The 230,114-nt window shown below is 42.0% G+C and overlaps 18 protein-coding genes, 3 long non-coding RNA genes and 1 pseudogene across 41 annotated transcripts; 13 read left to right on the top strand and 9 right to left on the bottom strand.

Moving 5' to 3' along the window:
- Positions 1-9,180: 9,180 nt before the first annotated feature.
- On the bottom strand, positions 9,181-44,091 carry setbp1 (SET binding protein 1). The gene is made up of 7 exons (XM_049763831.2): positions 43,279-44,091; positions 36,408-36,987; positions 21,231-21,652; positions 18,926-20,863; positions 18,642-18,846; positions 17,486-18,542; positions 9,181-14,284 (listed from the first exon to the last, which is right to left on the bottom strand). Exons 2-7 carry the CDS (start codon positions 36,828-36,830, stop codon positions 13,776-13,778), a joined length of 4,554 nt encoding a protein of 1,517 aa, XP_049619788.1. The 5' UTR covers positions 36,831-36,987; positions 43,279-44,091; the 3' UTR covers positions 9,181-13,775.
- A 6,812-nt stretch (positions 44,092-50,903) lies between these two features.
- On the top strand, positions 50,904-55,382 carry cdk7 (cyclin-dependent kinase 7). Its single transcript, XM_049763850.2, has 12 exons — positions 50,904-51,030; positions 51,630-51,689; positions 51,778-51,811; positions 51,897-51,964; positions 52,040-52,108; positions 52,786-52,896; positions 53,064-53,182; positions 53,439-53,538; positions 53,619-53,705; positions 53,785-53,934; positions 54,050-54,188; positions 54,734-55,382. The coding sequence occupies exons 1-12, from the start codon at positions 50,965-50,967 to the stop codon at positions 54,757-54,759; spliced, it is 1,029 nt and encodes a 342-aa protein (XP_049619807.1). The 5' UTR covers positions 50,904-50,964; the 3' UTR covers positions 54,760-55,382.
- An 846-nt stretch (positions 55,383-56,228) lies between these two features.
- On the top strand, positions 56,229-66,708 carry serinc5 (serine incorporator 5). The gene is made up of 12 exons (XM_049763846.1): positions 56,229-56,408; positions 61,437-61,601; positions 62,193-62,371; positions 62,467-62,549; positions 62,795-62,888; positions 63,226-63,437; positions 63,570-63,662; positions 64,081-64,207; positions 64,349-64,418; positions 64,561-64,597; positions 65,218-65,362; positions 65,441-66,708. Exons 1-12 carry the CDS (start codon positions 56,382-56,384, stop codon positions 65,583-65,585), a joined length of 1,377 nt encoding a protein of 458 aa, XP_049619803.1. The 5' UTR covers positions 56,229-56,381; the 3' UTR covers positions 65,586-66,708.
- Positions 66,709-67,047: 339 nt separating this feature from the next.
- Positions 67,048-75,537, bottom strand: thbs4a (thrombospondin 4a). Its single transcript, XM_049763835.2, has 23 exons — positions 75,282-75,537; positions 73,441-73,638; positions 73,143-73,378; positions 72,961-73,063; positions 72,554-72,645; positions 71,932-71,983; positions 71,653-71,843; positions 71,447-71,584; positions 71,267-71,347; positions 71,026-71,178; positions 70,814-70,918; positions 70,523-70,630; positions 70,227-70,386; positions 69,075-69,193; positions 68,945-68,997; positions 68,740-68,824; positions 68,509-68,605; positions 68,255-68,433; positions 68,056-68,104; positions 67,785-67,981; positions 67,544-67,716; positions 67,343-67,482; positions 67,048-67,277 (listed from the first exon to the last, which is right to left on the bottom strand). The coding sequence occupies exons 1-23, from the start codon at positions 75,358-75,360 to the stop codon at positions 67,228-67,230; spliced, it is 2,838 nt and encodes a 945-aa protein (XP_049619792.1). The 5' UTR covers positions 75,361-75,537; the 3' UTR covers positions 67,048-67,227.
- A 1,494-nt stretch (positions 75,538-77,031) lies between these two features.
- Positions 77,032-80,581, top strand: mtx3 (metaxin 3). 2 transcript variants are annotated; one of them, XM_049763851.2, is made up of 9 exons: positions 77,032-77,173; positions 78,061-78,130; positions 78,212-78,288; positions 78,363-78,455; positions 78,518-78,700; positions 78,783-78,859; positions 78,969-79,126; positions 79,336-79,424; positions 79,583-80,581. In XM_049763851.2, the coding sequence occupies exons 1-9, from the start codon at positions 77,093-77,095 to the stop codon at positions 79,676-79,678; spliced, it is 924 nt and encodes a 307-aa protein (XP_049619808.1). In that variant the 5' UTR covers positions 77,032-77,092; the 3' UTR covers positions 79,679-80,581. The 2 variants fall into 2 exon arrangements, with proteins under 2 accessions (XP_049619808.1, XP_049619809.1); XM_049763852.2 differs by lacking the exon at positions 79,336-79,424.
- Positions 80,582-81,363: 782 nt separating this feature from the next.
- cmya5 (cardiomyopathy associated 5) lies at positions 81,364-89,953 on the bottom strand. Its single transcript, XM_049763830.1, has 14 exons — positions 89,317-89,953; positions 88,277-88,898; positions 85,692-88,184; positions 84,987-85,082; positions 84,637-84,855; positions 84,541-84,563; positions 84,257-84,381; positions 84,056-84,190; positions 83,405-83,551; positions 83,187-83,334; positions 82,940-83,073; positions 82,704-82,821; positions 82,168-82,344; positions 81,364-82,088 (listed from the first exon to the last, which is right to left on the bottom strand). Exons 1-14 carry the CDS (start codon positions 89,430-89,432, stop codon positions 81,839-81,841), a joined length of 4,803 nt encoding a protein of 1,600 aa, XP_049619787.1. The 5' UTR covers positions 89,433-89,953; the 3' UTR covers positions 81,364-81,838.
- Positions 89,954-90,110: 157 nt separating this feature from the next.
- tent2 (terminal nucleotidyltransferase 2) lies at positions 90,111-103,433 on the bottom strand. Of its 4 annotated transcripts, XM_049763839.2 has the most exons (16): positions 103,345-103,433; positions 102,946-103,060; positions 95,409-95,523; positions 94,695-94,793; positions 94,379-94,619; positions 94,196-94,307; positions 94,042-94,130; positions 93,906-93,963; positions 93,516-93,582; positions 93,354-93,430; positions 93,144-93,272; positions 93,000-93,043; positions 91,411-91,547; positions 90,878-90,969; positions 90,714-90,793; positions 90,111-90,614 (listed from the first exon to the last, which is right to left on the bottom strand). In XM_049763839.2, exons 1-16 carry the CDS (start codon positions 103,345-103,347, stop codon positions 90,528-90,530), a joined length of 1,545 nt encoding a protein of 514 aa, XP_049619796.1. In that variant the 5' UTR covers positions 103,348-103,433; the 3' UTR covers positions 90,111-90,527. The 4 variants fall into 4 exon arrangements, with proteins under 4 accessions (XP_049619796.1, XP_068506117.1, XP_049619799.1 ...); XM_068650016.1 differs by lacking the exon at positions 103,345-103,433 and having other exon boundaries at positions 94,695-94,808; positions 102,946-103,338; XM_049763842.2 differs by lacking the exons at positions 102,946-103,060; positions 103,345-103,433 and adding an exon at positions 95,808-95,910.
- Positions 97,175-107,167, top strand: LOC125994514 (uncharacterized). 3 transcript variants are annotated; one of them, XR_011086562.1, is made up of 5 exons: positions 97,175-97,464; positions 97,575-97,669; positions 97,762-97,846; positions 98,048-98,304; positions 106,653-107,167. It is a non-coding gene; the product is annotated as an uncharacterized lncRNA (long non-coding RNA). The 3 variants fall into 3 exon arrangements; XR_011086560.1 differs by lacking the exon at positions 106,653-107,167 and adding an exon at positions 98,377-99,225 and having other exon boundaries at positions 97,181-97,464; XR_011086561.1 differs by lacking the exon at positions 98,048-98,304 and adding an exon at positions 106,321-106,577 and having other exon boundaries at positions 97,182-97,464.
- Positions 107,168-111,462: 4,295 nt separating this feature from the next.
- Positions 111,463-112,928, top strand: LOC125994511 (uncharacterized). Its single transcript, XR_011086559.1, has 5 exons — positions 111,463-111,645; positions 111,761-111,855; positions 111,949-112,045; positions 112,206-112,462; positions 112,538-112,928. It is a non-coding gene; the product is annotated as an uncharacterized lncRNA (long non-coding RNA).
- Positions 112,929-113,389: 461 nt separating this feature from the next.
- Positions 113,390-117,562, bottom strand: LOC125994516 (poly(A) RNA polymerase GLD2-like; annotated as a pseudogene).
- Positions 117,563-118,922: 1,360 nt separating this feature from the next.
- On the top strand, positions 118,923-120,671 carry LOC125994515 (uncharacterized). Its single transcript, XR_011086632.1, has 5 exons — positions 118,923-119,029; positions 119,144-119,238; positions 119,326-119,422; positions 119,584-119,840; positions 119,916-120,671. It is a non-coding gene; the product is annotated as an uncharacterized lncRNA (long non-coding RNA).
- Positions 120,672-120,779: 108 nt separating this feature from the next.
- homer1b (homer scaffold protein 1b) lies at positions 120,780-141,732 on the top strand. Of its 3 annotated transcripts, XM_049763848.2 has the most exons (9): positions 120,780-121,567; positions 127,930-128,086; positions 129,701-129,832; positions 130,839-130,931; positions 133,061-133,209; positions 137,760-137,916; positions 138,091-138,201; positions 138,274-138,354; positions 138,432-141,732. In XM_049763848.2, exons 1-9 carry the CDS (start codon positions 121,563-121,565, stop codon positions 138,621-138,623), a joined length of 1,077 nt encoding a protein of 358 aa, XP_049619805.1. In that variant the 5' UTR covers positions 120,780-121,562; the 3' UTR covers positions 138,624-141,732. The 3 variants fall into 3 exon arrangements, with proteins under 3 accessions (XP_049619805.1, XP_049619806.1, XP_049619804.1); XM_049763847.2 differs by lacking the exon at positions 120,780-121,567 and having other exon boundaries at positions 127,212-128,086; XM_049763849.2 differs by lacking the exons at positions 120,780-121,567; positions 137,760-137,916; positions 138,091-138,201; positions 138,274-138,354; positions 138,432-141,732 and adding an exon at positions 133,427-134,150 and having other exon boundaries at positions 125,818-128,086.
- Positions 141,733-141,859: 127 nt separating this feature from the next.
- Positions 141,860-148,918, bottom strand: LOC125994501 (junction-mediating and -regulatory protein). Its single transcript, XM_049763838.1, has 10 exons — positions 147,685-148,918; positions 146,946-147,119; positions 146,092-146,242; positions 145,266-145,435; positions 145,035-145,200; positions 144,636-144,805; positions 144,453-144,536; positions 144,280-144,372; positions 143,703-144,216; positions 141,860-143,609 (listed from the first exon to the last, which is right to left on the bottom strand). The coding sequence occupies exons 1-10, from the start codon at positions 148,516-148,518 to the stop codon at positions 143,299-143,301; spliced, it is 2,667 nt and encodes an 888-aa protein (XP_049619795.1). The 5' UTR covers positions 148,519-148,918; the 3' UTR covers positions 141,860-143,298.
- Positions 148,919-149,581: 663 nt separating this feature from the next.
- cenph (centromere protein H) lies at positions 149,582-151,799 on the top strand. Its single transcript, XM_049762825.2, has 10 exons — positions 149,582-149,822; positions 150,071-150,175; positions 150,247-150,302; positions 150,375-150,420; positions 150,483-150,551; positions 150,925-150,981; positions 151,067-151,130; positions 151,267-151,318; positions 151,391-151,551; positions 151,635-151,799. The coding sequence occupies exons 2-10, from the start codon at positions 150,081-150,083 to the stop codon at positions 151,725-151,727; spliced, it is 693 nt and encodes a 230-aa protein (XP_049618782.1). The 5' UTR covers positions 149,582-149,822; positions 150,071-150,080; the 3' UTR covers positions 151,728-151,799.
- A 46-nt stretch (positions 151,800-151,845) lies between these two features.
- On the top strand, positions 151,846-155,282 carry dimt1l (DIM1 dimethyladenosine transferase 1-like (S. cerevisiae)). Its single transcript, XM_049762824.2, has 12 exons — positions 151,846-152,028; positions 152,552-152,625; positions 152,859-152,945; positions 153,050-153,111; positions 153,186-153,279; positions 153,349-153,398; positions 153,465-153,588; positions 153,656-153,748; positions 154,157-154,221; positions 154,368-154,431; positions 154,525-154,631; positions 155,141-155,282. The coding sequence occupies exons 1-12, from the start codon at positions 151,971-151,973 to the stop codon at positions 155,181-155,183; spliced, it is 921 nt and encodes a 306-aa protein (XP_049618781.1). The 5' UTR covers positions 151,846-151,970; the 3' UTR covers positions 155,184-155,282.
- A 159-nt stretch (positions 155,283-155,441) lies between these two features.
- LOC125993860 (kinesin-like protein KIF2A) lies at positions 155,442-165,599 on the bottom strand. 3 transcript variants are annotated; one of them, XM_049762821.2, is made up of 22 exons: positions 165,396-165,599; positions 162,636-162,730; positions 162,298-162,414; positions 161,755-161,809; positions 161,173-161,286; positions 160,959-161,003; positions 160,080-160,180; positions 159,906-160,001; positions 159,760-159,814; positions 159,533-159,695; positions 159,346-159,436; positions 159,209-159,272; positions 159,039-159,130; positions 158,813-158,955; positions 158,522-158,726; positions 158,329-158,439; positions 158,175-158,242; positions 157,843-157,968; positions 156,728-156,875; positions 156,416-156,517; positions 156,197-156,332; positions 155,442-156,127 (listed from the first exon to the last, which is right to left on the bottom strand). In XM_049762821.2, exons 1-22 carry the CDS (start codon positions 165,454-165,456, stop codon positions 156,042-156,044), a joined length of 2,274 nt encoding a protein of 757 aa, XP_049618778.1. In that variant the 5' UTR covers positions 165,457-165,599; the 3' UTR covers positions 155,442-156,041. The 3 variants fall into 3 exon arrangements, with proteins under 3 accessions (XP_049618778.1, XP_049618779.1, XP_049618780.1); XM_049762822.1 differs by lacking the exon at positions 160,959-161,003; XM_049762823.1 differs by lacking the exon at positions 157,843-157,968.
- On the top strand, positions 159,539-172,471 carry unc45b (unc-45 myosin chaperone B). Of its 4 annotated transcripts, XM_049762819.2 has the most exons (22): positions 159,539-159,688; positions 161,732-161,835; positions 166,947-167,155; positions 167,513-167,674; positions 167,745-167,781; positions 167,863-168,038; positions 168,216-168,305; positions 168,411-168,578; positions 168,670-168,835; positions 168,934-169,104; positions 169,176-169,347; positions 169,439-169,739; positions 169,909-170,003; positions 170,123-170,264; positions 170,329-170,469; positions 170,538-170,665; positions 170,821-170,887; positions 170,980-171,093; positions 171,178-171,293; positions 171,394-171,511; positions 171,581-171,736; positions 171,830-172,471. In XM_049762819.2, exons 4-22 carry the CDS (start codon positions 167,513-167,515, stop codon positions 172,100-172,102), a joined length of 2,793 nt encoding a protein of 930 aa, XP_049618776.1. In that variant the 5' UTR covers positions 159,539-159,688; positions 161,732-161,835; positions 166,947-167,155; the 3' UTR covers positions 172,103-172,471. The 4 variants fall into 4 exon arrangements, with proteins under 4 accessions (XP_049618776.1, XP_049618777.1, XP_049618775.1 ...); XM_049762818.2 differs by lacking the exons at positions 159,539-159,688; positions 161,732-161,835 and adding an exon at positions 167,197-167,371 and having other exon boundaries at positions 166,989-167,006; XM_049762820.2 differs by lacking the exons at positions 159,539-159,688; positions 161,732-161,835 and having other exon boundaries at positions 165,794-167,155.
- A 366-nt stretch (positions 172,472-172,837) lies between these two features.
- On the top strand, positions 172,838-195,452 carry pip5k1bb (phosphatidylinositol-4-phosphate 5-kinase, type I, beta b). Of its 3 annotated transcripts, none has more exons than XM_049762242.1 (15): positions 172,838-173,069; positions 180,731-180,831; positions 181,197-181,265; positions 182,308-182,438; positions 184,330-184,447; positions 184,887-185,039; positions 185,145-185,441; positions 189,027-189,229; positions 189,399-189,482; positions 190,325-190,373; positions 190,516-190,600; positions 191,434-191,595; positions 192,155-192,281; positions 194,036-194,159; positions 194,639-195,452. In XM_049762242.1, exons 3-15 carry the CDS (start codon positions 181,197-181,199, stop codon positions 194,639-194,641), a joined length of 1,605 nt encoding a protein of 534 aa, XP_049618199.1. In that variant the 5' UTR covers positions 172,838-173,069; positions 180,731-180,831; the 3' UTR covers positions 194,642-195,452. The 3 variants fall into 3 exon arrangements, with proteins under 3 accessions (XP_049618199.1, XP_049618201.1, XP_049618200.1); XM_049762244.2 differs by lacking the exon at positions 172,838-173,069 and adding an exon at positions 177,059-177,085; XM_049762243.2 differs by lacking the exon at positions 172,838-173,069 and adding an exon at positions 177,231-177,430.
- An 81-nt stretch (positions 195,453-195,533) lies between these two features.
- LOC125993576 (ceramide transfer protein) lies at positions 195,534-210,362 on the bottom strand. Of its 2 annotated transcripts, XM_049762234.2 has the most exons (18): positions 209,687-210,362; positions 209,459-209,593; positions 206,935-207,051; positions 202,791-202,898; positions 202,585-202,723; positions 202,422-202,505; positions 202,163-202,320; positions 200,186-200,278; positions 200,001-200,087; positions 199,800-199,892; positions 199,511-199,588; positions 198,683-198,778; positions 197,948-198,080; positions 197,801-197,871; positions 197,588-197,716; positions 197,169-197,298; positions 196,955-197,085; positions 195,534-196,833 (listed from the first exon to the last, which is right to left on the bottom strand). In XM_049762234.2, exons 1-17 carry the CDS (start codon positions 209,774-209,776, stop codon positions 196,958-196,960), a joined length of 1,869 nt encoding a protein of 622 aa, XP_049618191.1. In that variant the 5' UTR covers positions 209,777-210,362; the 3' UTR covers positions 195,534-196,833; positions 196,955-196,957. The 2 variants fall into 2 exon arrangements, with proteins under 2 accessions (XP_049618191.1, XP_049618193.1); XM_049762236.2 differs by lacking the exon at positions 199,511-199,588 and having other exon boundaries at positions 209,687-210,359.
- A 567-nt stretch (positions 210,363-210,929) lies between these two features.
- polk (polymerase (DNA directed) kappa) lies at positions 210,930-216,808 on the top strand. Of its 2 annotated transcripts, XR_007490285.1 has the most exons (15): positions 210,930-211,330; positions 211,576-211,695; positions 211,755-211,907; positions 212,406-212,537; positions 212,617-212,767; positions 212,836-213,051; positions 213,345-213,469; positions 213,585-213,751; positions 213,825-213,857; positions 213,945-214,041; positions 214,165-214,336; positions 214,736-215,644; positions 215,762-215,870; positions 216,145-216,187; positions 216,415-216,808. XR_007490285.1 is itself a non-coding variant. In XM_049762233.1 (14 exons), exons 1-14 carry the CDS (start codon positions 211,202-211,204, stop codon positions 216,494-216,496), a joined length of 2,529 nt encoding a protein of 842 aa, XP_049618190.1. In that variant the 5' UTR covers positions 210,931-211,201; the 3' UTR covers positions 216,497-216,808. The 2 variants fall into 2 exon arrangements, 1 of the variants encoding a protein (XP_049618190.1); XM_049762233.1 differs by lacking the exon at positions 215,762-215,870 and having other exon boundaries at positions 210,931-211,330.
- A 137-nt stretch (positions 216,809-216,945) lies between these two features.
- On the top strand, positions 216,946-221,523 carry ankdd1b (ankyrin repeat and death domain containing 1B). Its single transcript, XM_049762237.1, has 15 exons — positions 216,946-217,514; positions 217,667-217,767; positions 217,838-217,936; positions 218,014-218,112; positions 218,242-218,346; positions 218,616-218,720; positions 218,832-218,930; positions 219,470-219,568; positions 219,681-219,779; positions 219,848-219,946; positions 220,021-220,119; positions 220,233-220,328; positions 220,539-220,740; positions 221,015-221,146; positions 221,258-221,523. The coding sequence occupies exons 1-15, from the start codon at positions 217,217-217,219 to the stop codon at positions 221,311-221,313; spliced, it is 1,788 nt and encodes a 595-aa protein (XP_049618194.1). The 5' UTR covers positions 216,946-217,216; the 3' UTR covers positions 221,314-221,523.
- poc5 (POC5 centriolar protein homolog (Chlamydomonas)) lies at positions 221,365-225,892 on the bottom strand. 4 transcript variants are annotated; one of them, XM_049762240.2, is made up of 15 exons: positions 225,557-225,742; positions 225,431-225,461; positions 225,228-225,338; positions 224,957-225,138; positions 224,280-224,456; positions 224,088-224,192; positions 223,760-223,939; positions 223,391-223,577; positions 223,178-223,257; positions 222,929-223,096; positions 222,704-222,800; positions 222,446-222,561; positions 222,259-222,351; positions 221,937-222,107; positions 221,365-221,864 (listed from the first exon to the last, which is right to left on the bottom strand). In XM_049762240.2, exons 3-15 carry the CDS (start codon positions 225,319-225,321, stop codon positions 221,739-221,741), a joined length of 1,776 nt encoding a protein of 591 aa, XP_049618197.1. In that variant the 5' UTR covers positions 225,322-225,338; positions 225,431-225,461; positions 225,557-225,742; the 3' UTR covers positions 221,365-221,738. The 4 variants fall into 4 exon arrangements, with proteins under 4 accessions (XP_049618197.1, XP_049618196.1, XP_049618195.1 ...); XM_049762239.1 differs by lacking the exons at positions 225,431-225,461; positions 225,557-225,742 and adding an exon at positions 225,882-225,892 and having other exon boundaries at positions 225,228-225,339; XM_049762238.1 differs by lacking the exons at positions 225,431-225,461; positions 225,557-225,742 and adding an exon at positions 225,749-225,885.
- Between the last annotated feature and the right edge of the window lie 4,222 nt (positions 225,893-230,114).

The raw sequence follows: 230,114 nt of genomic DNA on the forward strand, positions 1-230,114 counted from the left end.
AAGATCATCTGCTTTCCATGTGACCGTGACCGGAGAATAATGTTATTAGGGGCAAAGTAAAGACGAAAAAAGAAAAACATGGATCAGATGAAGCTTGCGGTGGTGGCGCCAAATGAACCCCCCACCCCACCACCACCACCGCCCCCGCCACCCTCGTGCTAGCTACATTTTGTTGTGGGCAGATGGCCCATGGAGGCTTTGGAAGCGCCATCTTCACATCTGAGCAAATGATTATCTGTGACATTTCAATACAGCCTTTAGTCCAAACTTCCGCAAAGGCCTCTCGCTCCATTCAATTTAATGGAGAGCCTCCTTCACAGGGCTTACACCCCCCCTTTTATAAGCTCCCTGGATCACTGCTCGTCAAAATCAACTCAAACAATGTACAGTGGAGCAGTCTTTCCACCGTCGAAAAGACACCGGGGTGTAATGACAATTAAGCCCTCAGACACTCACTTGAAGTGACTGTATCCTTTTTCCTAGTGCGCTTAGCTCGCAGTGGGAGACAGGCCAAATCCCCCAAGCGAGGCACACTAAATTAACATCGTACGAGCCGACTGTGACCATCAAACTGAGTCTAGTCAGCCATGATGGCTCACTTAATTAATGAGTGATCTTTACCTTCACCTCTTTATCGAGCCCAGAATGTCCTTGTGGAAGCAAACACGCTATCAGTTAATTCATCATTTGGAAGTTAGCATGATACTTCAGTCCTGCCTGAATGTTCACTTCCTCTAATGTACAATTGTTTACGTCCTTTTTTTTAATTAAAATGTATAAGTGCGGCCTCTCGTCGAATCCCCAACTTTGACCTCACTAATTTCCTACTACATGAATGGACAAAAACAAATACAGCAAAGGTAGACAAACATCAAACTTTCTTCCTTTATCACCACCTGACAAAGTCATAACCAGGTGTCTCTATACTTTTGTCCATGGTAGAAGTTAAATTCCGATTAAGCTGTCAGACGAAGCTACGGATTAGGTTGGCCCCCTGCGGAGTTCTTGGGCCCGCAGTAGGTGAGCGGACTCCATCCCTCTTCCAGCCAACACAAACACATCTCAGTCCAGCACTTGACAGAGCTCAGTCATAACATGAGTGTCTACAAACCCCAAATATGCTGAGCTCACTCCAACTGGATCCAAATACACATGCACAAGATAACCACCATGATGTTCCTCCATTGCCCCCAAAACTGTTGCTTTGCATGTTCTTCTGATGGCAAGCCACCGACCGCCCAACTGCACCGCGCTGGTTGCATTATTGTGACAGAGCCGTCGCTGAAATTTAGAAAATTCAGCCTTTGTGTTTTAGGATGGCTTTACTGCTCCCACTTGCTTTCTTTGGAGGCATGATTAGGGGTTAATACAATCCTCAAAGTAAGTTCTCTCTCTCTCTCTCTCTCTCTCTCTCTCTCTCTCTCTCTCTCTCTCTCTCTCTCTCTCTCTCTCTCTCTCTCTCTCTCTCTCTCTCTCTCTCTCTCTCTCTCTCTCTCACACACACACACACACATACACACAACACCACTCACACACTAAAGCATCTGCTTCCACTTTAAAGAAATAAATGAGATCAGATTCAAATTCCACATACTAGCTCTGACGAGTTTTGTAATTCTAACATCTCACCACGGCAACAACTTGCCTGCCCTGTCTAAAGTAAATAACAATGTCGGCCTGGGTCTAACTTTCCGTTGTTTGATGCCCTGTTTCTCATACTCTTCAAACGGCATTGAAGTATGCTTGCAAAGCATGATAATTCTTGCATAACACAGAACAATTTGATTTTTTTTTTTTGGGACATAATAATCAAATCGTTTTCAGTGCTGGTTACACACTTATCTGACTTGGTGCAGGCAGTGGTGGTTCTGTTGCCACTCAGTGAGTGAGGGTGAAAAATCTCTATGCCTTGAGATTAGCTGGAGATCTGTCCAGGGTGTAGTTTGCCTTTGGCTGGGATAGGCTCCAAAACCTATGACTTTCAATCAGGATGTACGAATAGGATCGAGATCCAGACTCAATCTTGAACTAGTTAATAAGATTCAGGGAGCACTTAGTGTACTTGAATTAGGGGGCACAAAACCCCAAAATCATTTTATGGCTTGTCTGTCTGGTGCTAAAAAAAAAAATCCAAAACCTTTGATCCAACCTACAGTGTCACTTCAAGTAGAAAGCTATAGAAATGCAACCCGATTACCTTTTCAATGATCTTTTTTTCAAAGCACAACATGAATTGAATACTTGAGGTTGAGGGTCTTTGCAGGGCCTGCAAAGTGATTGTAAGCGCTCTTTCAGTGATTCCTCTACTGGCAATCTGGACTCGAGACAGAATATACTGTAGCTCCAATTATTAACACCAAACCTGTCATTGATCTGAGCAAATCTGTTCTCGATTTAATCGTTGACAGTTGCCGAGCCAGGGGGACCGTCACACATGCGCACACACACACGCACGCACACACACACACAGACGGAGAGTGTTGACATAGTCCAGATGTTGGCAGCTATGTTCCAAATGAAAGAGAGGCAGTCAGCCAACAACCTGAGCCAGTCTTCGCCATCAAATGACATGTTTACAATAATACTGTTCTGACACTCATGAGACGCACGCACTAGTGCACATGTATGCACACACGCACACACAGCATGCACATGCATCAAATGTCACATGCAAGAGCAAAGTCAAAGCAGGAAAAGAAACACTCAAGAAAAGTCAATGTACAACAAAGGCTGCGAAAAGCAGAACGTGTCACAAATCAATTGATCAAAAGAGACACTAAATGATTCTCATGACCTTGTTTGAATCAAGCCTCTGCTTTGTTGGCTAGAAAAATAATAGGAGAGTTATGTAATGTGGCTTGTTATTCTTTAAATTGTATTTCGTTTGTAAATGAAAGTGGCAGTTTTTGAAAAAAAGGTTTTAGACAGTGTAAGGAATAAACTATTGAAAGTGATTGTGATTAAAATCCAAAAGAACCAATATGGCTTTGTTTACTGTTTTAGACTAGCTCTATAAAATATTGCAACATTAAGAACAAAGTCACTTTTAAAGACGCTCTGCTGTTCTGACAGCGGCTGAGTGGCTATCACAGTCGAGGTGTCTCGACTTGACTGTATATTTTACGTTGGTGAAAAATGAACAATCCAGGTTCTCCCGTTGATCTACATGCTCTGATTTCCATCGCACCGAAAACGCACCACCGCCGTCATAGTGTCACTGTGACTTCATCCACTAAGTGTCGGTAATGCGCGTTGAAGCTGGTGCCAACACGTCATAAATCAAAACGAAGAAGAAAATGACGTAACTTCCCGTTCACGAAGGAGTCGTGAATTGCTTTTCCCGTTCCCCAACTGAACGGAGCTGTGAGTGAAAATGTCAGTGAGTGAGTGATTTGCATTTCCAGTTCATCGCGTGAACGGACCAGTAAGGGAACGAATCCTGACTTTCCCGTTCGCGAACGAGTTAGTGGGTGAACTGCAAGGACGTGCATCAACGGATCAGTCAGTGAATGTGTTGCGTCTCCTGGCGTGAACTATGTAAGCCAGAATGTAGATTTACGATTTGCCAAGGAAGGAAAGAACCACTCTCTGAAGCACCACTTCTTTTATGCACGTTTTCTCCATGCTGCATGCATATATACGCCGAAATAGTGTTATCTAATAGATCTACTGCAATTTCACATTAGACTGCTGGTTTGAAATTTACTTTTAATATTATTATTATTTTCAAATAAACATTTATGTTAAAACTTGTCTGGTGTTTTATTCCTTGTTTTTTTTATTTGTCAATTAAAACATAAAAATCTGACATTTGGTTGACTGCTTTATACGACAATATTTGTAGGTACACCTCATGGACACTTCAATAGGTACACTACACGAGGTGAAAAAATAAATAAATAAAGGGTTAATTGCACAATAAAAACACACTTATGTAAATTCTCACACTTGGGCTCGAACCATGACCCTACCGCGCAAGAGCCCATGTCATTATCCAGTCGACTATTTCGACCAGGTAGCCGAACGTCGTCTGTACTGTTTTGTACTAGTGATGTGCATTCCAGTTAGGAACTGAATCTTTAGAATCGGTTCACTCAAAATATTTGTTCTAAAGAATAGTTCACCGAATCGTTCACTACACTTTATTTATTCTTTTTTTTTCTTTTTTTACCTCGTGTAGTGTACCTATTATAGTGTCCATGAGGTGTACCTAATCACAGGCCACTTCAATAGGGAAATCAATAAGTTACACTAGAAAATGGCGGTGTACCTAATGGAGTGTCCGTGTGATTCCCTCGTTAAGTGCAGCTGCGTGAAAACTTTTAGCTCCTTTTGAACGTGAAAGAAGCTAAAACTTTTCACGCACCTGCGCTTAACGAGGGTCACTTGGAAAACATGTTGGAACGCGGCCCCGAGGATTAGAGCTTGACACCTGTGACCTTTGACCATGATATTTCCCTAATAAAGTGGCCTGTTATTAGGTACACTTGAAAATGGCAGTGTACCTAATGGAGTGTCCGTGTGATTCCCTCGTTAAGTGCACCTGCGTGAAAAGTTTTAGCTCCTGCAGAACGTGAAAGTGGCTAAAACTTTTCACGCAGGTGCACTTAACGAGGGTAGCTTGGAAAACATATTGGAACGCGGCCCCGAGGACTAGAGCTTGACACCTGTGACCTTTGACCATGATATTTCCCTAATAAAGTGGCCTGTTATTAGGTACACTTGAAAATGGCGGTGTACCTAATGGAGTGTCCGTGTGGTTCCCTCGTTAAGTGCACCTGCGTGAAAAGTTTTAGCTCCTTTTGAACGTGAAAGAAGCTAAAACTTTTCACGCACCTGCGCTTAACGAGGGTCACTTGGAAAACATGTTGGAACGCGGCCCCGAGGACTAGAAATTAAGAAAAAAAAGAATAAATAAGAAAGTGTAGTGAACGATTCGGTGAATGATTCTTTTGAACAAATATTTTGAGTGAACCAATTCTAAAGATTCAGTTAACTGGAATGCACATCAATAGTACAAATCAGTGCAGACGACCAAGAGCTCCTCGGTCGAAATAGCCGACTGGATAATGACACGGGCTCTTGCCCAGTAAGGACTTGGTTCGATCCCAAGTGTGAAAACGTGCTTTTGTTGTGCGAATAACCCTTTATTTATTCTTTTTTTTCTACCTCGTGTAGTGTACCTACACGTATTGTCATATAAAGCAGTTAACCAAATGTCAGATTTTTATGTTTTAATTGGCGAATAAAAAAACAAGGAATAAAACACCAGACAAGTTTTAACATAAATGTTTATTTGAAAATAATAGTAACATTAAAAGTAAATTTCAAACCAGCAATCTAATGTGAAATTGCAGTAGATATATTGGATAACAATATTTAGGTGTATATATGCATACATGTTATTTTAAAACTACTACAAGTGTTATAAAATCAAGATTACCCAAAGAGAAGCATAATCTCCCCGTTGTTGCATAACGGCGCATCCCCTTCATGCAATAAAGTTAGCCGTTAGCTTGGAGAAAACGTGCATAAAAGAAGTGGTGTTTCAGTGAGTGGTTCTTTCTTTCCTTGGTAAATCGTAAATCTACATTCTGGCTTACATAGTTCACGCCAGGAGACGCAACACATTCACTGACTGATCCGTTGATGCACGTCCTTGCAGTTCACCCACTAACTCGTTCGCGAACTTGAAAGTTACGTCATTTTCTTCTTCGTTTTGATTTACGGTGTGGTGGCACTAGCTTCAATGCGCATTACCGACATCTATTGGTTAAAGTCATTTGAACTGAAAAAAGAACGAATCACTTTAGGAAGTGACTCGTTCACTCTCGTTCACTGAAAGAAAATCGTTTTGAGGGAATCGTTCACTCACCAGCCAACACGAACAGCAACACACACACATAAACTGAGTATGTGCCGATGCCACAACATGAAATCTAAAGAATCTCCGATTTGCCACGCATGCACGATTAGCAAGTGACTGACCGGGCCTTGCGCTAACCGACCTGTGGTTTGGTGATCCTGTTTACAATGCACTCGGTATTTAATGTTGGACAATTTCCCACGGCACAGCTGAACATCTCTCACGGCGGTTGGATATAGACATACAAATAACAAAGAAAAAAATCCCCACAGAAGAGCAGCAGAGCTTATATAATCATGCCGACCGTTTTCTACAAACGTTCTTTCAAGCATTTTTGGACGAGCAACTCAAACAAGAAATGTGACCCATTTCTGCAAAAAGGAACGCGACCAAATAAACAGATGCTAATTCATAATTTCACCTTCATCAGTCAGCTTCAGATGACTAATTATTTCTGCCGATGGGATAGAAATGTATTAACCATGCCTAATATTTTAGGCATTCATCATAAAGATTTAAACATGGTCATAAATTAATGAATTGAAAGTGTTTGAGTGAGGATGAACCATTTCTTTAATAATTCCCCATCACGGCTTCCATATAATGGACTTTGTGAGTCCTCTCTGTAAAAGTGCTATAGGTTTTACTTACTTACTTTTATTGTCATTAACCCATTTTTATATGCATTGCACGTCACATTTTATCACCTACAATAAACACATCAGTGAATCAGCATGCTCCAACGTGGTACAAAAGCAACTCGTTTTTTTTTTTTTTTTTTAATTAGGTTTCCAGAGGAAAGAGAAATGTTTAAATAACGTTTAGATTTTATTTTCCTGATGTTTTCATTTCAAGGCTACCCTGCTTCCATGCAATCATTGTTTTGATGGTGGTGTAATGAAGTGTGTAGCGGTGTCCAAGTGTGTGTGGGACACACACAATGAGAACTAACCTGGGACTTGAAATCATTTTTAACAGAAGAGGGCTCCCTGTGTGTCACATCATCTCATTCACAAAGAGGTGTGTGTTCACTACAGGGGTCCATTAATAAAATATGAGTGTATCATATAATAGACTTGTCTGGCAAATTACAGGAGACAGAGCGACGGCTTATTAGGAGATTTGCGAGGGAGTGCGAAAAGGGGGAATGAGGGAGACTAAAGTGAAAAGATTTGGTGGCTTCTTCTCATCAAAAAGAATCATGCGAAGCCCTTCTTGTGCTACAGTGGGGACGACGCACGGCGTCGGGACCTTTAACTTCCTCGAGGATGCCACAGTGGTGGCTGGGGACTGAAAATTATAAAGTGAACAAAAGTATTCATAATACTTCTACATTTGCACAGTTTTGCTATTTGTAGTGTACACAAATCTGCCTGCCAAAGAATAGCAGTCACTATGGCAACAGAAGCCAGTAGTTTTGGGGCACATGAAAAAGCAATGATCTCTCCACCAACATCATGTTCATTCATGATTTATCTTCTATTAAAATATTATTTCAATACGCTCCATAGTTGGGTCACTCGTATCCCAAGCTTTAGTCATTTTAAAACAAAATAAAACTAAAATATGTATACCACACCTTGGGATATTTTTGTCCTTTTGTATTAAAGTAGCTTGTTATAAATACACTATCACTTTTGAATTTGTAAAGCAGAACATTACACTGTGGATGCTCGAGTTCTTGGTGCTGCTAATCTTTGATATTGGAAATGATTTTACTGTGCATGAGCTGAACTAAACTTCCAGTACCTCTTATAAAGAACTCATTGGCTGCTTGCAGGTTTAATAGAACCTGAGTTGGGCTGACGCACTTGTCCACCAGGTGGTGTCTACAATCACTGCTTGAGTTGTGCAGAGGGAAGAGAAGGGGGGGGGGGGGGGCGTTAAGGGGGGCAGGGGGGAGCGGTGTTGCCAGCTCGATCCATCTTTGGAAGCGCAAGCAACAGAGATGAATGGAGGCGCTGCATGGTGACACGGCAGCGTCTTGCTTAGTTGGCTTGAAATGCAACATTATCTGTGCTGAATTTATGGCTCCTCATTTTGCATCCTGACTTAGTCAGTGTTAAGGTCTGCTGGCACCTCTTGCATATTTGTTTGGTAACTGCTTGAAACATGCAAAATAGGCAGATTATGTCATTTGTAAACTCATGCTCAAGGGTGGGCAGAAAAGATGGAGTTTGCATCAACTCAACTTAATCTCATCTGGGAAGTACCATTTTACTATACTCACTAATTATTCAAATTGGATAGAGAGCTCTCAAGTTCTTCCACAGCAAACTCATCCAAGGTTGATTTTCGAGATCTTGCTTCATTGTGCAGGAACTTAAAACTCTTCCCACAACTTTGGAAGAACACAATTGTCCAAAATATCTTGGTAAGATGAATAATTACCACTCGGATAATGTATATAATATATTTCATGCACATTTAAAGCTGCTTCATTTGAGTTGCTAAAATGGTTTAGGACTCATTGAACAAGGGCAAAGTCAGTTTTATGCCCATTGGGTTGAAAAAGTGGATCAAAGCGCAGCAATCACGCTTTCCTGAACATGAAATTTTACCTGAATTCCAGGTTTTCATTTTTCGATTAACGTCCTGCTGTGAGTGCTTGATTCAGAACCACCTTTCCTGTTGATTGTGTAGCACATCTCATCTCTATGCAGTTGCTGCGTAGGAGTGTTAGGTGAACATCACCTTGTTTCAAAACAAACGAGACATATTAAACTCACAAACACTGCATGTTGTTGCTCTCTTCCTCCTTTCATGTGTCTGCTTGTGTTGCTTGTCTCGTGCAGGAGAGGAGAGCAGAATTTCAGTGCAGCCCCGACTTCCATCAGAGGGTGGATTTTTCTTTTTTTTTTTTTTCTTCCTTCACCAGCAATGCCAACGGTTCCATCAACACCACAGAAACACATTTGGGCAGCTCACCCTGCAACCATGGTAACAAGAAGAATTTTACTAGTGGGCTGCAGCCAATAGTGCTGCATTTCCCACTGCACCGGGTCCAATAGGAAAGAAGCCTGCAGCCCGGTCCACTTAGAAGTAACAGCGATGGGCTAGTGCACTAAGGATTTAGAGATGGAGGCATGACCGTTGCGCAAATAAGGGTAAGTAAGTGTGTGTGGTATGCGTGTGCGTATCAGTGAGCGACTGCCCCATAATCTGGTGAGAGGATTCTCTCTAGTAAAGCTCCATTCACTCCAACCATCTGACATTTAAAGTCAAGTGTAAAGAGCACTCATATAAACAACCACAGCACAGCAGAGAGCGGCCCTGACTGGGATAAAAAAAAAAAAAGAGCATACGCATGATGATAAGATGTCAATAAAGTCATTTATTATTTCACACAATGGATAACATGAACAACTTCAACTGTAGTTCTTCTTAATAAGTGCTCAATGCAGCCAGCCAACAGAAGGATAGCAAAAGAATGAGCTTTTCTTTTTCAGGAAAACCAAGTTAAACAAAACAAAACAAAAAAATACCTACAAGATCATGAAAGAGCAACATGACCAAAAGCATGCCGACAGACATGGATATACATATACATTGCATGTATATATGTGCTTAAAGACATATATCTGTATGCTAGCAAATGCAAATACAAAATATATGTGTAGATGCGCACATACATACGGTGAAGAATATATGCATACGCATGCGCATCTAGTATTTCATCTATATGTCAAATATTTGCAGGTTTTTTTTTCCATATTCATACAATGTACAAAAAATGCTTCGTGAATTAAAAAATTCATTACAAAAAGAAAAATATCAAACAATGTACAAGTGTTGCTCCAAATTCAACTTTCGGCTCGTCTAAAATACTTATGCATACAATCAAGTTGAGCATGCGAAGAAAGGAAAGCCACTCTAGAAAAAGGCTCAAATTCACTATGTATTCAAACTAAAATATGCCCTCACTTTGTGCTCTAAAGAAGTACATTTATTGTTTTTTCTCACCGATTCATCTGCTTGTAATATTCGCTTACAAATGTGACTCTACAACCTGCGAGGATGACTACATAAGAGGCTCTGCCTGACAGAATGCTCAAATTTGAAGGGACCATTACAGCGTATCCCTGCTTAGCCGCTAATAGATTACTGGCATGAACGAGCTGCAGCGAACGCAACATAGCACAATGTCAAAATCAGAGCCACTGGTCAATGATATCACGAACCCTCGTCGTGATCACGACCCGTGGCCAGGTCGATGGGAAAGCTCAGGTTTAGGACAATACTTGTCAGTGTTAGAAGGCACCGGAGCATTGGCTGGTAGCAGATAATAGACAAAAAGACAGACAACATCTGGGATGTTCAACTCCACAAGCAACACACTACTGCCATACCACAGTGCACGATCCACAACACACTGCAGAGCGCTGGGAGTCTTCACGCAGGGCAAGGTCAAGCACACAGCGACTGGGATGAGTTGATTTTTAGGGGTTGTGTATTAGGGGAGGGTGCTCAGAGAGCTACCCGACAAACAAACAAACTGTACTTCCTCAACAGGCTGCGGGCAAAATGGTTGTTGTTCTGCAGGGACTCCCACTTCAGGTCGAGAAGTGGGAAGGGGGGGGGTTAGATAAGGCATGTTTGAATTACTTAGCCGAGCAAGTCAGGCCCAATACCGTACCAGGGATTAGGTCTCGCTATTTAAAACCAGTCACGGCTCACCAGTTATTCTGAAACTGAGCCGTGATTGGTTGCGATCTGAGAATCGAGAAACTGTGATGTCATTGTCAGTCGACAGCAAGTTGCAAAATGGCCGCCCCCTGAGATAGATAAAAACAGATGAATTTTGCTTATATTCTGTAAACACAATATTAAGCAGAATGCTGTGTTTAAATTAGTGGGGGACATATAACATATTGTAAAGAAACTTTTGGGGTTGACTTGCCCTTTAATTCAGCATGAAATGACTACAAAGACCTAGAATCAGCCGACAGAACTCGAAGTATTTATTTCGAAAGAATCTTTTCCTCAACGTCACGTCTGCTGTTTAATGATTCGGTTATTTTCAACTGTTTGCTCAGAAATGCGCATCGCTGCGACTCCACACTAGACCAATCGCTGGTACAGCAATGGTCTGACTTGCCAGGCTATGAATTACCCTTGTTAGATGTCGATCCATGTGTAAGATCGCCACCAAAATGGCTTTTTCCCAAATTAACTGTGTGTCGGTTTTGGAGCATTCTGGAGACTGCTGCTTCAATACTGTGGTTTTATGACACAATTTCAACCATCCATGGACACCATTACTACAGATGAGCATAGTCACTGGCAGAGCTGGTGATGGGACACGAGGGCACTGGGCCCCCCCCCCCTGAAATATCGCTTGGCCAGATAATTGACTTTTGGGTAATTTTGAATTTTTCAGGGAATTTCTTTCCACATTTCCCGCCTCACCAGTAGGAAACATATGGTGAATGTTTCTGAAGAAAACGCACTATACATTGAATGTTAGTTGCGTTATGCACAACTTGTTTTACAAAATAATCCTGGTGTTTGTCACAATTTTTGTGACATGAGATCATTTTGTTGAATACACAAGACCACTTGGTTCTCTTTGTTTGTTGAAATGCATTTTAAGTGCATAGCTAACAAGGATTTGTGAACGTGTCAGCCTCCTTTGTTAATTATACAGCTGTTTGTTACTCGTAAATCACGACGCAGATGCGAGTTCCACTTTACAATATCGTTATAGTTTGTAAATGATGCTAATAATTCTGTTGGGAAATTTTTGTGAATCATTAATACACACAGCACCTTCTGCCAACTGGGGTCATTGTTTGGTAAAAAATACTACCATACTTAATGTAGTTTTACATTTGTAATCTCCACATAGCTGCAAACAAAATGGAAGCCTATACAAATCATAATTTAACAATGAATGACTTGTTTGGCAGATGGCTGAAGCAATAGTGCTAAGTAGGTGCTAACAATTTGGCAGGTAGTCCTTTGCTCTCGCTGTTTTTAATTACCGCGAGCAGTTTATCAAGGTTTCATGAAGCCTAATTGATAACCAGTTTGAAAAGCCTTATTATACTTAAGCGGTACCATTATGTAAGTGAACTGTAACGAAATATCTTCAATTTCAAAGTCATCTAGCAGAGTCGTAGCAAAAAGTCAAACAACGCAGTGTTCAGGAAAGTACACGGAATACGCGATATTTACCAATCGCCACGTTCTCGCTGGCTTCGGACAATTTGTGTCAAATGGTGCTTGCGGTTCCGATATCCAAGATCCATGTGATACTCTGTGCACAATCATGACTATTTTCCGCTCGCTACTGTATTTCTCAGGTCAAATGTCATTTCCTATAAGAGAACAACAGAAATCATAAGGCACAAGTTGAGCTGCTGCAACTGAGAATCCCACCCTGTCCAAAGAAAACGGAATCTCCTGAAATAGAACACTGAATAATATTTCTTTATATACGAAATAAACACTAGATTGGTAAAAAGACACAGTACACGTTGACATGAAAGCAATCCTGGCTACATTCTAGAGTGCACAACGGGGTGATTTACATGGGTTCCAACAGGATAAAGACGCTGATTTAAATTTTGTTAAATGAAAACGCCCTCACAATTAATACTGAGACTTTGGCTTCAAAATACTGGATTCTTGATTTTCTGTCCCAAAAATATTTCTTTTGAAATGAAAACATAAAGAGCAGGTTCAGCTTTTCCAAACAGTAGATTGGAGTGAGCCCTCTCCATTAAATTCCTAGCCGGGATTCGATTTGACGCTTTTGGCTGCGCAGCCTGCATATACAAATTGATTAAAAGTAATGCATGCTCTCCGGAATGGATATCCACACCATCCAAGGCCAAAAACCATAAGGCTGGAACAAGCATTTAAGTGCTGCATTTGATTGATGCAAGTGTACAGTTTTTTTTTTATATAGTGCATTAAACCAACTTTTAAGGTTTACAACAACAACAAAAAAAACACAAACACACCTGATATTCCCACTGTATACAACGCCCCTCCCCCTCCCGCCCAAGATATAAACACAATTATGAGTGTATGACTGAATACATGTGGTTTCTATCTGAAAACAAACTCGTCTTGCGTCGCATCCATGTCTGTTTTTGGTTAGAGAAACAATATGCAACGTTCATTGTCTATAGTACAGCAACGAAATTGGATATACTGAATTCCAGTACGTGTCTGTGAGCTGGTTTCCTGTCGGACAAGGCAAGCGAGAGTTGAAGTTTTGTCTATGTACAGTCTAGGACGCTCTCGTCCACCGTATTGCCTTTAGGTCAGCGTCCAGGAGAGGTTGTCAACCTCTCCTGTATTGGTGATAAAATCTCTAGATTGGGAGAAGGGGCAAAAAGGATATGGGATTAAGCTGCAGGGGTGGACTGATAAAAATCCTCACTCGGAGGGGTAACACAGACGCCACAGACGGTAAGAGCAAACACCAGGAAAAGTACAAGGGTAAGGTGGCTGAATTACTGCTGTATTCTCTTTGACAGGCTCCTTCAGAAAGGCAGAAAGAAAGCTGAGCTGCACAGTTTTATATGAATCATACCCCCCCCTATAGCCCTCCCACCCTCCCACTGCTGGTAATATATGGCTCACGCCACGTTTTGATACAGTATCATGAAGTACCATACACATGACTGTATGAGATACGTACGTAAAGAGTCACACGATGTCCTACAATTTCATTAGTACCACACGATTCTTCAGGATTAAATGAATCCAGATAGTGCCCTATTAACTGCAGGTCCAAGGAAGCCTTAAAAGGCTCACGTTCAAACTGAGAGCTGGCACCGCAAGTCTTCTGACCTGTGTCATTCCCCCGAAATCAAAGTGCACCACGGAGTCACCGGATTAAGGGCACTGGGTCTGATAAGGATGTTCATTTACAGAGTTGCTTTCTCCAGCGAGTCTATTGATTGGAGGGAACCCATAGGTTGTCCCTGCTGTTGCCCCTGCCCCTGCGTTTGCCCCCTTTGGCCGGCGGAGGCAGAGCCCGGGCTCTGTGAACCACTTTCTCAATGGTAGCCGAAATGGAATCGTGATTGGGAAACTCCAGAGGCTCCGGCGTCAAAGTGGGCCTGAGGCTCTGTCTACCAGCGGGTTCATCACAGCGCTCCAGAACGGGCATCCCCTGAGTCCTTCCGTCAGCTCTTTTACCGGCCAACGCGTCCAACCCGCGACCGCCGGCCCGGTCCTCCTCCCTCCTCACGGTCGGAGCGGATTCATCATCCAGCGGTTGTTTTCGGGGCCGTCCGGGCCTTCTTTTGATAATGTTGTTTCCGGTTTTGGCTTGTCGCTGCAGGCGCTTGGCACGGAGGATCTTCTGCACATGATCGAGGTTCAAAGAATGCATCCTTCTCACTTCCTTCTGGATCTGTTCCACCTCTCTGCGCTTGTACCGTCGCTTACCGGGAGCACCTGCAAGAGTCAAAGCGAGGAAGGTGAATAAAGAGAACTGGCAAAAGAGTTTTCTTCTCCTAATTAAAATGAACATCCTCTCCATGGCCAAGAAAGACATGATGCCAATTTTGCTCATGGAGGGAACATCTTTTTTTTTTCTTTGATTTGAAGAGCTTCCTGCTAATTTTGACATATTCATGCAAGCCTTTGAAAGCCCAGCTGAGCCAGGAGAGCATATCCTATCCTGTAATTGTCTGCTCGGGAGCAGAGAGGAGGAAAGCCACAGAAATGTCTCCTTCCAGCATTTCAAATGTTTCCACACAATCACAACCTTGTGCATCTGGAGCAAATGCTGCCAAAAGCCATCCAAACACACACACGCTATAATTAACGCTGCAATTTTTAATTTCCTTCTTGATTTCAGTAACCTCTTTCTGAGCCCGGTCCCGCTCTGTCATTCTTTTTGTTTTGCTTCTCTAAGGCCTGTCACCCTCCCCCTCTGTCTGGGCATTGAATGCGCGATTCAAAATGAACCACCACCAACGAGGAAGAAAAGCGCAATCAGCCACCAGTCCCCAAGCAGCATGCAGACAAAATGCTGTTTTCTATTTTTCACCAACTTACTCTTGCTCCTTCCAAGACATGTCATTTGTTAATCGGCAGAATATTTTGTTATTCATAAAACAGAAAAGCGCCATCATTATGATTCTGGTGGATGGATGATCTTAGTCAATGTATAAAGTTTGGTGAAATAATCATTTTTTATTTTTGTGTGTAATCCAGTTAGCTAAGTATTGTTTACCACAGTGTATCAAAATAATGCTTGCAAAAAAAGGCCATAAAATAGTAGCTCAAGAATTGCATTCCACTTATCTCACTTAAGCTTTAAGACCTCAATCTTGATACCAAGCTCGGTACATAACCGTGAGGATCCCGAGTTCCATTCTAAGGTATTTACTAATGAATTGAGATAAAGTGAGGGCTGACCACCCCCCATTTACATCTCAGAGGAACATCACATTCTATTGTTACTTGAGAATTCGGGGCAGACAATGAAATTAGTCTAATGCAGAAAGCAATAAGTATCAAGAGTTTATGAGCTGTGCACGTTATCAGCTCAACTGAGCTCTGTCTTTCACATATAAAGCATGCACACACACACACGCACGCACACACACACACGCGCAGACCAAGTAGATGAAATTTATGAGCTGCATACACGGAACATAAAACGGGTGACCTTCAGCAGCGCGAGGGTCCATATAGCGCTGACGACCAGTTTCTCTGCGCAATGGGAAACCCTCGCTACACACACATTGCAGGTTTGATCTTTGACGACTGTTGTTTTATAAGATCTTTCTTGGCGTCACGAAGAGGTGCGAGCATGTGACTAAAAGGAAATTGCCCTCATTAATTCAGTCGAGGAACAGTATTAGTGCAAGTATGGACGAAAACCGTCAATGAGATGTAATGAGGAAATATTAGTAAAACATAATTGAGTAGATAGTGGAGCTAATGTGTAAAAATACCCTCGCTACATCCATTGCAGTGTTTAATGCGACTTTTTGTGCTTGCATATACATGCATGTGTGTGTTCTTGTACATATGTGCACATGTGCCTGTATTTTAATTGGACTAAAGCTGTGAAGTGAAGCAGTAAGTCATGCTAGAGGAGGGGCAGAGGGAATAGGAAAAGGAGAGGGTAATGGGGGGAGCAAGGGGGAGGGGAGACCTGGAAAAAAGAGGGAAGTGAGGGGGGGAGGATGATGTGGAAGGAGAAGTCTGCATATGGATTCCAAACCATCCAAGGAAAATAAGGGAAAAAATGTGTAAAAGGAGGATGGAAGACATAAACTGGAAGGGAAACATGGACAAGGAGATGTGCCGGTTTGGGGTGGGGGGGTAATCTATATATGAGTCATCCGTCCTGGATACCCTGGGGGTGGTAGTGGGGGGTGGGTGTATTTTAACTGAGCCCTTGCCTTCTCCTCACCGCCACTGGACTAGGCCCCAGTCATTAAACCCCTGGCTGCCAGCCAGCTCTTTTAACACAGGCAAGGGCTTTTTACGGCGTGTCTGTAGAAAATAAATCACACTGTGTGAATAATATATCTCTGGCAAAGGCATTGGCAGGAGCGGAGGAAGGGAGGGGGGGGGGGAGGAGAGATTGGTGAATTATAGTTGTCTCCATCCATGCATTACGTTCTCTCGATCCCAAGCCAGATGTGCTCAAAAGCGGCAGAATTCAGAAAGTTTAAAAAAAAAAAAAAAAAAAAAATCAAGCACATTTGGTTGTGGTAATTCTAGACTAGACCACCACTTTCAATGTTTTTAAATCTGTTAATATTTATGCATTTTATGCTTTTGTATTCATTGAAAATTAGGGACACCCTGTGAACTAAAAAAAAAAGATAAAAATTGGGAGGGATGAAATTGGTGTCCCAGCAGGGACTTAAACAGAACAGAATAATTCATTAGATAGCAATTTTATTGGCAAACATGCTCCCCGTTTGGCCAAATTGAAAGTCTTGACAAGTTACACATGCGCTTAACAGGCGCTTTTCAGCTGGTTTGGTGTTGCCCGTAAGAAAAGTTCTGCAATCTCACCAACAGAGAAGAAAACCACCAATGTCACCATCCCTCATAATTCACATCATGACTAATGAATACACGTCCATTAAATCAGTGGGCTACAGTACAGTTAAACCCCAAATAATTCATATTCTGGCTAATGACAGATCATTTGTCAATGACATTCTGGCAATGACACTAAACATATATAGACTCTTTGAAGATATGTCAAAATGAAATTGATAAAATAGTCACACTTGTCTTTTGTTAATATTCAAATTAGAAATGATTGATATTCCTGCCCAAATTAAGGATGTGCAATCTTATGCACTGTTCTAAAGGATGCTGGTAACTTTTAACAGTTTATGCAATGAAAATTGGATAAGGGTATCCTTCATCAAAATAAAAAACGAGTTTTTTTGTAATTACTTTAAAAATTCCAATCTCAACTTCTTTGGCATTTCCATCTGAAACCAACCAACTGAACAAGAATCTTCAATGACTTGCACGGACTGGATTCAACCCAAAGAAGCAGCTTTGGAAGCTGAGTACCGACATGGCTGTGAAGTATCATGAAGTGATAAAGCATGTAGTGGAATGTAAGTGCTCACGTTCCCATTATCTTAATGCACAGTAAGTGGTTCTTACCAGAGAGCGAGGGACTGGAGCGCTCGTTCATTTGTACTGGCTCCTGCCTGGCAGTTTGCAGTGACATCAGGCCTTGATCTCCAAACACAGTCGGCCTCATCTTCCTACTCCTTGAACCACACTCATTCTCCGCTGACCCCAAGAAGAGGAAGGACGATGATTCTTGTTGCTGTGATTGGCTACCGTAGCTGCTCATGAAGCTGTTCATTGGCTGTCCCGTCGGACGCAAGTGGAAGTGGCCATCGGAAAGGGAGTGCGAGGACGCCTTTTCCGACTCGAACATCCCTAGAGTGGAGCCCAGGCTTGAGCCTCGACCGTTGGGCCTCTTCTCCTGATGCTTGGAAGGGCCTTGACTGGATGAGTCACCAAGCAGGTTGCGATGTGAACTGGCCTTGGCTCCACTGAAGAGCCCGCCCAACTCTTGCCGGTCCCGTGGAGAAAGTAAGGGTTCCTCTTTGTGCTTATGTTTGTGCTTGTGCTTCCTCTTATGGAGGCGAACACCACCCCCGAGACCACCTGCGCTACTACTGCCGATGGATCCCAATGCCTCCCCTCTTGCGGAGGGGCCCTGAAGTTGACCAGAGATGCTGCGATGCTTGACCCCTGGTTGAAGTTTTGCGTGTCCACTGGAGTGGAAAGCCTTGGGAGGGGGGACCGCGGGTCTCATGAAAGGTGATATTGGAATATGACCAAGGGAGTGGTGAGGCAGGTAGAACGAAGGTGCGGGGGGAAAATAGCCTAAGCTCAGATGGGGTGTGTAAGGCATAGCATACGGTGCTGCATAGTAATTCCCCCCTTCCAGTGGATAGCCGTACCCTTGAACAAAAGGTATTTTCGAGGGGATTGGCTCACTGGCTTTGGCTGGACGACCCCGTCTCCTCTTGGCCTTCAGATCAGCATTCCTGCGAATATACGGACTGGAGTCGCAGGGGTACGTGTCATAGGTAATCGGGTAGTAATGGTGAAAGTTGAGGCGGAAAATAGAGGGGTAGGGATTCTGAGGGTAGCAGGTATATCTTCGGTGAGACACTCGTAGCTGCTGGAGCTTTGACACAACCTATAGGTGGGGAGTTGCAGAGGATTAGGAAAATATCAATTTGACTGCATATCACATCACTGAAATAGTACTGTACAAATAGTCAAATGAGTGGCCAACCTCCTCGAGTTCAGAGAGAAAGTGAAGCTGATCCCGGCTCTGAAGACACTTCCTTTTACGCCGATTATGTTTTTGCTTCTTCTCCTGCTGAGAAAGGAAGTTGTCCGCAGCAGCTTGTCGTTCACTTCGAGCTCTGTTTCCTCTGGCAGTCGCTTCAAGAGCAGCAGCCTCTGCGGCCTCAAACCCGCATAGATCAAAAGAATACCTGCCGCAACATAGCACAACGTTTATGTAACAACAGCGCCACTGTGAGTTTCTTAGCGACGTACAAAACAGTACTGCACCTGCGCCGAGAGGCGGGGCCTTTCTCGGTTTGATCCGAAGTGCTGTTGTTGTCAGTCCCGATCCCGCTGTCACTGGGAATAGTCTCCTCACTGTGGGACTCGCTGATGGGAGACAAGGTGACCTCCTTCACCGAGGCACCTTCTGAAAGCTGTGAGGGTGAATTCGCTAGAAGACGTGGCGGTGACAGTTTCCATCCCCCAGAGAGAAATCCTCTGGCTAATGGTTTGGGGGGCAGGGCTGAGATGGGCTGCAGACTAGGCATCGTGGCGTCAGAGTGGCTGGTTCTCATCGATGGGGCACTGGAGCTGGGAGAGGAAGTGGTGGCGGTTAGAATCGAGCTCTCGTACAGACTGGACGAGGATGCGGTCATGGAGGGCTTGTCCTTAACACTTTTGGGAGGGATAGAGCCTTGCGTTTCAGCTCGGGGTTTACGGCCTCTCTTTTTCCCGATGTAGATGGTGCCTCTCTTGCTCACGTTTATCTGTTTGCCCAGCCGAGCCTCGATGGTCGACGCCACGACATTCATAGCAGAGGTAACAGGTGCGGAAGGAGACTTCAGAGTGTTGTTCCTACTGGAGCTTGAGAGGATTTCATTCAGGATGCTTTGCATCTTGCCAAGCTTCACTTTATTTATTGGGTTTGAGTTGTTTCTGCCACGTTTTATTTTCGGACCACTGGACTTGGAACTGGTAATTGTTGACACCATTTGGACTAATGTTGTATTAATTGCTGTGTTTGGTGGATTGGTCTTCCTTCTGCGGTTTAGTCCGGCAGGGGTTTCTTGTGCTAGGGGGCTTAGGGGTGAAGTGGATGTCCCCTCATGGATGGTTTCTACAGTTAGAAGGGGCTGTTTCTTGGGGCGTCCTCGTTTTCTTTTGAGGGGCATGTGGACGGTCAGGCTGTCAGTATTTGTGTAGAGTGGACTAGAAGGGGTTATAGGGAAGGCCGAGGGTGGGTCAAATACCATCGATGGACTGCTGCAGCTGTCTCTCTGGGGTGAGGTGATGCAGTTATGACTTCTTGCTTTCAGGTATGACCATCTGTCCTTAGTCTTGCCTGACCTGGAGCTGACTGTAGAGATGGTGCTGTGGCTTGGACTCGGACTCAGGGTGGCCCTCGGTCTGGGGCTAGGGCTAAAGTTCGGCCTGGGTTTAGGGCTTAGGCTCGGACTCATACTTCCCTTAGGGCTAGGGCTGGGGTTTGGACTGGGGAGTCTGGGACTCGTGGAGAAGCTTGGTTTGCTGATGTTTAGGGAAAGATCTCTGTGTTTATGAGAATCAGTACTGCTCTTGGGACGACTCACTGGGATCTTTTTCATTCTGTTCATACTAAAAGTTGATTCTGGATCAGTCCCACTCCGAGTTGAATGATCCTTTTCTGGCCTGTCTACTCTTTCTCTTTTCTCACCTCTGTCCAGTCTTTCGGTTTTCTCCATCTTCTCCCCACCGATGTCACCCTGACTTGGGAGTCTGGAATCATTTTTGTGAATGTCCAACTTATGAGCTACTTTGGGTTCTGGAGGCTTATGCGGGTACTTCTCAGTGGTATTAGAGTCCTGTCGTTGTAAGGATTGCTCTTCAATAGAAAAGGACTCATCTAAAGAAGGCTTTCTCCGCCTCTTTCTTCCTTTTCCTTCCTCTGTCAGCATGGGCATCCCTCTGTCCTCGTCATCCGCTCTCCTACCAGTAATTGTTCGCTCTCTTTCATCTTTTCTTCTATGCTCTCTTTCTTCATGAAACTGCTCAGTCGTCTCTTCTTGTCTGTAGCGCTGCCTGTCTTCTGAATTAGATGGGCTTCCTGTTTCTTTTTCGGACTGTCTTCCCCACAGCGTGTCAGCACTGTGAGGATTAGAAAGCATCTTCTGGGACTCCTTCCTGCCATACTTCCTCTTGATGTTCCCAAAGAGCTGATCATTAGCTTCCTGCAAACCTTTCCCCCTGAATAAAGAACACAGAACAATACTGATGAAAAACCAATTGTCGTGGAAATACTGTTTCATGTTTTACAAAAACTGTACCGTGAATTGGATTAGAGCAGAGAATAGGGTTGCCATGACATCGGTCATGCAAACAAAATGACATTGCATAAACCCTGCTCTCGTTATTTTTTAATCGTGTGAGTCAAACATTTAGAGTCGAGCTATCATGCATCCACTTGATCCTGTCTAATAGACGTAGCACCGCAAGTTTCCAATTTAAACTCGCGTTCAAACTTTTGCTTTAAGTACATGGCTCACGAATACATTTTTTTTTTCAAGAGGACTTTTCAGTTTCTATGGAATTAAATTAATTTAAGTGCAAATACCTGCTGAGAGAGGTAAGGTTGAGAATACTGGCATCTGTAACAACTGGCAACTGAAGGTCTGGCGTCAAAGATCTCTGAGGTGAGTGGCTTTGAGTAACAGTTCGTAGGAAAGGTGCATTTGAATCCATTAGAGCATTTGCACTCCTACCGGCTGCCATTAACTCTACGGCTGCCTCGCAATCTGCAGGATTGGCCGGAGAAACCGAAGGTGCTCTAAACGTGATCCAGTCTGGGCTGACTTGGTGCTGCTGAATGTGCTGGAACTGTTGCGCGGGGGCGTGTTGCAATGGTTGGACAGGGGAGAGAGTGGATGCGGGGAGAAGAACGTTGCGGGGCTGGTGTTTGGGTGGAGAGGGGTCTCCTAGTAGTTGCAATAGGCCTCCTTCTCCCTGCTCAGGCATTCTGGACTGGCGCTCATATGTCTGCGGAAGACAGAAAAGAGACAATGAGTGCTTGCAACATTCATCATAACAACACCACAAAGCGCAGAGGAGAGGGGAAAGGAAAGGATATGATAACGCTAAGTGACCATTTAACAATAACAATATCCTGATTAGGCTCACAATGAGATAGAGTTCACATATTACATATTTTGGCAGTGACTTGTTGTGCTCTGAGATTCTTCTTTTTTTACTACTGGGGCTGGCTGACTGATGCCTTAAATACAGCTTGTGTGCATGAGCAGACCAAACAAAAGGCTTGTTTACAGAGCAATTAAATTCCTGTGGCAAGGATGTTGCATGCTGCGAGAGCTGGGAGGGAGGGAGGGAGGGAGGGGTGTTGGGAGGTCTGATAGCACACAGTGTATAAAACACAGTTGTGGAACTGAGCTGTGTCCTTGACTGCCCTATGCACGGTCGTAACATCTATTGTTATTTTATTCTCGTCATTACTACCTCCACTGAGGGAGTCCTGTTTCCATCCATTTTGGTTAAAGCTCATGTTCATTCATTTTGCAAGATAGGACTTTCATGCCATTCCTCTCATTTCTCTGTGAATTAGGAACAAATCCTAATGACAAATTTCAGGCATATCCAAGAAGTGAGGATTGATAAAAGAGTGTAATTTGGCGCCGATCCAAATTAGGTCTGCTCTCTACAGTGCGCTGTGTGTTTTCAACCACATTGTTATCGGGATTGTGCTAATGTGTTCCACATGCATGGAAGGAAAAAAAAATATATAAATTGAGGATGAGTTTATTGTAGAGCCCTTACCAATTATAAAACAAAAAAGCATTTTAAATGTGTCTATGACACCCAAATAATAATAAATAATTACTGTCAGCCAAGCATTCAAAATTAAAATGTATTTTTGAGTTTCACAAAAATGACCTTGATATTTTTTTAAATAACATTTGAGTTTGACATCAACTGAGGAATATGAAATGAAAGATCACCTGTCATGTCTTTGCACGTATTAGTGTACACGACTGAGAAAATGATTTATAACTAGAAAATGTGCAACTTCTGCAGAAATTGCATGTGAATGCTGAAATACGAACATTTCACACGGTAATACTAACCATTCGTAACGATTAAAACCATCCCCAGTTCCTACCTGCAGCATCAATACTAACACTAGTTGATTGTTTTTACATCTGTTCATGCATTCAACAACAGTCCACCCCGGGGCAGCTTATTTGAAACGGGAAAAACGTTTTGAAATGAAAACCAAGCAGCATCTTGGAAGAGAAGGTGCTCAACGTCCTTAGAAGTTTCAGCCAGCTTTAAATCCACAACTAGTTCACTTTCAACCAGTGGGAATGAAAAGGCTTGACACGCCGTGTTATACAACAATACACCGCTTAACGTGTCATGGCCGCATAATCAGCGTCTGCTGGAAGATGAGAAATGGAGCAGCGGACGGCCTTTGTGGTTTAGCCTGTTATTAACAGACTCAGTATGACGCAACAAAACACTGCTCTGCTGCGCTGCAGGGAGATGTAACCTAACCACAGGCGAGCCTCTCAGCATGTACACATTGGCTCGCAAGCGCGATAGATGCGCACACACTGTCAACATTTTTCCTGTATCCTTTACCCGATAACTTACAAACACCTAAACGTGCGCAGCCAGGGCGCCAATTTTAATCAAGATGCTTTAGCGGCTAGTATCTTGCCCGACCATTAGCTTCTTGCAGACAGATATGCACACACAGCCAGCTCGGAATATATAATATAGTCATCACAAAGTACTTACTGGAAGAGAAAGTGCTTATTTTCTATATTTGAGCTTGCCAATGTCTGGTTTTCCCCTGTTTGCCTCTCCCTCAGGCAAGCAGGCAATGACACTGGGTTTGTCCTTGCACGCTTGCAGCAAAGACTGTTTATTATGGCACGTTCTCATGAGCATGAGAAACCTGATTAACACAACATGGACGTTTGAGAACACACACTCACGCAAGCAGCATGAATGATTAATAACGCTCGAGTGGTCGGGTCTGCATACACACTCAGTTTTGTGCTGCAACTGTTTGACACAGACGCATCTAATCCAACTATTGGAGCATGTGGTCAATTTTAGCTGTAGACGGAAAATACTTTGGTTTGACATGAAACGTTAATGCTTTCTTATTGCTGCTGTCATCGTGTGTTATGTCATTAATGAAGTGAGTTTGTCCTAAGCAAGGCCAACCGTGACATCCACCGTCTTTTACAGATGAGCTCGGAGGATCCTTTCAGATTCCGCTTTCTGTCGCATCTTTTCATCAAATGTCGTTTTGGGTTGTATTTTGCATGGAATTCTAGCCTGGCTTTCTTATGCCTCTTCCGAACGAGTGGTTTGAATTTTCCGTTGTAGCGTTTCATGCTGCTGCTGTCGCTGACACTCGGTTTTGGACTTCTTTACAGCGTCTTCATAATGTTTCTGTCATCAAGTGTTAGCGTTTTCCTTCAGCTAGTCATTCGGTGTCTATTACTTGGGAAAACGGTGGTTTCTTGATTCTTTCGGACGTTCCAAATGGTTGTATTGGCTATGGGCAATGTTTGTCTAATGGCTTTAATGGATTTTCCATCCTCTCTTTCACACGCTTGCTTTTCACCCTGAAAGCTTTCTGGTTTTATTGTTAGTTACACATCCAACTAATCGAAGTTTTCACATTTAAAAAAACGGTATTGACATCGTTTTTATTTTCAGTTTGCCATCTTTTGCTGTCAAACCCAAACATATTCAGTCCAGAGCAACAAAAAGAAGGAATTAATACGTTTGGGCTCCGTGACAAGAATCTGATACACATCCACAATTTCATTTGACTTTTGGCTGCAGGTTAATGTAGACCAAGAGATGCAGACAGACAATAAAATGGCCTTGGTTAAAAAGATACGAGCGCACCCACACACACACACAAACATGCTAACAAAATGTATTCTCCCCCACTAACCACAAAGTGGCCACAGACCGATAATAAAGACAACACACATAGATCTTGTGCTTACCAGTGAGAGGAGGGAGAAATACAAGAAGAAGAAAACAGACCCACCCCCTTTTCGAGTTGAGGTAGATTTATTGGCACCGGTTCAGCTTTTTGTTCGTAGCTTCCTCGCTTCTACCCTTTCCTCTATGCTGCAAACAATCCATGATTCATTTCCAGAAAAAAAACACTCTCAGAGACACAAACAACTATGAATAGTCTTATGAGTCAGGCGGCTGCAAGGGCTGTTGCCATGTGAGCAACTCGCTGCCGTGTATCTCAAATGATGAAATGAATAGAAATGTCTGACCACATGTTTCTACTGAGACATATCACAAAGGCCTCATGTCAGTATATTGCAGGCCACAGTGATGATTTGTTCGGAAGGTTCCGCAGATTGAATGCAGCCTGTCCTCTGTACTGTGAACCGTCACAAACCCTTTTTGGAACCCTAAAACTAGTTTGGGTTACTTGCAGATTTTCACTATTTGTTGCAGAGCTCGTGCCCTGACCCTTGCAAATGTGATGTTGCTTTTTATTGGCTTTTTTGTTTTTTTTTAGGGGGGTCCTGTCTATTATTCATGTCCGGGCTTACTCTAATTTGTCATGTTTTGATTACACTAGGGCAAGATTGAAAAAAAATAAACTTGCCAGTATTCCCCTGAGCGACAATATAGACAGCCAAAGGAAGATGTACACAAAAAAGGTGAACACATTTTGCACATCAAGTACTAATACAGAGGGTGGCCAGCTTTCCACTGCTTGTTGGTTTGTGGCTCTTGGCTAGAGGGGACTAAGGCAACAAGAACAAATTACACTGCACTAAAGTGGAGTGGGTATAATGATGCAGCAATCAGCACTAAGGCACAGCGACAGAATAAGCTCATGTTCATGTGTGTATTTTGGGCATTTGTCAAACAGATCTGCTCAAGCAATCAGCAGCCAACGATGGTTTACATCACCCATGCATTAAATTAACAAGGTACTAGAAATAGTAAGCTGGAAAATGAAAGGTGTCCTACATCAGGCCAAGAAGGTGTCGATCCAGTTCTAGTGTGGGCTCTTTGGACTTCTTGTTCCTTTGAATCCTCTAACCCCCTTTTATCTTTCAAGGTCCTAAATCACGCTCATTCATTTATGTGTTCAAGCCTTGGCAGAGGTCTGCCCTCTCTGCACGCTCTTGTTTTGAAACGTGGTTTCTAAGGCAATGGTGATACCGCTAGCCTCCAGCAGGGGGCAGCAATTTAGAAAACAGCGCAGCAATCCGGTCCCCTTCTACACAGCCCTGAGCTCATATGTATTGACTATACCGCTAAGAACACACCTAAAACATGACTATTTGATGTAATCTTGCATTTCACAGAACTCTCCCTCGAGGCTTTAAGGCCCGTGTTGAGGGGTTAAGGGTCATACTCCTCGGCTAGGTCAACAACCTTTTTCCTTGCATGTCTTCCTCTGGGTCAGCACTGTAATAACATGCAGTGGTCTTACAAAGGCAGTTTACCACCCAAATGGTAAAGGCAGATATGGACGTGTGCAAATTCCCTCCCACTGGTGATGTAACCATCAGAGCACAGAGGAGGAGGTCATGGATAATAAGTGACTAAGAGCTGCAATCACCCGAAGGCGAGGCGACAAATTGCTTGAGTCAGCATATATGCTCTTGACAAATGTGAGAGGGCAACACAGCAGGTAAACACAATTATGGATGTTCAAATTAACAAAGGGGCTCCACTCCCCTCACCTCCATTTTGATATGTGTACAGCGTTGCTCTCCCGCAGCCTTTTTGTTTTCCACTCGTGTATAAACTCACTAGTGGAACTTCTCCCTCACACGGAGCAACACTGGCTGCACTAGTGCATACTGGGAAAGAACACCCCAGTACACGGGCACACCCAGGTCTCACGACGAGGCACACACATATGTGCACGTATACACAGGGGCAAGACACACACACACACACACGCACGAACACACACATGCTGCCCTTCAAATAGTTTTTCGCAGCCCTTTATTTGGCAGCATGCCCGGTGGTTAGAGTGTTTCATTTTTCCCTGTGTATGGAACTGGGCAGCTGTCCAGACAGATACACAAAGAGGAGGAGAGGGACAGAGAGAGAGAGAGAGAGAGTGGGGGGGGGGCACAAAAAAGAGAGAGGGGTAGAATAGAGGAGGGGTGGGGGTTAGTGAAAGAATGAGAGCAGCAGTAAGGGAGGGAGGAAAAGGACCAGCAGAAAAACAAGGAGTGAGTTTGCCTGAACATTTGCAATTTGTTCCCTCTGACACCTTATCATGATATTATCTACCCCCCCATACAAACACGACACAGCGTTGTCTCCCACCGCCACAGCGGCCTCGAGCCCCCCTCCCCGTGTCTCATCGCTTCTTTTCTTACCCGCTTTTCTCCTTTCTGAACCTGACCACTCGTCTCCTGTGGGAACTACACCCCTCCCCGTCTACAGCCCCCCCGCCTCTCTCAAACTCCATTCAGAGTGCTGTTTCCCTGTGATCTGTGTTTCTGACAGCTACACACACACACACGCGCGCGCACACACACAGAGCCCTTCTGCAAACAAACACCATGAATTCTAACACAGCTTTGTATCTGCAGCACTTAAAAACTGGCAAGAAAAGGGGGAGGGCAGGAGGGGCAAGCACAGAATAGGAGGGAAATTTGATAGAGAGAGAAAGAGAGCCATAGCACCGTGTTGATCTTATGGTCATTTTCACAGACACCCCCCCCCCCCCCCCCCCCCACACACACACACACACACACACACACACACAATCTCTCCCCCCTTCCACATCCCTTTTTCCCGCTCTCGTTCTTCCCACCAGTTCTCCCGGGAATAAAGACTTCCATTCATGCACCCGAGGAGACCCACAGTAGGGGAGAGAAAAGAGGGAGGAGAAGGAAAAGAGGTTTGGGGGGAGGGATTGGTGGTGTCAAGGTGGGACACAGCGTATCACTGGGATCAGGGCACAGTGCCATAAAATTGTGTGGGTGCGCGTGCACGTGTGTTTGCACTCTGCCCCGAGACAAAGCTTCACTATCTTCGATCTAGTGACATGTGCGCCAGCCAAAGCATCTTCTGGGAAAGTTGGGTGGGAAAGTTTGGAAAATGCCTCTCGATTCATCCTGCAGCAGAAAATACTTGTTGCGTGTTTTGTTGTTTCCTGCATATTTTTCAACATTCAATCTGGAGTAAATCTGTCCCGTAGCCGACTACAAAGCGGAAACCAGATTTAATGCACGGCGGCGGGTCTGCAATAAAATATTCCCTCCCACATTTACAGCGGTTATACTGCAGATTGAAGTGCTCCTAAAGATAGAAACAAAGCACCCGAGTCTTCTTGTCACACTGAAATGAATCAATCGGAAGAAAAGCCTTCGATTGGCAGAACTGCAGCATGTCATTAAGCCCCAATTTTGTGCGCAGTAATCACACACACATTGACATGCTACACAAAGTATACGTCTAATCCCTGCTATTAGCTTTAATGGTGTGTGTGTGTGTGTGTGCGCCCGTGTGTGTGTGTGTACGTGCAGCCATATACATGTGGGGTTTGTGAATAGCACTTCAATGGATAGCCATTTACTTCTTTCATAGTCAATGCTGACATCCAGTATAGAGAATTATTCATGCACTTGTTCATCCCAAAGGACAAGTAGTCATGCGGTGCCACTCACACGCACGCACGCACGCACGCACGCACGCACGCACGCACGTGTACACGCCTTCCACGTAGAAGCATAATCAATGCACTTGTTTGGCAACGTGAACTCAAAGAATTTCACACGCAGAGAATGTGTACAAGCAATCAGATGGCTTTTGTACAAGCGGAAACAATTAAGAGCCATGAGCTGCCCTCAATCCTAAAGGATGACTTCCTGTGTGGAATGACGGGTAATTCAAGGCAGAAGCTGTGCCGAGATTAAACGCGTCCTCTCTGACACAGGGCTCGAGAAGGCAAAAATGAGCTGACTGATTACTTATTCTCATGCAATGCATCATTGTCTCGTTAGAGACGTTCCGATCCGAGCATGCCGTTTGACCATTTAGAGAAAAAAAATAGTGGGGCGACATTTGTCAATATTTACAATGTGGTGAAGAGGTCTCTTGACTTATGTTTAGAACTGCAGAAAAAGAGTTTGAAAAAACTTTTTTTTGCTTCTGTTTGAAACGTTTTCTTTCCTTTTTCAAAGAGCCGTGTCAATGTAAAGCTGACATGGTCTGAGCAACTCTGGCAGAGCTCAAGATTGAATTAAAAAAGAGCTATAATTGATTCTGCCATGGATAATTCCTCTCTGAAAAGTCCTTAGATGATCCCCGGCTTGTCAGTAGGAATGGCGGCGGGTTAGAGAGCCAATGTAATGACATCCTCTGTGACAGCAAGAATGGGCAAAGTGAGACACAATAGTCTTAACCAATCATGCTGCCCGCCTCCCCTCAGGCTCCCCTCATACAAACAATAAACGGCTTTGTGTTGGGCTGCACTCCACTTGCTTCTCCACACACACGCACGCACGAACAGCATCATCTAGAACATTTTAACTCCCAACTCAAGCAACATCTGTGCATTTACACAAGAACTGAAACGTGCGCGCTTTGCTAACAACCTGGCCCTGTGTGCAATGTGTGCATTTGCCTCCGGGGCTGGGCACATGACTGCAGCTGCCCCCTCGTTCCCTCCTTTAGAACGGCTCCCCTCCTAGTTGTAGGTGAGAGGTCACATGGAGTGACATTCCTCTCAGTCTGAGAGCAAGCGCGTATTGCAGCGAGCCCAGGGAAATTTACAGAGATGGAGAGGGTCAAAAACACAAGGGGACAAAAAAAAAAAAACCCAACAGAGCAAAGCAGGTAAAAGACGAGTAGCACGGGGAATTTGGGAATGGGTTTGCGTGTGTGTCTGGGGTGCATGTGTGTGTGCGTGCGCTGAAACGGACCACTAAACAGAAGACTCTAGTGGCTCTTCGCTGCCTCATAGAAACAGCTGTTTGTTTAGTCTGAGCTGCCTCAAGGGACGAACACGCAGACAGAGGGACAGACAGACATACACAATTGCACAATCATTTATTCATGTCCAAATTCATCCTAAGGAGACAACTAGCATAAATAAAGAGTGCACTACAGAGGGATTACTTTACAAAGTCTTGTACTAAAGCAGCAGGAAAGTAGGAGGGAGGATTGACTCTTAAATGTCAATTCTACTTGTTGGGGCATATACTGTCAAATAACCAGGCTTTGTGTTTAGTAGGATTACACAGGGCTTTTTGGATGGGGATCCCACAAAACTTTATGAGGGGCTAAGACAAAAGCACGTAAAAAGATTGGGAAAGTTAAAAATAAATAAATAAATAAATATCCCTATAACCCTCTCTAGTTATACTCAGAGTTTATATAATCACTTCAAACTAGCTGCAAGCTTTTATAGGGCAAGGAACCATGTTTGGCAACTTTGACTTTTGATTTAACATCATCTAAGGCAGGGGTGTCAAATTCATTTTTGTCGCGGGCCGCATAGTAGCCATAGTTTTCATTGGAGGGCCATTATGACTGTCAGCGCCTTATATTATACACAGTATGGGCTACACAACAAACTGATGAATAACTAGTTTTGAAATCAGAGACTAGTAAAAATTGGTGAAAAAGGTGAATGATAATAAAAAATTGCTAGTAATAGCTCTATTTTTTTAAAAGTGAAGACAATTTGTACTCGATGCACAATTTGTCTTGGCGGGCCGCATAAAATGACGTGACGGGCCGTATCTGGCCCCGGGGCCTTGAGTTTGACACCTATGATTTAAGGTATTGACCACAGATGGAACGTATAATATTACCGAGATCGCTTTGGACGACACATTGTCACTGTCCTCTCATGGTTTCATGTTTAAACCCTCACCCCATCCCCACACCTCGCAACACACACATACAAGCACAAGCACACATACACACACATGCACGTCCCAGGCAGCTGATGGGGCCATCAGATTTCACTGACAAACACACTTACATTTCAAGTGAGACATAACGAAAGTCAATACTGCACCTGACTCTCCATCAACCTTGACCCATACCCATCTAAATCCTTAATGGACTATATCTCTGAACCACTAAATACACTCCGCTTCAATATGCACACACATACACACACACTTAATGCTACTCTTTGAAAAACATGAGGCTTTGACGAAGCAATATGTTTGCCACTCAAACATTAGTGGATGATTTACCGTCACTGAAGTTGTTGGCATTTACGTAATTTTATTAAGATTAGGCCTTCATTAGGATGAACGTTGAGCTGGACTGCTTATTATAGTCTGTCTACATCTGCCTGAAGAGCAACAACGACCTGCTGGGGCAGGGCACAATGGTGAATGAATGGGGCTTGACCTCTACGATAAATAGAGATGACGGTTTGTGCGTGTGTCCGATTGAGAAATTAGCTACAGTCCCAACCAAATGGTCAGTGCGCACATACATACGCACACAAGCACACACACACAGACACACAAACTCACAGAAACCCACAGGCAAAAAGCAAATCTAGCCCCGAGGGAAAGAAAGCAAAGGCCAGACTCCAGTTGTCTCAACCCCGACTCACACAAACAAACAATGCACACACACACACGCACACAGACTCACACATTCACAAATGTGGAATCCCCAGCTATCACCTCGACTTTTGAATGTCCATTAGGGTCACAGTTCATCTCTTCTTTTGCATTCCTTTGTGTCTCCCAAATGAGTGCGCTTGCGTTTGTGTGCACGTGTATTTGTGCATGCATCTGTGAGTTTGTGTGAGGGTGCAAGTGAGTGTGAGTGCTCACTGGGACTGACCTTGCAGAGTCATTCATGTAGACCCCCAGCAGTAGCAGAGCTGATTAGTGAGCAGTCTTGCTTAGCTTCATGAAGACTGTGGAAGCTCCATGCGTGTGTGTGTGTGTGTGTGTGTGTGTGTGTGTGTGTGTGTGTGTGTGTGTGCGTGTGTGTGTGTGTGTGTGTGTGTGTGTCTATGTGTGTGCATCTTAGTGTGTGTGCATTTGGTGGGAGAGACTGAACAGAATGTGTTTTGTCTGGACGGTTCTTCAGGTTTGAGAGTCGGCCAAAAGCAGATCAGAGGTTAGACATGAGGTGTGTGTGTGTGTGCGCGTGTGTGTGTGTCAGTTTGGGTGTCGGTGTGTGTTTCAAATGTGTATGGGGGTCAGGAGCAGATGGACAGCTGGTGTTTCAGCAGTGCTAAATCACTTACCCCTCCCCAGTTTGCACGCACACACATGCACACACACACACACACACACACACACACACATAGGCACACACGATACATACATCCCTTCCCCCTTCAACCACAGAGAAACGCCCCTTAAAACATTCCCAGCTCTTGCTTTCTCAAAGAGTTCAAACTGATGGACGACACAATAAAGAGGCTGGCCGTTTTCCCTGGGATGACACCAGACACCAAAAATGTGAGCGTTTGGTCAGGCTATATTAGAGGCGATCATTTCATGAGCATAAACATTCATAAATCACTTGAGAGTTGCTCTCTGCAAGCAGAACGATTCGCAAAAGCACCAAACGGACACACACGCGGCTATTTTATGAGATCATCAAGTCCCTCAGATCACCAACCGCCATCCCAGTCAGAGATAAAGCGCCGACATCAAAATGCTAACCATTTTGCGAACACACACACACACGCTGGTCACAGCCACCGTGTGCTGCATTCATTTCCTCGTGAATGCACTTGACTAACACATAATAATCCTAAACAATGCTAAAAGACCACCAAGCTGCAACACACACACACGCACACACACATAGACCGCCGAGCAGAGGGGGCTGTCAAGACAAGATAAGTGTGTGTCTATGGTCACATACACGACGACACACACACGAATGTACATCCACGACAATAACAACAACACACTGACTGGGCTGCACTCCTGGAAAAAAAAAAAAAAAAAGCCCTGGCTTATCGCTCTCCCCAGATAGTGAAATGGATTAAGAGCCACATTTGGTGCGTCCTGAGAACTGGACAGATAACCGGGAAAACACTCACTCTAACAGCAATCTGGCCTCAACATGATGCGCGTGCGGTCGGTTGTCTGCGCGTAGGCGCTGGAGCGACGGATGTGTGCGCGGGCATGTGTGTCTGGAAGACTGATGCAGTGGTTGACCCAGGACCCAATCCGTTAGAACGCACGCATTCATCTTGAAAACACACACAGCATGCCCGGACAAAGAGCTGTGTGTGAGAGGACGTCCAGCATGTGTGCGATGTCAGCTGGAGACAGAGAAGGGAAGAGCATCATATCCCATTTATGCCTGCGTGTGGGTTTGTCCCCTGACACGAGGCGCCTGCGCATCGTTATAAATGTCCACCGTGAAATATCATGCACTTGCCAAGTGCAAATTTGCTTTCCTCTATTTCCTAAACGTACCGTTCGTCCTGCGGCAAAAGTGTTCATTGGTGTTTGCAAACTCTCAGGAATGTCATTTGAAGCATTCTATGAATTCAGAAAGTGCTTAACTAGAAAAAATATTCAGACTTTTTCTTTCATTTTAGCCTTTATTCCATATGTTTGAGGTCTTTATGTTGAGCTGAATTTTTGCTATATTATTTTTTTTCATGATGATTTGTCTCCGTTTGCCTGTGGTTGATCCTTTCTGTCATTACTCCGTTTCTGTGTAGTGTTATAGTAATTTAGTTGTTTGCTTCTAACCCTTTAATGCTTGTCGCGTTCTATGATAATGGCTCTTTTATTCATGCGCTAAAAAATGTATTATCAAACATGAAATACGTTAAGAGCACATATTTTGCATGTCCATATTTAGAACGGCATACATCTGATTACGAAATGTGCGGTCAAATAAGTTGTCTATCCTTGACCCCACCTCGAGCAGGCTTTCCTAAACATTTCGGGTCACCTGTTGCTGTTGAAAATACTTAAACTGAACAGTTATCTATTTAAAAAAAAAAAAAAAAAACACCAATGGCTAAAAAAAAATCCTGTTTTTTTTTTTTAATACATCTGTGGTCATAGTCCGATGTGCACTCCAAATATTTTTTTCTGCCACACAGCCAGCCACTCTACATGAATATCCTCCTGCCTGTCTATTAGAGTCAAATCTCTATATTAATGTGCATCTATTGTCCTCTCCCCCTCTTCTATTCACCGTGCTAGCATACGCACATGCACACTACTCCCTGTGAGAGGGGCCCCTTAACCAGGCTCTCCATATGCCTGACCCCCTCCTCCTCTTTCCAAAGCCCCCTTCTTCTCTCTCTCCATCTCCTGCTCACACTCTGCCTTGTGCTCTGTTGTTGCTGCCCCATGCTGCCATCTGCTACAAGACAACAGTGAGTGAGAGCGGGAAGAGCCGGAAAGAGAGAGTGGTGGAAAAAGAGGAGACATGAAGGGAGATAAAGTGATAGAGAGCGGGAGAATCGACATGGACGCCATACAATAGAAAGCAGAGAGGCCGTCCATCTGCTCCCCCTCCTCAACACCCCCCATCGCTCCTGACACGCAGCCACACACACAACAAAGAGAGTATTTAACCTCAACACGCACACGCACACACACATGGAAGTGGATGGAAGTGTGTGGATGTGTGATGTGTGGGGTGGTGGGGCATGAGGCAGCCAGGGATCTCTCCTTAACCCGTTCCTCTCCACTGAGCCTGCCTGTAATACACCCTTGGGCTGGCAGGTGATGAGTGGATGTAGGGAAAGCATGTCGAGGAGTGGGGGGGTGGGGCACTGGGGGTGTAGGCTGGAGCGACAGACAAGTGATGAAGTCTTGAAACTGATCTGAATCAACACCATCACATCCTACAAGCTCCGCCCCTCCCTCAATCTCAAACCTCAATTGGGACCAGCTCGAAGCCCCCCCATCACACTGTCACTATGACAACCTCTGTCAATCAAATGAGAGGCGGCACTGCCAGATTAGATTTGGCAGCCAAGACATCCGTGGGCAGGGTTCACATCCCTCGGCTTGTTCGTTGATACAAAAATTGAAACAAACACTAAATTGTATTCCTGGTCTGACTTTAATAGCATCAGACATTGTTTAACCTCCCCCATAACCCGCTGAAGATCTCTTTGGCGAAACGATAATTATCTGCATTGTGAATCCACTACTAGACTAGAAAGACTTCATTGTCGTTGTAAATCCATGTTTGTTTTTCAAGATTGAACAAAATGAATAGAACAGTGCATAATATAAAAGATAAAGCAAACAAGATTCAATTACGCAAATAGCAATGGAATAATGTGACAGTGTATAAGCAGATAGCAGCAGACAAACAGCTAACCACCACAGCAGTAGTTACTGACTAAATTCTTTCCAGCTTTGCACCATGTGTTATAACTACACTGTCAATAATATGATCCACACTTTAGCAAGGATTTTTGTTATCCATTCTATGATTGTACCAGGAACCATATTTGCGCACTTACACTAAAAGGGTGAGTTTATATTTTTCCTGTTTTGGCTAAAATGTCAGTATGACCTGGCAGGAGCACATGAAGGAAATTGTCAGTGGAAAAAAATTAAACCTTCTCTAGCCCCATCTTGTAACTCTGATTTGATGCTTAAGAAACCATCGCGCAGTAGGAAAAACAACAAATCAGAAACAGGACGTGTGACTAATGAGGTGACATTCAAGGTGTTGTTTAGAAAAAGAGCAAGCACAGAGAATTTAGCAACATTTCTGCTCAACAGGTACTTTTTTTGAGATTTTCAATTGATTGTATATTCCAAAACAATAAAACGTATGAGGCTTAATGTTATGGCAACACTTCATAATGGCAGCTGTGGAATGGAGGGATTGTTCACTGTTGTGGCTCATCAGAAACGTCTTTAATGTGGTCTTGGTCAGGGACCTCGTGTTCTTCCCCACCAACTTCACCCAAATCTGTTGACCTAACTTTGTGTGCTATGACACAGTCGTGGTGCAACAGATTTTTTTCCCCCACAAAGTTGGAAGCATAGATTTGTACATCATGGTAAGCTGAAGAAGATCGGTATTCAAGCAGTCCGGACCAACGCCTGATTAATTAATTTGAAGACATTTGTCTTCCTAATGTTTCCACTCGTGCAAACGGAAACTGCTTGTAAAAACGCAAGTTATGAAACGCCTCAATCACAAGCTCAGTAAAATTAACTTGATGATCCACTAAATGGAAGTACAAGAGAGCTGTGTCCAGCATGGTGATGACTACATGACACCTTCGCTCCTGCTGAGCCTGTCGAGCTCAGAGCCACAGTGATGGCTATCACGTTTGAACACACACCTACGCACACGCACAGGCACTCCACAGTGTAGGTCAACAGACTCCGCAAACACTAGATTCCCCCAAGGACCTGTACGTACACAGTGTCACACGCACCAAACACCATTGCATGTGTAACGGGTGTGATGGAGTAGGAGTGAGGAGGGGAGAGGAGAGGACTCAGGAGGGGTCTGCATGTGACCACAAATGGAGAGAGCAGACACCAGCTGTCACCTGCTTATGTCAGCCCTATTCTCAGCTCCTGTGTGTGTGTGTGTGTCACTGTGATCTCAGCTAGCCATGACTGGTTTCAATTACACAGCAAACTTTGACCCTTTGTAACTAAGCAGGGAGAGGAACTACTGGAGCTCGGAAGGGAGTGGTTCGTTCATTCGTGTACGGAGGCAATTGTGGAAGCCAAAAAACGTGAAATGCATTCTGCTCCTAAGTGCATTAAGCTAATCGCGGCCACAGCAGACTTACTCTTTTTCTGGGCGGTCCTCTGTCTTCATCCTTTTGAACCCGCCCCGATATGGCCACGCCTCCAGCTCGCCCTTGCCGGCCCCCTTTGCCCTCTCCAGCCGGAGGTCTGATGGTCATCCTGATCTCCGGTGGGCAAATATAGTTCTCGAGGTTCTTCGGGGGCTTCTTAGTGCGTTTGGTGGTCTGGATCTTCAGCTTTAGACTTCCTTCCTGGAAACTCGCTTCCTTGATGGTAAACTCCTGCTCTTCCAGAAGCCCCTCCCCGTGTTCTTCAAGCCCCTCCCCTTCACTGACGCCGCCGTGAATCACATCATCGCTACGTGCCAAGCCGATACCTCCCGCTCCTTCATTTCGCGCCGCCCCGCCTCCCTGTATCTCCGCCTCTTTGGGTCGGGCCGAGCCAACCGGATCCCGTGGCTCCATCCACTCTCCCGCCAGAGCCAGTCAGGATGGGGGAAGCTGTGGCGGCCAGCCAATCGGAATGAAGAGGATGGAGGTCTGTCGGCGGCCGGGTTGTTGTCAATCAGCTATTGGGGTCGGCTCGGTTGGCCCACTGACACGCTGGGAAGCCACGGACAATCTGAGGAGAGAGCAGGTGAAAGATACGATCAGCAAAAGAATGACAACTCCCTGAGGCTGCCTCCGCAACTCAGACCCTTATTAGCGTTAGCAGCTTGTTGTATGATATGTTTCGAAAAACACACAAACTCGCCACAGCATGCTGAAACGCTCTCATTTAGATTTTCTCCCCCAAGGAAAAACAAACTTTTTGCCTCACTTGACATCCTCTCCCCCCTCTCTCATCTTTCATCGCTTCTTGCTAATCTTCCCTCCCTTGCTCCTTCCCTCATTTGCGCCGTCTCGCATATGTGAAGCAAAGCTATGCAGACACTAGTGATCAGTTCAAAATAAGACATTCCTCTTCTCTGCTCCAAAACAAGGCTGAAGTTACCCTGAGGACACAAAAGAGGAAAAATGAAAGAAGCTGACTTCTGTTTTTTTTCTTCTTTTCACCAGAGCAGGCGAGGAGGGAGGGAATTACACTGGGGGAATGAGAAGGCAACACAGAAAGACGAAGGGAAGGAATCTAAATTCCTTCCCCAGATGTGGTTTACGAGCTGGCCTGGAAAAAAAAAAAAAAAAAAACAGTCTGAACTTTTTTACACATGCATGCAGTGGCATATCGACACGTTTGCATGGACAGAAAATCGTACTATGCGCACCATGGCAAATAAATAAACGTGCCAAGGAAAAAGTCCGAGGCTCTGGAGAAAGGTTGGCGGAAGCCATTTTGCTGAGGTAACTGGGTTTCCTTCCTTCAGCTTGGTGTGCATGCAAGCGTGGATTTTTTTTTTTTTAACACAGAAAGGAACCCAAATAAACACTGGCCTACACGTCTTTCGCTTTGGGGAATCCCATCAGTCACCGCGAAGCACGCCTGACATAGATACACACAATCCTGTGTCACACAATGACACATTGTAATTTTCCCATATTGACTTAATTACTCTGACTTCAGTTTTTCAAGTACAACTTACCCAAGTACACTTATGAAAGCTTTCGGACCTGACTATGACATCATAGAAAGGAAATAGACGGAAAAAACATGGGAGTTGGTCCTACTTTTGCAGTACAACTGCCCCACTCTTCTGGGCACGTTTTCGATTCCATATCGGGATATAATGACTCATGAAAAGGTGTTTCCAAAGACCTTTGTCCAGCTAGCATATACATTGTGAATGATCTCAGGACAAAAATGTGAGATGGAATAATTACCTGCTCCTTCCTGGTCTGTTCTCTCCGCACTAACAGCTGATAATACCCTACAGGCCTCACACCACATGCTTACAGTGTGATTGAATAATCATAATCCACAGCAGTACTTCAATAAGACCACACACAAACTGTGTGTAATCTACACACAGGCGGAGTATTAAGTGAATATTTTATTCTGCATCACCAAAAAAATAAAGCCTGTTGAGCCGATGCATAAAACATTCTTCGTAAAGTTTCAGAACACCCCTGTGTGGTATTAAGAAGCTGTAAAGAACCCTTGCGGCCGTTTTGCACGTTTAACCTTCTGAACTTGAACACTACTGACATCCATTTACTTTACGCATGGAATAATACATTTTAGGATTGATTTGCTGTCTTCCTGGTAGCCGGTTGTTGATATTGAAAGCAATGCAGTGTCACAGCCGAGCGTATTTTGTTTGTCGTTGGAGTTGGATTTGTGCTGCTTTTTTTGGCTGTCTGTAATCTCAGATGTCAACACCTCCTCCACAAGGGAGCCAAGCTGGGCCGTGTGTATGGCCCCACCGTTTTATCCATCAGTTACATCCATCAGTCAAATAGATAGACTCAGTTAAATGCAAAGTTTAAAACGGATTGGGACACCTGGTGGAAAATATAAAGTCGCTAAGACTTGAATTCTTCTTTTGCGACGTGTCCATCCATCCCAAAAACATTTAGGATAAACTTGTCAGTTTACGTATCGATGTGGTGCATGACATCACCAAACACAAATACTGTAACTTCAACCTATACGTCGACTAAATAGCTGAACGTAACATATTATAACTAGCATCTAATGCTGTTACTAGCTGGCGCTTTGGCAGCCACTTCAAAGTTGTTTGTTCACTTGAGCCAGCCTAGCTACTTTGTGGTTTTGATGTTAATTATGCAGACAGCTAAAGATTTACTTGGTTGTTTGTCTCTATTAAATTCAGTGGCATAAGATCAGACGCAAGCATAGTCGGTCCATGGGTAGACTTCAAAAGTCAACACATCCATAGTAGGTTAAAACCCGCATGACGCTGCGTGTTCTTCGGGAACTGCCCTGTCCCGAATGTCAGTTTGGTGACTCGCCCTCATGGCATGTGTGAAAGCCGCCCTGATTGTCATGTGACTGAACACAATGACAGGAAAAAGAGACAGCTGCCAACCACAACATCCCACACGGAGACATTTATGCACAGGCATCAAAGTGGAATCGACCCATTTCTACTACTGCGGCGTGACAGCAAAATGTCCACATGAATTATGACGATCTTCATTCTGGGTCATAACTGCGTAAACTACTTAGCTGGGTCATGACTGTGCCTCCTCCCCCATGTAGCTGCCCTAAGCTGTGTTAGCTCTCTGTTACTGGCAGGCAAGCATCGAGTTTATGTAAGTGTGACCCCTCCACGGGCCTCCCTCACCTAGTCCAAGCCACGCCGTCTCCTCTCGATTGCTCTCTCTCGTACGCAAACACTCACCTCCACATATGCGTAAGCGCCTCGGCTTGCCTCGGACAGCAGAGGGATTGTGAGAGGTCGGACTTGCTGCATAAATACTAGCTTTATTATGTTCTCCCAACTGCCGGCACTACACCAGGTCACTCAGTGAGTTGGATGTAAAAGGCTGCGAACGGGGACACATCATTTTGTCTCCTTCTCGCTCTGGAGACCATTATGATAAAACAGCCATGATGAAATGCAGATGGGCACAACTGAGGGGGTGAATGGTACAGACACACAGGGGGGGGGGGGGGGGAGACTGTGCGTGTGCATGAGTGCGTGTGTGTGCATGTGTGTGTGTGCATGTGTGTGTACGTGCATAGGAGAGAACAGGGCGAGAGAGAGAGATGAGGAGCGAGCGATGGCAGCAGAAACACAACCTTTTAAGGCTGCATACCCAGCAGCTCAGCGCTTGAGGTGGACTCACAAATAGCTCTCTCTCCCTCCCGCTTGCTCTCTTACTCACATTCTCTTTCCCTCTTTCCCTCTCTTTCCCTCTCTCTCTCTCTCTCTCTCTCTCTCTCTCTCTCTCTCTCTCTCTCTCTCTCTCTCTCTCTCTCTCTCTCTCTCTCTCTCTCTCTCTCACTCACTCACTCACTCACTCACTCACTCACTCACTCACTCACTCACTCACTCACTCACTCACTCACTCACTCACTCACTCACTCACTCACTCACTCACTCACTCACTCACTCACTCACTCACTCACAAACACACACCTGTATGGTTGTAAAATGTGAATGTCTTTTTTTTCTTTGACAAGCTGAGCTTCGACCATTTCAGTTGCAATCGAGAACAGTGCTCGTCTGCCATTTTCATTTTTCCTATTGCGCTCGCGTTTTCATTCCCATCTAATCACAAAAGCAATGTTTCTAGTAGACAGGGTCAATCTAATCAAAAGGGGTTTTCATACCCCGAAATCTAGGGTTGACATGCATCGTTTATTTATTTTTTATTTGATTTGAAATATATTTCTTCAGCTAGTTGCTCAATTTGTGCGGATCTGATCAAAGTGCAGGCAGGCTGATTCTGAGTGCCATGGATAAACGGTACGTGGTGGATGTCATCCTATTTCATTCATAAATATGACAACAAGGTCGGAAGGCAATCTGCAAGTGGCCACTTCACAGCGATGACCTGTGATTGCCCTTGCCAACTTTACACCACCCACCCGTAGAGGTCTGCTTATAAATATACTTTGCACGCTTCAAACTGCTGCATGAAGTCCACCATGTCTATTTCTGTTTCCACAATATAAAAAACTATGCGTCCTCGACACACTGATTTGACAGCGAATGAGACCAGCCGCTTCCATTGGCCTGGAAGCTAGTTTGTTCACACCCACTATGGCGCAAACAACCATCTCTAACTGTCCTTGGTTGTAAAAATACCAAGAAATAAATAAAGACAACTCCAGCCGTGTGCACAATTAGACTACACTTTGCGCTAGACTTGCAATGAACACAAAAATAGAACCCTTAGACTGGGTTGCGGGCTTGAGAACCAAAACAGTCTGCCTGAGTGGTTGAAAATGCAGCCTGTGCATGCCTGTCTGCATGGTTGCCAGTTTGATTCCCCTGGCTGGCAATCGGTCACTTATCAGTACCCAAATCCTCCACCTCTGTTCCAAGCAAGCACTCACATCTGATTTGCCCTTGATCAAGACCCCTAATTGCACCCCTCTGCGCTGGAAAAGTCCCCACTGTGACACTGTGTACTTGCTGTGCTCACTACTATGATCAAATGTGGAGGAAAATGAATAAAATGCATATACATGATAGTAAAACGGTCTGTCTGAAATTCAGAATATAGGCATAATCTATAATCCGATTAACTGGGAGTTACTAACTGTTGGCCAAAATGTGCAGCTCTCTTTAGAACTGAATTGAGTCTGTTATGAAACACAACATGCTCACGACACCAGCAGATGAATGTTAACATTTAACAGCAGCACAAGCCACAAAATGGCTGTCAGCAAAACACCTCTGCTACTCCCTCCTCCTCCTCCTCACCTCTCTCCCAGCAACCTGTGTTGGTTTGCCTCATCTCAGTGCTACCTTCACCCCTTCTGCCCCCTCCCAAAAGGTGATCCAGCACTGATATTCCGCTAAGAGAGCCTGTCAACACTCAGGTTTGCCCTTGAATGCTGTTCATATCCCCCCAACACACTTTTCCTATTATCCTATTTCCAACCGAGGTATCCAACTCACATGGGGATGCATCTTATTGATTAGTCATGCTTTAATTTAAAGATCGCACGGGCAACCCTTCACCTAATAAGGGATTTGTTGTCGAGCATTCTTTAACACGGCTAAATGCCACTATAGTTTTACCTGTATCTCATTAGTTCCACCTCTTTACAAGCACCTTTCTTCATATGCTTGTCATCTTTATTTTTCTAGACCTCACACACCGTATATCCCACAGACCTGACCGATTTTCCACACTTTCCCCGGATAATTCATGCGTGTCTATTTATCTTCCAGAGCTGAGGTTTGTGGGGGATGCTGACAGCCACTGCTTACTTGCCTTTCCCTTTTAGGCCTCACCTGCAAAATATTTCTGGGCTGCAGCGTGTCACAAGCCAGAGAGGCCACATGAAACCCTTCAGAGATGCTGATGAATGACGAATGAAAACAAAACACCCGTGATATACGGTGCCTTGGAGGCCAATAATTAGGGCTACATTAGTGTACACTGTACAAAGTACCTCGTGGGGTGGAAGTGGGCTCCCACTGCGAGTTCCTTCATCCACTCGAGTGGCAAAAGATTGGAAGAAACAGGTGAACATCAGGGGCTGAACTACCTTGTGACCAACACCTTACCCAATGCCCTTAATATTTTCTGTTCACTGTCATTAACCACATTAATCCAAAACGAGCTGCACAGACGTTAAAACTCATTTTTAAACGCATACCTCTGTAAATCGCAAAACAACTCAGTCTTAACTTTGACAATGCGGATATTGATGCAGGTGTCATAATGTTGAATGTGCGTGAGTTTACGTCATGTGACATCCAGTAAATGTTCTTCTCATTTTATGTCCCTTCTGTTGGAATTAGTATCATGGGGAAAAAAAGGCAAATGAAAATTAGATACAACCCTTGGTTTTGCATTTGCTGATATCTCACGCAATAAGCAGAGATCTAACATCATATCAAGCACGTCGGTGATTCTGCCAAGTTTGTGCAACTTTAGAGGCACATTTTGGCCCAGAGACTTTTCATAAATTCAGAATCTCACAGTGTATTTCTTGCAACTTAAAATCCATCCATCATTAGTACCTACTACTTCACTCTGAGCGCAACAGTGTATTTTCTTCCCTCAAGGTACAATTAATACTAATATACTCCATAGGTTAAACTACTGGCTTCCAAAGGAACTGCAGTATTTCCAATCGCAAACAAGCATAGGTATGTTCAAAAAACTGTAAAAGTCAGGTTCCGAATCCCCATCGTTGCAGTTGCCGGTCACGATATCACATTAAATATACAATTAAGGCAACAACAACAAATACAGAAACGACGCAGATTATTATGTTCAAAATTTGCAGAAGAGGTGTTTTCAGGTGCAGGAGGAGGCCACTTACCCATGTCTAATGTTGTCACACACTCAGCTCTGACGTGTAAATTATTTATCAAGATCATTTACAATCCATTTAGACACATTTTTACACAAGCGACGGATGAGATGACAGCCTCCCGGGGAGCTGTCACACGCTCCTGGAATATACTTGGATGCTTTTTGACACAAAACCCCGAGGAAAATGGCGTCAATGTTGCTTTGCAAAAAGGAAAAAAAAAAATTGCCAAATGGGGTTATGCAGCCGATGTGATGACAGAAAAAAAAGAAGCCACCATGGGAGGAGGAATCCAATTAGAAACGTTTATGTCCAACTCCAAGCTGAAAGAAGCTCTCTCCAGGGCCCTGTGCGGCTTGCCTGGCGGCCGGACAAAAAGCGTCCCCGGGGCCCCTTGCAGGACCGCCGGCCACTCGTGAAGCTTCAAGTTAAGATCCCTCACAAATCCGTTCCACTACGCACGCGAGAAGGAGAGGTGCGAAGGCTATTACCGCAGTCAAAACAAGCCCGCATCCGTCTTCGAGCTTCAAGGAACCGGCTCAAAGAAGACAAATGTCAGCAACAAGACCGAGTTTTCAAGCCCAAGCGACAGTACGGAGGAGTCGGTATGGTCGAAGGTGGCTTTCCCTCCCGCCGCTTGCATAGGATCAAGGCTCAGGCTCTCTGCGATCCCTCGCTCTGCTTTCCCGATCGGTGAATGTTAGAGCCTGGAGCCTGCTGTCTGGTAATGATCTCACCCAGCCGAGTGAGCTGCGCTGTGGTCGAGCAGAGGAGAGCAGAACAGCACGGACCGAAGGAGCGACATCGCCTCCACCTGGATGAAACTAGCCCTGCGCGTCTTCTCAAGATCAGAAAAAGATCCTCCTTTCCCTGATGTTTTTTTTTTTTTTCCCGGTGATCACCATCTGAAGTGGTCACTGAGCTCCCTGTAAAAAGTCATTAAAACAGGCCACGCTCCATGACTAACTCAACTCGGTTTGCTTTCAGATCAATATTCCCCATGAAATGATTTGAAATGTCCCTTAAAATCCCCACCATTTTATGTTTTTAATAAAAAAAAACAACAACACTCCATCATAAAATAAAAATACAGCGGAACCCTGCGTATTTGTTCATTTATTTTGGAACCTACCCGCTGGTAATCATGGAAAAAGCCACCTACATGTATTTGAAATTGAACGTTAAAGCCCCGCTTAAGGGTGGGCTAGACTGATAAATAGGGGGGGCTGAGAATTTAATTTCTAAGGATGTCCAATAAAATGCTGTAGGGTCTCAACTGGGGCTACACCGATTTCTGATGGGGGGGCCCCCAAAGCACCGGTGTGGCGCCATCCCTGGTGGTGGGTAGCCTACTGCCAAATAAATAAATAATAAATAAATAAATAAATAAATCGTCTGAAATCTTTGACAACAGCATAAGCAGGAAATAAATGGGTGGTAAGTTGCAAACAGGATTACTGTATTATACGGAATACTGAATTTCCCCCTGATAATGATCATAACTTAGAGGTAGTATATAGCACATTTTATTGGTATTATGAGATTTGTACTTCCAGATCTGAATTATATGACTTTTTTTGAATCCCTCCCAAAAAGAGGGACCTCCATTTAAATGCACTCTCCTTTGTAGTCTCTTTGGGTTCTAACTAAACGTATAAATCTCATCATATGCTGTTTTATTGTGTATTTTTTATGAGATACACTATGCAAACCCTTGGGTGAACCAATAAACATGTTTTATTGTCTTTGTCTCCACAGGACATGTTTGGCTCATTAACCACGACGAAAATGACTATAGATGATGCTGATAAGCATGGCGTAATTGAACATGTGTTCAGTGAGACTATACAACAAGGTGTTCTCATTCTGGTGGTTTTGACTTCTAATTTCCAGCGACAACCCAGTGAAAACGCATTTGGCCTTTGATGGTTCCATCAATTCATCACGCTCAAGTGTTTCATTCCGTTTGTGGTTGAATGCTAAACTTGACCTTTCATGTGTGAAAAACATCCCTTTAACATTAACAAACAATGCAAATTGTATTAGGTGACCTTTTGTGTCACACACCCACTCACATTTTTACATCTATTTATTTGCACCTCGTAGACACAGTTTTAGCACTTACAAAAAAATAAAACATTTGAAATCAATATTTAGCCAAGATAGGAATAATTCTGCTCTCAATGCAATAGGAGTGTGTTAGAGCTTAGACACGCTGACTGTTGTAATTCACTACCAGACTCAATAAACTATTCAGTCATCCCTCTGGCCAAGACACATCTGCATTTGTAATGTTTCTCCAACCATTAATTATTAATTTGTCACCCGTCTGTCAGTGTGTACGTGTGTGCCAGTGTTCCCGCGTATGTGTGTGTATTGATTTGGGATATGTGCAAGAATACAAAGAGACCACCGAGACTCGAGAGGTCAACAGCTGCTCCTCAACAACCAATCAATTGCTGTGTATCAGAAAAACACAACACACAGATACGCGGACACATACAGATGGCACTCTTCCTTCTCAAATGTGTTGCCATGGAAACCGGATACAGGCAGCCAAGAGGGAGCAGTTTCCCTGCTTAAAATTGTAAATATTGAATTATGATGGCGTAGAAAGAGACGCGGACAACATTTGTGCTTGAATGATCAAGATGATCCTTTCGTCTCTATTCACAGCTACAAGAAATCACTCGTGCACGTAAAGTTGAACATATCAAGATGGATGTTTCTTTCCGATCCAGTCATTTATCGGACTGCATAGTACACACTTGTCTAATTCCTTCATCTTTCTCTCCCTTCATTGCCTCAAGTAGGACTGCAAGTAACAAATTCCTCCTAACTGATTTGCAATGCATAAAAGTAAAAATCCCTCACGCTCACTTAGCCCCAATCATGCAGCGTAACGTGGCAGTAGTTTTGTCATCGGTTTTAGAAGTAGCGAGCGAGAAGAGAGGATGCGTGGAGCTGGGGAAATGATTTAACAATTATTTAACACCTTGGCAAATATTTGAAATGAGAAGCATCAAGAGATAAATTACTATGAATAAAACAGTCAGGAAAGCTCATAATGAAAACACTAACGCCACCTGGATGTTCATGTGCGCATGAGTGTGTCTGGAAAGAGAGCAGTGAGAGTCATTATGCTAACCTTGAGATGACATTGTGAGAGTGGAAAAGGATCCCATCAATGAAGGGCTTTTCTCAGGGAGTCCACTAATCTGAAAGGGCAGCAGAGGGTTCATCAGCGCCGGGAAACCCATGGGACTGACCGAGTTAATGGGTTGGCCCAGACAGAGGCATGAGTGTCGATGTATTAAAAAAAAAAAAAAAGGTCTGGCACAGTCAGTGATTTTGTGTGTTTGTGTGTTGGGAGCATAACATTGCGATTTGTGCTTGTGTGTATGCAAGTCAGAGGAGGCGAGAGCGATGCTGACAGAGTGATGAATTAATGGGACGTGTGACAAGGTTGATTAGCAAGGCCTCAGCGATCTAGCTGGGTTAATGAAATAAATGACTCCTTGGTAACACAATCGCTTGTCCCTGATACACTGACATAAACCCGTATCAAACTACCTTCGACATGACCTTCTACACAGACAATTGACGAGAATACATTGATAGCGTTCTTTCAAGTCAGGCACTTTCTCTCACTTCTTGTGGACATTCACACTAATTTTCCTTTTAGTCTACAATTAGACCTAAAAGGTTAATTTAGCTGAAGCGCTTCACAAAGCCGCTTTTATATACCAATGGACGGTTGCTCCAATGCAAGGTGGTGCCAAATCGGCGTTAAGATAGTTTGAATTTTTTCGAGATAGTTTTCATTTTGACTTGTGTTTTTTTAAAGTTTGTTTTAATGACTTTTTAGAGCAGTTTTATCATTTTTTTAACTTTGCTTTATAGTTTTTATAAGTTGAAGTACAAGTGTTAGTTTTTTTACGAAGCTGTGGGATGTTTGAGGGCAAGAAAAAAAAAGTCACAATAAGTACATCATGTGTAATGAAGTAAAAGTTGACCTTCCTTCTCCTTCTCCTTCTTTATATGACCGAATCGTAATATCACTCTAAAAGCTTATTCATGGAATTAACTGACAAAGAAGACATTTTTGCTATTTACAGTAATTTGCTTTAAAAGGAATAATAAAATGTAGTTTCCGTGAGTAATTTTTTTACAAGCACTCGTATTTTTTTTTATCTCATTCACACCTTCCCCCCCTAATTTTAGTTTTCATTAAATATCATAAACACACACAGACTCAAAGATATAAATCCCTCTAATGAGAGTGATAACCATGTCTGACAGGAGCTACAGACCACAACCAAAAAAAGCAATGCAGGTGGTAACCAAGACAACGGTAAACACCACCTTAAATACTTCTAACTGTGGATTCCATGCTTTCTCTGTCAATCTGAAGAGATGACACTGCTCCCATCCCCCCAGCACTCACCAGGACATTATTATAATTTTGCTGTCTCTCTGTACGCCAAGCTCTCAAACGGCCTCATTTTGAAGTCCTGCACAATCGTGTGTGCTGATGCGCAGATACTGCACAAAGAAGATGGCAAACCAAACTTGTCAACATACTTGTCTACAAATGATATTCTGTGGCTCTCCCTATCCCTCTTCTGCCTAAAACAGTTGCTAAAATTGTAGTGAGCTGCTCTAATCATTGGTACTGATATAGCGCTTGTCCTCAATAGGATCACGCTAATTTAATTAATAACTAATAATTAATCAGTACTCAAAAATACACATATTTTATTCATTGCTATGTTAAAAGTGGCCATCAAACCCTCTTTTCAATGATTGTGCAAATCAGTTCATTAATTTAATTTAATTTAATTTAATTTAATTTATTTTATTTTATTTTATTTTATTTTATTTTATTTTATTTTATTTTATTTTATTTTTCTTAAAGGTCGGTGGTAGCGGTCTCTGCTCCCTCTCTGCGCTTGTTTGTGAGATTACCAACAGCAGGTCTAACCCGTCATGCAAGATTTACAGTGTTCACAAAACAGAAAAGAAAAAAAAAAAAATCATTCTTGGTTATAAGAAATTAATTTCTGCTCTGTTCTACAAACATTACTTTATGCTCTGCAAATGTGATTATTTTTGCAATACAGTAAGTTATTTTAAATAAAAAAAATTAGGTTGTGTAATAATCCGATTTTTTTTCTCAGGAACCAGATTGGGTTTGCCGTAGCATGTGCGAACTTTCACACCGGTGACATTCAACACGAAACATCCTGTTGCATTTGAAGTGCACGTGGACAGAAGCTGCTGCACTGTGGGAGCATCTACTTTGAGAAACACACACAGCAGGTGTATGAAAAACACACTGCTGGGCCGGATTGCAATGACTCACTCATCGCCGTTGAAACATTCAGTCCGAGCTTGAAAGCGCTTTTGAAAATGTCTCTATCAGCATGACAAGCACACAGTGGATTGTGGCTGATGATTGAAAACAAGCAATGGAAAGAAAATGTGTTCTCTTCAACAGAACCTTTATCCATCCATCCCCTTAATGCACCTTCTTACATACAAAAAAAGAATAAAAATATAAAAATAGTATCACATAACAGACAGAATGAGTTAGACAAAAAAGTTTAAAATGCGTATGTAAAATATGTGGTAAAAGGTTTATTTTAGTGATATGTGCTCTTTTTAAGATTTTATTTATAAATCATTTAAATTTAATTATTTCATTAATGATTAAAAATCTTATTGAATGCATATTTTGAATCCCAAATCAATACCCCTCAATCCCAGCAGGATGCACCTTTAACATACCCCTTCACCTCCGACCCCTGACGGATGTTGCTCAGTTTTTTTGTTTGTTTTTTTGTTAACAGAGGTTGCTGGGTGTGCCCCTGCTCAGGTGGATGCCTGGGGTTGCCAACCCTTTGACCCCACCCTCGAAACGCCCCTGCAGGTCTCTTGATCACGTAACTGCCGGATTGAAAAACAGAGTGGGCCGCATGTGGCACTTGTGATATTGTTTGTCCACCCCTAACATGAATAAAAACATTTGCTTACGCCGTGGTGCACTAGGTGATCGAAAATATCTACTTTTGGTGACATTTTTATTTGGTAGTGTTCTGTGAGATTTTTTGTCGTCTCAATAAAAGTCGGGAAACTGAACTGAAGCCTGATCTAAGATACTCAAATCTTTTTTTGTGTGTGCACGGGTTTCTGTGTTGTGGCCACATTGTATACTGGCAACAGTACCTCATGTGAACATTCTCAGCCTCCCTGAAACAGGATGTGGTGCGACGGCAAGTACTCGCTCAACAACACCCACTTCCTACGGATTTGATAAACAGCCTTGTGGTTTCACCCCCCCCCGCCTGGTATGCATGCACACACACACACACACGCGCACACACACACGCACACAAACACACGCTGCATCACCATCTGCTAAAGTGACACATAACCAGAGTGAGTTAGTGTGCATAACGTTACCGTTGCTATCATGAGATTTACTGTGACAAACTATATAAACGCCAGCAGAAGCACTTAGGCCTCTATAACTCAGCCACCTCTCCTCACATACGCGGCAATCACAGAGAAAGACATGAGAGGAATGAGCATAAGAGCGTGCTCAAATCATAGCCGAATTAGACAAGGGTATCAACATGTCACATTTGTTTTAAGAGTCAGTGATCTAAGTGTTTTTGAGTTATGTCTACTACTGGACAGTTATGTTCCACATAAAGGTCCGCCTAAGTGTCTCTAGAGGTTGATAATGGGATGCCAGGAAAGACTGCTGCGAATGTCTGAAGAAGAAATGCTTGCATGAGCACATACTGTGCTGTCAGTCACGTGTGTGAGCTGGCAGGATGCGCCTGCAGTAGAGGAGGGGTGTATTAGGCCTGCTTATCCTTCACACTTCTCTTGTCAAATGTAACATGAAAATGAAAGCTGTGGGGGTGAGGGGGGGAGGGGGGTGTTTGTGTGAGAGAGAAAGAAGCAGGGAGGGTCATAAGAGAGGAACCCTGCCTAATCCTGTGGGATGTGAGGGCATCTACTGTGTATGGAGATGGCATGTTGAGATGTGTTCAGTGGTGCATGGATCACAAAAACTCTCTCACTGACAGAAGATACTCCCAGGAGAGCCATGTCAAGCTGCTAAAGGAAAAATACATTTACATTTTTTTTAGGATGAAATGTGAGCAATTTAACAGTGCTTTACATTAGCTGATCAATTATTTGCAAATATCGAAAATTCTGGACCTTCACTAGGATAATTATTCCGTTTGTCAATTTTCATCGACACACTTGGGCATTTATTTGTTGTGGTTTGGTTTTACTTTGCATTAGAGAAACTGCATTGTATCATACAGGAAACGGTTCTAATATTTTGGAGCTGCTTCGGGAAAGGGAGTAAGTTTTGGGATTGTTCGATTGGTATACAGACATGTATGTTTATTTTACAGGTTGTAGTGTTGATGAACAATTTAACAAAAGATTGTATTGAAGTTCAACAGTAAGACACATTTAAGTCTTAAACTACTACTAATATCCAAGTTGATGCTTACGTCACCTTCACGCACTGTCATGGCAAGCCGTTAGGTGGCGGTGCTGGATCAAATAAGCCGTTTTTTGTTTTTTTTTAACCCGGAAACACTATTTATGGACTTTTAACAAGGCGGAAGTTGACATTCATGGAACAATCAGTAATATTTTACCGTGATGGCGCTTGACGTAAAGTCCAGAGCCAAGCGATATGAAAAGTTGGATTTCCTTGGAGAGGGCCAGGTGAGTGGTCTTGATCTGTGTCAGTTTTTCACTCTTAATGTCTGTTTATTTTCCAGGCTGTGGCTTTCTGCTTGCATGGCACCACGCTAGTAGCATTATAGCAACCCGGTTGTTAATGTCAACAAAGCATCTGTGCTGCACACTGGGACTCACTGATGATCAATATTTCTTTCGACAGCAGTTTGTTTGAAATTATGTCAATGCCAAAAGAGACCGCCTTTCCAACAATCCTTATTTTACATCTAAATTGTGTGTTATAGCTGATTATGTGATACTAGTATGGTTTACTTGTTCAGTTTACACGGGACGATGAGTTCTTTTACTCACCACCCTCTTATTATTTCCAAAATCTAAATACTGTCTGTTGTTTCTCGTGGACACGTGAGATGATCAACTTTCTGGCAATGGCGTGCCGTAATGTATCACCACGTCCAATCAAATTGCTTTATTATCATTGGTGTGCTGCTTACAGCCCATAGGGGGCGTATGTGCGTCGTTTCTCTATAGTCATAGAATGAGTGGAATTTTAGAGATCATGAGTGTTAAAAAATTCCCTCTGTATTATTAAATCAAACCCTTTATCCGTCTCTCTTCTCTAGTTTGCCACAGTGTACAAAGCAAGAGACAAAACAACGGACACAATAGTTGCCATTAAAAAGGTAAAACATTGAGTTCTCGCATTTTCAAGCACTTTGGGCTGTTCTGTACTGTATATTAAATGTTTTTTTGCCCCCTCCCCCATATTAGATTAAAGTTGGCCATAGAACTGAAGCTAAAGATGGTGAGTTTTGACTCAACTTCCAGGTTGTGTACAATATGTGATAAGGCAATTCTGTAAATGCATCTATGCCTATTTATGTTTAAAGGTATCAACAGGACTGCTCTACGAGAAATCAAGCTACTGCAGGAGCTCCACCATCCAAATATTATTGGGGTAAATATATTAATATTTATAGTCTTGTAATCACATGTTTTTTGACTCATAAAGCTGTATAACTTTGTTTTTTAGCTGCTGGATGCATTTGGGCACAAATCAAACATCAGTCTGGTTTTTGATTTCATGGAAACTGATCTGGAGGTACAACTTTAGCTATTTTTAATGCAGTGTATGGTGTCACACATTCATCAATTTCAAATCTGTCTGTAATTAGCACTGTTATGTCTCCTAGTTAAAAATCGCCATCTCTACCATCTGCCATTGTATTGCATATGCTGTTCATAAATTCTTCATAAAATCCAAAGATGAGCTGTTGGCCCACAGAAATTTGCTTTCACGATTGGTTTCAACTTTTTTTTTTTTTTTTACACCTTAATGTCACACGTCAGAGAAAATCAAGAGATTTTTAGAGGCTCAACATTATTTTTAAAGGCTCACATGATTGACAGAGGACAATGGAATTAAAAGAAAACCAGTACAACCATGAAAGCAGTACAGTATGTTTTCCCTTTACAGTTAGCATACGCTGCCCTTGATAAAGGCACACCTCTCGTAAATCATAATCAAGATTACAGTACTTTAAAAAAAATCAGTAACATTCCACTCTTGGTGCTAACAGTCAATTGGTGCCATTATCCGCTTGTATGAAATATGATGCTGTACTCAAGGTCAGTGCTAAAAGCATATTCTTCGGCATTGTATTCATTGCCTGGAGATAACTGTACTGTGGGAGTAAGAGTGAGAGCTACCAGACTGTATTTACCTTATGGTCTTATTTTCCTCTCTTCCTCTCTCTCTCTCTTTTTTTTTTTTTTAAGGTGATCATCAAGGACACCAGCCTGGTTTTGACTCCAGCCCACATCAAAGCGTACATCCTCATGACTCTACAGGGATTGGAATACATGCATCAACATTGGGTTTTACACAGGGTAAAGGCAAAATATAACATCTATGCACATGTTATGTTTCTAGTGTTAAATTACAGATACCATTAAATGTTGTCTTGAATGACAGTTGGTCGAGAAGGTCATTGTATGTCAGGGAGGAGGAACATAGTCATACAGACTATACTTGACATTTGCTCTTGAATTTCCAGGATTTGAAGCCCAATAATCTGCTGCTTGATGGTAATGGAGTGTTGAAGTTGGCTGATTTTGGTTTGGCCAAAGCCTTTGGCAGTCCGAACAGGGTCTACACCCATCAAGTTGTGACCAGGTCTGTGCTGTTGTATGTAAACTAATGTGGGCAGGGCCAAGGGGGAGAATCGTGATTTTTTCTTTTTTTTTTTTATAATTGTCCCAAAGGAAAATAAACAAATATTTTCAGTTGCATTCTAGGTGTCACCCCAATTTGGAAGTCTATATTTAACAATTGTGACAGATTGAATACTTAAACAAAACAATCCACCAGCATCTTGTACCTAATGCAGTGGCCAAGTGCGTGTTGGTAAACAATTTTCTATCCTTTCTAGGTGGTACCGCTCTCCCGAGCTTCTTTTCGGTGCCCGGATGTATGGAGTAGGTGTCGACATGTGGGCGGTGGGATGCATCTTGGCCGAGTTACTCCTCCGGGTACCCAAATAGTTTATGAAGGAGCATGTGAAACGTTTTATCTGCATTAATAATGCAAATATGTGTTGCTTTTAATGTAGATACCATTTCTTGTTGGAGACTCTGATCTTGACCAACTGACCAAGATCTTTGAGACTCTTGGGACACCTACTGAAGAGACGTGGCCGGTATGCCCCCCCCCCCCCCCCCCCCCTTGGTTCTTTTTTTTTCTTCCCAAAATATCATTGCATTTGTTTTCCTTTACAGGGAGTAAGCAGTCTACCAGATTATATGCCATTCAAAATATTTCCTGGCACACCTCTTGAGCACATATTTAGTGCAGCGACAGATGATTTGCTAGAGTTGCTTCATGGCCTCTTCACATTTAACCCCTCAACTAGGACCACGGCCACTCAGGTGATCTTGGAGTCCGTCTTTAAAAAAAAAAAAGCATAGTTTTAGTTTTCCAAATGTGGTGCAACTTGCAAGGTTATTGTTTTAACAGTGACACTGTAATGTTTATCCACATCAGGCTCTGAAGATGAAATACTTCAGTAATCGGCCCGGTCCCACACCCGGCCCCCAACTTCCCCGACCCAACTGTTCAGCCGAAATTCTGCGAGAGAAGGAAACAGTCGGTCTCAAGAGAAAAATAGAAGGCCTGGAAACAAGTAATAAAAAGACAGACTTTTATCTGATATTTTTACCTTTAACACAACCACCACCATGATTATTTGGCTTCTATAATTCAGCACTTTCATTTATGAGCAGCAAGAGATTTACAATTGTATATTTTACATCATCCAACTCACAACAAATAGGACCAAGCCTGGAGGATCTTTTCAGCAATGCCTATTTATACCAGGCGTATAAATGGCTTCATTGAAAGTAGCAATTCCAAAGGGTGTTGGCTGCACGATGCATCACACAGTGGAGGCGAACATGCACATTTCTGCAGTTTAAGTGGATTGTGGGAGGGCATGTTTTCATTTGGTGTCTGTGGGAGTTTCAAAGCTTTTCCGGCTCCTTCTGTGGTTTGGAAAATATGGGGGTTGGCTATTCCTTATGGTGGAAGCTCCTAGTTTATTACAGACAGATAATTTAAAGACACAGATGGTGTGTAAAATGGACATTACAAGTTTGTGGTGTGTTTAGTTATTGTTGTTTACAGTCAAAGATGCACTCATTCTCTGAATTTTCTCTCTTTGATTTTCAGCTACCATGAAGAAGTTGATATTCTAAGGACTGATATGTGCTGTGATGTCAAAAGTACTGCTGAATCCTGCAGAGGATGAACGGTTCGACCTGTGGTCGGCACTCACTTCTGTGATGCCTGAACTCCAGCTACCAACCTGCTGGATTCTTTATCCATCCTTCTGTGACTGAAAAAGAGAACGACCACACTAGCAAACCTATGGTAGACTGTTTTGACAATATGGACAAAAGTATTGGTACATAGTCATTACACCCACAGAGCCACATATTCCCCCCCCCCCCTAAAAAAAGTAAGGTGACAGATGGGCCTCACCTCACCATCTCTGTTGGTAGTAGGTCAATCTAGTCAATCTAGCACACCAAACTCCGCCTTTATCGATTGACCATGTTTTTTTAAGTGAGCCTCCGTCATACTGGAATGACCTTGGAAATGCAGACTATATGTGCTGTATAGGAATTGATATTCAGAATGAATTCAGCAGTGTTGTCCAAGCTCCGATTGTCTCTTTGACCAGGGAGTATGTCTCAGTACTTTTGTCCATATTTAATTATATTATTTTTGTACATAAAACTAATAAATGGTGCAAATGCATGACCTGATTTCTCTGGAGCTATTACACATGAAATAAATTGTAATAGCATGATTACAACTCTCGACATGTCGTTTATTACCATTTATTGCGCTTGGTGGGGAAAAAGACCTTGCTAACATACACCTGTTGGGCAGCTGTGGCTCAGTTCATAGCTGACCCAAATCCAATGACACCTCACCTGTTATTGATGGGACAGTAGGATGCCCCCCTTACCTCAAGTGTCCGATGCTGCCACCGACACCATCACAAGAAGACACTGAAGCCACTGTCAGATGATAGTGGGCCACTTCTGAGCCCAACTCCTTCCATATTTCGATCCTCCCCACATGTCAGCTGATGACATTTTCCCGAAATCCGTTGTCATGATTATCGATCACAATCTTCCGAAAATGCAGCGGCCCATCGGGAAAGTTGATCGTGCACATGGCAGCTTGCTGAGGACCTACCTGTGAGTCGTGGTTCAGTTGCCTGCAATTCCAGACAGTGATAGTCCAGGGATTCCAGCAGCACATGGAAATTTAGTAGACTTCATAATAGCTAAGCTACTCACATTCTGGAGGCATCCCTGTAAAAGTGCATATTATTTTCCTGTTTTTGAAGCACACCAGGCATCCTGATGTTTGTTAGGAAGGTTTCTGGGCTCTCTGGCCCTAATTTATGTCTGCGGGTTGTTATTTCCACGACCCCACCCCCACCCAGCTCTAAAATCCCATCTGCGCCCCTGTGTTAAACATATGCTTATTTGTATGTTACTGTCAATTTGTGATCTCGTAGCTTCTACTTAAATATTTACTTTTATCAAGTATAGTAACAGCGGTAGTTGTCCTTGCGTGATGTGCACTGTCGGTGACTGAGAAGAGGGTGTTTGTGGGGGGGAAGGAGAGAAGGAGGAACAGTAGTACAGTGGCGGTATAGTGTAGGAGAGGAAAGGAGAAGAGGCGGTCGTATGGGAGCTCGCAGTATTGCAGGAGGACAACAGTGAGCTCTTCCATCGCGTTTGGCGTTTTCATGCGTTTCCCTAACGTTCTCTGAAGCTGGTTGTCGCGGCTCCATAGGATGTGCACGCCGTGTTGTATCTCGCAGGTGAGGAATAACGCTTTTCTCCGATTGTCGTTTCTGATGTTTTTTCTTGGTGATGTTTTAGTGGCAGTGGTGTGACACAAGCGGCGAGCGTCGCTTTGTGGTTTCAGCCTGATGTTCCCAGAGCGTCCGCCAATTACCATTTTTTTTAGGTCAAAATGTCACTTACTACTGATAATCAATCTGATAAAAATGTATCATTTGCATAAGTCATCGTTGACTGTTTTTTTTTTTTTGGCACACTGATAGACAACAAAGAAGCTTAAGTGAGCTAGCTAAACATCAGTTAGCAGGGACTGCTGTTAAAAAACATGTCGTCATGGATCGTCTGAGCAGATGTTGAATAGACACAGGAAATTGGGTTGTTGTTTTGTTTTTTTTACGGATCAGACGTGTCTTCATCGCTGTATCACACTCATGATTTCACGCGTCATTTGCATTCTCCGTTTTGTTGTTACTATACCCGGTCAACTTTTCCAGCCGCTGACATTTTTGCTGTCTGTCAGCGCAACATATAATGCGCCTCAACGCGTGTTTGCATTTGTTGTCGGTTTGAACAAATTGGGTTACGAGCAGAAAATCAATTACGTGAAGATGCCACCGAGTTGCCTCAAAGTACTTGCATGTGTTACACTTCACATTTCTATTCCTTTGTGCAGTATGAGGGAGCGCAGTGGATAGCACAGTTACATCTCCCTGTGTGGAATTTCTCTGATCTCAATTGGGTTTTTCCTCGGAGTGCTCTGGCTTTCTCCAACATTCCAACAACTCAGCTCAACTCAACTTTATTTATATAGCGCTTTTATTGCAGCTGCCATAAAGCACTTTCAGGACTCATGAACTACATCATTAACCATAATACTAACATGTCAGGCCAACAAAATCGTTTTCTCTATTCCTACATACGCTTTGTTGTTTGGAGCAGTTTTACAATACAATACAGCTCGGTTTTGGATGAAAGAGGAGCAATTCAAAAGCCTCTTTCACCAGCCGATACGAAATGTCGTGATCTTAGCTGGCATGATGTCACTCATGCCTCCTACAAGCTAAGCATGAAAGTAAACAAGCAACTGTAGCATCTGTTGATGACACAGAAAGTTTCAATTATCCAGTTCCAATTTGATCCTCCTCACTTTACTGATCAAACGCCACCATCCAACATGAAAAAAAAACTCCTTAAAGAAATGTCACAGCCAAAACTTTTGTGGATTTGTGTTATTTTTGTGTGGCAACACAAAAATAACACAAGATGGTAAGTCATGTTGTTGAAATTAAAGGTCGCATGCTTCGTTCTGTGGGATTCACATCTGCTCCATAAGGTGCCACGTCAACCAGATGCTGTTTTTTCTTTCTGTCATTCCACATGCTGCTTTTCATAAAGTCAAGTCATTGAAATATTCTCAAAGCATTTACGAGGCGCTGTAATTCCAATTCTGGGTGATTCATAGTCTGCTTCTAATTAAAATTCTACATATGAATAAACATATAAATAATTGTGAATTTATTCTAATGTACATGATCATGTAGACATTCAAACACAAACACACACAATACTGACCATCCCTTGCCCCACCTAAGAGATTTTGCACACTGGCCCACTGCTGAGTTGCTCTGTTCCGGAATTCAATCACATAAGCACATCTCTCATCTCAGGAAAACTCAGTTCTATTTCCTGCTTACTTCAGCGCCAGGGCGATGTGGAAAACTGAAAAGAGGGGGCAAAAAGGGAGATCCGTTTCAATTGTCTGTCCTGTTGCTTTTCTAATCTTTATCCCAGACAACCATTTTGTCTATCTTTGCGTGCTGTTCACTCATTCAGATCAAGGGGCCTAAATTAACATGGGGCCGTTTCATTTCCTCCTTGGCCTGCAAATGGAAGTTAAGAAGTGGGTGCGCGGTGTTTGATTTGGAAAAAGGAGCGCTCATAGTGTGGGAGCAAGCGGCTCATAACATCTCAGTGGGGATCGGAGATGTCCACCATGTTGCAGTGAGGTAGGGGGTAGGCTTTTGACCAATGCTGAGTTTGCTCCAAAGAGCTGTGAACATTGGCCGTGACTGTAGGACAGCAATGAAACCATGTGGAAGCCTCACAGCGAGGCGACACGACCGTCTGGCACAGTACGTGACCACACAGAAGATATTGGGCTCGCAAAACACGTTAAGTACAATCAACACTCGTTTAAAACAAGGAAAGTGAAATAGTTCCCCTTTTTTTCTTCTTTTCTTCAAACTAATGTTGCCAAGTGTTGCAATTGAACAGCACAGCTGCTGCAGCGGCAGAAGTGTGACAGCTAATCCGCAAAGTCTGTGTTGATGAGCTGTAAAAGTCTCTGGACTTGTGAAATTATCACCCCAAGTTAAGAGTTTGGCTGCAGTCCATGCTGACCATGTGATTCTGCCGTAGAATGGATCGCACAGATTATAAGATTTGAGAGGTGTTAACATAAATCACAACTCACACTCCACTGAAGTAAGTTACGTTAATAACCTGTAAAAAAAAATGGAAGCGCTCATAATATGGACTGAGCCTTGACTAGACTCAAGCTATATGTTCATATCATTGCAGGTTGACTAAAAGATGGCGTGTTATCGAAAATTCATTTTAATGCCCGTTTCAGAAAATGGCTGTTGAGTAAAACTTCTAAATTCACAAATAGGGATGTTCGGTTTATTTCCTAAACATCTCACAAACAATAAGGAGAGAAGATGTTTTCGGTTTCTTGCAAGGAGAATTAGGAGAGCTGTATGGTTCTCCCACCATTCCCCCCCGCAAGGAGAAATAGGAGAGACGTATGCTTGCCGTACGCTAGTCTCAACTACTCCCGATCATCAACCTCACTTTTATTTGGTTTGGGGTCCCTAAGTTACATAATTCTAAGGGGTAGGGAAATCCGCACTTGTTTACATGTTTTTGTTGCAGAGTCTCTGCAAGCAGACATTAACAGATAAGCTATTTTGCACGTTATTTCATCATATCATCTAAGAGCAGAAAGGTCTTCTCTGGTGGTTTCCTCTTATCGTCGGCTTGAGATCAACTGAGGCCAAGCAGAGGCCACAAGTTCCGGCCCCTCTGCTTCTGTTTGTCAATCACAACAGACTTCCTCAAATGTACAATAACATATCATAAATCATAATGAAATATTACTCCGACAAGGGAAGTCACAGTTTGACTGTTTTTAGATGGTGAATACATTTGCATAATGTTTCCGGTAGTTGTTGGATGTTTTTGCCCCCCCAAAAATAAGAAAACGGTAGCGCTATTGTCTTTACAGACTAAGAAATTAATTTTTACGCATGACTGGCTAATCTCTTAGCATGTCATATGGTGTGACCTTTTTCTTTCTTGAGCCTCTGCTGCTTGCCACGCCCATCACATTTGTAATTTGTATTTTACTTGTAGCTATGGGCCGTGTTTGCCAAGAAAGAAGCAAAGACTCGGTTTGTATAGAAAACAGAGCAGTGATACATTTTTGCTGTGTGTACACAGCTGCCTAGACATGGAAACAATGGTGGTGTCACAACGTAAGGTGACCTCGGGGGTAGCTCCCACAGTGGGAGGGAGGCTGTGCCATGCATGAATCGTTTTCTATTGTCGGTGATGTCTTTCCATTTTCCTCCTTCCCCTCAAAGGTTTTCTCCTCGCTGCTATGCTGTAATTTGAGACAGCGGGGTGTGTCGAGAGTTTCGTCTGAACTCTTTCTGTCTGGCGCTTCAACCTAGTCAGCATTCTTCCATGGCCACTCTCATTAAGACCTTGGAGCAAATTCCTTCCCCTCCTTTTTTCTATGTAATGTATCAAAGACTGAATTGAGGATCTCTGTTGCTAAGCAGGCAGTTCACACCAAAGAATTTGAGGTGGAATCAAAGGGCAGATGAATATCGCAAAAACAGGGTGAACAGTCATAAAAAATGGCAACACTGGTAAGTTTCTTCTGGGCGGGAAATGAAGGAAGTATGACAAATCATTCCGGGTAACTGTCAATTGAGACATTTTGCAAGCTCGTTTTCTGTCGATGACGGCAACTGGGCCAAAGAGGGAGTTATTTTGAGGACGGAGAAAGATCTTTTTGTGGGACAGCCGGAGCAACATGACAACTAAGCGGGGGGTTGCTATGAACATTGAAGTAGGGACATATGTCAGAGATACGCTGACCACCTGTCCATGTGCAGACACGCAGTTGAGGAGGGGCGAGGGGCCGTGGAGTGGATTAGGCCAGCGTGGGTTACCATGGATACTCCTTTTTGTATCGCTGTTGAAAAGAATTTCTTCAGACCAGTTCTGCCACCTCTCGCTTGCTCACTCTTTGCAGAGTCACTTGCCCACACGCAGCGTGGAGTTCACTGGTGGAACACCCCCTAACTAATGAAATCCAAACACCCTCTCTGTGAAATGCCCTTTTGTTTCCTGGTTAATTTCACTCTGCAATGCCTAATTAATCGGCCATTGAGCAGGACGTGGGTGCGCAGCCATTATCTTGTTAGGCAGCATGGAGGAAAATACTGGCCACGGGAGCTCAAGTGTGTTGACACAGCCTTGGGAGGAGCCGAGGATCAAGCCAGGAACATTGCCAAGGCTTGCCAGCCCTGTGGCCTGAACCACACCTGCTAAAATGAATATTTAAATGCCACAAGACAGCCAAATGAGTAGGTTAAAAATGTAGCTCATAATCATTGTGAGCGACAAAAAGTTACAATAGGAGTTGCTCTTGGTTACATTTAGAAATTATATTTTTGAACAACAGACTCGACATTGTTTCAACTTTCACATGCTTATCATTTACATCTTAACTCATTCACTGCCAGCCCAGATAAAAGTACAAATGGTATTGGTACTTGATATCTATATCGGTCACTACTCAAGAACTGATCCTCGTACTGGTATCGGTGTGAAGAAAAAGTGGTATCGTACATTCCTACTCCAGTTGCCTTTCAATGCCCCAGTTGCTCAGTTTGACCTGAATTCCCAGACTGTTTGTACAGATGACTTAAAAGTATCTAATCTCATCTTCTCGTCTTTCCTCCACAATGCAGCTGGCTTGCTGCTGTGGCTCAGCAGCCTGCTCGTGCTGCTGTCAGTGCTGCCCTAAGATCAAGCAGTCCACGGCTACCAGAATCATGTACACGCTCTTCTTTCTTCTGGTCACCATTGTGTGCGTCATCATGATGTCCCCCACTGTTGAGGAAGAGATGAAAAATGTAAGTATGCGCGTAATACACATTTAAGGAAAACACAAAAAATGGAGACTACAGAGGCGGAGATGCTGTTGGTGTCTCATAGTGACTCGCTAAATTCTGGAGTTACTACGACATCAGCTGTCTGCTAATACTGCTATTTGTTTATCAGATTTGGTTACATGCATCTTTTATCAGCTCCAGTCATTTAAGGCCTCTTTTAGGTCATCTTTTTTTATGACAGCAGTATCAACAAATTCCAGTTGTGTTCCTCCTTCTCGATTCAGTCCCCTCAACTTGCAGCTAAAAAGCTGTTCATGTATTCATCTGTGTCCCCTGTTTGTAGACACGGAATCCGAAGCGTAATTCTCCTCTAACAGCCTACGGCCATCATTTCATGAAAGACTTGAATCAGAGTTGTTGTTCCTGCCTGTTGGCTCTTTTTGCCCCTTAAGAGGCGTGACGTACAGAATAGACGCTATTGGTGCTTTTCACTGAGGCCTAGACAAACATGGGAGTGGAGGTGGCGGGAGGTGGGTGGCCGGAGGGTCTCAATGGCGTTCCATACAGCAGTGAGCTAATCCACTTTGGCTTTGTGTGTATGTTGTCACTTAGATCCCCTTTTACAGTGAACTGTGTGAGAAGATGAATGCAGGGACAAACTGCAAGACCTTGGTTGGTTACTCTGCCGTCTACAAGGTGTGCTTTGGCATGGCCTGTTTCTTCTTCATCTTCACCATCTTCACCATAGGCGTCAATAACAGTACTGGCTGGAGGGCGGCCATACATAATGGGTAATTGACTCTAAAATGATTAGGTGTGAGATGCACAAAAAGCTGGGATTTGTTTTCTTTCTATATTTGTATTCATATTTATGTCATTGTTTCAGGTTTTGGTTGCCAAAATTCATTTTGCTTGTGGCTAGCTGTGCAGGAGGCTTTTTTATTCCACAAGAGAAAACTTTTCTGGAAGGTAAATACTGTATATTAGATACTGATATTGACTTTGACCACCTTTTAAAGGTATGCTACAAGAACAGTAGTAGCTGCCATTTTTTTAGATTACAAAATAAATTGGGTACACTTCCCAAGTTTTCCACAAGCAGCTACCATTAGTTCAAACTCTTTGGTGGTCTAGTAAAACATTGTACGTAACCTGTGGCACACGGTTTGTATTAGCATAAAGTGTTAACTGAATCTTTTCCACCTTTTGCTTAGTGTGGCGCTATATCGGAGCTGCTGGCGGCTTCCTCTTCCTGCTGATCCAGCTCATGCTGCTGGTGGAGTTTGCCCACCGGTGGAACACAAACTGGTTAGTCAGTCCGGCCGTTTGGAAGCACACAAAGCTCCGTCAATGCAAACAGTGTTCATGAGAAATAGAGCGGGTGGTACATATTCGTTCTGTTGGGTCACGTGAAGAAAAAGATTTGGCGCGAGCCACTATCCAAATTCAATGAATGTCTTGAACCGACTCTCCTTCAAGAATTTCTCACTAAACTTTTCTGCCTTTGATTTATTTCTTTAGGACCCAGTTGGTTTTCTCAGCTTTTCCTCCCTCTTTTTATATTTGAGTTTGTTTTACCCACCCACATTGCTTTTTTATTCTCTTTTTTTTTTATCCCTTTGTCTTTGTCTACTTGCCTACGCAGGAGCTCAGGAGTGAAATATAACCGCTTGTGGTATGCAGCACTTGCCTTAGTGACTCTGGTGCTGTTCAGCATTGCGGTGGGAGCTGTGGTCTTCATGGGTCTGTACTACACCCACCCCATGGCATGTCGCCTCAACAGAATCTTCTTGGGCATCAACGGCAGCCTCTGCCTGATCGTTTCTCTGCTTGCCATCTCCCCTCTCATACAGAAACGTAGGAAACTCGACTCATAAATGCGAATAAAAATCAAAGCTTCTTTAAATATTCGCTTTGTTCTAGTAGGGTGAAATATGTTTTATTTTGGGGTTTAATCTCCCAATTCTGTTTACCTTTGTGTTCCCTCAGTCCAGCCGACATCTGGTCTGCTTCAACCGGGAGTTATCAGTGTGTATGTCATGTACCTCACCTTCTCAGCTTTCTCCAGCAAACCAACAGAAAGTGAGTATAAATTAATATTTTTTTTAACCCATGTCAATCAAGAATAGTATTCAGGCATCATGAACAAATTACAGTTGGTCACTCATAAATGAACACCCCTGGTGGTCATATCAGGAAACAAAGTTTTCGGCACCACATAGAGAACCCACTTAATTGAACCATATAAAAATATGATCAATGCAGACTCACTTTGCTTTTAAGCCAAACATACTCCAAAAAAACAAAAAAACAGTGATGTTTAATAGACTTAGCTCCTACTCCCCCCTCCCTCCATGTGCCCCACATTTCCCCATCACTTACAGTGTATCCAGCCTCTATCTTCAACAGTAAATAATTGATCATCCTTGTGCTAATACATATGCATGATATTGCTCTACATTCTGCTACTGAAAGCTGCTGGTGCATTTTGTGCTTGTAGTGGTGGAGATAGATGGCGTGAACACAACCGTGTGTGTCTTTCCCTTCAAATCTGGGAAGGAAAGTGACAAGAAGATTGTCACAGCTTTGGGAGCTGTTATCCTGTTTGGCTGCATCCTTTACTCCTGGTAACAACTCTCACTGAGATTAAAGTGTGGGACCAAATTAGACTCAATAGCTGTCTGGAATGGCACATGATTTAAAAAAAACAAAACAAAGATTTGTGATGGAAAATAACAGCCTCTCTGTTTTTCCACTCCCTTCACCAGCTTGACCTCCACAATCAAGCGAAGATCCGCAGCCCTCCGAGTGATCAGAAACAGTGAACCAGAGACTGAAGTAAACGCTCTATTTTATTTAACTCATCTTGAGTGTTGGGTTTGATAACATTTGTTAATGGGCTTAATTAACGGAATATTAGACTGCAGGGATGTTGTTTTTTCAAGATATTGGGTTTAATCTGTTTGTCTTTATCCCACAGAGAGCCCGTTGCTGCTTCTGCTTCGGAGATGACACCGGTAGGAAAATCACTTTTTTTTTTTCCCTTTCCAGGAATTTCACACCTTCTTATTTCTTGCGTGGCTCCCCACCTCCCCTTGTCCCTCCTGCCTGTTGAGTGTGTGAATATGTTTCCAGCGGTAGGCAGCGTGCAAACACAGCGCCTGTGCTCATTGTTATTCGGCACACTGAGGTGGAATGGTGAGAAAGTATTGGTCAGCAAACTCAGATGATGTCACTGTTACTAGGAGGTTGTTGGTGTGACAAGTACGGAGCCGTTTGTAGGCTACTACCGCCCCCTGCGGGTGATTGAGGGGATGGTAAAAAAATCCAAACGAGCGTTCATAAAACCCAGACTTTTCCTAGGTGTTAATTAATATTCATCACATTGGCATGCAGTAAGGGAATGCTTACATATTAACGTCTTAACTGCTAAGAGAAGATAAATGTCCCGAAGACATTAAATGGGATTTTTAGTATTGAATTAAATTGCTGCCAATTGATGTAAGAGCCAGATAAAACAACCCCATAGCAAATTCTCCACCTAAATTTTAATGATATGAAATGTCAAAATATGTCCATCCCAAATTGTTTTTGTTTTAAAAGGTGATGAATGTAACCAAAGTTGTTCCACTTTCAGATGATTACGATGAGGAGAAGACGGGAGCGGGTCAAAACGTGGTGTATGACGAGAGCGAAGCCACCAACTACAGCTACAAATGCTTCCACTTTGTCTTTTTTCTGGGTTCCCTTTATGTCATGATGACCATAACAAACTGGTTCCAGTAAGTCACCACTTGAAAAGTTTGAGCAGAGCAGATTGTATTGTGCCATGTCAACTCACTTTGACGTATCCTTTTCAGTTATGACAACTACAGGATTGAGAAGCTGTTGGATGGGAGCTGGTCGGTGTTCTGGATCAAGATCTCCTCGTCATGGGTCTGTCTCCTGCTCTACATGGGGACTCTGATTGCTCCCATCATCTGCCCCAAGCGTTTTGAGGCCTAGGACACAAGACACACAGCAGTCACGCTTTGGTCAGGTGTCTTCCAGTGTTGAGATGTCGCCATGAAGCTTTGAGCCTGAGCCAAGGGACCAGTGACCTTTTCTTTCCCCTACCTTTAAACAATGTCCTCTACTATCTTCAGCTGTGGAACTGGAGGAACATCTGATGCCTTTTATTACACAATGTGCAAAAGATTGTTACATCATCCAAACCTTGATAGTATTTTTGGTATTTCTTTTTTTTTTACTATCGCTGGACATTTGATTTATTTAACAGTTATGGAAGATCGATTAGTTGTGACCGTTGTGTCCAGACTTTATACAACATTTGGTCGTTGTCCTTTTTGTGAGTCTTGAATTTTTTTCCCCAAACTTTATACAGTTGTACCAAAATTTGTAGCAGAATAACTGAACAAATCTGTTTAGCGTGTTTGTGTTATACTGAAATTTATCTTTGTTCTGAGTCCCTTTGTAAGGGAGTTTGTAAAAACTGAATTACAGTCCATTTTAAAAATTCATCTCTCAGGCTAACATTCAAGTATGCTTTGTTGTAATGTGTGACTTTTTGTAGATGTTTTTTTATTCGAGCAAAAAAGTTTGTTGCTTTTCTTAAGTCTTTCAAGTTTTGTCAATCTCAGTGCTCCCTTTGAGCAAAATCTTTTTGGGTAGAAAAAAAAAATCGTGTACTGTACATCGTTTACTCAACCACTCATTGTTGTGTAGACTCTGTCAATCAACTTATCTTATTTAACTGACAGTCGGAGATGTTCCCACTAAAGTGTGTGTGTGCAGCTGTTCGCCAAAGTTTGATGATTGGAAAACAACTACTGAACCCTACATGGAAAATATATGTTTGTTCCACGCGGTTTTTGTTTCCAGCATGTTTAAGACATTCAAATAAACGTAGCAATTTTATGCATCAGCTTATACTAAAAAAAAAAAAAAAATCAGCACTAAATGTTGAGTTTACAGTAAAATTACTCACATAAATACTAACAGTAAATTGTTTCTCATCCACTGCCAATAACCCGCATTATTTTCCTAACACATATTTTATGTACACTTTTGCTGACCTTGTGTTGTTGAAGTATTAGTCATTAAAGTGAACATTTCTTTCAGACCTCAACCTGTTTCATTCTTGGTTAAACTCTATAAGTAGTCATGAAAGTATTGGTTTAACAGCACAAATTAATCTGCATCCTATTCAAGTACTTTCCTTCCTTTCGGAAAGAATATTGTTCACAAATGCAGCGGAACTTGCACAATTGCTGGACGACTTCCAAGACTAGGGCTGACAAATGTCTTGAGGATGCTCTGTCACCTGAAGAGCAGAAACTGGATCAGACAGGCGCCAATCTCAAAGTGACAGTCCAGTGTCCCTTTTGAGCACAGTGTGATTTTTATACAAATTCAATTTGTTTGTGTCTACAAGCAATTACTTCAAAGACAGATTTCATTAAATGTCTTGTGTGCTTGAAGTCGAGTTCTTATTTTATTAAATCTTCATTAACAGTAAATAACATTCAGATGATAAACACCGTGCTGGATAATGCAAACATTTTTGTTATTTACTGATAGACATTTCCATTAGCTTGTGTAAAAAGTGTATAAAGCTCACGAGTGAGATTTGGATTTATCTCAACCTTCAGTTGATGTTCTGGGCGCTGAACTGCTCATAGTCTTCGGGGATGGTGTCTGCAGGAATAGAGGAATGTTGTTGCAAACCATTTTCACTTCCTGACTGGACGAATAACACTCACCGTTGCATCTATACTTCAGATTGGACCAGATGATGTTTTCCTGGGAGAAGCAGAAGACACCTAGCCGGCCTCCTCTCATGCTGGTGTCAAGGATCACACCCGTGTCCGCCACCAGGGCAGAGCCCTCAAAGAATCGAGCCCTGGTTTACGAGACAATAGTTAGTTTGTGCTGTGGTGGCATAGAAGTATGTCTGTCTCTACCTGATGTATCCAACTTGAGGTCTATGCTGGAGAAACCAGCGGTAGGACACCTTGTCCTTCCAGCCCACATTCCGGGGATCTTTCCAAAGGAGACGCACTTGCTCTGGAGTATCTCCGGTGTGCCACAAGGAGTTCCTCAGATACTCACCAGGTCCTGTTTTGGATTTCACCGCCTGGTGGGGAGGAATGCGCAGAATGTGAGAAAGGAATGGTCAAATCGTTGAAGACGGCAAGCACGTACCTTCAGTTGTATTCCTGGCTCGGCTACGGCTCGGAAGGGCGCCGCCTGCCAGTAGGTCTGCTCCGTCTGTTTCCACATGACCACGTAGAATGAAGAAGAGTCCTGGTAACCGAAGATGAAGCCGGCGTAGTCGTCGTCCGTCACAGTGTTGACGTGGAACGTTCCTTCAAAGTCCACGCCGCTGAATGCTGTGTAACCTGCGCAGGACCAAGGTAGCTTCTAAGAGAAGATCACTCGAGAAGAAAAAAAACATGCAGGAAGGACTACTCACCTACAGCCAGGCCAGGGTCAGAGTTCATGGTCTGGACTATCTCCATCCCCTAGTGTAAATAAATCAGAATGATCTCATCCCTGGGTTATGTAAGATGTTCTTATGTAATATGTTTCAACTCCTTCTGAATATCATATCATTACTTTGAGTGTTTGTATTTTTGGTCAGACAGTAGCAGAAGAAATGCTACATGGGTCACCTGATTAAGAACCACCCAATTGGGATCAATCTGCGAATCCCCTTCTGGATCCAGCACCACGGTTTGATAGGCTCTGAAATCGGTCAGCGTGACCTCGGCGTTCTCTGGACAGTGGTCGACGATGTCAATGACGTTATCTTTGTCAAAATCGCCTTGGCAGGCGTCGCCCACGTTGTCGTCTGAAACACAAACACACACTGTGAAGCGCCCTTTTCACAAACTCCAATAACAGTCACTGAAATGTTTATGCTCACTATCTGAATCCTTTTGGTCTGGGTTGGCCACCATTCTACAGTTATCCTCATCGTCCTTGACACCGTCGTTGTCGTCGTCATCGTCGCATTCATCTCCCTGATAACATGGAAAATTTACAGTGAGAGTGATTTAGACTCACATTCATCTATCTGAAAGGTATATTTTCTCTATTCATTGCTGCACTTAATACAAAAAAAAATGCAGTTAGCCACAAATGAGTCATTTGTCACCGTGCCATCCTTGTCTGTGTCCAACTGAGAGGAGTTGATAACATTGGGACAGTTATCTTTGGTGTCCTGATGACCGTCTCCATCTCTGAACAACAAAAGAACATTCGGACAAGTTTTTCATTGGATAGCAATCATTTGTAAATATGTTTGAAATTACATTCCACATAAATGGACTCCATTAAAGAGGTGACAGATGAGTGCCTACGTGTCTATGTTGTCATCACAGGTATCTCCTACGAGGTCATCATCCGAGTCCGACTGCGATCGGGAAAAACAAAAATGATTTTTAAAGATTTGGGTAAATCTTTCTGGAGAGGTTGGTTTTAGTTAGTTACCTGGTTAGGGTTGGCCATGTCGGGACAGCTGTCACAAGCATCTCCCACACCATCATTATCTTTGTCCTTCTGGTCCGGGTTGGCCACACGTGGGCAATTGTCCACATTATTCTTCAAATCTGAAAACATTTTTTTTTTTTTTTTACAAGGGCTGCGAGGTGTGTGAAAGTATGGGCTGAATTATGAACAACAAAGTTGACAAAAGTAGATGGCCAAATGTCCGCGGGCTACTGAGACAAAGGTCTAATAGTTTCCAGAGCCCCTTGGCAGACGGCTACGTGGAAAGTCTTTTAGGGACAAGCCAGACCTGACTAAGCATTATTAAAATCAATCCAACCTCAGATCTAACGATTAGGAGATTGGATCTTGGCTATGATGACTGCTGAGTCGCAACATGTCCGGGAAACTACAATACACACAAGGAGATGAAGTCGCCAGTGGAAAACATGAGGAAATTCAGCATTTAAGTGGGGTGGGCTATGAAAACTACAATTGTACTCAGACATTTGGACATTTTACATTGTTTTCAGCAGAACTGGAGACGCCTTAGCAATTAACTTGAACGTAAATGGCCTAACAAAAGGAGGTGAGAATTCCAAGTGGGCAGAGAAATGTTGTTGGCCAGATAACACTTTTCCAGACAGTGGGAGGGAGACCACTAAAAATGAGTCACGTCTATCCTCACCTTGCATCACAGTTTTTATACTTTAGCATGTGATGTGTACACTTGAATACAGTTGTTGTTGTATGAATCGACATGAAAAACAGGATGGTGGCGGTTTAAATTTACAAAGTGCCTTTCAATCCTTCAAGAGGACATTTAGTTCTTTTAAATGCCATTTGATGCAATGAAAATAGTAATAACTCCACTTAAACATCCAAATTTCGACTTGAAGAAAAACAGCACCCTGTAATTACAGCCACTTATATGGAACATTTTATGGAAAATTAACTTTTCATTGCTTGAAACCAAATGGTTGGCTTTCTGAAGTTGCTGCCCACTCTTCAAGTGTGAAATTACACAACTACTAAAATTAAATTTCTTGTGAGCTGCCACAGACATTCAGAATTTTGCCAGACTGTGATGTAATCATCTTGATAACTTGCATAATAGCACCTTCACAATGGGTTTGTGTAAGAGCACAAACTTACTATCCCCGTCCATGTCGTCGTCACACTCATCTCCTAGCCCATCTTTGTCTGTATCTTTTTGGGATGGATTTTCCACTGTTCTGCAGTTGTCACAGGCATCGCCATGGAGATCCTTATCACTGTTCTTCTGGTCCACATTAGGAACCAGCCAGCAGTTGTCCTGGAATGTTAAAACAAATAGTTGCATTAAATAATAAAATAAAATAAAATAAAATAAAATAAAATAAAATAAAATAAAATAAAATAACCAAGGTACTATATGTAGAAATATTTGCATGTAGGAATCTATTACTTACGTTTGCATTAATGATTCCATCGCTGTCTGCGTCCTCATCACAGGCATCCCCCATCCCGTCTCTGTCAGCATCCTCTTGGCCAGAATTTGGAACAAACACACAGTTGTCCTGGAACCAACATTGAAACACACTTTTTTTTTTTTTATCTTTATATGATCGATTACATGCACTAGGTTGGTAGGAAGTTAAGGTAGGTAAGTGGATGGGATAGGTAGTTTGGGTGGGATGGTAGCGTGTAGATTCTCGGAAGATTAATTGGAAAAGCAAGAGTGAAAGAGATTTCTGCATAACCTTTTTACAGTTGTTTCCTGTGCACTCAAGAGTATCGTCAGGATAGGCATCAATATCGGTGTCCTTTCCGCACTTATAGCCATTGCCTGCCCAACCAACACCACACTAACACACACAAACACAAGTTTGTGTTTGTTTCCGAGCAATGTCAAAGTTTCACAAATGCAATACATAATTCAGTGGATGGACAGGCGTTATTTTGTTGAGCTCACCACACAGCTAATACTGCCGTCTCTCTGCACAACACACTCGGCGTTGACGTCACATGGGTTGGGTTGCCCGTTGGGACAGAGTCTGGTGCCCTGGCAGCCGCTCGCCTGGTCACCTGTGAAGCCAGTTTTACAGTCTCCACAGTTGAAGGAGCCCTGGAGAGAACAGTGCGTGGTCACCAGGCGTTTTTTGTTTTTTAGCTTTGGGGAATAACTCTGCAGTTGTCGTCTGTTATGGTCTTACAATAGTATTGTAGCAGTGGGAGTTGTCAGTGCAGCCTCCGTGTTCAGGCGGGTTCAGGCACTCGTCTATATCCTCACACACCTTGAAGAAACGTGAATGGAGAAAAGCATCGGTTGCAGATTTTCTGTTGGCAGCATTTTTACTCACTTTTTTCTATTTACCAACAATAATGTCCAATACCTGCTTGTTAGATTGTGCATAGGATACTCCAGCTCCATTTAGTTCTGGCCCACTGTATCCCAAAGGACATTTGTCACATCGGAACCCAGGCGCTGTGTTCTCGCACCTTACTCCAGGAAAACATGGATTGAATTGGCACTAAAACACAATATAACAATGAATTAGTGTCACGTTGTCTTTTTGTCCAAATGTGCAGAGCTCAGTACCTCGTCTATGTCATCGCAATGAATCCCATCCCCCGTATATCCATCAGGACAGGGAGCACACTGGTAACCTCCCGTTGGAGAGGGAATGCACATGTCCTGTTGGAAACACGTTCCGGGTGGGCAAGCAGGAGGCATTTGGTACTGGTCTGGGCCTGGATATGGACGTGGATCGGTCGGCTTTCCATCGGGACCTGCAGACAATATTTGTCCAGGACTTTTTTTTTTTTAGGAGAGGAGAGGAGTGGGGGGGTCAGTTCACTGTTGTTCTGTTCGACTTACCACAAGAAAGACACTGGGTGATAGTGTTCCGCAGGAAGTTGGTCTCCTTTATCTTGGAGAGAAATCAGAAATATAGGGAAATTGATCTACATTTATGTCGCCACTTGTTCAAAATGACATGTATGTCAGTGGGACAAGCTTCTGTAGCTGTCTCCTCTCATCTATTCTGAGCTTCCTGCTTTGTATTGCCTGGCATGTAACCAGTAAACTTCCTGCAAATATCAGATTTAAACTTTATGAACATTTGCATCAGTGGTTTCACAATCCCTTAAAAATAAAACTGCTCCAAATTCCCAGAAGGTCACTTTATTTTTTTTTTACGAGAAGCTGATTTTATTGCGAAACCGTTCTTGCCTGGAAGTAAAAGCACGTGAAGCGTAATTGCAACTCAGGGCCCATTCTTCACCTTGTACCACTAAGTCTCAGTCCACATAAAACTTTAGTTTTGCCTTTTGTCAGCCTTTTTAACCCATTAATATCTTGACAAGAGCTTGATTGCTTGTTCATATCAAAACATTGCCTTGTGACTAATATTTGCGCTCACATGATCTTTATCGTACAGTATTTTAAAATACAACAGTGTAAACAAGCTTTTCTTAAGACACATCCACAAACAAGTTACCTGCTGATTGAGCATCTCCTTCAGCTCAACCAGCATGCTCCTGAATTCCTGCATCGTGGTCTGCTCCTCAACGCCTGTGCTTGCTTGGAAACCTGAACGCAAGTCACCAAAGCGGTCACACTGCCGTACGTTGAACTATACTGTGATCTTACCACTGTACACTTATAACACATTTTGGACATTTGTTGAATTAAAAGATGAGTGACCACGGTGAATTTCGCTATAAGAATGAACGAATCACCTCAAAGGTAAAATGATTCATTCATGGAACTGAGCAAATCCAATAAAAGTTTGGTATATTTGGTAGAATATCAGCTTCGAAACTCATAAGCCTCTTTTTATTGAGGCAACCTGAAATAGATATCCGGAATGTCTAAAGATTGCGAAGTGTGTCATTGTTCTCTCACTCAGCAGCTTCAGAGGTTCATTCTGATCCAGGCTGCAGTCCTGCAGTGTTGCCACATTGTCTACGGTGTCATCAAGCACCAGCTTCATGTCAGTCATGCCACCCTTGATCATAAATGAAAAACAAAGACAAACAAATGATACCGCTTGATGTGCACTCTATGTACATTTTTATGACTTGTACCGGCAGCATCCGAAGGGCGACTGCGTTGGGACCGCGAGGGATGGAGCCAAAGGCAGCTGGCAGGTCATTCAGAATGTGCACCAGCTTGCAGTCTACGTAGATGTTGAGGCGAGGTGGCCCGCGTTGGAGCCCGCTAGCATGCAACAGCACGTGATGCTCTTTTCCGTCGGCCAGGGAGCCGTGGTTAAAACTGGTGGTGTCGTATCTGCCATCTGTCTTCTGGTAGCGCAGGGTGACTTGAGAAGGAGAGCATGTTGAAATAGAGCATTGGTGGGTATTACGTCATTGCGTGATTCACCTTTGCTCAGTTTGGCCTGCACAGTGAGCTCCAGGTACTTGCTGTTGTCTTTGGGGTTAATGATGCTGTAAAGGGATGAGGGGGCCTTGTTTTGGAGTTTGAAGGAGGACAGCAAGAAGGCCTCGTCCCGCCCATTTTTTTTTAAGTTTCCTTGGAGCAAGTCTGGCAGGCAGTCCGGTGACACCAGAAGGTCATACACTAATACACATGAGTCAGCGTGTTAAAATGCTTGTTTTGGATGTCAAATTATTACATGACTTCATTCTGCACAGGCATTTTCAAATGAGTTTAATCACACGAGTGTTAAGAAATTCAAAAGTGTTAGACAGAATTAAAGACCTTTTTTTCCACATTTCAGAAGCAAACACAAAGATAATCCTTTGGTACACACTAAACTCTTGGGAAGGACGCTGAGTAAGCTTGCATGATAGTATATCTCACATTTTTTTCTGTAAGGAGTGTTTCAAAAAAGCCAAAGCAAACATCCAGTGTCAATTGTTTGATGGCTTTAAAGGCCTACTTTTTTTTTCTCATGGAAGGGCTACATCCAAATGGCAATAGTTGCCAGTGTACTGCAAATTGGCTTTGTTGAATCCCTTTTGGAAGTGTGACATGGTGTCCACATGTGTGCATGTGACCTACGTGAACATGTGAGGAACACTTGTGTCTATTAGAGTGACAGAACGGAGCTGCCGAAAAGAGCCAGAGTAACGGCGCACACTCTTTCCACAGCAGCCAACCCACTCGTTTCACATTCACATGTGGCTATTTCTCAAGAATAACATGAAGTGACAGGAAAATGAGGTGGAAAAAATGCTGGGTTTTTTCCAAGCAAATTTTTTTTTTGCACATGCACATTTTCAGATGTCAGGTAGAGCTGCTTTACCAATCAAGATTTGCCTATTTGACGTAATTCGTCCAACCTCAAAATGTCCCAAAAACAAGTAGAGTTGCACAGGCCTACGTCAAGGCTAGACAATCCGAACTCAATTGCTGAATTGCTCTAATAGATCTCAATATTAAGTTAATGTTAAGAATTTAATTGAATTGACAGATTTAGAGCACTCCAAACAATAAGGGCACCTGTCACGGATCGGAATGGACCAGGGTTTATTGAGGGAAAGGGCAGTTGGAAGGGAGGATGAGGGGAACAAGATCAATAGAACCGGCAAACGAACATAACTTCCTAACAAAACCAACAATAAGACTGCCCGACAGACTGGATATCAGAAACGGAACTGACCGACAAAGACATGAGAGAAAAAGACATCACGACATCAACGACCCGACAGGAAGTGACACGCAACAGGACTTAAATACGAGACAGGTAACGAGAGGCAGGTGACATTGATTGTGAGTAGACACAGGAAGGGAGGGGCGAGTACACAGACGCGGACAGAAACCATGACAACCTACACATAATAAAACAACCGGGGACGAGTCGTGATAGGCACCGTTCATTCAATCGCGGATAGAATTCTGCTTAAAGGAGTTTAGGCATCAAAACGGGAACATTCAGAGATTCTCTAATTCCATTTACTCATTCAGTGCCATTGACTGCTATAGACGTCAAAGATCCATTTGCACTGGACTGGCAAAAAATGAGTTAAAATAATAATCTCTCCTGGTCAGCATTTCAAAATTTCTTCTGTAAAACACAACAACTGGCAAAATTTTAAAATTACTATTCATTGTTTACAGACTTCATGTCAACTAAATTCCTTTCCCCCAAAAAGGACGAGCACACTCTGGAGGTTCAAAATGCATCACAACACGATCCTGCAACGAACGCTGTTTTTGTTTTCATGTGTCGAAGAGTCGGTGAGGTAGCAAGCACTCACCAATGCCTTGAGCTGTAGCAGTGATCAAAAGCTGATGCAGCACCAGAGACAGAGCCAAGACTCCAGGCCACACACTCATTGTCTCCAGTCAAAAGAGGATCTGGCCTTGGAACTGAATCGCGTTTGAATCGCCTTTGCTTGACAAAGCCGAGCATCCAGATGTTGAGGCAAATACGTAGCAGAGGTGAGGTGGCTATTTGGCCACAGGCGCAGCTTTAAAAGCAGAGGGGAGTGTCCACCCTCATTTTGCAACAAAAAAAAAGTGGTGGCGGTTATAGACTCAAACCTTGCAAAAACAAAATTCATGGTGTTTTGGGGAAAGAATACAAATGAGGAGTTACAACTATCGGTTAACGGCTCAATCATTGACAGAGTGGATATGTTGGACGTCACTATAGATTGCCTCTTGGGGTGAAAACCATATTTTGTATATAACAAAAATTATATTTGTACCACGGAGGCTACAAAACAAAGCAAACCTATCAACTCTGAAAATAGTCTATTCGGCGCTAAAAGAACCACACTTGTGTCAAAGTCTGGGGTCACACATAACTCCAGATTTGATGTTATTTGAACTAAGGTAAAAAAAAAAACTTGGTCTCGGAGGACTGTGGATGTTTGAGCAGCACACACACACGCTATCAATGCCAGGTGTTAGACACCGGAATAAGGTCAAATCAAGATGTCTGCAAATCTGAAAACCTTTGAAAAACAGTGAAGTCAACATGACATAACATCATGATGGAAGGTCTTGCGAGTTATTTTGGCTTCAATCTCCTTGTATTATGTCTCCACTCACAGGCAGGCCTGTGTTATTGATAGAAGAACACTTAAATGAGAGATGGAGTCACAGCCCCGCAGGCACACTGAAAACTGGTCTGTGAGTGCGGAAACAGGCACTAGCCCTGCTGAAAAATTAACTATGGATCACCTAAGCTGGACCTTCAACGCAATCGATCGAACTATCCCCACACGACACACCGAAACTGACGAGCCGCCATGCCCCAACGGTACTTTCCCAGCGGGCTACATTATGGACGAAAGGAGCAAATGGCGTGTCTTGTGCCTTGGCGTGCTGGAAACAGAAGATGTGGAAGATATGTACATCTTGGTCTTCTTCCTTCTCGGATGGCTCTCTCTGATCCTCATGATGCTGCTCGGGTGCCGAAAGCTGAAAAGGATGTTTCTTGACAACGAGGGACTTCCGGCCTTGCAGCTTAAGGCTGACAATGGAGAGACCAGAGAATTGATGACCACGCTTCATCAGGAGATGTCTGAATTCCAAAAGAAAATTGACAAGCATGAGGCCAGCATGGGAGATGATGAGGTGTGATCAATCGAGGCTGGAGCTATCTGTGCTGCCGACCGGTGACCGGGGTTCCTGCAGACTGTGGCTCCAAATCTACCCAAAATGAGATATGTTGTGGCATTCCGTCAAAAATGTTTCCTTCTTTCTCTCATTCTGGTTCTGTGGTATCATAAGCAATATCCTGGAAGTTTAATTTTTGTGTCAAGCAATGTTAGAATTGGGACGGGACTAGATAAACAGAATTGCTTCAACCTGTCATGTGGAAACAGTGCATGAAGTTGTAATGAATGTTGATGATGTAATTGCCGAAATAAATCAAATCAATCCAAAAAATTAAAAGCCTGTCTGTTTTTTTTAAGTGAAGAGAATACGCATATTGCATACTCATATAATAATAGTAAATAAGGTCAGGAAGAGAGCGTTCCACACAGATGACGTCAGCCAAACGCACTAACATTTTGCCACATGACGTCAGGGAGCGAGCACTTTCCTCGGAGCAAACATGGCAGCCGCCATGGAGCTGCGATGCTGGGGAGGCGACTGGGGTCTGCCGTCGGTCCACAACGAGTCACTCGTAGTCCTGGTAATCCTCACGCTTGTTTGCATGAACAAGGCCGTTACAAACGTCACTTTTTCCGGTTTGTCCTGGTTTGTCCGTTAGCTGTCTCCACTCCGATTAGCTTCCCATGCTAACCTGTTCGATGCGCTCGGTGCTTGTATCTACTGCATAGACCAGAGCGTTGTTATAAACATGTCTTGACAAATATGCATGCAAATGGAAAATGTTACCGGATTAATGTTAACTTTGTCCGAGCTCTGGCTGTTTGTCAGCCATGGCCGAACAAAATGTGTTCGTTCAAGGTCAATATAGAGTAATATTCCTTAGATTAACTTTTCTTGCTGTTTGTTATCAACAGTACACTTAAATATAATGTAAACCTGTGAAGCACTTTTGTTGTTGTAATTGACTAGTTGTTAATTATGTATTGCAATTCCTAAACAAGGTTGATTCCTTAACCTGCCCGTCTCATATTTGCCACAATTAGTGCTCTTGGAATTTTTGTCACATGCTATTTTATATGCGAATGCATATAGGCACATATTTAGTATTTTTTAACTTTACCTATTTAATTATTATTAGAATCAAACTTTTTTTAAAAAGGTACTATAGTGTTTTAAAAACACAACTATTATGTTTAACTATTTAAAGATTTCATTTGTGGCAAGCAAGTTTTATGGAGAGTCATTCTGCTATCAAAACAGATGCACAAAAGGGTTTTTCATGGTTTGAGTCATGAGAAATTTGCAAAGGATGCCTGCTCACCATCCTGAGTCCTGGCGATGAGATTCAAAAATGCCTCTATCGTCATGGAGCCTTATGTGGGATTTTATTCAAATTCTTAACCCAGTTCTTGCCTGTCGGTGTTTTCTTTCCATCTGTGTTAATTCAGCCATTGTTTGTGCTTTCAGGCATATGCCAAATTTTCTGGGGCCAAAGTGAATATTTCTCCTATAGACTGGACTTGGAAAACTTTGACAGGTGAGCTGAGGCAGGAATATAATTTGTGTTGAAGGGTTGAAAAGTGCCTGATTTTTTTCCCCCCACCTCACGATTGCATAGCAACAGTGCCTGAGTTAATTTGTGGTGATACTTCAGTGAAAGAGCCCTCACAGATTCTAAACTTCCTGAGAAAGCAGGTACCAGTGGATGCCTTGCACGTGCTCAAGCACATTAATTTGAAAATAATCAAATTAATTTGTGTTGTTTTCAGAGGTTTAATGCAGACTACGAACTGAGCGCCCGCCAAGGAGCTGACACCATGGCTTACATTGCTCTCCTTGAGGAGAAACTCCAACCTGCATTGGTAACGAGACCCCCCTTTACTCAGAAAAGTTTAAGGTGTGACTTTTACCCTTTGCGTCGTAGTTACACACTTTCTGGTTGGATGCTGAAAACTACTCCAATCTGACCCGCCCGTGGTTTGCCTCCCGGTCGCCGTTCCCCCTTAATTTCCTCGTGCCCGGTCGTCATGCCAACAGCGCTCGCTCTCGCATCCTGCTGACCAAAGGAGACGCGCCGTTATGCAGAATCACAGAGGTGGAAGGAAAGGTAAACATGTGGTTTGGAGGGGGAAAAAAAAGAAGTGGGCTTGTTGTCATTGTTTCCTTACTGTTCTTTCTCACTGTGTTAGCTGTATAGTGATGCCAAGGAGTGCCTGAATCTTCTCTCCTACAGACTGGGAGCAGCAAACTACTTCTTTGGCAACTTGTACGTACAAACGTAGAGCGGTGAACTGACTGTGTAGTTTGAAAGGATGTTTAGAAATTGAAACCGCAACATGTGCAGTTGAGTGTATTTGTAACTTTGTAATTTTTAGACCCACCAGCCTGGATGCTTTTGTGTTTGGCTTTGTGGCTCCGCTCCACAAGGCCCACCTGCCCAACAGCCCCCTGCAGAGGCACCTCAGAAAGCTGGAGAACCTGACACACTTCTGCGACAACATTCTGGCAGACTACTTCAACTCTGCACACCCGAGTAAGTCGAGCACATGGACAAACGGATGGAAGAAGTACGGCTTGAACGCTAAAATATTTCTTTCTAAGCACAACTAACATCTTTTGCCGTTTCTGATCGGTTTGTTTTGCTTTGTGCTTGATGGCTTTTTAGGGCTCACGGCTTTTGTCCCGTTCCACTAAAGCTTGTGCAGCTCTGTTCTTTTTCCACGGGTGTGCCTCTTTTTCCAGGTCTTCTGCCCTCTGTTCAGGAAACAATGGACGCCAACCTCCAGAAACTAACACAGCTTGTAAACAAAGAGTCCAACTTGATAGAGAAGGTGCTTCTGGTTTTGTTTTCTCTTCTTTGCAAGGCCGATGGCTGTCGGCACTTAACTTGCATGCTGGCCACAACTTTAGATCCACCAGAGTAATGGAATGATGAGCAGTGCAGGAGTTGTCTCATGATCGTTTCCACGTATTACTTTTTTTGTCCCAGATGGATGACAACCTCCGCAGCAGCCCTCAACACAAACCTCATCGGCCACAGCCCAAGCCCAGTCTGGTCATGGAAATGAGCTCAACACCCGCCTAAGACTTTAGGGATGCAGGAGGAAAAACCACCTCTGTAGATGAGACTCCTTGACCGTCGTTAGCGTTAACCGCAGTGTAACCGATCGTGTCTATGAATACAAATAGCCAAGTTGAAAGGGAATTGCTTTCAAGGATGTCTGCGGGAATGAGAGGGATTTACGGCATAAAGTTTAAAAGGAAAAAAAAACAAAACTTCCTGAATGAAAAGTCGTTAATGAGGGAATGGAATAATGAACGAGCACTATATTGGTAATGACAGAAGTTTCAGAAAGGCAAAAGAAAACGAAAAGTCCTGCAATATAGTGCTACTTTAACATGTAATTTTTTCCATAATGGAAATGGATTTTATTTTTTTGAGCTAATAATAGAGCAAGTGTCGTTTCATTAAAGGCTTTGGATGGGGGGGGGCATTTAGATAATCACAAATCCTGTGATAAACCTATATCACTGTAACTTGGTTGGGACTAAAGTGCTTTGTGGAGTTCATTCATAGTTTTTGCCTTGTATTTAAAACATATTATCCGTACAGGGAAATGCGTTTTGTTCGTTTAAAGGGCAAACTTCACACCGAAGGGCCCCAACGTCAGTTAAGAACAGTCATGCTGGAATCAAACCCGGAACCGTTTCGCTGTGAAGCAGCAGCGCTAACTACTCTTCTGTACGTTTTAATGTCAATCATGCTCCTGTTTGCTACGTTATTTAACTGACATTGTTTCTGAACTCAAGTCCAACTTGAAATGTGTCATTTGTTGTTTGCCTTCAAATTATTTTCCTTCTATTTATTTTTTGTTTACCAAGTGTATCAGATTGGGTTTCATTATCAAATATGGATTGATGTGCTACTAAAATCTGTGTTATTGTGTATTGAAAAAGTATTCAATTAAAAAAGATGCATTCCTTTCAATGCAAGGTATTTTAATAGATTTTTTTTTTCATCCTGTGTGCAGACTTGTGAGGACTATACTGTACTCAATGCTTGTTCGTGTGCCTTCATTGCTCCTTTCATTTTTGTTTGAGGTCTTAAATGACATCTGCAGATGTTGCTAATGCACTTTGAATGGAAGGTAACAGCTTCAAATAAAAGGAATATAGTACAAAAACTACGTTGGGTTTTTTTTCTCCACTGACGACTACTAATCCTTGCTTTCAAACGTTTACGTGATGGCTTATGCTGGCTCGCCTTGGCTTTGATAGTGTGATCATTTATTTACTTGTTTGGAGCATAAAGCTCGCTTTGTTTGCCCCTGGCCTTTGGCTATGGAAAACAAGAGCGACTAATTGAGGGAAAATCATGCCAGGCCGACATCAGATAGTGTCCCAGTTATCGTTGACATTAGAGAAAGACTCCTGCTGAGTCTTGGCTGCTTTGTTAGGGAGTGTGTGAACAATGCATAACCCAAAACAAATCCCCCCAGTTAAGCATTTGTGTTATATTGCATGACGATGCAGAATTACTCTTGCATCAACAGACTCTTAAAACTGCTGGGTCAAAAACAACCCAAATTGGACTGACCCAGGAAGTTGGGTCAATTTGACCCAGGAAGTCCTGGGTTGTTTTGCACAAAACAACCCCAAAAATTGGCATGGTCCAATTTTTAACCCAGCAGTTTAGGGACTAAAATTCCAGGATGCACTGGGGCCATCTAGTGATGAAATTTGGCACACTGAATCAAAACACCAGCAGAGTAAATGGAAAAATAATCATGGTCACTCATCTCACAAAGAACTGTTTCCAATAAAGAAAGAAAAGAAAATAGAAACAGAACACGGAAACAAAAACACACAATCACATCTGTTTACAAAATCTCCATACAAAAACAGGCATATTCACAATAGGAAGCAAAGTGCTGCAGTAGAATTCATTGAAAGATTAAACTCAGAGGCTTGAAATTAATTTTCTAACATTAGAAGTTGGGGGTTTGTTGTGAAGGGATCGGGAGACACTATTCCAAAATATAAATGTTTAAAGTTGTCAGCCAAACAAGACAATGTGAAGAGCTCATGTCAGTCTAACTGCATTTCATCTCCTAACTAATATATCATCTAGATATCTGATATTTACAATTTCATAATTTTTTTACAATGAGGATCGAGTCAATCCAATCCTGTGTGTCTTTTGTCTTTTTTTTTTTATGACAGTAAGCTTTATCAAAATCATTCATCAATCATTGGCAAACTCCGGCACCTCCGGCACCATGCCGAGCTCAAGTCGACCCGGCGAGTCCAAGGCCAGAACAGGGTGGCACGGCCCGGTAAAGTTGTGCTTGAAAGACCCCAATAACTGACCTGTTTGGGCGTTGTAGAAGCCCAACTGACCTCGCTGGTAGTCCAGGAGCATACCCACCCGCTCGGGCGACTCTATCACAAAGATGCTGGACTGAGAAGCACCGTGGAGCATCTGGTACTGGCAACTACACCAACACAACCGCAAACTAACTCTTTAGACAGTTTCCATGCACAATAGGGGAAATCTTTTGTGTTTCAACGTACCCACATGGCGACGGGATGCACTGTAAACACCAGGAAAGCTTGTTTTCCCCCAGGAGCCACTTTCGCCGTGCTGAGCTGTACGAGACTCCGAGCCTGTAAGCTGCACATCCAGACACCGTGGTCTCCCAGTAGTGGTGACCCTTGGCTGGTAATAACTCACCGAGGATGGATGGGGATCTGGAAAATAGAAATATATACAATATGCACAAGCAGGAATGACAACATTTCCTCCTCCCCGGTAGGAAAGAGAAAGTGAATGTTTATCAGTGTTTTCTGATGATTTCTAGGGGTTTGTAAATTTTTGGGGTTTTGTTTTGTGGACCCCAGATATAGCCTAAATAAAAAGCATAACAAGCTTGTGGCGTTACTCCTTAAGATGGTGAATGAGATGAAGCCTCATGAACTCTGATCTTGCAGGATATCATCAATGATGTTATGTTCTGGATGATTTTGACAATCTTTCCAGGAAACATAAACACCAAATTGACCATCTTTTGAGTGTTGCACTGCAAAGACGTCAACAGTAGCGTACTAACTGGTTTTCTGTGGATGATGTGTGTTCATGAGCATCTTGGGACAGGTAAACTGAAGTTTGGTCTTCTGACAGCTCCAGAGCAGGGTGAGCTGAAGCTTTCAGCAAGTGAAACCTTGTTCCTGAAAACAGTCAAAATTGTTACATATTAAAAATGGAATTCACAGTTAGGACACCTCATTAGGTACACCTGCATTGTACAATGCAATCATCCAAAGTACTCAGACATGTTTTGGAAACCTTTGGTTGAAATGAGAGCAGCCTCGCTTTGTTCACTGGCTCCAGCTTCATTTACAGCTTTGATGTAAAACAGATAATTCTCATTTGGCTGCAGTAGAACTTTGTGTTCACAGCTTTTTATGCCAGCAATTGATCTAGAAGAAGCAAAAAGACATTTTAGGATATTCCTCGCAAAATGAAATCATAACAGCGGCCTAAGACTTCAATATAATTTGGTGAACAAGGTCTGAAATCCAACCCGACCCACCTAAGCCCATCTCCTTCCAGTTCGTACTGGCGGCAGTATTCCAGGATGAAAGTCTGTGCAGGATTCTGTTTGGCCGGGCTCCATCTCAGCGTGGCCGAATCCCACGTGACGCTGCAGCGCTCGCTATCCATTACTGGCACAGATGGAGCTGTAAAAAGTGGTCCTTCTAATTAATGTATGCTTTCGAGTGAAGTTCCTGCATGGACTTGCTCACTGACCGGTGCTGAAGACGAGCCTCTTGCTGGGCAGAGAGCAGCCTGTGTAGTTCACAGCCATCACCCACACTTTGTAAGACTTGTCAGGCTCCAGCTCCTCCAGGATGCAATAACTCTCCTTCACTGTCACACGGTACTCCTCGGACACAGCTGAGGACAACACAACTCCAGTTCAAGTTTCAATGTTTTTTAAATTAATACATTCCTTTCTTTTGTACAGCAACACTGCATGTAATAATCTCCTTTATGTATCTACAATATGATGCATGATCAAGTGAGAGTGATTTATGAAATGTCATTGTGTCACCTGATTTCTGATGATTGCATCAATCTTGTATTTTACAAATAAATACATTTATGAAAAAAAGAAAGAGATGTCATTTTTGGACCATGTTGACCTCTCATAAAATTATGTGGGACCCTACTTGAAGGGAATATACTAAAGAAAGAATTATGAAATGTTTTCAGGTCACTTAAGGTAGTAATGTCCTTTTTTTTTCGTTTATGTTATTAGTGAAGACCTCATCAGAAAAAGGTGAGTTTCTTTAAAATACCTGTTAGTGAGGACACTGCCTTAGAAGTGGCCATTTTACAGGACTACAAAGTTACTAAAACTGATCATACACCATCTTTTAGAAGGATTGTATTACGTACCTCCTTGTGGCTCCTCCATGCAGTAGACCTGGAAGCAGTCAATGATGTCCCCGGGGTTGACCCTCCAGTAAACGGTGACACTGACACCGGTGGCCGATCCTGCCTTCTGGGGCTCCAACGTGGGCCTCTGAGGGACTGTGGTGCAGAGTAGGAAACATTTATCATGTTGAGCCACTGCGACCCACACGGGGATCTGCACACCTGGAATTCCCTTTCGATGCGTGAGCTGTGGGCTGGAGGTGTTGCCTTTGGCGTAATCCTCAAACACCAGCAATCCCTTGGAACCCAACTCCAGTGACATGGTCAAATCCAAAGCTGCTTTAAGCCTGAGCACACAAAGAACATCTATCTACATTATATCTGTATTATCATCCAATGATGTGTTGTTTTCATCTCGCATTTTATGAAGATGTTCCTAATTTTGTGACCAGTCAATATATTTTCTAGCAACACACTCTATGCACATTTCAGTGAGGGCATTTTACCTTGCATGAATGTCCTCAGGGGTCTGAAAGAAAAATACATGGATGATACTTTCAAATCATCGTAACATAAATAGTGAACAACAAAGGAGGATTTACCCGAGCGTCCGTCTCAGCTTCTCTGGCCGTGGTCTCCAGGGTGGCCTTGGCCGTGTCGATGCTCTCCTGGAAGCAGACAATCTGGTCGTAGAGCTGCTCCAACTTGGTCTTCTTCTCTTCCTCCATGTTGACGGACATCTTGTTGTACTGCTCCATCACCAAAGCCATGGTCTCGTCGTTCTGTGTCTGCATGGCTGCCTCGCTCTCAACACACTGGTGCTGGATGACAAGAGCAGCGCACAAGCTCATGATCGGCAAATACATAATTCTCAACCCACTCAGTGGTCCGGGTTAAAGAACAAAGCGGCGTACTTTGCCCACTCATACGGTAATTTAAAACAAATGTATACCTCCACAGAGTGGTAGGCCAACTCCAGCTCAGAGACCAGGTCCTCGATGTTCTCAGATCTTTCCTGCAGCTCGGAGATCCACTCACTCAGTCGCTCCTGTTACATAGCAGACGTTTGACAATTAGTCTCACACGTTTGTTCATTCGTTCATTGACATTATCTCGAGCAGTAGATTCATCCATCCATTTTGGATTTCTTGTACAGTGAATGAATGAAACCCCTTGGTTGTTGTTGGTGGTGATGAAGGTGCTGATGTGATACCGATCGAGACATTCAAAGAGAAAGACATCAAAACATTGCTGACCCCGCTTCATGCAGCAATAATGCATTTTTCTATATCATAACGTTGAGGGTGGTCCTACAACGTTTCAATTAAGTATATTATTTACCAAAGTAATGGGACAACCCCCAAATCTATGATATTATAAATCAGTCAAGGATTAATATACTTTTTTACCAAGTGATTCTTCATTTTTACATAAAAATTCTTAATTCTTACACAATTTTAAACATGCTCAAATGAATTTAATGAGCAAGAACTTGAGAGCCCTGACTTCTTCCATTTTCGCTTACTGAGTCTGTAATCTATGTTGCTCAATAATTTTATCACTATAGTGAAGTATTTTGGTTTAGTGTGCTCATCCTTAACAATCCTGACATCCAGCTACTTATCTCTATCTCAAATAATTACAGATAATTTCTTACCCTGATGTCCTCAAAGGCTTTGTCCACTTCATGCACCTCGTGTCCATCATGGTCCCCAGAATCGCAGTCGTCCTTCGCCAGCAAACACTGACAGCTGAGACAGAACCAATCCATCCCCTCAAGTTCAGCAGCTAATTGGGCCCGACGCTGCTCCTCAGCATCAATGATGTCGTAATCAGCCTCAATGAGATCTTTGTCTTCAAACACATCCACATCAGCTCCTTCTTCCACCACCTCAGTCGATTGAACAGACACCAGCGCTGGTCCCTCTACTTCTTCCCGTACTTCAGGTTCTACAAGCTCTCTGATGTCCTGTTCATCAATCATCTCATAATCATCACATGTCACCTCTGGAATATCTTCAAGTGTCTCATCTTGAGCTTTGCGTCCGTCCTCGTTCTCTACGTGAAGACCAATCTCCAAGCATGTGTACGTGTTCACATAGTCGTTTTCCGGGCCGTCTTCTAACTTTTCTGTATCTGGTTGTAGGTCCTCCTCATGGGGCAGAGATAAATCCTCTTGTGGGGCAAAGCTCCTCAGAGGAGGAAAAAGGATCTCATCTTTGTTGCTCTCTGTCTCTTCCTTCTCTGCCTTTTCCACTGAAGATGTTGGTGAGGACACCCTGTTCAAAGTTTCCAACTGTCCAGTTGCTTCTTCCAACTGAGGCGTTGCTATTGTTTCCATGGTGTCCTGATCAGATATAGTGACGTGTACATATTCTGTGTCGAGATCAGCTAGAGTCACTGCATTACTTTTTGTAATCTCCTCTGAGCATGGGCTGGTGTTTATGTCCATCTCAACAGCTTGGCCTTTGGGCACAAAGACAATCATGTCGTTGTCCATTTCAGTTTTTGGAGTGTCAGCCATGCTGCTTCTTGAAGGTGTCTGGTTCTTAAGTTCTGAATCTGTCTCCTGTTCTTTCAGTTTGGTGTTGATCATCAACCCCTGATCAGATACAAAACATGGTGACTCATCTACAGCGACATTGTATGGCAACACATCCGTGGTTGTTTCTGCTTGAGGAATACTTGTCGCCTCCTGAAGATCAATGTGAACCTTAGTCTGTGTCGCTTCTTCATCCGCCGTTTTCTCAGTTACCTTCACGACTGCGTGCACCGTTGGCTCTAAATCAGTAAAGATCTCAACTGCAGCAGGTTGCTCAGGATCAAGCTCCTTTTTTTTACATGGTAACTTCTCTTCTAGTATCTCCATTTCAACGAAGGTTTCAGAAGCCTCCTCGTTTTTCTGTGCCTCTGTTGTTGGGATCTCATCCTGGATGTTCATACTAACAACTGTCACAATCTCAGATGTGGGATTCTCACAAATTTCCCTTGCTGTGTCTTCTTCTTGAAGTTTGATGACCGTTTGAGGAACGTCTATAATAACAGTAGGTGGCATCACACATTCCTGCTCAAGTAGGTCATGTGTTTGGGATAGTTCTTGGGTTTTACTTATGTTAACTTGTTCATTTCTCTGGTCTTCCTCTTCTGTTAAGATCTTTTGAGGGATGTGAGTGAAGCCCTCAGGAGTTCCATCTTGAGCTTGCACCCTTTCTTTCTTTGGGCTGTCCTCATAAACTAAATCTACAATAAGGTCCGGCTCTTCATTATCTTCTATCCTTTCCATTTCTGGAACTTGCTCTTCAGACTTTGTTGCTGCTGAATCTTCAACTACTTCAATGGTAACCGCTTGTTCCGTATCCTCAGTCTTGATTTCATCTTCTTCCTGTTCCACGGCTCTTGTTAGACATCCTGTCATTTCAAACTCACTCAGTGACCACAACATCCTCCTATCCTTCTTGTCCTCCACGGATTCAACTGGAAGGTCCACTGTGGGGGTGTCATCTTTCAAGGTGAATTTTTCCAGGTACCCGGCTGCCTCTTCTGAATCGGACAAACATTGCCTAAATGATTTTTCAGATGTCACGCTCTCTGCCTCCGAGTATTCCTCGTCACTCTTTCTCCTCTCACCCACAGCATCCTCATAAAGGTCAGAGTACATGAACGACATGGCGGTGGGTTCTTCTAGCAGCATGGGGTCAATGATCTTAGGGGGTCCAGGGGAGATGTAAATAGGGGTGAGGGTGGTTTCTTCACTCGCAAACAATACCGAGCCGCTCTCTCTTCTCACTCTTGAACTTTCCACCCCCTCATCTGCATTTTGCTGCATTTCATTTACAGGAGCTCCTTCTCCATAGAAAACCTCATCCAGGTGTTCTCCAACTATCTCCGCTTCTGTCACAAAGACGAACGAGTCTTCTGACTTTGATGGGCTGTCTCTGACTACCTTTGTAGGAATTGATTCCACTTTGCCGCTTTCCCTCGCAGGTTCTTCCACCTCAGTTTTAAGATCTGGAGCTTTTTGTCCGGGAATCACCTCATCCACCAGGGTAAACTTCTCAAAGTAGTCAATGTCTTTGGAGCCATCTTTTGGAATGGATGTTTGTCTCAATTGAGTGTCCATCGGAGGACCAGTGTCGTCATCATTTAAGGGCTGTTGATTGAACACAATCATTAAATCAATTCAGAGAGGATAAGAATAGAAATAAAAAAAATAGACAAATGAAAATTTTTAATTATAAATACCTCATTGCATTCCAGTATTTCCACATCTTGAGGCGAGCCACGGTTCCGTGCGGTTTCCCCGAGGTGGTTTCGAGATCTGATCTTAGAAGTTTGGTCAAGATACGACATGTTGTCCTTCAGTTCCGTGCTCTCCTCTTCATCCACTGTGGGAAGCTTGGATGGGACCCTGATGTTGAGAATCTCATAACCCTCCGAAATCAAACTAAACAACTGCTGATCTTTGGTTTTGATTTCTTCCAAATCTGTCCCTGTTCCGCTCTGTTGCTCTTTGACATTGGGGAGAGACACCTCTGCCATCTCGGGTCTCTCCACTCCCAGAGCCAAGGCTGACCTTAACCTGTCCCTCAATCTGCTGTTCCTTCCTGACTTCGTTCTCCTACGGACTACTTTGTCCTCATCAAAGATGATTGTGACTTTCCCGGCGACTCCAGACCCTTCCATGCTGCAAGCTTCAGAGATGGAGCTGGTCTCAGAGGCCCAAGGAGTAGAGCAGCGACTGGAGGCTGTCTCCCAAACAATGCCACTGTCCTCGCTCTGGACAGTCACCATCGAGAACGACGGATCCACCATCAGGCACTGGAGTTTGGGCTTCACAGACTGATCCTGGACAACCTCCCGTAGACTGGAAAGAGAAAACAAGTAGCTTCAGAGAGGATACATCAAAGCAAAACTTGGTTTAGCGAGGTTTACCACTCCTGACCACTAAGAGTGATGCAATGTTCAGGGCAAAATGTGCAACAACTTCAAAACATCAATCTTGTAATACGAGAAGGCCTTCCAAACAGACTATATCAGTTTCCTTAACCATTTATGATGAGCGAGGATGTGTGTAGCAATCAGCATGAAATTTATGAGAACGCACTGGCAGACTGGGGCTTCCCCCAGTACCTTCATTCCTCACAATATAGCTAAAGAGCTAACTGAATTTTAACAATAGCAGTAAAAACACAAAACAAAGAGCATTGATAAGTATCAATATATTTTGCAGATTGAATTAAAAGACGTTTTTCAGATTAGGTCCAGTTAGATGTTTCAAGCACCTGTTTCGCAATTCCTCCACCTCGTCCTCATCATCCTGGCTCATGACATCTGAAGCCTCACACTGGAACTCTGTCAGCTCCGTCATCTCTGAGTCCAAACTTCCACATTCCTCCATTATTCCTTGTACGTCGGTGTTTTTTTTTTTTTTTTAAAAAGGTCTTCTTGTTTTCAGCCACTTTTTGAGTCCAGGAGCGTCAGTGTGTTCCGTTTGTGCCATTCTAAGTTAGGAGGGGTCCATCTGACTCAGCTCAGGACAGAAATAGACTAAGTGGGGAATGCAAAGAGGGGTAACGCAGAGTACATATGGAAGGACGCCGCTCGAGCTCACTAGGTCTCGAGTCGTGTGCAAAGATTTGAGGGCATGGACTACATTCTTACAAAATGTTATTGGTAATGTAGGCAAACATACATGTTGTGAACATCAATCTGTACTAACGAAATGCAACTGGACTCGTGTAACTTTAAGATCAAAATCCCCGTTGCTAAGTTAAATATAGGCCATGTGCTGAAACAGAACCCCCTGGTCTCCCCTCCTGTTCTTGGCAATGCTTGAGGGACACAGACACACAGCTTAGAAGCTTCACTCGTATGAAAAGAAAACAAAAGTTGGTATTTTATCCATGAACTACCATCTGATCTAAATAAACTGTACTATGAATTAAATCAGTTAAATTTGTCCATTTTCAGGCTAGATTGGAACTCAGTGGTGGGATAAAGAAATATACATTTTTGGTTTTCATTAAAGGTATCAAATCCATCATACTTCACAATAAATTCAAATAAATCACCAATACTGATTTATAAGGAGCCCCTGAGATGACATGGAAGAAAAAAAAGAAAAGAAAAAACCAACAACTGTGCCCCGAAAAAAAACATTCCCCCCCAAATATTTGCATTCTCACGTAATCATTGTGAATACAAATCTTTTCGATGGAAGGCAACTATTTGAGCGGGACCAAAAAGATTGCGAGGGAATGCAAAGGCTTTTTTTTTTCTTTCTCCTTTGACATCTTGTGGGCTCTGTAGATTTAATTTCTTAACATAAAAAAATCATACAAACTTGTACAAAAGAAAGACACTTGGGCACATTGACAAGAGGACGCTGAAGTCAGTATAAGCAAATCCTACAAATTTCCAGTGGACCGGGACCTTTTGAACAATGGGGATCCAGAGACGCCCTGGGAAAAGCTGAGCTCAAAGAACTCCTTATTTATTTCCAGGATGTTTCCTCATCAATGATCTCTTGCATAGGAAGAATGGAGTTTAGGTCCATTTCCTTCCGTAGCATTAGCCAGGACTGTGCAAAGAGACGACACATGGAAGAAGGGTAAAAAAATAGGAACATAAGATTACAAGATTTTAAAAAATGCATAAAATGTTTCCCCCTTTCACATACCTCAAGAAACTGAGATTTAATGTAATCAAATTTGGCCTGCTTGTTGACTGCCCGGGCAACATTTTTTCTCTCAAACGGCTCTGAAAAAGATTACCATGAAAAAAAAAAGCCATATTTAAAGCAGTGACAATGTGTCTTTTTAAGAAAAGAAAAAACATGTTTACCTTCTACACATAGGAGTGTGTCTTTCCACTTTGGATGGTTGTGCCTGGGCAGCGCTTTGCCAACTCGGACAGAAATCACGCTTTTCTTCCAGCTGCATTACGGAAAAGATTCAACGTTATTCACTTGCAATTGGAAGCAATATCCTAAATTTGAATGGTTCATCAGCTGCCCAGTCTAATGTCGTGGCCTTGTTATGATTTGGGGGGGGGGGGGGGGTCTTAGACTAAAAAACACACAAAAAAACATCAACATATAGGGATGGAATGTGTTTGGGTGCTCGGGAACCTCTACAATGCGCCATATTACTAAGAGCCCACATCACAGGACGTCGGGTTAGTGCTGTGTGAAGCCAAAGGTCACACCTGCCCCTGGCACTCAAGCAGACACACGAGAGCAGCGAAGAGAAAGGACGACAGAGGAAGAGCGAGAAAGAGAGGCAGTTGGCAAGGGGACTGGAACACACAACAGGTGGGGGGAAAGCAAAACAGAAGCGTATGACGCTCAAGTCTGGACCATGTGTTATGTTGAACACCTGAATTCGGTCGCATAATATCTGAGAAAGCCCAGAAGCAGCATTCCCAGAGACGATTGGTTTCGTGAATTGAAGCGGGGGATGTGTTCGGCTCCCTCGGGGATCATGTCAATCTCCAAAGAGGGATCAAAACACTCCTAAACGTCAAGACACAAGCTATTGACAAATCTCATATGATATCGTATCGCTCATAACACAGAACAATAACATGCTCTTCCACTAGATGGCAGAAGATACAATCTCTCCAGAGACCCAACTTTCTATACGATGCCTCTAAAGCAGGGGTCACCAACCTTTCTTAAACCGAGAGCTACTTCCTGGGTACTGATTAAGGCAAAGGGCTACCAGTTTGACACGCACTTCTGAAATAGCAAATTTGCTCAATTTGGCTTTCACTATGTGTTATTATTGTCATTTCCAGTTCATATGTAAGTGTGATTTTAACAAGAATAGCAAAAATACAGTCAAACCTTGGTTTTTGACCACAATCCGTTCCAGAAGGTGGTTCGAGAAGCGAATCGGTCGAATTCCGAATCTATTTTTCCCATTACAAATAATGGGAATTTTTTTTATCCGTTTCAAGACAAAACACCCCGCCTTTTTTAAGCATTATTTTTCATTTGCGCATATTTGTCCGATCGCGCAACTGCAGCTCACCGCCGAACGTGCAACCGTAGCGCGTCGCCCACCGCGCAACTGCACCACGCTGGTCGCATTATTGTGACAGAGCCGTCGCTGTAATTTAGAAAATATTTTTAAAGTCCTGATGTACTTTCAAAAATGTAAGTGGACCTCAGTGGGCAGGGAGCTTAATTAGGCCCGATCGCCCAACTGCAGCGCACCGCCGAACGCGCAACAGTAGCACGTCGCTGACCGTGCAACTGCACCGCGCTGGTCGCATTATTGCGACAGAGCCGTCGCTAAAATTTAAAAAATATTTTTAAAGTCCTGATGTACTTTCCAAAATGTAAGTGGACCTCAGTGCGCAGGGAGATTAATTTGGTTCAATCGCGCAACCGCAGTGCGCCGGGCGCTCACTGTCGCATTGCTTTAAGAGCGTCTTTGTGTTTAAGGATGACTTTACTGCTCCCACTTGCTTTCTTTGGAGGCATGATTAGGGGTTAATACAATCGTTAAAGTAACGAAAATACAATAACAACAGTCAGTCGGCATCCGGGCCGCGAGGTCGGGTTTTCTCGGGTCCTCCCGGCTCATCTCGCGAGGTTCGACCTCCGAATTTTGTTCGACAACTGAAGCTAAAAAATCTTGAATTTTTTGTTTGAAATCCGATTTGTTCGAGAACCAGGACGTTCGAAAACCGAGGTTTGACTGTAAAATAAATAGATGCATCTCACTGACAAGTGCCGCGATTTGAGCTAATTTTAGAACAATCCTGCGGGCGACTCATGCGGTCCTCACGGGCGACCTGGTGCCCGCGGGCACCGTGTTGGTGACCCATGCTCTAAAGAAATCAATCTCTAAAGGTGATCAATTTAAATTCCTTCAGAAGCATATTGTACAGAATCATATTTTAAATGCAACTGAACAGTCAACCTATACCTGAGTTGCCAAAAAGTGGGGAAACTTACTGGAAAATCCATCTGCAGTGAAGGAAGCACTGGTGTTTGAAGGGCTAAAATGAGAAATCATAATTTAGCCAGGAGCGAGGATTTAAATGGGTCGATTGTGTGGATTTAAATGGGTCGATTGTGTGCGTATGTGTGTGTACTGACTCTGAAGGTAGTGCAGCACCATCAGCGCCAACGTGTAGCTGCTTAACGTTCCTTGACTGGCATCATTGATTTGACGATGCTGTGCCCACTTCTTGACAACAAGGATGAGTGGTCGTATCCTGGGCTCAACTGAACACAGAGAGGCACGCACATACATTTAACCTTCCGCAAACTACTGGGAGTGACTTCTAAATTGGGAAAACAATTTACCGTAAGCATAACTCTTCAGAAGGAATGTGTTTCGGATGCCCACTATGTTGTTCACGTTCAGGTCAAAAGTCAGATTGCTTCAGTGAGAACAACACAGTTCAATCTTAGATTGGAACACAATGTAAAACCCAAAGTCACTAACAAGTGTTGCTCCTACCTTACCTGCCTCTCTCTTGGAACCTGAGGATGGGCACTTTGGCTCTGATCAGATGTAGCCGCTCTACTAAATCTAGCGAGAAAATAAAGCAGAGAATTTGAATACCTTGTGGTGTGGGAACTTGTTGTAAAAGATTACAACACAGGAGTACTTGTGTTGTGATGGTTTTGTTTGACCATGAAACAAATTTTTCCCAAATGTTAAATTGTATTATTGTAATTGGTAACACCCTTTGAACTGAAGGATGATTATTTAATCAGAATTTAAATGGCATTAAATGAGTAGGATGGTTATAATATAAATAATATATATAATAATAGGATGGTTATTATTATTATTATTATACAATAATATCAATAATAATGTTAATGATTTAAAAAAAAAAGTGTACTCACTCATTGACCTCATAATCCTTTGGAGGGCAGAGAGCACTGTAATTGGATCTGTTTTTTTCTGAAACAAAAAGAAATGTGATTAGGAGAGAAAAAATGCCATGGCACAAACGCCAAAGGGTAGAGGAAATAGTTTTACATTTTCATGGAGGACGTAACACAAATCGGCATCGCTGCTCCGGCAGGCTAATCCGCTCATAGTGGATCCCGTCAAATAAAGCTGCCCCACTGTGAGAAAAAACAAGGAAGTGATAATGCAAAGACAACACGGTGCAAGAGTAATTAATACATACTTGTGGAGACACGCATGTCTCGTTGCAGCAAACTTCTGCACGTCTCTTTCCGACATAAATCCGAAGGCTGCTGCTGGCATATCTCAAACAGATTGGCCACCTGAAAGCTTAGCTGAGGACACAAAAAGAGGCAGACAACATGAAAACATAGTCCGAGTGATAAACAGCGTTATTTTTGGGTACCTTGTCGTCGTCATGGACGTTCAGGTTCATGGAGCCACACGGGGTTGTGGGAGCGTTACAGTGCACATGGGAATGAGGGTGATCAAAATCTGAGGATGATCTTGAGGAGCCCGGCAATGCATGGTCAGATCTAAAACAGGGCCGATCGTGCCAAACGTGAGGATTTCCTGAAGGGGGTAGGGATGAGTCGTCGCCACGTCGGCGCTTCACAAGCGGGAAGTCATCGTCCTCGTGTTTTCTCCTGTAAAAGGATGCAAGATTTTAAAGCCTGGATGTTCACAATTAACATTGAGAAAAAGTTAGATAAGTGACATACTTGCGCCAGTCACTCCTAGTTTGAGAAGGTGGAAAGGGAGGCAATGGGCAAGGCCTCCAATCATGAGGAGGCAAGCTGTCATGTGGTGGCCCATCATAGCTATTGAGACACATACTATTACTAATTATTTATTAAAAAGTCACATTTAGCACAGAATTGTAGATTAAGATCTCAAATTACAGAGGACTATACACAAATGCACACCACACATTTCAGATTTTAAATGTTTAAAACCGCAAATTATTTTCGTTCCAATTCAGTTACATATCCATCTTTGTGTTGGTCTACCACATTATTTTTCAACAAAATACATTTAGGTGTGTGATGGTAAGGTAAATTTTTTTTGAAACGTTTGAAGGGAATGAATAGTTTTGCAAAGCACTAATCAAATCTCACAAAAACATTACATCTGTTTGGCTTTCACGTGAAATTTCTGGATTAACCTAAAATGCATTTTAACCTTCTCAGGTGAATTTAACTTTATATCAATATAACATTTTCTTGCCGTTTTACACATAATACATGTCAAAATAACCAACGCCAAGGTTGTTGTTTTTTTGCCATGCAACTCTAATATAGCAGCCTGCTCGTGCAAGTACACACTTGGCATTTTAGGGAATCCGAAACTTCACCCAAAAGATGATTACCCCTAACTTTTGTTGGATACCATTACTGTGACAAATAGCCCAAAATAAAGCACTCAGTCAGACTGACTTGTCAACTGCTCTGTGCTCATAAAAGTGGGGATCCATGCAATCGGGCCGTGGGCTGTAGGCTGGTCGCCTCCTCGATGGCGAATCACCTGGGAACATGTCTCGCGAAGCCACTGCTATCGAAGATACATGAAACAGGAGGTAAAGAAGCAGGACATGAAAATAGTACAGTAACTATTATGATAACTAAGAGGTTACAAGTACGGGGATTATGAAAATTGAACATGCACGTCGCTTTCAAATTAGTAACTCGTGCTGCAGTAAGCTAGCTGGTTACTACCAGCTAGGGCTTCAACCCAATCGATCGACTACTTAGACAAGAACCTTGGCGAGAAATCCCATAAGTGAGTCGTTTTTTGTTTTTAACAATTTAATTAAAGATTACACGTACAAAACCTACCATTTATCACTGTGAGCCACTTCCTGATCGCTTGATCTCGCGTTGCAGTGACGTCATTATTTTCTTTTTAAGGGGAACGTATATATACGTATGTACGTAAATTTTCTAAACTGAATTTTTACACTTTTTATTACATTTTTAATGTTTTTTAAAAAATGTTACACTTTTTTAACAAATTATGTTACCAATACATGTCACTTGTTTAAGCACTCACCCACTCTCTCACAACTCATTGACAGTGACCCCAATACATGTATTGTTGAGGCCATTGTAAAGAAATTGTACATACAGCTACATAATGTGTGTGAAATAAATCAATTGTTACTCTTCAAACTCTCGTTGCTGGACTTTTTCTTCATTGTTGTATTTCATTGCAATTAGCCGAACTAAGGCTCCAGCGAGGGTTACCTTTATGAAGGTGACACCTCCAGGCTTGATCACATGACCATTTGACACAGACAGATACTGTAGAGTTTTTATCGAGGTATGCTGCTTGACTGAATGCAGCATCCAAAGCTATGACAAATGTGACCTTATCATGTCTATCGAGCTTTTCTCTGTGGAATATGATCAGGTGAATGAAAGATGAACTTTCTCTTGTGGCGATGTTCTTGCTAGAAGAGTGACTGTGGTGGCCAGCAAGGAGACTAAAATGCAGTCTTTGACGGTCACTGCGAAAGGAAAGGCTCAGGTCAAATGGTGCGATCAAGATGGACAAACTGTGTGTCTTCTGTAAACCCCCTCTGTGGTATGGATACTGCTGGGGCCTGAATTTCCCTGAAGGAGTATTCCCAAGGGATTAATAAAGTTGAGTCTAAGTCTAAGTCTAAAGCGCTCCACCAAAATGAGGAGAAATATTTCTTTTTGGAACACATTATTATTCAGGATAAAAATAATGGAGATGGTTTGTAGTTTGAATTTCCAAATACAATTTATACGTAATGGCATGGTACTTTTTTTTCTATTCTATTCAACTTGCACTTTTCCCCCCCACAAGGAATTTTTTTTTCAAAACATTTAATAATAATAATATAATAATAATAAATTATATTTGTAACACACTTTACATTCGGAGGTATCTCAAAGTGCTACATGGCAAGTACAAACAAGAAAACAAAGCGAAGACAAGTATAAAACAACTGGACAACAGCCAGGATGTGAGAAAACTTTCTTCACTCATTCGCACCTCACGCACAAACACACATGGAGAGAACCTTTTTGCCCCACGAGGAAAATGTTGCCACAATCAAATGTTCACACACTTCCTCCGGAGACACAAACACGAATGTTGGCACCTCACGCATGCGCACACACACACGGAGCGAGCCCGACGAAAACGATAACTTGACACACCTCTGCGCACACACACACGGAGCGAGCCCAACGAATACGATAACTTGACACACCTCTGCGCACACACACACGGAGAGAACCCGACGAAAACGATAACTGTACACTTCTTCTTGGCTACGACAACTTACACATACCGTACGGAGGACGCCTAACCTTCAGGATCTTTTAAGAGGTTCTGCTCCAGGTGTGTATGGACACATTGTGCTTTTGCCTCAAAAGTGGAAACACACTCAACGGTGCATTTTTGAGAAAAAAATAGTAAGGAGACCTTTTAGATGACCAACGAAGATATTTTGCAAAAAAGGTAATGCATTTTCATCTATTTTAAGATTTGAAAGTTTTCCAACATTGTTCCTACTTGTGATTTTATAGGACACACCTACATGCAGAACTAATATAGATATTTTTTAATAGGTTTGGACATTAAACACGCAATGAATATCGAAGGAAACATTGAAAATAGATTGTCATTCCATCCAGACGGTGACATAGATGTGGCTCCAGTTATGGTGATTTTTTGTTTTACTTTTATACAAATGACAATCACAAAAGTGTCCATGTAGGAGAAAAGGGGTTTCAAAGAAGAATTTGTTTGTTTCAGGAACACATGAAGACATTTGTCAAACGCCTTGGCTCTGGAACAGTAACATTTTTTATTTACACCGAAAAGAAGGCCTACAAACCAGGTGACGTACATTCATGTCGACAGTGGCAGATAGGCAGTGAACGCACACCGTGGTGCCTGTATAAGAAAGCCCGTTCGCTCTTCAATGAGACCACGCCCCATTCTCACGCACACCGTGGTGCCTGTATATGAAAGCCCGTTCGCTCTTCAATGAGACCACGCCCCATTCTCAACTTTAGTTAATCATTTTGTCATTCTGCAGGCGAAGGCGTCCAAGTCATTGTTGAAGCCATCAACCGGTCGACTTGTTCGTTGATGCTCAAGTACATATTGCAACGGAAGCAAAGTCGGATTTCCCCGGGTACAAGGATAACTGCCGTGTGTCCTATCGCTGTGAAATATGCCAAGCGTGTTCGCGCCTACAGCAGAAAGACGATGCTCGATGTGATCACCATCCCGAGAGGGAGCCCTCCCACCATCTCCATGGGTTCACCCATTGAACTTCACTACGAGCTGAAGGTAAACCAGACCAGACCAGTCAATACACGTTTGTCAATGTCATTGTAGTAAATTGTGAAAAATGTTCTACAGGTCTGTGTGCAAATGACTGGCTCAAACTCCGCTTACCTCAGAGTGCCAATAGTTGTGCTCCCCAGCAGTCTACATTCCGCCAAACGACATCAACAGTCACTCAATGCTTTAACTCCGGGAGATGTTCATCCAAACCCAAACCAGCAAATGCAGAGGCCTAGAGAAAGACCACGAAAAGCCAAGTCTATGGACAGGCTATTATTAGATTTTAAAATATAGATTTCATTCTTGTTATTATAATTATTATAATAATTCCTGCATTTTGAAATTCCTAACTGCACAGCTAACTGCTAGCTAATTATGCTCGCTTATCTTTAGGATGGAATTCATATAGTAGTCCTAATGGATGAAAATCTAATCCAAGCATGTAGTATGTAAACCCAAGTTTTTGTAATTGTTTGAAGCTTTTGCTCTCTTATGTTTTCGATGGAATTCATATACTATAGTATATACTAAAATTGAAATGTTCTTGCTTTCTTGTAAGATTAGACAAATACTATAGAATGACTTGCAATCAAGATTTGCCTTAATTGTGTTTCTATGAACCCTATTATCGTTGAGATTATGTACTGTAGTGTAAAAATTAATAATTTAAAAAAATCTTATTTATAGATTTGCACCACCACAAAGCACTAATGACAAATGAAAGAAATTACTGAAAAAGAACTATCAGAAATAAAAATGAGTGACTATTTTGCATGAAAACCAAAAAGAAAATGTGAATATTCATGAAGAATAAACGCATTATCAAGCCATGATCCCTGAGCAATACATTTGTTATGACCAATCACGGAAATCCTAATCAGAAAGTTAGTAGTCAGTAAAATAAACAAGTAAAGTATTGATCTACGTTGTGCGTTTGATGCAGCTTTACTTCCCAAGAAACTTGGTCAACAATGCCTCAAAAAGAAACGAGTCTCTTGAGAAGCCAGTGACGTCACTGCGGAGGACGGTGCGGTGACGTCGGAAGTTCGATAGTGACACGCTGCTCCGTGGGTGGAAGGCGGACGGTGCATCATCACTCGCAACCAGATGTGGAAACCTAATCAAACCTGTATGATACATTTACATATGTATCGTTTTTAAAACTCTCCTTGATGCATGACTGGAAAAAGTCGTTTTGAAAGTCCCTTATTGTCTTGTTTTTGTTATTGTAAGGCAAATAGGTCAATTCCAAAATTAGCATTTCAGAAATACAATGGTATTCTTTACAGTCTGCCCACTCCTCTTGCCTTAATTACTACCTCCCATAGATTCTTTTCTTAAATGCATTGTAGTTGCATCATTGCCAACATGTTTACCTTCTACACATAGGAGTGTGTCTTTCCACTTTGGATGGTTGTGCCAGGGCAGCGCTTTGCTAACTCGGACAGAAATCACGGTATTCTTCCAGCTGCATTACGGAAAAGATTCAACGTTATTCACTTGCAATTAGAAGCAATATCCTAAATTTGAATGGCTCATCAGCTGCCCAGTCTAATGTCGAGGCCTTGTTATGATTTTGGGGGGGGGGGGGTGTCTTAGAATAAAACACACACAAAAAAACATCAACATATAGGGATGGAATGTGTTTGGGTGCTCGGGGACCTCTACAATGCGCCATATTACTAAAGGACGACAGAGGAAGAGCGAGAAAGAGAGGCAGTTGGCAAGGGGACTGGAACACACAACAGGTGGGGGGGAAAGCAAAACAGAAGCGTATGACGCTCAAGTCTGGACCATGTGTTATGTTGAACACCTGAATTCGGTCGCATAATATCTGAGAAAGCCCAGAAGCAGCATTCCCAGAGACGATTGGTTTCGTGAATTGAAGCGGGGGATGTGTTCGGCTCCCTCGGGGATCATGTCAATCTCCAAAGAGGGATCAAAACACTCCTAAACATCAAGACACAAGCTATTGACAACTCTCATGATATTGTATCATTCATGACACAGAACAATAACATGCTCTTCCACTAGATGGCAGAAGATACAATCTCTCCAGAGACCCAACTTTCTATATGACGCCTATAAAGAAAATCAATCTCTAAAGGTGATCAATTTGAATTCCTTCAGAAGCATATTGTACAGATTCATATTTTAGAAGCAACTGAACAGTCAACCTATACCTGAGTTGCCAAAACGTGGGGAAACTTACTGGAAAATCCATCTGCAGTGAAGGAAGCACTGGTGTTTGAAGGGCTAAAATGAGAAATCATAATTTAGCCAGGAGCGAGGATTTAAATGGGTCGATTGTGTGCGTATGTGTGTGTACTGACTCTGAAGGTAGTGCAGCACCATCAGCGCCAACGTGTAGCTGCTTAACGTTCCTTGACTGGCATCATTGATTTGACGATGCTGTGCCCACTTCTTGACAACAAGGATGAGTGGTCGTATCCTGGGCTCAACTGAACACAGAGAGGCACGCACATACATTTAACCTTCCGCAAACTACTGGGAGTGACTTCTAAATTGGGAAAACAATTTACCGTAAGCATAACTCTTCAGAAGGAATGTGTTTCGGATGCCCACTATGTTGTTCACGTTCAGGTCAAAAGTCAGATTGCTTCAGTGAGAACAACACAGTTCAATCTTAGATTGGAACACAATGTAAAACCCAAAGTCACTAACAAGTGTTGCTCCTACCTTACCTGCCTCTCTCTTGGAACCTGAGGATGGGCACTTTGGCTCTGATCAGATGTAGCCGCTCTACTAAATCTAGCGAGAAAATAAAGCAGAGAATTTGAATGAGTCCTCTACTGAAACGTTTTCTCTCACTGAGGAAATAGCACCACCTTGTGGTGTGGGAACTTGTTGTAAAAGATCACAACACAGGAGTACTTGTGTTGTGATGGTTTTGTTTGACCATGAACCAAATTTTTCCCAAATGTTAAATTGTATTATTGTAATTGGTAACACCCTTTGAACTGAAGGATGATTATTTAATCAGAATTTAAATGGCATTAAATGAGTAGGATGGTTATAATATAAATAATATATATAATAATAGGATGGTTATTATTATTATTATTATACAATAATATCAATAATAATGTTAATGATTTAAAAAAAAAAGTGTACTCACTCATTGACCTCATAATCCTTTGGAGGGCAGAGAGCACTGTAATTGGATCTGTTTTTTTCTGAAACAAAAAGAAATGTGATTAGGAGAGAAAAAATGCCATGGCACAAACGCCAAAGGGTAGAGGAAATAGTTTTACATTTTCATGGAGGACGTAACACAAATCGGCATCGCTGCTCCGGCAGGCTAATCCGCTCATGGTGGATCCCGTCAAATAAAGCTGCCCCACTGTGAGAAAAAACAAGGAAGTGATAATGCAAAGACAACACGGTGCAAGAGTAATTAATACATACTTGTGGAGACACGCATGTCTCGTTGCAGCAAACTTCTGCACGTCTCTTTCCGACATAAATCCGAAGGCTGCTGCTGGCATATCTCAAACAGATTGGCCACCTGAAAGCTTAGCTGAGGACACAAAAAGAGGCAGACAACATGAAAACATAGTCCGAGTGATAAACAGCGTTATTTTTGGGTACCTTGTCGTCGTCATGGACGTTCAGGTTCATGGAGCCACACGGGGTTGTGGGAGCGTTACAGCGCACATGGGAATGAGGGTGATCAAAATCTGAGGATGATCTTGAGGAGCCCGGCAATGCATGGTCAGATCTAAAACAGGGCCGATCGTGCCAAATGTGAGGATTTCCTGAAGGGGGTAGGGATGAGTCGTCGCCACGTCGGCGCTTCACAAGCGGGAAGTCATCGTCCTCGTGTTTTCTCCTGTAAAAGGATGCAAGATTTTAAAGCCTGGATGTTCACAATTAACATTGAGAAAAAGTTAGATAAGTGACATACTTGCGCCAGTCACTCCTAGTTTGAGAAGGTGTAAAGGGAGGCAATGGGCAAGGCCTCCAATCATCAGGAGGCAAGCTGTCATGTGGTGGGCCATCATAGCTATTGAGACACATACTATTACTAATTATTTATTAAAAAGTCACATTTAGCACAGAATTGTAGATTAAGATATCAAATTACAGAGGACTATACACAAATGCACACCACACATTTCAGATTTTAAATGTTTAAAACTGGAAATTATTTGCGTTCCAATTCAGTTACATAACCATCTTTGTGTTGGTCTAACACATTATTTTTCAACAAAATACATTTAGGTGTGTGATGGTAAGGTAAATTTTTTTTGAAACGTTTGAAGGGAATGAATAGTTTTGCAAAGCACTAATCAAATCTCACAAAAACATTACATCTGTTTGGCTTTCAAGTGAAATTTCTGGATTAACCTAAAATGCATTTGAACCTTCTCAGGTGAATTTAACTTTAATTTATATCAATATAACATTTTCTTGCCGTTTTACACATAATACATGTCAAAATAACCAACGCCAAGGTTGTTTTTTTGCCATGCAACTCTAATATAGTAGCCTGCTCGTGCAAGTACACACTTGGCATTTTAGGGAATCCGAAACTTCACCCAAAAGATGATTACCCCTAACTTTTGTTGGATACCATTACTGTGACAAATAGCCCACAATAAAGCACTCAGTCAGACTGACTTGTCAACTGCTCTGTGCTCATAAAAGTGGGGATCCATGCAATCGGGCCGTGGGCTGTAGGCTGGTCGCCTCCTCGATGGCGAATCACGTGGGAACATGTCTCGCGAAGCCACTGCTATCGAAGATACATGAAACAGGAGGTAAAGAAGCAGGACATGAAAATAGTACAGTAACTATTATGATAACTAAGAGGTCACAAGTACGGGGATTATGAAAATTGAACATGCGCGTCGCTTTCAAATTAGTAACTCGTGCTGCAGCAAGCTAGCTGCTTACTACCAGCTAGGGCTTCAACCCAATCGATCGACTATTTAGACAAGAACCTTTGCGAGAAATCCCAGAAGTGAGTCGTTTTTTGTTTTTAACAATTTAATTAAAGATTACACGTACAAAACCTACCATTTATCACTGTGAGCCACTTCCTGATCGCTTGATCTCGCGTTGCAGTGACGTCATTATTTTCTTTTTAAGGGGAACGTATATATACGTATGTACGTAAATTTTCTAAACTGAAATTTTACACTTTTTATTACATTTTTAATGTTTTTTAAAAAATGTTACACTTTTTTAACAAATTATGTTACCAATAAATGTCAATTGTTTAAGCACTCACCCACTCTCTCACAACTCATTGACAGTGACCCCAATACATATGTTGTTGAGGCCATTGTAAAGAAATTGTACATACAGCTACATAATGTGTGTGAAATAAATCAATTGTTACTCTTCAAACTCTCGTTGCTGGACTTTTTCTTCAATGTTGTATTTCAGTGCAATTAGCAATTAATTAAGGCTCCAGCGAGGGTTACCTTTATGACACCTCCAGGCTTGATCACATGACCATTTGACACAGACAGATACTGTACAGTTTTTATTGAGGTATGCTGCTTGACTCAATGCAGCATCCAAAGCTATGATAAATGTGACCTTATCATGTCTATCGAGCTTTTCTCTGATATGATCAGAGATCAGGTGAATGAAAGATGAACTTTCTCTTCTGGCGATGTTCTTGCTAGCAAGGAGACTAAAATGCAGTCTTTGACGGTCACTGCGAAAGGAAAGGCTGAGGTCAAATGGTGCGATCAAGATGGACAAACTAAAGCGCTCCACCAAAATGAGGAGAAATATTTCTTTTAGGAACACATTATTATTCAGGATAAAAATAATGGAATTTCCAAATACAATTTATACGTAATGGCATGGTACTTTTTTTTCCTATTCTATTCAACTTGCACTTTTCCCCCCCACAAGGAATTTTTTTTTCAAAACATTTAATAATAATAAATTATATTTGTAACACACTTTACATTCGGAGGTATCTCAAAGTGCTACATGGCAAGTACAAACAAGAAAACAAAGCGAAGACAAGACAACTGGACAACAGCCAGGATGTGAGAAAAATTTGTGAAATTTCTTCACTCATTCGCACCTCACGCACAAACACACATGGAGAGAACCTGTTAGAGATTTGCTCACTCCAACTTATTTTGCAAGAACCACACGGGAGACAGGCAAGTTCTTTTAGACACCTGCAGGTGGAGAGATCACTCGCTACAGGAATGAAATCTAAAAGTCTCCTCCCTGCAAGGGCATATTTATTAGGAAGAACAGAGTGGGGGTGAAAGTGGACAGGTTTGGTGAACCCCCGGCCTCTGATAAGATCAGAGCAGGGGGTGTTTTACACTGTTGTGGGAAACAGAACAACTTTGATTGCTTCCCCTGCAGCTGGTCAATCAAGCAGAGGAAGCAACCACTTCATCTTTGTTAGATAAATTGTATATATATGTTATCATGCGTTCCCTAATGAGTACTTATTAATAAAGTTATTGCGCAGAATGCTTGCTGTTTCTTCTTGCAGACATCACCTAGTCCACAACAAGTCAAACGATGCTGTCTGGAGCTTCCTGACCTTCTACACATCTGGGAATCCAAGAAAGTTGTTGATGTCTGCACATGTCATTTTGTCTATGCACTCTTTTCACATGACTACTTTGTTTCCCATAACATTTTATCCTTGCACACTTTTCGTTTCTCATGGGATCCTGTCTGCGACTTCTAGTTTCACATAGAATCTCGTTTCTTCTCTCATGAGACAAAGCCCACGCTTAACCCCCCCCCCCCCCCCCCCCCACCTATCAGGGGCTAGTCTCACATTGTAGGTAGGGCATTCCTGAATAAAAAGAGAGGAGTGTAAACAAGACCTTTAGTGTATTTTGGATTGCTGTAAGTCTGGATGCACTCCTCGCGAGAAAATACTCAACATTCTGTCTCACTGATTTTGTCTGCTGATCCTTTTGCTGAATCTGAACCTAACAATCTTACTCTGCATTGTGAGGGCAAGATAAGATTGATTTAATCATTATAGTCTAAATTCCAACATAATCCTCCAGTAAAGAAAACCCGAACAGATCTTGTTTGCCCCACGAGGAAAATGTTGCCACAAACAACTGTACACTCCCTCACACACTTCCTCCGGTGACACAAACACGAATGTTGGCACGTCAGGTATGCGCGCAAACACACGGAGAGAACGTCCGCCCACAAGCAAGATGATAACAACTGTACGTACACTCACTCACTCCCTCACACACACTCCACCTCTTTGTGGCTGACAGATATTACTCACACAAGACGATTTCAATCACAGGACTGAGGACGCCCAACCTTCAGGATCTTTTAAGAGGTTCTGCTCCAGGTGTGTATGGACACGTTGTGCTTTTGCCTCAAAAGTGGAAACACACTCAACGGTGCATTTTTGAGAGAAAATAGTAAGGAGACCTTTTAGATGACCAACGAAGATATTTTGCAAAAAAGGTAATGCATTTTCATCTATTTTAAGATATGAAAGTTTTCTAATATTGTTCCTACTTGTGATTTTATAGGGCACTCCTACATGCAGAACTAATATAGATATTTTTTTAATAGGTTTGGACATTAAACACGCAATGAATATCGAAGGAAACATTGAAAATGGATTGTCATTCCATCCAGACAGTGACATAGATGTGGCTCCAGTTATGGTGATTTTTTTTTTTTTTTTTTTACTTTTATACAAATGACAATCACAAAAGTGTCCATGTAGGAGAAAAGTGGTTTCAAAGAAGAATTTGTTTGTTTCAGGAACCTCGGCATGCTTGGATGAAGACATTTGTCAAACGCCTTCGCTCTGGAACAGTAACAATTGTTATTTACACCGAAAAGAAGGCCTTCAAACCAGGTACATACACGCATGTAAACAGTATGAACTTGTACACAGTAGTGTAACCGTGAGGTGAGTGATAAGTGTGCTCAACTGTAACCACCACATATTTTCGCTCTTCAATGACACCATGGCCCATTCTCTACTCTTACGCAAATCATTTTCTCATCCTGCAGGCGAAGGCATCCAAGTCATTGTTGAAGCCATCAACCGGTCGACTTGCTCGTTGATGCTCAAGTACATATTGCAACGGAAGCAAAGTCGGATTTCCCCGGGTAAAAGGATAACTGCTGCGTGTCCTATCGCTGAGAAAGATGCCAAGCGTGTTCGCGCCTACAGCAGAAAGACGATGCTCAATGTGATCACCATCCCGAGAGGGAGCCCTCCCACCATCTCCATGGGTTCATCCATTGAACTTCACTACGAGTTGAAGGTAAACCAGACCAGATAATGTCGGAATACACTTTTGTCAATGTCATTGTAGTAAATTGTGAAAAATGTTCTACAGGTCTGTGTGGATATGACTGGCTCAAACTCCGCTTACCTCAGAGTGCCAATAGTTGTGCTCCCCAGCAGCCTACATTCCGCCAAACGACATCAACAGTCACTCAATGCTTTAACTCCGGGAGATGTTCATCCAAACCCAAACCAGCAAATGCAGAGGCCTAGAGAAAGACCACAAAAAGCCAACTCTATGGACTTGCCATTAGATTTTTAAATATAGATTTAATTCTTGTTATTATAATTATTATAATAATTCCTGCATTTTGAAATTCCTAACTGCACAGCTAACTGCTAGCTAATTATGCTCGCTTATCTTTAGGATGGAATTCATATAGTAGTCCTAATGGATGAAAATCTAATCCAAGCATGTAGTATGTAAACCCAAGTTTTTGTAATTGTTTGAAGCTCTTGCTCTCTTATGTTTTCGATGGAATTCATATACTATAGTATATACTAAAATTGAAATGTTCTTGCTATCTTGTAAGATTAGACAAATACTATAGAATGACTTGCAATCAAGATTTGCCTTAATTGTGTTTCTATGAACCCTATTATCGTTGAGATTATGTACTGTAGTGTAAAAATTAATAATTAAAAAAAAATCTTATTTATAGATTTGCACCACCACAAAGCACTAATGACAAATGAAAAAAATGACTGAAAAAGAACTATCAGAAATAAAAATGAATGACTATTTCAGGGGAACGGCCCCCCTGATCTGAACCCGAGCGGTGTTCTATTGTTGGACTTCTGTGCTCGACACGGATTTTCAATAATGAACACCATGTTCAAACATAAGGGTGTCCATGTGTGCACTTGGCACCAGGACACCCTAGGCCGCAGTTCGATGATCGACTTTGTAGTCGTGTCATCGGATTTGCGGCCGCATGTTTTGGACACTCGGGTGAAGAGAGGGGCGGAGCTGTCAACTGATCACCACCTGGTGGTGGGTTGGCTCCGATGGTGGGGGAAGATGCCGGTCCGACCTGGCAGACCCAAACGCTCTGTGAGGGTCTGCTGGGAACGTCTGGCAGAATCTCCTGTCAGGAAGAGCTTCAACTCCCACCTCCGGCAGAGCTTTTCCCACGTCCCGGGGGAGGCGGGGGACATTGAGTCTGAGTGGACCATGTTCCGTGCCTCCATTGTTGAGGCGGCCGACCGGAGCTGTGGCCGTAAGGTCGTTGGTGCCTGTCGTGGCGGCAACCCCCGAACCCGCTGGTGGACACCGGCGGTAAGGGATGCCGTCAAGCTGAAGAAGGAGTCCTATCGGGCCGTTTTGGCCTGCGGGACTCCGGAGGCAGCTGACAGGTACCGGATGGCCAAGCGGAACGCGGCTTCGGCGGTTGCTGAGGCAAAAACCCGGGCGTGGGAGGAGTTCGGTGAGGCCATGGAGAATGACTTTCGGACGGCTTCGAGGAAATTCTGGTCCACCATCCGGCGTCTCAGGAGGGGGAAGCAGTGCAACGTCAACACTGTTTACAGTGGGGATGGCGTGCTGCTGACCTCGACTCGGGACGTCGTGAGTTGGTGGGGAGAATACTTCGAAGACCTCCTCAATTCCACCTACACGCCTTCCATTGAGGAAGCAGGGCCTGGAGACTCTGAGGCGGATTCTCCAATCTCTGGGGTCGAAGTCACTGAGGTAGTTAAAAAACTCCTCGGTGGCAAGGCCCCGGGGGTGGATGAGATCCGCCCAGAGTTCTTAAAGGCTCTGGATGTTGTGGGGCTGTCATGGCTGACACGCCTCTACAACGTTGCGTGGACATCGGGGACAGTGCCTCTGGATTGGCAGACTGGGGTGGTGGTTCCCCTCTTTAAGAAGGGGGACCGGAGGGTGTGTTCCAATTACAGGGGAATCACACTCCTCAGCCTCCCTGGTAAGGTCTATTCAGAGGTGCTGGAGAGGAGGGTCCGTCGGGAGGTCGAACCTCGGATTCAGGAGGAGCAGTGTGGCTTTCGTCCTGGCCGTGGAACAGTGGACCAGCTCTACACCCTCGGCAGGATCCTCGAGGGTGCATGGGAGTTCGCCCAACCAGTCCACATGTGTTTTGTGGACTTGGAGAAGGCGTTCGACCGTGTCCCTCGGGAGGTTCTGTGGAGGGTGCTTCGGGAGTACGGGGTGCCGAGCCAACTGATAAGGGCGGTTCGGTCCCTGTATCACCGATGCCAGAGTCTGGTCCACATTTCCGGCAGTAAGTCGGATTCGTTCCCAGTGAGGGTTGGACTCCGCCAAGGCTGCCCTTTGTCACCGATTCTGTTCATAATTTTTATGGACAGAATTTCTAGGCGCAGCCGAGGCATTGAGGGGGTCCGGTTTGGGGACCTCAGCATCGCGTCTCTGCATTTTGCAGATGACGTGGTGCTGTTGGCTTCTTCAGGCCGTGATCTCCAGCTCTCGCTGGAACGGTTCGCAGCCGAGTGTGAAGCGGTCGGGATGAGGGTCAGCACCTCCAAATCCGAGTCCATGGTCCTCGATCGGAAAAGGGTGGAATGCCCTCTCCGGATCGGGGATGAGATCCTGCCCCAAGTGGAGGAGTTCAAGTATCTTGGAGTCTTGTTCACGAGTGAGGGGAGGATGGAGCGTGAGATCGACAGGCGGATCGGTGCAGCGTCGGCAGTAATGCGGACCCTGTACCGGTCCGTTGTGGTGAAGAGAGAGCTGAGCCAAAAGGCAAAGCTCTCAATTTACCGGTCGATTTACGCTCCTACCCTCACCTATGGTCACGAGCTATGGGTCGTGACCGAAAGAACGAGATCTCGGATACAAGCGGCCGAAATGAGTTTTCTCCGCAGGATGTCCGGGCTCTCCCTTAGAGATAGGGTGAGAAGCTCGGTCATCCGGGAGAGACTCGGAGTAGAGTCGCTACTCCTCCACGTTGAGAGGAGCCAGATGAGGTGGCTCGGGCATCTTATCAGGATGCCTCCTGGACGCCTCCCTGGGGAGGTGTTCCGGGCATGTCCCACCGGTAGGAGACCCCGGGGACGACCCAGGACGCGCTGGAGAGACTATGTCTCTCAGCTGGCCTGGGAACGCCTTGGGATCCCCCGGGATGAGCTGGATGAAGTGGCTGGGGAGAGGGAAGTCTGGGAGTCCCTCCTAAAGCTGCTGCCCCCGCGACCCGACCCCGGATAAGCGGAAGAAGATGGATGGATGGATGGTAAAAGTATTGTTACTTAAGTGACAGTACTATTTTAACAAAGTGAAGGTGGGAGTAACAATATAAAGTAGTGAGAGAAATAAATATAAAAGTAGTCAGAAAAATAAACACGTAAACAAGCAAAGTATTGATCTACATTGTGCAGGTGTTTCTAATTGTGTGTTCGATGCAGCTTTTTTTCCCAAGAAACTTGGTCAACAATGCCTCAAAAAGAAACGAGTCTCTTGAGAAGCCGGTGATGTCACTGCGGAGGACGGTGCGTCAACAATTAATGGATAAACAATAAATAGTGTCGTAGTAGTCGTAGTGTAGTAGTATTTAAACGCTTTCAAAATTTCTCATATGTGGTAATTGCTAAGTGATTTCATTAAATGTAAATACGAGCAATACAAGCTGAATATTATATGTATATATATTTGTATTTTTGTGTGCGTATATACATATATACGTATGTACGTAAATTTTCTAAACTGAATTTTTACACTTTTTATTACATTTTTAATGTTTTTTAAAAAATGTTACACTTTTTTAACAAATGATGTTACCAATACATGTCAATTGTTTAAGCACTCACCCACTCTCTCACAACTCATTGACAGTGACCCCAATACATATGTTGTTGAGGCCATTGTAAAGAAATTGTACATACAGCTACATAATGTGTGTGAAATAAATCAATTGTTACTCTTCAAACTCTCGTTGCTGGACTTTTTTTTCAATGTTGTATTTCAGTGCAATTAGCCGAACTAAGGCTCCAGCGAGGGTTACCTTTATGAAGGTGACACCTCCAGGCTTGATCACATGACCACTTGACACAGAGATACTGTACAGTTTTTATCGAGGTATGCTGCTTGACTGAATGCTGCATCCAAAGCTATGACAAATGTGACCTTATCATGTCTATCGAGCTTTTCTTTGTGGAATATGATCAGGTGAATGAAAGATGAACTTTCTCTTCTGGCGATGTTCTCGCTAGAGGAGTGACTGTGGTGGCCAGCAAGGAGACCAAAGTGCAGTCTTTGACGGTCACTGCGAAAGGAAAGGCTGAGGTCAAATGGTGCAATCCAGATGGACAGACCAAAGCGCTCCACCAAGATGAGGAGAAATATTTCTTTTTGGAACACATTATTCTTCAGGATAAAAATAATGGAGATGGTTTGTAGTTTTAAATTCCAAATATAATCTGTAGGTAATGGCATGGTACTTATTTTTTCTATTCTGTTCAACTTGCACTTTTCCCCCCACAAGGAACTTTTTTTTTCAAAACATTTAATAATAATAATTAATAATAATGATAAATTATATTTGTAACACACTTTACATTCGGAGGAATCTCAAAGTGCTACATGGCAAGTAAAAACAAGAAAACAAAGCAAAGACAAGTATAAGACAACTGAACGACAGCCAGATTGTGAGAAAGATGTTTTCAGTCATTGGCACCTCACGCACGCAAACACACACACACACACGCGCGCACACACACACACACACACACACACACACACACACACACACACACACACACACACACACACGGAGAGAACGTGTTTGCCCCACAAGGAAGATGATAACTGTACACTCCCTTACACACCTTCCGCGCAGACGTAATCTTAACGACAAACACGAGACATACAAACACAGACACGGGACGGACGACGTTGCCTGTGACTGACGGGACACAGAAAATAACCTTCAGGATGTTTAAGAGGTTCTGCTCCAGGTCTGAATGGACACATTGTGCTTTTGCCTCACAAGTGGAAACACACTCAACGGTGCAGTTTTAAGAGAAAATAGTAAGGAGACCTTTGAGATGACCAACGAAGATATTTAGCAAAAAAGGTAATGCATTTTCATCTATTTTAAGATTTGAAAGTTTTCTAACATTGTTACTACTTGTGATTTTTTAGGGCACACTTACACGCATGACTAATAAGGAGATTTTTTTTTTTTATAGGTTTGAACATTAAACACCCAATGAATATGGAAGGAATTGTTGAAAATGGATTGTCATTCCATCCAGACGGTGACATAGATGTGGCTCCAGTTATGGTGATTTTTTTTTTTTACTTTTATACAAATGACAATCACAAAAGTGTCCATGTAGGAGAAAAGTGGTTTCAAAGAAGAATTTGTTTGTTTCAGGAACCTCGGCATGCTTGGATGAAGACATTTGTCAAACGCCTTGGCTCTGGAACAGTAACAATTGTTATTTACACCGAAAAGAAGGCCTACAAACCAGGTGATGCGCAGTATTTATACACGCATGTAGACAGTGTGAACTTGTACACTGTGGTGTCTGTGTCTCAAAGCCCTCAACGCTCACCACAGCATATTTTCGTTCTTCAATGACACCATACCCCATTCTCTACTCTTAAGCAAATCATTTTCTCATCCTGCAGGCGAAGGCATCCAAGTCATTGTTGACGCCATCAACCGGTCGACTTGCTCGTTGATGCTCAAGTACATATTGCAACGGAAGCAAAGTCGGATTTCGCCGGGTAAAAGGATAACTGCCGTGTGTCCTATCGCTGAGAAAGTTGCCAAGCGTGTTCGCGCCTACAGCAGAAAGACGATGCTCAATGTGATCACCATCCCGAGAGGGAGCCCTCCCACCATCTCCATGGGTTCATCCATTGAACTTCACTACGAGTTGAAGGTAAACCAGACCAGATAATGTCGGAATACACTTTTGTCAATGTCATTGTAGTAAATTGTGAAAAATGTTCTACAGGTCTGTGTGGATATGACTGGCTCAAACTCCGCTTACCTCAGAGTGCCAATAGTTGTGCTCCCCAGCAGCCTACATTCCGCCAAACGACATCAACAGTCACTCAATGCTTTAACTCCGGGAGATGTTCATCCAAACCCAAACCAGCAAATGCAGAGGCCTAGAGAAAGACCACGAAAAGCCAACTCTATGGACTTGCCATTAGATTTTTAAATATAGATTTAATTCTTGTTATTATAATTATTATAATAATTCCTGCATTTTGAAATTCCTAACTGCACAGCTAACTGCTAGCTAATTATGCTCGCTTATCTTTAGGATGGAATTCATATAGTAGTCCTAATGGATGAAAATCTAATCCAAGCATGTAGTATGTAAACCCAAGTTTTTGTAATTGTTTGAAGCTCTTGCTCTCTTATGTTTTCGATGGAATTCATATACTATAGTATGTATATACTAAAATTGAAATGTTCTTGCTATCTTGTAAGATTAGACAAATACTATAGAATGACTTGCGATCAAGATTTGCCTTAATTGTGTTTCTATGAACCCTATTATCGTTGAGATTATGTACTGTAGTGTAAAAATTAATAATTTAAAAAAATCTTATTTATAGATTTGCACCACCACAAAGCACTAATGACAAATGAAAGAAATTACTGAAAAAGAACTATCAGAAATAAAAATGAATGACTATTTTGCATGAAAACCAAAAAGAAAATGTGAATATTCATGAAGAATAAACGCATTATCAAGCCCTGATCCCTGAGCAATACATTTGTTATGACCAATCACGGAAATCCTAATCAGAAAGTTAGTAGTCAGTAAAATAAACACGTAAAGTATTGATCTATGTTGTGCGTTTGATGCAGCTTTACTTCCCAAGAAACTTGGTCAACAATGCCTCAAAAAGAAACGAGTCTCTTGAGAAGCCAGTGACGTCACTGCGGAGGACGGTGCGGTGACGTCGGAAGTTCGATAGTGACACGCTGCTCCGTGGGTGGAAGGCGGACGGTGCATCATCACTCGCAACCAGATGTGGAAACCTAATCAAACCTGTATGATACATTTACATATGTATCGTTTTTAAAACTCTCCTTGATGCATGACTGGAAAAAGTCGTTTTGAAAGTTCCTTATTGTCTTGTTTTTGTTATTGTAAGGCAAATAGGTCAATTCCAAAATTAGCATTTCAGAAATACAATGGTATTCTTTACAGTCTGCCCACTCCTCTTGCCTTAATTACTACCTCCCATAGATTATTTTCTTAAATGCATTGTAGTTGCATCATTGCCAACATGTTTACCTTCTACACATAGGAGTGTCTTTCCACTTTGGATGGTTGTGCCAGGGCAGCGCTTTGCTAACTCGGACAGAAATCACGGTATTCTTCCAGCTGCATTACAGAAAAGATTCAACGTTAACTTGCAATTAGAAGCAATATCCTAAATTTGAATGGCTCATCAGCTGCCCAGTCTAATGTCGAGGCCTTGTTATGATTTGGGGGGGGGGGGGGGGGGGGGGGGGGGGGTGTCTTAGAATAAAACACACACAAAAAAACATCAACATATAGGGATGGAATGTGTTTGGGTGCTCGGGGACCTCTACAATGCGCCATATTACTAAAGGACGACAGAGGAAGAGCGAGAAAGAGAGGCAGTTGGCAAGGGGACTGGAACACACAACAGGTGGGGGGGAAAGCAAAACAGAAGCGTATGACGCTCAAGTCTGGACCATGTGTTATGTTGAACACCTGAATTCGGTCGCATAATATCTGAGAAAGCCCAGAAGCAGCATTCCCAGAGACGATTGGTTTTGTGAATTGAAGCGGGGGATGTGTTCGGCTCCCTTGGGGATCATGTCAATCTCCAAAGAGGGATCAAAACACTCCTAAACATCAAGACACAAGCTATTGACAAATCTCATATATCGTATCGCTCATAACACAGAACAATAACATGCTCTTCCACTAGATGGCAGAAGATACAATCTCTCCAGAGACCCAACTTTCTATACGATGCCTCTAAAGAAATCATTCTCTAAAGGTGATCAATTTGAATTCCTTCAGAAGCATATTGTACAGATTCATATTTTAGATGCAACTGAACAGTCAACCTATACCTGAGTTACCAAAAAGTGGGGAAACTTACTGGAAAATCCATCTGCAGTGAATGAAGCACTGGTGTTTGAAGGGCTAAAATGAGAAATCATAATTTAGCCAGGAGCGAGGATTTAAATGGGTCGATTGTGTGCGTATGTGTGTGTACTGACTCTGAAGGTAGTGCAGCACCATCAGCGCCAACGTGTAGCTGCTTAACGTTCCTTAACTGGCATCATTGATTTGACGATGCTGTGCCCACTTCTTGACAACAAGGATGAGTGGTCGTATCCTGGGCTCAACTGAACATAGAGAGGCACGCACATACATTTAACCTTCCGCAAACTACTGGGAGTGACTTCTAAATTGGGAAAACAATTTACCGTAAGCATAACTCTTCAGAAGGAACGTGTTTCGGATGCCCACTATGTTGTTCACGTTCAGGTCAAAAGTCAGATTGCTTAAGTGAGAACAACACAGTTCAATCTTAGATTGGAACACAATGTAAAACCCAAAGTCACTAACAAGTGTTGCTCCTACCTTACCTGCCTCTCTCTTGGAACCTGAGGATGGGCACCTTGGCTCTGATCAGATGTAGCCGCTCTACTAAATCTAGCGAGAAAATAAAGCAGAGAATTTGAATGAGTCCTCGACTGAAACATTTTCTCACTGAGGAAATAGCACCACCTTGTGGTGTGGGAACTTGTTGTAAAAGATCACAACACAGGAGTACTTGTGTTGCGATGGTTTTGTTTGACCATGAAACAAATTTTTCCCAAATGTTAAATTGTATTATTGTAATTGGTAACACCCTTTGAACTGAAGGATGATTATTTAATCAGAATTTAAATGGCATTAAATGAGTAGGATGGTTATAATACATATAATATAAATAATATATATAATAATAGGATGGTTATTATTATTATACAATAATATCAATAATAATGTTAATGATTAAAAAAAAAAAAAGTGTACTCACTCATTGACCTCATAATCCTTTGGAGGGCAGAGAGCACTGTAATTGGATCTGTTTTTTTCTGAAACAAAAAGAAATGTGATTAGGAGAGAAAAAATGCCATGGCACAAACGCCAAAGGGTAGAGGAAATAGTTTTACATTTTCATGGAGGACGTAACACAAATCGGCATCGCTGCTCCGGCAGGCTAATCCGCTCATGGTGGATCTTGTCAAATAAAGCTGCCCCACTGTGAGAAAAAACAAAGAAGTGACAATGCAAAGACAACACGGTGCAAGAGTAATTAATACATACTTGTGGAGACACGCATGTCTCGTTGCAGCAAACTTCTGCACGTCTCTTTCCGACATAAATCCGAAGGCTGCTGCTGGCATATCTCAAACAGATTGGCCACCTGAAAGCTTAGCTGAGGACACAAAAAGAGGCAGACAACATGAAAACATAGTCCGAGTGATAAACAGCGTTATTTTTGGGTACCTTGTCGTCGTCATGGACGTTCAGGTTCATGGAGCCACACGGGGTTGTGGGAGCGTTACAGCGCACATGGGAATGAGGGTGATCAAAATCTGAGGATGATCTTGAGGAGCCCGGCAATGCATGGTCAGATCTAAAACAGGGCCGATCGTGCCAAATGTGAGGATTTCCTGAAGGGGGTAGGGATGAGTCGTCGCCACGTCGGCGCTTCACAAGCGGGAAGTCATCGTCCTCGTGTTTTCTCCTGTAAAAGGATGCAAGATTTTAAAGCCTGGATGTTCACAATTAACATTGAGAAAAAGTTAGATAAGTGACATACTTGCGCCAGTCACTCCTAGTTTGAGAAGGTGTAAAGGGAGGCAATGGGCAAGGCCTCCAATCATCAGGAGGCAAGCTGTCATGTGGTGGGCCATCATAGCTATTGAGACACATACTATTACTAATTATTTATTAAAAAGTCACATTTAGCACAGAATTGTAGATTAAGATATCAAATTACAGAGGACTATACACAAATGCACACCACACATTTCAGATTTTAAATGTTTAAAACTGGAAATTATTTGCGTTCCAATTCAGTTACATAACCATCTTTGTGTTGGTCTAACACATTATTTTTCAACAAAATACATTTAGGTGTGTGATGGTAAGGTAAATTTTTTTTGAAACGTTTGAAGGGAATGAATAGTTTTGCAAAGCACTAATCAAATCTCACAAAAACATTACATCTGTTTGGCTTTCAAGTGAAATTTCTGGATTAACCTAAAATGCATTTGAACCTTCTCAGGTGAATTTAACTTTAATTTATATCAATATAACATTTTCTTGCCGTTTTACACATAATACATGTCAAAATAACCAACGCCAAGGTTGTTTTTTTGCCATGCAACTCTAATATAGTAGCCTGCTCGTGCAAGTACACACTTGGCATTTTAGGGAATCCGAAACTTCACCCAAAAGATGATTACCCCTAACTTTTGTTGGATACCATTACTGTGACAAATAGCCCACAATAAAGCACTCAGTCAGACTGACTTGTCAACTGCTCTGTGCTCATAAAAGTGGGGATCCATGCAATCGGGCCGTGGGCTGTAGGCTGGTCGCCTCCTCGATGGCGAATCACGTGGGAACATGTCTCGCGAAGCCACTGCTATCGAAGATACATGAAACAGGAGGTAAAGAAGCAGGACATGAAAATAGTACAGTAACTATTATGATAACTAAGAGGTTACAAGTACGGGGATTATGAAAATTGAACATGCGCGTCGCTTTCAAATTAGTAACTCGTGCTGCAGCAAGCTAGCTGCTTACTACCACCAGCTAGGGCTTCAACCCAATCGATCGACTATTTAGACAAGAACCTTGGCGAGAAATCCCAGAAGTGAGTCGTTTTTTGTTTTTAACAATTTAATTAAAGATTACACGTACAAAACCTACCATTTATCACTGTGAGCCACTTCCTGATCGCTTGAGCTCGCGTTGCAGTGACGTCCTTATTTTCTTTTTTAAGGCGTTACTTTTACGATTGCACCGGAGAAAACCTTCCTGTAGTGATGTGCATTCCAGTTCTTTTAGATGAACTTAAACTCTAGAATCAGTTCACTCAAAAGATTCGTTCAAACGAATCGTTCAATGAATTCCCCCCAGTGGAAACAACTCATATACGTCAAACAATATAACTACACCCCCCCCCCCCTAATTATTATATATAATAATAATTGGCTCGGGTAATTAACACATTTTATTCTATACTACAACACCTACATACTGATCCCGTTGGCAACAGTCTCTCACCCGGTCGTGAACGGGACGTTGCGTCACTGACTCGTTCGTGAACGGGAAATTACGTCACTGACTCGTAAAGTCCCGCCTCCATCGAACGCTCGCTGGCGCTGCTGATTGGTCGTTCGCGAAGATTCACGAGTGAGTGACAGACAACATTGCCGCCATGCCATTGCCAGCCGACACACTTTATGCCGACATTGATGTTTTAATTTGGTATTTGTTGGCTTGTAGTTGATGGTGTTATTATATCGAATATGTTTGTGTTTGAATAAAAGGTTGGAAAAAAAACGTTATGCCGACATTTGTTAATTTTGGAGACACCAACTAATATAACAACGTAAAACACATACACATATTGTCATATAAAGCAGTTAATCAAAGGTCAGATTTTTATGTTTTGATTGGCGAATATAAAAACAAGGAATAAAACACCAGACAAGTTATAACATAAATGTTAATAATAATAATAATAATAATAATAATAATAATAATAATAAAAGTGCATCTCAAACCAGCAATCTAATGTGAAACTGCAGTCGATATATTGGACAACAATATTTAGGCATATATATACGTACACGTTATTTAAAACCTACTATAAGTCAATCGTAAATCTACATTCTGGCTTACATAATTCACGCCAGGAGACGCAACATATTCACTGATTGATCCGTTGATGCACCGGAAGGCAGTTCACTCATTGACTCGTTCGCGAACGGGAAAGCCAGGATTCGTTCCCTCGATCCGTTATCGCGGTGAACTGGAAATGAAGTGAGTGATTCGTTCACTCACAGATTCGTTCGTTGGTGAACGGGAATTGCAATTCATGACTCGTTCGTGAACGGGAAGGTACGTCATTTTCTTCTTCGTTTTGTTTTACGGCGAGGTGGCACCAGATTCAATGGGCATTACCGACACTTACTGGTTGAAGTTATATGAACGGAAAAATGAACGAATCACTTTAGGAAGTGATTCGTTCACTCTCGTGCACTGAAAGGATTCGTTCCTTATGAACGAATCGTTCACTGTTGGCTTGACGCGCTTTCGCCGTCGTTCCTTGTGCTTTTGCCCCACAAGTGGAAACACACTCAACGGTGCATTTTTGAGAGAAAATAGTAAGGAGATCTTTGAGATGACCAACGAAGATATTTTGCCAAAAAGGTAATACATTTCCATCTATTCTAAGATTTGAAAGTTTTCTAACATTGTTCCTACTTGTGATTTTTTAGGGCACACTTACATGCATGACTAATAAGGAGATTTTTTTTTTTATAGGTTTGAACATTAAACACCCAATAAATATGGAAGGAATTGTTGAAAATGGATTGTCATTCCATCCAGACAGTGACATAGATGTGGCTCCAGTTATGGTGATTTTTTACTTTTATACAAAAGACAATCACAAAAGTGTCCATGTAGGAGAAAAGTGGTTTCAAAGAAGAATTTGTTTGTTTCAGGAACCTCGGCATGCTTGGATGAAGACATTTGTCAAACGCCTTGGCTCTGGAACAGTAACAATTGTTATTTACACCGAAAAGAAGGCCTTCAAACCAGGTACATACACGCATGTAAACAGTATGAACTTGTACACAGTGGTGTAACCGTGAGGCTGGTGAGTCAAGTTTGTTCAACTGCAACCACCACATGTTTTCCCTCTTCAGTGACGACCACGCCCCATTCTCTATTCTTAGCCAAATAATTTTCTCATCCTGCAGGCGAAGGCATCCAAGTCATTGTTGATGCCATCAACCGGTCGACTTGCTCGTTGATGCTCAAGTACATATTGCAACGGAAGCAAAGTCGGATTTCGCCGGGTAAAAGGATAACTGCCGTGTGTCCTATCGCTGAGAAAGTTGCCAAGCGTGTTCGCGCCTACAGCAGAAAGACGATGCTCAATGTGATCACCATCCCGAGAGGGAGCCCTCCCACCATCTCCATGGGTTCATCCATTGAACTTCACTACGAGTTGAAGGTAAACCAGACCAGATAATGTCGGAATACACTTTTGTCAATGTCATTGTAGTAAATTGTGAAAAATGTTCTACAGGTCTGTGTGGATATGACTGGCTCAAACCCCGCTTACCTCAGAGTGCCAATAGTTGTGCTCCCCAGCAGCCTACATTCCGCCAAACGACATCAACAGTCACTCAATGCTTTAACTCCGGGAGATGTTCATCCAAACCCAAACCAGCAAATGCAGAGGCCTAGAGAAAGACCACAAAAAGCCAACTCTATGGACTTGCCATTAGATTTTTAAATATAGATTTAATTCTTGTTATTATAATTATTATAATAATTCCTGCATTTTGAAATTCCTAACTGCACAGCTAACTGCTAGCTAATTATGCTCGCTTATCTTTAGGATGGAATTCATATAGTAGTCCTAATGGATGAAAATCTAATCCAAGCATGTAGTATGTAAACCCAAGTTTTTGTAATTGTTTGAAGCTCTTGCTCTCTTATGTTTTCGATGGAATTCATATACTATAGTATATACTAAAATTGAAATGTTCTTGCTATCTTGTAAGATTAGACAAATACTATAGAATGACTTGCAATCAAGATTTGCCTTAATTGTGTTTCTATGAACCCTATTATCGTTGAGATTATGTACTGTAGTGTAAAAATTAATAATTTAAAAAAAATCTTATTTATAGATTTGCATCACCACAAAGCACTAATGACAAATGAAAAAAATGACTGAAAAAGAACTATCAGAAATAAAAATGAATGACTATTTTGCATGAAAACCAAAAAGAAAATGTGAATATTCATGAAGAATAAACGCATTATCAAGCCATGATCCCTGAGCAATACATTTGTTATGACCAAGCACGGAAATCCTAATCAGAAAGTTAGTAGTCAGTAAAATAAACAAGTAAAGTATTGATCTACGTTGTGCGTTTGATGCAGCTTTACTTCCCAAGAAACTTGGTCAACAATGCCTCAAAAAGAAACGAGTCTCTTGAGAAGCCAGTGACGTCACTGCGGAGGACGGTGCGGTGACGTCGGAAGTTCGATAGTGACACGCTGCTCCGTGGGTGGAAGGCGGACGGTGCATCATCACTCGCAACCAGATGTGGAAACCTAATCAAACCTATATGATACATTTACATACGTATCGTTTTTGATTTATACATTATTATAAACAATATACATCGACTGCAGTCAGGCGCACAAGAGCAGCGCAGAAATGATGCACTCATAGAAATGTGGGGGTGTAGCCTGTGAGCCAATGGTAATAAGGGAGAGGGAGGCGGGTGGACACTGTGCTGCTGCTGCCGCTGCTGCTGTTGCTGCTGCTGTGTGTTATCAACCGCCTCTGGTTTGTCCTTCCCATTCCACGAAGCGGGGCTTCTCCATCCTCCTCTGCCTCCTCCTCGTCCTCTTCCTCCTCCAGCTTGGAATCGGTCATTGACGCCTCGCGGCACCTCGTCGGATCTCCAGCTCCGGCGCCGGGAGGGAGAACGAGCCTCGGATTTGGAGCCATGCGCACGGCAACGTTTCTGCGTGGGTCCGCGCAGTGACAGCCAGCCGCGGGGGATGGAGCACTTGTCATCACATTCCTGCAGACGCAACCGACGGTGAACGAGGCTGCAGTGTGGACACAACACCATCATACAGACGCAGCGTCTTATCCGAGCGAGATTGCTTCTTGTTACCAGAGGTGTCGCCTTGCGTTTCAGCCTCAACAATGGGGTAAGTGATTAGGTTATTATCACAGCTCGCCTCACACTACCCTCTATGGACATGCAAAGATGCAAAGCGTTTTATGTTACAAACACAATACTAAAATGCACCTTTTTAATGATTCATATTCGAGTGATGTGCTTGATCATAAAATGCTCTTCAAATGAACGTTGTTCTTAATTAGGTCTGTTAATGAGCCGGACTTAAGGCCCAACGTGGAAAGTTGCATTCATCCCCTAACTTTGAGATTCCTAAGGGATAGTTTGTTCCCAAAGTAAGGCAAAACGGAAGTCCAAAAGTTCCTTCCCCAATTATATTCCATATAAATTAGTTATCCAGTGTATTGAGGTCCAAGCTACAAAGCTGAAATAAATATATCAGTTCTTGATTTTGATATGAACCGTCTGAGAGGTATTCAAAGGTGTATTACTAAAATGTCCGAACCCCCTGACCTGGCCCGAATGTTAATTTTAACTACTGTCAAATGAGCAATCTTGATGAACACCATTTCATTCAGCTTCAATAAGATCAAATATATCCCCTCGCCACCCCCTTTTATTTTTAAACCGTATTTAATTTCATGCCATATTTCTTGGTAAGTGATTCATGGAAGCTGCACAAGCAAATGTGAAAACTCCTTGGCGAATGAAACAATCCCACCTCGCCATCACACTGTGTGCTCCCAGCCTACAATATAGACAGTTATGTAAGTTTTGAACTTGGGCACAAATATGTGATTTTCTTTCCTCCAATGTCATCAGACATCTATTTTGCCACGCTCTGTACATCCTGTTCCGGGTCTTTCGATGGAAGTCATGACAATGCTGAACACTATTTGTGTGACTGAGAGTGGCATCTTGTCTCCATGGCAGCAGCTGTGACCTTAAATATCTCCTCCAACATGCGCCCACCAGCGCGATGTACCTGCTTGGTGTGCAACAGCGCTCATTTTCATGCCTCCCACCCGCCCATCTTGAGCCCAGTGGTCCCTAACCCCCACCAGGCCTTGCTTTCATTAACAGATGTCTCCCACAGTTTAGTGGGATTAATGACCCACCAGGAGGTTGATAATATGGTGCGAGGCATGGTGCAATTCCAGCCAAAAACTCCTGCATTAGTTATAATGCACAGAAGGCTTCTCCGGAGCGCATTCACACCTCCCACTGTGTGGGCAGCAGCACATCATCCATCCATCCATCCATCCATCCAACGGTCTCCCACCTAGCGGCAGCTCTTGCCGAGTTCTGCCACGCTGGTGACTAAGGTACTCTTATGCAACCGACACAGTGAGTCAATTGATCCACAATGGAACATGTCAAATGCGATCGAGAGCACAGCAAGGCTTCATGTGTTGGTATGCAACTGCACAGATTCTTCGAGGATGTCTGAAAGTGTAGTTCTGGCACTTAATTACAATCATCTTTTACATTTCAAACTCCTGGTTCAAGTCTATGCCTATTACACTTTCTAGTTGTTCTGATAACATCAATGCTTTCATGTAAACCAATGAAAAGAAAAATGTTTGTTGTCATGGCAACATGTAAGTATTGAAGTTTGCCCTACTGTATCAGCTAAACTCCTACCATCAATTTAAATTTTTTTTTAAACAGTTCTTGTCCTCATTAGACTAGCAGAATTGGACTAGTCCTCAGCCAATCACAGGGCATCAAGAGACAACCAATCACTCACAATCAGATTCATTTAATGCAAGCCTTTAAAAAAAAAAAAAGACAATCTCTTGAGTGTTAGCCAATTTTGAGCATTCTGACTGATCTTTCTAGCTCACAGAATATTAAATGAAAGATTAGACTCTCTTATTCCATCACACAAGAAATGTTTGTTTCTACCTCATTCGTTTTTTAGTAAACAGCAGTTAAACATAAATTGGTTTTACCCAAATCACTTATTTTGGACAAAAAAAACAAAAAAAAACAGGAAAAACAAACTTTTTGTAAAACAATTTAGTTATTATATTTTTGGCAATAAATAAATAAATAAATATGCATAAATAAATCTAATTAATTGATTCATTAAATAGATTGGCAACTTTATTCCCATTAGAACACTTTGTTCTATTTTTTTTGTTTTTGCTTTTGCTTCTACTTTTATTATTGCTGCAATGTTCATTTAATAACAATTTCATACAAATTTACGTGACCAAAAATATACATTAGGGAGAATGCTAATAAAAACAGGAGTTTTATATTTTATTCCTAAAAAATACATTTGATATTATTGTAAAAATACTTCACTTCAATTTGAACAAATACAAATTGTACTTACCGTACATGACTGACTGTTAGATTAAATGAAAATACGTTGGAGCAAAAAGTTAATTACAACGAGTTTCGGGCAGTGATTTTTTGCATAACACTACAGTGAGCCCTACCTGCCACTAGTGGTACTACAAGTACCACACTTTGGGGATCACTGCTGTAACAACTGCTGGCACTGTCACAACACTGAGCTGTTGCCAGTTTGGAGCTACAGCCAGAAGAATTAGCAGCAGTTCTTCGATTTGTATTTTTTAATTGTAAAAGCATGCAAAAGGCACTGCGGAGTCTCCGTCATGTACCTTAAAGAGGCACTATATAGGCTTGTCACGATTCGTCCCCGGTTGCTTTATTATGTTCTATGTTACTATGGTTTCTGTTGGCGTCGCCCCTCCCCTCCTGTGTTACCTCAATCAATGTAATCACAGTAACCTGCCTCTCGTTACCAGTCTCTTATTTAAGTCCTGTCTGCGTGTCACTCCCTTTTGGATCGTTGATGTCTTCACGTTAGATGTCTTTTTGGCTCACGTCTTTGTCGGTCAGTCCTGTTGTTGGTTTTGTTAGGAAGCTATGTTAGTTTGCCGGTTCCGTTGGTTTGTCCCCTCATCCTTCCTTCCAACTACCTTTTCCCCCAATAAACCCTGGTCCAAGCTGCATTTGGTTGCCCTGCTGCATTTGGTTGCCCTGCTCCATTTCGATCCGTGACAATTTTTGATTTTTCTTACCTGTCCCTCGTCACCCTTGGTTCAATACCAAGCTTCTGTCTGCTTGCTGTTATGACACGTTGGGGAATGTGGACAACAATTAGAGATGTCAACTTTCAATAGGAAAATACTATCAATTCTTGCCCCCCCCCCATGTCATCAGGAGTGTGTACTGTAGGGGAAAGTTACAAACGGGGTCATCTAAGGCACGTTCAGTAAATAGAGCAGCTAGAAGCGCACTCATTAATAAGCACTCTGCCTAATGTGAGCTCAACTCTCTTTCAAGCGCTTCTCTGTGGAATTAAAAATAATTCTCAAGAAGAAAAGCCTCTTGGGTGCTGCGTGGGGGTCAAGGTGTCTAAGGAAAGTGAGCTCTCCTGGGATGGACAACTATTATGCAATGTTTGTTTTTCCTGCACAAAACTGAGGCAGCTGCATAGTTAAAGGGGGACAGACCAAAGTAGAAAATAGCATGCAGCCTTTTTTGCATGATGAAGTGACACAAGTGAAAGCAGCTTGGCTCCACAGTGAAGTTGTTCACATCTGTGCAACAAGCCCCTGCGGTGCATCGTATAGACAACACTTGTCACTCGTGCTCCAACTGAAGAAGTGTGTGTGCATGTGTGCGCGTGTCTTTCTGTCATGCCTCACAGGCGACTGACTCCCAACCAGACAACAGACGTACTTCATCTGTTGGAGGTGTGAATCATTTGGAAAAAAATATTCCAAATGGGATTCTTTTTCCTCAGTATTGCGATTTTCATATCATATACGATTCTTCCCATGTATTTTCTAAAGGGAAGTCAACCTTCCCAAAATTCTTTACTCTATGTTCTAGGCAACTAGAACAGTCTTAGACATAGTATTCTGGATAATACTGCTTTTGTGGAATATGAATTTAACACCAAAATGCACCTGTTTTTACTCATTTCACTGGGTGACCATCATTCAAGATTCAAGATTCAAGATTCAAGAGTTTTTTATTCGCCATGTTTGAGCGTGCCAAACAAGGAATTTGACTTCGGTAAATCACAGCCTCTGTTCAACATTTGGTGACTAACAACAACACTCAGGACATGTGAAGAACGAAAGATATTCTCAAACACCCCCTGATCTTAAACTCCCAAGAGGGCAAGGAAAAACTCAAAACTCCAGCTAGGGGAAATGAGAAATCTGAGCCGTGATTGGTTGTTACTTGAGCCATGAGCAATTGTGATGTCATAATCAGTCATCAGAAAGTGGCAAGACGGCAGCCCCGTAAGATGCTTAAAAACAGGTGAATTTGTATTCCACAAAAGCAATATGAATCAGAATTAGGTGTTTACACTAATGAAAGCAAACACAACATATTATTCTAAGGAAAAATTTGGGGTTGACATCCCTTTTAATAAATTATGAGAGCAAACGGGGTCAGTTATGATCGCAACAGACGTCCAGGAAATAACTACGATGTAATTTAGCTGCTGATTAAAATGAATGAAAAACTGTTTCAAGGACACATGAAGGAAAAAAAACATCATATGAATGTAAAAGTAGGTCGGCCCTTTTATTCTCCCGCCAACCGGTGGGTGTCACATATTGTAACAAAACGCTTGGGCATTCACGTGCGAATCAAAGCGCAGGAATGTTGTGGTGTTTGATGCGCGCCCAAGTGAGCGACAAGCCAAATTAGCCGCAGCAGCTTTGTCGAATTATGCAATGCGATAGGACGCCAGTTGCCAAGCAGCTATTGCACAGATCACACAGACAGGCCGTGCTTGTGTGATGTGTGCACAGTTGCAATGACTCACAGTTCCGCCACTTGCACTGCTGTCCATGATTATGATAATTTGCACTCCACAAGCAGCTTTGTGGAGGAGCAGTAATCAGCCCAAATTCACTCTCGCACTTCCTATGCGCTCCCCGTTCCCCCATCAGGCTCCTCCCGACTAACTTCCCCCTGTTTCTGTGTTGTTCTGTCTTATCCAGTCTGGGCTAATCACACACAGGAGGGGTACTGCTGATGAATTTTAATATTCATTTATACACCAAGCCTTTGATGTCCCTCATCACCCCCTCAGTGCAGTGTAAGCACTTCTCTATCTCCCGCTCTGCCAGCACTGCCAGCTCAGAATGTCTCCCCCCTGCACCCTGTGCTTTGACTGGGTGTGTGCGCGCATGTGTGAGTGTGTACTGAATGTAGATTGTACCCGAAAAGCCGACTCAATGTTATCAAGGATGAGGGCAATGTCAATGGTTAAAAAAAGCAATGAAGCAATGGAGACAGATGCATGAATGGAGAATCCAAGGACTTGAGTGTCCTCCACTGTCAATCCAGACTCTTCTTTGGGTGTCATACAAAGGTCAATAAGGAATTAAGTCAAATCAGATGAACCCATCATGGAGCTTTATATCACGCGTATAAGCTACACTGATATAAATCCAACAACAATATTTTACAAAGAGAATGTGGTCCGTCGTGAAAGAAAACAGAATTTAGACCGGATAAAAGCAGGTGTAAGTTGTGGCGCGGGTGTAACACGATTTTGGTGGATTTGATCAAGGCAGGCAGGCAGTCAGATTCTGAGCTCCACCGACATGTGGTGAATGTCATCGTGTTTCATTGATAAATATGAGAACAGCCTGCGTCAATCCCTCTGACTTATCGTATAAATCAATTCGTTGAACCAATTATCATCTTATATTTTTAAAAGCCAGCGGGGGTTGTTACTCACAGACAACCTCCACCCCCTTGTAAAGACTTTCTATAAAGTTTTGCACAAAATATTTCCAAATATATTTTGCTGTCCGTGGCCTTCCCATAACAAAAAAAATAATTCAGCCTTCAGATAAATTAACCAAACTATTTGGATTCTTTGACAGGTGCACTTGTTCCTTTGAGAGTGTTCCACAGGGTCTGTTTCTATATACACACATGCAGGAAAGTTAGTCCATGTGGAAAGTGGTGCCCAGCGGGGTGTGTCTTTGGCAGCAAAGCGTGGCCTACTGTCTATATTTAGCCCTAAACGCTTTCTTTTCTCGCCTGTGTGACCCTCGCTCGTTGCTGCAGACATTCCCATATCGGCGCATAGAGAGACGCCGCTGACTGCAAAAGAGGGCAAAGACTGCATGACTGCAGTTGGCTGGCAATGATGATGACACAATTACTCCCCATTTAATACGCGTGTTTATAGTCAAGAATACACCTGCGCATACTGGACGATGCACATTCAAAGTCGCTTTGGTTTGGACTTTATTTTTTGGTAACGATGGGGGATGGTGAGCTCGTTTTTCAGTTGCCCGGGAGATCCGGCTCTCCGGCGGACAACAGGAGTTTCAGCGGCGGCGTTGGCTTCGGAGAGACTTTGGTACTGCGGCACAAAGAAGTTCATAACTTTTTTTTCGTCCCCTTCAGGGAGCAGCCCATTTACAGCACGCGGGCCCACGTCTTCCAAATTGACCCCAACACCAAGAAGAACTGGCTGCCCACCAGCAAGCATGCCGTCACCGTGTCCTACTTTTACGACAGTACTCGCAATGTCTACCGCATCATCAGCCTGGATGGTACCAAGGTGAGCTTAAGTCCTTTCCTGCAGCATTTGCATTTTGCACTTTCTTCAACTCCTGCTCACTGGCTTGGTTTTATCAAGGTGTCCTGCTTTCACACAACTTTGCAAGAGGTGCTTCTGCTCTTTAAATGCTCAGCACTGTGAAAGCATTGCACGCTGTCATAGGACTTGTAGCTCATGTTTCAATGCGTGCTTATGTGTGTGTGTGTGTGTGCTGAGACTATGCATATAAATACTATCCGCACATGTGCTGTATCTGCAAGTCTGTCTGATATAATGTACAGCCTTAATCTGACAGACAACAGAGTTTTCTTCAAAATGCCAAATTTGAATGATTAAAAAAATCACCAATTATATTGAATGTGGCTTCAAAATCTTCAAAATGGATGTTACTATGTTATATTATCTTTAATTGGTCTTGTGATAAGTGGGATTTGATGATTGTAAGTAGTTTCCCCCCCCCCCCACACACAAAAAAACCTGAGACTAGATTTCCACATTTCAGTACTACGTAGATCCCAGTATGTTTCCATTTTCAGGAATTATCTTCAAATACATAAAAACAAGTCTCTGAATTCCCTCGACATTGTCTTTAATCGCAATTGCGCAACATGCATCAAGGTATTCAGATAATTGTTATAATTCATTCATGATCAAGTCGAGGGTTGTGAATAAGAGTCGAGATGGCAAATAAGAAAAGCCACGGTGAACATGCTGTAATGATAATAATGTAACTTTAACATTTCCTCCAGCACCTCACATCACATTAACACGAGCAAATTAATTGATTATGTAGCACTCATGCATGCCGAACATAACCCTTGCCATACTCTTATTGATGTCAGTTAATCAGAATGTTCCACAGCATCACCACTGATCGATTAGCTGTTAATTAGCTCTGCTTTAGAGATGTTGGATTACAGTATGGAAGACTTAAAAGATTTTTTTGTCGCTGCCAACAATTCTCATTAACTGACCAAAGTGTGCTGAGTAAAGTCTCTACATAATTCATGACCTTTTAACACTGTCTCGAGCGCTCTGCTACGTCTGGAGATATTTATGAGGAATCACTTTCCATTGCTTGAGTCTGTTATAACTAGAATTTATGGGGGAAAAAAAACAGTGTTGTTTCAAGATTAGTTGGTCTGGAAAGTTGATTGATTTGTTGATGGTAAGATGAGGGGTTTACTGTCCGCTTATCAGCTATAATATTGAATGATTGAATTGCGCTTATACTAGAGGTGTTTCTAGTATTTTGTCCTCACGAAGCTTCATTTTTTTGCCACAATATTAGAAACATTCCTTGAGATTTTTTTTTTGACTGATATATAATCCAGCAAATGCATTGCAGCTATTGCAAGCTTATTTTGGTTACCAAATACATTTTGAATAAATAAATTGTAAATAAAATAATAACAAATAAATGAATAATAAAAATAAAAAAAGGTATTTCCATTGACATTTTGATTCCTAAACTTTAGTTAACCCAACTAACCCCAACTCAAAATAGTCCCTTTCTCTGCTTCTCCATTTGACCTGCACATGCACTCAGATACATTAAACACACTGTAGTAAGTTCATTTAAAATGTATTAAGTGGGTCTCCTCTGCGCCGCAGGCAATAATTAACAGCACCATCAGTCCCAACATGACGTTCACAAAGACCTCACAGAAGTTTGGCCAGTGGGCGGACAGTCGCGCTAACACTGTCTACGGCCTGGGATTCTCCACTGAACATCATCTGTCCAAGGTAACACCCCCCCCCCCCTCTCTCTCTCGTATGATTAAGCTGTGGCACAGCAGAACCAGAACAAACTGAAAAGTATGGCCGCATCCAATGTGTCAGGCAAGCCAAGCAAAGATAAAGATGCTTATAACCAAAGCTGATATAGCGAGTATTTCCTGTTTCGCATTTTATCTTGGATATTAATATCAGGTACGACGCTGGGCCTCTCCCCCTTCCCTGAATAGCTGCTCTTAATAATACCCATAAATCCCTTCACCTTTTTCCTTTAAGTTATTTATATCCAATGGTTCACTCGTAAATGTGAGTGCATGATTTTATACACGCTGATGTGATTTGGTCAGCTGCCAGGCCCTCAATTTTAATGTAAGGTAGACATTTAGTACAGGATAGTATTTACGCTCGGCTTTCTTCTGCTGTAAAGCAGTAATTGATAATTCTCCATGTATCTGACAAGTCTATTATTTTCAAATACAATAATTGTGTCGTGTGAGTAACCCTTACACCAGACATACGCCGCGATCTCAATAAAATAGGGAAGAAAGCAGTTTATATTAGCAATAAATTACTACTTTTATGTTCATGGGGCTGTTATTAGTAAGCAGCCTTCAAACACTAATCATGGCCTTCAACATTTTTCTCCTCTTGGATGTGACTTTTACCCACTAATTGACTTTTATTACCCTCCCAAAATTCTTCAAGAAAAATACTCATAAAGATTCATTATATGTTCCCTACATCTTGTGGTATGGCACATCCAATGTCTTCACGTCGTACACTGACATCTATTGGATTTGCTTTGACGAGACGAGAGCTATCCTATTGCACCAAAGTGGAATGCTATTGAGTTACCGGCTGCCTATCTACAGATGGCAGACCTGAGAGTGACTCAAGTTTCCAACCAGACACTCCTCCACTCAACTGTAGACTTGAATTTAAAGCAACATTTGAAATATTGTAATGTTGCACGTCACAGTGACTAATATTTGCCTGTGTGTGCATGTGTGTGCAGTTTGCAGAGAAGTTTGCAGAGTATAAAGAAGCAGCGCGGCTTGCTAAAGAGAAAAGCCAAGAGAAGATGGAAATGGCCACCTCGCCATCTCAGGTATGTCAAGTCAGAACCAAAAAGCATCACCAACCTTTATACTCAAATAAAAAAAGTGTTAGAGAAAACAGATGGATCAATAACATCTAAGTTAATTATCCTGCTATATAAAAATATGAAAGCTTTTTCTTTTATTCGTACTATGTGCATATTTATATTTAAACTATAACTAATTTATGTGATTCAAAATCATTTTTTATTTTTTTTTATGAACAACTACATCTATATTTTTTAAATGAGAATATTAATTTAACAATAGTTTTACCATGATGTTATTTTGCAGGGGTGAGAGCAGGTGTTTATCTAATTTACTATAGTTACATCAAAGTTGGCAAAATATCTAAAATGCACTTTATATGATGCAGTCCACTATGATAAAGATGAATTCAAATCATCTACGATCATTTGCATTATTATATTTCTAAAAGAACAATATCGGACGCAGCTATTGTATTCGGTCTCGTTTTTAGATTGTTTAGGCGTACCTAATATTTTGGCCAGAGCATGCTAGTAATAAGATGCTGTTGCGTATTAGCATGCAAAAATGTTTCTCCTTCTCCCATTTTTGCTGAGGTTTAAAGCAAATGAAAGAAGGCCGCTTTGATTGGCAATGAATGAAGTCAACTGTGACCACAGAGGCACAGTCCTCCCCTCCTGCAAATCCGCCTGCCTGCGGACATCATCAAGAATTACACCGCTCATGAAAACAGAGCCCTAAATATTGTCCTACAAGGAATATATTATTTGATTTCTACTGTATTAAATGGAATTGTTCCTCACACACGCAAATTAAGTTCATTGAAGACTGACAGTAATAAATGTGTTTCTATATACACCCCGGGAATGACTGGCGACCAGTCCTGGGTGTTCCCAAAGTCAGCTGGGATAGGCTCCAGCTCACAATCCCGCAATTCTGAAAAAACGGAAGGCTGGCCGAGCGGCTCCTCTGCCTTCTAATGAAGTGTTTAGCATCCATTTTGATGTTACTCAAGATGGTTGCCTCCCTTTTACCGTGCTTCTCTAACCCTTTTGTCCCGTGGGAGTGTTTGCCTCTTAACTCTGTATAATGGGCAACTTTATATTCATGAACTGAAATAAACAAAGCTCTTCTGGATGACAAGTAGCCTGCATGTGAGGCTTTTCTATGGAATGTTACATAATAGAAGTTTGTGGGAGGAAATGAGTGTATTTTAAAGGAGAAATATGCGTTTAAATGTTGTTAACAGGCCTTTACGGAGTTTTGTTACGAAAGCTAGCATCGTCGGGCCGCCATGACAAACGAGAGGAAATCTCCCTCTATTCAAAGTTTGCATTTTCATAACGAAGCCTCCCTGGAAGGAAGGAATTGTTCCTCTAAAAAAAGAGGACGGGGAAACTAAAGCAAAGCGCGACATGCTTCTCCCATTAAGCCGAATCCCAATCGGACTTGACCACTTTGAATGAGAAACGGGAAGTGTAACAAGAGACATAATCTGTCCATTAGGAATTTATACAAACCGGGCCGTTGTGTTTGTGCACTGTGCACCCGGCTCTAAGTCCTAATAGCTTTGTTTCATGTATGTGGAGCATTGAAATGATTTGTCTCGGCTTGTATGGGACATAAAGATAAGCTGCACTCGTTCAATTTACTCAGCGCTATAGTGAGCTATTTAACAACCTATCAGCACGTGCGAGTGCTCATAAAGAGTTCATCAGTGTTGGAAGCGGCCGAGCAAGCGCATACAAACACACCTCCATCATTTCCCCAGTGAACTATTTATGTATATGGGAAAGATGATTCATTTATGAGGTTCTCTGCTTGCTATAATAAAAGACCCTGGAGATTGACTTTGTCGTTCTAGATTTTTCTGTTGTTGCGCAAAGCCTTGATGAAATGTAGCCATGAATTGTGTATGCGCGCACTTTCAAAAATATTGCGACAGTGAGTTGAACAGTGAGGCATATTTTTTTTTAGACTGAACATATTTGGGTTGGACTTCAAAAGCAGCTTTGCTTACCTTTTGGTTTTGCCGTGATTCACACAGTGTGATCAAACTGTGGCTGATCAAAAAGTCACATTTTTGTACTTCTGACATTTGCAGAGTGATGACAAAAATGACCTAAGCTGCAAATTTTTCTTTCACCCGAAGGAGTCTCCAGCTGGGGATTTTTCGTCACCTTTGACCCCAGTGACTCCACCCATGGAAAATATCAACGGCACAGATGAAATCTGTGACACGACCCCCAACTCAGACTCCAGACCAGAACCGTCACAAAACGCACTGGCCTTCGCTCATAGGTACGTCGCCCACGCTGGCGTCCGCCATGTCGCACCCGCCACAGGTGCCCTACTTCCTGTCTTGTCACTTTGAAGCACACAGTTAGCACTTTGCTTTTTTTTTTTTTTTTGCTTGTGTGAGCCAATATTTTTTTTATTTTAGTGGCTGTTGCCATGTCAGCACGGTGAGGTGTTCTCCCACTATTCATCACTGCTTTCTCATGTCTCTCCTCTCTAGGGAGCAGTTTAAGACTTGTCGGGTCTGCTCTTTCTGATAGGGCTGTCATGACATGGCTGACTACTGCTGTTTACAATACACCAAAAAAAAAGTAAAAAAAAAAAAGATCAGGCCCAAAGCTTATAAATATGCATGCCATGACTTGGACATGGTAATATTTTGGTGCAGTGATTGTGTACTATTGGACCAATTGGTTCTCAGGAATGGTTTATGGGGCCATTTTAAATATGCTTGTTGATCAAATGAGTATGCTAGCCAACTTTATGCTTTCTTTTTACATGTAACTGCAATCTAATAATGTGTGTATCTGACAGTGCATGCTACTGTATTATTGCTCTTCTTAGCAGTGGATTATGTTCCTTATCTGATCCATATGCACTGTTGTGAGATCAGATCTCAAATATTTGATGGAGGTGCAGCAAGCACATGGGCAGTTTTTCCAATTTATGCCTAAAAAGGTGTCAATGACTTGTTCTATAAGACTTACACAATGTGTGGAGTGAGCGGTGGAAAAAGACGAAATGAAAAAAAGAGTGTACAAAGGCTCTGCTCTCTCTCTCTCTCTCTCTCTCGCTTTCTTGCTCTCTCTCGTGCTCTCTCTCTCTTTTCAAAATTGAGCTGCTATGTTCCGAGGAATGTATCATTTACTGTCACGTCTCTGTAATCTTGTACCAATCATTTCAATTTCCCTCAATCGTCTGAATTAAAGACATCAATCAAGGAATGTATTATCATTCATTAGTTCCAAATGAAAGTCCATGTTGGAGGCCTTTGGTGGGAATTTAATCATATGTTTCCAAATGGGTTTAAAATCTTAAGCATGAATGCTTTGGAATTCCCAATGTTCCATCATGAATTCTTTATGGCTCAGGAGAAGCTGTGTGCAGTGAGAGCAGCTTGTAGCGAGGTGTGTGTGTGTGTTGTGTGTGTGTGTGTCTCTTAATGCTGTGTGCGTGGGAGACAGGCTCCACTCGGGAACTTGCCACTGCAAGCTTGGACATAACAAGCAAACCTCTGTCTTTTCTCATTTTAGAGGTATATGCAAAGAGGATGGCTGCAGTATTCCATCCTTGTTTTGCCATTATTATGTGCTGCCCTGAAAAAAAGTCTGTTGGATTTACATTGAAAAAAGTATGGATGTTGATTTTATTTTGTGCAATGGTGAAACTTGATTTTATTGTGTGTAATCAATTTTCATCCTTTTTTTTTTTTTTTCATGTAAATCCCACACACTTTTTTCCCAATGTGTCAGGAGCATTTTGAATAAATTATTCGTGGTCCAATACCACTTGAATGTGTGATATGCTTTAATGTAAATGGCCGGGGACACAAAAATCCTTTTTGATCCATTTTAAAATTATTATCTAGTTAGGACTAGAATTAATAATGTATTGGTCGAAATGTTTGTTTGAATTGGTTCATTTTGAGAGAAGGAAGACTTTAAAAAGTTGTTAAATGTTAAAGGGAAAAAAATAATTTCACTATACCCTTTGAAAATAAGTATTTTTTAAAGATTTTGGTGATTTGTGGCATCATTTTGAGCTTTGCAATGAATTATTAATTTTGAACTTTGGAAAGTAGATTAACTGTAAACTAAGCAAATAATGTGCGTTGACGTCATGTTTCTTGCTAAGTACAAAATTTCAAGCTGTCTTCACTTTTAATAATGTTGAATAATTGCAACCTTTTTATGTTCCCAAACCCCCTTTTAAAAATAAATAGAAAAATAATGGATTTTTTTTTTTCCTGGCTTCTCATTTTAAAATTAACAATGCTTCAATTTGTTATGCATACGTGATAATATGAGGCAGTAATACATTTGCGGTACGTTGGTTCTCAGTCATAATGGTGCCCCGATTAAAACTATAACCCCTGCACTGAAAGATTTATTGTTGAATTTTATTTTGCCAAGTAATTGCACAAAATCATCTGGATCCTGATGGGGTTGTTTTTAAGTAGACTTATACATCTGCTTAAAAATGTATCCAGATGATATTATTTTGTGCATTCACTACAAATGAGTAAATTCAACACATCATATTTTTTCCAATAAAATAATTGTGAACCAACACAGCCACGATTATATTGTAAGACCATTTTATTAGAACACAATTTGTAATTCACTCACTACTTTGTGTTAAATATAATATACATAGTCGTTGCCTGCTGCTATTGCTAATCACATATTATCTGTTAATGAAATGATAGCTAAAGAGACAAATTTCGTAGGTGTACTTTTTTTTAACTTTGGTGCGTAAACCGGCACTCACTGGGTGCTTGAGTGTGCTGAGCCCAGATAATTTTGCAAGCGTAGGCCCTCGTGTGTGGGTGCCAGAAGCAGAGGCAGCAAGCGGAGGATGACAGACAGCTTTTATACATCGCTTGATGTGTTGGCCTGCGAGGAGTTTTATTTCATTTTTTTTCGGCGGTGGTCTTGAGTGAACGGGGGCGTTGCGTATGCCAAACGTCACGGCGCCGTGAGCGCCTTCCTCCGCTGCTGCCATGGCAACTGCTTCTTGAAGGTGTTCAGTGAGGGGGAAGAAGTAACCTGACGATGCTGCAACGTCAGCGCACGTGTGATGCAGACAAACCGAGGGAATCACACACGTTTAGTTGAGGGGATTTCTATTAACTGGGGAAGAGTCAAGGACACATCGACAAATTGTTTATTCAGGAGTTATGAGATGGCAGAAGTGCGTACAAACCATTACAGTCAAAATTCACAACAACAAAAAATTGTGCAGAAGTAACAAAAGTTTTCAAAGTTTTGTGTACACTTCATCAACTACTTTGAACAAATACAAATTGAAAATACTACAACTGAGTTGTCGAGCAATGCAAGTAAAACAACTCAGCAAATGCAAAATGTCGTTTAAGATTTCCGAGACATCAGTTAACTTACCGTCCGTGTGACCCACACACAGTCCGCGTTGTCCCGAGCCCAAATTCAGCCTCCGGTCACTCATTGAACGACAATCACCGCCATCTTTCTCCATTTATTGCTCCTTTGCTAGCTTTTGCCTTTCCTGTCCGTGTACGTCTTCACTTCTTGACGGTTCTCCTGCTCTCTGAGCGCCCGTGTGGGGTTTATACATTGACGTGCTTTGGTGACAGCGTGTGTGTGTATGTGTGTGTGTGTGTGTCTGTCAGTTCACATGTGTAGGATGTCGTCTCCCTCCTATGCGTCACACACACACACGCACGCACACACACACATTTGCACTCCAAGAAGGGGGCGGCTGTTGTGTAAGAAGTGAAGGCGCCGTAGGAGTGCCGAGTGAATTAGATCAGGGATTTTTCTCCCTGAGTGCACACAGAGTGGATGCTATTGGAAAAAGTGGAATTCTGTATCTCATGTATGTGTGTTTGTGATGACAAGGGAGGAGAACAGAAAGGAACCTGAATATTGTTGGGCATGTCAAGGACCGGCCTTTTCTAAAATACCTGACTTTTGTTGACATTGGTACCCAACAACTAGTTTTTGAAAAGCAGCTAGTGAGCATTATCTGAACATCCGCAGTGATTGTAGCTCCACCAACAGATCAAACGTGATGTGGAGGTAAAGTGTTATTATTCAAATCAAACCTCAACTCTGAACATTGCGGCATGTGCATCTTTTTCTCTCTGTCATAACGCTCATTCACAATTTATTCGCTTTCTCCCTCGGTCACACTTCTCATCTTCTCGTGGATCTGGATTAGATTAGGCCTCGGACAGTCTGGGGCTATAATCTCAGATTACAGTCGATTGGTGAGACTTGATAGGGAGATGGCTTCTGGTCTTGATGTCGACTGCAATACTAGATGTGTAGGATGGATAGGTGCGTTCAATGTTTATGGCGTACTGATTGAACGGTGGACGGATGAACAGATGATGGCTGGATAATGGATGGCGAGATGATAAACGGAAGAATGGATGGATATAAAGGTCTTTAGGTTAAGATGTACTATGTATGATGGATGGATGGATGGATGGATGGATGGATGGATGGATGGATGGATGGATGGATGGATGGATGGATGGATGGATGGATGGATGGATGGATGGATGGATGGATGCATTGATGGCTAATGGAGCGGTAGATCTGCGTATGGATGATGAGTGATGATGGCGAGATTGGTCTGTAGGTTGCTAAATGGATGTATGGCGAGCCGGCGGATGGATTAACAAACGACAGCTGGACAATGGAATGAAAGAAAATTGGCAGATAAGTGGATTGATTCAAGGCTGATAGATTACACCCTGTGCAAGCTTTGACTGTGTCATGTTCAATTGTAACTGTCCGGTGTTTTCAAGTCACTATATGATCACCGCGTATGATTGTGTCCCGCAGCCCGGCAATGACAAAACACTGGGAAGCCGAGTTGGAGGCACTAAAGGGGAACAATGCCAAGCTAACAGCGGCTCTGCTGGAGTCTACTGCCAACGTCAAACAGTGGAAACAACAACTGGCTGCCTACCAGGAGGAGGCCGAGAGACTACACAAACGAGTAAGCGGGGGCTTCATTTCATGCATCGTGAGGTGACGTGTTCTTTTTGATACCTAAAATACATTCGGTGCAAAATGAAGCGCTCATCGTGTAAAGCTTGGAGGGAAAAGTTTTGGCATTCAGATGAAGAGAAGCTAGTTGTGATCATGATCAATGTCATTCAACTCCTTTTAGGTGACAGAGCTGGAATGCCAGAGCAACCAAAGCCCGGCCATCAAATCTCAGAAGACAGAACTCAACCAAACCATCGAGGAACTGGAGGCAACCCTGAGGGACAAAGAAGAGGCGAGTTTGTGTCCAAAACACCACTTGACACTCTTGTTTTACACCATTTGACTCTATGCTGTCATTTTCCAGGAAATGGAAAAACTAAAAGAAGAATTGGAAAACATGAATGACCTCATGGAGCAGAAAGACACTCTCTCCCAGAAACTCGAGGTCAGCCCTCGTCCCTCTGTTGAATTATAGATGGCACCGTCATGTCCCAAATGTACCTTTTGCTTCTCCCTCAAAAGGAAACGGAGCTCCGCAGTCGGGTGCTGGAGCAGCAGTTGGCGGGGGCCGAGCAGCGGCTGGAGGAGACTCAGGAGGAACAGGAGAACTTCAGGAAGAGCCTGCGAACGCTGCTGGAGCTGCTGGACGGCAAGATCTTTGAGCTGACCGAGCTCAGAGACACCCTGGCCCGACTCATAGAGGAGGCCAGCTAAGAAAAGGAGCTGCCACACGTCTTCATTACAGAGCCATACAACCACCTTCCCCATGATGAAGTTGAGAGCCCTCAAAAATCTGATTGCGATCTTCCCCTTTGTAGCTCAGATAACGAGACTCATCTTTGCCTCATTGAATCTATGTATCATTCCTTCTTTCCATTTTCAGTTTGACACAATTAAAATTATTGCCTGTGTATTTGTTTTAGATAGCTAGAATTTGTCACTAACATTTCTCATACTAACCAGTAGATGGCGATGGCGTGGTGCCAGAAGATATCATGCTGCTTCTCCATCCAAAATTCCACAACTGTGAATTTTGTACCACTAATTTGATTCCTCTTCACCTGAATCCCACTAATTAATCGTAATTAATTTGTATACGCCAAGCTATCGCCACCTATTGGTCAGTATGAGAAATACTGTCAGTGACAATAATATTCTAATATTCCAAAACCAATACATAGACAATTTTTCAATTTGTGTCTTGTGCTATATTTTACTTGTGTTTTATAAATTAAAATTGATAACCAAGCTGATATTAGACATTGACTCACTTGCTCCAGAGAACAAACGAGAAACACGACCAATTAATCTCAATTTAAACCAAAAAAAAAACACCAAACTAATCAGTTAATTGGCTATTAACAATTCCATAACATTAATTGGATAATTTTCAATTGAAAAGGGAAAGAACAACTGATATTATTATTATGATTATTATTATTATACCCAAATTGGCTGCTTGTTGATGGGACTCCAAGCCCCTCTCAGACGCCCACGTGCACACTCCCACTTAACTGTGCCTCAGTGCCATCTGTTGTTTCACTGCGAAAACTACACTCCATCATCACAGCTTGTAGCAAAGCCCCCCCCCTGCCTAACCCCCCCTAACCCCCAACCCCACTTCACTCTTCCCTGACAAACGTGGAAAGTCATGTGGAAATAATGGCTCTTAAGACAGTCAAGAAAAAAATGTCGCCAAAGCTGCCAGATCTTTTCAAACATTGTCCTCACGCTACGCTGATTCAAAGTGACTCGACTGTACAGAGAAGCAACTAAGTGTCACAGTTCCGGAGAATTAATGGACGACTTTCCACCAAAACACAAAGGAACATTGCAGATGCTCCCAATGTCTGGACGCACAGAGCTGTCACCAAACCGCATTACAATATGTTACACTTCAAAACCTTCCTTGATAGCAGTGGACTTTTTATATGAATTAAAAAAAAAAAAGCAATCATTGACCTTTTACAGCAGATGGACCACATACCAAGACAAAGCCCTTGACCATCCATCCGAAGGGTCCATTAATTTGTATTTTTATCTCCATAAGATCATAAAAGATCTTCAGTACAATACACACGATGTTTTACTTAACATTTTATCTTAGCTAGGTGTTGTTTTAGTTCATAGGCAGTACCAAATTCCTATTTGCAGTGATTTTCTGCATATATGGATTTCTCCTCGTGATTTTCACCCATTTGCATTTTCTTTAAAAATATTGCTTTGGCACCATCTTGCTGCATCTTGTTGCCAATGAACTATGTTTAGGTGAGTTGAGGAGTTCCACGTATTGATTTTTTTATCATCTTGTGGCATCTATAGGCAATTTTAAACTAAAATCAAAGTTTATTGACAGTACTATATGCAGCGCTACCTGCAGTTGAATTTGTTAAAAATTGAAGACACCCTTCTATACATTTTTGAATCATGACTTTTTCCCATCTGCTGTATCTGGCTATCCATTTGCCCTTCATGTAAAATCCCCACTGCTTAACGGAAGGTGGAAACCTTCCATGGGCGTTATCATGCCACACGGAAAACATCAGAAGGCCGTGTGACCGGGTCGGATGGGGCATGAGAGTGACTCACATCCAGACTCCTTCCACCATCGCAGGCAACTGAGCCGTCTTCCTGCCAAACTCAGTGTGGCGTGAGTGTGGAGCTTCTGACCTTCAGCTTCAAAGTGTGCCTTCCGAGCACACGCCAGCGGACATACCGATTCTTTGTACATAGTAAAATGTGTGTGTTGTGCCTGTTTTGGGGGACACGGATGGTCGACACCTGCGCACTCACACTGAGCAATACCAGGCAGGCTCTGTACAACACCTCTCTGTCATTCTATCAGGTACTTTTTCTTCATGTGGACTGCACACCCATCAATGCAGCTGACCCCCCCCACCACCCCCCGCCCCCCTCCCTCACCCGACCAACAGGAAGTGAACTGCTCTTGACCGCTAACCTGTGTGGCAGCCCTGCTGGTCAAAGCGGTGCATCACGAAGGGCTTCTAGAGTGTTCTATTCACTTCTTGTGTGTGACTTTGCACCCTGAGTAAAACTGGCCACAGCTTTTCCCTCCTATGGGTGAACACAGAACTGTTTTTTTTTTTTTTTTTTTACACTGGATATAATTATGTTTTAATTAGAGAACCATATACGACAACTTTGTACTCATGTAAATGGATGGAAAGCAAATGCAGTAACGCTGTGCAACGACTTATTGTTGTGTATTAACCCATGGAAAAGTGTTACTCTACAGTACAGTGGACTTTGTAAGCAAAAGACGGCGACCTTTTGTCTATATCGATTCTGAAAATGCATAACAGTGCAATACTCCGGTATGTACCGGGTCGATTATTATTATCTTTGGGAAATCTTTGCCTTTGACTTTCAAGGTCTCTCGTTTATTTTAAAAACCTCACACAAGATGCTGCGACTTCAACAGTCCTAAGTCACATTTTGAATTGAGCACCTTGTTTTCACTGTGTAACCAGAATTTTTAACCACCCCGATATATTTAGATTTGACTTTCACGCGGTAATACTCTATAAGTTGCACAGGTTAATACACTGGAATAAGGCCCATGTACCGAAACGTTACTCAAATGTAGACTTTGGAGGTGGAACACCTTAATTATAACATGCTTGATTGCTGACGAATGCCTTTGTACAGCGGTGGATATAAAAAGCTTTTTGTTTTCTTGTTTTGTAATGTATGGTATTTAATGTAGGTAATATTATTGTATTTAGAGGTATGAGAGGACTGGCAATATTTTTGACTATTTAAAGTAATTTTGAACTCATGATATTAAAGACGTACCTCAGGATACTGATGTTTGTGGACTAGTCAGACCTGTTCCAGGATTTAATGCAACTCTGTGGATTAACATGGAATGAGATGTTTTCCAAAACACATCAATCTAACTGAAGAATCTGTTAAAGAGGCATTCGGAATATGTTTGCATGGCAAGGGTTTATTTAAATGCAGGACAAGGTTGTTAAAACAAAACCAGACTAAATCATTTTTTTTTTACTACAGCAGAAAAAGAGGATTTGGGGAAATGTGTCAAAGCATTTAAATGTTCCTGTTTTTGTAGAGGTATAACATCTCACATGGGGGATGTGTAGTCAGGCAACTCGAGTTGACGCCAAATGTTTACATTTGGCCGAAAATGCTGAGAAAGCAAAAGGATAAAGGTGAGGTAATGAAATCTTTACACAACTTTAATAGAGAGACACAAAATTTCATTATTATTATTATTTTTTTTAGGCTTGCAATTGTGATTGGCGCATGATCTGTCCATGCCATCTTGCTCTCAGCTGCTCAAGTATTGATAAAGCTTAGGGCGGGCAGCGTGGTGTCCCAATACTTTTGTCCATAATATGTAGTAGGTCTTTGCACAAGTACATGTTGCAAGAGCTGCCACTTCTAAGTCAAATAGTTACATAACATGGTCAGGAATATTTCTGCACTCATTGGCTGACATCTTAGCGTGTGGGTAGCTTGTGAGTAACTGACTTCCAACTGAGCGTGGCTGCCTACTCAAGTGTGTGTGGGGAAAGCAGCGAGTGAGCACCAGTCACCAGCGAGGGATGGAGAGCCTCCCGCTCAGAAATCTCCACACGCTCTTTGCAAAGCCTTCACACAAGACATTCCGCTCCTTCCGCGTGGCATTAACTCGTGAGTTGACGCTCCATATCTCGATCACGTAGCATGCCGCGGTTAAGCAGATGGTCATCCTCGTTGAATGAGGAACATGGGGGTGATGAAGCCAGAAGAGGATGGGAGGGGGAGGGGGGATGAATTTAGTGTGACATACTAAAGGATTTACTGCAATTTCACATCTGACAAGAAGTGTGCCTCTGCTATGTTTCCAATACGTAAAGTGACATCCACATGCAGTGCCTGCCCATGGCAGGTACGAGAACATTTTAAAGATGGTGACAATTGTAATGTTCCATGGCAATGGTTGGCCATGTGATCTCATTTTAAATCTCAGAAGGATTTGTATTTATATAATCCATATGACCCCAATTTACAAATCGTGCCCATGAACGTTTTTGTTACCGTGTCGAGACAGAATTTGCTTTTCATTTTTGTATTGATTCGTAAAAGATTTGCAGCTACAACCCGTGAGTGAATAAGTGTAAATAAATATGGCGTTGTTACAACGTGACAGTACAATAATTGAAAGCAGTGGGGAAAATTAGAATATAAAATGAACAGGGTGACCTATATTTTGTGATTTTGCACGACTCATCCCCACTCTGTGTTGTGCTATTGGGAACATGCTTGCACCATTTTACAGAGTCAAATCATTATCCCGGTAAGATACAGCAGAGTAGAATTTGTGACTGTGTGGTGTTATGAGTTGGGTCTTGAGTCTCAAGTCCTAGCTTTCCCAGTCCGGCCCACCCAGACCATCTTCCTCAGAGTCCGACTCCGGCGAGGCCTCCTTTATTCGTCGAAGCGCCTCATAGATGCTCCTGGTCAGAGGGTCCTTGGAGGCGGTGGTCTGCTCCTGGCCTTTCCTTTCTTCAGGGGGGACTTGCCTCAGTTTGACCCCTTTGCGAATCTGAGCTAAAATGTTGTTGGAGTCGTCATCATTCTGGGCAGCGGGAGGGAGGGCCCGCTGGTCGACCTTCTTCAGGTGGAAACTGCCTCTTTTCAGGGAGGCCAGGACTTCGTCCATGGGGCAGCTCCCTGCGTAGACAGGAAAAGACAGAATGAAATGTATTATTTACATATGCATACTGACTAGTGCAAACGGATGAATAGCAAATACGGTGGCAGTACCTCGTCTGCTGTGGTCGTCAAAGCCAGGGGTCTTCCTCAGCTTTTTGCGGGCGCTCACCAGCTGGCTGCTGTCAAAGAAGCGAGGATGGAAAGGGCCAAGCGGGGAGCGAGGGCGCTCCCCTGACTGTGCCTCAGCCTTCAGGCTCTCAGAGGGGGACACCTGTTCTCGTATTGGCAGGACGGGCAGAGGAGGGGGTGGAGGCGGAGGTGAGGCCGGAGACGCCAGCAGTGACGACAGGGAGCAAGGAGAGCAGAAGGAATCTGCAGGGCTGGGCATGGGCAAAGGAGGAAGCGAGTGGGCTGCCAGGCCTGTGACAGGCTGGGTGGTGAGCGCCGAGCTGGGGTCCGTCTGCACGCTGATGCTGAGGCGCAACGGCCCTTGTACGTCGGCAAGGGCGGAACGCTCCTCCCTTCCATCCTCGCCGTCCGTTTGCATAATCCTGCCTCGCTCTCTCCTTCTGCTGTGGGCCGCACGCAAACGCGCCGACTTGAGGATCACCTGACCCGGGTAGCGCTGGACACACAGATATGAAGATCAGCCGGCAAAAGATAGGCAAGATTCCAGCTCCCGGCATACCTGCTTGAAGGTGCGAAGTCTATCAAGAGTCTTCTGTCTCTCTTGACGGACTCTGCTATTTTTTCTCTCATCTTCCTCTTCTTCGTATTTTGGCTGTAAAATTCAGTGTGGTGATATAAAGCTACGCATGTCATGTGTTTAGCTAGGTGGTTAAAAAGTGAAGAAAGGTCTACCAGTAAGATCTGCGGAGATAAGGACTCATTCTGGGTGCTTTGGCGCACCAGCTGTTTCTTAACGTGGTTGGATACGCAGATCTCCTGCAGAAGGACAAGAGGACATTATTAGGGACTGCCTACAGGAATTCTAAAATGCAAATGTCAATGCACTTGGAATGTGTGTGACACAGGCATACACACCCTCTTGCTCTTCAGATAGGAGCGCTTGGCAGTGATGCGGCCCCTTCGTGCTTCCAGTTGCCGCGCGCTGACCTGAAGTCGCTGCAGTTCTTCCTTCTCAGCAGTGTCCTCCTCTGTTATATCATCAGCGCTTTCAAACGTGTCATAGTACACCACCTCATTCTGGTGCTCTGCAAACACATTAACAAATGCTCCATTGTAGAGTATTGGTAATTTCGTATTTCATCAAATAAAAATGTAATATATGAATGGAAAAGAGGAGATATTTATTTTACAGGGAAGTATTTTTCTTTCATATTTCAATTTCTCTTTTTATAGAATCAGAATCCGCTTTATTGGCCAAATTACAAAGTGATGATGCACTTCAGCAGCTGTGTGCATTTTGGAACGAAGACATACCTGTCATCTGTCTTCGAATGCTGTCAAGCTGAGCAGTGAGAAGTAGCTCCTCACACTGAAGGATCTCAGCCTGGATGTCATACAGTTGCAGCTGGAGCTCATAGTACTGTGACTCCATGTGGTCCAGTAGGGTCATCGCGTCCTCACCACTACACAAGCTCTGCATCTGATGGGAGGGCCTGTTACTCATGCACTGTTAAATATTATGGATACGTTTGTTCCCTTGCATACCTCCTCTCGAAGGGTGTGCTTCCTCTGCTCCAGGCTTATCTCCCGGGCTCTTTGGAGTTGCAGGGTTTCCTTAGCGACGGAGTAGCGCATTCTCTCCATGCGCTCCATCGCCGCTGTCCATGAGGCCTTACCAAACTTGCGCTGGTCCACCTTCATACGATCATATACTCCTGCAAACATAGAAACACGAGAAAAAATGGGATTAAATACATAAACATTGTGTTGGCTGGGTTGTCAGATAATGCTCAGAGTGAGACATCTAGTGGTCATTTTGGGTTACTTCAGTTGGTGGTTGAAAACTGCACATAACTCCATCCATCCATCCATCCATCCATCCATCCATCCATCCATCCATCCATCCATCCATCCATCCATCCATCCATCCATCCATCCATCCATCCATCCATCCATCCATCCATCCATCCATCCATCCATCCATCCATCCATCCATCCATCCATCCATCCACACACACGCTGACATAACAGTAATAACTTGATCAATCTGAGGGGGGAGGGTGGCATTGTGAAGTCAACAATCTGCTTTGTGATCAATTGGCTAACCTTGTTCTCACCTCTCCATGTCAAAACATAGCTGCTGTCTGCACTGCTTCAATAACACACATTGGTGGTCGAAAACATGCAGGGGTCAATCAAAGAGCAAGGCTTGCATTCTATGTGTTTATTAATGAAAATGTTTTTTTCATTTTACTTGTATTTATTTCAGTGTTTTTTCTTAATGATAACAACCTCGCTGCGTGTGCGTGTTATTCCGTTGTTCCACTGCTTTAACGACATGACACTGACTTTAGCAATCGTCTTTCATTACCTTTCTGTGCTCTCGCTGTTGTCTCAAAGTATTTTACTGTAAAATCCTGGATAATAAGGACAGCTTCTTGAGCTTTTCTCTGCCAATCAGAGTCCTCCTTCTGGAGAGCGTAAATACGCCTCGGGCCCAGGTAGTCATTCTCCATAGAGATCTAGTGAGAGAGGGTTAAGCTTAGTACCTTATCCATTCAAGAATAAACCACTTTGACACTTGAGGTACAGTTTTTTATAAAAGTGAAAATACATGTATTTAATAGGATTTAATTGCATGGAGTAAAAACTGTAAATGCTGAAAGATGACGTGACATTCCTCGCAGCACTCTGGACTCTGAATAAGGCCATCCAAGTTCAAGTCTTGGTGGAACCTGAGCATTTTACCACGGATCATTTTCAAGGTTTCTCATACAGTGACTTAATAAATGAAAATGAAATGAACATGTTGGGTGATCCAATAGCAGCACACAAACCTTAATTTATTCATGTGTCTGAGTCAGCAGGTAATTGGAGATCTACTGAATGCCACTCACTGCCCACTTTTCCATTCAAATACTTTTTAAAAGCGTCATTAGGTACGCCTGCACAATGTAATAACGTTTCCTTTCATAAAAGTAACTGCGCTTAGTTGATTGACCTTGTCAGCGAGGTATTCATCTTAATAGCCGTTGGAGTGGTAAAGTAGGTTAGGGCATTATAATCAATCCATTCATCGCTTTGCATAGTGCGTCACATTCAAAACATACTCGAGTTGCCAGCTCACCACATGTGGTGGTTAAGCATCGATTGGACATGAGATGTCTCTATTATCCTTTCGAAAGCATTTGTGAAGCGCAATCGCTTGTCTGGCGGGTTAGTTACCTTGATCTGTTGTCTGCGCAGCATAGCTAGCTCTCTCATGTCTCGAAATGGTTGCAGCAGATACTGGTACAGTTGCGTGGAGGCCTCCAGCAAGCATCCATAAGCCTGGTCCTCCTCCTCATAAAGCGCCAACAAGTCAACCATGCTTTCCATGCTTCTGTGTTTATCCAGAAGCTGCATAAACAAGAAAAGAGAAACATATGTGAGTTGGTCTACTTATTTGAGCTATATCAGTTTTCACTCGCACTCCACTGGCTAAAAAGAAAGGATGCTTTGTGGAACTGTAAATACTGTCAGCACAATAAAGTGCACTTGGTGCTGAATGTGATCTACTTCTAGGGAATAAGATCAATAGTCACACGTTTTGTTGCCAGACTGAACAGGCTAAATGCAGCTCTGAAATACGTCAACCATCACAGAGGATCGATAGGGCAGTGCATGTGTGTGTGTGTCTTCTGGTGGCCTTAATTTATTACTATAATTTGGCCAGAAAACAGATGAATATTGTGAGCTCAGATAGGAGCTGGTTAATTGTTAGCCAGCATATGTGTTAAATTTACATATTTGTTAGTACGCTAATTTAAAGTGACCCTCCATCTGTTTCTTTTATTTTCCTTTATTACAATATGGACTAATTACTCGTGGCAGCAGGTCATATTAAATTAGAACCAAACCTTGTGTTTGCAACTGTTGTGATACGTTATTATTCTTGTAAACGAGTGAAAAGAAGCTAACTCACTTCTTGCAGGTGTTTACTTTCACGGAGAAGCGCCTCCTCGTATCCACACTGCCTCAGCTCGCTCAGGCTCTCGTAATATTCATCCGGGTCATCGTTTTCTGTGAATAATACCTGCGAGAGGATCTTCCAGCCACATATATCAAGCGCATGGCCAAGGTAGAGCTGCAACTTGGAACACAGCTCATCCATCTCAGTTTCGGAGACCTCAGCCGGTCCAAACAGCACCGTCCACATCCCGCTTGGTTCTTCTGGAAAGACGGGGAGGCAGTCCTCCAGTTCTGAATTGACAGAACACAATTGCTGATGGACTGCCCGGAGGTCCTGGAAGGAAAAGAGGCCTGCCCAGCTGCAGTCTTCCCGGTTCAGAACATCCTCCAGGTCCAAAGAGTCCACAGGGGGCAGCTGCTCCTCTTTCTGTGACTCTGTATCAGAACCGACGTGAGATGACACATAGTTGACCACAGTTTTAATCCTGACAGGGCTAAATTTGGAAACTGGGTGCTTGCTTTTAAGGCCCTTTACCGCAGCCTCCCTGGCTCCTAAGCCAGGGCTCCTGGACACTTTGTCCCCGACGGGACTTCCGGCCCATCTTGTTTTGTCTCCATCCTCAGACTCTCTGCTGCTGGCGCCAAAGCTTCTCCTTTGCGCAGTCCGGTTATGACACGTTATGGCAAATTTGCCTTCCACTTCGTTCCAGGCTACGATAAAGACAAATTTGTTCTTCTCCTTGTCTTCGAACGCATTTGGGCGAACTGCAACCCAGCCCGACTCAAAATTATCCTCCATTGTGAATGACATCCCTGCAAAGTAATGAAACCACACCGCTATGCGCATGAAGGCATCAACGCGGAGTTATAACCATTTACTCAGCTGACGAGCTCGTCCGTCGCTTTGAGAATAGCGCGGTGTCATTTCCATCCACTTGGATGTCAGGCAGCCACTGTCCGAGCTACATCAATAGCATAGCATTGAAGAAGCATCACACCACGGCAAGTGCGCATCGTCGAACCACCGCGGACCGCATTTCAAGCAATGATCCTCTCCCTTCGCATCGTTAACTGATGCAAACATGCTCACCATAAACCCTTGCAACGCAAAGGAAGGATGCAATTTTAAAAAAGAGTCAATCAGTCCCGCAGCAAGCAATCTGTGAGATTAGTGTTGCCTCCGATGCAATAATGTTGACATGTTTACCTACACAGCTGACCACTAGACCACACGGACCTAAAATGATGATGCCTTCAAAGGCAGTGTGAAACGTGCAGAACCGAACAAATGAAAAATACGTCAAGATAATTTAGCTTTTCATTTAGTTGTAATTGCTTATTTTCCCCCACATAGTGGAGGCGTTGTAATTATTGCTATATAACAATTTTAAGGACAATAATCTTTACAGTCATCCATACAAAAAATATTTTGGTAAACACCACCTTCATATTTCTTAGGGATTAAATGTAATCATAGTTGAATTTACACAGGTGAATCATTTTGAACAAACTGCATTTTATTTGATTGTTTATATTATTATTATTATTATTAATTTATTATTATTATTATTATTATTATTATTATTATTATTATTATTATTATTATTATTTGCATTTAGCATGCGTACACAGCACAGAGCAGGAGCTATTTAGTGCGGTGAATAAATCCTGGGGAAAAAAATAACATGAAAAGAAAGGCAGAGAAGTGATTTTGATAAAGTTAGTATTTGCTGTAATTTTGTATTTATTTCTTTTTCAATCTGTTTAATGTTGATATGCATACAACGTGATGCAGCGGTGTATGCACTTATTTATTTTATTGACGCATTATACTGTAGCAACTTTGTATATAGTTAGAGCTCTGTAGTTTCCGATTGCCTAGGGAGGCCTTGAAGGCAGCAAAGGGGAGGAGACGGCGGAAAAGGGTGATGGCGAAATAAACGTAACTTCCGGGCGGGTCAATTCAATAGAACCAACGAATGCTAAAGTTTGTTTTGTGAAAATCGACTTTAATGGGTTAGCGATCGAAAATAAACCCTATCACTTGTTTTGTGGGTTCTAAAGCTATTTGTTAGTTATCAGGGATCGTTGTATCATTATCACTTTCCTGTAATATTTGTTTAAAGATTTGATCTGACTCCATTTACCAAGGTAACTTTAATTTTCTGTTCTTCGTTCAATTATGCACTTCCAGCATTCATTTAAAGCTTAAATGTATTTAATCGCTAAAGCAGTGCCTCTCATCTGTTGTCGTCAAGTCGTAATACAAATTTAGAACAGCAAAAAAAAATATTTTGAAAACAGGTTGCATATTTAAAAGCATTGCTACACGAGTACATGGTGAAAGTGATGTCTGTAAAAAAAGAAGAAAAAAATGATTTGTATTTGTTTCTGCCAAGTTGTGGCATCATGGAGCCATCTGATGATACGGGAAACCAGGAGGAGGACGTGCCCCTCAACGATGGATCCAATGGCCAATCTGACATCTCACCAGACATACTCAAGTGCGCTTCTTTCATGATCATAAGTATCCTATGTCATATTTTACTATTGTATTTACTGTCGTTTCTTTCAGAATAAAAGAGCAGCTCTTTAACCAGTGCTTTGAGATGGAAGCGCAACTTAATAGAGGTCAAATTTTCAGCCCTTTCTGAAAAATGTCTGTCTTGAGGACAAAAATGAACGTCAACTCTTCTCTTGCAGGCACAAACCTGAGCCCGTGCTCTAGCGCTGAAGCAGAGGAACGCTTGTGAGTGCTTGATTTGTTACCCAGTCGTCCGATTCCCGAATGACCGATGTTTGTCTTTACAGAGCAGGCAATGTCAGCGAGCTGGAAAGAATCAAAGCCCTTCATTTTAACAGCACACTGGCTTTGCACAGGTAAACCATAAGCTAGTATTTACTCGTCAAACTGATATTAGGTCTAACAGTATCTTTATTATTGTGGTAAATGACATGGTGCAAGACAGGTTGACTTTTGCATTCATAAGATGGCAATAAAAGATGCACAGATTACAAAAATATGATCAAATGAAACAACAATAATGACCTAATGATTAAAAGAAGACACAGCAATGATCACATGGCATTATTTTTCATCTAGACCTGTGACACTCAAGGTGTAGGACCCAAAAAAATCATTGCCAAAGTAAAGTTAACTTTGAAATTGTAATTTGTACTGGATTCCATAAGATTGTACAGGTCTACCAAATAAACTGGCCTGAACAGCTTACTGACTTGACCTGTGTTTTAGAATGCAGATGTGGCATGCCATTGAAGAAAAGATGAAAGAAAATAATTCAGAGACTGAGTAAGTTTACAGAAACAATTAAAGTAGAATTATTTTATGAAAAAAGAAAGATGTTGTCAGTTTGATACACTTATGTTGTTTTCAGTGCGCTGAAAGCCATCAGTGATCGCTGCACGATGCTTTGCTCACAAATAAAAACAGCTCAGGAGGTAAACAACTTTCAGTGTTTGTTTCAGGTACCATAAGTTGTGTATGAGTGGGAATAATGATTTATCCTAGACCCTGGGCTGTGATATGCTGAAATAATAATAAATGTTTTCTCATTTTTCCTTCTTGTACTTAAAGGAATCAAGGTCTCTTCAAGATGAAATCACACAACTCCAGAAGAACAGGCTTGGTTAGTAAATATGGTTTACAATAGACTTTTTGTTGTTTGATATGTTTGATAACATATTTGTATTGTGTTTAGAGCTGAAGTGCCTCTTGCATGAGAAAATGAAAGCGATTGAAGACTTGAAGGTGAAGAAACCGCACCCAGATGCAGAAAAGTACAAAACTGTTTTGGAGAGAGGCCGCACAAACTTGGAAGAATTAAAAAAGATGGTCATCATGGGACAGAATATATTAAGGGTAAAAAAATAAAAAGTCCCCGCAATACTAAATTTCAGGGAACTCATTTTAAATTTGTAAGATTTTTTTTTTCCCATGTGCAGGGACTTCTATTGGCGTACAAAGTAAACTGGATGGACGATCGAGATCTACGAGACATAGCCCTGACTCTGGAGGAATTTCCCATCACCGACTAAAAAAACCCACTTGTGTATATGTGTCTGTTTTATGTTTCGAAAATTAAATAAATAAAATCTATAGCGCTGGTAGTTGTTACTGTCATACCGAGATAGGCCACAAGAGGGCGACTTATGTCACACATAATTGGAGCTTCAGCTAGAGAAGAAGAGCGTAGGCTCGTCACACGTGTTTACCACATCACTTCGAAATATTTACCACATTTGTGCGTTTCTGTAGTGTTAAGCCACAAATTTAGCAAAATGCCGAAGGTTAAAGCGGAGAAGAAAAGCAGGCAGCATCAAGAGGTTAAAAACCAAGGTACGGTTTCCTTACGGGAGAAGTTAGCGCTAGCATATTTCCTAATGCTAGTAACAATACGAAGTGGATAATCATGGGCTTGCAAATTGATTAACATGACTGATTTTAAGCAAACTTTAGGAATCCTCGTAGGGGTCATGCGCGTGATAAAGAAGAGCACAGTTTTAGTGAACTGTCATGTCGCAAACATTTTCTGGAGTTTCTTAATTTGCTATAAAAATGCGTGTTAATTATTTCCTACAGTACGACACGAGATTCGTCGTACCGTAGGCATATAAAGTAGAGCTATTGCTTAACATAAATTGTACAAATCGTCTGATTTCAGCCACATAATATCTGTTCCCAAATTTTGGAGTATGTCACGAAAGCGTATGAAAAAGTGATTTTGTGAAACGATAAGACAATTCATAAAATAATATTAACCAATCACGTCTTCTTGTGATGTGTTATTTTTTTTTTTAATCCACCTTTTGAGAATCACTGTCACGAAACAACAGAATAATGGTTAATTTGTGTGTTGCAGGTATTATGTTCAACACAGGAATTGGTCAGCACATCTTGAAGAATCCTCTTGTTGTTAACAGCGTCATTGAGAAGGTTAGCCTGATGGCAATTTCAATGAATCATTTCAACACGACTGCCCTAAACTTTGAAAAGTGAAATCTGCCGGATTTCTTTGACAACTTTTGAGGGAATGCTCTGATGAATTATGATTAATTCATGACTAATGTGGCTTGATCTGGTTATAATAAAGATAAAGGGAAAAAATCCAGACTCATGTAATTTAATGCATTAAAATCCACTAAATGAGTGTCCCTCCTCATTTTCAGGCTGCACTTAGGCCAACAGATGTGGTTTTGGAGGTGGGACCCGGAACTGGTAACATGACGGTGAAACTACTAGAAAAAGCTAAGAAGGTAAGAAAGATTGATTTGAACTCAAAGCTTCTACAAATTGTGCATTGCCGTGTAGTCCTGAAGTTGGATTGATCAAATAAGCACAAGACTTTTGTGTATTGCAGGTGGTGGCGTGTGAGTTGGATTGCAGATTGGTGGCGGAACTGCAGAAACGAGTACAATGCACGTAAGTCATCGATTAGCTGTAAATCTTCAAAAAGTCAACGTGTGGTGTAATAAAAATGTCACGTCCTCCAACAGACCCATGCAAGCTAAACTTCAGATTTTAGTCGGGGATGTTTTGAAAACAGACCTGCCCTTCTTTGACGTGTGTGTGGCCAATTTACCGTACCAGGTAAACATTTTTCCTGCATCAATTCTAACTACCTTCTCCAATAAACATGTTTCTTTTTTTAACTGACAGATTTCATCGCCGTTTGTCTTCAAACTGTTGCTTCACCGACCTTTCTTCAGGTATAAAACTTCATTTTCACGTACTTTTAAGTCACGTTTTGCAGCTCGTGTGTGTGTCTTTTTCAGGTGTGCCGTGTTAATGTTCCAAAGAGAGTTCGCCATGCGTCTGGTGGCCCCACCTGGAGATAAACTCTACTGCAGGCTGTCCATCAACACTCAGCTTCTGGCTCGTGTGGACCATCTCATGAAAGTATGTGCAATTCTAGTCGATATTTGACCAAGAAGAAACTGTTGTTGATTTTATTTTTCCCAACCAGGTTGGGAAGAATAATTTCCGTCCTCCTCCAAAAGTTGAGTCCAGTGTTGTGAGGATAGAGCCCAAAAATCCTCCTCCTCCAGTCAACTTCCAGGTCAAGTTTTGTTTTGGAACTCTTACAACATGGGTGTCAAACTTGTTTCTGTCTTGGGACATTTTGTAGATTCGGTTTCCCTCAGCGGGCCGTTATTACAGTGAAACCAAATAAATGTTTAATCATCTCATCATATTAGCACATATTACACAAAAATGATAATTACCAGCTTGGAAAGATGGTTACTGTAAAAAGTGAAAAAAAACAATAATTCTTGCAAAATGTTATTTATTACACATGACAAACATTTTGGTACAGATTTTAGCAAGGGTCATGGAAGTTCACAGATATGGTTTGCTTTCACGGGCCACATAAAATGATATGGATCTGGGCCCCGAGCCTTGAGTTTGACACCTATGTTTTACGAGACTTAAGTGGACATTTTAATAATGCATGGCTTCTGTTCAGGAGTGGGATGGCCTGGTCAGAATAGCCTTCGTAAGAAAGAATAAAACCCTCAACGCTGCATTCAAGTGAGTATGGTTTTACATTGCCAAACGAGAACTGCTCACAAAAAAAATGCTGGATGTAGGTTTTTGTTCAGTGTACAGTAAAAAGGATTGCACACAATGTTGACGTGTAAAGTGGATCAAGTCACATTGAATTCTGGAATGTCCAGGTCGACTGCAGTGGAGCAGCTCCTGGAGAAGAACTATAGAATCCACTGCTCTGTGTCCAATGTGGTGAGTGCAGTGAAATTGAAACACCGACATGTTTTTATACTTTTGTGACATGCTGGCCGCAATGATGACACATTGCACACTTCGTTTTGACAGGAGGTGCCAGCAAACTTTAGCATCACCAAAAAAGTAGAAAGCATCTTACAAGAGGCAAATTTTAGTGACAAGAGAGCAAGGTCCATGGACATAGATGACTTCATGGTGTAAGTTGAATACTCCCTCATTTTAATCTTTCAGATAATCTGCTAAATGGCATTCCTGCAAATCTGAGCTACTGTCTTGACAATCATGTTAAAATGACATCGCTCAGGAAATAGGAACGACAACTATTTTAATTACATAAGGGGTCCTCGGTTTACGACATCCTTGAGTTATGCTGTTTTGTGTTTACGACACACGTCTAATATATTTAAAGCCTTTTTTTCGACCTAAGCGGTTTTGGGTCGTAAAGGCGTCCTAAGAGCCGTAAAATACGCTATTTTGGACTGTTGGGTCGTCTCTTGCAACGCTCCCTCCTTCCAGTGTAAATTGTTTTCTTTTGTTTATTACCGTTTCATTTTATTACTTACACCGAAATTCGGTTTACATCGCAGCGTAGGAATGAATTGACGTCGTAAACTGAGGATCCCCTGTACATCCAAGAGCCTTCTTTCACTGACAGTTTAATTCATGAATAGATTTCTTACCCATTGCACATATTTCTACTCCTCAGATTGCTTCATGCGTTCAATGCAGCAGGGATCCACTTTTCCTAAAGGCACACAGCCAGGAAGAGACACCAGTGATTGGTGTTCCACGTTCATCTAGAGCCCTTTTAGAAATTTATTGTAAATAAACCATACGTCAAGAACTCATAGAGATTCTAATGTCACCGAGCATAATGGACTTGGTTGTAAAGATTAGAGGTATCAAATCCAAGTTCTGAAAGTAGAAACGCTGCCACAATCTGGTTTAGCTAGCTAGCTCCCTGAAGCTCCTTAGGGACATCCTTTCCACTATCCCACAAAACTCAATTTTAGTGTTTTTCACTATTTACATTTATTGTTGTTTTTCCTTTCCAGTTTTTATAACAAATTGTAACAGGGATGGAACAAATGTTGACTGTAAGTTTAGAAACTAATGGCACAAATGAAAGTGAGCGACACGTAAAAATGTCTTTCGGGGACACTCGAGGAAGAAGCATTTTGCACTGCTGCTTCTTCCTCATGAGTAAAAAGTGGAATTATGGAGACTGCATTTCAGACGTGACTATATAGTGACAAAAATAATGATGCCATAACATTAGTGCACATGCAAATTGCAACCGTAAATCAAACGCTGGTTTTGTGTGGCAAACCATGTCAAAAAACAGTTTGAAAAGTACAAACAAGTATTAAAGAAAATAATTTAAGGAGAATAGTTAGACAACTAAACATTCTCCATGAAAAAACGAAATGAACTATTTCCTTTCCCATGTGTTCTTCCTAAATAACCATAGCAACACAGTCAATTTCTATGAAGAGTCATCATAACAGTTGCAAATGTTTGAGCCTGTTGGGAAGGCCAGTCCTTTTGTTTGTGCTTCAACAGACAAACATCCGTCTAGTGGTTCTCTTTCCACCTCTTCAGTCTCACTAAAGAGCACGTGGCCTCTTAGGGTTGATCTGCATGCTGGCCTTCTCCTCCTCTTGAAGAGCACAGCGGAATGATTTCACTTTATCTAGATGAAACAAAGGAGTATAAGAGATATGATGGAAACAGCTCGGATGTGAATCTGCTTCAGTCAAACCTCGGAGCTCAGTGAGGATGTCTATCTTCTGGTCCAGGATCTTCTCCAGCTGAGTGGCATATGATTCTACATCGTAATCCACCTCTTCTGTCATCTTCAAGAGGTCCTTCTCGTCTTCCAGCCACCTGATGGACTCCTGAAAATAGAGGGGGAAAAGTATTTATTTCTATCATAAAATGAGGCAATTTAAAAGTACTTAAATTTCTTCAATGGGCTAACCTGGAAAACAGCCCGGTGGTCCTCAAGGACCTGCTCCTCCATTTCCACCAACTGAGAGACAGCCTCGTGGAAGGAGAAGAGCTGAGGAGACACTTCCTCCTCCTGGGAGGAAAACAGACTGATGAGCTTCATTTGGATAATCCTAAGACCTTTTTTAATAGTATTTTGGTTGATTATTTAATTTGATTGATAGATGAACAAAGATAAATATCTAATCAACAAATTAAGTTAAAATAAATTAGGTGCTAATCTTTATGGTGGCTTGGTTGGTAATCAGAGGTAAATGTGAAGTGCAAACTGCTCACTACTTACGTTCTGCTCACAGAGCAGCTTGAGGTCATCTCTCTGCGGCGAACTGTTCTGCCATTCCTCGTCTATAAAGTCCAGCTGGTTGACTGTGTGGATGTTGGCACGGCCTCCCTCCATCACCTGGTTGTGGTCCACGGTAAGTTCCTTCACCCTGAACACCAAAGGAACATTGATCTCATCAGTATTGATCATATTTACTGAGCAGTCCCACTTAGAGAAATGCTGGTGGTTGTTTGATGGGGACAGGATGGTGACATCGTAGGAGCAGTGATGTCATGCATGGAGAGGAGTGGCTTGTGCAAAAGTTAATTATCTTGCTGGGAGCTTCTCCCTCAGTCACTCATCTATACATTTTCATTATTTGTGACAGAAATTCGCACCAAACTTACGAGGTTCTTATGTATGGCCAACGATGGTCATACGTCCACTCAAAGATGTAAGAACGTAAAGGAGAATTTAAAGAAAATGTTGCCATTGCAGGCAAAAAGAAAAGTGGGTGAATAGAATTGAGTCACGTGCAGATGAAAGTGGAAAAAGGCTGAAAGATGTGTCCAGCAGTAAAGGGTTGCTGCCGAAACTGAATATAAATCGTGTCTGTAACACACTAAGTGGCCACTGCATTAGGTACTCTTGCACAATGGGATCCAATACAAGCCCTGCAGCTCTGTCGTGAGTAGTCATAAAATGTTCATTGGATTTCTTTTTCTTAATTCTATTTTACACTAAATCAATCAAACATTGATTTGATGAGAGGCACAAATACAAGAGGAAGACATTTTCATTAGCCAATTTATGGTGGAGAGAATGAAGCAGGCAGTGTATGCATTGAGTTGAATGGGAATAAGACTGAGCTGCACTACATTATGTCCGCTTTACTTTATTTAACTGCCAAACTACACACTGCTGCGCTGGCATGCTCTTAATTTTGTTTACTTGATTGTCTAAGGAAGCGAGCGAGACATTTTAAAATTTAATTTAGCTTTCATGCCGCCCCTAAGTGACAAACAACGGTACGGATTTTTGGATCCAACTCGTATTTGATCTCATTGTGCTACCTCGTGCATACCTGACAAAAGCTCATGCGCTAGTGTTTGTGTAGTGCGGTGCAAGCGCTTGACCTGCCGGGGGGAGTAGCAGCAAAGTCATCGTACTCAAAGGTATTGGTGGGCGAGTGCTCAGGGCGACTCCCCTGACCACCCTGAAAGAAGGGGATGTCTGACGGACTAATCCCAAACTCCTTTACTCTACGCCAGGGCATAGAGGGGCAGCGTGGGAGAGGTGGGAAAGGGAGAGGCAAGAAGAATAAAGGGAAAGAGTCAGACAAGAACCACCAAGAATTAGGAAGCACTTTCACGAGTAAAGCTCAGCGTCCATCTTTGTTAAAGGCAACAAGGGATAGGATGTGGCCTTATAGGACAACAATTAAACTGTGGAAGGTGAAGATGAGCACCTGTTGGCGTAGCGGAGCGTGTTGAGTGTATTCTCGCAGGATGTCATACCAGGAGAGATTGTTGCAATCTGCCCAAACAAAGACAAATCAAAGTCAGATACAGACTGTGCGAGGGATACATGGAGCCATCTGGATGCAGAGCTAATCGACTCACCATGCACGTACGGGAATTTTCACCAATGAAGGAGTCCCGCAGGACCTGGGTGAGTTTACTAGCTCGGAATGGAGTGTGTGGCTTGTTGCGGCCAAGAGCCCTGATGCACTCCTGTAAGAAGACAGAGGGAACAAAGATTATTTTATGTTGTAACATACATACAGACTAGACGCCCATTTGACATTGCGCCAACCTTGAGGGCCAGCAGGCTTTTGTTGATCTCGGCACCCTCCAAGCGAGTCTGGCGGTCAGAACTTGAAGTATCGGCGCCCCTCTCGTTCCCGGCCAGGTCGATGAGGGAGAACTTGCCGTGAAGCTTGCCCTTCCTCCGAAGAATGATCTGGAACACGGCGTGGCTGCGAGAGGAGTGGGCGTTGGCTGATGTCTGTCCCGATGTCCTGGGGAAAGAAGAAAACCATTATGTACGTGAGTTTGATGAAGTCTATCACACGAAAGAACGAACGAACGGTCTCAACTTGCGTACCTGCAGCTGTTGCCCACTTCTATGAGTTTCAGGACATCATCTGTGCACTTAACCTCCTTCTCCTGAAGCCCCACAACCTGCACTTGCTGTTTTCGGTCTTCCAGTACCCTCAGTTTAGTTTTGCGATTCAGGAGGTCAAACACCTTACAAAACATACGCAGTGGAGTCGACAGTGATGAGCTCAAAAAAAAAGAAAGAAGACAAACCAACGTTGTTTTATCCTTACCTTTCCACTGTAGATTTCAAAAAAGGTTGCATATACTTGTAGCTCTAATTTCTTGTAATTGGGTTTCTTCAACATGAGAAATACATCCCGGGCTGGACATAAAAACTTTTGTTGAAAGCCAAAGTACCTGTAGATGCTTTTTAAACGTTAACCCGTGGCCTTTGTCTTACCAGCCAATGCATAAATTCCTTTAGAGCAGTCTTGGTTCTTCCCAGAAAAATCGCCACCCATTGTCTAAAATATAGAAGTTTTAGGAATTAAAAAATATTTTTATTTGAACTTGCCATCTTCGTGAAAAGCTACTCACATGAGTTTTACCACTTCCTGTTTGCCCATAGGCAAAGCACGTGGCCATGCCCCTCTCAAAGATGGTCTCCACTAATGGTCTGGCAGTGAACCTTCAGAGAAGAGAACATCATACAGCTGCTTTATAATAATTTTCTTCTATTGAAATTCAGATGCAGGACAAGCAGCGGCAAAGAAACTCAACCAACCTGTAAACCATCTCATTGGCGGTGGCATCGTCAAAGGCGTAGTCGAAGCGGAAGGTTTGGTTCTCCAGGAAGCGAGTCAGGTCTACCTTCTGTTTGGGTTCGTGGACCATCACCACGTCCTTACTGGGGATGGTTATCACATCCAAATCCTTCATGGTGAGCTCTGAAACCGAAACCAAGAATTAGTGACCCAATCGACACAGCAGCTAAGATTTGAATCAACGCACCTTTTCTATTCAGCGGACGTTTCCTCACACATACGCATATTCGATGTTCTTCGATCTGAGTGGCGCAATGTTAAAATGTTACGTTGATGAGTGGGGGGGGTGTCAAGTACTCTACATTAAGTCAAGAAGTAATGCTTTCTCCTCACCAGATCAGCTGAGGTCAGAGGTCGGTAGTCTAGACTTGCACGGAAATCTCGAATCATGCACATGATCTCATAATTAGGAATGGTGGTGTCCACCTCCTGCGAGAAGATTTGGAGAGACAAGATGAGGTCGTACCTTACGTAATTTTTGACATGACTATGTAGCCATCCGTATACCTGAGCCCTCTTTTCCCGCAGCTCCTGCTGCTGAAGCCGACGCTTCTCCCTTTTCTCCTGCAGTTTCTCCACCTCCTTCACACAGTTTGACTTCCTCCGAGCTGCCAAGAAAGGAACGAAAACCTTTAGGTTTCTCGTGACAATAGTAGTATTGGTCAAGCAGCGCTCTCTTAGCACCGCCCTCAGTCAAAATTTGCCACTTCCTCTTTGCTAGGTGTATGTATTCATGTTTTCATGCATTCAAGATGGCCACCTTGCTCCTTTGCAATGTGTGATGTACACGAAACGGACCAAAGAGTCCCTCCTCTTACAAATTAATAAATTAGTAATTCAAACATGACAATTTGAAGAGATAAAATGAAAGCAATGGCCCCGGTTTTGCTGCAAAGCACACCTTGCCCCTCCAAAGAAAGAACTGTAATAACGTAGGCCTGGCCTCCTGCTATCTCCAGTCCCAAAGAAGAGAGACTACCAGATCAGAGGGATGAATAATCTCCCTCTAATCTAGGAGGAATTAATGAGCCAGGTCAGCACCAAGACAAAGAAGTCAATCGGGGAAGCGGCACCATAATCAGAGGCTGTCGCTGAGGCAGCAGGTGGCGGAAAAGGGAGCTTTCCGAAAAGATGAACACCAAGCTACAGACAAAAACATTTATTTGCTTCATGTGCCCAGAAGATTCTGTGCTAGAGGCAAAAAGATGGATCAATGAAGAAGCAAAACGCTTTTGAAACTGTGTGGCTACAATTCCTCCCTGTAAGGTTGGATTTGCATCTGAGCTACATCACCAACACACGGATGGCTCCAAACGGTCAACTTCTATTGGGAACTATCATACAACAACCAAAAGGCATTGAGGGCAAGAAATAGGTGATACATACAAAGTTGTCCAATCTCCTTTCTGGTTAGCGGCGGGTGTAAAGATTCTGGAATAAACGTGGTCAACAAAGATAATATATTCAAACTGCACCATGGGGCTTACTTTTCGACAACAAAAACACCGGTCGGGGTAAACGGGCAGGTGTTTCGAACAAAGTAAGCTGCCTGAAAAGCCATACACGGTAGTGAACGGTAAGGTGAGAACGTGAACGTTACCGTTCTGCAGCTGCTGCTGTGTGGGAGCCTGGGGGGGCTGTGCCTGCTGCCATAGAGGGACCACTGCTGACTCAGCATGTTGAGACGGATGGAGTCGGGCCTGAGTCGGAATTACTGCAAACCGACAAAAAGAAAAATCAAACATACAAAACTGTTCAGCCAACAAAGGATACTGCTATGTGTTTTTTTTTTGCTTGTATTTTTTATTTATTTTTTTGGGACTCAAAAATTTGACAACAATTATACTAATGTATTGGAAAAGGTTTTTTTTTTTCCAATCTGCAACCCTATTGGACATTGGACTGCACATGTTGTAGATTCCCTGATTTAAAAAAAAAAAAAAAAAAAAAAGGAGGTTCTTGCAGATGTTTGATGGCTATCTAACCTACTTGAATATTAACAGTGCTGTTTTTCTCAATTCTTTTGGTTTAGATTGTAGAAGGTCTCACCAATATGTCGTTATTTGTGCCTCCATCATATCCTTAACTTTATTTGAGAATAGCAAAATATGAAACTCACATTATCAACTCCAAAATAACTGTTGAATTTATCTTGGCAGTTTTTCGGCCGTCTGAAACAAACCTCTACTGTCCCTGGATGGAGTGTCAATTTTCGAAGGTGCTATCGTCCCACGATTCTGCAAAAAGAAAGCAAACTTCATCGGTGAGCTATCACATTGTTTATGTCTAATCTAAACTATTTCTATCCTCTTCTGTATTCCTCGTTTACTCCCCTAATTACAAACCTAGTCAACTGTAGTTACAACCAGTGACACAAGATTAGTGCTGATTAGAGAGCACAGGCCTCTTTTAATCACGTTGGTGTTAGTGGCTGTCAATTTAACTAAAGGCTTTGTCAAGCTGTGCCAAGATGTAGTGTACGTTTACGTGATCATGAGCTACAAGCACTAATGCCCATGACTTTGCTCTGATGTTTAATTAAAGCTGTGTATAACCCAAGTTGATAAATATATTCTGGTAATCAGACATTAATAATTCAAATCCATTAAAAGTAGGACTCGACTGTAATCACTGGGATAAAGAGTATGTTGTGCCATTAAGCTGTCTTCAATGTTTTTATATAAATCAATATGCAGCGCAAAGTAATACCAGCACGGAAACTCACCTTTGCTATTTTATTGACCTTCACACCAGTTATCGGAGGAGGAGTCTCTGGACTCCGGACAATCTCTTCGTCTGGACCCACATCTGGGTTTAGTGTAAATATACTCTCCAAATCAATCTGCCCGGTAACAGAACAGAGGACAATTACGAGTCAATTACGCCGAGGCTTCGAAAGCCAACCTTGGCTCGACAATAAGTGTCTCTTTCTGGATTTAGTTCATGCCGTTTAGTTGCGTAATCATCAACACTCTTGACATCCTTTAATGAAATATTCAGAGCTTTAGAAAACAGGGCCTATGTCGCTGCTGGAGCCTTGAGCAGTAATGAATGGTGGCTTACCTCTTTCCCTTTTGTGTCTCCGTGTTCTATCCACTCCACCGTGACGCTCTCGTTGTCCTCATTCAGGGACGTCACCATCGCCTCGTGTATGCGTCCTGCCCAAGCGTTATGGATAAAAATGTCAGAAAGATGGCACCAATTTGCAGAAGTTTAAAGATTTTTTCAAACACTGTTTTAAACAAGAAACAACCAAATGTGACTAAGACTCCCCATATGATATTTTAGTGCAATTTTTAGACAGATTGGACATGTTATAATTAATGGGAGTTGTCCTCTTGCCATTTTTTCATAACCATGACTTTTCACCATTGAAAAAAACTGGCCTAGAAATAAACCACAGTTGCAGGAATGATGCATTCATGAGAACACGACGACACACGATAAGATCTCAAACGGCTGAATGCTTAATAGAAGACATTGTGAGCACGCCCTAAATCTTCTTTCAAATTAAAAAACGACAATAAAGGGCTTAATGTAGGTGTGTACCCGATGTATGAGTGATTTTATACTGTACAGTACAGAAGTTACTCAACTGGTTAAACCAGTGGTGTCACACACAGAAGGGGGCGGGGGGGTGTTCAATGCACGAATAAAGATTTATTGAACCAATAAGTACAAAACTAAACCTTTATTGAACACAGATGTGAATCAAAACAGTGCAGAATATAATTCCAAAACGAATCCCAATTCAAAATATAAACATGCTGCAAAAAAGTGATTTTCAGTAAAGACAGAAAATAATAAATTTCTGAAATCTTCTATCCTGGGTTGAGATGTTTAATACCACTTTTTTTCCCCCAAACGAATATAGTGTTCACTCTGAGAACAAAAGAGTCAGCTGTTATTTGCTCCAACTTGCTGCGCGGGCCAAACCACACATAAATCCGCATGAGAACTGGATGTAATTGCGAACCAGGCCAGTTGTGGCCCGCAGCCTGCGAGTTTGACAGTTAGGCTGTGTCTCATTGTAATCATGATGCTTACGTATTTAACACGCACAACTACGGTTGCGCCTGCTTCAATTAACTTTGGCATGCAGTCTTTGCAATTCCACTGACGGCATTCTTTCAAAAGTCGGTCATCCCGAGATTGATTTTATGATGGGGGGGGGTGATACCGTCTTCAGAAAATTCCTCTGCAGGTGTTTATGTAAATGCAAATATAGGTCACACCAGCTACCACTGTTCTTTGCAACGCATGGGCAAGCAGACTATAAACTTCCACATTTTTCAGAATGGTGACCTTTGGTCACACATTGTACTCCAAAAGTCTTCCCAGAAAAAAAAAAAAGTCTAAGGGGTTATATAAAAAATCTACGTTTTCTTCCATTCATACCGCCATGAGCTACACTGCTACATCACACACTTGGTTCTGTCACAGCAGATAATCTGAAAGAACCCATTGTGTCCACTGTGTCCCACTTTAATATAAAAAAGAAGCTGATACTTCCCAGTCGTTGAAGGGCATGTATCCACCTCTCATCAATTTAAGAGTCTATCAATAGAACGAGGGAAACTAGTTAATCACCAACATGTTTGGTTTTATGCTGTTATAAGAAGTTAAATTGTAGTTGTCAAGAGGAGATATGTATTTTTAAAAAGCCCAGGATCTGGTGTCAGAATTAAGGATGCTGACTGCAACAGATGGGTTGGTGGCCTGAATCTGGCGAGAATCTGCACGAGTCTCACATCACCCCCCTGCTGAGAGGGAAATCCCTATTCTGGATGCAAAGCGAGCCAACTGAGAACTGCGTGGACTCAATTGTTTTGCTCCACACCACCGCTTTTACATTTGAGGACCGATTGCGAGAACATGTCACTGCACTATTACTCGCACAGCACAGGAGATGGTTTTGGGATTAGATGAACAAAAAAAATGTGCCAACATATCAGTGCCACTAACCTTTCTGTTTCTTAATATTTTCCGCCACATCTCGATCACAGAAAGTCACACACAGAGACCCAGTTTAATCTAACAATGTTTCGGGGGTTTTAATAACAGCCCCTCTGACATTTTTTTTTGTTTTAGAATTACATAGGGGGTCAAGATAAAGTTTTCTTCTTGTGGGCCAACATGGGCTCTGCGCCGTAGGTGCCCAGCCTCAGCTAGTGGCAGTACATCTGTAGTAAATAAACAAACGATTATAATCTATGGACCACGCACGATTTTAAGAAAACAGTACGACTTTGATGTTGTAGTTGGGCACTGGGTTTCCATAGCAACTGCCATTTACAAGGTCGAGATCCGCCATTATCGGTCGAGCCAAGTAAACCGAATTGGGAAAATACATTTTCAAGGAGACTCGTACGGTTAATAATTGACACAACACCGACATCCCGTTTCGGATCTCCAGTAAGGAAGCCGGTCGCGTTAGCATTAGCCATTAAGCTAATCCCCTGTTAATGCTGCGCAATGAAGCGCTACCGAGTTAGGTAGGAAAGGTGTTTTTAATAAAAACACGTTGAAAACGCAAGTTTATAGTGGTTGATATTCACATGGTGTAATATCCTTATATTAACGTGCTTGATGGAACGAATCAAAATGAGAACGCCGTGCTGATTAAGAAAGATGAATCAAAATCGCAAATGAATGAGACTTGAGTGCATGTCACATCCAAGCACGTTGGCATTTCCTCGCCAGCGAACGTTTTTCATCAGAAAGAACCCTCGCTGCATTCAGCAGCACCACAGCAACAAAGCTCCCCTAACAACTTGGGCTCGACACTGCGACGAAGACAAGAGCAACTCGCCTCAGACTTACCATCACTGCGCTTTATTTCCACATACGTGCCGACGACAAGCTTCCCAAACGCCACAGCCATTCTACATTCCCTGTACTAAATTAAAAAAATAAACGGGTAAAAAGCTCCTAAGCGAGGTCAGAGAAGCAGCCGAAGGGAAAGAGAGGAGGCGAATAGCGAGGAGACTGCCCGCAGAAGCTCCAGCTCACAGGCCAGTTCCGGTGCAGCGTCGATCTACTTCCTGTCACAAACCGGAAGTAAACAAAGAACCGGCTGTCGCGGTTAGCTCGCACTAGTTTCGGTACGACGACGCACGATGCTAAGTGACTGATGTGATTTTTCTAAAGTGGCGTACTTTGTGAAATGACGTGAAGTGATTGATGGTTTCATCACTTTGATATACTCATCAGAGCGAGTTACGAATTTTGACAAGCGTCACAAGCTGGTTTATTTTTTTTATTCTAGTTAGCGTTTATGGTGTTGTAAAAGCCACCCGTCATCATGTACTGCACCTTTGTTTCTGAACTGACCTAATTTCATAATGGGCGAGAAAGATCCATGACTTGTTTACAATGTTTAATCGTCGAATTGAATTTTATTTCCCGTCACATGGCCATTTTTTTTTTCAGATTACATCCAATATTAAAACAGAGAACACAAATAGAAATATCCAAAACAATTACAATAATCATAATAAAAACGGGGTAAAATAGGGGAAGAAGGACAACTAGTATGTCATGGACCAGAATGCCAGCCTTACGGTATATATAATGCAGTATGAAAAAAATCCAGATACATTATTTTAACAAAAGTAGTACCCCTTTAATATTTGGGTATTGGGCACATTCTGCCTCACAGTTCAGAGGTGCCGGGTTCGATTCCAGCCTTCCTGCGAGGAGTTTGCATGTGCACCCCATGCCTGCATGGGTTTTCTCTAGCTACTCCTTGAGGATAAGCAGAAAATTAATGAATATTTGGGTCTTCATTATAAAATAAACACACATTTCAGGGCCACTAATTATTTACTCACAAATGTGCCAGTTACCATATGATATGATTCTTGTTAAATCACTGCAAACTCAATTTTGAATCAAGGATAAATTGCAGAGCTAATGTCTAAGTTAATACACTGTTATCACAATGGCTCACGCTGAAATCTTACTCAATGCAATTTCCCAAATGCATTGACATACATCCTGAATAAGTTACTACAGAAAAAATACCAACACATTAACCCTTATCACCCTCATAGCTAACTCCCCCTTCCACTTTCAGAGGCTCGAGATTCTTCTTTTTCTAGAAGCTACCAGGTTACTCTAGTGGTCCTCCAGCTGTCACCCCCCACCCCAACACACTTGCATCAGGCTTTGCTACAAAGTTCTCAGCTGTCTGTGCCCTAAATAAACCTTATCAGGAGGAGACCACTTTTGAGAGCAGGGTTGAATTTGTCACATATACATTTAATTATTTGCTTTACTTTAAAATCCCTTCAGTATTATTTTCTGCAGCACAAGTAATCTTAAAAGTTTAAGAGAATTCTGTATTTTTTGTTGATTTGTTTTTTTTCTCAGGGGAGCTTGTGTCTTGGTTTCTCCCCCCCACCACCCTACATCATTCATGAATGGGCCACCGTGAGTTGTCCCGTCTCACTGTGTTGACAAATATAAATGGGCCTCTCAGTAGAGGCGGTTACAAATATACGGTGTCAATCTCATCCGACTGAAGTTCTGGGAACGGCAATTGGAGGAAATATTGACTTTAAAGAAGAACAACATAAAGGGTATTGTATATGTTTTGTTTGCTCTCGTGTGTGTTGTAAAGGCAGAACATTAGTCCATCAACAAAGCAGAATTTGTTGCACTGCTCACGGCACCGTGCCCAAAAAAGGCCTGAGGGGAGGCCATTTAAAGTTACAGATAGCATGTGCATGAGATAGCATGTGCTTAGCCATTACTACCCAAGACCCAGGTCAGCAGGCCACTGATTGCAAACGATGGTGAGAATCAACACATTCAATTAATCGATTAAATTGGTCAATTTTTCTACCTATGCAATTGATTGCTGACTATGGAACTGAATTATGGAATGCTTGATGATCTAATTGTATCCCTGGTATTTTTTATTTTTTTTCTCACAGATGGGAGATCCAATCCAGTTAAAAGATGAGGGAAACAAACATTTCCAAGCAGGAGATATTGACAAGGCTATCGAGTGTTACACCAAAGCAATCAATTTGTCTAAGGACAAAAACTTGCTGGCTGTTATTCACAGAAACAGATCTGCCTGCTATCTAAAAAAGGTAAGGACCTTAACTGTAACAGCTATAAAGTATTTGCAAATCAATCTTACCAATGTGATTGTTTTAACAGGAAAAATATTCCAGCGCAGCCACTGACGCATCCAAAGGTACTGAATCGTAACAAGTAATCAGCCCCCAAAAAATGACCCAAGCCCATTGAAACTTTGTCCTGTGTGAATTTTATCCAGCTATTGATGTTGATGCAGCTGATATCAAAGCCTTGTACAGGCGCTGCCAAGCTTTGGAGAAGCTTGGAAAACTCGACATGGCCTTTAAGGATGTACAGAGATGTGCGACCATTGAACCCAAGAACAAAACTTTCCTGGAGACTCTCCGCCGGCTGGGGGCTGAAATCCAGACAAAGGTCAGATTCGAATGGAGCACAATCGAACGTACGCATGTAGAAATGCAAACTGTTAGATAAAGATATAACTGCAAACGGTTTATTGTTTGAATATTGCATTTTTAGTAAATGTTGCACATCCATTGTCCAAACAGACACAATCAAAGATTAATTTCTATCTGTGGTTCATATTCACAGCTCAAAACAACATTCTCCACCGATTCAAGGGTACAGAACATGTTTGATATTCTACTCGATGAAGAAATGGAAAAGGACAAGAAGGAAAAGGTGGATTTTTTTTGCTGTTAGCCAAAAATACAACCCATAAACATAAGATTCTATCTTTAGATTGCATCACATTGTACTGTATATGTATTTTTTTTTTATGTGAAGGCTGCCAACAACCTGATTGTACTATCCAGAGAGGATGCAGGAGCAGAGAGAATCTTCCAGAACAATGGCGTGCCTCTGCTCCTCAACATGATCGAGACAGGAAAACCGGAGATGATCCTGGCTGCTATTCGTACTCTTTCGGGAATGTGCACAGGACATAAAGCTCGGGTTAGGATTACATATTAGATGAATAGTGTACATGTGCACACGCATACTTTGCTGACAGTCTGGAAATAAGATTATTGTCTTCACGTAACAGGCAATGGCCATTATTCACATGGTGGGCATTGATAAATTGTGCAGCATTATGGCACTTGACAATGAGGAGATTGCTTTGGCAACATGCAATCTTTTCCAATGCATCAACGACTCCCTCACAGGCGGGGATAAAAGAGAATATGGGAAAGAAGAGTCCTTGGTTTTGGGTGAGATTGCATTCATAACTTTTATCTATAGATGATGTTCTTGATGATTGCTAATACAATTCGATTGGCACCTTGATCTTTTTTTTTCTTCTTCCCAGATGCTGCTAAGGACCTGAAGACCATCCTTCTGTCTTTGCTGGAGATGGTGAGCAGTAAAAAGGTGTCTGGCCACGGCAGAGACCAGGCGCTGAACCTCCTGTGCAAGAACGTCCCTCGCAAAGGAAAAAAAGAGCCTGACAACTCAAGAACCCTCTTCACTATCGATCACGGTGAGCCAGAAGAAATCTTTGAAATAAACAAAATGTGACATCTATTTCTTTCATTGTTTTATTTTTGTCAGGTCTGAAGAAGATCCTGAAGGTATGCGGTCAGGTTTCTGAACTGCCCGACCAGTTGCCCTTGACTGATAACACACAGCTGATTGCCAGCGTACTCCTCAACCGGCTTTATGATGACCTTACGTGTGACCCAGAGAGAAACAACTTCAGGGACGTTTGTGATGAGTACATAAAGTATGCCCATGAAATCCCTCTCATCATTTCAGACACCAACAAGGTGAATGTTTTTGTTGCCTCGACTGACATCTCCTCCCTTCTTCCACAGATCCAAAATTGACCCTAACGACATGGACAAAACAATTCACGCCATCAACGTGATTTCCGGGCTGCTGCAAGGTCCTTTTGAAGTAGGGAACGCCTTGGTCGGAAGTCAAGGCATCATGGAGATGATGGTGGCGCTGTGCAGTTCTGAACGTGAGGTGGACCAGATGGTTGCCGTGGAGGCTCTCATCCACGCCTCGACGAAGATGAGCCGCGCTAGCTTTATCATAACAAATGGCGTGTCACTGCTTAAGGACATCTATAAGAAGACCAAAAATGAGAAGATTAAAATACGCTCGCTGGTGGTGAGTGTTTCCTAGCTTGAGAGCTGTAGAGAAACACCATTACTAGAAATTGTGCAATTTCTGCAGAAATGTTAAAATTTGAAAGTAATAAGTGAGAATTAAATTGAATGAATACTTTTGTATTTTTTGTTCCAGTACTTATTCTTACTAATTTCCATCTCCTCCACAGGGTCTCTGCAAACTTGGCTCTGCAGGAGGTGATGACTACAGTTTAAGACAGTTTGCTGAAGGCTCCACGGAGAAGTTAGCCAAGCAGTGCAGAAAGTGAGATTTTACACATACATCCGAGTTATGAAAGTAAAGAATGTTAAAAGTTTAATATTTGTTTTTGTTTTTCCACTAAAGTTGAATTCAGATCACACAGTCATTGTTGTCTCTTCTAGGTGGCTCTGTAATCCTATGATCGATGCCAAAACAAGAAAATGGGCCATCGAGGGTTTGGCTTACCTAACGAATGATGCTGATGTCAAAGATGACTTTGTTGAGGACGAGCAGGCATTAAAAGCCATGTTTGAACTGGCCAAGGTTGAAAAATGACAAATTAGATTACAATGTTAACTCGCGATAATTTGCTCTCTTTTCATTTCAGTCGACAGATAAGACCATCATATACGCAGTGGCTTGCACTTTGGTTAACTGCACCAACACCTATGAGAAGAAAGAAATCATTCCTGAGCTGGTACAGTTGGCAAAGTTCTCAAAACAGCACGTGCCTGAGCAGCACCCCAAGGTACAACAATCTCGTGGACCACAATACATGCACACACTTGTTATATTCAAACTCGCAACTGATTACAGGACAAGAAGGACTTTATTGACAAGCGAGTGAAGAGGCTTCTCAAGGCTGGAGTCACATCTGCTCTTGCTGTAATGGTCAAAGCAGACAGTTCCATTCTGACAGACCAGACCAAGGAGATGCTCTCAAGGTATAAAATGAAACAATACTTGAAAGCGATGTGTGCTACTAAATTGAATTTCATATGACTCTGGTGTTGTGCGGATATAAAGACATTAAACATCATGAGAAAATGATTACCATTGTTCCCTAACAACAAAAGATTTTTTTTTCTTTTGTCTTAAGAGTTTTCTTGGCATTGTCTGACGACCCCAAAGATCGTGGTATCCTTGTTGCCCAGGGCGGAGGAAAGGTGAGTTTAATTTTTGTCTGGTCAATGTCTAAAATTCAGCATTGTGTTAATCCTACTAAAGAACACACACACGGTTTTGGCTCTGCCTTCAGGCTTTGATCCCTCTGGCTCTGGAAGGGACAGATGCTGGAAAAGTAAAAGCCGGTCACGCGCTCGCCAGAATTGCAGCCATTTCAAACCCAGAGATCGCCTTTCCCGGTGAAAGAGTAAGAAAGAGATTAAAACAATGACTATTTGTGGAGTCTTTTCACATGATCTTAACCAGTCGTCCTTTCTGTCATTCCGCTCAGGTGTATGAGGTGGTGAGGCCTTTAGTCAACCTTCTTCACACAGACAGAGAGGGAATCCAAAATTTTGAGGCTCTACGAGGCCTCACTAATTTTGCTGGTTTCAGTGAAAAACTAAGGTATTGCCCTTAACCACCACAATTATGTAGTATTATTGCACGCATGACCTGATTTTAGTTTTCATATATCTTACCTTTGTTTTTATTATGACATTTTCAGGACAAAGATCGTGAAAGAGAACGCGCTACCTGATATTGAGAGCTATATGTTTGAAGAACATGAGCAGATCAGACAAGCTGCCACCGAATGCATGTGCAACCTGGTGACATGTAAAGCTGTAAGGAGATAATAACAAACAAGAGAAGTTAATGTGACACATTTACCGTACAAGTAATACATATTGTAGGTCCAAGAGCGCTACTTGGAAGATGGAAATGATAAGCTGAAGTTGCTGGTACTACTTTGTGGGGAAGATGACGACAAGCTGCAGATCGCCGCAGCCGGAGCACTGGCTATGCTAACTGCTGCTCAGAAGAAGCTCTGCACCAAGATGACCCTCGTGGTACGTATCCCAAGTAGTCTTTAGTTCATCAGAGACATACTGTACATGTCACACCATTTCTGCACTATCACGAAACAAATGTTTTGTCAACAGACCGCCCAGTGGCTTGAGATCCTCCAGAGATTGTGTCTACACAACAACCCAATGGTCCAGCACCGAGGCCTCGTAACAGTATACAACATGCTCAACTCGGACGACAGCGACCTGGCCAAGAAACTGATCGAGAGCGAGCTGCTGGAAATTATGTCGGTGATCGGCAAGGCAGAAGACAATCCCAAAAGGCAGGATGCGATCGATACCGCACGGGAATGTCTGGTCAAAGCTATGGACCTGGGTCTAATCAAACCCTTCGCCACCCCTTCTTAAACACTGGCCATAAACACAATAGATGTTTTTTTTTTCTCTCCTGTGTTTGTTTTGATGAGCCTTTTCCACATAGAAGTTATCACTGGATGATTAATATGGAAAAATAATGCATAAATTATTAACAAATACACACAGATTTGCTGATGTTTAAATTTTATAACCTTCCAAATCATACTGGCATTTGATTTTTCTTTTTTTTTCTTTTTATTTGACATTTTTGTTTTTGTGGATCCCAGGGGAAATTCAGGATACAGGTAGAGTTAAACTTCTGATTGTAAGGTCCACACACATAATATCTGACAAGACATGACAATCCCCAAATTTTGTTTTATTGTGTTTGAATCATATTCGATTAAACTATTAACTTTTCTCATTTGACTTACTCATACATGTGACGACATCAGTTAAATTGTAGAGTAGAGTGCATTTTTTAAACTTTTCATGCATAGTAAGATACCTCTCCCTACGTGTTTATGGACAGTGTTCATTTTATTGAAGGAAAAAGAAATACACATTTTAGGATTAAAACCTTTGCCTCATTTCTTACGAACCATTGCGCATCTGTTGGCTATTATGGTGGTACTATGAAATTTACTTATTTTCTTCTAATTGCTTTCAATTTTTCAAACGGATTTGCACTTTCCTCCGGTTGAAATTTTCTTTTCCCGGCCAGCAGATGGCGTGTTTGAGTCTGTTTTCAAAGTTGTGTTACACTGAATGGCTCGCTGTGTGACAGCCAGGGCACAAGCGCACGCACACACGCACAGTGGTCATCCTCCCTGCTGTTATAGCAGGAGTAGTTTGTGCCCAGTAGTAGAGTCAGACGCTTCGCGTTGGACATACGCCGCATTTGAGTTTATTCATATTTTTGCGGACTTGACTGCAGCAAAACGTAGCTGCACCGCCGAGCAAAGAAGAAAACATTTTTTTTCCTTCTCGTCTGCTCCGGGAAGAGGTCGACTACCAGGTAAGCTTAGCTTGTATTCCTAATAAATCAAGCAAATATCTTAAACAGAGTTGACAAACAGGACACGCACGTCTTTATGTTACATGTCTCATTTCTTGTTCGTGTCTTTGGTAAATATCGCGACAGGTGAGCAAAAGAGGAGCAGGTGAATTTATTCTTTATATGGCATCAACTCAAAAACGCATTAATATTGTTCATGAAACAAACCTAATTTTATTAACCTTTTCCTTTTCGAATTGTACCAACACTGTCAATTCCATTAAGGTACATATAAAGAAAAGTGTTTTCTCCAAAATACTGATTAACACTGATCATGGAATGTTCATTATTGTCTGTGCACTGGGTCAGCACTAAAATATTAAAACCACACCGCACTATAATGATTTGCAGTTTTATACCAACAACAATTTAGAAGTCACACAAACATATCTGCTCTTCTCAATTTCAGTTCCAACTGTGCGCGTTATCATTAGAGTTTGCAAGCGTATCTAATAAAGGGGCGGCTGAGTGCATTATCTCTTATTGTGATGTGCACGTACTGCACAGTAATTGTTCTGCCTATGTACAGTAATTGTAATGAACAGTCAGTAAAGAGAACAATAGAGTATTTTGAATTGCATTCACCAGCAAATTAAATGTCTTAGTTCACTTAATAGGATACAAAAGCAGCTCTGCCAGCTCACGAGTATTTGTTGTTCACTCTCATTTGATTTCCATGTCATGGATGAAGAGGTTAGCCATGTGATTTGTGAAAAACTGCAAGTACAGTATGTACATCCTGATAGGAAATACATAGTGATGATTGGGCAATTGTTTTTGTCATAGAGGAAGTCATGCAGCAATTTCCAACACCATTGAAATGCAGTATAGCCATTGTTTTCAGCCTTTACTGTACTAAATAACCAAAATAATTATTTATATGGTCTAGTGCTTTTCAAGGGATCACGTAAGAGCCCCTTGTGTGTTCTTATCTTCTGACAAGTGGATCATTTGGTACTTCGACGCCACCAATGGGTTTTAACTTTTTTAAAAGACATTGTTTAATATCTCCATGAAAAATATAATGTATGTATGTTGATTGATCCTTGGTATGAAAGCTTCCCTCCTCCAAAAAATAGTTTGATTTTATTATTGTTTTTCAATGCTGATTTATTAAAACAGAAAAAAAAGATAGCCTGAAAGATGAGCAGTCATCCAAATTAGAGGTGATAGGTCTGTGGTTTCCTTTAGGAAGTTCCTGTGTTCATCCTGAATTTGCCTGGGAGACAGCAGAGTTATTCCGCACTGGCTGAAACTATTTGAAATGGAAATTGCTCATGCAAATGCTCTGCTGTGTCTTTAGGGGCAACATCGGCCCTTCTGCGCCCAGTTTGAAACGCAAATTCAGTCCTAGTGGGCGGCATCTGTGCCTTATGTAATCTTCCCAACAGCAAGATGTGCCACCACATTACAAGGCTGATTTTTTGTTAGTATTAATCAGATTATCTGATTAAATTGTGTCTCAAACACATCAAAAGACATTCCCTTTCAGTTGCTTTGAAGTAGTTATAAGAAATAAATGTGTTTGCTTGCTTATTAGTTGCCCCATATTGGCCAATTATTAGCTGCTCCAGGTCTCTGAACAATGGTTACAGTAGTAAAGCTTCAATTATAGAACTGCATCTGATTTTAGAATCTTTTATTTTTTTTACAAGCCAAAAACAATTGCGATGGACTTGCAGCCAAAATTATATCATGAGTAGGCCAAAACCCACATCTAGATGCTCGCCGAGACTCACCGACAGTGTTCCTAATGTTTCTTATTAGGCCACGCCCCCTTTAAAACACACACCTAACCCTCATGAACACACAGTTGGGTTTGTTCCAATGTAAAAAAATATTTTTAAAAAGTTTTTTTTTTTTCATGAGCGTGAATGGATGAATGGAATTTCTATTTAGTTCAAAAATAAATTCGGTATTGCTCTGTATCATCTTATATTATGGCAACCAATCTATGACAAGCTGTAAGGATTCGAGTGCAGTCTTGTGATAATCGGTCAAAGAACGCTCTGTGTGCACAGATTCAACGGTGATTGCAGCATAACAAGCATATGGCGATCATTTAAGACAGTTACATAAGTGGACGCTAGTTCCCACTCCTAGCGATTACTCGCAATCCTGATAATGGTGTTACGTACCCCCGTGTGTGCCCCCTCGGCGAGTTTTTGCTTACAACTCAGATAAAAATGCCTCACTGTACTGTGATAGTGACACGTAGGTCACTCCATCGCTCTTATTCACGTTCATGTTTTTACTACAAAAAGAATTTCCCGGTATTGCATTTACTATCAACGCCTAAACCTGCTCACTTTGTTTCTTGTCTTTTCTTTGTTGTGACAACAAATCTTTCCGAGCAGATAAAATGCGATTGGTGCCCGTATACGGATTTTAGCTACAAACAAGGGACTGGGTTAAGAAGTTTTTCTAAGACGATTGGCATTCAAAACAGGACAAACCGGCCTCCAAATTGCGGTATTTGGCTGTAATTAACTGGTGGAGGTGCTGTCAGCAGTTTGTGATTGGTTAATAAATGATGGGTACGCTCTCAGGGTGGTGGCAGGCCCTCGAGCTTCGCTTCTAATCATTACTCTCCAACTGGTTAATCGTGTACTGCTTTCACAAAGGAAGACCTAAGTCGTCAAACTAAAACTATCCTAACGTTTGTTTTATGGGGACATTGACAAAGCAGACAGTTTCTAAGCTCGTGAATTTTTAACATCTCACCAAAAATACAAATAATCAAGGCCCCGGGTGAATCGTGACGAAGACGCTATGTGGTCTACTCTAGACAGGTCAAACAGGGCCATGAGACCTACACATCTTCCTTTTCACTTCTGCAAGAAGGGCATAGTTTGTTCTCCGTTATCTCCTTTTATTGCGTTCATTCACTCTTGGCAACACCGGCCAAACGTCACATAATAAGATAGGAAAGATCACAAACTTCAGCAGAAATTAAAAATGTGACATCACCTCCAGTAATAAACTTTCCATCTTGTACAATGATGACTTTGGTAGATTGTTTTTAACATCACAACACACACTTACAGTTCAGATACATTCATGTAATCATTTGTATGTGGTGTATAGAAAGAACACTGGCAACCCATGACAAAACTAGAATTTTTTCTGAGCTTTCATGCTTTTCCTAATAGCTCGTCCTGTCATGCGGAAAGTGATTTGAGCAGTCAGGCGATTCAAGTGAAGTCTACAGACGTCAACAACAACTCACATTATGTAACTTGTCAAAGTGGCCTGATACACGTGAAGGAGTTTTTCTGCTTCATGGAGCGGTGTTATGGTATGGCATGGACATGAGAACCGAGGCACTGGCGTGTTGTCAACAAATAGTGTCAGGATCTTTGGAGCAGGCTCAATTTGGATGTAAAATTCATCTCATTCATAATGACTTCCCTTTCATGGCCTCGCTGCATGCTCTTCAAAGAGCTCGCAGTCCTGATTGTCGTATAATTGGGCTGCTTATTAGACAGCTGGTGGCTTGCTGGCATGGGGAGCCGTTGGCCGCCTAGCAAGTATCCCGATTATTCAGTGGTGGTGTTGTTTGTTGGTGCGGTTTTGTTTTCCTGCTCGTTGTTTTGGTCCTGCTGAGCCCCCATGACATGGAAATGATGGGTCCAAAATGAACGAACGGCAAATAAAAAGTCAAACTGCCAAGATTGGAATTTGATCACATTTTCCGTAAATAAAAGCTTCCCAAACGTCATCATGCATGATGTCATCTTGTAATATGCGATTGCGCATCTACAAAATGTACTTCCCCAAGTGTTCTCGGAATGTTTATTTGTTTTTTTGGAGTGTCTTGCGTGTGTTGCCACCACATAGATTTTCAGTAATGGCAACAACGAAAAGTGTCATTCCAATCATAGAAGCGGAAATGCGTCCCACTTCAAACAAAATCAAAAAGAATTAAGAAATAAAACATAACGTGAAGCGCCTTGCTAAGCAACACATGGCCAAAGGTAAGAACGTTACCATGTCACTTAATAAAGCGTCTTTCTTCCTCTTTCATATCATTAATTAGTATATGATGTTGGTATGATGTTTTGTCATGTCATGTTAGCAGCTGAGACAAAGTTGTAAACGCTATGTCACTGATGTCATTGTGCAGAGTTAGTCTTCAATTTTCTTTTGCGTCACTTGTCTCTGTTTTCTGGCCAAATAATCGTCTCTAATTCCCCGCCGCAAGTCGGCAACTTGGTTGGATTCATGTGACTTTCCTCACATACTTCTTCCTCACTGCTTCTCAAGCAGAATGGAGCCAGAGAGAAGAACTCAGAATAGCATACCCGGAGGCCTCTCCTAGGGTTTGTTGTGTGTTTTTTATGCTTTACAGCAACAGAATGAGTGCAGTCAATGGATCTACTGTGTGCGATTGTGCTTGTTAAAATAGACTTCTTTGTTAGCAGTGTAGACGACACAGCAGAGCTTGTCCACTGCAGTGGCTTTGCTATGAATATAATTCGATAGAGCTCATTCTAATTTGTCTTTGTGGGAGGTAAGCAGGCAGTTAAACAATACAAATGGAAGAAGCATTCGTTTCTGTCTTACTTTAGCTCACCTATCTGTTCTCGTTATTTGTGAAAGACTAACTCTGTAGAGGTCACATACAGAATTGTGACGCACCACATTCAGGTCGAAAAGGAACAAATAGACGGATGATCAGGATTCAAGAAAGATGTTTGCTTACAGGAAATTAGTTTCGAGGGCAAACACAAAAGTAGCACTCTTATCTCCTGAAATAATTCTTGCACTTCCTACTGTTTTTTATTTATCTTCCTCATCTCCATAATCTGGTCAATAAATGGCCACAATGACATGGCAAAAATTTAAAGTTGAGCTCAAAAGTCTGTTAAAAAGTCCTGCTGTGAACTTAAACAGGCAAAATAAATCACGTATCTGCACTTTTATATGTAAATATATATATTTAAAAAAAAAAAAAAAAGCTCAGCATGATGCAGTGTTCTGCAAGCAACAACGAGAATAATAACAATTTTGTGAAACAACTATTCGTCACCAAAACCAATCATTGTTATCCTTAGTAAAGCAACATTTGTTGTTTTATCGCATTACAAGTAGAATGTGCCCAATCTTGTGGCACTGAGAGTTAATCTCTGTGGAAAAACAGCATTTAATCCAAGAGATTTGATATAATTTCAAATTGTTTTGGGATTTATTTCCAGCTCGTGCAGTGGGGCCCCCACAGCACGTTGTCGCTTTGCTGCGTGAGCCCTCACAGAAGTGACGACTGTATTTTCCACAGAAGAATAACTAAGCCACTGACACACCAAACACTGACAAATGTTTACCCAAGATGACAGGAATATATAGTATAGTTACTCGTAGCGTAAACACCCCTGCTCCCTCAAGAGGTACACTTTGTTTAAATATGTTGCGCTTCCTTAATTTACACATTCAATTTAGCCGTGCAGCTTGTGCTGCTGGAACTAGACTTTTTATTTCTTATTATGCAGTTGGTGATCTTGAATGAGGGTTGAACATGGATCGTTGGAGCAATAATGTAAATTAGGTTAATTTCCAAAGAACTTGAGAATCAAGTGATCAGAGCAGTTCCATTAGATTGCCAAGCAAAGGATATTTCCTATATTTTTTCTTGATTGTATCTACTGCTGTCCAGAGATTTTATCCAGCAACCTGGTTTTTGGATCGTGAAGGTCACATGTGCTCAGTCCAAAGCCGCGTTTTGGTTGCCGGTCTACTATTGATTCTGTATTATGATCCAGTAATCCAAGAGGATCTAGGGACTGAAGAAAAACGGAACCCATTTGTAAAATCTGTGTTCTGTTGAGTTTTAGTGACAGAACATGTCTTGTAGACCATCAAGATCACTTGTTAGTAATGCTAACATTTCTACCAGGAATAGTATGCTATGACATTCATTTTTCGTTCATTGTTCTCTGAGAAATAAAGCTAAATAAACTTAAATCAATTCAACTCGGGTGGAGCACGTCCTGGCATGTTTGCGCAAACAAATTCCTTCTTTTTATTGTCAATACCAACGATCAGCTGTCTGGCAAGAATCTATTACATTGACTTTCAGCCAATTCCAAAACATTGCATTTTTCTCATACCAGAGATTGCATTTCTGCTCCCAGCGCATGTTTTCCTTGGCAAAACTGTTTGGGGAAAGACTGGTTGTTTGACTTCAATAAAGGCTGACTGGAAATATAGCAAACATCTGTTTGATCTGCAGCATACTACGGATTTACTTCGAGTTTCTGTCCAAGGCAGGCATTATTAGGACGCCTTGAAGAAATGATGAGATGATATGGCCCTCAGTCGGCCCTTTCTTTTGTTGCGGCGCACAACAGCAATCTGTTGTTTACTATAGCTACGGGCCTCTTCGTGGATTGTTCTGGAAAAATCTTTTGGAGCCCCCACCGGTTGGGTGGAGAGGTCAGGTGAGCGGGAGCTATCGGCTGAACGGCGCTATAGAACTGCCTTTTCAATCGGGCCAGAGAGCAGAGAGTCAAACAGGCCTTTCAGGCTTACTAACATTCCTCATAGTCATATGCTTGGTTCAAAGGATCATCAGCTTCTCAGCATTGAATAGTGTCCTCATAAAGTCTTAGCAAAGTTTCTTGGGAGCGATCGAGAAAAACTAAATGGATAATGAACATCTACAATCATCATGGTTCATTTGTATCGTATATAAAGAGTGTGTTTGTAATTAAGGTGTGCTCGTAGCAACGGACAAGAGCTGCAATCTATTATTTCTGCAAGTGTGTTTAACCAAATATGGAAGACTGAAAGTAGTCGTCAACGTTTTTAGCAATGACCCCTCTGCCACGCCATGATGTCACCCCCAAGACTGGGAATATGCTCTGAACCCTGCCAGCAGCTTTCCAGCATTTATATGCAGGTGGTGAGCCCACTGCAGACTTGCCTTATCAGACCAAGGCTAAACATTGCTATTGTTTTTTTTTTAACACCTCACCTTATGCCTCTGCAACTGCAGTCCTCACCTGCTCAGATAACACCGATGCGCATTTATCCAGCGCTTTGTCTGCTGGAACCTCTGAGGTCAAACATAATCGACATTGGTCAGACGATTGTTCCAATATCATATTCGAGGCTTCATTATGTGCATGCCAAAATTGTCGGCACTATCAGCCCTAACTGTGAGGGCCTAATTAGAAACTTCAAAAAGGTTATTGTTATTATCTGTGTTGCATTTTCCACATGAAGAGCAACAGTGAATCGACAAACGGGGGAACTGATTGTGAAACGGAGTCACTCCTGAACCTCACACGTTCATGTAAAATTGCCCAACCACAAATGGCAAAAACACACATCAGTCATAAGAATCCTGGCCAGTCTTCGTTGGCGTGTGAAATAAGTCCAATTGAGCTTTACATTTTCGGCTCGTAAAATGTATGGAAAACGTGAAGAAACCGATGTGTGCTTGTGTTGTGCAGCTCAATAAGGTTTTTGTTGTACTGTAGACATTCGCTGCTACTTATGAACTGTTAATTAGTGGAAACATTTCTCCCCACCCTCACGTTACCATTTAAAGGGTCTATGAGCACAGTTGTCTTCTGTTTTCTATTCTGCGTAACAGTTTGTGAATTTCTGCTCTTATTCAGGTTCCTGACATACTACATCTCAAGAGTGGATAATCATTCAAGCCGACAATCGAGAGATGTTGCCTTAATGTCTGTTTAATGGAGGCTTTCTTTTAAGCAAGGTAAACTACAGATGAAACGTTATGAACATTTCACACCAAAATGCATTATTTAAATAAAAGTGAACAGGATGAAGATGTGATTCATTCAAAGGTGGTGGGACTTTATTGGGGACTTGTGATTTGGTCTCAAATTGCTCTTTTCAAGTTATTTAGAGGCACAATAAAGGGAGGTGGGCTTCTGGATATTGTCTACCATGTGATTAAGATGTTGCCACGGCAACCGTGTCTTGCGTCAATCAGAGCTTCCCATGACTTTCTTCCGGTTCCGGCAGCTCGTCCAAATACGGTCTCACATATTAACAATTGATTGTGATATATAATACAGTAGTCTAATTGGATTTATGATGAGTGACCTTTTCTTTCAGATGTCAACCACTACGGAAAATGGGATCGGGGGGGCTTGGAGTTCTAACAGAGAGAAAACATACAAAAAGGTAATAAATGTTGTCTTCTCACGCATGTGTTTTTTTTACAACACGTGAACTTGTAGCGCTGATATTTATTTTGGCTAAACAAGTCCAAGAGAACTTCCCCTATGATCCCGTGTTTCTCATTACTTTGTACAAATGCATTTACAACACGTAATGTCTCGAACTTTGGACCGCTCTCACGCCAGAGATCAGTCAAGTGCTGGTCACACTTTTGACATCACTGCCTACGTCAAGCATTTATTATTATTATTTTTTCAAGATGCCACTGTTGCAAGGCTTCTCGCAGTGGCTACCACTGTTCACATTGCACAGACTGTAAAAAACGGTCAAAGGTCATCTTGTTGCTACCCAGGCAACAAGATTGTATTTGTTTATGCAACATTCTCTTGAACAGTTGTTGATATTCTGTGCCAGATTATTTGCTATACGTCAAGTCTGTTAATAATAATAATAAGAATAATAGTAACAATAATAATAATAATAATAATAATAATAATAATAATAATGATGAAAATAGTAATACTACAATTGGACCAGTATATGCCAGGGTGAAAACGACACCATCATAATATTTTTACATTACCAATTACAGAAATAATTATCATTTTCAGTTAATTTGTTGATTCATTCATTGTGTCAATTGTGCCGAAGTGATTGTTGGAGTTGTATCTTGAGGTAAAATGGAGCGCAGCGCGAGTTTCTAATTTCTAACGAAGAACAACATGATGTTAGGAATGGGAAGTTGAGATACTATTGCCAAATTTTATTTTTTAATGATCCATAATTAATATACTGTAAAGAGGTGAAACAGGTTTTGTTTCTTTCAACTTCCCCCAAATGATGTTTGAATTCCTCTTTGTACATCACCGGTTCCATCCAGCATGCATGACTTACTACCCATAGTTACTTTAGTTTCTGTTTGAACTTTACGATAGCATCGTTTATCAGTTGGATCAATTTTCGAGGGAAGTGCAATTTGTAGTTCTGCGTACAACGTGGACACCGGCGACAGTGCAATAACAACACGCTTGTTTTCTCTCGCAAGACGACGTCATCGGCCTTAAAGGGAGCCATTCAGCTGGGCATCGGCTACACGGTTGGAAACCTCACCTCAAAACCTGATAGAGATGTGCTTATGCAAGACTTCTATGTGGTGGAGAGTGTCTTTCTGCCCAGGTCGGTGCTTGTTTCTCATCAACACATCACGCAAACACTAAAATGTCCTTCCTCGATGTGTGCAATTTTCTCAAAGGCTTTTTCTATTTTTTCATGAAAAGATTCGTACGTAACAGCCAGACAATTGTATGAACCCAAGGTTAAAAAGTCTGTGAATCACACAGCAACATTAAAATGGATTATGTGTAGGTGGCTACGCTTTCGTGCAACGAGTTTCTGTTTCAAAGCCTAAGAATAGAAGCGGGGAAACTGGTATTCCCCGCCTGGTTCTTGTTTTTTTTTTTTTCAAACAATTCTAAAATGACTAAAAATTATGTTCACTAATAGCTGAAGTGACACACAAATGTAACTAATGCCAAAATGTTCTAGTACGTATATTATCCTGCCAATTTACAAGATACTGCATTTTAGTCGAAAAAAAATGTAACCTATTTTTATTTTTATTTTTTTTACCCATATCCGTGAAACTACAGTACTTCTTTAAGTTACATGCATGTAAGCACACATGTAGGTTGATTTTCGTGAACAATGTATTTATTATAAATAGACGACTGTAATATTTTTCTGAGTTACAACTCTAATGCACACTGGTCATTCAAATTTGAATATAATTAATTCATTCGTTTATTTAGTCATACATTGGTTCGAGTTTGCAGAAACACAGTTTACCTAGAAATATTCAATTCTTTTTTTTTTATGGTGCACCAGCATATGCAAACTCCATGCAAACGTCCTGTCACCTGATGTCCTTTTAAATATTGACATTGATTTTCCGCCTTACTGTCACTAATCCTTGGAGCTCATTTGTTACAAAACACAGACAGTTTGAGGTTTGTTACAAAACATAGATTTGAGGCAAACCTGTAAGCTTTGGAGTGGGAAAGCCAAATACAGCAGCCATAGAGCAACAAAAAAAAAAACGCTTTCACTTCACAACATGAGAGCGTCTCAAGAGAGAGCCGACTGTTTGAGATGCTTTTATTTATTTATTTATTTTCTTCCAACACTATTCTTCTTCTTCTCGTTTTGGTCCCGTCAGTCACACTGGATCACTCACATTGTGTCCTTATCCTCAGTGATCACAACCAGGATACACACGCACACACACACACACGACTCAATAATTAGAGTGAAGCATTTCAAGGTGTGTGTTCCGAAATTGTTTCCATGAGAGGCGTTTGCTGCTTTTTTTTTTTTTTTTTTTTTGTTCTTGTCATTACACATTAAACAGAGCAGTCACACAACACTTTGGAGTCAGGTGTAGAATTACACAGCGGTGCCCTATTTGTCCTCTTACAGAATCTAACACCAGGACACAACAGCCAAGGAGTTGATCTAATTGAGCACCACATTTAGCAGCTTTAAAACCACTGTGGAAGACAAATCAATTTTCTCTAGCAGCCATTTTAGCCTCGGGGCACCACAATAGTACCAAAAAGGAAAGATTTTTCACAAGACTTGACACACTTATCGGATGCGTTTCCTTGACATTCAGCTTAGGTTAGTTACCAAACAGGACCGGGCGACATTTCTGAGAAAGGTCAGCTCTAGTATTACATTTGAGACAATACAAGAATAGGTTATCATGTTTTTGTGTTGTGTTTTGTCATCCCTGCAGAGACAGACACAAGGCTCATATATATTGAGCTGATACACTTGATGGTGTAATTGGAGAACACGCGCTCATTATGAATGAATCCTGTTTCCTCTTAATTGACATAACTTCCGCTCATTTACTTTTGATCAAAAGGCAAACCGTGCCAACATGTTGCAGTCAAAAATTCTTTGAATGCTTTTCGGATTCTTTTTATGTATCTTGACTCATGCAAATTAACAGTGTGTTGTTTTTTTTTCTTCTCTCCGGGGTCTCGACTGTTTCTCTGCATTCCAGTGAAGGAAGCAACTTGACCCCAGCACATCATTATCCTGACTTTCGCTTCAAGACTTATGCACCACTGGCCTTCCGCTACTTTAGGGACCTGTTCGGCATCAAACCCGACGACTACCTGGTAAGGCTTTGCTGGCAGGTAGTACAGTAAACTGAAACGTTACATTGTCACTCCCCAAATTTCATACAAGACATTTTTAACCACCTTGTGTCCATAGTAGCAAATATTCCAAGAGATTGCTTAGTTCTTTTAGATTCTACCTGTTACATGTCACACAACCTCTCCCAACTTGTGTTTATTTTACAATTATTTTGTTTGAGAACAGCAGATATGTTTTTGTGTAAATAAAAGACTGCGCAAGGGAAAAAGAGATGACGCCAATGCATCGTAGGGAGCAAAGCTGCTCATGATTGACATTCATGAGGAGCTCAAAGATCCAATTTAGCAAAAGCAGAATGCACAGAATATTTATTTTTAACAGTTTCAAATATTTTTTCACATTTAATTCCAACCACCTTTTGGCAAATAATGGACTTTGTTGATGTTTTTCCCATTTTAGTACTCATTAGTCAATGAGCCTCTAATTGAGCTGACCAACCCTGGAGCCAGTGGATCTCTCTTCTACTTAACCAGTGATGATGAGTTCATCATTAAAACAGTCCAGCACAAAGAGGCAAAATTCCTCCAAAGGTTACTTCCTGGTTACTATATGGTAGGTCACATAAAAGTACTTCTACAGTACCTTCTGTACAAAATAAAAATCATCAAATGTAGATAGATGTACTTAAAGTACTTTTTGTTTTCTGTCACCTCACAGAACCTGAACCAGAACCCACGCACCTTACTCCCCAAATTTTACGGACTGTACTGTATCCAGTCGGGAGGCATCAACATCCGCCTGGTGGTCATGAACAACGTGCTGCCTCGCTCGGTTAAAATGCACTACAAGTACGATCTGAAAGGATCGACGTACAAAAGACGAGCGTCCAGGAAGGAGAGAGAGAAAGCCAGCCCGACCTTCAAAGACCTGGACTTCCAGGACATGCACGAAGGCCTTTACTTTGACGCGGAGACCTACGCCAATCTGATGAAGACTCTGCAAAGAGACTGCCGGGTAAGTGGAAATCCTTTTTACATGCCAACGCTTTTTCCCAGTGAAAAGAATGCTGACATTGACATCAGGTGATTTTTAATCAGCACCATGATCAGAATTCCTTCACGAGGCAAGTCATTTTCTGGAAAAATGCCATTCCTTTATCCCTCAAAATTTCACAACACCCTAGGGCTGTAGCAAGATTAAATTAAACATGGTAGCAATAAATCAAATATAGCCATATACACGAGTGATAGTGACACTAAAAAACAAAAATATTGTATTTTTTTTTTTAAAACATGATTGTAGATAGTACAAATGTAGTATTACGAGAACTCCATGTGCTTGGGAAGTAACTGTGTGTTCTTTCTAAGCTACGGGTCGTCCCTAGGCCCTCTGCTCTTGTCTCTTGTGTTTCACTAAATGACATCTGGGCAAACACGGAATGAGATTAAGACATGATCCTGCTAGCGTGAGATACTTGGAGCTCACTTTCAAGCCGTGCCTTTGTGCAGTGGCAAAGAGACTTAGCAGCAGTAATAATAACGATTATAATAATGATTTGCTGACAAGGTTTTAGAGCTTCATTTTTTTTTTAAAGCAGGTCTGCTATTCTATGAAATAATGTCTACTACTTTATTTCTATCACTATGGAAGAATTTTAAAATTGATTATTGCATCGATTAATCGGATACAATTTTATTTGTATTAAAGTATATTGAAAAACATTTTTTTCCGAGATCACTATTTATTAACCAATAATTTTAGTTTATTTTGTATTATTTATTGACTAAGCAATATCACACGAGGATTGATGGTCATTGTTTTTCAAAGTAAAACCAGATGTTTGTAACTGTCCTGTTTTGATTAAACACAAAAGATAAACCAGTCTTCTTCCATGAAGCGCTTATAAAATTTTATTACTTTTGAGAGCCTGAAGTCAGAAGAGTTGGACATTCTTTAGTTCAAAGAAATTCTACATAAATGATTACTCGATTATTAAATATGAGGGCATTAATTAGACGAACAAAAATGACGCGGTCACACTGTCAATATTAGCAGTTAATGAGCAGAGGGATGCTGCAGGCATGTTGACTTGCAATCTTACGTAACAATCATGTTGGGAAAAATGTGCAAATAAGGTGTGCATTTCTCATTGCCTTCCCACTTTTAAAATAAAAAAATTCTGGAGATGATCGTGAGAGATCTTCTGAGCTTATGAGGCTTCTTATAAATCATTAGCTATCTTGCTGACTTTGTCCACATTCTTTATTTTCCTTTCACTGTTTTCGAGACTGGATGGCATCCTCCCATTTTGCTCAGTCAGTGTTTTCTTAAAGTTCAACCTGACACGAAACTACCCACACACACACACACACACACACACACGCACACAAACACGCATGCACGCACACACATGCATTAATAATTAGCTGTTTTTGCCCGTGTAATGGTAAATGTGCTTTACTGATAAGGATATTTTTTTATTATTACCCATGAATTTTTTAATTTACTGTTTTAAAAAAATAACAGCATATTTCTTGTGTCAAAAGATCCATAAACAGAAGCAAAAATGTTTGAGGCATATATAGAACTCTACGAATAATTTTGATTTATTTTGTATTATTTCTGCGTGGGCCAGTACCATGCAGTTAAGTTGCGAAGCAGTGGACAGGGACCACTGCATATCCATTGCCGTGGTGTCTACAATACACGAGGCCAGCCAGCAGCTCTGAGAGGCTAACCACATTTTGTTATTTTCACCTCTTCCTGTTCCCGCCTCCTGAGCGGGAAGCAAAATGCCCTCTAAGCAGAATGCGTGTGTTCATTTCCATGAGTAAGCAGCTCAGCCCGTCAGCCCTGGAGAGGCTGCTCGACCAAAACACAGAGGGGAGGTCAGCGGCCGCCTAGCAACAGGGGGTGAGGGGAGTGCAAGGAACGAGAAGGGAGGGCAGACTCTATTGTCCATGAAAGTGAATATTACTGATAGCCATTTGTGCAGAAATAGGATAAATAGGCAATTAACATTTTGCTCCTAAAAAACTTTCTTATCTCTCCTTTGGAAGAATGGATCGCTTAATAATATCTGCAATGATTGTATGTATATCGTATGTAGCACGTTACGGGATCATGTTACAGTTTCTTTGCACAGAGAGAGTAATAATATCTGATCCAAGAAAGAAAAGGGCAGTTTCATTTATTATTTGAAAACACCCAGTCATGGATATTAAATTCCGTGCTTCCCCGAACAAGAGGCTCATCCAAATCTGATGAATAATGAATACTTTTCAGACACTTTCCTGAGACCGAGTCTGCATCGGCACACCGTGTTAGCACATTCTCATTTTTGTGGCTTTAGACAGCAAAATTTGCTCCAGAGATTTTAGGAATGTGAGCAATGTATTCATGGCCATGCGAAGCAGGCCACACCAAGCAGCACAGCTCCTTATTGTTACCATTAGCCATCCTCCTTCAGCTGTTAAAAACTCCCTAATAGTTCACTTTTTATTTTAGCTAAATTGAGGGGAATGGTCCAAAGCTAAATGACAGATTTACATGCTAAACACTCACTTGCATAGATTAAACCAAGACATATTTTTTAAAGAATAAAAACTACTTGTTAGACTAATTAATGGAAATGAGATAATTCTCCGTGGCATACATGATGAGCTGTCAGAGTGTGCCAAGGGACCCTGGTTAAGGATCACTGACTTAAATCAGTGTTTTATTTCCCAGAATCAAAAATTGCTTTTTTTCCCCCTCCCTTGCAGATAAACATCATTTATTAAAAATCTCGGCAAAAATAACTAGACAAGCTCAGTCGTTTTCTTTCTGCCATTCCATCTTGATTGTGGGCCTGGGAAAGCCAAGTCCGGGGCAACTCGATGCCCTTTCGTAGGCAGATGAGTGTGTACAGTACGTGTGTATATTGCGGTGTGTGTGTGTTTCAAGCAGGGCTGCAGTTTGAATAGACCGGGGGCGAAGGGATGCAAATCCTCGATAAGTTCAAAGCTGAGACAAAAGCCCTAGTGTTTGTTTTTAACTCATTTGCCCTATATTTGGTTTGCAGTGTGTGAGCACAGTAAAGTTTGCATCTGCATACGTGTTGTTTGCTCATGAAATTAAATTGAGATTTCTCCCTGCATAAACTTCCTTATTTACACTTCTAAGAAAAAGGTTGCACACAAGGACCCCCCCCCCCAAAAAAAACATTTTATTTTACTACTTCAGTGATTATTAACCCTTATAATACCTTCAAGTGGGTCAAGCGACTGACTACGACGACGAGGACATACTTGGTCACTCTTATCGCAGTTTGCTGATCTAACTCCCACCTCTCACCTCACTCAGGGTTGGCTCAATGCGTGCTCTATTTTAGCTCCTCAAAGCCAAGCCAGCAGGAGACGAGATGTCGGGAGACTTTGGGAACTGGGTGAAAGGCTCCTCACACGGGTCAATGTGTACCACTTTGTGGAGAAAAAAAAAAGGTTTATTTGGCTTGAATCCGGTTTGAGCAGAAATTTCCTCCTGTCGCTTTGAGGTGGATGACGCGTGATGCTGATGAGCAACAATGAGTTTCTACCATGCAACTTTTTGTCATTTCAGGTGCTGGAGAGTTTTAAGATCATGGACTACAGCTTGCTACTAGGTGTCCACATCCTGGACCAGAACCAGAGAGAAGGGCTTGAGCAAGGCCAGGCGGGGGGTGACCGATCCAGGCCTGTGGGCCAAAGGGTTCTCTACTCCACCGCCTTGGAGTCCATCCAAGGAGACGGCAAGGCGGCTGAAGTCCTTACCACAGATGACACGTGAGTGGGGCTCAGATGGGGAACACGGACATTCTGGTTATGTCTTCATCTCCAGTTATGCAACAGTAGTCCACCCTTTCAGGATTTAGGATTTATTTGTTATCATCGCCCTTATATGTCTTTGTTTGATCAATGCAAAAAAAGTGCTAACACTGTTCTACATCAACAGCATGGGTGGCATCCCCGCCAAAACACACAAAGAAGACAAGCTGCTCATCTTCCTTGGCATCATAGACATTCTGCAGTCATATAGGTACAGTGCTTATGGAATGCAATTATAGATCTTATATATTGCGCTGCATGCAAATCCAGAATCAGGTCGTAAGCCTCACTGACAAGTCACAACAGCTGTAGAATCTACTGAGGTCCATAAAAGAGCCATTTTTTAATTTCTGTTTTTATGATGTTCTAAAACAAATGTTTAAAACCAAACCTCCTCGGTGGAAATAATTATGCTGACTTTTGATTGACGCGACCAAGAGTATGGTTTATTTTCGTGTGGTTTCTCGTTTATAGGCTGATCTAGCTAAAGAAAATTTTGCTACTTAACTTCTTAGCCATTAAAATACCACAATAATAAACAGAGTGTTAAATTAAGACGTTTCTGACAAGAGTCATTTTAAAATTAAACTCCTGTGGTGGCGCTCATTACATTTTTAAATGTGTGCCCTCTGAACATTTCATTTTATTATAACCTGGAGCCACAAAACTCTTTTTAAATCTTTTGCTACCCCCTCAACACACACTGTTTTGTGTTATATTTTGGATGGAGGAAGATGATGCAATCATGGAGAGTGAGACCTTCAGCTCATAGGATGTCTGTGGATATAAAAATGTCACTTGTAGTGTTGCTGGCTGGTTGAGGTGAGCTAAGGTGAGGTCCAGCGGGATAAATACTGAAGAGCCAATTATTTTTTTTAAGACAGCCCCTTAAATGTGAAATGTTACATCATCCCAAACAGGGGTGTACTGTAGCAAAAATAATAAACGATTGTAAGTGGTGCCAAAGGGGCAACCATCTACGGTTTGATGACGCGTTAAAGAAAATATTTTTTTTATATTTCTAACAAGCTCTTTTGTGCTTTCTCTCTGTAGATTCATAAAGAAGTTGGAACATTCATGGAAAGCTCTGGTGTATGATGGCGTAAGTCCACAGAGCCTCTTTCTTCTTTGTGCACACACACACACACACACACACACACACACACACACACACACACACACACACACACACACACATATAAATATATATACACACATTTACATTATATGTATTTTGTCCTCAGGATTCTGTGTCAGTGCACCGGCCCGGTTTCTATGCCAGTCGCTTTCTCAAGTTCATGAGCACTCGGGTCTTCAGGAAGACTCAGCGTAAGTTTGCCTTTCTTGACACAAAATAGGGAAGATGCATTTTCTTTTTGAATTTCATCATACGATTGACGGGTGTGCCGGAAGACCGTTGTGAAATTAACCGGGGGAGTAATTCCTTGCATTGTTTTCCTAATCGTTTGCCTGGATGTACTCATAAAAATGTGAGGCACGTGGCCAACTGTGACTGACTCTTTATATTGGCATTTTATTACAGTAATAATCTTGTGTTTTATCAAATTAGTGGACAAATATACAACTGTGAGAAATAAATTCATCATAGTGTCACGTGTTTGTTATCGTCGTGGTTTGCAGTTTCTGTGAAAATGAGAGATGTTTTAGTATTTTAGTTATCTCATTCAACTAAATGAGAATGACTAAACATTTGAAATGATATATCTTTATGTGTAAAAAAATGAAATATTTAGTTTGTGTTTTATATCTGAGCAGAACACATTGTTGACGCTTTTGCACCACATCACAAAAAGGTGTTTTCCCACCTTCCTTCAAAAGTACCCCCGTCAATAAAGCGACTGAACACAGGAAGTAAAAATAACGTTTCTAATTTCGACCTCGATGAGAGCTTTTCGAGCTGATCGATTGAGCCACTCTCATGCAGTGATCCGACAAGCATGAGTTTTACTTTCACACCGTTGTTTTGGAACTTCCCGTCGATATTAAATATAACCACGTTATGCAACCATGCGGGACTCCCTGTGGGACTGAATGCGGCCGAAGCGGTGATGTGAGGACTTGGCAAAGCTATTAGTCTGCACTTCAGTCTGACAGCCCCCCCCCAAACACCTTCTATTTATTTATTTTTTGCTTATGTGCAGAGATTCGATTTTCCCCTTCAAAGAGGACTCGCACATCAATCCACGCTCTGAAGTCGTCCTCTCAGGAGATCCTTTCATCGCAGGTGGATGAGAGGGACGAGGACAAGAGCACGGGGGAGCGGCGGTGGGGGGCTCGCAGTCTGGCGAGTCTGGATGGACAAGGTACGCAAAAACTGCTGCGTGAAAAGGGGAGCAACCTTCCTGCTCTGTGCAAAGGTTATCTGGAATGATACTCGTAGAGGAGCCTCCTGTTGGTTGTTTCATCATTGGTGCACCCTCAGGGTGACTTTAATGGACCATGACAAGGATTTGGTGGCCCATCCGCCGCCGCTTAATTGGCCTGTAAAAACTTTGTGCAGCTTGTAAAAAGAGTGTAAGGAGCTGGATTATGTAACGCTAAATCCCGACCAAAGTCATTTGAAGACACTTTTCAAGTGAAGAAATTAGGGAGGATTAAACAAACCCTGCAGCCAAATATAGACAAACTCTGACAGTCTGACTTTTGGATAATTTGGAGTCTCCGATGACCCTAACATGCTTTCTGTTGGAATGTCAAAGGAAATTCCACATAAGTGCTAAAAGTGTAATGATCATTTAAAATAGATAATAATTCAAGCCTTCAGTAAATACAATAATCAAATAATAATTTCAAGCCATTTGAATGTGTGAACTTTTGCATTTGCATGTGACAACCTCCATCTTGTGACTTTTGGGTCCTCAGCTGTGTTTGGTTCATACCTGCATCCTGAGCTGGTCCCCGCTGACTCGTCTTACTGCAAGGACTCCTCCATGGGCACGCTGTCCTCCTCTTCCATCTTGGTCGGGGTGGACAACCAAACAGATGAAAGGTGCGGCATCAATATTTTCTTTTTTGTTTCTGGGGAGGCAATGAATTTATTTCTGGATAGTTTTGAGTTTTAATATCACCACTCACCACTAGATGGCAGGCATTGCTTAGTTACATATACACTGGGTCTTATATTGGCCAATACTACAACCTTCCTTCATCTTCAGAACTAATATGTATTTTCAGATTTTGAATGACATGATAGTGATAGACATGGGCACGTATATTGTCCATTTTTAAAATGGTTAAGTGTGTGGTCTTAATCGGCTCCCCTGTAGACCTAATAGAAAAATTGTGCCCATTGACCAGTCTGGACACCTTCCATGTTTATTTTCAGACAGGCCAACAGGCTTAGCTTCTTTAGTTATGTATTTGTGTCTCCATCAGTGCATGTGCACCGTATTTGCAAAGTGGCTTTACGAGCCCCGGGAGCAAAAACAATGTCGTTATTCCTCTCTGTTGCTTTAATTGTGTCATGGCTGGCTGCTCTGTGTGAGTGTAGTTTAGCACTTAAAAACACAACACGGCCAGGCCCTGGCCGTGGGGACCAGAAGGAGGTCATGTTTATGCGAGCCTGTATGCGTGGGTGTGGGTGTTTTAACAGGCGTGGCCGTACACACACATGCCATACTCCCACGCTATTTCCGTCCGTACCTTTGCGTTGCACACGTCTAATTGGCATTCAATGAGTCACAGAAAAGGTGACTCAGTGCTTCCAGAATGCATGAGCACTGGATGCTCGTATATGTTTCAGGTCTTCAAGCATCCGTGAAGGTGTCGCTGCTCTTTTAGAGGGTTAGGATTACCTCACTCGGCTTTAATGTACATCGTGAAATATTTATGCTTGGGTTACATCAGAGGCTACAAACTGCTTTGTGTTAAGTTCACCTCTTTTTTCCCGGAGGCCACAATATGCCGTCTGTCACGACTCGTCCATTGTGTATAGATTTTGTCATAATTTCTCGTGTGCTCGCCCCTCCCCTCCTGTGTGCCCATGATGAGTGTGATCACTCTCACCTACCTCTCGTTAGCTGGCGTGTATTTAAGTCCTGTCTGCCCCTCACTCCTGTCGGCTTGTTTGTTGCCGCATGTTTCTTGTCTCATGTCTCTGTTGGTTCATTTTTTGTTTGCCAGCTCTGTCAGTCAGTTCCGTTGATATTTGTTAGGCCGTTAAGTTATGTCAGTTTGCAGGTTCTTTTGGCTTGTTCCCCTTGTCCTCCCTTCCAACTCCCTTTTCCCTTCAAAAACCCTGGTCCAAGATGCGTTTGGTCGACCTGCTCCGTTCCGATCCATGACACTGTTACCAAAAAGTCTTTTTGAAAAGAAATATAAGCTTATTGGAAGGCCTTTTTATCATGCAATGAGACAGCAAGGATTGCGGATGCAATATAATTGCGTGCAAGACAAGATATGTATTGATCTAAGTTGGTATTTTTATGACTTTTGGGGAAACACGTGAATCACGTGTCAAAAGAGCAAACTATAAAACTGGTGTGTTCAGGAAGTCGCCTTAGCTCACGCAAAGAAAACAAGTCTTCTGCTGCCCTCTAGTGGATGAAAGTAAAAAAACTCCTCGCAATGCCATGCTTGCGGCTTCGTCCAAATCTGTAACTCATGAGGCTTTTCTTTCCTATGCAGACAGGTTGACCGCGGTGTGCTTGCAGTCTTGTTGATCAGATGTGTTGACACAGCGGCAGATTGAACTGCTTGCTATGCACTTCAAGATATGAAACGTGAACATTTCTTGGGTTTCAGAGAGGACGCTGGGTCCAGCTCCACCTTCACCCTGGAGGACAGTGCCATATGCCTGACCTCTGAGCATAGCACCATGGACGTGGATATGGACCGCGATGACGGATCGGTTCTTGATGTCTATTTGGTCAGTTAAAATAATACATCAAGACATTACAATTATTTTTTGATAGTTATTTGGACTTAACCAATTATAATTTAAATAATGTCAAATTGTTAAAATCATGCCAACTCAACCAATTATTAAATTACACAAATGGTCAATTGTAAAAATACAATTGTAATTTTATTTGATTTATTTACCTAAGTCTTGATTTTTAATACATTTTATTTTCAAGTTTTTTAACATCACTATAAGAAATCAACTATCCAGTCTACTGTAAATAAAACAAGGAATATATATTCTATAATCGTTTAATATTATATATACATTTAATTTATTAATGGTGTTTTTAATTTATTATATATATTTTTATATTAATGAAAAAAATATGGTTTTGCCCATGGAAAGTTTTGCTTTGTTAATGACATTACAGTTGTCATCATTGTTCTTCATCTTTAGTCTATCATTGGCTCCAATATTGACAAATTTTTCATCTCTTGCAGTGATCCGAGAATATTTGGACCTGCCACATGCTACAATTGCATTTTGTTATGCTGCTGCTGCAGTCATGTTGCCACTTTTATCTCCAACACGAGAGGTTGACAGCAAAGCGACATCACCTGAATGAACGTGTGACATCACACCGAGTGATGAAGACACTTTACGCCGCTACGTTTCATGTATCTTACCATGGCCTCCACAGGAATCTGCTCTACAGTATATTTATCTACTATATATTTTATTCTGCTGAATAGAACGCCTTTTTTTCCAGTTCCGCTAGTTTCTGATCTGATGAGAAATGTTTACAGTGGAGCCATGGTGGCAGGAGAGATGCTCAGAAGGTCTGAGGCGAAAGCAGCCCATGAAAGCCAAGGGGTAGAAAATGAGGTAGGCTGCTCCCTCTCCTGAAGGAAAAAAAACAATTATGTTTGGACTCCTGTAATAAGAGATGATTCATAAGCAGGGCGGAGTGGCTCACATGAGCGCAGACTAGGAAGCGCAAAATCATGCACTTTCCCTCTGGACGCCCGATTGTGCTCAGTGACCTTGTAGGTCATTTTAATAGTTTTGTTTGTATCATTGAAGGTCATTTCATACTGAACAATGCATCCTTACAAATCTTACATCACGATGCTGTCCAATAACTCACCCTGATTTATCTCCAACTATAAATGTTGAATCCCTGGATCTTGTGAGTCGATGCCATAATTTATTATATGAATCAACATTTTACCATTTGCTGAGAAGAATAAATCACATTAAGACAATGCCTATTTATAAAGGAGACCGCTCTGAATAAAATGACATCAACGATCAGTGTGCAACCTTTTGTTCATTTCCCCTTGACAGTTTCCAAAGTGTAATATCACAATCGAAGAATTACATAGTGCAGCACAATTCTGTTGTGTAGCAATTTTAATTTACATGACATTGTCAACTTGCGTTACATTTAGTGCAAATAACACTTCTGATGTACAACTCACACACGTACAAAGTGTGCAGATTAGTGACACGATATCAAAATTAAAAACAATAGCTCTATTCTTCAGCGTGATGCGCAGATCTTATAAATTAATCATCCAAAATCCTTCTTGAACTCTGCCAGCTGGAGGACGAGTCCTCCAACACAAACACAAAAAAAAAAAAATCAAATTTGATGACAACGCTAACGAATGCAAAACAACCCAGAGTTCTTTTGAATGTTGAGGTATGATCATGATGTGAAATGCTGAACCTCCCACCCCCGCCCCCAACCACACCAAAACACACTTTCCGTCACTGTTGATAAATGCACATGTGGTGGTTGTATAGTAAGAATGACCAGACTCATGCTGGTGTCTAAGGCATCCCCGGGCGTAGTTAATTATCAGTCACTGTGCACTGGAGTGTGCCACGTGAAATGTAATAGTAGCGCTGGAATGCTAAATTTTGTGTGAGGGTGATATTACTCAATGTGCACGTAGACAAAAATAACAGAGTCAAGACAGGCTTAGTCAAGGTCAGGGGGGTGGACGCATTAAAAATCAAGAAACATACTTAACTCTCGATTAAAGAGAGGAATCTTTTATACCAGGAGCCACGACGGCAACCAAAATGGCCACCTGGTGCAAGCAGATAAGCTGCGACATAGGATCTGTTGTCAATGAGACATCTACCGGCATCTAATTCAAGCGTTTTAACAGTCAATTCACATTTGTCACTTTGGTAAACTAAGTGTGGTTTGTCTGTACAATACGTCGTGTCCCACGGTCGCTCTCCGGAGAAGCCGTACAAATATAAAGTTTTCGGAGAGAAACATGGTCAAAAAAAGCTTCGGGTGCTCGGCCTCCACGGACCGCGGGCTCGGTCGTCACAAGGGGGGCGGGAGGCGAGAAACACTCACTCACTCACACTTTTCTCTCTTTAGCAGCAGCAAACAAGTAGCATCGATGCTATCGGTTAGCCCCAAAAGACAACAAGTATTGTGATCATAAAAAATGTACAAAATAATCTACAAAATAAACACAAAAGCGGATAACAATCATTTGAAAACCACTGAGGAGGAAACCTTATGTATAAAAGGACCCACAGATGTTAAGCTGAAAGGACAAATACTGATGGACTCGAGCAGTTTCTTGTGTTCAAGGGGGTCCTTGGTTGTCCTGGGGCAGGACACATGTTGCACGCTTTCATCTTTCGGGGGATGAGCCTTCACGTCCTAAAGGAAGATCAAATTCAAAACAGCAATGAAGAAAAGCGCTGGATATCTGGATAAACGTTGGCCACCATATAAGGAAATTTACACAGTTGTGCATTAATTAATGTAAACGGGGTGTTACCTCTCAAAACAGGATGGCTTTGCCCGAAGTCTTCTCCTGGACGTAGGAGGTGAAACGTTTGAGGAACTTGGGATACTCTCTCTTGGCGACGGCTCTGAGCACCGAGGCCGGCGCCCAACCGCCAGGATTTACTGTGGCCATGCAGAAAAAAACAAACCTCAGTTAACTCGGTTAATTCTCCTCAACTAACAAATACATACAGACAGGCTCTCACCATTGGCCACATAAGTAATTTTACACAAGATGTTGTCCCTGCTGATCTCTTTGTCGCCCTCTGGTGGACTGACCAGAGTTTGACAGATCATGGCAACGTTGATTTTGGCTCGAATGCAGCGATTGGAAGGCTGAAAAGACAAAAAAAATAAATCAGTCCTTGTATTTACACGGTTACCAAAAAAAAAAAAAAAAAAAAAAAAAAACACCCTTAAAAAAACACTTTTGTTTAATTAAATTCAAACTATAGAACTTTGAAAAACATAACTAAAGCTGACAAATAACAGTTTGTGTTTATAAAACATACTAAATTATAATTAGAGCGAAAAGGTCCATTGTTTTCATAGTTGTCAATTAACTTCACATCCAGCATAGCTTTTACACTATTTGATATCGGGAACAGTTGCACTCTCAACTTACAGCCGCATTTTCGTGGTCCACAGAGAAGTTGCACACCAACCAGGTGTCGGGATCATTTTCATTGGTTGCCAGAATCTTCCTTATGGCTGACAGATAGAGCACGTCTCTCTGAGTGGCTGGCCACACCCTCTATGACGCCAGCAGATGCAGTCAGCATCAGAATGAGCGTGAAGTGCAGACAATGCAAGGTCCTACGTACGGGAACGGGCTTACCTTGTGTGTCTGATAAACGATAACGGCGTTGTCGGAGAGCGTTTCCACCACGTTGAAGTTTTCAATGGTGGCTAAGGAAGAAACAAACACTTGAGCATCAAGCATGGAATGACTAGTACAGACCGAAGAGTGTTAATTTGAACTTACTCTCCCAGTCCAAGCGTACGGCAGTGTCCCAGAAGTAGTGGCACACCTCGTGTCCCGTCACCCCTTTGACAGCATGCGTCGCTTTGAGGGGATCCAACACGATCCCGTTCTCTTCCACTTCTCTTCTGTACACCTGGGAAATATTGCGCCACTCACGTCAAGCATCATAAAGGAAGGGGCAAAGGTCGGTGCAGTATATACTGATGAGCCCCAAAGATGACATTTAACCTCACTAGGGCTGCGTGTGCTCAAATGACTTTGGATGATAAGCAATTTGTGAATAGCGGGCCGCAATAATTTGATCTTGGAAATGCTTGAAATGTCCTACGGAAGCACTGTGGTACACAAGATGATGTTTCCCACGTGCATTAATTTCAAACATTTCAAGATTAACTAAGTTAAGGCAATTGTTGGAGATTCCCAAAATAGGGTCTCAAGGCAAGTGGTTGGGTTTTAGGTCCTTACAGGTTTGTGTGTGTGAAAACCATAAATGGTGGTGAGCCCTTTCCTTCCCTTAGTTTTTATATTTTTTGGTCCACCCGGTATATTTTATACAAAAAAAAAAAAAGATCCAACACAAAAGTTGCATTAAAAAACAAGCTTTGCAAAGAAAGAAAACTTTTGTTTCATATTGTCCAAGTCTAGACATTATTGTTTTATATTTATAAAAGAACTGGCTGAGCCTGACTCTTCAGGTAAACAAACAAAAGAATCGACTCCTACGCAGTTTCTCACCTTCATCTCTCCTTCCTCGATGACCAGCTGCCAGTTGGCGTCACCGCCCACATCCTGAAGTGAGTACGTCATATGATTCTGAACCATTTCCTCCACCTAGGGGACAAAAAGCTTTCTTCATTCCTGTCGTTGTGATTTACATTTCATGTGAGTCTGAAAGTGAAGTGCTTATTTTCCAGAAACAAAAACGACTTTCGTTGGAACTAATATTGTCTGTTGGATTGTGGACCATAAAATATGTTAGGTTTAATCTTGACAATTTTTTTTTCTCAGGTACTCAGATTTAAATGCCACATTTTTCTTCTTGTCACATTAAGTACAAACTCAAAACAATATTGTATGTCCTCAGTCATAGTCTTGTTTCTTTTGTTCCAGTGATACGTTTCAAGTTTGCAGCCGTGTTCATTCAATAAACACTGTTAACTGGCACCCAGTAGCTGGAATGTTATCGCAGAGGTGTTGGGAATTTGTCAAGCAAACAGAGTCAGTGGGCAGTGACCAAATAGACACAATATTATACAAAGTGAGTTATTGAAATAATGACTCAACACTTGGACTCGTTCAAAGTTCAACAATTCATAAAGTCCACAAGGCATGCTTGCCAATGCAGTCGCGCACAAGTTAAGCAGGAAGTGCAAAGGAACTACATTTTACTCGATCAGAGCGTCAGTCGAGAATTCTAAACTGAGTGGATTGAGGTCATGTTGTTAACATAGATTTATTATTCACGTTTTAAGTAGCAAGTGACCCCCCCCCCCCTTTCCACTCATGCTCTCTTGGATTATAAAGTGTACCTGCCCTTGCACATACAAGCACCTTTCAAATTACCTGAGTGCTGAATCTGTGAATGTCATCTGAAGCACTGACTAGCTCGACAGAGGACAGGGAAGAGCAATGACTACGTGCCTGTGCAGCAAGGAGATATTAGAGAAAGAGAGAGATAGGAATGACAAAGTGGAAAGCGAGAGAGCGAAGCACCAAAAGCAGAAAGCCAAAGGAATCAATCATCGAATATTTAAGATTATTTAGGTTAAATGGTGGCCACATCAAGACGAGAGCATAAGTGATGGATGAGCTTTAAAGACTTGGGAGGAGATGAGGATAAATGGTGTAGAACCTTGGTAGCGAATCTGTGTGTGCCGATGCTTGAGTAGACGTCGCCGGGCGGAACGGGAGTCAGTCGAGGGATCCTGACCTTCTCCGACTGGCACTGAACGACACACACGAGTTTCATGAAAGATAGCACGATTCTCTTTCCTTGCCCATCATACTGTTGTTAATACGTCATTTAAAATGGTGACGCGGAGCAACAACTCACCTGCTCTTCGATCTTGTCTTGTCTGTCGAGCGCAGCTTCCACCGCGTCGAAGAACTCATCCTCGTTGATCAAACTGTTGGGCCCCTCCTGGAAACGCAGGCGAACAATCAATGTGGCAATTCGAAAAGGAAGCGACAACAATCAGGTGCAACAAAAGGTTTATCATCAATGTAATCCTATCTCGCCTCGTAGTCCGGGCCTCCATAGTGTGACTTTTTCTTCAGTTCGTGGACAGTAGACTTATAGGCATCTTCTACCCTTCTCCTCTTCTCTAGCTCCTGAAAACAACAAAACAATTAATTAGGTACGGAAAAAAAGTGACTGCAAACTTCATAATCCCTTTGTGGAGGCAGCACTTTAAGGCCAACTGCTCGATGACGCTTAGCTTTAAAGTGCCAACCTGTGATGCAGCAAACAAACACGTTCCCATCCTCGCCACATCGACACCATCACAGAGAATTCAAAAATGCGGTTATCAGATACTAATCTGTGCATGGCCATTGCTTAAAAACGGCTTTGGATCTTCGGGCAGGTATTTTGTAAATAAGCTGAATTGAGATGATGATGCAATTCTGCATGATTATGACGCAATTGCTCACAGGCAGATGTCGCTGTTTGATTTGACACTCGTACACTACCTGTGTATGTGACCTTCAATTTTCCCATTTGATTAATCTGCCCTAACTAAATGAAGTGCACAGAAAGCACAGTTTGATCTAAACATCATGGCGGCAGCTTCACACCAAAGCTATAAAGCTCATGTTTAAGTCTGTCAGGAGCAACCCAAGAGACTTTCGGCAAACGTGTGAAAACAATATCACACTACAATGACCTGCTAAAAACGTCACAATACTGTCTGAGTTGGCGCTTTCAAAACACAGGAACCTGACAAACCAGTCAAAGGATTTCTTCTGCTTTTACACTGAGGAGAGCACCAAAAAAGGATTGTACTGTTCCTAAAGTAAAACCACAAACTGAACTAAAAATTTAATCATTATTGATAGACAAAAATAAAACACAAGCAGCTGCAGCCGCCATCAAGCAATCCGCAAACCAGACTGAGCCCGTCCATCTTAAGTATGTTTGGTGTAAGGTGTCACACAACAAAACAAACATGCAAGTTTTGCCATCAGCTCTTCGCTTCAGCCATCTTAGGAGACCTACTTTGAAGAAGAGGCTGCAGGTCTGTAGAGGTATCCAGTGTTGCGACTGGTACTTGAGCACCTCTGACCGCCGCGATGTTTTCCTCAAACTTAACCAAGATGTCCGGGCAGTCATTTTTCCGATTCGGTCGCACTTTGCTAACTTACTCTCTTCCCTTACTCCTCGACGGCAGCTAAATCTCCCACTTGAAACAACATTTAGCTAAGAATTAGTTTCACTTGAGCAGTCGAAGACGCTCCGAAACCTTTCCGGCTCTTGTGCTCCGTAGGGGTTGGGCGGCAAGCCATTGCACGGGAACTGGTTTGACAACATGAGCAGCGTCGATCAAGAGCAAAGAGCATTCCTTCTAGTGACACACAAATACACACATGCGCACACAGGTTTCTAAAGTTCAAGCCAAAACCAATAAATGTGTGTCTTATCGGCACACCGCGTCACGCCGCTAGCTCGATGCTTACTGAGGCCAACGTGTGCATTTGTGCGGAAATGTAGGAGTCTCTTAAAATGGCCTGCTACTTCCTACTTTCCAACATGGAAATTTTCCAGCTCTGTGTCTTAGAATCATGTCAAAGCCCAAATTGTTACGTCAGCGGTTTATCACCTGAACACAAAGGCCAAAGACAGGCGACAAGTGTTACACACCTTTACTCAACACCTGCTGAAACGCCCAGTCAGTCTACCACGTGTGTACAAAAATATTGGGACACCTTTCTATTCCACCTGGAGGAAGTGATAGTTATATGAGCGAGCTTTAACAGTTTCCGCTTGTTCGGGAAGACTTAATTACGTGACTTAAGAGTTTGAGAATCCGTGTGAAGTCAGCTGTCACTGCTGTCAGACTGGAGAGGGTTGGGCACACAATTTTTGTTGTCGTTCTAGCATGCCTTTATGGACATTGCAGAAACCGGACTTCCCCAAAGCATTACCAAATACAGTGCTTTAATAAACTCAGCACTAAATCATTAATTGATTTGGAATTTTGTGCTGTGCATCGGTACCTTGTCCAGCCTTTTCTGCCAGCTGTCCTCACGTTTGACCATCAGCTCAATGCAGTGTGACAAAGTGGACAGGATGCCCGCTGTGGTGGCCTTGAAGGTGATGGCCTCTCCCTTGAAGTCAATACCATTGATGCCTTTGGGACTAGCGGGGGCGAACACTGGTACAGGCAGGCAAAAAAAATAAAAAAAATAAGCCAACGTGATAAGATGACATTTGATGAGCTTAAGTCCGACAGTTATTTATCGTAAGGACACTAACGTTTCTCTTTGCTGCCGTTATTGTTGTAGCAACATTCACCGTCTGGCCTTGAGGCAGCAGGGAAGTCATCTTCATCCTCTTCCACTATGGAGACCAACACGTCAATTAGTAAAAAAAATAAAATAAATGCAGACATCGTTTCAACAGAAATAGGATAAGTTACCTCTGTCTCTGTGAAACTCATCTTTGGAGACAGCATCAGCGCAAGAGTCAAAATATTTCTGCAACGTGTCCACTTGTCTGCAAAGGATGTCCCGGAAGGTCTCCATTTCGGCTAATTTCTCACATAGCCTGTGTCCCTTCTGCACAAGATGATGTCATTTTATGATTCAGACTTGGAGAATTGGATAATTATTTCTAATTGCTTACCTTGAAAGAGGATGTGGACGTGGCAGACAAGGCGCTGGCTGCTGAGGTGAGAGACAACATGGAACCATGACGCCTCAGACTAGATTCTGACCCATACCCAGACTCCGCCTGTGGAAAGGAAGAGACGGCAGCAAAAAAGCAATTATTACAAATAGAGGATAAATAGTAAGACCACTGGGAAAAGGAGACACATTTCAGGAGATGTGCTGGAAAAAGTCTGCAGCTCACACAAAGAAGACAGAGCGAGGGTGAAACAGTTTCAGCAGTCAGCAGCACTGAGCAATGCTGAGCTGGACAAGAGCGGGACCTCCACCTACACAGCCAAACACTAGAGAAACAATGGGAATGACAAATATGCAACAAACCTAGCAGCACCATTCTCTGAAAATAAAGCCTACTCTGTCCAAAAAGAAGACATCCCATCTTAAATTACCACAGAAAAAAAAGGACATAGTGAGTGAGCAGTCTCTCTTTTTGCATTAAAAAACTGCTCCACTCTACCACATGAAATAAAAATGCTCCTTAGATTCCTTAACCAAAAAAGTATGTTTAAGCAGACTTTGAACTTTGCATTTCGTATTCAATTTGAACTTTTGGCTCTGCTTTGCATACCACCCGATAGCTCTACCCCTGGTGGAACAGTTGCTCACTTGCATGAGACATCCCATTAAAAAAAAGAAAAAAAAAAGGCTGATTTCTGCAAGGCAAAAAAAATAAAATAAAGTGTCATTGCGTAATACGGACAAACGCATGTCACGGACATCAAAACACCTGAAAAATATTTTAAATGGTGAAAAAAAAAAAATTCTCTGTGGAAATGTGGAGTCAGCCCACACTGATCCAATACAGTGTGCCGATAGGAAAGTCGTGACACTACTTGCACAAGCATCCATTGAATGAGGAGCAATGACACCAAAATGAAAACACACCACAGAGTTACCATAGAGATCCGCTCGCTTATTTACACCTGGTGCAGCCGAGAAGCAAAAATATTCCTTTGTTGTTGATTTCATTTTCTGATTTCTGCAGTGATGCACATTAAAAGATACTATTCATAAATACGACTTGTGATCACCTCAAATTAATCAGATTTTTCTTGGGACAAACTTTAATCTGCTGCAAATGTATCAATTAGGTTTCATGGCAGAATATGTCTCCATATTACTGATCAGATCATTCCATTTTTTTTCAGTTACATCGTGAGAAAATAACTTAAAATATATTGCGAGAAGAACGTACAGAAAACTGCCCAATTCTTTCCCCTCCATGGTAGCATTACCTTTGACAATATGCCATGTTAATGTAAATTTACACATAAAACACTCAAAATAAAACTGAGGGAAAACATCAACGCTACTTCCTTAATGAACTACAGATGCAATTCTATAGATAATTGTTCCATAACTTTAAGGAAGAGGACATGCAGAATAGAATAGCAGCAGTTAAAGGGCGGCATGCCAGCATGAAATGAGCCCACCATTCGACCATTCCAGCAGCCAAAGCAGAGCAGGACACTGCTGCAGTTCTGACGGTTTGCTGGCCCCAACATGGCCCAGATTTTTCCTCCAGACACACACCCTTGTTTGTTCTGACAGTTTAGATGCTCCAGTCCAGTACTCCGGTTTCCCCGGACACACCTCAAGAAGCAAGAGGAAGCTGCGGCGACGAAGAAAAGCAATAGAATCAGCTGAGACAGCGTTAACGCAGCAGGGGCGGGAGAGAAATGTTTTGTAGCGGCAGCAGAGACATGGATGAAGCTGAAATGCAGAATTCCTCGGGAGAGTGAAGCAGCCCAGCTTTTAGTCAGCTCCAATCCAGCCACACGCGCATGCATGCACTCCACTCTGGCTGCATAAATTCATCAAACCAGACCACACACCCTGATGTTGGAAACCTTTCCATCCAGCCCAGTTGGATGTTGAGCATCCACAGCTCGCCTAGCGAGCGTGCGAGTGTACGAGTGCGAGCCAGGGACCAACTCCATTTGCAAGCATGTATGTATTAGGAAGATGAGAGCCGTCTGGCGTTGTTTGGATAGTTAAATGTAACATGGGTGGGCGATGGATGCCGCCTCAGCAGAGAGAGAGAGCGGGAAGCCAGGAATGACCACATTTAAGAGCTTCTTAAGCTTTACTTTTTTTTTTTTTACTCTTTTCATTTATATTTGTTCTGATTAGCTCAAATCCAACTTGCAACAGTTGCCACCCAGCACCCTTAACAAGTGATATTTAAAAAATTAAAAAACACTTCTGCCCGCCCCTTGGATTATGAGAAAATGGAACAGTCGGATGGAGAGTTTTATGTGTCCCTCTTGATTTGGGTTTCTGTGAGAGCAAGAGCTTAAAAAATGTATTATTCATTTTGCACTTGCCGGTACATCTAGAGCACCACTATCAAGACAAATGCTTGGCTGATTTTGACATGTATGTATGTGTTAAAAAAATATATATATTTCCATGTTAAATTATGCTGCTAAGAAATGGAATGCAATTGTATTTTTAAGCAGACTGAGAATTGCAACCTTCTACCACAGTGAAGTATGATGCGAGTCTTTTTTTGTCCAGCGAGGGGCAGTGCAGAGAGGCTCACCAATCATAACCTGCAGGTAATGGCGTACCGGGGTTATTGCAGGGCACAGTTCAAGCATGACCCAGGGATGCTCACACAGTGCCACTAATGGACCCGAGACCCGCGGTCACTCACACGCAGCCGACATGTCAATGTCAGCCACGCACACCATCATTACCAACCAGTGAAGCTGACCTGATGAGAATTCACAAGCTAGTGATCACTTTTACCTTTTGTCTCAAATGAGTTGCTGTGATTTGTGCAAAAGAGAATACCACATTTTTCATACGTCCACATGTATGAATATGCGCACACGCTGTAAACCCAACGCAACTGTTGAATTTAGATTTCAACAGTCATGGCAGGTTACTGTCAAATGTTGGAAAAAAGTACCCTCTAATCTCCAAATATAAATGAAACTGTCAACAAAATAAGTTCTAGTACTAAAACGGCTCAGTAGAAACTAGTCTGTCATTTGGCTGAGAAAGATTGCAACAAGTCCATTATTTAAAAAAAAAACAAAAAACACTGTGATCATGACGCTTTGATTCACTGTTTAAAGGAGAGTTTGAAGCTCTCCTCTTTCATCTATAACCATTTCAAACAACAATGAATACAGAGCGGAGTTATGTTTGTATTATTGCCAATGTTTTATGTGATGTTTTACGGCAAAAGCTGTTGGGAAAGCACCATATAAATAAAAATGAAATACATTGTAAAAAAAAAAAACTGAATTATACTGTACGTGCAATAACAAAGGTAGCTAAAAGCAGCTTGAGAATTCTCAGCCTGTGTGAACACCATTTAATTACTGTACTGTAGTGAACACACAAAATTAAAAATAACCACAGGCACACCCACACCAACAAAGACACACAACATATTAAAAGGTTAGGACTCATAATGTGACTTTTAAGGAAGGTCAAACATGGGCTCAGTAAGCCAAGGCAAAATATACAACATAAATGTTGGCTAAGTAACTGTTAGTGAGCAGCTGATAAGACTCCAATGACTGAGGAGATCCCCATCTTACACATGTTCGGATTGCTCACATTCCCAAGGACAGACGGGAAAAGACAGAATAAGGGAGTGGCAAGCATTTGTCTCAGTCCTGCCACGCCCATCCCAGTAATTAATCTCACAGCCAGCCAGGGCCTACAATGACGAAAGATACTAGAAGAATATGACTAATGCGGCTGTGGAGAACCACCAATATATTCAATATATTTGTAATGCTAATGGACTGGGGAGATGACTCATTTGTTTTCCCATCAATGCTTCTGACATGATGATGAACACCCCCCACCCCCGGGCACCCTGAAAATGCAATGTCAATTTGTAGCATTTGAATTGATTAAGCAGTGCATCACAATCATAATGCTTGAAACTCAGTGGGGAACATGTTGCTGCACATAAAAACAGAATACTGTGACTTGAACCTGTTCATTTATTCTGCATCTGATTTATGGTGCACCTGGCAAGAGGAAATATGAACTGAAGTTCAAGACAACAAAATACAGCTGCATCGCGGAAAAGAAAAACAAAATGTGCAGAGAGTTTGTCTCTTTCCACTCACCTTGTGTAACTCAATGGACTCGATCCACTGGAGTCTGTGCTCGGGATCTTCAGCTCGGAGGTACCACACGCTGTCGTTGACGCTGATGTCAAAACGACACTCGTCAAACTCATGGGGCTGCGGGGAGAGACGCAAATAAAGAAGAGGAAATATTTTGTGGTGCCAGAAAAATTGTAAAATTGCAACAAATGTTGCAAGTTGAAGAATCATCACAAAGGCCGCGCTATGATGTATTCACAGTTGTCTGTTATGACAATGGCTGCCTAGCAATGACATATGCTTCCAATTGTTTTCTGACTTTTACCACGCAATAAACAAGAATGTTAATGAGAACCTGATGTCTTCTTCAGTGAACACAACTTGAAATAACAACTCAAGAAAATCTTGCAGCTTGCCTTCGCTTGACCGAGGGGTCGTCACAACCTCACCTCCTATATTCAGCAGCCCAAATCCTTCAAGTATTTCACTCCCCTTTTTCCTGCAATGTGCCCCACCCACCTCCAGACACCAAGCACACAAGGCACCCAGCTAAACACGTGAGCACGATTCCAGCGTTTCCTCTGAGATTGGAATTTGACCGTTGCACTCGCCAGGCGCGAGATGCGCTCCACGACGGCTCCTAAAGCAAAATCAGACACAGTTGACTGGATTCTCCTCGGCTGTCAGCTGACCCCACCTCACGCTGTCCACGTTTAACTAGATTTGCTCATATTGCACTCGTGCTTTTTTTTTTTTTTTTGCTGGCTGACAACAGCAACGTTGCATTTGCACACAAACCAGAAACCCTAGACTAGGATATTTCTTAATCTAATCCCTGCTCTGTTACTGGAACCCATAAATATCCATTAGCAGCAGGTCGAAATATACGATCTGTCCGCTGGAAGGGGAAAAGTAGTAACCTCTAGTGTATCCAGCCATGAGACCATTTCAGGTTCTCTAACTGAGTTTGATCCGACACAGCTCATAAAATGCTGCTTTTATAGTTTGCTTTATACATCTTTTAATCTGCCTGGGCATTCTCATTCCCCTTTTAAAAGCTCCACTGTACTCAAGTACATTAAACTGCAGCATCGTTGCAGTTAGTGGAACGGTCACAAGAAAAAGATTCAAATACATATAATAACTGACAAAAATAGAAGTGCGTTATCACTGTATCATCATACATCGCCACCAATATTATACTTTGTACTTATCTATAGGTCGGATTTAATGACTGCTTTTAATTCAGTTTAAAATTTGTATTTCCTAATTCTAACAATATCCACACATTGCAATATCCACAATTGAAGCAAGACATTTCTCAGTAAATGAAAAAAAAATCACAAATGAATTGCCCTCCGGCAAGCATTGTGCTTTCTCATGCGGCTGGAATGAACATGGATGAATCTTTAACTGTACAGGCAAAGTTTTCAGTAACTAATTTATGATAAAAGGTAAAAACCATAGATTGAGCTCTACTTAATGGATCACTACTTTTGTCACCATGACAACTGCTGTGCTGCCATAAATTGTATGTCCAGTTCAATGGTCATCATCTTTCCCAAAGAGGAAAAAAAAATAGGTATGATAGATGCTCACTGAGTTGAAATCGAGTGCAACATCACACACGACGATTGCCTGACTTTTAGGGCACTTGTGAGCCAACGCTTGGCGGCATTCAATTTTGCAGGATTCATGATACTACGCGACTCCATTGAACCAGAATGAGTCCCAACCTCTCCCGAACAAAATCCTATCTCAACACAGTTTCATTTCAATTGGCTGAGTAGCTTTGGCATAATGCTGCTCAATGAAAACAAGCAGAAATGAAAACATGACCCTCATGTGAGAGGATTTAAAGGAGTGTTTACAGTATATGTGTGTGTGGGGGGGAATGGTACGCTTGATGTGTTATGAGTCTGATTTGAACCGTGAGAGAAGCCCGAGGCTTGTTGCTGCGGGCACATGTGACAGTAACCTAAACAGGAGTGACATTAGAAGACTGGTATTGACAAAGTGTGCCATAATGCAGAGCTTATGTGAGTATTAAAGCATTTTCACATTGTGTCCATTCAACAATATAGCACAAATCACAGTAAAGCAAACTGTTTGGTGCAGGGTGGTGGTATGTTAAAAGGAAAAAAATGTAAATATTTAACCATGGTGTTGAATTGTACTTTATCTGGCAAAAACAATTATGAGGTCCATGTAGGGAAATAATTCTAAAGAGTATGCAAGCAAGGCTTACATTACAATAAGAAGCATGTGACTTGAGTGCGTGTGGTGGACCCAACTCCATGTTGCTACCCTGCCTGTTATCTTAATCAAATCTGAACAAGTTAATATTTACCTCTATGATCTTTACAAATGGTTCAAGGAATAACTGGACCAAAACAAAGGCACCACCTGGAGCACTAAAACATTGTGTTCATTTATTCCCTCATGAGCAAAGACAATGCACTTTTGTTTATTCTGCTTTCTAGGTTGACCACACACTCCACTCCAGTAAGTTCCTTTTTTTAAGAGAGAAAAAGAACATACTTACTGTGATGACAGCCTTACTGAGACACAAAGAGCCCCTGCAGCCATATTCCCGTTCATCTTCTGACTTGTAGTAGCTCAAAGCGTTGTTCTTCAACACGACCCATCGGTCCTGCCATCCGTGGATGTAATTGGTCCACTATAAACAAACAAGCACCGCAACTAAACTTTACAGTCTGCGGGCATGATGAACGTGCGTGTAAAATGAATAGACAGAAAATAAAGAAATTACCTTGCTCAACACGCCCCCGAACTCCACAGGTTGTGCGGATTCTGGTTCCACATCTTCGTCTGAACCGGACGCTGAGCTCTTTTCGGACATTTAAATCCAAGATTCAAAAGAACTTAAGTGGCTTTTTAAATCAACAGAGCACTCTAGCTCAACACCAAGTTAATTGAAATCTCACGATCGCAGCAGAACCAAAACAGAACCTGCTTGCTCTTAAAAATAAACACAAAGTTAGCCTCGCCGTCAGCAGTATGGTGTTATCTGCCTGTTAACGTTAAGCGAAGCAGGCAAAAAAAAAAAAAAAAAAAAAAAAAAAGCACTTGCGTAGAAAGGTGACAGTCCAGCCTCGACCGCTCGATTTTGCGGGATTTGTTTTGAAAATGACGTCGACCAGCCCCGAGAGAAGCTAGTTAGCGTCAACGGTTAGCTGTCAAAGCAAACCAGCTAATGTTAACTTGGCACCTAACTTCTGACTGTTCCAGTGCGCGCCCCCTGCAGATGACTTGCTGGCGAAAGAATGGTCGATGAAGGCCGACTCGTTACAGACGCTGCGTTACCTCAACTAAGAAGCTACAAATGACGATGAAAGTGGCCGCATTGCAGCTTTATTTCCGTGGTTTTGTTAGCAACAGCGAACGACTCCAATAGCTTGTCATTTGGGTCGAGGGGGAGGAGCTGCAGCCACGCTTTACTGTGTACTTGAAAAAGGCAAGCGTCGAGTTAGCGTGGATATATAGCGGAAGTACAAATACCGGCTCTTTCAAAACAATGTACTACTACAATTTCCGTACTTTAAATTGAATGAGAACATAAGTATATTTTGAAAATAAAATATCGAAGTATTTTCATTTGGCCAATGTTTAAACATGTTCTCTAAATAAATCCCGATTACTGCTATTTGAGACACACCTTGCTAAATTACTTCATCCTGTTGTCCACAGATGCATTGTACTCAGTCTGTCGTCTAGTAAAAAATAAAATAAACTCACGTCAACTGACCTCTTAAAGGTCCACCTGAATGTGACGTCAAGTGTCATCATTAGAAAATGTCCACAACTGTTCAAAATTACGTTTTTTTCCCCTTTTTCTTTTTTAAACCCAAAATTACCTCCCACCATAAAACACAGGACATTCAAAACAAAAGTTGAATTTTCCATTTACGTATTGAACACATGCCATAAAATATTCAATTTTTAAATCTATTTTAAAAAATAATGATTATTTTAACATTTCCACCGGAACAAGAATTTTCGTATTTCCGCTAATGTATAGCAGACGCGGAAGTGTCAACGAAAACAAAACTGACAAAATGTTTGACGTTTTTACAGCCGTACTATATTTCCGTGATTTGTAATAATCGTAGCCCTTGGGTTTAAAATGACACTTTGCTTGCGTATAACTCATACACACTCATAATACTAATTGTATAATGGTACACTTAGCACGCTACAAGACGGAAAGTTCTTGTTATTGGAACAAAAGAAATAGCATTTCCACATCACGGATCGGATCATCAGGATGGAAAATGGTAGCGCAGCCTCTAAAGGAGAGGGATTCCTTTCCAGAATGGCCCTCAACGACAACAAAGCTGGTATGGAGGGTCTTGACAGAGACAAAATCAATAAGATCATCATGGAGTCATCGAAGGTAGTTACTCATTCAGTTTGCTGTGAAACTGTTAAGATCTATTACATCCACCAATATCTACTGTAGAAAAGTAGTAAAGGGCAAATATTTTATAGTGTTTCTGTGGCTGAGTTTAAAAGACTGTGTCCAGCCTTGTGTAAAAATCTCCTATCCTCAATACGCTGATATATATAGCCCCAAAAGGTGTACGATTGTAAGTTGTCATGATAGATCTCACTAATGCTGTCCTTGCTCTTCACTCGAAGGGATCCAAGTTTTATGAGAATGAACTCAAGAGGGAGCATCAGGTGAACCAGCGCATTGAGAAAATGATGCTGCAAAAAGCACAGATCACAGAACAACAGTTAAAGAAAGCCCAAGCTCAGGTAATGTGATGCAAACATTAAAGATTTGGAGCTAGTTTTCATCAATGCTCTCATTATAGGTGGAGAGGATGGCCTCTGAGTTGGAGAAGAGTCGTGACCTAAGCCGCGTGATTGTGCATGTGGACATGGATGCTTTCTACGCTGCAGTGGAGATGAGAGACTGTCCTGACCTCAAGGACAAGCCCATGGCTGTTGGGTCCATGAGCATGCTGGTCAGTCAAAAATTTATGTCATCATTTCAACCCATTGGCCGTCCCATTTACTTCTCCTACACAATCCAAATCCAAAACAAACTCCCTTTCCAAAGATAAATGATTAACTAACACTACCTGGGACAATAATTTAACAGCATGTTAATTGATGCCAAATTATAGCTGTTAGTCTGATCCAGATCTACACAGCAATAAACTTCAAGTGTATTGCTAAATGATTACATCAAAACAAAATCTCCTTATCTTTACATCGGCAAATTTTTTGATTGAGCTTTATTGTACCTCATCTCGAAATATGCATGTTGGGGCTGGTGAGTCTTATCCATGACACATTTATTGTGCATAAGCTGTATAGCTTACATATGGAACGTATTGAAATATTGCTAAATATCAATAGGACATTAAAATGAGATGCAATACTGTATGAAGATTTTCTGCATCTAAAACATTTTTTAGACGCAGTTTTGCTAACTTTCCTCCTCACCTGTGCTTTTACAGTCCACGTCCAACTACCATGCCAGGAAATATGGTGTTCGAGCAGCTATGCCAGGATTCATAGCCAAAAAACTTTGCCCTCACTTAGTCATCGTTCCATGCAACTTTGATAAATACAAATCAGTGAGCAATGAGGTGAGAGTGACACACACAGTGTCATATTTATAGGCCTGTGCAAACCACTGGCTCATGCGTTTTTGTGTGTCTTTTTTAGATCAGGGAGATATTTGCAGACTATGATCCTCATTTCCAGCCAATGAGTCTGGATGAAGCCTATCTGGATTTTACAGAGCACCTGGAACTGAGGAAGAACTGGCCAGAGGCCTCACGAACACATCGCTACAGCTACAGCGGCACTGATATAGGCATGACTGAATTATTAAAAAAATAATGATATGAAAAAAATCATCTGAAATATATTTTTTCTTTAAAGGTATAGAACAACCTGAGCATCAACAAGAATCCGAGGTGAAAGGCTTCTCCCCTGTGCTATTTGAAGATAGCCCAAATTCCTCTCAGTCCTTGTCAAGTCCTGAAGCTGCCGATGGCACGGGTAAAACTGCTGAGGTTTTTGGTACCTCTGTTGAGGAGGCTGTGAGGGAGATGCGTTTCCGCATTGAGCAGAAGACCATGCTGACTGCCAGTGCAGGTGAGAAGAAATTAACCCTTAAACGTACAGTGGAGCCTCTTTAAACGTTTGGTCTTTATCTTTGAAGTTACAGTGAATGATAATATGAAATTTAAAAAATAATTGTGCTGCTCATGATATACTGATCCTTGATGACATCAAGTTCAGTACACATTATACGGCACCCTAAAAAAAAAAATTGCCATTATTCATGGTGATAGTTCATTTGCTCACATTTGACATCTTATGCTCATACTTTGGGTTTTACCAGCTGTCCATTTACTTATCTGGTATTATTTTATGTCCTTCTCCAGGCATTGCTCCAAACATGATGCTGGCCAAGGTATGCAGTGACAAGAACAAGCCGAACGGACAGTACAGACTTGCATCCACCAGAGAGGCTGTCATGGACTTCATCCAGAACCTCCCAGTTCGCAAAGTACACTGCGTTTTAGTTCAGATAAAACATAATACCTTGTGTATTTGTCATTATGACAAGATGCGTAATTGTGTTGCAACAATGTTTAAATTCAGGGTGTGTTTGTTTGAAACAGGTTTCGGGCATTGGGAAGGTGAGCGAAAAGATGCTGAATGCTCTGGACATCAGTAGCTGTGCTCATCTGGGACAACAGATGGCGCTGTTGTCATTGTTGTTTTCAGAGACAGCCTGGCATCACTTTATGCAGGTTTCCTTGGGTCTGGGGTCCACATATATCATGAGGTAAACTATCAGCACATTGAAAGTCAACATAAGTGGCTTGGAGACAAACGGACCTGCTTTGCTTTCATTTTAGGAACGAAGAAAGAAAAAGCATGAGCACAGAGAGGTATATTCTTCATGATGAATGAATCATTTAATAACCCACTTACCTACTTGTTGTCATTCCGTTCCCATCCTTTGCGCTTCTGTACAGAACATTTAAAGAATTAAACAAGCCTGATGAACAGCTGTCTTTATTGAGAGAGCTTTGTGAAGACCTCGCACAAGACCTAAAGAAAGAAGATCTCAAGGTAAAGTTCATGGCATTGATTGCACATGGGTTTTATTTAGGGAACATCGTGGCACTGACATTAGTAGCACCAAAGTCGACATGAATGATATGTGTGGCTGTATTCCCATCTCCTAACTTTAAGGGTAAAAACATCACACTAAAAGTGAAGAATGTCAACTTTGAGGTGAAAACCAGAGCACTGACGCTACCGTGTGCCATCGCCACCGCCGATGAGATCTTTGCTGTGGCCAAAGACCTTCTTAAGATGGAAATTGAGAATGAAAGTCCCCAGCCACTCAGACTGAGACTCATGGGTAAATTACACATTACAGTTTCTGGTAATTCCACCATGGAAATTCTGTCAGGAGCTCATATGATAGAACACATACACAATAAAAGGATTAAAGGGGATAAGAGGAAGTCACGTTTTAATTGATGTGTGATCTGGATCACGTCTGAATTAATTAAATCTGTTTTTGAAAATCCAATTTATGGACATCTGTATGGGATGAATTCAATTTTTCATGTTATATTTGTTATAATGATTTTGTTACCAAGTGCCCCATCATGATCAAATCAGATGCATTGTTGATGAAAACACCTTGGTGGAGGTAACACATGGCATATTTTTATAATGGAGAAGAAATTTAGAATTAAATGTGCACATGGAAATAATACATTGCTATTCACACGTATATTATCATCTTGTGTAGGTGTCCGTATCTCTTCCTTTGTCAGCCCGGATGATAAAAAGCCTCTGCAGAAGAGCATCGTTGGTTTCCTCCAATTGGGAAAGGCAGACGTCCGAGGCTCCACCCAAGAAGTGCGCCAACAATTTGAAGGGAATCATCTCTCCTCTTGTCCTCCTCTCACAGCACAAACATGTCAGACTAAAGAGGAGGTTACTTGGCAGATGAAGAAAAAGGGCTTACTAGAGGACCAGCCTGCTGCTAGACCTCAGCTGTCTTTCTTTCAAAGAGCCCACGCCAAGAGACTTCAGCTTCACGTTTGTCAACAAGAGCGAGAAAATGAGCAGAGCATATCTGTTGTTAAACTCAGGGATGATGACGCACATAAAAGAACAGAGTCGCCCAAAAAGGACATGGGGCCAAAAGGTGCAACCTCGAATCTTTCAGAAATTGATGGCATTGAGGCTCATCCGTCTACATCAAGCTCATCATTGAACTGCCTCACCTGTCCTGTGTGTTTCGGCCATGTTAGCACAGACGATTTGAACGTATTCAACAGCCATATAGACTGGTGTCTCACCAAACAAGAGTTCCATGTACCAGATTTAAACAAGGACCATGAAGGAAGTGAGGTGCCAAGGACTGAAACACACAAAGACCAAGTCAAGAATAATGAACAAGTCAAGCCGAATCACTTGATAAATGATTGTGTTCACAACACCACGTTGATCAACGGCGACAGCATGACTACACATCAGCCTCGGTCATGTCACGACAAAGGTCCCCTCCTCGTCTGCCCGGTGTGTCAGCTGACCCAGGACACAAATGACCTCACTGTCTTTAATCGCCACGTTGACCTCTGCCTGAACCAGGAAGTGCTGGAGGAGATGGGGACATCACCCTCAGTTGAAATCGCAAAGAGCAATGCAATAGGTGAGTTCTTTCTTGGTCATTGAATTTAAATACGATGGAATGTCAAACGTATGGTTCTTACAGCCAATTTATGTTGGAATTACTAATAAGATCTATTTTTCTGTGAACGTCTTACAGATAAAACGTGTAAAGAACTTATACATCCTGTTGATGTAGAAACTCCACATGTCTCTTTGAAAGGATACTGTGGCCTCTGACCTTCTTGTTTACAGCCAGCCACATTTATGTGAGGCTTTTGTATTGATTTCCACAAAGAAAAGACCTCTTATTTCACCCCGTGGCCATTCTTGTGTCCCAGCCTCGGAATTGTCCAAATCACTTTCTTACCTTTCTTTATTTTTTATATAATGAACCAAGTCTGGGCACTACAGTTTCCTTTTAAACCATCCTATCTAACAAATTGGAGTCTTTATGTTTCTAACGAGGTCATGCTTGTGTCATTTTTATCCCCCCTTCCACCAAGATGAGAAAATAAGGTTTTGAATGGCTTGTGTTTACAGATATCCCCCCGACGAGGCATGCAGGTAGAGGTAAAAGCAAAAGGTAAGACAGCATTAAACCAAATACATTATTGTGGCATCAAAAAAAGCAAAATTGTATTATACGCTGTTAAGTGGCACCGCATTTGTAAGAAACATACATCCATTTGATTCTTCTCTGCCAAAGTTACAGTCCACGGAACGCAAATAAATTTTTTTACGGTTTGTTTTTGTTCATCAAATGTGTGCAACATGGTAAAATATTTTTGTGTTTGTGCTTATCACTTACAGACGAGACCCACCCTCGTATCAGCCCTCTAAAAAAGCCAAAGGTTTGAGCGCTCACAACACCATTGATAAGTTCTTCAGGTGATGGCACAGGAAGTTGGAAAAGCTGGAAAAAAAAAAAAAAAAAAGATTGCACTTAAATCCATATTGAGATGTAAGACCTTGTTGACCTATCTATATCATAGCCACACAATGAATGAAAGAGTTGATATTTATTTATTGAGAATATTTAAAAATCACGTATGTCAGCATGAACATTTTCTTTAAATTACTGAAAATATTTTAAAATTGATCATTGTAATATTTATTACATTTTTTAAAATGTTCTATGTAACATTTAACAATAAATGAAGGGTTCCATTGCATAAACCGGTTGCAATAAATGCAGTTGCAATAAGCCATGCTTTGTTTTATGTTGATATCAAAGCGCTCTACAGAAAATATAACGTAAAATAACAATATAACAGAACTGGTTTGAAGCAGTTGGAGCAAGGGTGTTCAGACTTTTTCTTCCATGGGCCGCATACAGACAAATTGAAGGATGTAAGGCCCTCTTTGATGATAGTTACTTTTAATTTATTACAATAAAAAACATTCAGTCAGTGCACTGTAGGTAAAATATACCAAGGAATTATATGTTAGTTTTATATAAACATTTTTATTTAGGGGCCAAACACATCTGATGACTAGTTGGATCAGCTGAAAACATGTAGGGATTATTGTTGATCTTTTCCAAACAGTTGGATGATGTCTGATGTGTGCGATCTTGCTAAGCAAATACGGATCAGCCCTTCAGTGTTGAGCAATGAGTCTCGGGTTGATCTTCCCATCAGGTTCTTCAGGTATTTGGTTTAGCGCTGCTGGGACACACAAAAGTAGAATCCTCCGTTGCTTATCTATTAGGCGGGTGCAACTCAAGAATGTAACAATGGAGAAGAAAGCTTTGGCTTTGAAGGAAATGATAAGGAGACATGTTCCCAAGCGAGAGAATTTGGATTCTTGGAAGTGGATGAAACAGGAACCAGTCAAGGCATTTGTTGATTTAGCTTTGAACAAGAACACAGAAGACAAGACGGAAAACAGCTTTGACAACAAAGAGATGTGTGAGTACACAAGAAATGCGAAGAAGTTTAAATGTTTTATGGTCAAGATAATTGTCATCGACCTTGAGTACCAACTTTAAAAGATATATCGTAAATTGCGATATACACTTGTCGATATTTGTGTAATCTACCTATTGTGTGTTGCGCAATAGTACTGCAAACAGAGAAGCTGTTTATTGAAGCAGCTAAGAGCAATGATGTGGCTGCAATGAGGACACTCGGAAAGGGGTTGAATGCCAATGCAAAGAATGCGGTGAGTCTCCTCTACCAAGTCATTACGCCTTGAGTCCATCGTAATTTTGTTTTTTTATGTTGCCATCCAGCACAATAGAACAGCTCTTCACTATGCGGTGGCTGGGAAAAACAAGGAAGCGGTTGAGCTGCTTCTACGACGCAGGGTGCAAGTGGATCAGCGGGACAAGGTAAACAGAAGCTGTGAAGTGTAACAACAAAAGATCACAAATGCAAAAGTTCCTCCAAATCCCAATGTGTGTTCCAGTTTGGTGTGGCACCCATTCATTTAGCGGCCTGGTTTGGCAGCTTGGACATCCTGAAATCATTAGTACGGGCTGGAGCAGAACAGAATGTGGAAAATGAGGTGATTTGAACTGTGCTGTCCAAGCCATATGGGCCATATTTTACAAATACATCTTCACTCATGTGTGTTTCATTAACATTTTAATAAAGATCGGCTTTCTAAATAGAGCTTTTGATTTCCCCCCTGCAGGAAGGACTGAACATCATGCACTGTGCTGCTATCAACAATCATATTGACATAGTGGAATACATTATCAACGACCTGCAAATGAAAGAACTGGACAAAGATGATCATGTACTCCATTTGAGAAGTTGTAGCGTTTTAATAGTGCCATTAATACAAAGGAGATATTTGTAATATGAATACTCAACAACAATGTAACGCTATTGAGGATATAGACAATGGAGGATAGGGTGACTCGTTTTTTTTTTTGTATACAAATTTAGTATGTGTATATTAATAGTCCGAGAAGATTCTAAAAAAGCCTTCGTGATGCTATGAATCCATATTGGTAAAATCAGATTCAGATGAAATGCATTTGTGTCTCAATCGTTGCCTTTCAGTCAGGCCACCGTGCATTTGCTATGGCGGCAGAGCATGGCTGCGTGCAAATGTTGGAGATGCTGATGGAGCCGTATTACAACATGGCCACCATGAAGCCCAACAAGGTTCGTAGTGTGTGTATGAGTCATTGCTGCTTTCCAGTCTGTGTGGGTCATTGCTGCATCAAAGCTCAAAGTCAAAGCCACTTTCGGCTCTCCTCCCTCCCTTCTTGCCAGAGAGGAGACACGCCCCTGCACTTAGCTGCCAGGAACGGCCACTTGGACGCTGTCCATCTGCTGCTGCTCAGCTTCGATGTTCGGGATGAAGTTAATATGGTAGACGATCATATGAAACACCTTCACTATCACAAAGTAGCTACTATGCAACCGTGTGGTCTCACTGGACAATGCATTGGAGGTCCAAATCTATTGAATGATTAATTTGTGCGGTGATTTAAATTCAGACTGTTTTGCGCAGTCAAATAACTTGATGTTTGTGACTAAACATGCAATTGTAATGGCATGTCTTTTGTGGATAGTGTGTATAAAAGCAGAGTTCTGAAATGTTCTGAAAAATATTGGTTTAAGGAGGTGCTCGGTTATGTAACCACAGTTGTTTTCTAACTTTCTATTTTCATACCAATGTATAATAATGAAGCACATCCGCCTCACAGTTTGAATTTGATCAACGGTTCAGCCCTTCTCTCTATTTTTTTTTTACCTGATAGAAATAGCCACATCATTTCAAGAAATAATAGTTTTTTTTATTTTTTAACGCAAGGTCACAGTTTTATTTTTAAACGCAGTATTCAGTATTCAGTATTCTTGGTATTCAGCCATTGTTCGTTGCCCCTGACGAGCTGTGTGTGTCTTAGGACGGTGAGACTGCTTTGTACCAGGCTGCCGCTAACGCTCAGGAACAATGTGTCCTGGCTTTGCTGGAAGCCGGCTGCAACCCCAACATCCAAACAAAAGTACAGCTACACACACTCAAGACACATGACACAATTTTAATAGCATCAGCTTAACCCTTTGTGCTACATGTCTGTTTGTGGTAACTCCAATTTATTTTTATTTTTTTTACAGAGAAAATGCAGCGCCCTTCACCCAGTTTCAGAGCAAGGAGACGCATCCCTTGTCCGACTTCTCCTACAATATAAAGCCCACACAGATTTTCAGAATGAGGTATGCCTTCTCCGTTCATCGTAAGTGAAGGAACGACATTATCAACCGACACTTCATACATGCTCAAGGACTTGGAAGTTCCTCTCCACCTGGCAGTTAAGAACAGCCACATCCCCGTCATCCATTATCTATTGGAGGCAAGATGCAACTTAAATATCACCAATAAGGTAAAATGTAAAGATTGACAATCAATAATAAAAGAAGCTTAAAACCACATGTGATGAACATGCTTTGTGTTAAGAGGTTTCAGTCTGCTATGCATCTTGCTGCTGAGCTGGCAAGAATCGATGTGGTGGAAATGCTACTGAAAACTGAAGTTGATTTGACGCTCCAAGACCGGGTAAGGAATGACCTCAACTTTGACACATTTAGATATTTGTTATTGATGAAAATCCTCTTCATGTTGTATTTTAATACATTCTTTGAATGCATATTATTTGGGCGCACTTGTAGCAGGGAAAAACGGCGCTGGGTGTGGCCGCCAGAGCAGATGAGGTGATCATCGTGGACATGATCATCAAGGCAGAACGATACAACGCATTGAAGAAAGTGAGAGACTTTTTCAACGCATGTTGCATTGTCAGTCATAGTCATCAAAAGTGACCATTTAATTCCTATTTAATTTCATGATTGATTTTCAATATGCTCAAATGTGACATTCATATTGCAAATGTTGACGGGACCAATAAGCCTTTTCATGTAGCTTCCAAAGCTGGTAATATTTATCAACCCACTGACAGGATTTAATACCCCCTTCAGGCCAACCCAGATTGTTATGAGAATGTTCACAGCGAGTATCCGCTAACATTCAAACTGGACCACCGCAATGAGACCAAGCAGATCCGCTCGATTACCTGGCGCCTGGCCTACGAGCTTCTGAAGGCAGGAGATTGGAAGCGTCTGGCTGAACACTGGGGATTCACTCTGGAGCAAGTGTCAGCCATCGAAAGCCAGTGGACGGGTAAATGTGTCTGATTACTTTTGGCCAGTGTCACCTTACACATTATGCAAGTTAAGAATTTGGTTTATTTTTACAATTGTGTAACATTAATGACCTAAAAAACGTCCATGAACAGAAAATTTGGAAAGGCCGAATTGGACGTACAGTGAAAATATTTGTGTTGTACCTTCGATTTTGTACCGTGGCTTATAGTTAAGAAATGTGGCTGATTCAATTGATTACTAAACTAGGATGAAAAGTTTATTTTATTTATGTGCTATGTATTTGTTCATAGGTCAGCATAGCTATAAAGAACACGGCAACAGGATGTTTCTGATCTGGCTCCACGGAGCTGAGCTGGGGGGGAAAAGTCTTCTCATAGAACTCTATCAGGCCCTTTTCCACACAGGACACAGCAGAGTTGCAGGTATTTCATTTTTAAAATATTTTTAGTGGGTTTACAGAAAAAAGTCCTTAAATGTACAATTTGTGTTGGTTTGAATGTTGTAATTTTTTTCCACTTTTTTCTTTCTTACAGAAAAGATACGGACGCAATCAGAGAGTGTCAGCAGTAAGAGCTGCAGAGTTTCATAATTGCGGGTGTGACATGCGACATTTTTAAATATAACATCACTTACAAGACACTTGTATAGAAAGGTGACTCTAAAAATAATTTATTATGCATTTAAAAAAAAGCACCTGAGGTTTGGTTTGATGTTCTAAAATGCACTAAAATACAATATGTCTATTATACATGCACATTTTCCTGAATATTAACATTAAATTAAATGCTTCACTTTGAAAGCTGCACTGTTAAAATATTTACATGGGTGGATCCCACCATGAACGTTAGTGAGGTTGTGAAAAATAATTGTTCAATTGCTCTTTACCCCAACAAAAGAAAAAAAGAAAGAAATTGTAAAGCTACACCCACAGTAATAATCACAGAGTTGTTGCATAGTCGGTAAAATCCTTCATCTAGAAAATGCTGGTTTATATGAGACGTGCGTGTAATTTAATTAATCAACTACTTTGATAGAGTGTCCATTAAAAGGGTTTGTTCTGGAGGATGACTTCACAACAGTGGATGTGCGGGTACCCTGCTGGGAAGGGCGAACACTTTTGGCAGTAACAGCAATCGTGTGCTTAGAGAAAAGAAAGAGGCGGTGGTAGATTAGATTCCAACACGTTTGTAGAAATACTTTATCCTTCCATACCTGTGCAATAGGTTGATGGCGTTCGACAACAATGGAGGTCATGGACGGTGATACCCCCATCATTTGGCAGCTGCTGCGTACACTCTTCGCGGCAAAAGGTTGTGCTGTAATGCGGGCTGTTATCGTTTTTGCCGATTTCTGATGGCCAGCCGTGATTATCCGCGCAGAGGTCTATGGAGACGATTAGCATTTAGTGAGGCCACGAGCAAGGGCAAAATAAGTCCGTTAAGATTGCTAAAATCGTGTAAGAATTTGCTACCAGAAAACGATTGTCTTTTGCTACCTGGTGAAAAGTTATTCGTGAGAAAATGACGCAGCGCACCTGTTTGTGGAAACTTATGGCGGCCCCTTGTGGCAAAGAACCGTGAGCAGCTGATTGGGATGGAAAGACTTCCCTGGTGTACCACACGCCCATCTGAAGAAAAGGGATGCAAGGGATGATATTTACATGGAAGGTGATGTTATGGGGTTACAGAAGAGATTTAATCAAGACGACAGTTCTGACATACCATGCTGTTGTCTTCATGTTGGGTAGGAGACTTTGGATGGTCAAAGTGAACCGGGCTGCTACCGGGACATTGAGCCATGGCTGCAGAATCAGGCTCATCCCAAGGTGGTGGAGGGTCTGCGAGATGTAATAGCAAAATGGTTTCTAGTGAGTGTCAAATAGCTGGTGGCTCTTTGATATCACATTTAGTCATGTGTGGAAGTTTGCATTTGTGATTTCTTTTGAATGTAGTCAACGTCATGAATAGAGTGGACATTACAGGTGCTGGTGTGCATTCTGGACGAAGACCAGCCTCCAGTGGCGCCGTGTTGAGAGGAGCGAGGATATTTGGAGGCGGTAGCCTGACCAAGAGTTTGCTTAGAAAAAAACGTAAAGGAAAAAACATTACATTTTATACACACTGGAAAAAATATTACTATCCTTCGAAAAGAACAACAAACACCCCAAGAGAACTATTGTAGCCTACTTCACGTTCTAAATGTACCTGTGTCACCAGATGATGGTAGTCTACAGGAGCAGAGCTCATAGGTGGAGCCACACTCGGCATCTCCAGATTGCTTCGCATACTCTTGCCGACGTGCTGGGTGGAACTGCGAGCCGTTCCACTTTTTGTAGTTTTTTGTTGGCTGCTTATCCCCGCACCCGCACCTCCCTGTTGAAACGATTAGTACATATTAAGTGTACTTACACGGTTACAAGGTTGACTTGGAAACACTGCGACTCTGTTACTCACCTGATCGTGGAAGCCAGGGCCTGGCCCGTGTGGGAATGAGCTGGGTGGAGGTGGAGGGTCATCAGGAGGAAAATTGGGATCTGTAGTGAGCAAACAGAATTGCTCAGTGGGAATTATAGACTGAAATGCATGGAACCAATCTGGTTTTTCTCCTTCATTGAAAAGTGCCCCCCCAATACCTTCAGAACTCAAAAGGTGTGTGTCATTACATACCATACCCATCATGGTTTTGGGGTTCTCCATCCGTGGGATTAAACAGGTGGAGGGTCTCCATGTTGAGAGCACACACACCCCTCATCAGGGCTTTCCTCATACACACTTCTCTGTGTTCTTGCTCAAGTTGCAGTCTCTCGATCTCTGCGTGTGCCTTCGCGAAAGCCTCATTGTGTTCCTTAGTCATCTAAAATGGACAAAGAAAACACAAACGTTATTATCTACTGACCGTGATGACAGGAGTTACATACAATTTACTCGTAGACAATCTATAGCAGTAAATAGAAACAAGATTCTAAACATTGTACTAACAAAACTTTGAAAACGGTAACATAGGCTTTCATACCGCTACACGGGGACCATACCCACCGTTTGAATCCGCGCCTCGTAATTTTCCGACAGCCGGTTGCACACTTCTTCTGCTTTTGCGCGACATGCCTGCTCCATCCTGGCCTTCCACTCCTTCAGGTAGGCAGAGTGCCACATCAACCACGCTTTCCTTTTCAGACGCAAATCATAGTGCTGCTGCGCCATCTTGCTAGTGAAGGCCTGAAAAGGAAAAGACAATGTGCATTAAGCCACTGAAATAAATACCACGAAAACAATTCTGCCACACACTCAAAAATGTGTCTATTGGTGAATGCTGTGGGCAACCTAGAAATTCTAAATCATGGGGGCACAGACTGAATCACTCTACCTCCTCTTTGGCTTTGCTATACTGAAGTTTCCATTTGGTGAAGGCGCTCATCTTTTCAAGCTTCTGTTTTTGTTTGTTCAACACCACATTCAGATTTCTAATCATCTGAAGGACGGGACAGTACTTAACGATCAGCCCATGCAAATTTCATTATGCTAGATGGTTATCATACACAATGCTAAATGTGTGCACCTCGTCCTTTCGCTTGTTGTTAGTCTCAGAGGTGTGTAGCAGATTTTTCAGACGTTCCAGCTCTGCCTTGTAGGCCTCGGTTTCGCCTGAACGACAGTCCCTTTCCTTTTGCAACTCTCGCCTGTGTTGATTTATCAAGGCCAGCCTCCAGTCCATCAGCTCCCTCAGCACATTGGTCTGATTGGCAGAGAGGGGGACATGAGCTGTGTTATTAATCAAAATGCAGTCACAACCTCAATTATTACACTCCATAACTACAAATCACCATAATCGTTAAAAAACAATTCTTATGACTGTTGTTTATACAAGAAAACCATACTTTGATTTATACATTTGAATTGCTTTTTTTTTTTTACATTTTAAATGAGCAATTATTTTGTTTTCTTTTTTAAAAATGTTTTTTGCCATGACATTTAATATGAGGCAACAGTTATTAAACAGCTATCACAGGCTTTATGATGTTAAAGCCTAAAATAAATAATACTTTACGTAACTTTGTATGGGGAAATATAGCTTTATAATATGTTTGACCTTGAAGGCTTTATTGTTAGAATAACAATCATTTGTGAAATTACATCACATATTGCACTAATACGCAAAAAAACTTCATTATTGCAATTCCATTTTAGGGCTCATTTTGAAACGTCTGGAAGACGAAACCATGTCACTAAACTGACCTTCAGGTTTTGGCTCCATGTGTCAAGAAATGTTTCCATCCTGGTAATATTCTCCTCAGAGGTGAAGAGATCCATTTCAGTGTAGTCAATGTAGCCTTGACTATTTGGTTGTGCACTCTCAGCTGCATCTTGTGAAGTGTCTCTGTTTCTCAAATCTCTGCGAGTAGTGTTCTCCGTCCTCTCTAGTAGCAAACACAAACAGATCAGAGACTTAACAACCCAAATAGTGAAACAGGTGTTGGTCAGGGAGAAACTCAGAACTCTGCAATACCTGCTATTTGTGAATTTTCCTGTGGATTAGGACGTCTTGAAGAGAATGATTCCGTAGGCAATACTGGGAGATAGGCCTCATCATCTGAAGACATCTAGACAGGGATGTGAGCTGCAGAAAGAACATCTCGGCTTTATACTGATGCTTAGGACATGAATAACAATCTAGCTTAATATGAGGGGAAATAAAAATTACAATTCTACCTTAAATTTAAAGTTTCCGATCTAAATGGTGCTGAATCAATTTATAACAAAGGAAGAAAAGAAAAATTCAGCAAGTTAGGATCAAAATAGCTTTGATGTAATAAACTAATACGAAAAAGTACCGACCAAATAACACGACCAAAGGTGCTAAAACGTAACACAGTAAAATGAACAAATTTGTAAATGTTCCTTTTCGATTTCGCTGCAAATTTTCGACAACACAATGTAACTAAAAGGGTAAAAGAGTAAAGGTGATTGGTGATTTAAATATGGGGAAATAATATTTATATTACAAAAGAGAATATTCCTTAGCTTTACCTTCCTGGTAATTCGTCGGTTGGGAGAAGCTTGCTAAATCGTTTGAAATCCAGCAGCAAGTCAACAACAGAGTATGTTATTGGGTACTCAGAGAGTACAGCCAAATACACGCAACTCTGATTGGTTATATTGTTTCCTGGTAACGCTAAGTTGAAAGAGGCAGGCGGAGCTCAAATCGCCTTATAAAGCCTCCTATGTGTGTTCCTGGTGTCGAGCAGCTAGAGTAGAATAACAGGATGGAGACGTGTCACAAGTGTATTTTTTTAAAATTTATTTATTTTTGTTACCGTATACACTCTAGTTCTCGCGTGTCAAACTCAAGGCCCGGGGGCCAGATACGGCCCGCCACATCGTTTTATGTGGCCCGTGAAGACAAATTGTGCATCACATTCGTGTGTCATTACTAGAATTGCAAATTGTCTTCACTTTTAATATCTTTTTTTTAAATATTTGACCAGTTTTTACTCATCTGATTTGAAAACGAGTTATTTGTCAGTTTATTTTGTAGCTTTTACTGAGGTGCTCATACATTTATTTGGGTTGACAGTCATAATGGCTCTCCGAAAGAAGCTATGACTATAATGCGGCCCGCGAAAAAAAACGAGTTTGACGCCCCTGCTCGAGCTGAATAATGCGCTCAAATGTATTTTGAAAATAGAGATGTCTTCTCTCTTTTTGTTCTGTTTCCAACGATATATCCCTAATTCATTTTAGGTATGTGGCGATAATGTGATGAATTAATTTGATCGACTACAATCATTAAATCAATCAATGTTAAATTAAACCAAATAGTGTCCATTTTAGCAACACGAGTGCTTAAAACTACTTAAACTACCCCTCTTGTTTTCTTTTTCAAACTCTCTCACCCTTCTTTCAGCGTGTTCAATCTGTTCCAGGACAATAATCATAGGCCCAATTTGCTTTTCCCTTCTGGACTTTAGCTCATACACATAGTACATAGGATGCTGCCATGGTACATATGGATATAGATATGTATGGATGTCGATACAGACAAAGATATACATATAGATTATTGTTCAAGAACAAAAATAGAACGCTGAGAATGCTGAATCAGACAAGTGAAGCTCTTCATCCGAGAACACGTTTATGTCAATATCTTAATTAAATTCTGCGGGGAGTAGGCGGTGGTGAGAGAATGGCTGTACTAAAAAGCAATACGGGAAACGAGCCAGGGAGATCATTACCAATCAGCCCGTGTGGATTTTACATCCCTGTGCACCACTCCATGACAGTTAAAGCACTAAAGCTCAAATGAGAGCTGCAGATGGAGCCGGGGCCTGGGGGTTCTGGTTTACCATACGGGTATCAGTGGGGAAACAGTAAGGTGGTACAAACTGACAAAATGATGTCATATGCATTCGGAAGAAACTGGCTCGCATTTTTTTTTAATGTTCTAAAGCTAAATCCCTTTTGACAGCGGATCCAGGGATGAGGTCAGAGTTTGGCAGGGCACATGTCATGTTTCTGACAGAAAGGCTTAGTGAAATGGACAGCGTATTTGTGAACCCCTACAAAACCTGCTGGCTGCTGTATATTACCTTTATCATCTCTCCGTGAGTTGTGAGCTGCAGAGTGTTCTGCGTCTGCAAGGGAACCAGATTGTCTCACACGGCCTTGTGGAGGGTCTCCACATACAATATCTCACAAAAGTGAATACAGCCTTTATAGTTTTGTAAATACTTTATTACATCGTTTCTTCACCACTGAAGAAATGACACTGTAAAGTAGCCAATCTATAAAATAAGAAAATGAAAAGACACAATCATCTCTTGTATACTTATTGAAGCCTTGAAGGAAGGGGAATTGCCTGCATGCGTGTGTGTGTGTGTGTGTCTGAGGGTCATTCTACTGTCCTGTACATTAGGCTAAGTGCTCCTCTGCTCTCCAGCAGTACTAAATGGAGCCTTTTGGCTTAGGGGGTTGGGGGAGTGGGCTGGATGTCCCAATCCTGGGTCACTGCATCTGTAAATCATCATATTCAGAGGAGAAAAAAAAAGATCCTTTTTGTCTTTTTGTACGGTGTGCATCTTTTTGTTTAGTCTGTGTGATGTTTATAATCCTCTCCGGTATGCCGCATATGGTGCAAGCCAGAGCCGAGTAGCATTTAAATTGAGTATCCAAATCCAGACCTACTCCGAATTATTTTTATTATTTTATTTTTTTCTTTAACTATTGATATTTCTATAAGTTACCATGAGGAAATAAATAGGTGGTGTGATACGTCAAAAAAGCGAGTCATTTTTGTGGTGCAGCCAGCGACACTGCTCAAGTGATGTAAATGCTGCAAAGCTGATTCGTTTTGCTAGCCTCAGTCTCTTATTGCTTTCCTTCTTTGACTTTACAAATCCTTTTTTTGCTTACCAACATCTTGGACTTGGGGCAAAAGTTGGTTGCCGAACCACCACATCGAGCCAACCAATCACTCACATTCACACTTAAGGACAATTTAGCCTGTGAAAGCAGGAGTTTAAAATAGGTCCTCAATCAATCATGTTACCTATTTCAAGCAAAAAAAAAAAAAAACATGTAGCAAATAAATGAGTTAAGTAATTGAAATAGAACGCTGGCCCATGTGCAATCAAGTTGATGGCGTCCGGGGCTAGTGAGCAGGTGCTCGTGATGATGATGCAGAAGATTTATTTTCCTCGGGTAAGATGCCTCCACACAATATTATATTGGTTGGCTACTAATAATAACGTGACATTGAGCCAACAAAATGTAGAGCGTCATCAGAAATCACAACAGGAAGCGATCAATTATCTTTTCTCTTTAACTCACTGCTGTGCTGTCACAAAGGGCTGTTCAGGAGGGCTTACACCTCCCGAGTGTCACATTAGAAAATCCTTTAATGAGTTCAAATTCTCCTCCTGGGTATGCGGGTTCTGTTCTTTGACCACAAGATCTGATCATATGTATAGAATTATAAAGTTTTGGACAGTATGGGTTGTTAAAATTTTTTACCAAAAGCCCGCTTGACCTATTCAAGCCAAGACCTTCCCTCCACCCTCATGTTGCTCTTCTATATAAATGACACAGTCAAGGAATGTGGGGACTTAGTTATTCCTCCAATATTTCACATTCTGAAGGTAGTATCAAGTCCATGGCAGAGTCAGAATGAGGTGTGTTAAAATAGTAAATGGAAGGACAGGTGCAGGGGGGGATTTCATTTTTAACTGTCACGCGGTGTGGATTATCACAGTGGTGGCAAAAAAAATGTGAACCCAAGAGCAGGAGGAATCTGGATGGAAACAGGGAGCTAAATACAAGAAATCAGACAAGACAACAAAGCACACACAAATGGTTGGAGGGTGCTCGTTGAGGAAGTTATGCTTTGCCACCATCTTGCAGGGTCACATGGACACAAAAATATTTTCATTGGGGGTGTCAGTCACGGGTGGATCTCCTGCGGTCCACTGCGTAATGAAATACTTGTTGAGAGTAGAGCAGAACCTAACCAAGCTCAGGTAAGTGACCCATCAACATCACTAAAACACCCAAGAAATTAAATGAACCAACGAGGTGATATATATCATGCCTATAGCAATCCCAAGAGGCTCCCTTGGGGCTTTGAGTAGTATTGGGGGGGCGGCATTTGAGCAATTGGATCTGATCAGTAAGTGCTCTGATTTGCAAAACAATCTCACCTTGAAAAAAAATCAAGTATTTGAGAAAGATAATCTGGAACAAGATCACGTCTGATTGGATGAGAAACCTTGTACTTATCTCGCACTGTGGTTTGGTTCCATATGCATTTTTATTGGATTCACAGTGCAAATTGTTCCAAATAATCCATTTATCAGTGCACTTGTCATGTTGATGGTGCCAGACGGAATCTGACTCTTAATTTAATCTTTTTTTTTTTTTTGGTCACAATTCTATCCACACATTTATTTATTTATCTTTTTATTTAATTGTTTATTTATTTAATGTTTCCATTTATTTATTATTATACTTATTTTTATTATTTTTATTTATTTATATTTTTTATTAATTTTACACTGACGCTACTACCTCAATTCCACCTTTTCGTGCCATTGAAAATGATCTTTTTTTTTTTAAATTAGCTGTTGACCAGGATAGTCTCCTTGACATGCAAATTTCCAGCTTTCTTGGATTTGCACACAATATTTATTATTTTGAAAATGCTTCTTAAATTTTACATACAATATCCTCAGACATACCCGCTTATCTAATTATAACCCCCAGGAACAGAAAAAAATGTAAAAGGAGAAAAAAAACTCTTGACTAACTTTGCACTCCAAAATGAATCGGACGTTAGAAACTATTTGTGATGTTTTATAGTCATGACTAGAAAGCAATGCCTTGCCAGTTGCAACCAGTTTGA

Source organism: Syngnathus scovelli, chromosome 3 (assembly GCF_024217435.2).
Source record: "Syngnathus scovelli strain Florida chromosome 3, RoL_Ssco_1.2, whole genome shotgun sequence".
Taxonomy (NCBI): domain Eukaryota; kingdom Metazoa; phylum Chordata; class Actinopteri; order Syngnathiformes; family Syngnathidae; genus Syngnathus; species Syngnathus scovelli.

What these genes read in the sequence shown, in the direction of transcription:
- serinc5 (XM_049763846.1), top strand. Translation starts at nt 56,382, where the DNA reads ATGTGCACGCCGTGTTGTATCTCGCAG. An exon ending in CTCCCCTCTCATACAGAAAC is followed by an intron (nt 63,438 to 63,569) that starts GTAGGAAACTCG and finishes GTGTTCCCTCAG; the next exon opens with TCCAGCCGACATCTGGTCTG. An exon ending in CTGCTTCGGAGATGACACCG is followed by an intron (nt 64,598 to 65,217) that starts GTAGGAAAATCA and finishes TTCCACTTTCAG; the next exon opens with ATGATTACGATGAGGAGAAG.
- tent2 (XM_049763839.2), bottom strand. An exon ending in AGACATGCGTGTCTCCACAA is followed by an intron (nt 94,131 to 94,195) that starts GTATGTATTAAT and finishes TTTTTCTCACAG; the next exon opens with TGGGGCAGCTTTATTTGACG. An exon ending in CACTGCAGATGGATTTTCCA is followed by an intron (nt 91,548 to 92,999) that starts GTAAGTTTCCCC and finishes CTTGACGTTTAG; the next exon opens with GAGTGTTTTGATCCCTCTTT.
- cmya5 (XM_049763830.1), bottom strand. Translation starts at nt 89,432, where the DNA reads ATGGAGGAATGTGGAAGTTTGGACTCAGAGATGACGGAGCTGACAGAG. An exon ending in TGGCCTACCACTCTGTGGAG is followed by an intron (nt 84,856 to 84,986) that starts GTATACATTTGT and finishes CTTGTCATCCAG; the next exon opens with CACCAGTGTGTTGAGAGCGA. An exon ending in ACATCATCCACAGAAAACCA is followed by an intron (nt 82,345 to 82,703) that starts GTTAGTACGCTA and finishes TCTATTTTCCAG; the next exon opens with ATCCCCATCCATCCTCGGTG.
- LOC125993860 (XM_049762821.2), bottom strand. Translation starts at nt 165,456, where the DNA reads ATGGCTGTGGCGTTTGGGAAGCTTGTCGTCGGCACGTATGTGGAAATA. An exon ending in GAGACACAAAAGGGAAAGAG is followed by an intron (nt 162,415 to 162,635) that starts GTAAGCCACCAT and finishes GTTACCGGGCAG; the next exon opens with ATTGATTTGGAGAGTATATT. An exon ending in GCCAATGAGATGGTTTACAG is followed by an intron (nt 159,437 to 159,532) that starts GTTGGTTGAGTT and finishes TCTTCTCTGAAG; the next exon opens with GTTCACTGCCAGACCATTAG.
- polk (XM_049762233.1), top strand. Translation starts at nt 211,202, where the DNA reads ATGGAAAATGGTAGCGCAGCCTCTAAAGGAGAGGGATTCCTTTCCAGA. An exon ending in CTACAGCGGCACTGATATAG is followed by an intron (nt 212,768 to 212,835) that starts GCATGACTGAAT and finishes TTTTCTTTAAAG; the next exon opens with GTATAGAACAACCTGAGCAT. An exon ending in CGCAAAGAGCAATGCAATAG is followed by an intron (nt 215,645 to 216,144) that starts GTGAGTTCTTTC and finishes TTGTGTTTACAG; the next exon opens with ATATCCCCCCGACGAGGCAT.
- mtx3 (XM_049763851.2), top strand. Translation starts at nt 77,093, where the DNA reads ATGGCAGCCGCCATGGAGCTGCGATGCTGGGGAGGCGACTGGGGTCTG. An exon ending in ACGAGTCACTCGTAGTCCTG is followed by an intron (nt 77,174 to 78,060) that starts GTAATCCTCACG and finishes TTGTGCTTTCAG; the next exon opens with GCATATGCCAAATTTTCTGG. An exon ending in AGAAACTCCAACCTGCATTG is followed by an intron (nt 78,456 to 78,517) that starts GTAACGAGACCC and finishes TTTGCGTCGTAG; the next exon opens with TTACACACTTTCTGGTTGGA.
- LOC125994501 (XM_049763838.1), bottom strand. Translation starts at nt 148,518, where the DNA reads ATGCGCATAGCGGTGTGGTTTCATTACTTTGCAGGGATGTCATTCACA. An exon ending in TGCGCAGACAACAGATCAAG is followed by an intron (nt 146,243 to 146,945) that starts GTAACTAACCCG and finishes CTCTCTCACTAG; the next exon opens with ATCTCTATGGAGAATGACTA. An exon ending in CCTATCTGAAGAGCAAGAGG is followed by an intron (nt 144,537 to 144,635) that starts GTGTGTATGCCT and finishes GTCCTTCTGCAG; the next exon opens with GAGATCTGCGTATCCAACCA.
- setbp1 (XM_049763831.2), bottom strand. Translation starts at nt 36,830, where the DNA reads ATGGAGCCACGGGATCCGGTTGGCTCGGCCCGACCCAAAGAGGCGGAG. An exon ending in TTCTCTCTGAACTCGAGGAG is followed by an intron (nt 18,543 to 18,641) that starts GTTGGCCACTCA and finishes CCCCACCTATAG; the next exon opens with GTTGTGTCAAAGCTCCAGCA. An exon ending in CTCCAGTCCCTCGCTCTCTG is followed by an intron (nt 14,285 to 17,485) that starts GTAAGAACCACT and finishes TGACTCTTGCAG; the next exon opens with GTGCTCCCGGTAAGCGACGG.
- homer1b (XM_049763847.2), top strand. Translation starts at nt 127,784, where the DNA reads ATGGGGGATGGTGAGCTCGTTTTTCAGTTGCCCGGGAGATCCGGCTCT. An exon ending in CTGAACATCATCTGTCCAAG is followed by an intron (nt 129,833 to 130,838) that starts GTAACACCCCCC and finishes ATGTGTGTGCAG; the next exon opens with TTTGCAGAGAAGTTTGCAGA. An exon ending in GCACTGGCCTTCGCTCATAG is followed by an intron (nt 133,210 to 137,759) that starts GTACGTCGCCCA and finishes TGTGTCCCGCAG; the next exon opens with CCCGGCAATGACAAAACACT.
- unc45b (XM_049762818.2), top strand. An exon ending in TTAAAATACGCTCGCTGGTG is followed by an intron (nt 169,740 to 169,908) that starts GTGAGTGTTTCC and finishes TCTCCTCCACAG; the next exon opens with GGTCTCTGCAAACTTGGCTC. An exon ending in TTAGCCAAGCAGTGCAGAAA is followed by an intron (nt 170,004 to 170,122) that starts GTGAGATTTTAC and finishes TGTCTCTTCTAG; the next exon opens with GTGGCTCTGTAATCCTATGA.
- cenph (XM_049762825.2), top strand. Translation starts at nt 150,081, where the DNA reads ATGGAGCCATCTGATGATACGGGAAACCAGGAGGAGGACGTGCCCCTC. An exon ending in GAAAATAATTCAGAGACTGA is followed by an intron (nt 150,982 to 151,066) that starts GTAAGTTTACAG and finishes TGTTGTTTTCAG; the next exon opens with TGCGCTGAAAGCCATCAGTG. An exon ending in TGGGACAGAATATATTAAGG is followed by an intron (nt 151,552 to 151,634) that starts GTAAAAAAATAA and finishes TCCCATGTGCAG; the next exon opens with GGACTTCTATTGGCGTACAA.
- thbs4a (XM_049763835.2), bottom strand. Translation starts at nt 75,360, where the DNA reads ATGAGTGTGTGGCCTGGAGTCTTGGCTCTGTCTCTGGTGCTGCATCAG. An exon ending in AGGAGATGCTCAATCAGCAG is followed by an intron (nt 71,984 to 72,553) that starts GTAACTTGTTTG and finishes TTTCTCTCCAAG; the next exon opens with ATAAAGGAGACCAACTTCCT. An exon ending in AGCCAGGAATACAACTGAAG is followed by an intron (nt 67,717 to 67,784) that starts GTACGTGCTTGC and finishes CCTCCCCACCAG; the next exon opens with GCGGTGAAATCCAAAACAGG.
- ankdd1b (XM_049762237.1), top strand. Translation starts at nt 217,217, where the DNA reads ATGAGTCTCGGGTTGATCTTCCCATCAGGTTCTTCAGGTATTTGGTTT. An exon ending in ACCCCAACATCCAAACAAAA is followed by an intron (nt 219,569 to 219,680) that starts GTACAGCTACAC and finishes TTTTTTTTACAG; the next exon opens with AGAAAATGCAGCGCCCTTCA. An exon ending in AGGACACAGCAGAGTTGCAG is followed by an intron (nt 221,147 to 221,257) that starts GTATTTCATTTT and finishes TCTTTCTTACAG; the next exon opens with AAAAGATACGGACGCAATCA.
- poc5 (XM_049762239.1), bottom strand. Translation starts at nt 225,321, where the DNA reads ATGTCTTCAGATGATGAGGCCTATCTCCCAGTATTGCCTACGGAATCA. An exon ending in AACATGAAGACAACAGCATG is followed by an intron (nt 222,352 to 222,445) that starts GTATGTCAGAAC and finishes CCTTTTCTTCAG; the next exon opens with ATGGGCGTGTGGTACACCAG. An exon ending in GCCATCAACCTATTGCACAG is followed by an intron (nt 221,865 to 221,936) that starts GTATGGAAGGAT and finishes CTTTTCTCTAAG; the next exon opens with CACACGATTGCTGTTACTGC.
- pip5k1bb (XM_049762242.1), top strand. Translation starts at nt 181,197, where the DNA reads ATGTCAACCACTACGGAAAATGGGATCGGGGGGGCTTGGAGTTCTAAC. An exon ending in TCAAACCCGACGACTACCTG is followed by an intron (nt 184,448 to 184,886) that starts GTAAGGCTTTGC and finishes TTCCCATTTTAG; the next exon opens with TACTCATTAGTCAATGAGCC. An exon ending in GGTCTTCAGGAAGACTCAGC is followed by an intron (nt 190,601 to 191,433) that starts GTAAGTTTGCCT and finishes GCTTATGTGCAG; the next exon opens with AGATTCGATTTTCCCCTTCA.
- LOC125993576 (XM_049762234.2), bottom strand. Translation starts at nt 209,776, where the DNA reads ATGTCCGAAAAGAGCTCAGCGTCCGGTTCAGACGAAGATGTGGAACCA. An exon ending in ATGGAGGCCCGGACTACGAG is followed by an intron (nt 200,088 to 200,185) that starts GCGAGATAGGAT and finishes CTGCGTTTCCAG; the next exon opens with GAGGGGCCCAACAGTTTGAT. An exon ending in AATTACTTATGTGGCCAATG is followed by an intron (nt 197,086 to 197,168) that starts GTGAGAGCCTGT and finishes GCATGGCCACAG; the next exon opens with TAAATCCTGGCGGTTGGGCG.
- dimt1l (XM_049762824.2), top strand. Translation starts at nt 151,971, where the DNA reads ATGCCGAAGGTTAAAGCGGAGAAGAAAAGCAGGCAGCATCAAGAGGTT. An exon ending in CTTCACCGACCTTTCTTCAG is followed by an intron (nt 153,399 to 153,464) that starts GTATAAAACTTC and finishes TGTCTTTTTCAG; the next exon opens with GTGTGCCGTGTTAATGTTCC. An exon ending in CTCCTCCAGTCAACTTCCAG is followed by an intron (nt 153,749 to 154,156) that starts GTCAAGTTTTGT and finishes GCTTCTGTTCAG; the next exon opens with GAGTGGGATGGCCTGGTCAG.
- cdk7 (XM_049763850.2), top strand. Translation starts at nt 50,965, where the DNA reads ATGGCGCTTGACGTAAAGTCCAGAGCCAAGCGATATGAAAAGTTGGAT. An exon ending in CAATAGTTGCCATTAAAAAG is followed by an intron (nt 51,690 to 51,777) that starts GTAAAACATTGA and finishes CCCCCATATTAG; the next exon opens with ATTAAAGTTGGCCATAGAAC. An exon ending in AATAGAAGGCCTGGAAACAA is followed by an intron (nt 54,189 to 54,733) that starts GTAATAAAAAGA and finishes TTTGATTTTCAG; the next exon opens with CTACCATGAAGAAGTTGATA.